At 39.4% G+C, this 288,358-nt stretch overlaps 1 protein-coding gene and 1 pseudogene across 2 annotated transcripts; one reads left to right on the forward strand and one right to left on the reverse strand.

Moving 5' to 3' along the window:
* Positions 1-91,233: 91,233 nt before the first annotated feature.
* On the reverse strand, positions 91,234-210,326 carry ADGRA3 (adhesion G protein-coupled receptor A3). Its single transcript, XM_082838361.1, has 19 exons — positions 209,775-210,326; positions 177,876-177,947; positions 164,405-164,476; positions 160,257-160,328; positions 153,222-153,293; positions 151,126-151,286; positions 149,270-149,483; positions 142,342-142,506; positions 139,205-139,406; positions 138,117-138,272; positions 127,689-127,850; positions 124,911-125,114; positions 116,173-116,386; positions 115,754-115,962; positions 105,823-105,947; positions 104,645-104,768; positions 96,724-96,869; positions 93,497-93,592; positions 91,234-93,355 (listed from the first exon to the last, which is right to left on the reverse strand). The coding sequence occupies exons 1-19, from the start codon at positions 210,014-210,016 to the stop codon at positions 92,113-92,115; spliced, it is 3,951 nt and encodes a 1,316-aa protein (XP_082694487.1). The 5' UTR covers positions 210,017-210,326; the 3' UTR covers positions 91,234-92,112.
* Positions 157,823-158,382, forward strand: LOC309961011 (large ribosomal subunit protein eL33-like; annotated as a pseudogene). Its single transcript has one exon. The product of its transcript is annotated as a large ribosomal subunit protein eL33-like (transcript).
* Positions 210,327-288,358: the final 78,032 nt, after the last annotated feature.

Genomic DNA, 288,358 nt, shown 5'->3' on the forward strand with positions numbered 1-288,358 from the left:
CCCCCCGCCCCAGCAGGTGAGCAGACAAGTCTCTCTGGCCGGTGAGTGCTGGTCGGCACCAATCCTCTGTGCGGAAATGTCTCCGTTTTGCCCTCTGCACCCCTGTTGCTGTGCTCTCCTCCATGGCTCTGAAGCTTCCCCCCACCACCACCAGCAGTCTCCACCAGTGAAGGGGCTTCCTAGTGTGTGGAAACCTTTCCTCCTTCACAGCTCCCTCCCAGAGGTGCAGGTCCCGTCCCTATTCTTTTGTCTCTGTTTTCTCTTTTTTCTTTTGCACTACCCAGGTATGTGGGGAGTTTCTTGCCTTTTGGGAAGTCTGAGGTCTTCTGCCAGTGTTCAGTAGGTGTTCTGTAGCAGCTGTTCCACATGTAAATGTATTTCTGATGTATTTATGGGGAGGAAGGTGATCTCCATGTCTTTCTCCTCTGCCATCTTGAAGGTCCCCCCACCCCATGTCATTTCAATAACGTTTTTTTTGTGTATGTCTCAAGAAATCCTTACTCATTCAGAAATTCTAGTTAATTCAATGCATTCATACAATTACACATGATTCTACAATGGACACTGTGATGATCTCATTTGTCAGTTTGTTTTTCAATAAAATTTGTGTGAGAAAAGAAAACTGATGGAATGAAGTGTCAGGAAAATTATTGATAGGTCTTATTTTTTCTGTTAATTTTAATTATCCTAATTAATCTGAGCTCTCCTAGACCTCTCTTCCGGTTCTGCCATTAATCAGTGGTTTGACCTTATGTGAGTCACTCTTTATCTTAACCTGTCTAATGATGGAGTTGAACTAGAAACCATCTAAGTTTCCTTTCAGCTCCAATAATATTTGTGTTTCTGAAGTAGGGATTAAAGTTTAGTCATAATCTAATTACATGTTGAATTTCCCTTACCCCACCATACTAACTATATTAACTAAATTGCTAATAAACTCTAAACAGCAGAGAAAATGTTTCAGTTTTGTTCAGGGAATGAGTTAAATGAAGAATTGCTAACTTATTTGATTAAATGTTAATTTCACAATTGCCTTTTTATCTATTATTGTCAAAAAGTCCAAGATATAGTTCCCGGCTACAGCCAAATTGCATTAAAAACCTTTTTTTGGAATTTTGGAAGGTTGAAAAATAATAGTTAACTATTTCATTTTTAAACTGCTTGCTTCAGAAGTTTTTATAGAATCACTAATAGAAATGTGTTTTCAAAGAAAAGTAGGTTGTTTGTTCCTATAGATCTAAAACTGCTTGGCATATATTTCTGAGCCCTGTATAGCCCATGGAGTTGTATGAAATGCTGTGATACACTCTCCTAGATTATGTAAACCTGTTCCCAGACTTACACCTATCACACAATAAATACTATGCAATAGATGTATGATAAACGTTATTATCTCCATTAAGTTTTTCAGTTGGTGGTTATACTTTCATTACTATCTGAGTACTTTTAAACATGACCCATTTAATGTATGTCCACAATTACAAGAGTAGATAATACCAATATTACGTTTCCTCTGATTCAGCCAAGCATAAATGTGACAAATAGGTTTATTGCTTTACTGTGTTCAGCTCAAATCAGAGATTTAAATTTGAATACTCCTAAATAGCTCTCAACACCCAGGTAGCACTCCCTTCACCATCTGCCAATGTACACGTTTCCTAATATAGAACGCTGCTCCCTCTGGCAAATTCATTTTCTCAATTTTCTAGAAGCTACAAAAAAGCAGAGGCACAGGCTAAAGCCTTCCCTTAGAAATAGTAAACACCTCAAACAATGGAAGTCATCCATTTCCTTGAAAAGATTAAAATACAATTTGGCGAACATAGTTTCTCTGGGCAGAGCCTTCCATCAGTACCATGCTCTGTGGTTGACTAGTCATTTATATGAATCATTTAGGAGCTATTTGAAGACAGATGAGTTTAAATCACAGCCTTAAGCAAAGCAAAATAGATTTAGACTTCCCCAAACATCTGTTCGTTTTCCACACACTGACTCCATTAAGATAATTCACCTTCTGGAGTAACTCACAACAAGTAGCTCCCTCCACAACACGGAAGAAGGAAAATTCAGTTATGCAAATGATTTCCATTTAAACTCTGCCCAGCGAGCAACAGAGAGTAGGTGATGCAAATTGCATGTTAATCACCTTCACATTTACAGAGCTCCAGGAAAGCCAAGGCTGATACGGTCAGATTTTCTGCAGGATTCTAAAATGACAGTATCCTGAGGATGGGAGCCCTGTTAGATCACCCACATGATGGAGAACCAATGGGCTGCTAGGGGTTCCTCTACTGGAATCTACTTCATGGGTGACTTTTTCCTCTGCTGGGATATTAGGAATGATAACATAATACCTGATGATCTTTCTCAAATTATTCAACTTGGCCCAAATTAAAAAGTGGCTGTGATTACCTTGCAACTGTGGCTAAAACCACCATTGATCCTTATTAATTGAGGCAGAGATACTGGCTTTTGCTACTTGGAAGCAGCCCCAAGAATCTCTGAGTTAGAAAAATAATCACTCCTGACTTCTTGTGAGATTTGAGATTCCATTGATCATGACCAAGAAGATAATTCTACAGCTGAAAACTTTGATCAGGTGATACCAGTATTTGGGACTTCTTCAAGGATCTCATGTGCTTAGAGTAGCAAATTCTGGCACAGAAATGCCTTTTGAATATCTCTGGTTTTAACACATTTACATATATATATATATATATATATATATATATATATATGCCATCCTTTACTTTCCCAAGGGCTTTCTATTTAGAGTATTTTTAAAGTATTGAGGACCTACTTCTGGGCCAGAAACTGTACTAAACAATGTATAGTTCCATTTAATCTTCAGAACAATATTATGAAATAGGAAACATTATATTCATTCTACAGTTAAGGTTTGGCTTAGGGAGTTTAAGTTACTTACACTAAAAGCAAGGACAAAGCTAGGATTTGAACCCTGGTCTGAATGATTTTCAAAGTCCATGCTGGTACTGATATGCTACTCTAGGTTCTGTGTAGCAAGAAAGAGTTAGGATCACCTTGGTCTCCAAGGCCGTAAGGTTTGTTCTTCCACCTCTAGGTTTAGTTTGAAGTGTCTGTCTAGAGTTCAAAACTCACATGACTGGACCTTTCTTCAAAGGATTCTAAACAATGGGCCTGGGTGCCAGGCAGATCTAGTTTTCAAAAGTTCTTCAGTTGATTCCAATGCACACTTTCCATCAAGAACTACTGATATCACTTATATGTGGAATCTTAAAAAAATGATACAAATGAAGTTATTTACAAAACAGAAATAGACTCACAGACATAGAAAACAAATTTATGGTTACCAAAGGGAATAGTGGGAGTAGATAAATTAGGAGTTTGAGATTAACAGATACACACCACTATTTATAAAACAGATAAACACAAGGACCTACTGTGTAGCACAGGGAATCATATTCAATATCTGGTAATAACCTATAATGGAAAAGAATATATATATATATATATATATATATATATATACACACATACATATACATGGATAACTGAATCACTTTGCTGTACACCTGAAACTAACATAGCATTGTAAATCAACTATACTTCAATTAAAAAGAAAAAAGAACAACTGATCACATAATGTAGTGTAGTAATCCTGTCACATGGGAGTCCATGTACACATTCTCAGACATCCTTGGAGACACACAGGAAACTTTAAGGTTGTATTCTCATTTCAATAGCAATTTTTTAAAACTACTCTTTAAGTTAATTCTTGATCTGGATAACCAAGCCCTGCCAGCTGACTTTACTCCTTTCTATTGGTTTCAGCTTTCTATTTGTAATCATTAATTTATTCACTCAACGGATATATGTGAGAGTTCAACAAAGATGGCGGAGTAGGAAGACGTGCTCTCACTCCCTCTTGCGAGAACACTAGAATCACAACTAACTGCTGAACAATCAACGACAGGAAGATACTGGAACTCACCCAAAAAGATATCCCACATCCAAAGACAAAGGAGAAGCTACAATGAGATGGCAGGAGGGTGCAATCACAATAAAATCAAATCCCGTAACTGCTGGGTGGGTGACTCACAAACTGGAGAACACTTATACTACAGAAGTCCACCCACTGGAGTGAAGGTTCTGAGCCCCACATCAGGTTTCCCAACATGGGGGTCAGGCAATGGGAGGAGGAATTCCTAGAGAATCAGAATTTGAAGCCTAGCGGGATTTGATTGCAGGACTCTGACGAGACTGGAGGAAACAGAGACTCCACTCTCGGAGGGCATACACAAAGTAGTGTGCACATAGGGACCCAGGGAAAGGAGCAGTGACCGCATAGGAGACTGAACCAGACCTACCTGCTACTGTTGGAAGGTCTCCTGCAGAGGTGGGGGCTGGCTGTGGCTCACCATGAAGACAAGGACACTGGCAGTAGAAGTTTTGGGAAGTACTCCTTGGCGTGAGTCCTCCCAGAGTGCACCATTAGCCCCACCAAAGAGCCCAGGTAGGGTCCAGTGTTGGGTCGCCTCAGGCCAAACAATCAACATGGGGGAGCCCAGCCCCACCCATCAGCAGTCAAGCAGATTAAAGTTTTACTGAGCTCTGTCCACCAGAGCAACACCCAGCTCCACCCACCACCAGTCCCTCACACCAGGAAACTTGCACAACCCTCTTAGATAGCCTCATCCACCAGAGAGCAGACAGCAGAAGCAAGAACAACAATCCTGCAGCCTGTGGAAGGAAAACCACATTCACAGAAAGGTAGACAAAATGAAAAGGCAGAGGACTTTCTACCAGATGAAGGAACAAGATAAAACCCCAGAAAAACAACTAAATGAAGTGCAGATAGGCAATATTCCAGAAAAAGAAGTCAGAATAATCATAGTAAAGATGATCCAGGACCTCGGAAAAAGAATGGAGGCAAAGCTAGAGAAGGTGCAAGAAATGTTGAATAAAGACATTAGAAGACTTAAAGAACAAACACCTAGAAGACTTCAAGAGATAAACAATACAATACAATAACTGAAATGAAAAACATACTAGAAGGAATCAATAGCAGAATAACTGAGGCAGAAGAACGGATAAGTGACCTGGAAGACAGAATGGTGGAATTCACTGCCATGGAACAGAATGAAGAAAAAGAATGAAAAGAAATGAAGGCAGCCTAAGAGACCTCTGGGACAACATTAAATGCAAAAACATTCGCATTATAGAGGTCTCAGAAGGAGAAGAGAGAGAAAAAGGACCCGAGAAAATATTTGAAGAGATTATAGTCGTAAACTTCCCTAACATGGGAAAGGAAATAGCCACCCAAGTCCAGGAAGCTCAGAGAGTCCCATACAGGATAAACGCAAGGAGAAGCACACCAAGACACATAGTAATCAAATTGGCAAAAGTTAAAGACAAAGAAAAATTATTGAAAGCAGCAAGGGAAAAACGACAAATAACACACAGGGGAACTGCCATAAGGTAAACAGCTGATTTCTCATCAGAAACTCTACAAGCCAGAAAGGAGTGGCATGATATACTTAAAGTAATGAAAGGGAAGAACCTACAACCAAGATTACTCTACCTGGCAAGGATCTCATTCAGATTCGATGGAGAAATCAAAAGCTTTATAAACAAGCAAAAATTAAGGGAATTCAGCACCACCAAACCAGCTCTACAACAAATGCTAAAGGAACTTCTCTAAGTGGGAAACAGAAGAGAAGAAAAGGACCTACAAAGCCACTTCAGACCTAGGGACACATACAGGCTGAAAGTGAGGGGATGGAAAAGGATATTCCATGCAAATGTAAATCAAAAGAGAACTGGAGTAGCAATACTCATAACAGATAAAATAGACTTTAAAATAAAGAATGTTACAAGAGAAGGAAGGACACTACATAATGATCAAGGGATCAATCCAAGAAGAATATATAACAATTATAAATATATATGCACCCAAAATAGGAGCATCTCAATACATAAGGCAACTGCTAACAGCTGTAAAAGAGGAAATGGACAGTAACACAATAATAGTGGGGGACTTAAACACCTCATTTACACCAATGGACAGATCATCCAGACAGAAAATTAATAAGGAAACAAAGCTTTAAATGACACAATAGACCAGATAGGTTTAATTGATATTTATAAGACATTCCATCCAAAAACAGCAGATCACACTTTCTTCTCAAGTGCACACAGATCATTCTCCAGGATAGATCACATCTTGCATCACAAATCAAGCCTTGGTAAATTTAAGAAAATTGAAATCATATCAAGCATCTTTTCTGACCATAACACTATGAGATTAGAAATGAATTACAGGGATAAAAACGTAAAAAACACAAACACATGGAGGCTAAACAATACGTTACTAAATAACCAAGAGATCACTGAAGAAATCAAAGAGGAAATCAAAAAGTACCTAGAGACAAATGACAATGAAAACACGATGATACACAACCTATGGGATGTAGTAAAAGCAGTTCTGAGAGGGACGTTTATAGCTATACAAGCCTACCTCAAGAAACAAGCAAAATCTGAAATAAACAATCTAACCTTACACCTAAAGGAACTAGAGAAAGAAGAACAAACAAAACCCAAAGTTAGCAGAAGGAAAGAAATCATAAAGATCAGAGCAGAAATAAATGAAATAGAAGCACAGAAAACAATAGCAAAGATCAATGAGACTAAAAGCTGGATCTTTGAGAAGATAAACAAAATTGATAAACCATTAGCCAGACTCATCAAGAAAAAGAGGGAGAAGACTCAAATCAGTAAAATTAGAAATGAAAAAGGAGAAGTTACAACAGACACCAGAGAAATACAAAGCATCAGAAGAGACTACTAAAAGCAACACTATGCCAATAAAATGGACAAGCTGGAAGAAATGGACAAATTCTTGGAAAGGTATAACCTTCCAAGACTGAACCAGGAAGAAATAGGAGATATGAACAGACCAATCACAAGTAATGAAACTGAAACTGATTAAAAATCTTCCAACAACAAAAGTCCAGGACCATATGGCTTCAGAGGTGAATTCTATCGAACATTTAGAGAAGAGCTAACGTCCATCCTTCTCAAACTCTTCCAAAAAATTGCAGAGGAAGGAACTCTCCCAAACTCATTCTATGAGGCCACAATCACCCTGATACCAAAACCAGACAAAGTTACCCCAAAAAAGTAACTTATAGACCAATATTACTGATGAATATAGATTCAAAAATCCTCAACAAAATACTAGCAAAAAGAATCCAACAACACATTAAAAGGATCATACACCATGATCAAGTGGGATTTACCCCAGGGATGCAAGAGTTCTTCAATATATGCAAATCAATCAATGTGATACACCATATTAACAAATTGAAGAAGAAAAACCATATGATCATCTCAATAGATGCAGAAAGAGCTTTTGACAAAATTCAACACCCATTTATGATAAAACTCTCCAGAAAGCGGGCATAGAGGGAACCTACCTCAACATAATAAAGGCCATATACAACAAACCCACAGCAAACATCATTCTCAATGTTGAAAAACTGAAAGCATTTCCTCTAAGATCAGGAACAAGACAAGGATGTCCACTCTCACCACTATTATTCAACATAATTTTGGAAGTCCTAGCCACAGCAATCAGAGAAGAAAGAGAAATAAAAGGAATAAAAATTGGAAAAGAAGAATTAAAACTGTCACTGTTTGCAGATGCCATGATACTATACATAGAGAATCCTAAAGAGGCCACCAGAAAACTACTAGAGCTAATCAGTGAATTTGGTAAAGTTGCAGGATACAAAATTAATGCACAGAAATCTCTTGCATTCCTATACACTAATGATGAAAAATCTGAAAGAGAAATTAAGGAAACACTCCCATTTACCACTGCAACAAAAAGAATAATATACCTAGTAATAAACCTACCTAGGGAGACAAAAGACCTGTATGCAAAACACTATAAGACACTAATGAAAGAAATTAAAGATGATACCAACAGATGGAGAGATACACCATGTTCTTGGATTAGAAGAATCAATATTGTGAAAATGACTATACTACCCAAAGCAATCTAAAGATTCAATGCAATCCCTCTCAAATTACCAATGGCATTTTTTACAGAACTAGGACAAAAAATCTTAAAATATGTATGGAGACCCCCAATAGCCAAAGCAGTCTTGAGGGAAAAAAACAGAGCTGGAGGAATCAGACTCCCTGACTGCAGACTATACTACAAAGTTACAGTAATCAAGACAATATGGTAGTGGCACAAAAACTGAAACACACATCAATGGGACAAGATAGAAAGCCCAGAGATAAACCCACGCACCTATGGTCAACTAATCTATGACAAAGGAGGCAAGGATATACAGTGGAGAAAAGACAGTCTCTTCAATAAGTGCTGCTGGGAAAACTGGACAGTTACATGTAAAAGAATGAAATTAGAACACTCCCTAACACCATACACAAAAATAAACTCAAAATGGATTAGATACCTACATGTAAGACCAGGCTCTATAAAACTCTTAGAGGAAAACATAGGAAGAACACTCTTTGACATAAATCACAGCAAGATCGTTTTTGATCCACCTCCTAGAGTAATGGAAATAAAAACAAAAATAAACAAATGGGACCTAATGAAACTTCAAAGTTTTGCACAGCAAAGGAAACCATAAACAAGACGAAAAGACAACCCTCAGAATGGGAGAAAATATTTGCAAACAAATCAACGGACAAAGGATTAATCTCTAAAATTTATAAACAGCTCATGCAGCTCAATAGCAAAAAACCAAACAACCCAATCCAAAAATAGGCAGAAGACCTAAATAGACATTTCTCCAAAGAAGACATACAGATGTCCAGGAAGCACATGAAAAGCTGCTCAACATCACTAATTATTAGAGAAATGCAAATCAAAACTACAATGAGGTATCACCTCACACCAGTTAGAAGAGGCATCATCAAAAACTCTACAAAGAATAAATGCTGGAGAGGGTGTGGAGCAAAGGGAACCCTCTTGCACTGTTGGTGCGAATGTAAATTGATATAGCCACTATGGAGAACAGTATGGAGACTCCTTAGAAAACTAAAAATTGAATTACCACATGACCCAGCAATCCCACTACTGGGCATATACCCTGAGAAAACCACAATTCAAAAAGACACATGCACCCCAATGTTCATTGCAGCACTATTTACAATAGCCAGGTCATGGAAGTAACCTAAATGCCCATCAACAGACGAATGGATAAAGAAGATGTGGTACATATATAGAATGGAATATTACTCAGCCATAAAAAGGAATGAAATTGGTCATTTCTTGAGACGTGGATGGACATAGAGACTGTCATACAGAGTGAAGTAAGTCAGAAAGAGAAAAACAAATATCATATATTAATGCATATATGTGGAACCTAGAAAAATGGTACAGATGAACTAGTTTGCAGGGCATAAATTGAGACACAGATGTAGAGAACAAACATATGGACACCAAGGGGGGAAAGCGGTGGGGTGGTGAGGTTGGTGGTGGGCGATTGGGATTGACATATATACACTGATCTGCATAAAATGGATGATTAATAAGAACCTGCTTAGTATAAAAAAATAAAATTCAAAAATTCTAAAAAAAACCCAGATATATGTAATTCCTAATATGTGTCATGCAATGCACACTGGTAGTCAAGACAATAAACACATTTTTTCATTTGCAAAACAGTGTTAAAAATAGTGACAACCTGACAGGTTTGCTGAGAAATTTAATGAAAAGTGCTTAAAGACGGGTTTAACATAAAAACTCAATGAACGTTAGATATATTTGTTATCTTTTATTCTTTCATGTAAACAAAAGTTCTAAACTTCATGTAGTACTAAGTGCTATGAACAAAATAAAACAGGGTAAAGTAATAGACACTGGCAGATGATGGGGGTAAGATAAAAGCACTACTTGGTGAGCTGGGAGGTCCTCTCTATTTAAGTGATCTTTAATCAAAGGCCTAAATAAAGTGATGGAGCAAGCCACATAGCTGTGTAGAGAAGAACATTCTAGGTGAAGGAAAAAGCCATTGCAAACATTGTTGGGCAGGAATAAACTAAGGGGTTCATATTCCTTTACTCATTTAGTTACAGGTGATCATGGGACAGAGTGTAACTTTTGATGCAGTGTTTCTCAAAGGGCTAAAAATCTTATTATGGATGGATTCTGCATCCCCACACCCAGTTTATATGATGAAGCCCTGACCCCCAATACTTCAGAATGTACTTATATTTGGAGATAGGGTCTTTACAGAGGTAATTAAGTTAAAATGAGGGCATTAGGGTCGGTCCTAATCCAATATGAATGAAAATTTGGACTCAGACATGTACAGATGGAAGACAATATAAAGACACAGGAAGGAGATAACCAGCTACAAGCCAAAGAGAGAGGCCTGGAACAGATCCTTCCTTCATGGCCCTCAGAAGAAAACAACCCAGGCAACACTTTGATCTTGAACTTCTAGCCTACAGAACAGTGAGAAAATATATTTCTATTGTTTAAGCTGGTCTATGGTATTTTGTTATGGCAGCCCAAGCAAACTAAATACAGGCCTGATTCTCAAGAATAAAGAGAATTTTTTCCCTTCTCTTTATTATTCAAATTTAAAAGTTTATACTTAAAAGATTTTGATCTACAAAAGGATAGTAAATGCTAATTCAGATTAGATTTCCCAGGACTTTTGTCAAGTGGGTTGGTGAAATGGGAAGAAGTCTAGAAGCAAACTAGTTTTCTAGGAGTTGGGGCTCCATTGACATCTTTGACAGCTTCCTGAACAGCACAGGACTAAGGTTTCTCATGAATGGATTTAACTCTGTGGAAAGAGTACAGAACAGTCCTCTGGTAAGCCACCAAAGACTTTCATTCCTCTTATCATCACAAGGTCCCCAGCCTTCTGGATGGAGGACAAGTTACTGAAAGTCATACGATTTCTGAGCCTAACCCCCCAGGCTGTGTACTCAGTAGGAACAGGCCAAGATTGGCATCTAAGAATTAGAAGGGCCAGGGTTGTAACAAAGAGGAGCATGGTGAGTAGTCTGGTGTTATACCCTTGGAAGTGCCTGGCCAGCAAGAGAGAGCTGTGGGGCTTCCCTGGTGGCGCAGTGGTTGAGAGTCTGCCTGCTGATGTAGGGGGCACGGGTTCGTGCCCCGGTCCAGGAAGATCCCACATGCTGCCGAGCGGCAGGGCCTGTGAGCCATGGCTGCTGAGCCTGCGCGTCCGGAGCCTGTGCTCCACAACGGGAGAGGCCACAGCAGTGAGAGGCCCGCGTACCGCAAGAAAAAAAAAAGAGAGAGCTGCGGCTGAGAAAACTGGGCCACGTGTTCATCAGGACTGGAGGGACAAAAGCAGGAACAGGAACAGGAGGAAGAGCTGCCAATGGAGAGGCCTGTAGACGGGAGTGGACACTGAAGCCAGACCTAACGGCTCCATCACAGACGGGTTGCGTGGGTCTCTTTAAAGGATGAGAAAGTGCACTCTATCAAATGGAGGGTGGGTGCTTAAGGGGTGGGACTGGTTCTGAAAATAGACACACTGTAGGGCAAAGACTTGATTGCAATTTAATGGAAGTTGTGCTCAAGCAACCAGAAAGAAAAAAACATTTTCACCAAGAATAAGATGCTCCAGCAGGCAATGCTACAGTGGCATCTCAGAGTGCTGGTTGCACCAGAATCTTGGTGGTAAATTAAAATGGAGCTATAATCATTTGGCATTCTAACTCTGGCATGCTATAATTAAGTAATGATCTGAACCAATGGTTTTATTAAGTCTCTCTGCACAAAAGCCGGCACCTGTCTTCAATTCCTGCTACATTCATTATATTTAGCTCCTGCTTGATATTTCCTAGTAGAAAGGCTAAATGTCCACAGTTTCCTTTACTTGTTTATAAATATTAATATAATGGTTTAAACTAAAATATTGGAAGTGTATCATTTATTAAAATATAGTCAAACCTCCTTAGAGTGAATCAGTCACACATAAAGAAAAAAATAACTTCATATATAGATTCATGTTATGAAGAAAATGGAACTGGTTAAAAAGACAGAAAACGACTATGGGATTGTCTATTTGCTTCTCTAGAACAAGGACATTTGAGCAGAGATAAGAATAATGAGAAGGATGCACCCATAATAAGGTTCAAAAGAAAATCATTCCAACCAGAAGAAATAGGAAGTGCGAAGGCCCTGAGGTAGGAATGAACTTGACATGATTGGGTGACAATAAGAACAGTCTAAACATTAGTGTGTGAGGGGCAAGAGGGGAAGATGAGATTGGAAAGTCAGGCAAGGGATGGATTATGCAAGACTCTGTGGGGTGAAGTAAAGAATCTGGATTTTATTCTAGTTGCAATCAGAGACTCCTAAAGACCTTTAGCAGGAAGGTGATATTATTTGATTTATTTTTCCAAAAGACCCCACTGGCTTCTCTGAGGAAACTGCAAAGGAAGCAACAAGACCAGCTATGAGGCATTATCAAGCCAAACGATGAGGTTGGCTTGAATTACAGTTTGGTTAGTGATGATGGTGAGGATAAATTACTAATTGACCAAGGGATGTAAGGAAAAGAAGAATTATAGGAAAGTCAAAGAGGAATCCTAGGCTGGGGGCTGAGGATAGCAATACAATGTATAGAGATGGAAAATCTAAGGAAAGAACAGATACGATGGGAGGGGCTATTAATAGTTCTGTTTTGATCATGTTAACTTTGAGATGTCACTTAGGCCTCCACATAGAGATATTGAATAGACAGTTGAATATATGAATCTTGTGCTCAGGTTAGAGCTTTGGACTAAATCTATAGGTCTGGGTTCCACTAGCACAAATATGGTACCCTTTAGAGACACAGACATGAATGAGATCACCTAGGGTGTGAATTAAATAGCCAAGAGAAGAAGCTCTGGGTCACATCTACATTTTGATATCTGGTGAAGGGATGAAGCCAGCAAGGGAGATGGAGAGGAAATGGCCAATATAGTAGGAAGAAAACCAAAGAAAAGAGCATGGTCAACCATTACAAATGCTTCTAGGAATTCAAATTAAATAAGGACAGGGAAATGACCATTAGGTCTGGGATTAAATGGGAGAAGAAGGAAATAGAGACTCTGAGTGAAAAAGAAGACTCACAAAGTTGTTCTTTGAACAGAAAACAGACAAATGGGCTGGAGGATGTTCTGAGGCCAAGAGAAAGGATATTTTCTAGGAGATCAGTATTAATGAACATATAGTTAATCCAATAAGAATAATCCAGTGGAGAGATGTTGATTGATTGCACTAATGAGGCTAGGCTAAATTATTCTGTAGTAAGAAATAAAACACAAAATCTCATTGGACACAATAAAATTTTACTGCTTACTCTCAACTGTAGTCACTGGAGGAAGGGGTCTGGGAGTGGGAGTGCATTTCTCTGTTCTGGGTTTTGCCGTCATTCAAAGAAGCCCCTTCCACCTCAACACAAAGCGTCTAAATTCCTTGAAGGGAAAGAGAGAACATAGAGGTCATGCAGAGGGTTTGACTGTCAGGTCTAGGAGTGGTGCCTCTCACTTCTACCCACGTCCCATTGGCCAGAACTCATTCATTTGGTTCCACTAATACAATAAGAAAATGCGCAAATGGTCCTCCAATGTATTCAGGGGAAATGAATTGGTTTTGATAAATACCTATCACTGTCACTGTAAATGTCCCTGCTTCTGGTTTCCAAATATGCATTTCATTCTTTCTCCCACACATAGAACATGCTCACACCCTCCCCGAGGAGGCAACCTGGAGATCCTGTCTGCACTGAAACTAGCTCAAAGTCCAGGATTTCTGAGTGAGCTTTCCATTTACATCTGCATGTGGCTCTTTATTGTACAACAAGCTATGAACTAAAAAGACAAGATACCCTCTTCCACTCCCACATACAGTGTGCAGTTGTGGGAAAGGGAAAAAATAACCATGTAGACACTTCCAGTCAGAAAGGGAAAAAGTGGAGATGCTTGGCAGGCACTGGTCTCTAGCAATTCTGAAATACAACTGGGCTAGCTTTGTGAAGGTCTTCAACCATGGAAGGCATGAAAGCTTCTTGAATTGAACCCAATTCTGCTCTCTTGAAGGAGGAAATCGCCTGCCCTTTGTTCTTCATGATTCTAGACTTCAGAGACATTCTTTCTTGTTTAATTATCCATGTTGGCCACATCTAATGTGGGTGTTGAAGAGGTACCCTTTTGAGAGCTACACAGCTCACACAGCCCACTTCCTGCAAGAAGGATGTTTTAAGACTCAGTTTAGCTTTTTTTAAGCAAGGCTCAAGAATTCTTTGGCAGCAAACTCTCTCAGATAATTAGTATGCTTCTGATTTATTTGCTTCTAGTTAGATCCATGTGCTATTAACTATATTCAAAGTTCTTTTGTAGATTGGGATCACAGATTTTGTATTTTTTCACTTCCTCACCCCCATGCCTGCCCCTCTCAACCTAACGGCAACGACCTTGAGGCTACAAGGCTTGAGTGGACAGGCCGTTTCCCTGACTCAAAGCTGGTTTCTGACTCAAAGCTGAGTCACTCCATACAACTAAGAAGTCTCACTGGGTCTTGGTCTCTCAAGGTCTTTTCAAACCACATCTCTTCCTTGGAGTCTAGAAGCAGTTGACTTTTCCAACTCTGCAGGATCCTGACTTTCTAGAACTTATTCCCTTTCTTTTTTGCATATAAACTGTCCAATTATTACTCTTGTTTATACCATATTTCATTGATTATAAGATGCATATTCATTTTTCATTTTAACATCTTTGTGATCGGGCTGCATTTCATAATTGATGTCCTAAAAAGACATTATATCAAAGCTTAATTGATGTGTTTCATCCTTTCTGAGTGGTACACAAAATAAAGGCATGTCTTGCAATCTGTGACACATCATAGTCTGTGAACTTTAGAAATAATTTGCAAAATGAAGTTAATAACCATCAATTTAAACCTGCTAACACCATGGTTCAGTCCCTTCCTCTAGAACTGTAGGCTCAGCACAAAGTCCTCTAAGTGATCACAGGTGTCAGTTTTGCCAAAGTTTTGCCACCTCATACATGGATCTTAAACCATCTAGATTTCTATTTTTGTTTGCTCACCACTTGCCACCCAATTGCTAAGCAAATATCATGGTACCACTCGTCAGGCACAGTGATTTTCTCTGTCACACCTGAGAAGCTATACACATGCTTGCATGATTTGGCTTGGCCTTTTGCCCCTGTCCTTCTATAACCAGAGCATGCCTCAAGTAAAATCCGATCCTTCGGTCTAAGTCCCAAGATAAGGCACATGGAGCCATGCTGAGCATGTGAGACAAATCATAAAATCCAAAAGATACTCAGCCTAGACGGTTTTAGATGATTTCCATTACCCATTCAAGGATCAAAAATTCTTTTTTTATGCAAATTGCTTCACAGAATACAAATAAATAAAGGAAAACTACAAACTCAGTCTATAAGGCTAATGTGACATTTATACCAAAACTAGATAAGGATAGCACAAGAAAAAATATTTAAGTCAATCTTACTTAAAAATATAGAGGCAAAAATTTTAACACATACAAGTAAAATAAATTTAGCAGTCTGTTAACAAGGAATTCACCACCATTAAAATGCGTCATCCCAGGAAAGCAAAGATAATTCTACATTAAAAAAAATCTATTACTACAATCACCAGAAAAACATATTACAGGTGGAAAAAATGTAATTCTCTCAACAAATAAAAAAATCATGTCACAAAAATAATTTCATGATGAAAACCTCTAAGCAAACTAAAAAAGAAGGAAAAATATTTTTCTTAATGAAAGTTATATATCAAAGAAAACCACACTAAATTTATTTCTTAATGACCAAACCTTAGAGGAATTCCTTAAAACAAAAGTATAAGAATGCAAATAAGATAGTTTACATTCAGCAATATACAAGGCCCTAGACAAGATAAAGAAATAAGGTGAAAGAATTTAAAAGTAATAAAAAAAATGTGTCCTGATTTGCAAACAGTATAACTGTAGGAATTCCTAGATAATCTGCCAAAAAACTAGTAGAACAACTAAAATAATTCAACAAGGTTTCTAGATGCAACATCAGAAAGTGAGCAGCCTTCCTTACACCATTAATAGTTCAGTTAGAATATAGAAAACATTTAATTTATAATATCAACAAATACTTTTTAAGATGTGTAGAAATAAATTTAACAAAAGATTTTTGAGACCTTGATGAAGAAAGTTATAAATCATTACTAAAAGGGGAAAAATTCAAAGAAGCTGCCCTAGATAAATGAAGAAATAAACCATGTTGATGAATAGGAAGAATCAATACCTTAAATTGTCAATTTACCCCCAAATTATTTATTGAATGCAATAAAGTTTCAATGACAGGGTTTTTTGGTTGCTTTGTATCATATTGTTTTTGTGGAATATGGCAAGCCAAGTGCAAACTACACATGGAATATAAGAGATTTTGAAGAAAGTAGGAAAATTGTTCTATCTGATTGCAAGAACCATAACTAAGTTACAATAATTGAGACAGTCTGATACCAGCACAGGAATAGATGGCTTACTATATATACACTACTGTATATAAAACAGATAACCAAGGACCTACTGTATAGCACAGGGAACTATACTCAGTATTTTATAGTAACCTATAAGGGAAAAGAATCTGATAATTATCTGAATCACTGGGCTGTACACATAAAACTAACACAATATAGTACATCAACTATATTTCAATAAATAAATAAATGCCTACATCACCTCTACCAAAAAACCCCAAAATTCCAGTAGATTAAAAACATAGAATTGTTGGAGGGGGAAGATGGCGGAAGAGTAAGACGCGGAGATCATCTTCCTCCGCAGACACACCATAAATACATCTACACGTGGATCAACTCCTACAGAACACCTACTGAACGCTGGCAGAAGACCTCAGACCTCCCAAAAGGCAAGAAACTCCCCACGTACCTGGGTAGGGTAAAAGAAAAAAAAAAACAGAGACAAAAGGATAGGGATGGGACCTGCACCAGTGGGAGGGAGCTGTGAAGGAGGAAAGGTTTCCACACACTAGGAAGCCCCTTCGCGGGCAGAGACTGTGGGTGACGGAGGGGGAAAGCTTCGGAGCCGCAGAGGAGAGGGCAGCAGCAGGGGTGCGGAGGGCAAAGCAGAGAGATTCCTGCACAGAGGATCGGTGCCGACTGGCACTCACCAGCCCGAGAGGCTTTTCTGCTCACCCACTGGTGCAGGAGGGGCTGGGACTAAGGCTCGGGCTTTGGGCGGATCCGAGGGAGAGGACTGGGGTTGGCGGCATGAACACAGCCTGCACGTGGTTAGTGCACCACGGCTAGCTGGGAGGGAGTCCGGGGCAAAGTCTGGAGCTGCCGAAGAGGCAAGAGACTTTTTCTTACCTCTTTGTTTCCTGGTGCGTGAGGAGAGGGGATTAAAAGCGCTGCTTAAAGGAGCTCCAGAGACGGGCGTGAGCCACAGCTAAAAGCACGGACCCCAGAGACGGGCATAAGACGCTAAGGCTGCTGCTGCCGCCATCAAGAAGCCTGTGTGCAAGCACAGGTCACTCTCCACACCCCCTTTCCGGGGGGCCTGTGCAGCCTGCCACTGCTAGAGTCCCGGGATCCAGGGACAACTTCCCCGGGAGAACGCACGGCGCGCCTCAGGTTGGTGCAACGTCACACGGGCCTCTGCCGCCGCAGGCTCGCCCCGCACTCCATACCCCTCCCTCCACCCCCGGCCTGAGTGAGCCAGAGCCCCCGAATCAGCGGCTCCTTTAACCCCGTCCTGTCTGAGCGAAGAACAGACGCCCTCCGGCGACCTACACGCAGAGGCAGGGCCAAATCCAAAGCTGAGCCCCGGAGCTGTGCGAACAAAGAAGAGAAAGGGAAATCCCTCCCAGCAGCCTCAGAAGCAGTGGATTAAAGCTCCACAATCAACTTGATGTACCCTGCATCTGTGGAATCCATGAATAGACAACGAATTATCCCAAATTGAGGAGGTGGACTTTGAGAGCAAGATTTATTATTTTTTCCCCTTTTCCTCTTTTTGTGAGTGTGTATGTGTATGCTTCTGTGTGAGATTTTGTCTGTATAGCTTTGCTTTCACCATTTGTCCTAGGGTTCTATCCGACCGTTTTTTTTTTTTTCTTTTTCTTTTTAAAAAAATTTTTTCCCTAATATTTATTTTAATAAATTTATCTTATTTTATTTGATTTTATCTCCTTTCTTTCTTTCTTTCCCTTCCTTCCTTCCTTCCTTTCTTTCTTTCTTTCTTCCTTCCTTTCTTTCTTTCTTTCTTTTTGCTTTCTACTTTTTCTCCCTTTTATTCTGAGCCATGTGGATGAAAGGCTCTGGGTGCTGCAGCCAGGAGTCAGTGCTGTGCCTCTGAGGTGGGAGAGCCAACTTCAGGACACTGGTACACAAGAGGCCTCCCAGCTCCACATAATATCAAATGGTGAAAATCTCCCAGAGATCTCCATCTCAACACCAGCACCCAGCTTCACTCAACGACCAACAAGCTACAGTTCTGGACACCCTATGCCAAACAACTAGCAAGACAGGAACACAACCCCACCCATTAGCAGAGAGGCTGCCTAAAATCATAATAAGTCCACAGACACCCCAAAACACACCACCAAACGTGGACCTGCCCACCAGAAAGACAAGATCCAGCCTCATCCACCAGAACACAGGCACTAGTCCCCTCCACCAGGAAGCCTACACAACCCACTAAACCAACTTTAGCCACTGGGGACAGACACCAAATACAACGGGAACTACGAACCTGCAGCCTGCAAAAAGAAGACCCCAAACACAGTAAGATAAGCAAAATGAGAAGACAAAAAAACACACAACAGATGAAGGAGCAAGTTAAAAACTCATCAGACCTAACAAATGAAGAGGAAATAGGCAGTCTACCTGAAAAAGAATTCAGAATAATGATAGTAAAGATGATCCAAAATCTTGGAAATAGAATAGACAAAATGCAAGAAACATTTAACAAGGACCTAGAAGAACTAAAGATGAAACAAGCAACAATGAACAACACAATAAATGAAATTAAAAGTACTCTAGATGGGATCAATAGCAGAATAACTGAGGCAGAAGAACGGATAAGTTACCTGGAAGATAAAATAGTGGAAATAACTACTGCAGAGCAGAATAAAGAAAAAAGAATGAAAAGAATTGAGGACAGTCTCGGAGACTTCTGGGACAACATTAAACACACCAACATTTGAACTATAGGGGTTCCAGAAGAAGAAGAGAAAAAGAAAGGGACTGAGAAAATATTTGAAGAGATTATAGTTGAAAACTTCCCTAATATGGGAAAGGAAATAGTTAATCAAGTCCAGGAAGCACAGAGAGTCCCATACAGGATAAATACAAGGAGAAATACACCAAGACACATATTAAGCAAACTGTCAAAAATTAAATACAAAGAAAACATATTAAAAGCAGCAAGGGAAAACAACAAATAACACACGAGGGAATCCCCATAAGGTTAACAGCTGATCCTTCAGCAGAAACTCTGCAAGCCAGAAGGGACTGGCAGGACATATTTAAAGTGATGAAGGAGAAAAACCTGCAACCAAGATTAATCTACCCAGCAAGGATCTCATTCAGATTTGACAGAGAAATTAAAACCTTTACAAACAAGCAAAAGCTGAGAGTTCAGCACCACCAAACCAGCTTTACAACAAATGCTAAAGGAACTTCTCTAGGCAAGAAACACAAGAGAAGGAAAAGACCTACAATAACGAACCCAAAACAATTAAGAAAATGGGAATAGGAACATACATATCAATAATTACCTTAAATGTAAATGGACTAAATGCTCCCACCAAAAGACACAGATTGGCTGAATGGATACAAAAACAAGACCCATATATATGCTGTCTACAAGAGACCCACTTCAGATCTAGGGACACATACAGACTGAAAGTGAGGAGATGGAAAAAGATATTCTGTGCAAATGGAAACCAAAAGAAAGCTGGTGTAGCAATTCTCATATCAGACAAAACAGACTTAAATACTATTAGAAGAGACAAAGAAGGACACTACATAATGATCAAGGGATCGATCCAAGAAGAAGATATAACAATTGTAAATATTTATGCACCCAACATAGGAGCACCTCAATACATAAGGCAAATACTAAGAGCCATAAAAGGGGAAATCAACAGTAACACATTCATAGTAGGGGACTTTAACACCCCACTTTCACCAATGGACAGATCATCCAAAATAAAAATAAATAAGGAAACACAAGCTTTAAATGATACATTAAACAAGATGGACTTAATTGATATTTATACAACATTCCATTCTAAAACAACAGAATACACATTTTCTCAAGTGCTCATGGAACATATTCCAGGATAGAACATACCTTGGGTCACAAATCAAGCCTTGGTAAACTTAAGAAAATTGAAATTTTATCAAGTATCTTTTCCAAACACGCTATGAGACTAGATATTAATTACAGGAAAAGATCTGTAAAAAATACAAACACATGGAGGCTAAACATTACACTACTTAATAACGAAGTAATCACTGAAGAAATCAAAGAGGAAATTAAAAAATACCTAGAAAAAAATGACAATGGAGACACGACGACCCAAAACCTATGGGATGCAGCAAAAGCAGTTCTAAGAGGGTAGTTTATAGCAATACAATCTTACCTTAAGAAATAGGAAACATCTCGAATAAACAACCTAACCTTGCACCTAAAGCAATTAGAGAAAGAAGAACAAAAAACCCCCTAAGTTAGCAGAAGGAAAGAAATCAAAAAAATCAGATCAGAAATAAATGAAAAATGAAGGAAACAATCGCAAAGATCAATAAAACTAAAAGCTGGTTCTTTGAGAAGATAAACAAAATTGATAAACCATTAGCCAGACTCATCAAGAAAAAAGGGAAGAAGACTCAAATCAATAGATTTAGAAATAAAAAAGGGGAAGTAACAACTGACACCGCAGAAATACAAAGCATCCTAAGAGACTACTACAAGCAACTCTATGCCAATAAAATGGACAACCTGGAAGAAATGGACAAATTCTTAGAAAAGCACAACCTTCCAAGACTGAACCAGGAAGAAATAGAAAGCATTAACAGACCAATCACAAGCACTGAAATTGAGACTGTGATTAAAAATCTTCCAACAAACAAAAGCCCAGGACCAGTTGGCTTCACAGGCGAATTCTATCAAACATTTAGAGAAGAGCTAACATCAATGCTTCTCAAACTCTTTCAAAATATAGCAGAGGGAGGAACACTCCCAAACTCATTTTACGAGGCCACCATCACCTTGATACCAAAACCAGACAAGGATGTCACAAAGAAAGAAAACTACAGGCCAATATCACTGATGAACATAGATGCAAAAATCCTCAACAAAATACTAGCAAACAGAATCCAACAGCACATTAAAAGGATCATACACCATGATCAAGTGGGGTTTATTCCAGGAAGGCAAGGATTCTTCAATATACGCAAATCAATCAAGGTGATACACAATATTAACAAATTGAAGGAGAAAAACCATATGATCATCTCAATAGATGCAGAGAAAGCTTTCGACAAAATTCAACACCCATTTATGATAAAAACCCTCCAGAAAGTAGGCATAGAGGGAACTTTCCTCAACATAATAAAGGCCATATATGACAAACCCACAGCCAACATCATCCTCAATGGTATAAAACTGAAAGCGTTTCCACTAAGATCAGGAAGAAGACAAGGTTGCCCACTCTCACCACTCTTATTCAACATAGTTTTGGAAGTTTTAGCCACAGCAATCAGAGAAGAAAAGGAAATAAAAGGAATCCAAATCGGAAAAGAAGAAGTAAAGCTGTCACTGTTTGCAGATGACATGATACTATACATAGAGAATCCTAAAGATGCTACCAGAAAACTACTAGAGCTAATCAATGAATTTGGTAAAGTAGCAGGATACAAAATTAATGCACAGATATCTCTGGCATTCCTATACACTAATGATGAAAAATCTGAAAGTGAAATCAAGAAAACACTCCCATTTACCATTGCAACAAAAAGAATAAAATATCTAGAAATAAACCTACCTAAGGAGACAAAAGACCTATATGCAGAAAATTATAAGACAATGATGAAAGAAATTAAAGATGATACAAATAGATGGAGAGATATACCATGTTCTTGGATTGGAAGAATCAACATTGTGAAAATGACTCTACTACCCAAAGCAATCTACAGAGTCAGTGCAATCCCTATCAAACTACCACTGGCATTTTTCACGAAACTAGAAAAAAATTTCACAATTTGTATGGAAACACAAAAGACCCCGAATAGCCAAAGCAATCTTGAGAACGAAAAACGGAGCTAGAGGAATCAGGCTCCCTGACTTCAGACTATACTACAAAGCAACAGTAATCAAGACAGTATAGTACTGGCACAGAAACAGAAAGATAGATCAATGGAACAGGATAGAAAGCCCAGACATAAACCCACACACGTATGGTCACCTTATCTTTGATAAAGGAGGCAGGAATGTACAGTGGAGAAAGTACAGCCTCTTCAATAAGTGGTGCTGGGAAAACTGGACAGCTACATGTGAAAGAATGAAATTAGAACACTCCCTAACACCATACACAAAAATAAGCTCAAAATGGATTAAAGACCTAAATGTAAGGCCAGAAACTATCAAACTCTTAGAGGAAAACATAGGCAGAACACTCTATGACATAAATCACAGCAAGATCCTTTTTGATCCACCTCCTAGAGAAATGGAAATAAAAACAAAAATAAACAAATGGGACCTAATGAAACTGCAAAGCTTTTGCACAGCAAAGGAAACCATAAACAAGACAAAAAGGCAACCCTCAGAATGGGAGAAAATATTTGCCTATGAAGCAACTGACAAAGGATTAATCTCCAAAATGTATAAGCAGCTCGTGCAGCTCTATAACATAAAACAAACAACCCAATCCAAAAATAGACAGAAGACCTAAATAGACATTTCTCCAAAGAAGATACATAGATTGCCAACAAACACATGAAAGCATGCTCAACATCATTAATCATTAGAGAAATGCAAATCAAAACTACAATGAGATATCACCTCACACCAGTCAGAATGGCCACGATCTAAAAATCTCGAAACCATAAACGCTGGAGAGGGTGTGGAGAAAAGGGAACACTCTTGCACTGCTCGTGGGAATGTGAATTGGTACAACCACTATGGAGAACAGTATGGAGGTTCCTTAAAAAAACTACAAATAGAACTACCATACGATCCAGCAATCCCACTACTGGGCATATACCCTGAGGAAACCATAATTCAAAGAGAGTCATGTATCAAAACGTTCATTGCAGCTCTATTTACAATAGCCCGGAGATGGAAACAACCTAAGTGTCCATCATTGGATGAATGGATAAAGAAGATGTGGCACATATATACAATGGAATATTACTCAGCCATAAAAAGAAACGAAATTGAAACGCTATTTGTAATGAGGTGGATGGACCTAGAGTCTGTCATACAGAGTGAAGTAAGTCAGAAAGAGAAAGACAAATACCGTATGCTAACATATATATATGGAATTTAAGGGAAAAAAAGTCATGAAGAACCTAGGGGTAAGACAGGAATAAAGACACAGACCTACTAGAGAATGGACTTGAGGATATTGGGAGGGGGGAGTGTAAGCTGTGACAAAGCGAGAGAGTCGCATGGACATATATACACTACCAAATATAAATTAGAGAGCCTGTGGGAAGCAGCCGCATAGCACAGGGAGATCAGCTAGGTGCTTTGTGACCACCTAGAGGGGTGCGATATGGAGGGTGGGAGGGAGGAGCTATGGGGACATATGTATATGTATAGCTGATTCACTTTGTTATAAAGCAGAAACTAACACAGCATTGTAAAGCAATTATACTCCAATAAAGATGTAATATATAGATAGATAGATAGATAAAAAAACAAAACTTCAAAACATTTAGATTGAAATACAGGAAAATATTTTCATAACCTTGGGATGAGAAGGGACTGTTTTAAGTACATATCCTGAAGAAGATTTTGAAATGTTAACTACATTAAAATTTTAATCTTTTATTGAAACTTCAAACTCTGGTTTTGCCCTTTGACTTGTATTCAGCTGTGTCTGCTTCCAGGCCACGCCCCCCTAGTCCACTGACCTCTCTGTCAATGCCACGGGAGAAAGGAGACTGTCAAATGCTGTCCTCCCAGAAGTAGTAACTTCAGGATTGGCTATATTGTAAAGACAGACGGTCCACTGCACAGGAGGTGGACAGCATGCGATTCCCACGCAACACTGTTCAACATACTCCCTGACAGAAGGCACTCAAAGTCACACTGTATAATCATTTCATTCTCAAGACTGCTAGACAGTGCCTGCTCCATGTAGCATATTGTCCAGGAAAGAACTGCTTTGGCTTGACTCATAATAATTTTCCTATGATATTTTTCCTTCAGGAAGAAAATAAGTATTAGGAAGCAGGTGTATTTGGAATCAAAGGGAAAACCAGTGTGGGAGAAAAGATGCGCATTGTCATCTATCTTTTCCATCAGGCTGCTCTGACACTAAATTAGGAGTTTTCAACGACCTTTTTATATTCTACATTTAAGCTCCTGTTCATAAACAGCAATGAATTTAAAATATAAAAGATAATACCCAAAGATTCCTACATTTAAAATCCTGCAAGAATTCCTGGTTCCAGATTTCAATTTAGTCTACGCCTGTGGAGACTCCTGGGTGCTTATGTGTAACCAAATCGTATTTTATCTTTGAATTCTCTTCTGCTACAGGTAGAAGAGCTTAACTAAGGCAGTTGCAGCCACCTTTTTATCCAAGTGGGTGCTATTCTAAATTCTAAGATTATGTACAGACAAAGCAATGAGGATTGGTCCTCAATGTTCCCTTGACTGTTATTCCTTCCGAGTGCCAAAGGGAGCCGGGGAGCTAAAAGGCTGTCAGGGACACTCTCTTTAAAACCAGTAACATATCAAGTGCCTCAAATATCTCCTGCATTCAGCCAATTCCTTTGGCAGACAGCGCAAGTGCTACTGTCACTTGAATTTCTCTGACGGAAGCAAGGAAAGGGCCAGCTAGGTTTTCTTGCATCCGTGACCACGTGGAAACATTGTCATTACCTGTGCTTCCTCCACTGGATTTGACAGCTGTTCAAGCTACAACAGCCAGACCTAATTTTTGCTCAGTTCAAGTTAGGTTGTTTTTGTCATTCTTTTTATTATCACAACATGGGGAGCAAGTGGGATTTAAGAAGAAAAGGACATGCATCTTTATATTCAGCTACTTTCTCTTTTCTCTGAGAGGTTCTCTGTTCTCTTTCTCAGAGTTCTGAGAATCTTTCTGTTCTGGTTCAGGAAACCAGAGCTAAAACCAGTAGGAAATATGTTTCAATCTCTGCAACAGCACTTCCTGCCATTCTTTTTCCACACTAATCACTGTGCACTGAGAATGACAATATCAACTCTCCCCATTATCCCTTCCATATAGTGTATAAATCCCAAATCACCACTTCATTCTTGCAATAATATCCTTTAAGCCCTGTCAGGATTAGCACTGTCTTCTAGGGATATAAAGGTAGATGGAATATGGTTCCCCGCCCAGTAGGAGCCCCAGATTCATGAAGAGGACCGTGGAGAACCAATAAAAGGTGCAATGCTAGGAAGGCTGTGTATGGGAGCACAGAAGGGTAGCACCTGGCCCAGCGTGGAGAAATGAGAAAGGTCTTCCTAGAGGAAGTGACACACCAGCTGGGTCATAAATGAGTAGGAGACATCCAGCTAAGAGGAGAAGGGAATATAAACCAGACAGAGGGAATGAGAAGCACTAATGCAGGATTTCTCAATCTCAGCATCACTAACATTTTGGGACAGATAATTCTTTTCTGGTTGGGGGGAGGGCTTGTCCTGTCCAGTTCAAGATGTTTAGCAGCAGCATCCCTGGATTCTATTCATTAGATGACAGTAGCATCCCCTTCCTCAACTGTGACATTCATTAATGTCTCCAGATAATGTCAGATTTTACCCCTGGAGGACAAAATTGCCCCCAGTTGAGAGTCATCGCACTAAGCATGGAAGGAAGAACTAGAAGCAGCTTGGTATAGCTGGAGCGTAAATCTTTAGACAGAGAGTGACTGGCGTTGGAGATAAGCAAAAGTCAGATCTTCAAAGGTCTTTATGCCTTTCAGCTCCAGGAAAGTTACTTAACCAAATAAGAGTGTTTCCTCTTTTGACAAATGGGAATGGCAATACTTTTCCCTGAGGAATGTGGCGAGGGCTAAATCAGATCACATATGTAAAGAACTTAGTACAGTGCTTGTCATACATAAAAAGATTTGTTCCCTCTCTCCTGCTTGGCTCCGCTGTCCGGACTGGGAGTTAGGGTGATGAATTGAAGGGCAGTCAGAGGCCAGAGGGAGCGGTGGGCAGGGCCTCGGAGTCAGGAAGAATTAAGCCACAGGCAGAGCTGATGACTGCAGAGCTGGACGTGCTCCCACTGGCCAGTGGAAGCGTGAAGTCCTCCATCCCCACACATTGCCCTTACCCAGGGTTTATCTTTCCAGAACACCTGGCTCACGTGTGTTAGTCAGACACACTTCCTTGTCTAATATTTATCTTAACCCAGCAAACAGCTGCAGTGTTCCCTACATAGACACGCCAGGTCATGGAAAAGAGGGGAGCAGACATGATAATAGACAGAAATTTTAGCCTCCAGGACTTTCATCTCAGGGCTGGGGAAAATAGCATCCCTGCTCCTTTTGTCAGCAAAAGCTCCCTGTCTCTTAGCCAACAAGGTGAGGTCCAGCTCAGGCAACCATTCCTCTCAGAAGCCTGTCCTGGTGGCTACCCTGCCCCCGTCAGAGCTGGCGCTTCCTTTCTCTAAGCGAATCACAGCACTCGCAAAACCCCTCTGTTGGAGCCCTCGGCACCTTGCCCTACAACTGAACTGTTGGTTGGTTTGTTCACTAGTCAATGACTTAAGTCACTTGAAGGTAGATTCTGTATTTCTCAAATGAGGATTGAATTCATGCACCAAGACACAGAGCTCTGATAAAGCATCTTTCAAGACCCTGTGAATGCAAGCAAGGAGACATTTTAAAAATAGGGCATATTTGCCCTCTCCACAGGCCAATGCTTGCATGTGAATTACATCCTAGCTAGCACACAACTTGTTTTCATTTCTTTGTCTCAGAGTTTTAACCGCCCGTATTAGTTATCTAGGGTTGCTGTTAACATATTGCAAAATTAAAACAATCTTGGTGACTTAAATTAACAGAAATTTACTCTCTCACAGTTCTGGAGGCCAGAAGTCTGAAATCAGTAAAACAGGGCTGAAATCAAGATGTTGGCAGTGTCGTGATGCCCCAGAGGCTCTAGGAACCTTCCGGTCCTTTTGCCTCTTCTAGCTTCTGGTGGTGGCCGTGGGCATTTCTGGGCTTGGGGACTGCAGGACTCCAATCTCTGTCTCCGTGGTCACACTGCCTCCTTCTTTTCTTTGTGTGTAACTCCTCTGTCTCTTATAAGGACCCTTGTCATTAGATTTAGGGCTTGGATAATCTAGGATGATCTTTTCATCTCAAGATCCTTATCTTAATGACATCGGCTAAGACCCTTTTCCAAATAAGGGTGCACTCACGTGTTCTGGGGATTAGTCATGGACATACCTTTTTGGAGGCTGCAACTCAAGCCACTATCCCATCCTGCACCCATGATGCAGCATTTAGAAACCCAACTGGCTGTGGCCACATCCTGCATCCGTTTAGCCTGTTGGGATCCAGATTCATATAGTTAGAATTAAACAGATAATGTGGGTTCTTTTGAGCATACTTATATATAGTTACATTATATAACATGTGCTTTTTATAGGTAGTTCTCTTTGCTTGAGCCCATTGAAAGATTACTGTGCTCTGAGTTAAGCACATGAGAATGGAGTCCTGAGTTTGTACATTATAAACAAGTCAGCTGCATTTTCTCAGTTGTAAACTGAGGGACTTGGATGAGTTCATGTTTTTGTTTTTCTTTTTTTCACCTTGTTATCCGTATCTTCTTTCATTTATTCTTCCTAAGAAGCCTACAGGGTGGGAAGTATTGCAATACTGTTTCTTAGAAATCAGGAAACTGCAGTTTAATATATTTAAGCAATTTGCCCATGATCACAAAGCATGTCAGTCTAAAGCGTGGTCTGTCCTTTGAACTCAGTTTTTGCTCAACTCCAAAATCTCTCCTTTCCATTAACCATGATATCCATTTTGTCAAGCATATCTGGGACAGGAAGTTCTCTATTTTATCCTGAGTTGCTCTAATATAGGATTTCATCAGAGATCCAAACCCAAAGTATTTACTACACACACACACTCTATCTGTAAGAGTCTATGAATAATTAAAAATGAGCTTTGACAATCAGTAAAGTTGCTGCCAAACTGCACACATTAAAAAAAAATCAGTTTTCATCCACTCGATACAAAGTGTTGATGGCCCTGAACAGGGCCTGTGTCAGCATTCTACAGAGGCTTTGCCGGTACTTGACAACTGCTTGCAGCTAAACTAATCCCTGTCAAGAAGGCTAGGTTTGGCATAAAAGTTTCTGCAAAGGAAAAATCTCTTCTCCTGGATTGTCAACCCAGTCTCAACAAAGAAGTGATCCTGTGATGACTGTCTTCTCGTCAGTGCCGGCTTTTATTCTGATCCCGTGGTATGGCAGACAAAGAGCCAACACCCTTCGAGGGCGAAAGCTGCAGGGAGCAAAGAAAGAGCACAGTCATAAGAGTTGTAAACTGAAAAGGAAGCTGCCTTCATCGGATAGATAGGTATTCCCTCCAAAGAACATGTTTTGAAATATTTGGTCCTCCATATTGTACTTGCAAAGTTATAACTCATCATTTTTATTAATTGCAGATCCAAGTAAATACCAGAGATTCTAATCAGCAAGAGTTCATCAGTATTTTCATTCTGAGTTAATGTACTTTTACCCAAAAAGTTCCAACTCGTAGCTCCAACGTCTAATACAGTCCTAGGCCTCAACATCTCAGAGGATGAGAAAGTCAGAATATTAAGGGGTGGGACGGGCTTGGTGAGACAAGGAAGTGGCGGGAAAAGGAAATCTTGAGCTCCCTTTTAGAGGCTGGAGTGCCAACCCCTCACGCGTGGGGCTCACAGATGGAAAACCACCATATTACGGGGAATGGACATCATTCTGGAGAAGGGCCTGCACTGATGGCTCATGCTGACTGAAGGTAGGTGAATTGTCAGGAGGAAGCTTGTGACTACCCTAAGGCAAAGCTAGTGTGTCACTGAGAAAGGACAGGTTACACTTTTAATTTTCTCGAGTCTGATAAGGCCAAGATTATGGGACCAAACTGTACATAGAACCCTTCCCTCTGACTTTGCCCAGGACCACAGGTAACCCTGAGTCTCCTAGGCCAGGCATCTAAGATCACTCCGCCTCCGGGTCACATGACCACCACTACCCATCAACACACAGGGTGCATTCCCTTGCTTCCAAGACTTTGTTCAACTATCACCTTCTCAGTGACACTTGTACTGATCACTCTATTTTAAATTACCACCTCCCATGCCCACCAAGGCACACCTGATGCTTCTTACACTTTTCTTTTTCTTGTATCTGCAGTAATGATCAGCTTCTAATAAATCCTATAGCTTACTTATATGCTCTATTTATTTTCCATTTTCTATCTCCCCTGGTATAATATGAGATCCATGAGGCCAGGGATCTTTGTCAGTTTTAGTCCTGATGGAATCCAAGCACCTAAAAGTGTCTGGCATATTGTAATCGCTCAGTAAAAAACATATTGAATAACTGAATGCAAGCATCAGCACAAAATGCGAAACATAGATTATCCTGACGTAGAGAAATGGTGAATGGTAGAAGAATTATGCTCAGAGGCTGATCTTTTTCTGTTTTTTAGGGTGAAGTAGCTTTTATTTATTTATTTATTTATTTGGCTCCGTTGGGTCTTTGTTGCTGTGCACAGGCTTTTTCTCTAGTTGTGGTGAAGGGGGGCTACTCTTCGTTGTGGTGCACAGGCTTCTTATTGTGGTGGCTTCTCTTGTTGCAGAGCATGGGCTCTAGGCACGTGGGTTTCAGTAGCTGCAGCACACGGGCTCAGTAGTTGCGGAACATGGGCCCTAGAGCGCGCGGGCTTCATTCGTTGCAGTGAGTGGGCTCAGTAGTTGTGGTGCACGGGCTTAGTTGCTCTGAGGCATGTGGGATCTTCCCAGACCAGGAGGCGAACCCATGTCCCCTGCATTGGCAGGCAGATTCTTAACCACTGTGCCACCAGGGAAGTCCTATTTATTTATTTCTTGTCACAGAAGTGACTGTCAGTAACTCGGGAACCAGATATATGGGGTGAGAAAAAAATTAGGGGAATAGTCCATGGTAAGGCCAGGGTACACCCTACTTTTGTAGACTGCTAGTTTAGAGCCCAAACCTTAGAGTCAGTTTCCAAAGATTCAAGTCCTGAATCTACCACTTTCCTTACCTTGTGCATGATACCTAAACTCTCTACACCTCAGTGCTCCATTTATAAAATGAGGGTAATAATAATACCAGATTTAACTAAGATAGTCCATGGAAAAGCCTAGAACTCTGCCTGGTATATAGCAATCACCATTATTATTATTATTTATTTAAACTAAATTCTAAAACATTCTCAGTCCATCTTGACCTGATAAACTTTCAGCCAATAGAACATACCCACATATATATTAACAAGTAAAAACTACAACAAACACCCACCCCTGCACACAGTGATTTCCTGGAACCCTCCTAAATTATAGCCAGCTCATTCCTGAATCTGTTGCACCATGGTCCCAGTTCTTAAGTCCAATTCTTATTGATGATCATGTTCTATCACTTTGCTTCCTAGCTCTTTATGCTGCCTCAGAGAATCTGACTCAAATCAACTTCATCAGCTCTCCCAACTTAGACCAAGTAATTAAGATATGCAGCCAAAATAGCACATCAAGATCTGAGTCTTGGGCTGTTGGGCTTAACTCTGGCCTAACCAACCCACCTCATTCTCCTTGGCCAGAAGATTTGAACATTCTCAAGCTTAAAACTTGAATGTTGAATCCACCACTTACTTTCTTTGATGTTATACAAGCTATTAACTCAATCATTCATTCACTCAGTGTTTATGGTGCATTGTTCTACGTGTCTATGTACTGATATTGACACTGGGATTAAAAAAACTTAATATATAAAACCAAAATACACTGTGTAAATTATTCCGAAGACTTGTAGTGTATTCAATGACATGCAATGTATTTTTCTAGCATAGTCAATAGAAACTGGGTGACTATACATCTTTCTACCTGTGAATCACAGTAATAAACTATCAAAGCAAAAGGCAGATATACTAATTCAGATCAATAGAGCTTAAGGTTGCTGCAAACTTATTAAATGCCAGGCCACCACTGCCTTTCTCATGAAGGAAGAATTGCCTAAGGAATATTACTAAATTTCCGAAATGAAAAATCTTATAGAACGCCATACCTAACTGAGACATATATCATTCCTTTTACAATTCCGTTTTCAAATGCATAAATGGGACAATCACTTTTAGGGAAGCTGTTCAACATGCAATGGCTTCAGCTCTTGCTCCCAGCATTCTCTGTTAGCTACAGTATCATTAACGCAAGTCCAAAGAATTGAGCTCTATTTTGACCTTTGGGAAAAATCCAATTTTAGAACAGCAAAAATGAATTACTCTCTCCTTTTACCATTACCATACCATTACCATATATATATGTATGCATATATGTATATAGATATACATGTCTTTGATTTGATATGATTAAATGGCAATCCTTGTTTTGTTATTACTTTTGCTCCTCTCAAATTGGATTTTCCTAAGGGACTCATTCTTTGTGAAATGCTAGTCATGGCAGTGCCGCTTGGTGCCCAGAGAGCTTTAAGAGTGTTCCTTTCAGCACTCTGATGACATACACTCATGTGGACAAGATTGCAGAAGCAAATGACTGAGTCTGCAGGCTTGGAGATAAAGGCATTTAGTTATAGTTTTAGTTCAGAGTCTGTATTTCTTGGGGCACATCCAAGGTTTCTGCCTCAGTGTGGGCACCTATAAAACAGGTAAAGCACAACTCTTCACCTATCTTCTCACAAGAAAATTATTTATTTTTTAACTTATTTTTTTAACATCTTTATTGGAGTATAATTGCTTTATATTGTTGTGTTACTTTCTGCTGTATAACAATGTGAATCAGCTATACGTATACATATATCCCCATATCCCCTCCCTTTTATGTCTCCCTCCCACCCTCCCTATCCCACCCCTCTAGGTGGTCACAAAGCACCGAGCTGATCTCCCTGTGCTATGCAGCTGCTTCCCACTAGTTACTTTACATTTGGTAGTATATATAAGTCCATGACACTCTCTCACTTCATCCCAACTTACCCTTCCCCCTCCCCATGTCCTTAAGTCTATTCTCTACGTCTGCATCTTTATTCCTGTCCTGCCCCTAGGTTCTTCAGAACCTTTTTTTTTTTTAGATTCCATATATATGTGTTAGCATACGGTATTTGTTTTTCTCTTTTTGACTTACTTCACTCTGTATGACAGATTCTAGGTCCATCCACCTCATTACAAAATAACTCAATTTCATTTCTTTTTATGGTCACAAGAAAATTATTACCCACATCAATTCCTATTCAGAAGTCCTGGCTCTTGCAAGGCCAGTTAGGTGGGAATAACAGTTTTTAAAATACAGTTTGATATCTGGTTGTGAAATACACCAAATTAAACTGTCATGATTATTAAATGTAGAGAAAAGACAATAGAATTAAGACAAGAGTAATAATGGGCACCATGCATCGAACACATTGCAAATTTGAGGCATTCTACCGGTTGCTTTACGTACATCCTTGGAAATCCTCACTGTCAAATTGTGAAATAAATATTCTTATTCTCACCTTTTCAGACAGATGAGCCAACCGAGATTTATAGTATTTATAGATATCAAATACTTTGGCCAAGTTCCCACATGGAACAAGTAGCAAAGCCTGTGATTGAACCCAGCTTCACCTCTGACTCTTACAAACAAGCTATAGCTAGGTAATCAATTGCCATAAGATTTAGAAGAATTTAGATGAAAGAGGCGGGCTTCCATGCACCTTGCAGGTATCTGAACATCTCAAGTGATCAGGAATGTGTGTGTGTCTGTCTGCTTGTAAAACACCAACTTGCATGCTCCTTTCTTCCTTTTTAATCATTTCCTGAACTATGGCAAATCTTCAGCCACCTTTGGGCTCTTCCACAAAAGATGGAACTACTTAGGTCACTGGTCTTATGCATTGCTCCTTTTTTTACATTGAGGTATAATTGACATATAACATTATATTAGTTTCAGATGTACAACATAATGATTCTATATTTGCATATATTGAGAAATGATCTCCACAGTGCCAGGTTAACATCTGCTGGTGGGACAGCTCTTCTTTTATGTTCAACAGTTATTATCGCTACCCTTCTACGCCACAGTTCCAAAGTCTCTGGTAGCCATAACTCTCCAAAAGCAATGGAAACAACCATTTCTGAGGCCATTGTGTCCATATTTGATTTTTTAACTTGTAGTAAAATCTCCTGTTGGAGAATGAGCAGTTAGGCCACTTGTCATTCTCCCCAACACACGGCACCCTTTGTTAGCTCTAGACTTTCAACCAGGCTGTTTTCTCTATCTGAAATGTCTTTTCCCTTTCTCTATCTGGTGAAATTACATAGACTGTATTCATTCTTCATGGCCAAGGTCAAATACCACAGCTTCTAGAAAGCTTTCTCTAAACTTCTCAGATAAAATTAATCAATTTCTTTTCTGTGTTTCTATTAATATATTGTGTGGTCAAAAGGTTTGTTCATTTTTTTCCGTAAGATGACTCTAAAAGCACTTAGTTGTCTTTAACTTCATTCGAAACCATTTTGTTAGGTTGTATGTGACAGCTGTCATATCAGCATGCATTTAAAAAAAGACTTATCAAAATTGGTGAATTTTTGTATAGCCATTTTAATATTGAAGGTGGAAGAAAAAAAGCAACATTTCAGCATATTATGCTTTATTATTTCAAGAAAGGTAAAAATGCAACTGAAATGCATAAAAAGATTTGTGCAGTGTATGGAGAAGGTGCTGTGACTAATCGAACACGTCAAAAGTGGTTTGCAACGTTTCATGCTGGAGATTTCTCACTGGACGATGCTCCATGGTTGGGTAGACCAGTAGAAGCTGATAGCGATCAAATCGAGACATTGAGAACAATCAACATTATACCATGCAGGAGATGGCCAACATACTAAAAATATCCAAATCAAGCGATGAAAGTCATTTGCACCAGCTGGGTTATGTTAATTGCTTTAATGATTTGGTTCCACGTAAGTTAAGCGAAAAAACCTTCTTGACCATAATTCCACATGTGGTTCTCTACTTAAACGTAAAAAAAGTTCTGTTTTTAAAACAAATTGTGATGGGCGATGAAAAGTGGATACTGTACAATAATCTGGAACGGAAGAGATCATGAGGCAAGCGAAATGAAGTACCACCAACCACACCAAAGGCCGGTCTTCATCCAAAGAAGGTGATGTTGTGTATATGGTGGGATTGGAAGGGAGTCCTCTATTATCAGCTCCTTCTGGAAAACCAAACGATTAATTCCAACAAGTACTGCTCCCAATTAGACCAACTGAAAGCAGCACTCAATGAAAAGCATCCAGAATTAGTCAACAGAAAACGCATAATTTTCCATGAGGATAACATAAGACTGCATGTTTCTTTGATGACCAGGCAAAAACTGTTACAGCTTGGCTGGGAAGTTCTGATTCATCCGCCATATTTACCAGACGTTGCACCTTCGGATTTCCATTTATTTCGGTCTTTACAAAATTCTCTTAATGGAAAAAATTTCAATTCCCTGGAAGACTGTAAAAGGAACCTTGAACAGTTCTTTGCTCAAAAAGATAAGAAGTTTTGGGAAGATGGAATTATGAAGTTGCCTGAAAAATGGGAGAAGGCAGTGGAACAAAAAGGTGAGTACATTGTTCAATAAAGTTCCCGGTGAAAATAAAAAATGTGTCTTTTATTTTTCCTTAAAAAAACCAAAGGCACTTTTTGGCCAACCCAGTACTTTAATATGAACGCTTAGCATCTGAGTAGAATCAGTAGAATCATCTCCCCTATTGTACCTCATCCCTGTATTCTCTGCACCTAATACAGGGCTTCGCACATAATAGCGACTCCTAAGCATTCATTGAGTTGCACTGACAAATGATTTCATATTTGCAAATGTTTAGAGATTGCAAGGATGGTGTGTCAATGATCATACTGGATACACTGAAAAGGATACCTTGGGGAGTAAACACTGAAGTTGCAACTTCCATGTAAGGATTGTCTGGAGATAAAATTCTGAAGAGATTGAAGAAAGAGAAACAGAGACAACTTGCACTGGGGTGAGCAGAAGCAAAGGTAGCGCAGTGAGGCAAAGATACGGAGATGCCATGCATGCAATGTAAAAGTCAGCTTTGCATCAACGTTCTCATCTGTAGTCTTTGACTACATATTTATAGAATGCTGGGCAGTTCACAAAATGTATATTAAAAGAATCATCTGATGCAAAAAGTATGACTCCCCTTGGATAACCAAAAACATTGAGTCTCAGAAAACTGATTAAAGGTCACAGGTCAAAGGTGATATAATTACTCAGAGACGGAGCTCAAACTAGAACTTAGGTGTTTTCCTTTTTTTTTTTTACGTCCAACCCTGTGCTCTTTGCCTTACAGCATATACTGTCAGGCAGCAACTTTCACTTGGCAGTTGGCCTCAGCTCACTCTTCTTCATTATCCTTTTGTATCTGTTTTTCCAGTTCCCTTCACTTTTCTCCTTGAAATCCCTGCAGACTCTGAGATTGTCACTGTGAAGAAAGAGTGCTGTAAACAATGCCAGGTGTTGTGCCTCTCCTTAAATCACTAAACCCAGAGTCTGCAGCAGGAAAGTGACTAGTGGCAGCAAATTGGTCTTTTCAGATACACCTGTTCACACAAAGAACTGTCACTCATTGGAGAACCATCCTAAAATATTCACTCTTCTACTTTCAGTGTTCTCCAAGGTACTGCCATTTAACGCACTTGGAAAAAAAAGTTCAGTTTGCTAATAGTATTTCATGTCTACTGCTCCATAGCTCCACAAATTTCAAGTCAACAAAAGTATATTGAGCATTTAATATGGGTCATGCTCTGTTTGAACACTGAAGAGTCTTCAGGTTAAATGAAACATGGTCCCTGTCATCCCTGTGGCCCTAATGATAATAAGTCATAATACAATGCAGGGTCAAGTTATGCATCACGAACTGAGCAGAATGGTACCACTGCCAGTTTATGGTTTCCTTCAGTCCTTTCAAAGCCACTAACCTACCCAGCCACTGTCTGTCTCTTTCTAGGCTACTTCCCTTTCTTTTGTGCCAACAGTTCAAACCTTCACTCTCCCCGAGTCTCTTATCTAACACCTTGGTCCAGAAATCTTGTCTATTACCTCTTAGAGAAAGTTCAAAAGTCTCTCAGCCTTCTAAGCACTGCTACCCCATCCACTATGCCAGCACGGACTTACCTGCATCCTCTTTCCTCTTTATCTTCTGATCTCCCACCTCAGTGGAAGGGGTTTCTCCTTCCACTGGCATCCCAGGTCCTCTTGCTTCTCCAAGACGGACATCAAACAGCCTTCCTCTGTCCCATCTATCCAACATTTTCACCACCATTGGTTCTTTGCTCTTAGCAGACAAACAGATGCAAGTCTCTTCCATCTTCCGGTACCCAAGTCAGAAACATAATAGTCATCTGTGTCTCCTCGACTTCCACATATTGAGTTGGCCAAAAATTTCATTCAGGTTTTTCCATAACAGAAAGGTTTTCCATTACAGAAAACCCGAATGAAATTTTTGGCCAACCCAATATAATCAGCCACCATATTTATAGACTCAAACGCCTAAGGTGGACCTCTTACATCCACCCCCTTGTCCCAACTCATTGCTACTGCCTCAGTTCAAGCCAGCATCCTCTCTTACAAGGATTATTCCAGTAGCCTCATGACTAGTCCTCTCTTGTTCCATTCTTACTTCTTTCCAATACAGTGGCCACCATACTTCCAGTGAGCTTTCTAAAATCTGCTTCACATCATTTCATGGCTTCCTTTTGCCTATAGAATAAAATTAGACTTCTTTGCATAATGCAGAAGTGTTTCCAGAGCTGCCTCTGAACTACCTGGCCAGCTATTCCACGTCTCACACTTGGCGTCCCAGCCTCCGGAAACTTCTTTCCTCCCACACCTATCTTTTTGTTCATGTTCTCCCTCTGCCTAAAATGCATCACCCTTCCCATATTATAGCCTTGACAAGTCCTCTTCCTTCAAAAATCCTTCAGGAAGGTTTTGCTGATTTCTGTTAGGTCCCTCCCACATGCTCAAACACACTCTGACAGGGTGGTCAGTAGTCAAATGTTCAAGGAAAAGGAAAATAATTTCACCTGTTAAAATACTGTTTGTTTTAGGTACGTTATCTAAACAGTTTCAGTCCATGTACTATTTGGGCCTGCTTTTTTGAACATCTAGCACTAAATTATTACACCCTCTATTCATTTTCCTTTTTGATGTGGAACTTCTGTTTGTATGAAACCTAATTTTCATGTCAGGAGGGGCTGCTTTTTGGAAATTTCAGTTGCAAAGCACAGCAGATGCAGATGGCTTTGGGAAAAGCACAGTCAAAGGCAGTTAATCACGAGTTCCTGCTTTTCTGTAAGCAGAGCCAAATGCTATCTTTGTAGGTCAGTGACAGGTAAACTGCAAATAAAGTAAATTATCACACAGGCCACATCAGGTATCAAAGCCTTTACTGAGGTTGAAGTTCTTCATTCTTCAGTAGAAAACACATACCTCTTTTCCATCGGAAGTGAATAAAGACATAATAAAGACATATCAGTCTTCTGTCTGGATCAGAAATCACACAATCGACCTACAACACTGTGCTAGCTCCTGTTGACAACATGGTGATTCAATATGTCTGTACATCTCAAAATGATCACCACTATAAATCTAGTTGCCATCTGTCACCATACAAAGATATTACATAATCATTGTTATATTCCCCATTGAATATTCCCTGTACATTTCATACCCATGACTCATTTATTTTGCAACTGGAAGTTTGTACCTCTTAATTTCCCTCACCTATTTCTCTCCTCCCCCCACCTCCTTCCCCTCCGGCAACCACCTGTTTGTTCTCTGTATCTATAATTCTGTTTCTTTTTTGTTATGTTTGTTTGTTTTGTTTTTTTAGATTCCACATATAAATGAATCACACAGTATTTCTTTCTCTGCCTGACTTCCTTCACTAAACATAATACCCTCTTGGTGCATACATGTTGTCACAAATGGCAAGATTGCATTATTTTTTAACACTGAGTAGTATTCCATTGTGTGTGTATTTTATATATATATATATAAAACACATCTTCTTTATCCATTCATCTGTTGATAGACAACTAGGTCATTTCCATATTTTGCTATTGTAAATAAGATTGTAAATCATGCTGCTATGAACATAGGGGTACATATATCTTTTCAATTAGTGTTTTCATTTCCTTCCGATAAATACCCAGGAGTGGAATTGCTGGGTCATATGTACACCTTATACAGTGCTGTATGTCAATTATATCTTGACAAAACTAGAAGAAAAAAATAAAAATAAAATATTAAAAATTTTTTTAAAAAACCTCCCAATCATATATAATCAGTCCACTGGTAGCCCCCGTCCTAAGGACAGATTCTGATTGCTACCAACGTGAGTTGCAATGGCACACAGCATAGCTCGTGGCCTGAGGAATCCATTTGCCTGGACTTAAACCCTGGCTCAGCTACTTACCGGCCGCACAGCACGAGCATGTTTCTTGATCTCTCAGTGCTCCAGTCTGCTCATCTGTAAGAGACGAATAAGAAAGATAAGATTTACTTCACAAAGTTGCTGCAAAGATTTAACATGCAAAATTCCTGACACATGTTAAATGTCCAATAAATGTTAATAGTTACCTTACTGTTAAATGACAAAATCTAACAGAATCTCTTAGGAGGGAAGTATTCTTATTTTGAAAGTTTTGCTCACATTTCACCCCTATCCTAAAATTTACCTCTAACCATTGCTCTTTATAGTGGAGTTTCATTAGGGCCCTTGGTTGAAAAGGGCTTTGAACTGATGCAGTCAATTTTACCACCGAGATTTTTTTTTTTAATCCCAACATTTATTCAACGATTTTAATTTTAAGAGGGAGATCTCAAGTCCCTGACTATACACTTCAGGAAAAGATCTCAGCCCCAGATTTGGTTTGCTTCCTGTTGGAAGATGGCTGGTCAACAGTGCACCAGTGTTTCACACCATCACTCTGGGCACTTGAGTCATGGAGGAATGTCTTTACAAAGATTAATGTTGCTCAGCCTGTGAATAAAGGAAAATGCCCAGCACTCGTCAGATGTCGACGTCAACAGAACTTACCTTGGCACTTACTTTAAAAACTTCATTGTGGCCCTTTGTACCTAAAACAAAATTTTAAGTTCATCAAAACTGTGTAAGATATTCCAAAGTTACAGGAAGAAACGTTTTGATATCTGGTCACTTCAAAAACAAAACAAAACAAAACAAAAAACAAGCAAGGACGAAGAGGAAGAGAAGGAGGAGATTTCAACTTTTTGTTTACAAAATGTTGATTTTTACATATTTACATATCAGTTGCTAAAAAGTCTACCACTAATTAAAATATATGAACAAATACGGACAAATGCAGTCTGAGATATGAATGGAAAGAGAGATACAGACATATAGGTACACATAGACATATATAGGTACACATAGACATAGTATTTAAATGGGATGACATCAGAGGAAACATATTCTAGTTCCTTTCTGCAAGGCTTTAAATGATTTTTGAACATGTACAATCGGATCTGCTACACTGTGTTTTGTATTTCCCGCTTTTTTGTTTTCTCAGGTTTGTTTCATCATATTCTCTTAAAGAATAGCCTATGAGTTCGTGAATTCAGAGAAAATTGTCAAGAGGGTGAGTAGCATCTTGTGTAGAACCAGGGACTGGGTTCAGTGCCTCACATACACAACCCCAATTAACCCTAATGTAAGGGAAAATGGCTATTATCCATATTTTATAGGTACAAATGAAATAAGACAGCCAAGAATAGGCACTTCTCACGTCACAGAGCTGCCTCATTCTATAACATTCTTATCTCTAAATTTCACAACATCAACTGTGACCTTTTCTTCTCTTAGCACGTATTTTCCATTCCCTTTATGGGTTTCAGTGTTTTTCTCTGAGACTGTCCTATAGTCTTCAGGTCTATCCAGAATTTTAATATCTGTCTGTCTGTCTCTCACATGCATGGGTGTACACACACACACACACACAAACACACATGCGTGCATGCGTTTGAGTATAGACCTAGAATTCCTCATTCATTTAACAAACCTATATTGAGCACCTACTACGCTGCAGGCTCTATTCCAGGCATGTGGGACACAAGAAGGCTTCCTGAAGCTTGCACTTTGCAGGAGTAACAGATATTAAAGAAACATGGCAAACAAAAAATTATTTTATAGTTGTAATAAATGCTAGAGTAGAACATAGTATGAACTGACAGCTCCTAACATGGGGACCTAACCCTAAGATTGAGAAGAAGAGAACTAAAATATCATCTTTGTTAAGAACATATTGCAGTGATCACTCTGTGGGCAGATCTGCCTGCTTCCTGACAGTGGGAACTAGTTCCCCTCCTCCTTGCTTTCCACCTGCCTGAAGCAACTGTACAATCTTGCTCTGTGATATTTTGTCCTCCATGCCAGACCAAAGGTAACAGAAATCTCGAAGCTTTTGAGTTTTTTGAGGTGACTGGATTCTGACTGTCATGAGTCATCCTCCTACACGAGTTTTTTTAAACATATATATGCTGTGGTTTCTATTTTAACTCATGGATAGGTAGCATTGGATTTGAGATTCTACTCTCGGTATTTCTTTCTCTTAATTACCCTTACTTGTTAAATGAGCACTATAAAAACTGACAGAGGACGGTTTTCACTGTAACTTGCGAGTCTCTCTCAGCTCTTATTCATTCATTCTCTGAATCACAAGATATATATTGGACACCTGTTATGGGCCAGGCATTGTGTTACCTACAGGATACATAGCTGGGAACAGAATAGGCATGACCCCAGCCCTCATGGAGCTTATATACTAGACTGATTCTTTGTTGCTGTGTTTACTAACATTTAAAAAAAATGTTTAGCACTGTGGAAGATGCAGAGGTTGCAGAACATAACATCTTTGCCCTGCAGAATTCATGTTCTTATGAGGGAGACAAGATCCAGGCACACAAAGCAACACATGAGAATATACGGTCAAAACAGAAATGAATATAGAGTTTAGTGTCCAGGGAAGACTTCCTTGAAAAGATGAGGTTTGAAAAGTGACTTGAAGGAAAAGTAAACTTGGAAAAGTGATTGGAAGAGAGTAGCTCATCCAAGGTGAAAAATGACACAGGATCATCTGAAAAGGTCAGGGAGAGGACAGCAAAGAGAGGTGATTGTCTAGATTGCAAGCTTACCAAAAATAAGGGAAGGTGGGGCCTTCAGAGCTAAGATGTGTTGTTAAAAATTGTCTTGACAGGTAATGCAAAGCTCTCCTTTTCGTGGTAAGTGAAGAGTTCTTGGATCCTTTTCTATCTTTTTTTTTTTTTTTTTTTGTGGTATGCGGGCCTCTCACTGTTGTGGCCTCTCCCGTTGCAGAGCACAGGCTCCGGATGCGCAGGCTCAGCATCCATGACTCACGGGCCCAGCCGCTCCGCGGCATGTGGGATCTTCCCGGACCAGGGCACGAACCCGTGTCCCCTGCATCAGCAGGTGGACTGTCAACCACTGTGCCACCAGGGAAGCCCCTTTTCTATCATTTTTATGCTGCTAATACTATTTCTGAAAATGTATCTGGATTTGAAGGGCAAAGGAATAAGAGGCAGGGAGACAGATGGGGACATTAATGACTTGATTTACGTGTGATGATGTCTGTACAAGTGTGTACCCAATGGGACTAGAAGAAACAAATCTAAGAGATAATATATAAGACTGTGCTACAGTCTGAAACAGAAGGGATGAGGAAATGATGGAAGGGAATATAGGAGAGGGAGTGTAGGGGATGAGGGAGTGAAAGATAGACACAAGTGTGTGGCAGAGTAGCCTTGGTTAAGTTGGGTTTGTTGAATTTTATACAGTGGTTGAGCTTTTGCATGAAAATATCCTGGGATCATTTAAAGCCTGGTGCTTGGGTAAGAAGTCTAGCCTGGAAATCAGGATGTCACTGGGACAGAAGTGATTGTATAGCTCTGAAACCAGATGAGCTCTGTGGATGGAGGGGATGCAGAGACAAACCCAAACTCCCAGAAGCCAAAAATGTTAGCAATAGCTAGTTATCTACTAGAAAAAAGAAAATAGAATAGACTTCAGATGATAAGAATGTCTACGCCATTATCAGACATTTATTATGGTTATACAAATTTCTTGGGAAAATATAAATGCTAATTGGAAGAAAAAAAATCTCTTCATTAAGTCATCCACATTCTAATTTTGTGGTTTCTAGAGAGGTCAACACTTTGTACTTCGAAGAGGCCAGATTCCATAATTACCTGACAAATTCTCACGATTCCTGGGAAATGGGTAAACTCCCCATAAAGACAATGAGAAGACAGAAGATGATTTATTTCCAATAGCTCCATAAATCATAATAAACTTGAAAGATTCAATTAAGAACAGGAATGGCCCCCTGAAAATGTAATAAAGGTGGTGGGGTTTTTTGCAGATTCTTGTCACTGTTAGCTCAAGTCTCCCTACGTTAAAAGCTTTCGTGACAGATTATTAATTGAGCTTTTATTTCCGAGACTCTTGCAAATGATTTGTGATTTTGTCACTGAATATGTTCGGTATATGCCAGATTTGCCAATAAACTCTCATGACCCCTCTTCTCAATCATGCACACATACAAAAACCCCATAAAAGTATTTAAATTTTAAATTGCAATTTCACCTTTAAAAATACCAGAGAGTGACAGTATAATTGGAAAGATATAAACCACGTGTTAACTTCTGAGTGTAGACCCCAGTTCTGACACCCCAAATTTTTTAAAAATGAAAACATGTTCCAAGGGTACTCTGTCTTAGTCTGTCTGGCTGCACAGAGCGAAGCTTATTTCAATCCATACCATGCCTGCTTATCAGGAAGTTATTCCCAATTGGAATGTGAGCCATGATACTGCCAGTTCCTTACGTTTACATTTCTCTCTCACGAGGCAATTTGGGAACAAACAATAGCTTATAGTTTTAAATCCACACTCCACCCTCTTGATCTAATAAGAGTTTACCTAGTTCTAATATCATCTTGCTTATGAAATCATTCATTCCACGAATATCTAATGCTAAGTGCTTATCTAATGCTAAGAGGCCCTTGATCTTGTGAAGCTCACATTTGAGTGTGTGTGTAGAGGGCAAAGGTAAGGAGGGATTGGGAAGGAAAGATAAAGAAATGATATACCAAGATAATTTCAGATGTAGGAAAGTGTTGTGAAGAATTAAAAAGAGTGAGTTGATAGCGAGTGAGGACGTAACTTCTGGGCCAAGATCTGCAAGTAAACAAGGAGCCATCCATGGGCATATCTGGGGGAAAAGAGTTTCATTCAGAAAGTTTGAGGTGAGAGCAAGCTAGACATAGTTAAAAACAGAAAGAGGGTTGACGTACACAGCCGCATTAATATAACTTGTAGCAACCAAGACGGTGCACTGTTCATACATTTAACCACTATTATAAAGTGGAACTGAGCAGAAAAGGGAAGGAGATGAAGAAGGAAAGGAAGGCTTGGGATAAATCATGCTGGACCTTGTAGGTCAAAGTCCAATGTTGGGTTGAATTTTAAATGTAACGGGAAGCCACTGAAGGACTTTAGGCAGTAGAATGACATAATTTGATTTATATGTTTACACATCATATTTACGGCTGTGTGGAGAATGCATTGTAGGGTGGCAAAGATGGAAGCAGGGAGACAAAGGAAATTGGTAAATTGAAGAGGACCAGAGGAGATATGATGGGAGCTGGAATTTGAGGGGTAACAGTGGGGAGACAGAAGTCTTGGCAGGCTTAAAATACAGCTTAGGGAAAGGTTTGGCTGGACCAGCTGGTGGATTGAATGTGGGAGATTAAGGAAAGGGCCGATTCATGGCCGATGCCTAGATTTTTGGCTTCACCAACTGGGAACACCCAGGGAGAACAGGTTGTTTGGAAGAAGCAGGAAATCAAGAGATTCCTCCCCAACTTTCTCTTCTACATCTGTAGTAGCCTCCTCAATACCTTAAGCACACCGTTGTTGCTGTGCATACCATGATTTATTGTAATTTGTATGTTTAATGGATTTTGAGTCCCGGGAGAGTAAGGATCTTGTTTTATTCATCTCTCAGATACTACCAAAGTGTCAGGCACATAGTAGGTGCCCAAAATATACTTATTTAATACACGTACGAATTGAAGTAAAATATTTCAAGTCCAGCTGCTTGCATTTTTGGAAAATTAGCATCTTGCATAATTGAATATATCCTTCTACTCTGATTTATGAAGTATCTTATTCACCCTGGGAAATACATGCCATATAAAATAAAAAGAGCTATGATTGCAATTTGGATGTTCCATAATTAAAAGAAACCTCTATTTATATGTAAAACAGATTGTATTTCATGTAGAGAAGAAAGGAAATAAGTTGTTTATGAACAGGAAATCTTTGGAGCCCTGTAGGGGTTTAAATTAGTTCCTCTGAGTTTAGTAGTGTTTCAATATATATTTATTTAATAAATGGAATTGAATGCAATAGGGTATTTTACCTAAACGTCTCCACTGGTCTATAAAAATTATATATGAGCAGAGTACTTTGGAATAAACCATGAAAATATCGGGAGGATTTGAATTTAATATACTGGGAGAGAGTCATTGATATTTAAAGGAATCAGTCACTTTTCATGTGAATTGGCCACTGGAGATTGTACAGCATGTTATTTCAATACGGTATTCATCTGTGTAACTTACTGTTTCTGTTGTTTTTGTTTCACTAAATCTCATACTTACAGGAAAATGAAATGTTTAAACCCCAAAATCCCAGGTGGTTCAGCTGACAGGTATAAAAGGCAACGTGCTAGTGAAATAAAACATTAAGTCAGTTTTTGATTAATGGGAGGAGAAGTTTTGATGTAGCATGCAGCCTTGATTCTTTTTCTCTTTCCTGAGTCACAGTGTTCTATAAAATTCCCACCCACACAACTACTACCAAAAAGCACAGAGAGAAAGAATTCTCTGCAGTAGGGAACACATTTGAAAAAATACTGGTCCTTCTCCAGTGTCAGCATCGCAGTAGCTAATGGACAAGAAACTATAGAAACACAAGAGCCAAGATGGAGGAATAGGACAGATGACAACTCTGTGGTTAAGAGCTGGAAACTTGAGTAAATGCAGGCTGTGAATTCTACCTTTCCTGTCTACCAGGACCTGACCAATCTACCACACAGTAGGGTGGGCCACAGAAAAAGATGATGTTAAAAAGAACAACAAAGTAATAAACCATAGCGTTATTCATGAAATCTTTGTATAAATTTGAGCTCTGTGACACACATCACCATAAGCTTCAAATTTCTTATCACCCATTCTCACAATCATCCCATAAGGTAAAGTTATTTTCCCCACTTTTAACTGTAGAAACTGCAATTCAAAAATGGTGGATAGGGCTTCCCTGGTGGCACAGTGGTTGGGAGTCCGCCTGCCGATGCAGGGGACACGGGTTTGTGCCCCGGTCCGGGAGGATCCCACATGCCACGGAGCGGCTGGGCCCGTGAGCCATGGCCGCTGAGCCTGCGCGTCCAGAGCCTGTGCTCCGCAACGGGAGAGGCCACAACAGTGAGAAGCCCGCGTAGCGCAAAAAAAAAAAAAATGGTGGATAAACTTATTCAAAACTATATTTCTAGTAAGAAGTAGGCCCGAATCCAAACTTAAACACACCTGGATCCAAATGCACCACCCAAGTAGTGACTGATGCAGAAACAGGTGACATGTGAGGGCCCAGGCAAGAATCAGAATAGAAACGCCTCCCTTAGCCACCGCTGTTAAGGGTTTTTTACCAGTTCCTAGGAGTACACCATCCTGATAGTGAGCATATGACAGAGTACTTGTTATGTTTCATTTATCTATTTAGTGAATACAGCTTCTTTCTAGGTTTAGGTTCAGTTTTCCTCAACTAATCATTGCTCTCTTTCTAAGGTACCAAGTAAACCTCCATCTGGGGTATTACTGAGAAATGTACCTGAAATGAACTAACCCACCTGATCACAGCAGTTGGGGTTCTCCTTCCCAGAGGGGAGGACCAGGTAAGCAGACCCCCTCAGCGTAACAGAGTCCATTGTTACCTCTGTGCCATGTGCTTGAATAGATAACATTATTCTCCCTCCTCCCATCCCCCAAAATGACTAAATGTCTGTAGCATTTAGCACCTATGTATACATGTTCACACCAAAATAGTTTCTATGGGAATGTATTCCCTGAGCATATTTCTGGTTCATTTTCAGGTTCTCTCGTTGTATGAGCACCATCAAGTTCAGTGTTTATGGTAGTTCAACAACCATAATTTTATGGGCCTTTCTAGCCCTGAAAATTTATGATCATAAATTACTAACTCTGTATTCATTAACTCTCTAGGTACCCTGGAGTTTATGAGAAGTTTTTCTTAGAGAGTTACAATCATGTTAGTGAGTAAAGGCTAATTTTAAAAACTATACAGCACAGGGAAACATAGCCATTATTTTATACCAACTTTAAATGGAATATAACCTATAAAAATACTGAATCGCTGTGTTGTGCATCTGAAACTTATATTAGTTTGTTTTACTTTAATGAAAAATGAAAAACTACATTCTTTTACAAGAGAGGGGAATATCGGAGTTTAAAGAAGTGGGGGAAAGGAGCTGGAATTATCAGAGAAGAAAGGATTTGTGAAAGCAGTAAGGATCTCCTTGGCTGTGAAAATTATGCAGGGATCATGATGTTACAAAGATGTCAACACTTACTAAGCAGTTATTATGTACCTAGCACCTTTCTAATTACTTCACGTAATTTCCCTTTGTCAGATCTCATGAGGTAGTTATTACTATTCCATCTGACAGAAGTTGTGGAGAATTAGGACCATGGCCAATTGGCATATAACAATAACAGGCACTCCAATATTCAGACTCAAATCTGGATATCTGAAAATCCTGTGCCATTCTCAGTGTGCCAGTAAAGGGAGCACCACATCATGGCCAGGGTTAGCTAACAATATCCTGGAGCTTCTCTCTGTTCTCAGGTGTGCCCCCCTTTGTAGTGTGTCCTTGGCTAGCAGAGTCTTCTTCCTACTTTTCCCTTGGCTAATGTCTAACTTGCCTTTCACGTTTCAGCTTAAACAGCAATTCATCAAGAAGTGAAACATGGAAAAACTGTGGAGAGTCAGAATGTTCCCTGAACTCCAAAGTGGATTAACCTGCCCCCCCACCCCCACAGCCACCTGTACCTTCACAATGCATTAGTAGGCTTAGCTAAAAGCTCTGCCCTTTGATTTGCTGGTCTCTGATTAGGCGTGGCGGAGAAGGCAGCTTCCTAAATCTGATGTTTGCTTCAGGCCCGTCTCACCTTGCCTTCCAGAGATTTCAATATGACATTGTGGGAGAAGGTTAGGGACGCCAGTCCTACTGAGTAAACTCTTTAAAGCCACCCGTCAACTGTTTCCATTGGGGTGCGGAGCTCTGCTGCACCTCACATGATTTAACTCTGTCATTCAGGATTTAATCTGAAGTAAGAGAGCCTCCATCCGCGCAGAGGTCTGTTCCCTCCCTGCTGTACTTGCAGGCTGGCTAGCTCTGGTCTCAGTGCATTGCTCTCGTAGGGCTTTGCTGGAATGACCAATAAGAACACACACCAGCATTCTGAATGTTTGTCTTTTCCCTAAAGCTGCAGGCTTAGTCAGCGTGTGGTCAGCTTTCCAGGGTATCACAAGGAAATGTTATACCCACGCTTCACCACAACGCACGAGGGTCACCAGCTTTCCAGCCCGCACACCTGTACCCTCCCTTCACAGCCTGACTGCTAAGCCAATGTCGCATTTTTAGGTTAAGTCCAGGGATCCCATTCAAAGTGTGAAACTCTGGATAAGGAGTATGTTGGGGAGGAGTATTATGGAAAGCAATTAAACCAAATTTCTTACCTTAAATCTGTTATTAAGTACTGTGAATACGCTAAATTTTAAGTTCTTATGCAAAATAGTCCTTAACAATAATGAAAACCACCATTCATCATGCTTACTCATGAACTTCCAACATTTTTTTCTATCATTATCAAAAGTCCTTCCATACATTTTGTATATTTTCCCCAAATTGCCTTAGATCACAAACCGCAAGCGTGTTTCCTGCTAACAAATGACAACACCCCCAGGAGATGAGTCTGTGAAATGTCCTCATTCCTAGGTGCAGTGTCCCTCCACCCCTCTGCTTAACCTGGCTAGTAGCCTTGAGTTTAAAACCCAAATTAGGTAAAACCTAACTTTTCACCTGGGTCTCAGGAGTGACCTCAGGTCTTTATGAATGTGTGTGTCTGTGTGTGTTCCTCTGACATCATACTGAAAAGTGATATATCCATGTGTGTGTGTGTTTATTGACATGCAGCACTTAATATCTGTTGGCAAAATAATGAATCTCTTAATTCCAGCCTGGATACCAAAGGAACAGCTTTCAGGATTTGACCCATTTCTTCTTGTTCCAGATAATGTGGGTTTGACTTTGTCTTTTCATAGGTAGACAGACAGATAATAGATTGACAGATAACAGATAGAGAGAGAGAGAGGCGTGTAAGTGTGTGATCTGGTTGACTCTAAATCTGGATTGGGTCATCCAGAATGAACACCTATTTTGGTGCTGAAGCTCCGGAGAACGTTTCTTCTCTCACCTCTGGGTCCCTTTGAGCCATCTGACTCTGGTCTGCTTTCTTTCACTGCAAAGCAGCAGGCAGCGGTAGCAGCTCCTCTGGAAACTTTGGCCTGCTGTTTCCTGCACTAATTTATCCTCTCTCTGATTTCACCCCAGCTGTTTCCCCACCTCGTGCTCCCTGACTCACTGCCATAACAGCAGAGGTCCAGGGCATTCTGTGAAGTCTGCTCTCAGAAGGCACGGCAGGCCCCTAAATTCCCCCAGGCCCTGCCTTAAGCTTGGCGAGTGCAGCAGACAGCACTGCAAATGCCAACTGACAGGTGAGTTTTCTTTCTGTACAAGGCCTGTCATCTTTGCCCCTTCCCACCATGCAATGTGTGCCATCACTTCCGAAAGACATCAAGCAGGGGTCCTGACGCTGATGAGCCTGTGGTTCTGGAGTAAACAATGGGAAAATACACTGAACTACCAGCTACGACCCCTGACCCAGAACAGACTCGTAGGTGCAGGCAATGTGTCAGGAATTCTCTTCCTCCCAGGGCTGGATGGTACATCAGTTAGAGACTTTTTTTTTTTTTTTTGCTACGTGGTAGATATTTCCAAATCTGTTTAGGCAAAAAGAGACTTATTCTTATTGACAAGCGCCTTAGTGAGAACTCTATATTCAATTGAGTTCTATTCAATAACTAACACATAGTTATCTTCATTTTCATGGAAGCAAGGGATATTGTTTAAGGGGGAAAGAAGAAAACATTTCGGGGACATGGGGTATTTGAGGAAGAAAGTTTAAGTCCTGGGTAAAACTACTATCGTACCTTATCAGGGAATGTGGGAAATAGGGATGCAGACCCTCTCAGTCTTGGTGCAAAAGCTCCAGGACTCAGAGAGGGTGGCGAGAGAAAGGGGATCATGTCCTTCCACTGTCACTACACGTTGTTTTTTTAATCAAATAAACCTCATTTTTCATTTCTCATTATTTCTACTCAGATTCTTCCTTACCCCATTCAGGCTTCTCCAGCCTCCCTGATGTCCACGCCCCCTTCCATCCCAGACATGCCACCTGCTTTTGCAACAGGTCACCATGTGGCTCACCTCTCACCCTTTCAAGTCTTTACACAAATGTCACCTTCTCGTGAGGCCTTCATTATCCCACCGTCCCCCACCTCCAAAAATTCCTGAGGCTTTTCCTAACTTATTTTTTGCTTTATCACTTAGTGCCCTCTAACATACATTTTACATATTTTACTTACTTGTAAACAGACTTTCATCTGTTTTGCTCTCCTCTGTAGCCCCAGAGCCTGGAGAAGTTTCTGGCCAGAGCACTTTTTGCTTGCCTACTGCTTGTTGACAGACTGCATGAATGAATGCACAAATGATGGCCTGGCTGTCAACAGGGAACCCATACCAGAACTTGACCCATTCCCTCTCCCTTCAGATGATGTGGTTTGATTTTTTCTTTTTTTCTGTTGATCAGAAGCAAAAGTCAACATCTTGATCACCTATTTCTAAAACAAAAGAAGGTGTCACTTTCCCCAGAATCTCAGCATTATATTAGACACATCAAGTGAAGATAAGGCTGTAGAGAAGGGTTTGTCAGCCTGGGCACATGACAGATTCCACAGCCAGCAAGGATGAAGGCTTGAAGTCACCTGCAGGCTGGATTTTAGATGCCAGAGGCCTCCTGAGCTGCCTGCTGCTCCTAAAACCCTGGTCGATATCACAGGTGTGGAGGAGAGAGAATGGAGGACTGGAATAACAGTGGTTGCTTGCTGGCAACACTGCAGGGCCCAGAGTCACCTGTGCAGTTTCTGCACCTGACACCCACCTGCCAGGATTCTGATTTCCTCCTTTGAAAGATGCTGAGCGGCAACTTTGATACCCAAACAGGACTGAAATCCAGGGGGTTAGGGAAATAATACATCCCTATTCTTTACTTTGTCTGCAGTTCCTCCAGATCAGCTCTTCAGCTTAAGAATCGGCGTAGTTTCGGATTTCCTTCCCATTTAGGTCACCACAGAGCATTGAGTAGAGTTCCCTGTGCTATACAGCAGGTTCTTATTAATTATCTATTTATACATATTAGTGTATATATGTCCATCCCAATCTCCCAATTCATCTCACCTCCCCTTTCCCCCCCTTGGTGTCCGTATGTCTGTTCTCTACATCTGTGTCTCTATTTCTGCCTTGCGAACAGGTTCATCTGTATCATTTTTCTATATTTCACATATAGGCGTTAATATATGATATTTGACCGAAATGGGAAGGAAATCCAAAAAGAGGGGATATATGTATACATACAGCTGATTCACTTCGCTGTACAGCAGAAACTAACACAAACATTGGAAAGCAACTATACCCCAAATAAAAAAAAAATTGGCGTAATTTCCCCGTGAGCAGGTGTGCGCGTGGATAGATGTGCTGGGCACATGAAGCACAGCCTGTGACCACTGCAGGATTAACCACTAACGGTAACTGCCAGACTTTTCAGAATTTTGCTTAGAGTGGGCCCAGTGCCCAGGAAAGTGGGTTACACCACTGACAACATTCCCTTTATGGGAAAAGACACTCTCATTTCTAAACAACAAGGTCACAAAATAAATTTTGAAAGAAAATTGATTTTTGATTTGGGAGTTGCCTATAATAGAGATTTACAGTTTTAAACACAAGCCCAATCAGAGGTCAAACTGGCAGAGACATGTTCTGAAAGGTATACTAATTTATGAACTGTTTACATTGGTTTTAGTGGAATATGTGCAGAAGGGATGGCTTACAGCTTGTGTATCCCAAAGCACAGTAAGAACTTAAGCAATAGGCCAAAAACTGTAGTTAACGTCTGATGTGAAAAATCTAAGACACCGTGGTGGTTTTTAGAAACTGAACTCTATAAAGATCTGCAAATTGTTGCCCCTTTTACTTACTTAAGCGTAAGGAACTATTTTTTTTCCCTATGCTCTCAATTTCTTGTCTGCCCTAAATGCGCTCTCCTGTGAATCTGTACTTCTCATCCTCATTTCTGAAGGAACTCCCTGCTAAGGCGCTCTGAGGATCCAGGTGTGTTACCTGCACTGGAGGCAGAGGTCTTCTCAGTGGTCTTCAAGCCTTCAGCCATAACTGACACATCATACACTGGTCTTGCAGCCTACTTCTGGTGTTGGAGGCACGCCCCCACTAGGAAGTGGTCAGGTGCAGAATCACTAAAAAAGAATCAGGAGAATTATTGCTATGAATGATCTCCATTTTCACTCTTCTTTCCTCCATAGTGGATGTATATGCTTTACCATCATCATAGATCTCCAAAGGCCTTTCTCAATTTATGAATTTTCCCCTTCACCCCATTACTTCCCCCTTCTCTGGTCCCTGCATCTCCGTTGTGTATATGTCCTTGGATATGTATGTATCCTTATAAGATTACAGGGGTTGATTCATATGAATATACGGTCTTACCTTATATAAATTGTATTGACCTATAAATCTGGTTCTCTTTATTATTTTCCACTCAACAATACACTTTCAAGATGTATATAGCTACCTACATGTCACAGCCTGATTATTCCTTCTAAATGCTACACAAAAGGGAAGGGTAAGCTGGGACTAAGTGAGAGAGTAGCATTGACATATACACACTACCAAATGTAAAATAGATAACTAGTGGGAAGCAGCCGCATAGCACAGGGAGATCAGCTCGGTGCTTTGTGACCACCTAGAGGGGTGGGATAGGGAGGGTGGGAGGGAGACGAAAGAGGGAGGAGATATGGGGATATACATATATGTATAGCTGATTCACTTTGTTATACAGCAGAAACTAACACACCATTGAAAAGCAATTATACTCCAATAAAGATGTTAAAAAAAAAAAAACAGTCCTCGTGTGCATCGGCCTCATTTTACCTATTCTTTCCCCAGTGACAGGTTCCTCCAGTTTCTCACCACCACAAACAGGGATGCAGGAAACATCCTTAGACATGTTGAAGAGGAGTCGGTAACCAATAGCAAGGTTGCAGGAGTGTTAGAGTATACATGTATGTTATTTCATGAGGTATTGCCAGATTTCTCTCCCCAAGGTTTCTACCAATTCTACTCTCTCCAGCAGAGTATAAGGGTTCCCATTTCATTACCACCACCAGTGTCTGCTAGCATCCTAATTTCTAATTACCAAGCTGAGGAGTTTAAAGGATTGTATCAATATTATATTACCAATCTGAAAAGTATAAAGGATTACATAAATTTTTTTTTTTTTTTTTCGGTACGTGGGCCTCTCACTGTTGTGGCCTCTCCCATTGCGGAGCACAGGCTCCGGACGCGCAGGCTCAGCGGCCATGGCTCACGGGTCCAGCCGCTCCGTGGCATGTGGGATCTTCCCGGACAGGGGCACGAACCCGCGTCCCCTGCATTGGCAGGCGGACTCTCAACCACTGCGCCACCAGGGAAGCCCCGGATTACATAATTTTTAATTTATATTTATGTGATTATTAGTGAGGGTAAGAATCTATTATAAGACATTCAGGTTTCCCCGTTTATGAATTGTCAACTCACATCCATTGATTATTTTCAATTTTATCTTAACTGCAGATCAACAGACATTTCTATTATATTCTAGATAATAATCCCTTGGTTTCTGGTGTTGCAAATATGGTTCTCAGTTCCCAGTTTATCAGCTGTTTGTTACCTTCAGTGTCCTTCACTTACAAAAAAACCCTTAATTTAGATGTAGTCAATTCAACCCACTTTTTTTCTGAGATCTGTAATTTTTTTCACATTTATACATTTACTTCATGGAAATATGTTCACAACATATTGTTAAAGAAAAAGGTAAGTTATAAAACAGCATGTATACTATGTTCCCATTTATATAAAATGATTCACAATATCAGTCTTCTTCATCAGTTTGGGTATAAAAAGAGTCATATTTCTTTTATTGTTCAAATTATAAAAACCCCAATCTTATTCTGTTCAATTTAGGGAAAAATACAATTTTCTTTTTTAGGTCTCCTGCCCCAAGATTCCTCAGGGACATTCCTCAATGTCAGTTTTGTTGACCTTTTCACAGAACCAACTCTTGGTTTTGTTGATTTTTTTCCTACTGTTTTTCTATTCTCTATTTCATTTATCTCTGCTTTAATCATTATTTTCTTCCCTCTGCTAGCTTTTCCCAATCAACTTTTGACTTTTAGGGTATGTGAATTAGGGTTTTGTCTAAAAAATCATATTTATAAAATTTAGCTTTCTATTGGTGTAGATTTTAAAAATACCGATGTACATTTTTCCTATATAAAAAGCCAATTTCTTCAACAAGTTTAATTAAAAAGTCCTTCTGTTTCCCATGATTTGTGGTGAAATTTATAGCATTTAATAAGGATTAGATTCTGGGATATCCATTATATTTAATTGGCCCTTTTGAATTCATTTATTCTATTATCCATTAATGTACTTAAGAAATATTTATTGAGCACCTATTATAACCCAGACATTATTTTATGTCCTGGGGAAACAGACAAAAATTTCTGACTACCACAGAGTTTATCTTAGGATAGGGAGATAATGTAGAGCCTTAAAGGTCATTATAAAAATTTGGGCATTTACTAAAATAACAGTAACTGCTGACACATATCTTGCATTACTATTTGTCAGGCACTGTTAGAAGGGTTTTATCTAATCCTCTCAACAACCCTGTGAGATACTAACTACTAGTATCCCCCACTTTACAGATGAAGACACCATGGCACATACAGCTTAAGTAATTTGCCAAAGGTCAGGCAATTGATGAGTGACAGAGCTGGGATTCCAACCCAGTCAGCCTAATTCTGGAGCCTCTGCTCTTACACACTGTCCTGCACCACCTTTGAGTGGGATGGAAAACCATAGGAGGAGAACCATGACTGACCCACATGTCAGGTTTACTTAGGCTACTGTGTTGCAGTTAGGTGGTAGGTGGGGCAAGAGTAGAAAAGAGAGACCATTTAGGGCCTATTTCAACAGTGTAAATGAGAGATGATGGTGATTTGGATGATTTAGTAGCGATGGAGGAGGTAAGGAGGAGTCAGATTCTGGATTCGTTGACAAAGGGGCAGTGGAGTCTGGGAAAGAAGGAAGGATCATTGACGACTTCAAAGTTTTTATCCTGAATGACTTAAAGGACAGAGTTGCCACTTACTGAATGCAGAAGACTACTTAAAGAACAAATTAAGGAAAAAACTCCCTGAATCTTTTAGATGTCTTCTAAAAAAGGGATCTAAAGCGTCATTTTAGATGTCGTTAGACACTCAAATGAGATTGGACTAGACAGTTGTATATGTGAGTCTGGAGTTCAGAGGCAAAATCTGTCTACAAGATATAAATTTGAGCAACATTACCATATAAGCTTAAAAGACTATAAAAAATCACCAAGGAAAAGAGAAAAGGGGAAAAAAGAAGTCCAAGGACTGATCCTGGTGTACTCCAACATCACTCCAGAGATGCAGAGGAAATGAACAAATATTAAGAAGGGTGGCCGGTGAAGGTGGAGTAAACCTGGAAGGTTACAAGTTTGTAGAAGCCAAGTGAATAGAAGTTTAGGGGAAGTAATCTACTTTGTCAAATACTAATGATAGGTCAAGTTAGAAAAGATCTGAGAAACCATTACTGGATTCACAACATAGAAGTCAGTAATCATCATGGAAAGAATGGTAAAAGATTGTTGGTTCAAGAGACAAAGACGGGAGAGCAATTGGAGATAGCAAGAACAGGCAACTCTTTCAAGTTTTGCTCTTAAGTGTAACAACTAAATGGGATGGGAGTTAGAGGTGGATGTGCAACCAACAAATAGAGGACTATTAAGATGTGAGAACTTGTAGAATGTTTGAGTGCTGATGGGAAATATTCCAGAATGAATAAAAAATGGAGAGTTGTAATCTGTTTGAGTGAGAGAGATTAGAATCTGGTTCTGAAGTGGTCACGAAGCACAAATATTTCATCCACAGTTAGAGAAGGCAATGGACATGAGCACAGGTGTGTTTAGCACTATTATTTGCTTTGTAAACTGATCATGTATTCAGCAACATTGCTACAAGATCTTATTCGTTATGATAATTGGGCTGTTGGTTTTCTTGTATTTCTTGTTGGTTTATGTAAATACTCTTAAATCTACAAAGAAAGACAGTTTTGTGTCTTGTCTTCTTTTTCAATTAATATGTTTCTGTGGTAGTCATTAGTAACATCCACCAATATTTCCATATCTTCCCTTTCTGGGTCCACGTTAGGATTTTAATTCCTGGGTCTTCTATTCTTGAGTGGAGCCATGTGACTATTTCTCACCAACTGAGTTTTGAGACAAGTGACATGTATCACTTTGGAACCAGAGCATTTAATTGTGGATACTAGACCCTGCCAAGTTGCCATGTTCCCTTGGATACAATAACTGGCAATGTTTAAGATGGTGGCTATTCCACCAGTCTGCCTCTCTGAGTGTTAATGAGCCCAGCCCTTCTGCCAACCCATAAAGAACATTAAGCATGAAGAAGATATAAACTCTTGTGGTTTATATAATCTAGCCCATCCTGATTAATATGTCTCTTGTTTGTTTATCTTACCTGGTTGCATTGGTCAGTACTTCCAATACCATGATGAAGAGTAATGATGGAAGTGGAGATTTTTGTATTATTAAACACCACTAAGTAATGTTCGCAGTAGATTTTTATTGAGTTAAGTAATTTTCCATTTATTTCTAGTGGTCCAGATTTTTTAAAATCACAAATAGTAATTGGATACTACGAAATACATTTTCTACTTCTATTCAGGTAACGTGATTTTTCTTCTTTAATCCATTAGTGTAGTAAATCTTTGTTATTAAATCATATTTGAATTCCTGGAATAAACCCTACTTTATCATGATATGTTACATTGTTAGACCTAATTAATATCTTATTTGCATTAGAGCACTTATATTTCTAAGTGCAAGAGGCCTAAAATTTTCTTTTTCATATCATTTTCATGTTTGGAAGAATGGTTTTTCTAGCCAATTATACTATGAATTGAGCATATGTCTCTCTGTATTCTGGAAAAAAAATTAGTGGAGTAGGAATTATCTGTTCCTTGATAATCAGATAAAACTCAACAGAAAAATTATTTATTTTAATATTTTTTAATGGTTATTTAAACTTTTGGTTTGATTAATGTTCTCTACTATTTTTACCCAATTTCATTAATTTCTGCAGTTGTCTTTATTATTGTGGATCAACTGAGTTAAACATTAATTAAATGCCTGGGTCAATGTTACATATAAAAATTACTGTCATAATTTTAATTTTCTTCTTTATTTCTTACTTGGGCTTAACTCTTTTGTACATTGTTAATTCTTTTTATAGTGAACAATCAGTGCATTTGACTTTAGTTTTTACTGTAGTAAATGTTTTAAAGCTATAAATTTTCCACTGAATACCACCTTTAACTACATTCCATAAATTTTGTCATGTAACAATTTTATATATTTGCTCTAGTTATGAATTTATTGCTAATGATTTACGAATAATACTTCATAGTTATTCTAATTATGAAATATCGACACAAGAGTATTTAATAGTATGATTTTAGCTTCTAAACATGTGCCAATTTTTTAGCTTTCCTTTTGTTATTGACTTCTAATCTGATTGAATTATTTTGTGTAGTGTTGATTTTTTATTTATTGAAACTTCTTTGTCACATAGTATTTATACAGTTTTGTGAATGTTTTATGAGCATTCAACAATACTAAAAATTTTCCATGTATATTTTATATTTCTGTATAAATCTATTATCCTGGGTATATTAACTATGTTGTTCAAATCTTTTTCCTAATGCAATGTATATTCCACAATGATTCACATTCAGTGGGTCACGGTCAAACTCCAATAGGCACAGAAAGGAAGATGACTAAACAGAGTATTGAATAAATTTGTCTAGTACCTACTCACCCCACAGCATCTTCAGATTTGAGTTCAGGGTAGGAAGCCAGCAGCAGCACACGGAGTTCATCCATTTGTCAATAACAACACTCAGCAAGTCCTTGTTACTTGTCACCTGTTTCAGAGTAAGGAGTGTCTTTAGTGCAATACCATGCCATTTCTCCACTCTGGGGCTTTGCTCCATTAATTATCCCCCTTTTTTCCTTTGCGTCATAATTCTCTCTACTGGCTTCATCTCTTCAGCCAAAAAACAAGTTCAATATCCCTCCATCCACCTTTTTTGTTCCTTTCCTTTCCTCTGGCACTTCATTAAATGATTTTTTAATGACTGACTCCACCACGTCACCTCTAGTACCTCGTATGTGGGCTACAGCCATGAGACGGGGCAATGACAAAACAAGGGTAGAATCAGCCTCTAATGAGATACTGCAATAGTCCAGGTGGAAGTGAAAGGGAATTTGGATTGATATGGCAGCAGTGAGGATGGAGGAAAGGCTTAAAGGTCAGAAGAAAGAATTAGAATTTAGACAGTGGAAAGAAAGGTGTGAAATACTCATCTCAGAAAGTGAGCATTGCTGAAGACAGTGAAATAGGATTTTGCAGCAGTGTTGTGTACCCACTTGAGTTTGACGAACATGAATTTATCAATACAGCAATCTGCCCCGTTGTATGATTTCCTCTAAAAATCTCAAATGCATGGATACTGTCAATCATGAAATTAGTAAATGATTTGGGAACCCATGATTTGCTAGCCATCTCTTGTAGATTGATCTTCTTAAATTAGTGTTGGATTTACTTATTTCTTTGCAGAAATATGTGCAACGGTTATCTATCCATTGCCTACAAAATAAAATCTACATATCTCTTAGCCAGGCATTCAAGTTCTCTCCATAATCTGACCAAAATAAAAATGTTCAGCTTTACCTTCTCTAAAATTGTCTGTGCACTTGACTTGTTAGTTAGTCAATATATCACATGGTAATGTAAGGACAAGGGATCTTTTTTTTGCTTTATTTTCTTCCAGAGTTCATCATCTCCCTTTCTTTTAGCAACTGCACTTAGATTTTCCTTTGGGAAATGACTTCTTCTAGACTTTTAATCCATACAGTTCTGGAGGAGCACCCTTTTGGTGAGAGGGATGCATAAATAACCAAGACCAGCACACAGTAATTGGCTCAGGAAGCAAATATGTCACTAAAGCCATGAAAATTAGAATCCATGAGCATCAATCCTGAACTGTTTCTGGAAACACGGAGGAGGACAAACAACCTCCTAACTGGTGGTGGTAAATGGGCAGAATGTAATTCTGAAACTTCTAGGGGCAATCTGGCCCACGTGAAGAGGACCTTGCTGAGAATTAAGCCGACAGAAGAAGGAAATTCCAGAATAAAGAAGGGAATATTCTTGATAACATCATTTGCATTCTGTGACAGCCATGCCAAAAGGTGAACTCTTGGGTTTTTAAATTATGTCACTAATGAACCCCCTTTGTTTCTGTAAGTTTGGGTTTGATATTTGAATCCTAAATGTTCTATAACCTGTACAAGTAGCCACCTGCAACACTGTCTCCCAGCTCCAGACCTCTGAGGCATCCACTGTATATAGCACTATTTCAATATTTAGGACAAAGTGGGTTATATGGTCATTTACATGGTTATGGACATTTCCCGCCTCTCCATCTAATAGCAGGTTATTTGAGGGCAGTTTATTGCAGACCCTAAATCCAGACTTCCTATGATTTAAATCATGGCTCTGCCTCTTACTGGCTGAGTGACATTGAGCAAGTGTTTCACCTTTTTGTGTTTCTGATTCATCAGCCATAAGATGGGAATTTGAACAGTAACACCTGAAAAACAAAACAAGCAAACAAATAAAAGAATGGAAGCACCACAGAGTTGTCGTAAGCAGTTAATATATGGAAAGCCCTCAGAAAAGTATCTGGCACATAACAAGTAAGCTCTACGGGAGTGTGAGCTATTTTTGTTACAATTATTTTCACAATGATGACGATGATCACTATTATTATTTGCAACCCCGTTGCCTACTGCAGTGCCCTTCAATTATAAAGAGCGTATCATTCTTAATTATTGTATAAGTGGATTTTAATGTAGTATTTGTTTGCCTGATCCTGCAGTTTTAACATGGATCAAACTACCAATGCATCAGAAGGTAGCCCCTGTCATCTCAGCTCAGAATACTGTAAAAGTCCAAATCTTCCTGCCTCATTCCTGCTACTACCAGCACCTTCCCCTCCATCCCTGCCTATACTCAGTTCCTGCCCTTTTAGTTTCATCTTTCTTGCCCAGCATCCAATAGGTGCTAGAACTTGATGATAGATAGATTTCTCCTTGGTCATTTTTGGGTATCAATCCTCTGTCTTCCATCTGATTCTCCATCTTACAGTGGTTTCTCTGCATTACCACACCCTGGCCTTCTACCTGGAGGATCAGCTAACACTTAACAAAGAACAGCCACTCCACTTTAAGGCTTTAGAACATACTCTAATCAGGATTCAGTATACAATCCCCAAGACACAGGAAGTAGCTAATACTATGTATTTCAAAGGGTTAAGTATAAAAATATATCTTCTCTTCAACTAAAAATTCCCAAGTCTCTTTCCCTACAAGTTAAAGGAGAATTTCTAGGTTAGGGAGCTCCATTCCATGTCAGCAGTAGTCAGTCTCATAAGTAGGATTAGAATGAAGATGGGGTCACATTGGTCACTTCCAACCTAAGGGTAGGAAGCCAGCAGCAGCACACGGAGTTCATCCATTTGTCAATAACAACACTCAGCAAGTCCTTGTTACTTGTCACCTGTTTCAGACAGGAAGGAAGGAAGAGGGGCCAGTGAGTTTCCAGATCATGAGGACTACTGAGTCTACTTAAAGAATGCAAGACATATTTATGACCTGGCCATTTTGAGATTTCAACACCATCGCCAGCCTGGATGCAGAAGAAACTGCCATCATTCAGAATGTTACCTGAAGCAAAGTGTGGGGTAAATTAGCAAAAGGCACAAAACCCATAAAAAACACCTATGATTTAAACATGAGACGTTTCCAATGTACTAAATTTGAAATGATGTGCTTATCCGTGGTCCTGCTGGAGGAAATAAAATGTTCAGCTTGCGAAATGAAGAAAGGAAACATATCAATGTTTTTGTTCATCATGCTGGAAGAAATGGAATTATCTGAACCATGTAAATTCAAAATGTACCCACTTTAAAAAAGCACATTTGCTATATCTGGAATACAATTTGAGAACTTAGAATTTCAAACTCTTAGAAATTCAATAGTGAAAATTTTAAGGCAATTTCTAGTTTTCATACAACAAATATCTATAAGTTGCACTTTTGTACATGAACACACTCAGTAGAAAACTTATACGTGGCTCGCTACAAAAATTATCACAGGTCAAATCAAATCTCGTGAAAAGTTATATGATAACAGAGGGTGTCCTAACATGACACTGCATGTAATGTTGGTTGATTTTTCTCCCACCTAAAATGAAGTAAGAAGGCACATATACCATGTTAAATATTGAAAAGAAACTAATATTTATTTTAAAGGGAAATATTAGCATGTTCATTAGATTTTAATGTAGCATTTTTCCTACGTTATTTTCCCTAGAAGCTGATCCTGAAATGAAAGTTCATATGTAAGTGATATATCAAGGAAATCTCATTAGCAAAACCAATAAAAGACTGAAGGAAGCAAGACAGTGAAGGGAACGAAGCCAAATGAGGGTGTGATCTCAAACAAAGTCCCACACAGGGTAGCCTCAGCTTGATCCCAAGGAAAACTCTGGAGAGGAAATTACCCCTCAGAGTTATCTGAGTCCAGGGAGCTGGGCTTTCAAACTCCCACATCCATTGGAAAAGGGTCATCGATATAGGATCAGCCCAGAAGGCCATAATTTCCCATGTGCTCAGTCAAAGAAGGCTCCAGTAGACTGAAGAACCTTCTCCCCAAAATTGCCATAGTCGATGGAATGATGGGAATAAAAGCATATTAGAGTCTGGGGATACACAAGAACAGGAAAAGAGATATTAGGGAATATGGATATAGCTCTGACATTTACTACTTGGTTCTTTAATAATGTTCATTTATATAAGTAATACTTCATACCATTATTAACTTTATTATTTTAAAATACAGCAAGACACACTTTGCACAACTCAAACAAAGATACCTTCCCAATATGAATGGATACAGTTAATTGCTATATAGGTCAACTCAAACGAACAAGTCTTCATTCTGTGATACACCATTTTTATTTACACAGTCATTCAAAAGTATTCATTTATTGGCCACCATGGAGAGAGCCCATTTAACGTTGTTGTTAATAACTTTGCAGTCACAAAGAACTTGCTTTGAATCCTGGCTCTACTGGTTACCAACTCCATGATTTGGAGCAAATGACTAAGTTCTCTAAGTCCCTGTTTACACATGTGTAAACTGGGGAAAATCATATGTAAGGATTAAGTGAGATAATGCATGTAACTGATTTTGCATCATGTCTGGTATGTGGTAAGTGCTCAATGTTACTTAATATAACAATGAAAATTATGATGATAATGTACAGGCAGGGTGATAACATCTGTGTATGGGACAGTATACTTGAAAGAAAAATAAGATATGGTTCCTGCCTTAAAGAGCTTAAGATCTTAGAAGGCAAGTCATGAATAAATATTTAGCATAGAAAAGATAATATGAGAGAACGACATATGATTGATACTGATACTTAAAAAAAGACGCCCCACCTCTACTCTCCCCTCCTCCCTAATGTGTTCTCCACACTGACACTGGAGTTCTCTAATACACAGCTTTAATCATGACACTCTCTCCTTTAATTGTCAGACTCCCTTTTACCTACATAAAACCGGGCAGGTTCCATAGCATTAACCTATGATCTACGCATTCCCCATCCCCTGCAATCTACTATAGTTCAAATCTTTCACTTCATCCTAGTGTTCATTCTTCATCCGAGAACTATTAAGAAGATGTAGTATTTTTCTACATCTGTGTCACCACTCAAGTAGTTTCATCCATGTGGAATATCTTAACTTCTTAGTGTTGAAATTTCTCCATCCTTAGATGTCCAACCCAAGTGTCACCTCCTGTATAAAGCTTCCCCATCTGTCCCATTTAAATTACTTCTACCCTGTCCATGTTCTTTTAGTAGATAGTTTTACTACTTAATGGTTTTTACACTTAATCATGTACTAGTAGATTGTATAAAGGAAAATGGCTGGGGAGAAGATGTTATGCACTGACACTGGGTAAGCCACTCAGCAATGACCACCAGAATGTTGGTCTTTGCACTAGACTGTAAGTTACTTGAGGCCACGGATGACCTCTAAGATACCACAGAGGAGTTACAAAGAAAGGAAGAAAATCATCGTGGAAATAAAGTAGTGGAAATACACAATGTAGTGCAAATAAAGGGAAGATAATTTCAAGAAAGTATACAAGGGAATTGGTGTCAAATATTTCTGAGAAGTCAAGGAAAACAATGAATGAAAGAGACTTGCACAGGTTAGGGCTTAGTTAATTTGGAAAATGCAATTCTCCAAACAAACCATACTTATATAATATATAAATATAATGTATATATTTAATTTATATAACTTATATATTAAATTTATGTCTATGTATAGATATAGGAGGGAATAAATAGTGAAAATATAGAACTAGCAGTGTACTTTTATCCACATACAAATAAAAGCTATGAGACATGGTAGCTGGTGGTGGGAGGTTGACATTTATGTCATGAGAAAGAAATTTGTGAGTTTTTTTAAAAACTGTTTTTGTTAAAGGATAAGGGGAAATGATTCATTTAAGAGGGAAATATTAAAAGTGCTAGAAAGAAGAATAATTTGAGAAGGAACTGTTTTTTTTTTTTAACTCCAAATTTTACTCTATAATTAATTGGTGTATCTGCCTAATTCTTATAATTCTACAATACGGAAATTTAAAACTCCAGCTTGACCTTTTTGCACTGTATCATTTTTCCATTACGTAGGTAGATTCATGTATTTGAATTGTAACAGCAATTCCTTGTCCACTGCTCCATTCTTAGGGACATTCCCAACTGGTTCAATACAGAACTAACTAGGTCTGCAAGGCTGATGTTCTCCGTTCAAGCACCTAAGCCCACACAAGGTGGCCAGATTCCCCAGCCTGTTAGCAGAAGCTTCTGGGTGTTCAGGTCTGCTGGAGAGCAGCTTGTCTGTCCATGGGAGGTGAGTTGGCAGGTGTCCACACTGGGTGGTGTGCTTACTGGGAGTCATTTCCAGATCAAGGGCCTTTCCTTTCCCTCCCACTCTGGGGATCTTAGTCTCTTCCTCCAGTTCTTTCCCTCCAGAGTCACCACTCTGCCCTTCTTTTACCTCTCCCCAGCCCCAAGGCCTCAATCTTCTGATCTATAATAAAAAATTGACCCATGAATCTTTGTTTAGCATTCAAGTCAGTGGTTACTTTTAATCTTTTTTCAGCATTGGTGTGGGCTGAAGGGGGAAAAAAGAACCCTCAAAAGACACAGAGAACAGATTGCTGGTTGTCAGAGGTGGGGATGGGGGATGAGCAAAATGGATGAAGGGGGTCAAAAGGTACAAATTTGCAGTTACAGAATGAATAAGCCATGGGGATGTAATGTACCACATGGTGACTATCCTTAATACTACTGTTTGCATATCTGAAAGTAGCTTGGAGAGCAGCTCTTGTAAGTTCTCATCACAAGGAAAAATTCTGTTGACTATGGATGGTGACAGATGTGAACTGGACTTATTGTGATCATTTTGCAATATATACAAATATCAAATCATTACATTGTACATCTGAAATCAATATAATGTTATGTCATTTATACCTCAATAATTAAAAAAAAAGAACACTCAAGATACTAGAGAGACCAAAAGAGTAGGAAAATATATTAAAAACAGATTAATGACCTGAAGCATCGTTTTGACATGTCATCACATAGATTAATAATAATAATATAATGTCTAACTTTACTGAGTGCTACTGGTCTTATATAAAAGACTTATGTAATCATAAGCCTTGGGCAAATCAATGAGAGAAGTGCAATTATTTTTGCTATTTTATAGGTAAGAAAACCAAAGCACAGAGAAGTTAAATATTCTGCCCAAGGTTACTCAGTGAAGAAGTGTTAGAACTGGAATTTTGAGTCTAGACTGTCTAGTTCCGGAGTCTATACTGTCAATCATCCCACCATCCTTCAGGGATATATTAGTTTTGCTGAAGTATGGTTTATCCTAACACAATACTTTTGTATATTTCAAATATATATATATATATAATTTGGGCTTCTCTGGTGGTGCAGTGGTTAAGAATCCACCTGCCAATGCAGGAGACGTGGGTTCAAGCCCTGGTCCGGGAAGATCCCACATGCCACGGAGCAACTAAGCGCGTGCGCCACAACTACTGAGCCTGCACTCTAGAGCCCACATGCCACAACTACTGAGCATGCGTGCCACAATTACTGAAGCCCATGCGCCTAGAGCCTGTGCTCCACAACAAGAGAAGCCACTGCAATGAGAAGCCTGTGCACCGCAAGGAACAGTAGCCCCAGCTTGCCACGACTAGAGAAAGCCTGTGCCAGCAAAGAAGACCCAATGCAGCAAAAAATAAAAATAAATTAATTTAAAAAAAATTTTAAATATATATAATTTTATATTATTACTTTGTAGACAAAGATTATTTCATACAAGTCAGTGAATTAAAAATTAAGATTTTTGGTTCCTATATTGGTCCAGCTACAAAAGTACACAGTATAATTGTTGCTGTCTAGTGAATGTAATCACATAGAGAATATTTTCTGTAAGATTCTGAGTGGAGCAACACTAACTAGTATATTAATTACTCTGATTTACATTAATGATTTATAAAACTACATATAACGTGCCATGGAAGTGTGTAGGGGGTTTAGAGGTATGGAGAAATGTGGGAACTGACAAAATAGACTTGTCTCAGTTGTATGATTTCAATTTAGCTTTTAAATAAGTGCTTTCCACATTGCTTGAGTAATTAGAAAACCACCTGCAGATATATAGTGTAGTTCTGTCATATAGGTTCTCAGGTAGGTAATTATAGTTTACCTCCATACACATATTATGAATATTCTCAACATCAAAGTGAAGCCTTCCTAAGAAAATCATTTATGGATACAAATAGAAGAGTTCCTATGGAAATATTAAAAACTGGTAATTATCTCTTGGTTTCCCAAAGAATTTCTGTATAGAATTCATTCCCCTTAATGTTGGCGGAATATAAAACAGTAGTTCTCAGTCTCTTGTTTGCTCATTCAAAGCAGCTTATTGTGTCTTCAAAATGTAGATTTCTGGACACTGCCAGAGATTCTGATTCATTAGATCTTGTGGGGCAGAGGGGGGAGGTTTAGAGTCTGTACATTAAACAAGCCCCCTATGGGAATTCTGATGCACATGATCAGCCCACCATACTCTGAGAAACACAGATCAAAGGATGTCAGAGCAACGTATGGCTGTGTCCTGACATGGATGCTTTGCTCAGGGAGCACCTGGACAGAAGGCCATATACCCAGTTCTGCCTACTAGGCAGATCAGCCACTTACTGATGGGTGAGTTTGTGAGTACAGAGTTGAGGCACCTCCCTCAACCACTGCTGAAGGATTCAATGACAAGATTTTGGAAACCAACACAAAAATTAGTTAAGAAGGACTGAACCTGGAATATAGAATGAACTACTTGCTATTTATTCAACAGTTAATGTAAGAAAACATGTATACAGCAGATTTTAGGAGCTGTTATTAATTCCTATCCTTCCTCATTCAAGGACTAATGAAAATTGTATCCAGGTGAGGTTGGGGTCATGTTTTTGTCCTATTACTGCATAAATCATCCCCTTTGCCTTGCTATCATGGAACCTGCCGATTCCCATCTTGTCTCATAGGTGTTAATGTTGATTCTGCCATTTGCTAATGTAAAAATACTTTTAGACTATCTTAATTGTTCATTAAGGTCCTCACCAACTATGTATCTGTAACTCTGGTTATTCATATTTTTCTTAGCTACTGCACAGATCTGTGTAGAATTAAAATGTGTTTATCTTTCAACTTGGTGAACATGTTAGCCATGTCCAGTTGTGACAGCCTGGGAACAGGTATAATCTTTGTTATGACAAAGTGAGGATGATAGAAACAGCTTCACCTTCTCACAGGAAAAGAAAGGCTGCTAAACTGAGTGATGTCTGAAACAGTTTCCATCAATGGACAGAAAGTTTCTACTTTAGTATGTGGCAATTCAATGCCCAACTGGATGCTGCCATTTAAACATAGCATTCCCTCCTCCTGTGGGTTTTACGAGCTGCGTTAAGTTACCATGTTGGTTCTTTTGTGACACAGAGTTGCATCAAAATCTGCTTGTTGGGGTTGCCGTTTGTGATGGAAAAGATGTTTTTAGTGTTTTAGGAGAGTTGGAATTTTACGTATTAGATTTTTTAGGTGGGGATACACCATCATATAGGTGAGGTTTTCAACATACCGAGACCTGCAGAGACACAGTGGATATTTTCAATCATTTTTTCCAGTAATAATTTAATTTCCTAGGAAAATAATCACAGGAAAAAAATCTTTCTCTATAGCCTTCATTGTATAGTTTTTAATGCTAAAAATTTTAATTCATAAACGGTGCTAAAAGGAAGAGTCAGATAGTTACACTTGTGCATCTACCACAGGCATCGAGTGTCCAAGGCACGTCAGGTAAATTGTGCCCAGAGGAGGACCCTTAAGTAACCTGTATCGCAGGAACTGCAGTGTGTGTGATGGGGCACGAGGTAAAAAATCTGCACCTGAAAGCCTCTCTGGGAAGTTTCTGCTGCCAATCAAAGAATTGCCGTGTTTCAGAAAGGACAGCCCCTTCAATAAGTGGTGCTGGGAAAACTGCACAGGTACATGTAAAAGTATGAGATTAGATCACCCCCTAACACCATACACAAAAATAAGCTCAAAATGGATTAAAGATCTAAATGTAAGGCCAGAAACTATCAAACTCTTAGACGAAAACAGGCAGAACACTCTATGACATAAATCACAGCAAGATCCTTTTTGATCCATCTCCTAATGGAAATAAAAAAAAAAATAAACAAATGGGACCTAATGAAACTTCAAAGCTTTTGCACAGCAAAGGAAACCATAAACAAGACCAAAAGACAGCCCTCAGAATGGGAGAAGATATTTGCAAATGAAGCAACTGACAAAGGATTAATCTCCAAAATTTACAAGCAGCTCATGCAGCTCAATAACAAACACAAACAACCCAATCCAAAAATGGGCAGAAGACCTAAATAGACATTTCTCCAAAGATATACAGACTGCCAACAAACACATGAAAGAATGCTCAACGTCATTAATCATTAGAGAAATGCAAATCAAAACTACAATGAGATATCATCTCACACCAGTCAGAATGGCCATCATCAAAAAATCTCGAAACAATAAATGCTGGAGAGGGTGTGGAGAAAAGGGAACACTCCTGCACTGCTGGTGGGAATGTGAATTGGTACAGCCACTACGGAGAACAGTATTGAGGTTCCTTAAAAAATTACAAATAGAACTAGCATATGACCCAGCAATTCCACTACTGGGCATATACCCAGAGAAAACCATAATTCAAAAAGAGTCATGTACCAAAATGTTCATTGCAGCTCTATTTACAATAGCCGGGAGATGGAAACAACCTAAGCGTCCATCATCGGATGAACAGATAAAGAAGATGTGGCACATATATACAATGGAATATTACTCAGCCATAAAAAGAAAAGAAATTGAGCTATTTGTAATGAGGTGGATGACCTAGAGTCTGTCATACAGAGTGAAGTAAGTCAGAAAGAGAAAGACAAATACCATATGCTAACACATATATATGGAATTTAAGAAAAAAAATGTCACGAAGAACCTAGGTGTAAGACTGTAATAAAGACACAGACTTACTAGAGAATGGACTTGAGGATATTGGGAGGGGGAAGGGTAAGCTGTGACAAAGTGAGAGAGTGGCATGGACATATATACACTACCAAACGTAAGGTAGATAGTGGGAAGCAGCCGCATAGCACAGGGAGATCAGCTCTGTGCTTTGTGACCACCTAGAAGGGTGGGATAGGGAGGGTGGGAGGGAGGGAGACGCCAGAGGGAAGAGATATGGGGACATATGTATATGTATAACTGATTCACTTTGTTATAAAGCACAAACTAACACACCATTGTAAAGCAATTATACTCCAATAAAGATGTTAAAAAAAAGAAAAAGTAGGGGGAGAAATCTGCCATCCTAAGCACAAAGAAAGCAAAATAAAATCTGGCTTCCCCATGAAGGTTAAGTTTTTTAACAAGCAAAAAATAGGAGAAGAGCAACTCTCTGCATTCTGCTTTAACATAAGTTCATTCTAGTTACATTCTGGTGACAGAACTTCAGAAGCAGCTGTCTTGCTTCTTTTTTTGTTGCTGTTTTTTCCCCTCTGATATATATCATCATTTCTCATGTTCTTCACAGTCCCCATTTTTGAGGTATCTACCAATTCTCAAGATTCTAAAGCTTTTGTCCTGCCCACTTGGGTGAAATCTGGGGGGTAAGTTTTTGCTTTTTCCTCAAAATTTCTTTGCCCAGTTAAAACTCTAAGAAGCAACCAGCATTTGCATTTCTTTTTTTTTTTTTACCGGTACGTGGGCCTCTCACTGTTGTGGCCTCTCCTGTTGCGGAGCACAGGCTCCGGACGCGCAGGCTCAGCGGCCATGGCTCACGGGCCCAGCCGCTCCGCGGCATGTGGGATCCTTCCCGGACTGGGGCACGAACCCGTGTCCCCTGCATCGGCAGGTGGACTCGCAACCACTGCGCCACCAGGGAAGCCCCAGCATTTGCATTTTTAATAGTTACTTTCAATACAAAGAAACGTGTCAGCTTGATTAAACTAAAGACAAAGTTGAAAGTTTTTCCAAAAAAATAAGTTTGAAAGGTCAATGGGATATTGGTTCATTAATTGTAACCAATACCATAGTAATGTTAAGATATTAACACAAAGGAGAACTGGGTGTGGGTATAAAGGTACTCTCTGTACTATCCTTGAAATCTGTCTTAAATCTAAAATTATTCTAACAAAATATATGTTTTTAAAAAATCTAAGTGGTTACAAAGAGCAGAGAGGTAAGAATTGTGAGACTTTACAGATTATCTAGTCCAACCAACTGCTAAGCACTGAACCCTTTTTATCAACATCACCTATAAAGGTTCATCCAGCCTAAATACAACTGAATTGCATTTTAATCAGAAATATCTCTAAGCCAAGGGAACTCAAAAAGGATATTTTTGGAGACCCCTTAGAGAAAGTTCTTCCCTTTACTGAGTCTAAGGTTGTCTCTCTGCACCTTCCGTTTTGGAGCTTTCTTTGGGGTCCTCATAGGCCACTAGGTCAAGGACAGGTGCTCCTCCATCTCATACTCTCAGCTCAATGCTTGTTGAATATAAAACAAATCTAACCCCTTGTATTAGTTTTCCAGCTACCATAACAAAATACCACACACTAGGTGGCTGTAACAACAGCAATATATTTTCTCACAGTTCTGGAGGCTGGGGTTCAAGATCAAGGTGTTGGCAGGTTTGGTTTCTCCTGAGACCTCTCTCCTGGGTTTGCAGAGGCAACCTTCTTGCTGTGTCCTTTTCTCTGTGTACACACCCCCAGAGTCTCTTCTTATAAAGACACCAGTTCTACTGGCTTAGAGCCCCATCCTATGACCTCACTTCACATTCATTACCTCTTTAAAGGCCTATTTCCAAACACAGTCACTTTGGAGGTTAGGGCTTCACCATATGAATTTGGGGGGAAAACCATTCAGTCCATAATACTCCATTTAAGTGTTAAAGCCCTTCAAGTATTGGAAAATTTCAATGAGGTACCACAGGATACTAGTTAGGAGTGTGGACCAGTTAGTCCACCTGGGTTCAAATCTCAGTTCAGGCACTACTTAGTAACATGGCTAACCTTGGGCAGCCATTTAATCTCAGGGAGTCTTCATTGTCTTACATGGAAAATGAGAAAAATAATGGCAATTACTCAATTAGTTTTGTGAAGCTTGCATTCACAGTTCATGTATAGCACTTAACAGTATCTAGCACATGGTAGGGCTTTACTTAATACTAACAACGATAATAATCTCTCTTGATCATCCTGTGAACCAAGAAACACTTACTTTCTATTTGATGTGGTTTCAGTCCCCTTAACCCTAACTGTGTATCCTCCAAGGGATCGCCTAGTTGTCCCTGTACATGGGTTAGACTAAGCCTATCATTTCCAGGGGGTTGCGAACAATATCCTGATACTAGAAGCTAAGAGCCCATTTACTCTTTTGGCACTTAGATCACAATACATTCATATAAAGGTGTCCAGTAAAACCCTCGAGTTTTGTTGACTCCTGAGTCTTTTTCTTTGGAGATTTCTGCCAAACCAGGTCTCACTCTCACCTATTTGGAAAGGTCAATTCCCCCTGACAAAAGTCATAATTATATATTCATTCATATTAAATTTTACCTTGTTAGCATCTATATCTTTAGCTCATTACCTTTGTGTTTACAAATCATTTCACTTCTTTTTTTTTTTTTTTTTTTTTTTTTTTTGGCAGTACGCAGGCCTCTCACTGTTGTGGCCTCTCCCGTTGCGGAGCACAGGCTCCAGACGCGCAGGCTCAGCGGCCATGGCTCACGGGCCCAGCCGCTCCGCGGCATGTGGGATCCTCCCGGACCGGGGCACGAACCCGTGTCCCCTGCATCGGCAGGGGGATGCTCAACCACTGTGCCACCACGGAAGCCCTCATCTCACTTCTTATAAATAATATGTTTAAGATTTTTCTCTAGATCCATCCAAGTTTATTGATTTGTGTAGAGAAACAGCTCTGCCCTGGTGACCCTGCAAGTACCTGTATAAGCAAAGCTTGAACTGCAGCTTACCTGAGTCCTGGCAGAACACCATCCTGGAATGGAGAGAGGTTTGCAGGTCTCTAAGGAGCTGCTATGATGCCATCTCCCACTTCCCTCCTTACCTCCCTGAAAGGATGCTATCAGACAGATTCTCATCATCTCCTAGGTTCTGACGAAGCACAGGCAACTTAGCAATGTGACATCCCACAACTAATGTTGGAATCATTGCCCCCTCCTATTTTTGGTGCATGGGACAAGGACTCGGGAGCCAGCACCCTGACTTACTACTCTTCTCTCCACTGTCTGTAACAGATTAACTAAACCTCATTGTATCTCAACTGTTTGATTAGTCAGATCTTGGCTTTGCCTTGTCTTCTACGTGTGGGTGAGCTTGACAGTGTGTGGAAGCTTCTCATTTTTTAAATATCAGAAATAAACTTACCCAACTCAGATTCTTCCTGAATCTTCTATTCCTCATAATTCCTCAAACAGCAGTTTGATGGTTTCACTTGCAATTTTTCAGTAGCCTGCGTTGCAAGTCACTGCAGCCAGGATGCTATAATTTATATCAGCTGGTGGTTGCTAGTTGCTTCCTTATCTTTTCATCCATTTGAACTTCATTTCACTCTTATCCAAGTTCATTTCACACCATATAGCCTTTGTTGCCTATGCAAACTTCACCTGCCATTATTCCACCGAATATTTTAACTCTAGAGTTTCCCAACCTATGACTCCTGGATAAGCTTTTTTACACTGAGGTACACATTCATTCTTTTATCCAGACACTCACCAAGTGGTGACTAATAAGGGACACTAGGGCACCAAGTAAGGGCTTAACACTTACCTAAGGTCCTTAATAGGTGTCAGTTCTTTATGTATATGAACCTTTTTGAACTTCACTACAGGCTTATTTAGTATGTTCCATTATTGTTGTGTCCATTTTTATAGATCATTAAAATGACACTGCAAAAGGTTAAATATCTTCTAGTTATTACAAGATGCACAAAGCTCGATTCCAGAGCTTCAGGGGCTCACAGTCCAGTTACTGTTGAGCCTGTGACATTTAGGTCACTGGTCCAGATGACCTTAACTGACATAGTAGTGAAGAGCTTCCTGAACTGGAGGCTAACAGGAGCAGAGGAAATGGTGCAACTGTGGGGAAACAGGGAAAAAAAAAAAAGATGATGAAAAATAGAGGAAGGGGACAAGAAATGTACCAATGAACAAAGGGCAACATCCGTGGTTATGGATTGAATTATGTCCCCCAACGAGACATGTTCAAGTCCTAACTCACCATACCTGTGAATATAACCTTAGGTGGAAATGCAAAAGGAGCTTTGCAGGTGTAATCAAGTTAAGATGAGGTCACACTTAATTAAAGTGAGCCCCAATCCCGTATGACCGGTGTCCTTATAAGACGAGAAAACACAGAGGAAGGAGAATGCCATGCGAAGACAGACACATAGGGAGAAGAGGGCCATGTGAAGACGGAGGCAGAAATTGGAGTTGTGCTGCCACAAGCCAAGGAGTGCAGGCTACCGGGAGTTGGAAGAGCCAGGAAAGATCTCCTCTCAGAGGCTTCAGAGGGACTCTGGTCCTGATGACACCTTGATTTTCAGGCTTCTAGTCTCCAAGCTGTGAGAGAACAGACGTCTGTTCAAACCAAACAAAAACAAACACCTTAGAGACTTCCCTGGTGGTCCAGTGGTAAAGAATCCGCCTTACAATGCAGGAGACCCAGTTTTGATCCCTGGTCAGGGAACTAAGATCCCACACACTGCAGGGCAACTAAGCCCATGGGCCACAACTACTGAGCTCACACACCTCAACTAAGAAACCCTCACTCCACAACTAGAGAGAAGCCCGTGTACCACAATGAAAGATTAGACAAATTTATCCAGAAAAATAAGTTTCTAAAAGCCATGTAAACCAAGAATTAATGAGTGCCCCAAATATAACCAAGTTCAGCCTTTAAAAAATGATGAAAATCAATGACATTATTATAAGGTACGTGGACAACAGAAAAAAAATGTTTTGCCAAGCTCAGAAGAGCGAAATCACATACATTCTCAACAATTATGCTTCCTCAAACAATCTAATGATCCTTTATTATACAGTTTTGTCTCATTAACTGAAAAACATTCTTAATAGCAACTGAGACTTCCATTTATGAATAGGAAATGCCTGTTGAGTAGTTTCATATACCTTAGTTACTTCTGGAGGAAATTTTTAAAACATATAATAAGTTCTCTTAAAATCTAAGGTAGTGGGGTCTTCACTTCTAGCTATGCTAGAGTAACTGGGATCATACTTGTCCACCATGATAAAGACCTACAAAAATGGACAAAATATATGAAACAACTGTTTTTGGACATTAGAAAACATGCAGCAAGAACTATGATTCCATCAAAGTGAGCACTACAGTCACCCCAGCTTTCTGCCTGGAGGCACATTACAGACCACGCTGGAAGAGAAAACCCAGGTACAACTCAGGAGTGTCACTGAGTTCATGAGGGAAGACTGGAATTCAGGGGAGCCCATGTGGTCGGAATTTGTGGTGAAGAACCAGAGTGGAGGGAGCTATACAAAGAAAAAGCACCAGGAATCTGCATAGGAATCTGCTCCAGACCACAACTGAATACTCAGATGTGCACTCATAGGGTGAAACCTCACAAAATCAGGAAAGAACAACTGAGAGACAATCAGAGCTTCAGCAGGGCTGAGAGATGTTTGAGTGTAGCCAGCCAGGGTGGACAGGCCTCTTTGCCCACTGAGAGTAGAGACCTGAGAGTGTCACTGCTAAGTGGTAGGGGTAAAACAGCCTTACAGTGACGGCTACACTAGACAAGCCCTTACAAACAAGCCTCTAAAGAATCGGACAAACCCACAAGTAATTTAACTGCCTTAAGACAGAAGCAGCAAACACTCAATGGCAAAGAATCACAGTTTACAGCCTTCAGTTAAAATTAATAGACTGAGAAGCTGAAAACTGTGGTCCAACAACTTTGAAAAAAAGCAGTCAATAGATGATAAGTAGAAATGAGTTATATGATGGAATTACAAACAGGGACTTAGAAGAGGTATTATAAATACATTCAATATTTTAAAGAAAAACATACACATAATGAAAAATACAAAGAAGAACCAAATTAAATCCTGGAGATAAAATATACAATGTCTGAAATAAATAATCCAATGGATGAGTTTAAGAGAGATTAGACACTTTGGAAGAAAAGACCAGTGAAAAGAACAGAAGCTATCTAAACTGAAGAACAGAGAGAAAACAGCTAGAAAATGAACAGAACTTTGATGATTTGGGGGTAACTGTGGGCTAACTTATGTGTAAGACAAAGAAAAATATTCAAAGGAATAAGGTTGTGGGTTTTATGAATTTTATGAAAACAATAAACACAGAGATCCAAGAAATATACACACAACAAAAACCACACCAAACACATAATGATATTTCTGAAAACCAATGATAGAGGAAAGTCTTAAAAGTAATCAGAAAAAGACAAATATTTTATAATAAATTAATTCATCAAAGGACATAACAATCTTAAGTTTGTATGTACCTAATTACAGAGTTTCAAATCCACTAGGAATAAAATAACAAAAAAGCAGCAGACAAATCCAAAATTATGGCCAGAGACTTCAATAATGCTCTCTCAGCAAGTGAGAGAACAATTAGACAGAAATCAATAATATAGACATCTCAAACACCACCATCAATCTAACTAACCTAATTTACATTTATAGAATGCTCTATCCAACAACAGTAGAATGCACATTCTTTACACATGCTCATAAAACATTCAAAAAGATAGATCATATACTGAGTATAAAATAAGTCAAATTTGAAAAGATTGAAGACATACAAAGCATGTTCTCTGATGACAAAGGAATTCAATTAGGAATCAGTAACAATAAATATACCTGGAAAATCTCCCAACACACTTCTAACGAACACATGATCAAAGAAGAAATGATGAGGAAAGTTTAAAAATATTTTTAAATGACTGGAAATGAAATAAAACATAAAAATTGTGGGGAACAAGCTAAAGCACAATTTAGAAGAAATTTTATAGCTCTAAATGCTTACGCTAAGAAAGAAGAAAAATCTAATATCGAACAAAATTTCCACCTTAAGAATAGAAGGGAACAGCCTCAACTTGATAAAGGGCATCTATAAAAACTCTATACCTAATTCATATTTAATAGTGAAAGACTAAATGCTTTTCCTTTAATATTAGAAATGAGGAAAGAGAAAGAAAACACATACAAATTAGAACTAAAACTGTCTTTGTAGGCAACATGATCACCTAAAGAATCTCAAGAAAGTTACTTTAATTTTTAAGTAAATTTAGCAAGTTGCAGATCTATATATGTGTGTGTGTGTGTGTGTGTGTATATATATATATATGTATATATGCACACATAGTTTTGCTATGTTATCAATGAAAGTATTCCTTCTTTCCTTGCCTGTTAACCCTGTTTTGCTTTGTTCCACTGCCAGTTCTCAGCTGTTCATTTGTTATCCAGCCTTCACACGTACTATATACAAAACAAAACCCTCAGTTAATCATCACTCAGGAAAAGCCTCACACTGCTGTAGATTACAAAAATGGCCACAAACTCTTCCCACCTTGTATGCACACTCCTTTGAAATATGACATTATCCTTCTTGCTCTTCCCATCAAGAAGGGTAGTCTATTCTTTACCCCTTGAATTTGGACTTGGCCATGTGACTTACTTTAGTGGATGGGACATTAGTAAATGTGTCAGAAGGAAAGGCTTAAAAAGTGCTTCTACAGTGGAGGTTACTTTCTCTTAATGCTCTTTGAACTCTGCAATCACTCTATGAAGAATCCAAAGTTAGTCCACTAATGGGAAAGAACATGTGGTCAAGCAAATCATCTCAACTGAGGTCTTCCTACACCATCCAGCCACACACAGAGCTGCCAGCTGACCACAGAGATAAGCCAAGCTGTCTCAAACCAAAAGAAATTCCCACCCAACCCACAAAATTGTGAAAAATAATGCTTGTTAAGCTGCTATATTCTGGGGTGGTTTATTACACAGTAATAGCTACCTGATACATGTTACTTCTGTTTTCATTTCAGTAGTGAAAACAAATCACATGCCCACAACTCACTTCAATGACCAGCATATCCAGCAGGTTTGGGAAGCGAGATCCTAACAGATAGTAATGATTACGCCTCAATGGTTAGGTTGTAAGTCACCTTTATTCTTCAGAGATGTAGATGTTTAGAAGTAAAAATCATATGATGTCGAGGTTTGGTATAAAATAGTCTTCACAGAATGAGTAGACGGGAGGAGGGGGACAAAAAGGACAGAAATAGATGAAGGAAGCATGACATGTCGATGATAACTGATCACAGGATATGGATGAAGGGTGTATTCATCTGCTTGGGCTGCCATAACGAAACACTACAGATGTAGTGGGGGCTTAAACAACAGATGTTTTCTCACAAGTCTGGAGGCTGGAAGTCTGAGACCAGTGTGCCAGCATGGTAGACCTCTGGTGAGAGCTCTCTTCCTGGCTTGCAGGTGGCCGTCTTCTGTGTCCTCACGTGACCTTCCTCGGTGTGTACATGTGGGGGGAGGGGGGGGGAGAGAGAGAGAGAGAGAGAGAGAGAGAGAGAGAGAGAGAGAGAGAGAGGGATGGCTCTCTCTCTTCCTGTAAGTCTAGCAATCCTAAGAGATTAGGACTTCATACTTATGACCTCATTTAACCTTAATTACCTCCTAAAAGCCCTATTTTCACATAGGGTCACACTGGGGTTAGGGCTTCAACATATGAATTTGGGGTGGGGGGCACACAAGTCAGTTCATTACAGAGGGGAATTCATACTACTATTTCCAATTTTTTACATGTTTGGAAGCTTTCCTAAAATTTAAAAGTTTTCCTGTATTTTGTCCCCTATTGTCTGTTTATACATTATTCAGTGAGAGACAAAAATATTCCCTGAGAGAAAATTCTGGAAAGTTCTACAGTCCCTTTATACCATTAACAATTCTTGATTAAGTAGTTAGAAAGTCCAGTTCAAGATAATAAAGCTGTGAATCTGCTTTGGTATCCAATCTTCTACTCTCTTCTAGGTTGTTGTAACTACAATAGTTCCAAGGCAGCAACAGGAAAGGCATGGAGACCACCTTCTCCATTTCCACTCCTTATCTCCCCCATCTACCTGAAGGCCACTTTAGCTTCTATCAGAAATGACACGTTGGGGAAAGGAACAAGAAAAATTTTAACTGGAACTGTCATTCATTGGCCTTGACCTCTCTGGGCCCTACTCTGCTACAGTTTTATTGACATAGATAGATGCGCATGGTCATTTGAAATTCCTTCTTTAACAGGAAGTCAATGGCTCCAGACTCTTCCTGCGGAGACCTCCCTGCTCCTACAGAGGGCACTGCTGGATAAACCTGATGAAAACTCCATACCGGGTCTCTCTCCTGTGAGGTCCACAGCTAGCCCATGGGAAATATTCACCCATCCTTCTCCCCATATTCTGTGCCTGCTAACCTACCTCACGGCAGCAGCACTCTCTGAACTCTGTCACCAAAGCAGCACTCTGTGTGTTAGTTTCCTATTGTCACAAATTCATGATTTTACCGTTCTGGAGGTCAGATGTTCAAAATCAGTTTCACTGGGTAAAATCAAGGTGCTGGTAGGATGGTGTTACTTCTGAAGGCTCAGAAACCATTTCTTGCCTCTTCCAGCTTCTGGAGGTTACCTGCATTCCTTGGCTCGTGCCACACTACTTCCATCATCACACCTCCTCTGACTCTCCTGCCTCCCTTTCAGAAGAATCCTTTTAATTACACTGGGCTCACATGGATTATCCAGGATAACTTCCCTATCTCAAGATCCTTAATCACATTTGCAAAGTGCTATTTGCCATGTAAGGTAACATGTTCACTGGTTCCGGGGATTAGGATGTAGACATCTTTTGGGGGGGACCATTATTTTGCCTCATCCTGTCTACTACATTTCTTAGAGGTAGGGGTGTGTGTTTTGGACCCTAATTCAATATGCCTCAATTTCAAAGAACACATAAGCGGCCTTTCCGGGTTTCCTCATGGAAGTCCCTCCCACTAGGCTTGAGGTAAACAAGGTAGCACACTACACTCCTCGCCCAAGGATGGCAACTGGTCCTCCAAAGATCTCTTCTCCAGTCTCTTCACAAAAGCCTATCTGACCTCTTCTTTGATCCTTACAACTGTCAGATGGATATAGTTGTGGAATGTGTTCCTTTACAGTTCTTTAATAAAATTTACACGTGATGCTTTCAGTCCATTTGGCATCCTGATATTGCCAATACTTCAAATTGGCACCTTAGTTGAAACGGAGGCAGGGAGCGTTCCATTCTAACATCCTGTACATAACTATTTTCCTAAAGTAGAAATATGAAGTAGATCTTCAGGAATTGTTAAATTCTTCAAGCATGTCTTATTTTGTGACAGAATAATGTATTTGATGAGTCAAAAGGAACTTCATTATTCAAAGGTGATTACTAAATGAACAACATTCTGTCGAATGCAAAAATATTTTTAGGAGAGTATTTTTGCTTCTGAATAGCTTTTCAGTTAGTTATGCTGTTCCTTCTTGAATTAAGAACTATCACTCAGCCAATCTTCTGTTCATGTGAAAAGAATAATTTTAGCTGGAGAGCAAATCTCACCTGAAAAATATTAAACGTGCTACGTGATGTTGGCATACTCTATTTTGCTTAAAGAAATGTATTTTTCATTCTTAAACCTCTTTCTGTTAGTGTAATGGCTAAACTCATTTATAAAAATCCACAACATAATGGTGCCAAAAATTACATTCACATTATTTTTAGGCATTTTTACTCAAATGATGAAAATGAATTAGTGTGTCTATCCAAAGATGTAATTACAGCTTTCACTTGTCAGATCTGGAATATTTCTTCCATCAAACATTTCATTAAAATAAAGATGTCTAACCTTTGAGAACACACCAAAAAATGAGACGGAGTCTCTACTGGTATATTCGCTTGAACTCATTGGGGATATAGGTAACAGAAATCAAATATAGCTTCAATTAAAAAAATAAAAAAGGTGGTGGGAGGGGACCCAGCGGTAGAAAAATTCAGTGATAGAAGGTATGTCACAGAGCTCACAGGTAGGGAATGCAGCTGACTTTAGGGTAACTCTAAACCCAGGAACTCAAAAGCCTTTGGGACTCTCTTTTGTTGCCACTCCCTCGGGTTTTCTGCATCATTCTCTCTCGCTGCAGGGTTACATGTCAGAATATATGACAACCAAAGGATCCTGAGTCATCAAATTATCAATCAGGTGACTAGGAGAGACTTCTCAGTTCAAATTCCCAGGGAAGAGACTGCCTGCCCTGGCTTGGGCCATGTACCTGTTCCTGGAATAATTAACTATAGCCCGACGTGACACTGCATAAAGATGGTATTGATGAAATGGAGGGGTGCAAGAAAGACAACTATAGCAGGTCATTCCAAAAATATTTGGATAGACTGATGCTGAATACCCAAGAGACAGCTCAGACCTGTGCACGTAAATCCCATAGGTTGTTGAGAGTGTATACTTTCCATATTGCATTATGTTTGCTTCTTCCATCTGTGGAAGTGGCATCTAGCAAGGCCACGTTTTATGCTACCATCTTTGGTTGGGGATAAGCACACAAGGATGCAAGAAATAAAAATGTGAACACCAAACCCATGTGGCTATAAACTTGCAGAGGCAACAAACCAGAGCCCAGGTCATAACTGATAAAACTCCCCTGTTCTCTGTCCCTAAATGTAGGTAGGATTTCTTCCTGCGGATGTAGCACGTTGAAGGGCTCAGTTTCATGTGGTCATCTTGGCTACAAACCCCTGTCTCTCCAAGCACCAGGCTTTCAGTCCTGTCCCCATACGAATGTCAAGAGTCAAGCCCTTTACTCAACAAAACCTGCCAAACCTTCCAGGCCTGTCTTGGTACCAGGTTGCCAGTTTAACCCTGAAGGCAGTAAAATGTATGGAAATCTCATATGAAAACCACTTATCAAACACAGTTTGCATTCAATGTTAGGAATGCTTAAGTTGTAATGAAAAATCCATTTATCTGACTCAAACCAGTCTTTTAGTTTCCTTTTGTTGTTGATTATAATAATTCTAAAGTTACAGGGTTTTCTTCAGCTTTTCGTGAAGCTAAACTATTTTGGGGAATAGTCTATGTGAGAAGATGATCTAAATGTCTTAGAAGCGCTGTTAGAATTGCTCTACGGCAAGATATTCTCTTTAGTGTCCTGCCTACACTGAGGAGACGCCCATGCAACGTATCTTCAAATGGGAGCACGTTCAGGCAACTGTACCTCACAATTCACACCCAGAAATCTCTAATGGCATGGAAGAAAAACTACTAAAACAAGTAGTTATGAAATTTAAGCAGGTAAGGGGATCCTAGGTGGGATGGTTAAAAACAGAAATAATGAATAAACTTTAAACAGTACAGTAGTTTCTCACTATACTCTAGGGTAAACAGAAATAGCGTATTATTTTCTTCAAAATAAACAAAAAAGAAAACAATATGAAGATTTTTAAATATAGTTTATAACGTTTAGATGGATAATCTTATGGTCCTCATTGTTTCTAAACAACATTCAGAGGGAAATATACAGCTCTAAATGTATATTACAGGAAAAAAAAAAGGATTAACCCCATTTAAAAAGCTAGAGAAAGAACAGCAATGCAAACCCCAAAACACAAGGGAAAAAGGAAATAACGAAGAGCAAAAGGCAATGAAAGTAGAAAGCAAACACGCAACGGAGAAAATGGACAATACCAGAGTTGATTTTCTGAAAAGGTTAATACAAGTGACAAACCTCTAGGAATACTGAATTTTTTTAATGGAGAAAACACAAAATAGCATTATCAGGAATGAAAAAGGGGAAATTAGTACATACCTTAAAGGTTGAGAAGATATTAGGAAGTACTTTATGACATTAAGTGTGTCAACTTACATGAAATGAACAGATACCTTAAGAAAATTATACGACTTACCACAACTGAACAAGAAAATACAGAAAATCTTTAATGACTCAGTATCTTTCTGAAAATTTAATGTGTAATTTAAAACTACCCATGAAAGGAAAACTGATGCCCAGATAACTTCCTTGAAAATTCTTCCAAATTAAGATGTAAAACTAATACCAATCTTATAAAAACTCCTTCAGAGAATAGAGAATAACTAAAGTAGCACCATTCATCTTAAGAGGCTGGTATAGTATTAATCTAAAACCTAGTAAGGATTATTAAAAGAAAATATGGACCAATTTCTCTAATAAACATAAATGCAAAAATCTAAAAATGCATATGCAAATAAAACCCAGTAATGTATTGAAAGGATAATATTTTATGATCAAATAGTATTTATTCCAGAAATGCAGGGTTGCTTTAACATTCAAAATTCAGTCAGTGTACTTGACTATAATATCAGAATAAAGGAGAAAACCATTCAAACATTTCAACAAATATTGAAAAGGCACTTGATAAAATCCAAATCTCATTCATGGTAAAACTCAGCTAATTCAGCTGAGGTAAAACTCAGCTAACTCATGGTAAAAAACAAAACTTTCTTAATATCATAAAAGCTATTTACAAAACACCTAAATCTAATGTCATATCAAAAGATGAAATACTAGAGGACTATGAGTGTAAAAATCTTCAATTAAAATAATAGCAAAAAAAAATTCAACAGCACATTAAAAGGATTATATACCATGATCAAGTAGGATTTATTCCTGGAGTGAAAGGATGATTCAATACATGAAAGTCAATCAGTGTACTATACCACATTTACAAAATAAAGGGGGAAAAACCCATGAGCACCTCAACTGATGCAGGAAAAGCACTGATAAAATTTAGTACCCTTTCATAACAAAAACATTCAACAAACTAGGAATAAAAGAAAACTACTTCAACATAACAAAAACCATATATGAAAAGCCCACAGCTAACATCACACTCAATGGTGAAAAACTGAAAGTTTTTCCTGAGATCAGGAACAAGATGAAAACACTAATTTGAAAAGATATATGCACCTCAATACTCACAGCAGCATTATTTACAATAGCCAAGATATGGAAGCAACCTAAGTGCCCATCAACAAATGAATGGATAAAGAAAATGTGAGAGAGAGAGAGAGATAATGGAATATTACTCATCCATAACAATGAATGGAATTTCACCATTTGCAACAACATGGTCAAATCTGGAGGGTATTATGCTTAGTGAAGTAAGTCAGACAGAGAGAGATGAATACTGCATGTTTTCACTTATACGTGGAATCTAAGAAATAAACAAATGAATACAGCAAAACAGAAACAGACTCACAGATACAGAGAACAAAACTAGTGGTTACCAGTGGGGAGAGGGGTGGGGGGAAGGGCAAGATAGGGGAAGGGGGTTAAGAGGTACCAACTACTAGGTATAAGATAAGATACAAGGATGTAATATACAGCACAGGATGTAATGTATGAGAATATAGTCAATATTTTACAATAATTTAAAAGTAGTATAAACTATAAAAACATCGAATCACTATACTGTACACCTAAAACTAATATAATATTGTAAATCAACCATACTACAATTTGAAAAAAATTTTTTAAAGACAAAGATACTTTCATCGCTTCTATTCAACATAGTACGGGAAGTCCTAGCCAAAGCAGTTAGACAAGAAAAAGAAACAAAATTTACCCAAATTGGAAAGGAAGAAATAAAATTATCTCTGTTCAAAAATGACATGATCTTACATAAGGAAAATTTAAACATTGAAAACAAACTGTTAGAATAGACAAATTCAGCAGTTACAAGGTACAATATAAAGTCACAAAAATCAGTTGTGTTTCCACTAACAATGAACAATCCAAGCAATGAAATTAAGAAGACAATTCCTTTTATAATACTATCAAAAATAAATAAAATACAGTTGACCCATGAACAACACAGCACAGGCTTAAACTGTGCAGGGTCCACTTATACACGGAGTTTTTTCAATAAATGTGTACTACTGTAACTACTACTGTAACTACTACACGTCCTATAATAAACATGTTGTAATGTCAATATGACCCAAAGAAACCTACAGATTTAGCTCAATCCCTTATCAAAATCCAAAACATGTTTTTTGCAGAAATAGAAAAACCCATCCTAAAATTCATTTGGAATCTCAAATAATCCCAAATAACCAAAGTAATCATTATGTGCGTTATTATGTCCCCCAGAACTCCTATGTTGAAGCTCTGATCCCCAGTAGCTCAGAATGTGACCGTATTTGGAGACAGGACCTTTAAAGAGGTGATTGGGGTGGGCCCTAATCCAATCTAACTGGTGTCCTTAAAAGAGGAAATTTTGATACATTAGAGAGACGTCCAGGATGTACATAAAGAAGGGCCATGTGAGAGTGGAGAGAGAAGGTGGCCATCTGAAAGTAGTAAGAGAGGCCTCATAAGGAACCAAACCTGTCAATACCTTGATCTTGGACTTGTAGCATCCAGATCTGTGAGAAAATAAAAGTCTGCTGTTTAAGCCACCCCATCAGTGGTATTTTATTATGGTAGCCCTAGCAAACTAAAACTACACTCTTGAAAAAGGAAAACAAAGTTGGAGGTCTCACACTTCCTGATCTCAAAACTTATTACAAAGCTACAATAATTAAGAGTGTGGTACTGACATAAAGAGAGACACATAGGGCTTCCCTGGTGGCGCAGTGGTTGAGAGTCCGCCTGCCGATGCAGGGGACACGGGGTTCATGCCCCGGTCTGGGAAGATCCCACATGCCGTGAAGCGGCTAGGCCCGTGAGCCATGGCCGCTGGGCCTGCGTGTCCGGAGCCTGTGCTCTGCAACGGGAGAGGCCACAATAAGTGAGAGGCCCGTGAACCGCAAAAAAAAAAAAAAAAAAAAAAAAAAAAAGGAGAGACATATAGATCAATAGAATAGAGTAGAGAGCCCAGGAACAAGCCCTCAGAAACAGGATCAAATGATTTTCAACAAGGGTGGCAAGACCATTCAATGGAGAAAGGACTGTCTCTTCAACAAATGATGCTGGGAAAACTGAATATTCACAGGCAAAAGAATGAAGCTGGATCCTTACTTTAACATAAAATGTATCAAAGACCTAAATGTAAGACTTAAAACTACAAAACTCTTAGAAGAAAACATAGGGGAAAAGCTTTATGACACTGGATTGGCAAAGATTTCTTGAATATGATACCAAAGCATAGGGAACAAAAGTAAATATAAACTGGACACCAAATTACAAACTTCTGTGTGTCAAAGGACACAATGAATAGAATTAAAAATAAATCAATGAAATGGAAGAAAATATTTGCAAATCACATATCTGATAAGGAGTTAATATTCAGAATAGATAAAGCACCTACAATTCAACAACAAATAACTCAATTAAAAAATGGACAAAGGATGTGAACAGACATTTCTCCAAAGAAGGTACACAAATGGCCAACAAACATGTGAAAAGATGCTTGATATCACTTACCATTAGTGAAATGCAAATCAAAACCAAAATGAGATATCACCTCACACCTAATCAGGTAAGCTACTACCAAAAAAAGAAAAGAAACAAACAAAACCCCGGATAATAAGTCTTGGCAAGGATGTGGAGAAACTGGATCCCCTGTGCACTGCTGGTGAGAAAGTAGGATGGTGCTGCCCCTAGGAAAAGCAGTACAGTGGTTCCTCAAAAATTTTAAAGTAGAATTACCATATGATCCAGTAATTCCCTTCTGGACCTAAACCCAAAAGAACTGAAAATAGGGACTAGAAGAGATCTCTGTACACTCATTTTCATAGCAGCACTATTCACAAAAGACAAAAGGTAGAAACAACCCAAATGTCCACTGGCGAATGAACGGATAAAGAAAATGTGGAATATAAATGCCACCTTAAAAAGGAAATAAATTCTGACATATGCTTACAACATGAATGAACCCTGAGGACATAATGCTAAATGAAATAAACCAGTCAGAAAAAGACAAATACTGTATGATTCCACTTACATGAGGTGCAGAGAGTACTCAAATTTACGGAAACAAACTAGAATGATGATAGCCAGAGGCTGGGGGCGGGGAGTGGGGAGTTGTTTAATGGGTATAGAGTTTCCATTTTGCAAGACGAAAAAGTTCTAGGGATTGACTGCAAAACAACTGTGTATATATTTAACCTTTAGGAAATGAACCTTCCAATATAATCATTTTTAAATGAGAATATGAAGGACATAGTTTAGCAAAATGGATACTGAATTTCTAGTGAATTCTTTTCAAAATTGACCATCACATAATTTGCAAACTGACTTAAAACCTAGCATTTTTGTTTGGAACTCATAATGGATCAGCGCTTAAAAGTAAGATTTTAAAAAAGGTAATGAAGGGCTTCCCTGGTGGCACAGTGGTTGAGAGTCTGCCTGCCGATGCAGGGGACACTGGTTCGTGCCCCGGTCCGGGAAGATCCCACATGCTGCGGAGCGGCTAGGCCCGTGAGCCATGGCCGCTGAGCCTGCGCGTCCAGAGCCTGTGCTCCGCAACGGGAGAGGCCACAACAGTGAGAGGCCTGCATACCGCAAAAAAAAAAATGGTAATGAAGACTAGGTGGGAATAAAGCTCACTGTTGAACATACCAGGAATTTATCCCTGTGACAATCTGATTAATTGCTCACTAAGCCATCTCCCTTTCCTCCCTGGACACACACCTAGACTACATTTCCTGGATTCTGTGTAGTTAGGTGTGGCCACAACTGTGTTTTGGCCAATGGATTGTGGGTAGAAAAAATATACGCCATCTCCAGGCCTGATCCATAAAACCCTCCCATGTGCCATCCTCCATCCTCTGAGGAAGTACCAAGAGAAGGGCAGAAACCTGGGTGAGAACTCCTGGGGAGAGGTGCCATGCTAGGAACATACATGCCAGACTATTTCAGCACGAAACTTTCATTGCGTTAAGCCTCTAAAATGTTGACTTTTTAAAAAAGTTTACCCAGACTCAACATGAAAGTTAAAAAAAAACTAAGCGGTAAAAATTTGTTAACCATGGTTGTGGCCACCAAATTGACGTTTTTACACAGTTTCATAAAGGAATTGACACTGATAACAAAAAATACCTGTTTAGAACTGGAGTTCATTACTTTCATACGGAGTATCTTCCTAGACACAATCTTCAACCTGAGTTGGTACACATGACTAGACCTGGCTTTGCAAGCAATCATAACTTGCATATAATTGCTTATCTGAACACTCAATTTTTCTGTACAAGCAAAACATCAATATTATATGCCAAGACAGAATGAACACAATTATTGCAAAATTGAAAATATGATTAGCTGAATTCTTTACATTGTTGGAACAATCCCATTATGCATCTGAAGAGCCCTCTGAAAATATTTTGAACTTTTTGAATATACTTAGAATAGTCTGGTAAACAAAAGCCTTCATCAGATAGGCTCAAACTAGATGGCAGCAGCATACAATGGAATTTAACTCTTTTTCCTTCTACCATTTTAAATACATGACACAGAAGGACAGTACATGTTTCAAACAGAATGAAGCAAAACTTTGTTAAACAAGTTCTAAGCTAATTCTAAGCATCCAACTCTATAAGCAAAGGTAGTGGTCCATTGCTGACTATATAAATGGGGGTTCCTTAATATTAATATTATGGTCCTGTAAGTTCACACTCAGTATCCACCTATGAATCAGTGACATCCATGGTGAAAAAATGCTGAAAAAAAGCTATGACCAGAGGCTGCCTGAGACTTCATCCCACACAGAGCTGGGTACACCAGGGAAGGTAGAAAGAAAGGACTCATTAACCTACAATAATTAAGTTAATACTCAACTTGTGTTTCTCAATTGATGCCTCCAGTATTCCAGTATTACCACTGGCTATGAGCCTCTAATGGCCAATATAGGACATGGTTCTAGACTGGAGACCCATAGGTAGGTTGGGAAGAAAATTCAATTAATACCAAAACTTAAAAAAAATCTTATTGATTGCTATTTCATCTTTGTCTAAAACCAAGCAACATATAGTCAAAGATTTTTATTACTGACAAATTTATAAAGTTACAAATTTCTCCTTGAGGAGTTTGCTTTATTTATACAAATAAATCTATTGGTTTTATTATTACTTATATTTCAGTGGGAAAAAAAGTGAGTTGATCCATGTGACAGTATTAATATAAATTTAGGGAAAGTACAGCAAAATTGGCGTAAGTGATAAAATGACTTAAGTTCGGGAAATATAAGTAGTTATAAATAATCAAATCATTTCTTAGCTAAGAGCACTGAAGTGAATATTAAAGTAATTGAATGATTCTGGGAATGTGAAAGGAAAAACAAAATTAACGTTTGTTTTAAATTTCGGATTGCTGTTGTATGCAACACTTAACTTGATGATTTAGTTTAATTCCTGCATCAAATGCATTCAGTTAATTTTTTTTTTTTTTTTTTTTTTTTGCGGTATGCGGGCCTCTCACTGTTGTGGCCTCTCCTGTTGCGGAGCACAGGCTCCAGACGCGCAGGCTCAGCGGCCATGGCTCACGGGCCCAGCTGCTCCGCGGCATGTGGGATCCTCCTGGACCGGGGCACGAACCCGCGTCCCCTGCATCGGCAGGCGGACTCTCAACCACTGCGCCACCAGGGAAGCCCTCATTCAGTTAATTTTTTTACTTCCTCTTTTTTTATGGTCTCAACCAACTTCAGTTTGGGTATTTGAACTCAATGCCTGAAATACACAGGCCTAAATGTTTTAACGTTGTTACTCCTCAATAATAAACACAATCTAAACCTTAGCATCTACACATAAATTGCCATCTGTTTATATTATACCTATTTATATAAATAGTGAACATGGAGTTACATTAAGTTACACGTGCAAAACAGCCTGAGATTTAGAAATTAGTTGCCACCTATTTATAACCTGAAATATTAACATACTTTTACACATGCATATAAATCACAAAAAATACTCATACACAAACCTAATTTCTAATTGTTACCTAAAAATAGATTAGTATATAACATCATTATATACGTATAAAGTGTGCATATTACACACATTACATAGTATATAACAGCTTGATTTAAAGAAAAACTTTCATGGAATAAATCATGTGTGTTTCCTTAAGTAGATACAACCAATTATACCTCATTATGAAATTAAAACTCAAAATAGGGACTTCCCTGGTGGCACAGTGGTTAGGAGTCCGCCTGCCAATGCAGGGGACACGGGTTGGATCCCTGGTCTGGGAAGATCCCACATGCCACGGAGCAACTGGACCCATGCACCACAACTACTGAGCCTGCTCTCTGGAGGCCACGTACCACAACTACTGAGCCCACGTGCCACAACTGCTGAAGTCTGTGCGCCTAGAGCCCGTGCTCCGCAACGAGAGAAGCCACCACAATGGGAGGCTGGCACACTCAACAAAGAGTGGCCCCTGATCTCCGCAACTGGAGAAAGCCCACGTGCAGCAACAAAGACCCAACGCGGCCAAAAATAAATAAATAAATGAAATTTAAAACAAAACAAAACAAAACTCAAAATAACCAGGATGAGAAAGTTTAGTAAAATTACAGATAATAGACACTGTGAAGAGCACAGGTGCTTGCCTTCAGAGAAGCAATCAAAGCACAGCAGACGTGGCATCAGAGAACATGGACCTGGTCCTGGATGTGGCATAACCTGCTGGTACTTCAGCAGGTAAGAAACTCTTTGAGCCTCAGTTGCTGAAAATTTAAAATGAGGAAAATGAATGAGCCAATTTTTAAGACAACTGAAACATACCTTAAGAGTTTATGATTCTATGAAAAACAGAGAAACCTCAACTAGCAACAAGCCATAGATTATAAAAGACAAATATGGGAAGGATGCAATGTTTTATTCACTTCTTATTCACAAACATGAAATTTCAATTCAAATACTAAGAATATAATGCATCAAGTCATCACTCATCAACTATGCTTTGTGTATCAAAACACTCTGAATATTTTTAGTGGAATCTTCATTTTATTCCAACTATTTGATTTCTTTCCAGTCCCCAACTCTATCAGTCCCAGGCTTCTCTTCCTTCTGTTACCTACAAGAAGCTCTGTTTAAATTAATAAATGCTTACTGAAGTGTGAACATTTCCAAGAAGGGAAAGCCCTCATTTCCTGTGGAAGTAGGAAAAAGCAGAAGAACAAAGTTCTTTTTCTATTTGACCTACGGGTCAAATAAACAGATTAAACGTTGGAGTGATATACTGAAAAATAACAGAGAAAAATTTAAATAACAATAACAATTTAAAAAAAGAATTATTTACTCCATTCCTCATTAGTTTGTCTTGGTCATTTCTAAACATCATCCTGCAGATATATATCAACTTACCTGGAGACCCTAGGCTAGGCGGTAGTTAAATGTACAGATGCCAGATCTATCTACTTAATTGCCTTGTTTCCTCCATCAAAAAGAATGCCTTTAAAACAACACCTAACAAAAGGCTTAAACAGAACCACCAGTTTTATTATTGCGAAGCAAAATAATTTCTAATGCAGTAACCCAATGCAAAATGAACACTTAACACTATAATGCGTGATCACCTGGTATCATCTCTGAGAATTACTCTAAGTAAGCAGTAAATTGCTCAGATTTTGAGGTTTATCAAGCTTGACTTTAGCATTTCTTGGATATATATTTTGAATCTGATCTGATTCAAACCTTGAGACTATTGCCAAAAACAGATCTAAGCTGTGTCAATCTTTTCAGGCGTTGACTTGGATATCGGAGAGAAGTAAATGCACAAAGGAGCCAGGGCAGACCCGATCTAACTTTCCCGGAAAGGACCCCAGTGAGCCTGGAGACAGGAGATAGATAAGGACTGCAGTGCATCACTGACCAACGATAACTTTTGCATCAGACCTGTGTTTGCCCTTAGAGAGGAATTTAAAAATTAGAACTTTAGCATGAACCTGAGGAACTTTATCTGTTTAAGAACAAAGTAACAGCCAACAGATAGGAGCCAATATTGAAGAATCCAAAGTAAGTGAACGTGAACCTTGTATGAAACCTTTTCATTTACGTTCATATATGGGAAGGGGATGAAGAGGCAAACTTCCAGTTACAAAATAATTAAGTCGCGGGGATGCGACATACAGCATAGGGGAATAGAGTCAACAATATTTTAAGAACTTTGTATAATGACGGATGGTAACTAGACTTACCGTGGTGATTACTATCTTCATAATGTATAAAAATATCAAATCACTATGTGGTACACCTGAAACTAATATAATAAGTCAATTATATTTCAATTAAAAAGAAGTAACATGTGCTGGGGAAAAAAAAGAATGAATAGGAAAACCAAATATAAACCACTGAAAAGCCACAAAAATATCAAAAATAGTATTAAAAAGATGGGCAAAAGTAATGCAATTTAGGAAAAGCTTTTTAGGCATCTCCGTTTTCAAAAAAAATTCTGTGAGATTTAAAAAAAAAACTTGTAGCATATAAAAAACTGTATTTATAAAATACAACAATCCAAAAGCTCTTTGATTTATATGCCATCAGTGGAGCTAATCATGTAAAAATCTGATAACTGATACGTGTATAATTCTCATTAAACTATCCCAATGCACAAACTTCATTAAAATAGCACTAAATGCTCCTAAAATGTAAAAATATAAGATGGACACAATGACAAACACCTATTTATTGTATTACATACAAGCCTGAAATGTTAAGTAGATATTACAGATCCCAAGAAAATTACATTTCAGATTCTCAAAATGTCCTGCTGGTGCTCTGACAACTAAAACAAGCCACCAGAGGGTTTTTAGAGGGTTGTTTTTTTTTAAGAGGGTTTTTTTTTTTTCAAAATTCATAAAAAAGCAACACGTGGGGGATATAAAATACATAAAATACAAAACTTAGAAGTTTATTCAAAATTCTTTTGAATCCCTAAGGTGGCTGTAAACAGTCGGTTTTTACATGTTCATAGCTTAAAGGAATTTGAGTAGCACAGTTTATATGGATTTCTGCCCAGGAAGCCCACCAATGCTACACAGTAGTTTCGTGTTTCCATAATCCAGTCCTCACATTGCCAGTGCTATCCATACCCAGCAAGGGTCCATCCTGCCCAGTGCTTTTGATTGGTCCGTTCTGAATGGCTAAGTTGAGGCCATAAGACTTCTGCTGACTTTCAAGTTCAACTACAGTTGGCTTCCTTAATGCATCTTTTTTACTACTAGTTGAAACAGGCTTTTCAAAATTCCTGCTGCTTTTGGGAAGAGTGCTACAAGCATCACTGCTATCTTGTTGAGGCGGGTTGTACTGTCTCTCTCTGTAGGCTAAGTAAGCCCTTCGACTCCGAGAGTGTCCTTCATTACTGCCCGGCCGGCTTTTCGACAGGCCATTCTGCACGCTGCCTTCCACGCTCGTGGGGACGTCATAGGCATATTCTCTTAGGACTGTGAGTCTGCTGGCCCGGTGCCCTTTACTTCTGTTTTTATGATGGCGGCTTGGGTGTACGTTTGTTCGAAATGGAACTTCTAAAGGCGCCACATGCATTTTAATATCATTGTCCATCGAATGCTCCGTCAGACTATTGTCAAGCTGAGGTGTGGCGTTCAAAGGCAGAGAGTTGGTATGGCACTGAGCTGCAGCAGCCTGCAAGTTTGTTAATTTGCAGCCCTGGGAGGAGTTTTTGAAGCTTGAGGCACTCTTGTTTGTGCATGAAGATTCTGTGCTGCTGTTGGTGCACTTGGGGGCCTCCCCGCTCGGCCCACTGGAGCTGGGGGGCTGCACGTTGACCTGGACCGAGTACGCGCTCCGGCCCGGGCAGCAAGTCATGATCCATGCGAGCCGGACGTCCTCCCTGTTGACACAATGGTGAACCACGATGAATGCACTGAGGCTCAAACACGTGGCTCCGAAAAAGAAGCTAAAAACCAAGTCTAAAGGGTAATACAAAGAAACAGCCAAGGCCCCAAACATCCACAAAGCGACATATAAAAGCAAGGTGAGGCTGGCTCCCAAAAGCTGAGAGTGGAAAGTATGCTCATTTTCCAGGGCTGATGTCGAGATGAGCGAGAGAGACAGGGAATCCTGATGATTTACTTCGCCATTTTCATTGGCTGCCAGCCTCTGCTGCTCCTCACTGGGTTCCTTCAGCTCGTATTTGCGCTCAGGATGTCTTTTCAACTGAATAAATATGCTTAGAAAGTACATACAGTTTACAAAAGTGATGAAGCTGGCAGGCCCGTAGAAGGCTCCCAAGGAGGGTTCCCATGCCATCCAGCAGCTAGGAAAGAAAATGGGGAACCAGCTCAGATGCTACACATGTCAACACACCGTTTAAGAAACTGCAGTAAACTTTAGTGCTTAGGAAACAGTTAGAAGAGAAGCAATCGACTCAGGTACGCAGAGGACACTAAATACTCACTAGGGCGCATTTGGTCGACTACCGTAATTCTTGATGTTTGCTGCTGCTGTTATGCCACAAACTATCACGGGTATACCGCCACCGATCAGGTAAAACCTAGAAAGGGCAGTGATGGAAATAAGAGCACATCAATCCAATTCATTAAGGTGGATACCTCACAGTATCTCAGTACTGCAGAAGTTATTCCTTCAAGAGTCATTACTATTCCAATAATGCATTGAAGGTTAACACTTAAAGCCTGCTTTGTTAACAATAACATTGTTTAAAGTTTTTATTTACTTTGGATTTCTTTTTTTTTAAAAAAAGCGTATAAGGTTTCTGAGTTAAGGAAAGCTGGTCAGCTTCTGCCACCCTGTGGACAGGCAAAGTAACAGTAAGCTACTACAGGTAGAGCTTCAGTTTACACTTTTCTCTTTTGGGGGAATGGGGCTTCTTTTAGATTCAGCTGATGAAGCAGAAAGTTAGTCCACTACATAATGGACTTTAAGATCTTACTGCGCCACAGGTCAGACTAAATACGTAATGACGTTATTTATTTATTAATGTCCGGCTAAACCTGCATATTCCAGGATGTTCTACTGCTGTGTATGCTTATCTTCAGTCAGCCGAGATTGGGACAAGAAAGATACCTGGATCCCAGCAACGCCCTGCAGCACTCAGGCCCTTCCTGACCCCTTTCCCACAGACTAGCTGGTGCAGGAAGAAATGAGGGAGACAGAGTGGCTGGTCCCATGAAGAACAACTTTTTGCGGGGAGGTACAGCTTCTTTGAGTTCTCTGAAAAGAGAACAGGGAACGTCCTACCCCGGCTAGCTACCCCTGGGTACAGCCAATCTTAATTCTGTATTTGCCAGGTCCAAAGACACAGTCCAAATGCTAACTGGCTGGATAAAGGCAATATTCGTAACACATTTTCCATACATTTTTTCTTAGTCATGCTCACAGGTACTAAAATCCTTCAATATGATATCATTGCTGAAAAAGACAGCTAATTACCCTATAAAACTATAACCCTGTCTTCTAATTTCACAGATTAGAGGCAGGCCAACGTCCGTGGCCCTGCCCTTCTTCCTGCTATGCTAATTCATAGCTGCTTCTTACCTGAAAAGAAGGCATCAGTTCACCCAAATTTATCTCGGGCTCCAGATTCCTCTCTGCCACTCCTTCCCCACCCGACTCTGGGACTGCCTGTTACCAAATAACCCTTATTTTGCAGCTGTAAATCTTCTTCTCCACTGCATATTCCTTCCAGCCTATAAGTCTATTCATGTTTTCCCTATCTTCTAAAACTTTTCTTCAACCAGCACCTTCTTTCTTGCTCCCTTTGGTGACAAACCCCTGGAAACAATAGCACCATCAAGTGCCTCACCTTTGTCACCTTATTGTGAGATGAGGCCGCTTCCACCTACCATGCTACTGAAACCGCCCTCTCTGAGGCCAGCAGACTCAAGGCAAGCCCCACATCCACCCTCCAGGTAGCCGCGATGCTGGGGTTTCTTTAAGCTCAGGGACATGGGGGGGAAGGAGAGCATCCTAAAGGGTGAGCTTGCAGTGTCTAAAGCAAAGGGGGGTACCTGCAGGTCACTAGGGACTGCACAGGCTTTGCAGCCCAAGCCGCCTTTTTGTTTTTAATCACCTAACAGAAAGGAAACCTAACAGAAAGCTGCATGAGGATAGGTAGGATTCCTATCTCTTAGCCAAACGCCATCCTTCAGTTCCTTTAATACCACTGACAGGGGTGTCAAATCACATCCTGCAATCTGACCATGGCCCAGCACTCCTGCTGCCCCTTCCCACCCATGGAACCGCTCTCCCCCGAATCTTCAATGTTCTCTTTCAATTCTTCCCTTTACCTGCTATGGCCCACTGATACGGCCCAGGGATCATTCTTAACTAACTTTTCTCTAGGAGAGGTTGCTCGTTATCAGTGCTTCAACGAATACACGTGAAGACATCTCCTGTCCTGTCCAGAGTACACGTAGCTCGATTTCTCTGCTGAGCACCAGACTCCCAAAATGTAAACTTTCCACGACAGAGTACTGGTGAGCCCACCTCCCCTGTGCTCACCCTCCCGGAGTCCCCGCATCTGCTTTTCCTCTATGATTTTCTCAGTTGATGGACGCACCATCTGCAGAGGGGCCTTAGCGAACTGGAGTAAACACTCTGCAGCCACCTTCGAATCCTGGCACACACCCTCAAATCCAACTGGCCATCAATCCTGGAGAAATTGCCTCAAGTGTCTGAACACATATCCTCTCTAATCTCCATGCCACTGTTCTAGCTGCAGTCCTCACGGGGACCCCCGAATGACCTCAGTGGAATTATTTATATATGCCCCCTACCCTCCAGCATTCCAATGTATAGCCCACATTTTAACCTGGCCCCCCACCAAGGCCTGAAACTGTTTTCACTCTGAATCCTACTACTGTACACTGTACACCCTAGGTTCCTGCCTCAGCCAAACTGCACTTCTCAAATTTGCTCAGCTCGCCACGGGATCCTGTATCTGTAGTGCGACCTCCATCCTTTGTGCTGGTGGTCAAGCAACTCCTAATAGCCTACCATCCCCCCGCAGAATTAATGGCTCCTTTGTTGATACTTTCAAGTAACACATCTCCACTCCAGCTCTTACACAGCTGCGGGTTCTTCTTTCAGATTGTCTCCTCAGACTGTAAACCCCTCAAGGGCAGGAGGTTTTCCTTCAGTCCCTGGCCCAGGGCAAGGTACACATCCAGCATTCAACACACTCAGAGACACTGATCGACTGACTTCTACTCATCCAGCACAAGAATCCATTGACAACGGATTCAGATTGTAATGGTAGGAACAGCATGACCCCAAAACTGTTTTGTCTTTTGTAGAGAATAACCACATGGATATGTACTTGACTAGGTTAAAATCTATCCCATGACCTCAAGGAAATAAAAACAGCTCATATTTTCACAGAGCTTACTCTGTGGCCAGTACCATCTTAAGTGCTTTACAAAGTAAGTCACTTATTCCTCACAACAACTCTGTGAAGGAGAATCATTCCCACTTTGTGTGAGATAGAAAGGCATAGAGAGGATACATAACTTCACAAAGCACTCCCAGTTGCAAGGCTACTTACAAGTCCATTTTTTTTACTTTCCAAAATTCACTGAGCAATTTTCTGTTATGACCATGCTTCATTAAATTTAAGATGTAATGGACATTTAACATAAAACAGTACACAGAGATATTAGATACCTGAGCATTGGTCTTGGTGGAGGTGGCAGCTCATCAGGATCCTGGCATCTTTTAGCTTTTCTAGTGACTTGTTTGTAGATATTTCGAGCTGTCACTCCCACCCAGAGAACTGTAGCAAGGGTGGAATAATGAAGAATTATTCCAACCTAGAAAGAAGATTGAAGAATACATGAACTGAAACAAACAAAATTCCCCTTTACAATCATAAAGTACAGTAGCTGCCAGTAAACTTTATCAAAAAGATTGGTAAGTTACTTTTGATAATCTGACTCAAAAACAGTATGAAGGTGTATTCTAATGATCAATTCCTTCGCCTGCTGATAAAACAAAGAAAGCACCCTAACAGATGTATAATAGAGGATCAAATCAACAGCTGGACCTAGGAGGCCCACAGACTACAACTTATACCCAAGATGACTCTAAATATATCACGGAATTCGCTCCTGGACAACAATAAGCCAAAGACATGTTACTCATAGATGCTCTGCTATAAATTAGAGTTGAGTTCCCAAAGCCCATTTTAAGGAGGACTATAGAAGTCAAGGGTAACTAGAGGGTGGAAGTCACAGCACACAGAGTCAGAGACCTGAGTAGTTCTAATTCGGAGCTTTTATATATCCAAATGCTAAGTGAGCAATATAACAGATTGATCATTTTAAGTGAGTGAGCTCTGAAATCAACAAGTTTGCCTGGTTTTAAAACAAGAATCAACCCCTTATGACACCTCAGCAAGCTTGCATAACATTTCAAGCATTGTTTTCCTCATCTGTAAACTGAGAATATAAAACTACCATGAGGCTTTGAAAAAGACAGTCTATATAAAACATTTAGCACATCGCCTGGTCCCTGACAAGCAATTAAAAATACGGCAATATTTTTATTATTACTTATTAGGAGTATGGTTTTAAGAAAATAATGTCAACCTTTCCGAAATTAATGTTTCTCATTTGAACAGTGGAAGGATTATCAATAACCATCTCTAGGGATTTTGTAGGGACTGAATGGGCACAAGACCTGAGACATAATAAGTGCTTGATAAATGATGGATATTGAAATATATGTAAATGACACCAAGTTTCTTCCCAGAGGGGTGATGAGGGGCATGTTTATCATGTAACCTGTGTTTGAAGCAACACCAGTTAAAGATAAAATTCTAGATGAAGATATGTATGGGGCTAAGAGAGGTTTAAAATCTGTTTTAAAAAAAATAAGTACATGGGTTACTGGAGCAGAAAGGACATAGTTCAGCTTTCTTATCTAACTACTTACTATCTTTTTGATTCTTTCTTCTTATACAGTGATTACAGGTAAAATCCTATTAATGAAAAGCTCCAAGGGGAAAAAAAATTTGTTTTTAAAGTATGGCTCTCCAATTTCAAGAAAATCAAACTGATTGACATTATCAAACCTAGGTCAGTAACAGAAGCATTTAGACTGCTGCCTAAGGCTCATTTTAATGAGAACCGATCTGCAGTTAAACGTGGTGACATAAAAGCTCAGGTATTATTTTGCAGGGCAAGATACTAGGGTGGTCACTGTCCTCTTAATGACTGGAAGGGCTAGGAGGGTGGATCCAGCCCGGCCAAACCAGAGCGGTCAGAGTATCTTCTTATTAAGAAGAAAAGTGGCTCCTTGGTTCTCGTTAGTTTTACTGACTGCACTATAAAAGCAAAATTTACAGATATAAGTAGAACAAATAGCATAAAATAACCCTTTGAGCTACCTGGAGTCACACGAAATATTGTAAATAAAAATAGTATCCTTAGATTTGGTGCATAGAAACCAAACATTCAAAACAAATCACTGATATTGACTCAAAATGGTATACTCTACTGTTGCTAGTTTTCTCTGACACAGAGGTCAAAAGAATGAGACAGGGCTGTAAATAAGTTTAAAAACTTATTTTTTCAACGGAGGTGCAAGATGGAGAATTTTTTGGAGAATTTTCTTGTTTTAGATCTAAGAGGTAAAACTCAACCTTTAGATTTTGAAGTGTTTCTTATGGCATTTCAAAATATGCAGAAGAAGTTTGCACACCTGAAAGATACTGAAGTCTTCTAGTTAAACAATTATTACCAATAGTGGAATTTCAGGAGTCTGATGTCACCTGCTAACAGTCACATAAGCAAATCACCGAATATTCCACAAGAACCAGAATAAAGTAGTAGGCACTGAGAACTAGCAGAGAGGGTGTTCCTGTCTTTTGAAAGGAGGGAGGTGCTTCCAATTTTATTCTCCATCAGACACTTGGGCTATACTTGAAATATAACCTCACTGTCACAATTTCTTCCAAATAAACAAGAAATACATGTGGGAAATCTGTAAACAGTTTGGAAATAAATAATCTAATTCTTTAGGGCATGTAGACAATTCATTAAATGCAACAGATTAGAACTTAAGAAAGTCACCTCACCTCAGGGACGACAATATCCAAAGTTGCAAAATGGATACAAAATACTTATCCTGAACAGTCGCACTTTATATACTCGTTACCTAACCATAAACTGCTCACATACCAGAGACCAGACATTGTACCAATTGGATTTTTAAGCACCAATAAAACTACAATAGTACAGCATGCACAGCCAAGTGTGCAAAAAATGATCTTTAATAGTCAGATATGAATATATATAAAAATTAAGAGCTTCCACTTTTGAACGCCTGCTATGTATCCCAAAATGTATCAGACAATTTTGTGCACGCTTCTATTTCATCCTCTTAGCATCCCCAGTCATTTAGCGTTACAGACAAGGAGGCTGAGGCTGAAAGAAGTTAAATCATCCACCAGAGGTCACATGGTCAGTGGCAGGGCTGCAACTCACAGTAGACCCCTCTACTCTGCGGGTCCTCTCTAAACAGGCAAGCACAGTTATTGGGGTGGGGTGGGGGACAGGACACACAGAGTCAAAGAGACTGTCGTCTGAATCAGGCCTCTGCCACCCAAAGGGCCTAGTGACTTGGGGCAAGTTTTTTCAATTCTCTAAGACTCAATTTCTGTGCTAATAAAATCTGTGAGTAAGAAATACTTCCTAGGGTTAATATGAAATTTAAGATGACAAACTTGCAGTAGTTGGCAAGTAGAAAGCTCTTAATATCCACGGGTTGAATCTTTCCCGACGCATCTCACATGCCACTGCAGCGGTCCTCTGGATAAAAGACATCAGAGAACACCTGAGAAGGTCAGCTGGCATGATATTTAATAGATTAAATCATGAAGTGGTAGAGCGTACATGTATTTAAGGTAACTTAAATAAGATCCAGCCAAATCGTTTCACTGCATAGCTAAGGAAACCAAGGACCGGAAAATTAACGCTCAAGCAGTTATTCGGCAGCCCGGCACGACCCAGAACCCAGATCCTTTCCCACCTTGAGTCAACAGCCCCTTCTACTCTATCGCTCAGCTTCTCCGTTCTCCTTTGGCTCCTCTTGCAAAAAGAGAGTTCAAGGCTATAGAATGTGTTCACGGCACCACCCAGAACGGATGACCAAAGAAGCAGAGTGGGAAGTACCTGGCTGGTGGGGCATTTAATAACCTCAACCAATCACTTCGGGGAGGAACCTGTATTAGAACCTGTCCACACTGTTCATAAAATACGTGAGCTCTAAAAGGGAGAGAAGCCAAATCTACACCGATCATGTGCACATACAAAAACTGCCTGTGAAAGGTGGACACTTTAGGGTTCAGTTTTAGAGGTGGAAGAAGAGCCCAAGAAACATGAAGCCCCTACTAAGGTTAGGTCACTAGTCATATGGGCTGTTCTGGCAGACACAGCTGGCTACTAACTGAATTAAGTATTAGAATAACAAAGTGAAGTAAGTCATGTCTGGGTCAGAAATAACAAGAATGATGTTATGTCTTTCACAGAGGAAGGAAAGAACACTGTTAAAAAGAAAAAAAAGAACAGAAGAAAACAACATATAAAACCTGTCCATCCCCCACCCTAGCTTTTCTGGGTATATCCTTAACTAACAGACATTTGTTATTGAGACTCTAATAACTCAGTGCAATTCCTGCCCTTTTCATTCTAGAAATGGTATAAAATACCATTCAGGATGATGAAAGGCAGTCATCTTTACTGTGGCCTCTCTCTGTTCATTTCCTTAGTGAAATAAATTTGTCTATTCCAAGAAATCAATGAATATTTTTTAGATAGAAATGAGACTATTACTACCATTGTGTGCTGAATACACTCCTAATTGTTCATGCTCAAAACAGCTCCAGGTGGAATGATTTCTACTATTAGCAAACAGAGGCCTTTTTTGTTCATTTATCCAATATCTGCTGAGCACCTACTATGCGTCAGGTCTTACACTGATTCTTGGATAAACACTGGTGAATCGAATCAATATAATTCCTGCTCCTGTAGAGCTCTGAGTCCAGAGACAACAAATAGGTAAACAACAGTCAGTCACAAAGTTTTGTAGGCACCATGGAATTTTAATAAGCACCAGAGGATAATGAGGGGAGGGGGGTGGAGGGACCGCATCTCTGAAACAGTGACAGTAAACTGAGACCTACAAAGTAAGTGGGAGTGGGCCAGGTAAAGAAGGGGAGAAAGACTGAGAAAAGAGAAGCACTGTTTTTTGTACATGTATTAAGTTGGTCCGAGATCCGTTACCTAACTTCTCATAGGCTCCCTAACAAATTTGTTTTCAGATGCATAGTAATGGCCTGAAACAGGGAAATATTCTGCACTGCTAAGAGGTAATTATATCAATAACAATAGTAGTAATAGCTAGCGTCTAACTGAGCATTTACTGTATGCCAGGCACTCCTGAGTCATTTAATCCACTCAATTCTTATGTGCACGCGCGCACACGCGCATACATACTTTCAGTTGGATCTCATGAATACAACATTGGATTAATCATCAGCCTTAGGTTAATGACCATCCTAATGATTGGGCCAAGCACAAAAGCATAGCCTGCCTTTATTTAGTTATTTAATTACCTATTGCTAATAATAGGTGTCCAAGAATCTTTCAATAAGACAAAAAGTAAGATCTTGACAAAAACCTGTATCAAACCATATGGTCCCCTTCACCCAAGGTAATCATCACCCTGTATCCTGTGTTTATCATCCCTTTGCTTTCCTTTTTTATACAGTTTTGTTGCACTTATATATTTTCATTAAAAGTGTGCTGTTTCATTTTAGTTACATTTACCTTTATTTTAAAAAAAGATAGCAGGGTGAATGTCACTTATGGGACTTAATTTTTCGCTTATATTCCTGAGATTGACTCACACTGCTATGCCTTGTTGTAATTCATTAATTTTGACTCTTGTGTAATATCACCGTTTATTCATTCACCCTCTCAGTGATCGACACTGGGGTTGCTTCCAGGTTTCTGCTACTGTGTAGAGTGCTGCTATGAATATTCACAGGCACACGCCTGTTCCACGTGTGTCAGCTCACTCGGAGCCCAGGAGTGGGACTGTGGGTCCAGGGTGTGTGAATGCTTACCTTTAGAAGGTAAAAGCCTCCTGGAGTCATCCGCTTACATTCCCGCCATGTATAAATAAAACGTGGATCCACATGTTCTTCAATACTTGGCATTGTCAGGCTTAATTTTTCTGACAGAAAAACGCATAGTATGGTAGCTATCTGAATTTGCATCTCCGTGACCACCAATGCCATGGAACATCTCTTCAGGCGTACCCTGGCCCTGTGTTTACTCTGCTGTCTGTCATTCTCGCCACTTTTCCTACGGTGCTGTGTGTGGCATTCTCACTAATTACAGTTTTTAACATATATATATATTTTTTTTATTCTAATGCTCTGTCAGTGGTTATGTATTGGGAATAGTTTCTTCTAATTTGAAACTTGTCTTTTCACTTTCCTTAGGAATCTTAATTTTTCAAAAAGATCTTATTTTTAATTTAGTTCAATGCATGTCCTTTCTAGTCATATTTAAGAAATCCCTCCTTATCCCAAGGATTATGCTATTTTCTAATATAAATGTTCACTCTTTGGTTTGGACTTATGTAAGTTTTTAATCTACCCAAAGTTGACTTTTTAAAAGTGGCTTGAAGTATAGATCCATTTTAATCTTTTTCCAGATGGATTTCCCCAGCTCCCTTAACTGTACAGTGGTCTGTCTTTACCCAACTGATGAGGCAAGTAACCTCTGTCTTGTACCAAAGCTCTGCGTGGGTCTGCTTCCAAGCTTGCTCTTCTGTGTTGGTCAATTTATCCATCCCTACACCAAACACTACAGTTTTAACTACAACAGCCTCAAAAGTTTGGATCATTAGAAGTCTTCCTATTCTACTATTTTCCAGAAGTGTCCTAGCTATCTTTGGTTCTTCTTTACTTTCATATAGATTCAAAGACCATTTTATTGAGTTTCATGAAAAATTCTCGTATCTATAGGTTAATTTAGGAGGAACTGCCACCTTTCTGATTTTAATTCTCCCTATTCTTGGACCTAATGTATCTTTCCATTTATTTAGGTCTTCTTTAATATATAATAAATTTTTACCTGCAAATCTTGAACACTTTTTATTATTTCGAAGTACTTGATATTTTTTGATACTATATAAACGATACCTTCTCATTAACTGTTTTCCCATAGTTGCATTTCTGCATACTAGCAGCAAAATTTTGTACATTAAACTACATTTTAAAAAAACTACATTCACTTTTGCTAAACTTTCCTATTTTTTTCAAATAATTTACCTGGAAATTATTTTAGCTTTTTTAATATAAATAATCACATCATCTGACAACAACTCGATTATTATTCCCAATTTACAGGTGAGAAAACTGAGACACAAAAATGTTACATATTGAAATCGGGATCTAGAAAAGATAATTGTATTCCTATGTTCACTGCAGTGTTACTCACAACATCCAAGAGTTGGAAACAACCTAAATGTCTATCGATAAAGAAAATGTGATGTATACATACAACGGAATATTTACTCAGCCATAAAAAAGGAAATCCTGTCGCATACTACAACATGGATGAACCTTGAGGACATTATGCTAAATGAAATAAGGCAGTCACAGAAGGAAAAATACTGCATCATACCACTTATATGGGGTATTTACATAGTCAAGCTCACAGAGACAGGAAGTAGAACGGTGGCTGCCAGGAGCTGAGGGGAGGGGGAAATTGAAGGTTGCTGATCCGTGGGTATAATTTCAGTCATGCAAGATGAAAAAGTTCTAAAGATCTGCTGTACAACATTGTCCTTATAGTTAATAACTGTACTACACACTTAAAAATTTGTTAAGAGGGTAGATCTCATTATGTGCTTTTCTGCAATTAAAAAAAGTTGAATAAATTGCCCATAGAAACACTGGAAACAGTAGAGCTGAGATCCAAATCTAGGTAGTCTGAACTCAATACTCTGTGACACTGCTTGCTATCATGTACATAGAAAAGAGTATGCAAATAAATAAAATTTTACATATTTCCTATTCACATATTAGTTTTGATTTTTTATACTTAACACTGCAAAAATACTGTTTAAGGCTACATATGTAACAATTTATTTGAAATTAAGAGTTGACCATATTTTTAAATTCTTTATATGTACCACATATAAAGTTTCTCATTTTTACATCTTACAGTTAAAATTTTTTCTAATTCCTACTATTTTCATAAATAGATAAAATAATTTTTAAAATCCTACTGTCGGAAAATGTCACTTCTCTTTCAATCATAGTCAGGATTTTATAAAGTTTTTTAATTAAATGTTTGGCATTATAACAGGCATGACAAGTAGCACAAAATTCCCCAAGACGATAATTCAGAATTTGAAGTATACTGGTAAACTGTTTAAGTGACATACAGTTTGACTTTAATTAGCTAAAGAAAAAAGCTTTAAAGAAACAATTTTCCTTTTATAGTTAATGAAACATGACATTTCTAATAGCAAAGTTTTTTCATTTCAGTTTTTTACTTTGACTTACTGCTTGGCAGACGCTGGCATTTCTGGTTTGAGTTACTCCTCCCACAAAGATCACACATGTCAGAAAAATATGAAAGCATAAGTTCACAAGCATGTGCCAGCCTTTGAGACTGATTCTAATCAAACTGTTAAAAGAAAAGGGAAAAAATAAGACCCAGGTTAGTATACTTGAAGCTGGACATCTTCAAGTTAACATTTCCAACTCATAAAAGGCCAGATGTAAACGTTTAAACATTTTATTAAAACATACTATCAGACACACACACACACAGGGTTTGAGAAATCACTCAATACAGTTTCTGAACATTTAACTTTGCAGTACAGTAAAAAAGACAAGTCAAATGGAACTACTACATCCACTAAAGGCTAAACAAAATCTCCATAATAAGAAATATGTGAGCTTTTGTTAGTTACAATGTCTTATGACAGATGGATTACTTGTTCGCTTCCCAGAGATTTCTGCAAGGTGCCAAGCTCTATTTTTCCCGACTTACTAGGATAACATGGTCTAAATGCCCAGTGCATTTCTTCCTGGCCTTTCATGATGAAATGCTGAAGTCTCTCTTTTTTACATCAAAATCTCCTTGTTTCTTAACTAAATATCAAGAAATGTCACATATGTCCAGCTTAAAGAGGAAAATACATTCTAGCAAAACCTCTTGTAAAGTGAATTTCTGCTTAGAAAATCCTTTCAGCTCATTATTTCTCACCATAAAATAAAAATTTCTGTAGCTTTGCCTCCAATTAACAAAAACCATATCCCACACTTAAATTCCACAAACATTCTTAAATGCTGTCTATAAAAAAGAATATCACAACAGGCAAGAATTTATAAAACAGAAATAATACCACAGTCTGGTTCTGGGAGACACATCTGCAGGTAACCAGGCTCCACCTTAACTCCCCCCCATGCCCCACCCCCCAGCCACCAACACAGACTTCCCATATTCTTTCCCAGGTACAAACCCAGCAAAGTGACTGAGTGCTGTAGAAGATGAATTTACTTTCACAGGCACTAATTATTTATGTCTTGAATTGCATGAAGTGAAGAAGGCCTGTAGGTATTCTGAAGTAATCGTCCTTACTTTGGAAGGATAGCATGGTATTAAACTCAGTTTTATCCTAATTAAATGTGAAATAAACTCCACAGGCCTCTATTCACAAAGTGTTATTTCTTACCTGTGATGGTATATGTAACTGACGATGACCACTAAGAGGCAGAAGAGAAGAATGACAGCCGTGGTATAGACCACAGGGTGCAAGAGGTTGGCTGCCTGGGTATAGAGTTCAGATCCCGTCAAATCCTAAGGGGGGGAAAATGAAAGCATTATTCTAGGAGCACTTCTCTGGACATCTAGTTACTGAGATTTTCTCAGTGACTACAACCTACTGATAAACAGAACTCTGGCCCTTACATCTCTTCATTTTATTCAAGGACTATGGTTCACGCTATTTTCCTCACACATTACTTTGCCCTCCTAACTCCCATGTGTTAACTACTCATGCAGTGTGTGTATACACATACACTCACACAGACACACACACTCTTGTCTTACCATAGACCATCTGCTTTACAAATCTGAATTCTGACTCTCCTATGAGGGTAATGGAGAGAGAACAGCAGTGATTTAGAAGGGCAACCACAGACTTCATCCTTTTTGATGCCCTTTCACCCACTTATCACTCTGTGCATTCACCAGCTGATAAAGCACAAAGCAGCAGCATCTTCAAGTCAATAAAGCCTAAATAGATCTCTCTAACCTCCCACAGTCAAGTTCAACAAATATGAATGAACCAGACATGGTGCAAAGCACAGGGACGGAGTGGTAAACCGTGGTTCTTGCCCTTGAAGAGCTGAAAGTCACAGGGCACTAAGATGCACAATCAGATCACAATAATGTTTGATGAACATAAGAGCAGCCCGGTGATGGGAGCGAAGAGGTCAAAGATCAGTTAACAGTAAATAATAATAGCAAATCACTTACATAGCATTTACTATAATCCAGGCACGGTGCCAGCACCTTACAAAGTAACCCTATGAGCTGGGTATATTGTTAGCCCATTTCATAGCCTGAAAAACTGAGGCACAAAGAGGTTAAGTGCTGGGAAGGAGGATTAGATCCAAAAGAGCTTGGTTACCAAGGTTGTGATCCCAAAACCAAGGCAGACAGTGCCTTCCTAAAATGAAAACAGTGGATAGCTTAATGCTTCCTTCCTTATAAAGGACCAAAGCAGGCTGGGAGGACGCCTGCACCCAGGCCGGACAACCAGGGTTTCAGGGTCAAAGCTGTAGATTTACCAGATCCTAGCACTAAACTCTCTTTCTAAACTGATTCTGAAAGCTGCAAAAAGGTCAGCTGGATGTGGGAAGGCGTTCATAATGGGTGCACATCCAATCCGGAAGTTCTGAGACAATTCCGGAAACTAGAAAAACTAGATGAAAGACAGGAGGGAATGGGTGACAGACAAGGACACTGAAGACGGGCTCAACGGAGTAGGGAAGGAAGCAGCACATTTTCCCATAGAAGAATCAGAGACTGACAGTGTATAATTACAGATCCAAAAAGATCCTATTAGAACACCTTAACAAGCCCCTCACCGTAACAAATTACGAACAGAGGCCACGGAGCCTGACAAAAATCAGAGTTAATGGGAAACTGTGAGATACCACACAGAAAACTGCATTCCAGCCCAGGCACTCGACCCCACTGTGATGAGTCTCGAACATATAGTTCTTCTCTTTATTCGATAAATGTTAACTGGGTACCCACCATGGCAAGGCGCTACGCTAAGCACTGGGCATCAGCTAAATGCAGGACCCTCCAGGGCTGACAGTCTATAAACTAAGACTCGAAAAGGAAAATACAAGACAAAAGCCTACCGCCACCATTCTGAACCTGCCCTTGTGAGATGCCCGCGGGATCGGTCTATGGTACACAGCTTCAAGGTACTTGCATTCTGCTAAAAGTCCAGAATATTAGAGGAGAAATTCAAAAACTACTAGGGCAACTGGAACCAGTTAAACGCTAGCTGGAGTGCACACATTTCCCCTCGCTTCTATGAAAAGCTCCTCTTCCCATGTAGACTAAATAATTGAGGATAAACTTTCAGTGTCCAGAATGTGGTCTCTAGACTCTTTCCGTGCGCTGCCTGCTTTCCATTTCCTCCAGGAAATGTTCAAGAATATGTCACCACTTACTAGTTGTATGATTTGGGGCAGTTACTGAGATGGAGATACCACAATTATCTCATCTGGCAGGATCTGAGGAAGGGGCAGAAGGTGTGTACGCGTGTCTTCCACCAGCCTTTGCAGAGAATAACAAGACACAGGCGGCTGGATATTATCTAATAAAACATCAAAGTGCCAACTCAGTTCTCAAAATATGTCATATACAATATTTACATTTAAAAGAAATTAGGGGGCTTCCCTGGTGGCGCAGTGGTTGGGAGTCCGCCTGCCGGTGCGGGGGACGCGGGTTCGTGCCCCAGACCTGGGGGATCCCACATGCCGCGGAGCGGCTGGGCCCGTGGGCCATGGCCGCTGAGCCTGCGCGTCCGGAGCCTGTGCTCCGCAACGGGAGAGGCCACAGCAGTGAGAGGCCCGCGTACCACCAAAAAAACTAAAACAAAAAAAAAAAAAAAAAAGAAATTAGGGCTTCCCTGGTGGCGCAGTGGTTGGGAGTCCGCCTGCCGATGCAGGGGACACGGGTTCGTGCCCCGGTCCGGGAGGATCCCACATGCCGCGGAGTGGCTGGGCCCGTGAGCCATGGCCGCTGAGCCTGCGCGTCCGAAGCCTGTGCTCCGCGATGGGAGAGGCCACAGCAGTGAGAGGCCCACGTACCACAAAAAAATAAAAAAGAAATAAAAGAAATCAGTCGTTTTTCAAAAGCCAAATGTGATACAGTATGAGAAAGAAGCTCGATGTTGACACAGAGGACCCAGACTCTTAACATTCCAAGGTAGGCCTGCAGGAAGGAGCAAGTACTGTTGACCGGTCACACAGAGCACTGCTTCCACAGGGGCATTTTTGTTGTCACAACAAACTGAGCTTCCCAAGTGAAAGAGAACCTCTACTGAGAAAATGACCTTTGGAAAGGTGTGAAGAGCCAGAGAGTAAAACGGTTTAGGCTTTGCGGGCCAAGAGCAAAATTGAGGCTATTATGCAGGTACTTGTTAACCACTTAAAATATAAGCATTAAAAAATTAAAAACCACTCCTAGCTTTCCAGCATTTAGAACATCTAGCAAACAAACAAATGGCAGCTGACTGGAACAGGCCTGTGGGTCAAATGTCTGCCAGGGTTTGCAGACCCACTGCCCAGTATAAAGGAAACAGATCAAGTTAAGAAAAACCTCCTATCTTGATGACAAAAATACAAGCAAATACTATTTAAAATAACTGCGAAGATCGGGATAGGAAAGAAGAGAAGTTAAAGATTAAAACAAAAGAGGTAAAGTAGAAATCCGAATCAAAATGATTTTCAATTACATCGGTCAACAATACAGGCTTTGTGATACTATAACGAAAACACTGGTGAATGGGGTCAAAAGGTACAGATTTCCAGTTATAAAATAAAGTCCTGGGAATACAGAGTGCAGTATGGGGATTATACTTAATAATACTATATTGCATATTTGAAAGTTGCTAAAAGAGTAGATCTTAAAAGTTTTCATCACAAGAGAAAAAAATTGTAACTGTATGGTGATGGATGCTAACTAGGCTTACTGTGGTGATCATTTTGCAATATACACAAATATCAAATCGTTACACTGTATACCTGAAACTAATACAATGCTGTATGTCAATTATACCTCTACTTTAAAAAATTCAGTATCTACCTGTACAGGGAGAGGAGGTGACATCTCAAATACCCTCAAATTCTATAATTTCACTGCTACCTATGGTTCTTGCTTTCACTCTTTCTCTTTTTATAAATGAAATCACTTATATTAAAAGAATTACTAAACACATGGTCCATAAATGGCCACTAGGAGACACCCATGAGAAAAAAAGTAGAAGTGTCATTCAGTTTGCAATATAGTGATATATAAGATAGGAAAAGTCTGTGCCTCTGGTGCTTACTCAACAGTCCATCACTAAATGGTGATCCTAGTCACTCTCTTTTATATGGTGCAAAGTTTAAGAAAACAGGCCAGAAGACAGAAAGTAAAGTTTTCCACCAAAATAAACTGCATCAATTCAGAGAATATTAGAATACCAGAAAGTATGTTAAAAACTGCAAAGATAGTTATTATTAAGGAACTGAATAAATGAAAGAAGAGTTTTTGAAATTCTTTGTTTACTTGACAGAGATTCACACATTTACAAGGGTTTACTTTTAGCCTAAGAATTACTAAATATAAAATTACTGGCAGTTTTAAATAATTCGTTATCATCATATCAATAATAAGAATAATTACAAATCAGTAATTGTTAAAACTCACCAGGATCTGAATAATGGAAGGAAGTCCAAAGAAAAACATCTCAGGGTACCTTCTGTTTGTCAGAGTATAAGTATTTTGAAGAGTTTGACAATAAAATAAAATTTTAAAATAGATCTGAAATCAAAATTGTAAAAAAACCCACAAAAAAAAACCCAAGACTATGACGTCTATGTTGCTTTTAATTTTTCCCCTAAGAAACAAAGCATAACCGAAAGATTTTAATCCTCCTACCATACACCATACACAAAAGTCAATTCCAATCAAATCACAGACCTAAATGTGAAAGGTAAAACACACTTAAAGCTTCTTAAGGCAAACAAAGGAAAATATCTTCATGATTTGGGGGTAAGCAAAGATTTCTTAAATAGGACATAAAAAAGTACTACTAAAAAAATTTAGAAAAATTAGAAACTCTGCTCATAAAAAGACAACATTAAAAGAAAAAGGCATGTGTATAGACTGAATGTGTCCCCCTCACAAAATTCGTATGTTGAAATCTAACCTCCAATGTGACGTTATTTGGAGATGCTGCCTTTGAGAGGCGATTAGGTCATAGGATGGAGCCCTTATGAACAGGATTAGTGTCCTTTTATAAAAGAGATACCAGAGAGTTCCCCTGCCCCTTCCACCATGAGAGGACACAGAGAGAAGACAGCATCTATGATCAGGAAGCCAGCCCTCATTAGATACTGAATCTGCTAGCTTCTTGATCTTGGACTTAATTAAGCCTCCAAAACTGTGAAAAAAAAATTTCCGCTGTTTGTAAACCATCTACTCTGTGGTATTCTGTTCTGGCAGTTGAATTGATTAAAACAGGCATGAACTGAGAGAAGACATTTGCAACACATAAATCCAACAAAGAGCTCCTATTCAGAACTCATGAAGAATTCCTATAAACCAGTAAGAAAACAACAGACAACCAAATGAAAACTGGCAAGACTTGAGCAATAACTTCACAAAAGGGCATACCCAAACTGCCAATATGAAAATGAAGAGGTACTCAACATGATTAGTCACCAAAGAAAGGCAGATTAAAACCACAATGATCAATCACAACACAACCACTAGAAGACGAAAACTAAAGATTGACAATATCAAGCATTGACAAGGATGTGGAGCAATTAAAACTCATTACTGGTGAGACTGTAAACCAATAAAACCACTTTGGTCAATTGCATGGCATTACTTACCAAAGCGTATGGGTGCCTAGAACCTAGCAATTCCACTCCTGAATGCACACGTCCATCAAAAAACATGTGCATGCATATATACAATGGAATATTACTCAGCCATAAAAAGAAACGAAATTGAACTATCTGTAATCAGGTGGTTGGACCTAGAGTCTGTCATACAGAGTGAAGTAAGTCAGAAAGAGAAAGACAAATACCGTATGCTAACACATACATATGGAATTTAAGAAAAAAAAAATGTCATGAAGAACCTACGGGTAAGACAGGAATAAAGACACAGACCTACTAGAGAATGGACTTGAGGATATGGGGAGGGGGAAGGGTAAGCTGTGACAAAGCGAGAGAGTGGCATGGACATATATACCTGCCAAACGTAAGGTAGATAGCTAGTGGGAAGCAGCCGCATAGCACAGGGAGATCGACTCACAGCTTTGTGACTGCCTGGAGGGGTGGGATAGGGAGGGTGGGAGGGAGGGAGATGCAAGAGGGAAGAGATATGGGGACATATGTATATGTATAACTGATTCACTTTGTTATAAAGCAGAAACTAACCCGCCATTGTAAAGCAATTATACTCTAATAAAGATGTAAAAAAATTTTAAAAATAAAAATTAAAAAAAAAACAACAGAAAACATGTGCATGAATATTTACAGCAGCTTTTTCTTGATACCAGATCCTTGCAACAACCAAAATACCCAACAACAGTAGAATGCACAAATTTTGATATCTTTGCACAATGGACTACTATGCAGCAAAAAAAAAAGAATAACCTGCTGCCACATGAAAAAACAAAGATGAATCTCACAGATGTAATGATGGGAAAGAAACCAGACACAAAGAGTGCATGCTCTACATTTCCACTCATATGGAACTGGAAAAACTTATCTACAGTGATAGACATCAGAAGGGTTATCTCTTGAGATGACAGTGGAAATTAACTAGAAAGAAACATACCAGAGCCTGTGAGTGCTCAAGTACAAGTCTTTATCTTGACGGCAGCTAAATATGTGTTCACAGATAAAAATATCAAGCTATATAGTTAAGATCTGTGCACACTGCTCAATTAGCTCAATTTAACAAAAAAAGGAAAGTGTTGGTCCCCCTTTGATTACCAATTCTGCTTCATATAATTTATCCTGCAGATTTTCTAATGTGTAAAATAATTTTGTACACAGAAATTACTGGAAACAAATAAAACTGAGGAATATGCAAATAAATTATGGTGAGATCATAAAATAATATTCAGAGGTGAAAAAGAATGAGAAAGTTTTTTAATACTGATATGGAAACTTTCAGAAAGGAAATTTAGTAGTGGGATTAAGAAGACATTTCTGGAGCCTGAATTCCAATTCCAACACCAACTACCTTTGAAAACTTGGTCATGGTCCTTAGCCTCTCTATGCCTTGGTTTCTCCACCTGTAAACTGGGGGTAATAATAGTAGCAGTATACTTCATGATGTGGTCATGACGACCAAATAGGTTAATGCACATAAAGACTTGAGAGCACCTGGTATATAAATGCTTAATAAAAATTAGCCACTGCCATCCCCACCCTCATATCATCCTAAAAATACCACCTTCATAAGATAGCAGCAGCAGCATAAGATATATTGTTCCATGGACATCATTATCATTGTCATAAGATATACTGCTTCCCGGAAAAAAGCATGGTTTAGAACGTTTGTAGCATGCAACCTTCGTGTAAAAATGGAAGAAAGTAGGACCATGTATTCATTTTGTTGTAATATACATGAAAATCTCTTCAATAATCTGTAAAAAACTAATCAGGGGTTACCTATTTTGTGGAGAAGAGGTGATAAGACAGAGGGTTGGGAGTTCAACTTTTCACTGTACATCAGTGTTAGAAATAACTGAAACATTTGATCCATGAGAATGTAGTACCTACTTAAGAACTATATAAACAAAAACATTGCTAGCATTCACGTTCAATTATAGAGTAAATGAAACCAAAGTTCACTTTCATTCAGCACGTTTTATATAAACAAAGTTTAAAAACTAGACGTGTAAAAACAAACGAGTGCGCTCTGGTTTCATGTATTTCTAGGTGAATACAATAACAAAAGGGGAATCAAGGTATAGTGATTATTTTATCTTCACTACCATTACCAATTAAGTAGTAAGTACTATCATAAATAGTTTGGCCCTACTCATTCAGTTTTTTTGTTCCCTACTGACCCCAGCTCCTAGAAAGTTTCCTGCTCAATTGGCTATTTCCAATCGTATCATTCAAACAAACCCAGTTTCTGCTTAACTTTTTTCCTTGAGAACTTGGGATATAAATGGCTATCGCAGGATGTCTACTGAACCAAACTATGGTATCTCTTCGAGATTTACAAACAAATACATTCTTTTGTATCATTTTTTAAATACAAAATTATTTAAAACCAGAGCAGGAAAAGTTTTATGGGCTAGCTGCCAAAACAGGAATTTAGACGTGCTATATAAAACCCAATATTAAGGCAGTTTTCAAGAAAAATAGCATTTTACCTATTGTTCATAGTGTCAGGCAAGGAAAAACAGATGTTGACTTCTAATTTTTTAAAGCTATTTCTTCTATCTTAGGCATGACTTATTTAAGAGTATGTATGATTTCATTAACTTTGCCTTCATGTTTCATTAGCAACTCCAAAAATCCCATATACTAACTTTATTACAATTTTGTCAACAATTTCAGATACATCTCACCTTGCTGCCTCTAGGTGGCATAGCTATATTTAAGAAAAGCGAAAGGATATTCTTTGAAAACAGAAAAAAATCTTGGTGCTATTTCTTAGTTTTAAAGAATTGTGCATCATATTTTTTAAAAGATTAAAAGTATGAAAGATAAAAGACTGGCTTATTCCTTCAAGAAGAGGATTATACTAATTTAAATTGTTGAACAGCTAGGAAGTTCAAAAATAAGATGTTTTAAACTGGTATTAAATTAAATAAAAATAAAAGTTTCACATGGTACAGTGTCATGTCTTTAACAATGAAGTTTATAAAATGCCTTTTGTGTGTGTCTGCGTTTCATTTCTCTTGCCCAACTTTTTCTAGTTAACTACTAAAAAAACTTCAGATGCTGCTGCATCTCTCTTCTCCTTCAGTACTTCTCAGTTTCATGTTACTTTATAATCAAAACCTGAATGAGAAAACACTTTCAAAGTGAAAGAGAAAATGCTTCGTATTTTAATTACTGCTTCAAGCTTTCTTTGAAAGGTGACTACAAAACAATAGAATGTGAACTTACAGAAACCAGACTCAGACTTACAGAAATCAAACGCCTATTTGTGAAGAGAGTCCTAAACTATCAACACTAACTTTAAGCCCAAAAGGACAGATGACTGATACAAACACAGCTGAGTCTTTGCTAGTGTAGACTTTACCCACTGTCAGCTGGGCTGAGTAACACACACATTAATCCTTCTGCCCTGCCAGATAATCTACTTACTCCTCTGCCTGTTTGGGACACTAGGTAATGTATCCTAAGTTGAGGAGCAAAGAGAAAACTAAAACACAGAATTGAGGAAAATCTACTCTAATTCAAGCTTGCTTCAAGACCATTTCCAGTGGTAGACGCTCTTTTGTCTTTTTAAGAAAATAATACTTCACCTAAAGTAAAATATATCACGTTTCAAGATTATTTGGTGCTTTGATAAAATACTGTCTAGATGAGCTGGAGGCAGAAATCAGAATGCAGGCATCCTCACTCCCAGGCTAGCCTCAAGCCATTGCTGGGAAATGTCCTTCACAGTCATCAGTAATTCCTTATGCTCTGAATGCATGTATACATACTCCAGGATGTTAGTATCTTATAATAACCACAATATGAAATAAAAACTAGCATGGCTAATTTCATAATTATCAACTCAGGAATCAGATTCACTTAAATGACTCATTAATAAAAAGATCTGTTCCTATACATTAATAACTGGTTATTCTACCAAAGATTAATAGACATGTAAAATGGTAAATAACACAAGACATTAACACTGAAGATATTTGGGTCAATACTGTCACTTGCAGCAACTAAACTGAAATTATCACCATTACTCTAAATTCAAAAGGAGTCTAAAAATTATGATGTGTAGTGGGATAAGGCACTAGAAGGCAAAGAAGGAAAACGTCTCACTGTTCACTGTGCATCTTTGGGCAAAACGAGTCACGCTTTCTGGGTTGAGAGTTGGACTGCATACACCCAAGATGTTTCCAAATTTTAAGGTCAAGGTCTAGTTGAATGGATTTGCTTACAACTTTTACTGAAAATTCCTATGCCAAATTCAATCCCATACATTTCACTTCGTAGTAACTCAATTTCCCTTGAAACTCAGAATTACACCAAAAGTCGCCTCTTACTTAAAGAGAGCAATTATGTCAAAAGTTTTAAAAAAACAATCTTCATTTGAGCTTAACTACGCATAGGGAAAAATGAGAGTACTTAAGTGTTTATGCATAACGTTAACGACTGCCGTACCATTAAAACCGCATAGTTACTAAGGGAGTAGCACTGAATGGTGGTGATATTTTCATCTGAGCAGAGTATACGGCACCCATCTGACGTCCAGCCTCCTTGTCCGTTCAGCAAATCAAAATCCCACTGGGCGGCCACAGGATCTGCTCCGTGCGCAATTCGACGCAGTGTCACATTAACAGGGATGTGGTGGGTATCGATGTTCACACCATCTGGAGGATATGGGAAATAAAAATATTTCTGAAACAAACTTCATAAACAATTAAATGTCAACTTATCCACGAATGGGAACTCTGCAAATACCTTTTCTTCACTAGTGACTCATTAAAACGAGAAGGAACAAAAATAAGCATCTTTAGGGACAGGGCATGATAAAGTCGTATTGTCCAGTGACTACAGGATGACATATGCCAGAGACAAACCTATTTTGGTGAGAATCACTGGGGTAACCACTGTACGCCGTTTTCCATCATCGGCCAAATTCGTCGAATTCCCGGTGGCTGGAAAAAGCTTTCCATTGCGGAATGCGATGAGTTGAAGCTTATAGAGAGAGTCATCACTTGGTCTGACTTCTCTTTTTTGCTTTGGTGAGAAAAGGGAAGGAGGAAGCTGAATAGAAGCCTCTACAATAGTATTCTGAAAATATATTAAAAAAAAAAAACAGAAACAAAGAAGAGTTGTCATATTAGTAGGTAAAAACCAGGAGTATTTTAGATAGTTATGAATGTTGTCTAGTTATATGCTGAATATAGTTTTTAAAGGTAGGTATGTGAAATTTAATAGTTAGAACAATTTATCCGTTAAGTAAACATCATATAATAGCATAGAACAAAAGAAGTAGAAAATGAAGAGAAAAGCAAACTCTATTTCAGAGCGCTAAAGTAGTGAACAAGGGATTATTTCAAGCTATAAAGTGAATTTTCCCGATAACGTACATTGCTGAAGTAGATAGCATTAAACAGAACAGGGATCCCAGTGACCACTCTTCACATGAATTTTACAATGACAAAATATAGTAAATGAGCACAAAGGGAGCATATCACAAATGTGAGTATAATTAATTTGGGCTTCTGAAACTTTAAGGTGATTTATGATGGATTCCAACTGTCAAACGACAGAAGAAAGAAATTATACACAAACATAATAGAAGTTTAGATTCAGCAAACTTATTTTAGCAGAAGACTAAGGAACACATCACGTTTAGGAAAACACAGTAACAAAGAGGAACAAGTGAAAATTCTGGCTGGGCACTGAGTGTCCTTCAGATTTCTTTATTAGGGATTTTAAAATTATAAATTATTCAGCATTTCATAAAAAATGAATCTGTACACCAGGGAGGCAAATAATTATCTAAAAACGTCCTTATTTTAAAGACATCACAAAGCCGCTTTCTTGGCACTCACTTCTCTCTCCAATCTGACATACACGATGCCAACAGAATTTCCTCTTCAACAAATCTGTTGTTATTTCAGTTCAAATAACACCTTGGTTCCCAAATGTTTAGAAACTATGGCCAAAAAATCCTAAGTATGCCATATAATTTGGCTAATTTCCTTGTCCCAAATTCATCCCCTTACTCTCCCTACACCACAAGACTGGGCCACACTGAGTTTATCACTTTTTGAAATCTTCTTTTTAAATGCCACTGTGCACGTGTCAGCATCTCCGGCTGAAATGCTCCATGGTTCTTTTATTTGGTAAGCTCACACTGGTCAGATTTGATTTTCAGTAAGTTAATTCTGCTGGCAATGCAAAGGATAGAGGATCGGGACGAGAAAGGCTGGCAGCCAAGAGAAGGACGCTGCAAAGTTCTATAAACAGGGCTTTTGGTGGGGGGGGGGGGTGACTAATTACACGACTCGTCCAGATACTGCTTTTACAGGTAGGTGCTCCCTCCTCTAGACTCATGCAGCATTCTGTACACAGCTCCATGATAACTAATACTTAAAAGTAGCACTGTGGATCTGTCTGCCCCTCTTAACTAGAGTAAGAGAATTTTTGAATGCAGATAATCTCATTTATTTTTGGATAGCCTATGTTAATAACAGTTCCTGGCACTAGTATTTGATAAAATAGCCCATTGTTTATGAAATTAATGAAAGTCTGTGTGGCATTTTCTTAAAAGGTTCTACTGAAGCAAATGATTGACTTCAGATTTAGTTTTTAACTGCCGTGCTTAGAACAATGTTGTAACACAGCAAATAACCATAAATATCTGTTGGAAAAAAGTATTTCAGAAGTTTGAATATATTGACAGTTGAATATTACTTTTAAGTTGAGGATGCCAAGAAAATATTCAGTAGAAATATTTCACCTAAGAAAACATATGAAAAGGTTTCTACTATTCTCACAAATATAACTTGATAGGAAAACAAAGTTTATTATAAATTCATTCACTAATATAGTATATTTCTATCAAGTATATAAATTTCTCCTAAGTACATAAGGATGCATGTAAAAAAGGAAAAACATCAGTAGACTGATTTAATTAGAAGGTCAAAATCCTGAGGAACTGTGACACACCAGACATTTATTAAGCTTAAGTACTTTAAAATTCATAAAATAATTCTGTTGTGAACACAAAATAACTTGAAAACAAAGTGTAGCTCTCTGGAAAAGTTTTATAATATATCAAATTAATTTAAAAAAAGAGGTCATACTTTACTTTCTAAAAGAGCTGAAAAAGGAAATGACAACTATACTTTCTAGAAGTATAAGCTTTTTTCTACACAAATTTAAACTTGTAAAACCATCCCGACAACAACAAATGAAAAACCTCAGGTGTACTGAGATTCCTGAGAGATGAGAGCTAAAAATTCAAGGCTGTTAGACACTTAGATTTCTAAAACATCTTTCAAAGTCCAATAAAGGATATTACTAAATAATAATTATAGGTCCCCTGGGGTGGCCCGGGGTGCTGGAAAAGCAAACTTCACCTATATCAATAATATTTAATTTTTATAGTAAAAAAGTAACACCTGCATACTTAATCTCCTTAAAAGAAGTACTGATCATTTATTCCAGAAAGGTTGTAAATGTAATGAAAAAAATCACTAAGGAACACATCTGTCACATTTACTGTGACTATACTTTTTGCCAGTTAGCCTTAAGACAGGAACACAAAGGTAATAATTTCATTTAACCATATATTCATTTTTAAACATATGGATTACAGCAATGGAAATAGATATAAAACATACAAATTATAGCTAATAAATCAGAAAAATCTCTCCTAAAAACCTCTGGGGAACCCTCGTACACTGTTGGTGGGAATGTAAGTTGGTGCAGCCACTACGGAAAACAGTATGGAGGTTTCTTAAAAAACGAAACATAGAGCTGCCATATGATCCAGCAATCCCACTCCTGGGTATATATCTGACAAAACTGTAATTCAAAAAGACAACCTGCACCCCTATGTTCATATTCATAGCAGCACTATTCACAATAGCCAAGATATGGAAACAACCTAAATGTTCTTCGACAGATGAATGAATAAAGATGTGGTACATATATACGATGGAATACTACTCAGTCATAAAAAAGAATGAAATAATGCCATCTGCAGCAGTATGGATGGAACTAGAGATTATCACACAAGAAGGAAGTCAGAAAGAGAAAGACAAATACCATATATATCACTTATATGTGGAATCTAAAATATGACACAAATGAACTTATCTATGAAACAGAAACATAGAGAACATACTTGTGGTTGCCAAGGAGGAGGGGGAGTGGGGAGGGATGGACTGGGAGTTTGGGGTTAGCAGAAGCAAATCGTCATATATAGAATAGATAAACAACAAGGTCCTACTGTAAAGCACAAGGAACTACATTCAATAACCTGTAATAAACCATAATGGAAAAGAATATAAAAAAGAATGTATATACAGGTATAACTGAATCATTTTGCTGTACAGCAAAAATTAACATAACATTGTAAATCAACTATATTTCAATTAAAAAAAAAACTTTCGGAAAGACATGTTTTTGGTTTCTAACATCTATTATTGAAGACCATATGCCACCCATAGGGAGAAGAACATGGGATCTGAAAGAAGAAACCAGAATTTGGATCCCAGCTTCACCATGTGGTAGCTGCTTAACACTGCACAATTTTGTCTACCCTGTGAGTTGCATCTGTCACGTGCAGCTAATGATCTTCCTAACAAAAGATTATGAGGACCAAAGGAGATCATGACCATGACAAGCACAAAAGGCTATGGAACTGGGGGTAGTATTTTTATTATTATTTCAGGCATACCTCGTTTTATTGCACTTCACAGATAACTGCATTTTGGGGGGCAGGAGGTGGGTTTTTTGGTTTTTTTTGTTAACAAACTGAAGGTTTGTGGCAACCCTGTGTTGTCAGACAGTTAGCATGTTTTAGCAATAAAGTATTTTTTAATTTAAGGTTTGTACACTATTTTAGGCATAATGCAACTGCACACTTAACAGACTACAGTATAGTATAAACATAACTTTTACATGTACTGGGAAACCACAAACTTGTATGACTCGCTTTATTACAATATTTGCTTTACTACAGTTATCTGGAACCGAACCTGCAATATCTCCGAGGTCTGCCTGTACTGCCACAGCGTGGCAGGTCGTTCGTTATCTGGAGGCTGGGGAGAGAGAAAAATGCCTTAAAGTAATTGACTTACCAACAATCATCTAAAATCTCGTCCTGTTTTGACTTTTACAACTCAGCTTTAGTTTTAACTTCAATACTAAAAAATTGACAAACTATATACACATGAAATAATGTTATCATAGAGCTCTAATCATGAATTTATTTGCTGAATTCATGCATATTTTCTTATTTAGAATGACACTAAGAAGAAAATGATAAGTATCATAACAGATGTTAACTCAAATATTTTCACTAGATTTTAACATCATTCCTTATGAAATAATCTGCACTTCTGACACTACATAATTAATAAATCAAAATTTTCTGAAATCCTAATTTTGTTTAAGTCTCTAGAATTCTAACAATAAAATTAGAATGGGTCAAAGAGCCAGCTGATTAAAAACAGTAATTTGTTCATGTCTCCTTGACTATTGACTCACTAGATTTTAAACAGATAGATGTTATGATACATCCTAATTATTTTCTTGTGTATAATTAGTTATTAACTTCATTCCACCTTTTGATTATCTCACTGCTGAAGATTAACAGGGATTATGTTTGCCTTTAGAATTTTTTTTTAACTGACTTTCTTTGCGAATTAAGTTTCGCTGTTAATTTTTGTTCAACGGCATTTATTGGATGTTTCATTCCTCCATGCATGACACTGTGCAGAATCTAGAGATATACAATGAAATAAGCCATGGTCCTTGCCCTCAAATATTAAAAATCTAGCAAGGAAAAGACAACAACAATAATAAAACCATAAGAGCTAACATTTATTAAGTGCTAACCCTGTGCCAGGCACTGCTATAAATGTCTACATATTTGCCTCATTAAACCCTCTCAATAAACCTTTGAGTTTAGTACCACTTCATGATCCCTATGGAACAGAAAGGAACTGACATTCAGAGAGGTTAAAATACTTGCCCAAGTTTGCATAGCTTTTAAGTGGGGGAGCCGAACAGGAACACATTTAGGTAACCATACCCTCTGGCCTCTCACTATAACTCAACTCACCAGCATACCAGCTTCTAATTATTCTAGACAGTGAACAAAGCACTATAGGGCTAACAGGCAATGATGAATTCTGTCTGAGGAAGAGAAGGAAGCTGCCAACCAAATGGAGTCTTAGAAGACAGTAGCAGGGATCTTCCCAAGCAGGGGGGGCACTGAGGGCATGAAAAAGGGCACATATGAAGGCAGGAAGTGTGACGATATATACGACTGGCTTGGAAATGAAAAGGACTTCAGGTGGGCTAAAGCCCTAGATGGGATGAAAGAAATATGGGATGCATAAAGAAAACGTGATTTCTAAATTCCAGTCAAGAAAAATTTTAAAGAACCAATTCTTTCTGGCTACATTAACAGCTGAATTCAAAACACCAACAGCTACTAAAAGCTCTTAGCAGTTAATCGAAAATAGGTAATATTTTGGATGCTAACAAATCTGAATTATGGTGGCAACAGTGGAAGGAAGCATTTGGTTAAGAAAAAAATTAGATTAGGTGCTGTAAGGGTCAGATGACAGGTAATTCAATCTCCAACTGGCTGAATGACTGAGACCAGGCACTGGATTTCATCAATGAATCAAGCACTAGCTCTGACCTCGAGTAACCCTCAGTCCAACGCAGAAGTTGTAAGAAACCCATTTGGCTCCTGTGTGTAACATGCAATGCCAGAGATGAGCAGAGTGTTATGGGCAAAGCGGGGAAGAGAGATTAAGATGAGGATGGAAGAGGTGAGGACAGACCAAATGGTATTAGGTAAGATTCTTGAAGTTGACATTTCTTCTGTGTGTTATCATAAAACCAAGGAGCTGGGGAGGGGAGAGGAGAAGCAGGGTTTCTAGTAGAAGACTGAGCATGAGCCTGGCCTAAGAATGGCCAGTACTTGGAAGGGACAACAAGGGAAGTTTTCTGTTACTAGACAAGGGCAGATAAATGAGGAAGTTAACTGACAGCCAGCCTCCAGAGGGACACCAAGCCTCCAAGGGACACCATTTATCGTGGGATCTGCAAGGTCCATTTCCACGTTGGGTCGATGCAGGGATAACGTTCACAATATTAACAATCTGAGCAGCTTCCTCAGAGGGGAAGTCTCGTACAGGACCTCTGCTCTGTAGGTACCAGCCCTTCAGTTGCTAAAGGGTGGACAGACAGGGTCGTGTTCCTGAAAGAAGGACCAGGATGCCAGCTGAGGAGACTGGGGCAGCAGCTATTCGCTAAAGGGTAAGGAAGTACTTCAATATTTTACTAACTGGTATGGTTGGATTGGTATGTGTTGGCTGAAGACTGCCTTAGGCAGACCAATCTGTATGAAAAGGATGAATTTTTAAGAAGAGCCTGGAGACACAGAGACTAAATAAGAGCTCACGATGGCGTGGGCAATGCAAAACGGAAGTCCAATCTGGGCTGTGAAGGTAATACAGACAGGACAATAGAGATTCAAGAAATATGTAGAAGGCAACTCAAGCTAGGCTCCTACTGCTAAGGACTGTCTTTTTATGGGTTTAACTTCTTACGCTAGCATGTTCTCCCATCCAAGGGTAATGCAATTATGAGATGTTCAAGGTGTCTAGTTAGTATATTCAAGGCATTAAAAAAAAAAAAAAAACAGGCAAAAAGAGTAAAAATTGCCATAGTGTACAGTCTACAATGTAAAAGTTTCCTGTTAAAATGCTAAGGCATTTGGTACTCTCAACATTAAAATTTTTAACTAATTTTGTGTCATGAAGGATATGTTCCGTTTTCACTAGGTTTAAGCATGTCCATCTATAAAGCATGAATAATAATGTGATGTGTCCCTGGTTTCTGGCCACCAAGATGATCTTAAAATGATAGAACAGTAAGAAATTAACAAATTTGAGAGTATTCATTTAAAGCTTTCTACTTCAGCAGGTAGAAACTCTCCTTACCCAAAGGGATAGGTTGTAAACTTGATGAAATGTTGGGTTTCATCATTTTTAATTTCTCTGAGACGATCATCTAAGATAGAAGGGTTCATCAATTTTAAATATTCCTAAAAGACATACACTTCTCATGGGCTTGTGTGTGATGCTGTTTTGATGCCTTTTGTGGTATGTTTTTACCAATAAAAAATACTCTAAGGAAAGGAGCAGGCATTAAGGAGTAGCATCGCTCGGTGCGTCAAATACTCTCATACAGCCAAGAGCAACAAATCTTGCCAATTTTCGTCTGAATATATGGTGTCAAGTAAATATGTTATCATTAGACATTCTGACATAGTTGAGATTGTCTTGGGCAGTGGGGGAAGTTGGACTATTATTAAATTAGGCAAACTGGCTCTCCTTATGGAGGTCACCAGGGTCAAATATGACAAAATATATTAATTCTTCATTCATTCATTCATTCATTCAATATTTGAGCCTCCACAGTGTACCAAGATACCTAACACCTATTTCATTGATTATTCTGCAGGCATAAAATGACTGGAATACTGTTTGCGACATAATTCAGGAACAAATCAGAAACACAGAAAGCACTGTGTAATTATAAACTACCAAAAACATAGTTACACGTGGCCACACAAAGCTCAACAAAAAATCGTGACTCCAGGGTGTTGAAATTATACTTTCACCGTTTGCTTCAATGCAGTTTAATGAAACACGCCTGAACCGCAAATTTTAAAAATCAATAAAAATGCTTTTAATTTTGCGTGCTGCAATAAAACACACAATTTGTGAACACATGTCACACGCTTGCACTTCTGTGCTAAAAATCTTGATCTACAGCTTGCCTGATTAAATGGCCTGGATTTTCCCATTAGGCCCAGAGCCAAGGGCACACAATACTTTTAGGAGGTCTACGAAAACGTTTTTCTTTAAAATCAGAAGCATAAAAATGAACGTTAAAGTCAAAGAAAATGTCTTAATATGTAATATTAATATATTCATCTTGTTACCACTGCAGTTGTAAAATATAATTCTGACATATTTGTGTGGAGAAAGGAGTCCAGAGGGCAAAAATGTCTAGGCCCATGAAAATCAGGATGTGTCCCTTCTTGGTCTAAGTTTCTTTCAAAACAACAGCAAAGGCAATACCAATATCCCCTCCCTCCAAATAACTTTTAGTATGGTTATCTTTGCAAAGTAAAACATTCTGAGTACAGTCATCCTCCACATCCACAGAGGACTGACTCCAGGACCCCCTAGGATACCAAAACCTATGGATGCTCAAGTCTCTCACGTTAACATGCCATAACAGCTGCATATAACTAAGCATACCTTCCAGTATGCTTACTTTAAATCATCTCTAGATTACTTATAATACCTAATGCAGATGCGATGTAAATAACTGAAAATACAATGTAAATCCTACGTAAATAGTTGCCAGCATGCAGCAAATTTAAGTTTTGCTGTTTGGAACTTTCTGGGATTTTTTTTTTTTTGACTGAATATTTTCAATCTGCAGTTGGTTGAATCCGCAGATGCGGAACCTACCTATACGGAGGGTCGACTGTATTCTAATCTAACTGTAGAGCCTTAAATGATGACAGAATATAACGTACCTTCAGAGCCAGACTTGAAAACGTATTTGAAACGTTGCACTTAAAGCTCAGCTGTTTATCCAGGTTTCCATCCGGATCCCGCCTCCCATAGTCAGAAAAGCCTGTCCGGTCAGTAGCTGCCACTTTCTGGAACACGGTACATGTCATCCCAGTGAAGCCAGCAGCCTTGATGACATAAGCCTCCAGAGCAATATTGGGTGAATACTTCAAAAGTCAATCAAACAGGAGTTATAAAAGATTTATAAGATGGGAAAAAAGCACTTTCAAAGAGTTTCAAACACAAAACACTATACATAAGCTAGAAGAGAAAGCTCACATTCTTACTAAACAAAGACACTGTAGATAACTGGCAGAATGAAAAAAGACGCTGGAAACAAAAGGATGTCCTAAAATAGAAAGATACCCATGCAGAGGAAAAGAGCAAGTCCCAAAGTATGGAAGATCAGATACAAATGAGAGGTCAGTTTACAATAATTTGAAGAGTTCACTGCAGGAAACTATGAGCTGAAGATGGAAGTGTCTTACTAAAAAAAAAAACAACAAAAAACCCCACCAAGCTAGAAAAATCAGTAGACACCCTTAATGATCATAATACACTTAAAAGTCGCTTCATTCAACACTTCATGCCATCTTCACTTTTTTCTTTCATGGGGACAACAACTCTCAGCATTAAGTTTCAACCAATAAAATCTTTATACAGAGTCGCTCCAAAGCTGTTTCGTCAGAAAAGGAAGGGAGGTGCTAGGCCAGACAGAAATGAACATATTTTAAAAGCAAATTAGGCCAGAAAATCACCTAAAAAAAGATGGCACGTGCCCCAACAATTTTAAGGAATGCAAGAGTGAGACTGAACTCGAGGGTCCACCAAAATGTACGGCCTGCCGAGACAAACAGCCACCAAGCCCATGTCCGGAGGACTGCTGCCACCACTCCCTCTGTGAGAACCACGACAGTGAGGGCATGAGAAGTGACAGGCTGACGGGTCTCTTTCACATCCATCAAGATGACAGCATGTGCTGTAAATTTCAGGGACAAGATGACATCTCCCTCCTTCAAGGATGATTCATTCTATGCCTACTATAGAGGGAAGGCATCATTCTAAGTACCATATGTGGACGAAGTCCTCTTTTAAAAAATTTTTTTAAACATAGGACTTCCATGCGAGGCATCTAAAATCTATTGGGAAAATTAAAATTTTAAAATATAAGAAGGCAGAATTTTCCAAGTACCATATGCACAGTAGAAAATAACTGGTGGCTTCCTAAATTTTTAAGACTAAGGAATCTTTGCATTAGTTTTTGTCCCACAGATGAAACATTGCAAAACATCTTACTAAATTCAATTATATTTAGCAAATTATATTCGAAATTTTTTTGTCAAAGACATATATAATCATGATAAACATGTGAAACCTCAGTTGAAAGAAAGAAAACTGCCATTCTGAGATGGCCTTGAAGCCATATCGTAAGTAGATATATAGTTTCTCAGAAACCTTTTTATACTTTGAAATGGTGTGCAAATACCCACTATACTGCCCCCTATTATATCCTTGGGTTCTCAGAAGAACGAAGGAAGTTCTCTGTGCTGAGTAATAAGCAAGGCTGAAGCACAGGATTGCCAATGGATCTAAATGACCTGGAGGACTAAGTGTGGCCCTAAAACTGGCACGCTCATTTCAAGTAAGATCATATGCCTGAGAGGGCAACTACCCTGAACTATGTTGTCAAGATAGGAGTCATGGGCTTCCCTGGTGGCGCAGTGGTTGGGAGTCCGCCTGCCGATTCAGGGGACACGGATTCGTGCCCCGGTCCGGGAGGATCCCACATGCCGCGGAGCGGCTGGACCCGTGAGCCATGGCCGCTGAGCGCCTGCGGGTCCGGAGCCTGTGCTCCGCGACGGGAGAGGCCACGGCAGTGAGAGGCCCGCGTACCACCAAAAAAAAAAAAAAGATAGGAGTCATGCTAAGCCTCCATTTTGTTTATTATTCAGGAAAGTAGTCCTAAACTTAACTGAGCAAAAGGACCAATAAAACACAGTCTCATCAAAAAGGTTCCACTGATCAATGGAAAGACAGCAATCTTGAATTGTGTAAAATCATAGGAGGAGGTAAAGAACATTCGATGAATCCATTAAAATAGTTAGAAAATGAAAATCATGGGCCAGATCAGAATATGACTGCTAAAAGAATAAAGCATTATTTATTATATTTACGTTTGTCATATTTACCACATTTTAGAACAAAAAAGGAAGCAGTACACCAAGAAATTTAGAACAAATAAAACAATACTATTTAATGGAGTGACTATTACATATAAATAACTCATTATCCCAAGAGTGAAATTGACTGAAAAATGCCCATAGGTCCAGAAGGGTTGGGGATTGGAATCCTTGTTCCCTTTTGAAATTGAAACCTGGGCAAGAAATCAAGCACTGTTTCAAAACATCCTTCAGGGATGGGAACAGAATACCAGCTAGGGTGGACAGTGGGTATGTGACAGGAGGGCAATTCTATAGTGCTGTTATTTGTGTTGTAGCAAGTTTCAGAGGATGAGACAGTGCTAACCGTTCAAATTACAAATTAAGATAGCACTTTCCAGTTACCAAGAACACAGACTATTCAGAGGCAAAATTCTCTCTTAAAATGTCTAAGAACAGGAAATTCTGTAATAATCAGCAATAACAAAATACCCCATAATGGGGAACAGACTTATCTCTTTTGAGCTAGAGCTGCTTTACATGAACCTTTTCCTTAGAATTCTAGGCTAACGTTGCACTTACTGTTGAATAAACATGAGCTCCGTTTGCTAGCCGGTACGTGGCGATGCGCTGTAGACACTGAACGATCCTACTGCAGGCTTTAGCTTCCCTCTGCGCCAGCCCCAGGACACGATCGTCAGCCAACATGATGTTACTTGCAATGTCAACCATCACATCACCGAGCTAGCAGGCGTGCAGGAGAGAAAAGGAAGCTCTTTAAAGCCAACGCAGGCGGCTTAACATCATCAAAATCCTAATGAGACACCAAGATGGGCCTTCAGTCTACATTTTCACGTGAAAACCCAACAGGCATTTGACTTGCTTCTCATTAAAACATCTCCAGATGGGAAGAGCACAGTCAGTTATAACCATCTGGTAATATTTAGCTCACAACAGTACACGTAAGTAACCATCAAATCATTGGTGAAAAGACTGACATGCAGTACTCAAACTGATGAAGGATGGGGGCGAGGGGGAGAAAGGCGATTAAATTAATCAAGGGGAGGGAAAAGACGTCACGTGATTCTCAGAATAAAAAGATCTCGACTCTGTCTGGAAAAATACTTATCTTCCTTTTGCGTGTTACTTAACATTTTTATTAAGAAATATTTGCCACACATTGTCAATCAACTATACTTCAACTTAAAAAAATTTTTTTAATTAAAAAAAAGAAAGAAACTTACACTGGCTCCCTCTTTAGGATCCTGCCATGTTCAAAACTCTAGGTATGTCCAACTACTGCAAGTTCCCCATATGCGCTGGGCCATCACACGTGTCTATGCACATGTGGTTCCCTCTACCTCGCATGAGCTGCTTCTTGCTTTCCTCCCAACTCAAGGGATGGTTTAAGACCCAGTGCCACGAAATAAATGGATCCTAAGAAGTGTCCACTTTTCCACCGCTTGTTTCGTTTCATTTACTCAGTTCTTTTCATTAGCTCAGTTCATAATTTACAGACGTAAACATCTGTCGGGCAATGCCAGTGGAATGTCAATTGGCCGTTGTTGATGGTGACTTGTGTGTCCCATATCAGAGAAGTGCACTGAACAGTCCAGGCTAAGGAGGCAGCCTGTTGTCAAAGGGGTTTGCTACTGAGCAAAATATTCACAAGAGGGAGAGCCATGGCAGAAAGAACACAAGCATTCCAGAGGCAGCACCAGAGGATTTACAAACTGGCAGGTCCTCTAACCAAGAAAGAAGCATCAAAAGCCCCAAAGCCAAGCCAGAAAGCCAAGGCCGTTTCAGCAGACCTTTAGATCATCCCAGAAGATCCCAGCTGAGCTTGTCAACCCTGTTCTGCCTCCAATACTCTTCCCAGAGTGTATAACTATGTCAGCTGAGAGGGGTTTGGAAAAAGGTCAGTCCTTTCCACCCATGGTTCACTTCAGGAACAAGACAAGCCTGCAGAAATCCACCAGATCCTACCCCCGGAGCCTTGGAGTGAAGCAACTGCAGTAAGAACAGGGGAAAGAACAGAACCACAGATCCTGACCGCGAGCAGGGCAGGCACCTCCCATACCTTCCTTTATTTGTGAAATAAGGATAATAAGCATCCTGTCTTTTCTGCATGTTGTAAAGATTAAGTTCCACTAATAACTATAAGACTCCTGGGCTTCCCCAGTGGCGCAGTGGTTGAGAGTCCGCCTGCCGATGCAGGGGACACGGGTTCGTGCCCGGGTCCAGGAAGATCCCACATGCTGCGGAGCGGCTGGGTCCATGAGCCATGGCCACTGAGCCTGCGCGTCCGGAGCCTGTGCTCCGCAATGGGAGAGGTCACAACAGTGAGAGGCCCGCGTACCGCAAAAAAAAAAAAAAGACTCCTGAAACCATGCCTGGCACATGGCAGGTACTCAAAACATAGTTATTCTTGTTATTTTTATTGTTTTTTATTTTCATTTCAATCCCAAAGTAAGTCTATTTGAGGATGACAGGCTCTAGAAGAAGTGTTAAGAGGGGTACATTTTTAAAGTCTATATGTTTATACATATAAAGAGGAACAATACATCCAGCAAAACTGCCACTTCCTCCTCTGGAAAGCCCCACCGCCTCATCCAATTAAAATATAGTTAACTGACTTCATACTGACCTTACCATCGTGTGTCACAATTCTGTCCTTATTTTAATTCCAATGTAAACATCTTGGGGGCAGGGACAGCACAACATCCTATTTATATCCGCACCCTTACTCATTAGTGTAATAACTCTTCGTATAAAAGCCAATAGCTGTACAATATCCATTCACTCCCTGACTAAATATTTTTTGAGGACCAAGGTGAACAAGACACTGTCCCAAGCAATGGAGATTCAGCAGTTAAAGAAACATAAAAGATCTGTTTTGGAGTTTATACCTAGTAAAGAAAATATATAACAAGTAAACACATTTTTAAAAAGTGACTAGGTTGTGATACCTGCAATAAAGGAAATAAGCAGAGTAGTATTTGATAGACAGTAATGGAATATAATTCAAAAACCCTATTCCAATAGACTCACATGTTCTCAAGAGGCATTTCACCCAAACCCAAGACATTAACAAGATCAAACTCTGTAGAATCCTGAGTCTGTTCACTTGACGCAATTTTTGAAAACATCAACACCTCGGAACATATTCCCAAAAACAACAGGTATGAGGGTACATTTCATTTTAACAGAAGCCCTTATTTCTGGAGTTATGAAGATGGGTAGTGACTCCTGAATATGTCAATCAGCCATTTATACAGCAACTGAAATAATAACTGCCACCTCTTGATGGGAATTCAGAGTAGCTGGACTAATTTGGTTATGTGTTTATCTCTTATTCTTAACTTTTATTTCAAATTTGTACGTGAAAATAAATAAAAACGAGATGATGTGGTAAAATATACCTACTGCAGTGGTCCCCAACCTTTTTGGCACCAGGGACTGGTTTCCTGGAAGACAATTTTTCCACGGACGGGGTGGGGGGGGACAGTTCAGGCGGTCATGCGAGCCATGGGGAGCGATGGGGACGGATGCGGAGGGATGGGGAGGGATGGGGAGGGATGCAGAGGGGTGGGGAGGGATGGGGAGGGATGGGGAGCAACACGGAGGGACGGGGAGGGACGGGGAGGGACGGGGAGGGATGGGGAGGGACGGGGAGGGACAAGGAGGGATGGGAGTGACGGGGAAGGATGGGGAGGGAGGGGAGGGACGGGGAGCGATGGGGAGGGATGGGGAGCGATGGGGAGGGACGCGGAGGGACGGGGAGGGACGGGGAAGGACACGGAGGGACGGGGAGTGATGGGGAGGGACGGGGAGCAACGGGGAGCGACAGGGAGGGACGGGGTGGGACGGGGTGGGACGGGGAGGGACAGGGAGTGACGGGGAGGGATGCGGAGGGATGGGGAGCGACAGGGAGCCGCAAATGAAGCTTTGCTCACCTCCTGCTGTGCAGCCCAGTTCCTAACAGGTCTCAGACCGGTACCGGTAAGCTGCCCAGGGATTAGGGACCCCTGCTCTATAGCTATAAGAAAAGAAATGACCACTGGCTGCAAAAACTTAGAAGATAAAATACAGGAAAATACCAATTCTCCTCTGAGGCACTACTCAAATATTTCTGTAGTGTTTAAAAAAATAAGCACAAGTACAAGTAGTTTCATAATTTCTTTAAAAGTTTTACATGTATGGACTTTACGAAAATCCAACATGAGACCTGATTGATACATCATCTCTTCCGAAAAACTATGTTTTGATCAAAGAACTACAGCTATGGGTCACTAGATAATGCCGGTAAAGGAATTTAACATGTGTTAATAATTGTAAAGAAGAGAAATATCTCTAAGAATGTACAGAGCTAATATGAGTGGTTGCCTTAGCTGAGAACAAGCTATTTTTCTCATTATTTCATTACAAATGGCTAAGAACTAAGGAAAGGGATTTGTTGCCAATATATTCCCTAGGGCAGGTAATCACGAAATGCTACACGCTTCTGTAGCTTGGTTACGGAAGTAGTTTTGAATCCTTCACAGTGGCAAAAAAGGACACAGAAAGGATAACAGTGCATGAAGAATTACACTGGATTTAAAAAGTATTCCTGAAATCTGACACACAGATATAGTTTAATAACTGCAACCAGCGTTAGGAAGCACTGTCTTCTCTGACCGCATTCCCTGAAGGCCACGCCAGCCACAAAAGGGTCAGAAGGAATCATGCACCTGCTCTTCCACCTGTCACACTAAACAGTGAGGATCAAATGAAAACACTCTGAACACACTTTATCCAAGATAAAAGGATAAAGAAATGAAAATGCCGCATTAATAACAATGAAATTGTTAAATGTCATCTGCTGTAAGAGACAGAATATTTCATGTTCTTTTCTGTATTCATGTTCAGAACCCTGGGCAAAATTAGTTCAAAAATCGTCTGTAAATTCCATGAATTTCTGATGTTAGTTCATGAAACACACAAGATAATACAGAGACTAAACTTGATGATATTTAATTTTAATGTAATAGAAGCATAAAATAACACTGCAGCTAGAATATTTATGTGCCTTGGAGTTAAGTACTCCTGGGTTAAGATTTCAACTGTCCTGTACATGTTAAATGCCCATAGCAGATTATTTAGCGTCTCCAAGACTCAGTTTGCCCATCTGTAAAATGAGACCAAGAACCCTATAAGAAGTGCCCAGAATGTCTCATTTCATAGTAAATTAAGGACAAAAAAAAAAAAAAAAAAAAACCAGAAGGCAAATATCTTCATTAAGTAATTCATGCAGTTTGAGAAAAGTCAAGAGATCCAGGCCCCTCCCCACATTTATGTTTTCAAGCACGAATCAGCAGGGGGTACCCTCAGCAATTCTAAAAACCAGAGAAGCAAAAATTACAGACACATGTATCAGCAGGGCAGTACGCTGGGCAGTTGTTTGGGGACAGCCATGATGGAGATGGGAAGTGCAGAACTGACATGTAGTCCAAACCTGACTAAATAATAACAAGAGCAGTTGATATCATTATTTAAGTTCAAGCAGTCTTCATGGTTTTCTCCTAATTACAATCTATTATATTGAGATCATAGCTATATCAAGGTATGTTATGTTGCCTTGATTACTTTTAATGAAGGAATTGCTCTGTTGTGAGAGTCAAGTTTTAAGAGTGTTATTTATGTCACTGTTAACTGGCTTCAGCATCCTGGGGGGCCTGGGGACCCCACTGAACGTGTCTCAGCTTGTTTAGTTAAGTAGTCAATATTCAGTGAGAGGTCTAATTGTGATGACCATGAGGATTGTGGCAAAGGTGAAAGCTCTGACGTCACTGTGGTACAGAAGTAAAGAGGATGATGATGGGGAAATGGGTGGGAAGGGAAGAGGGGAAAAAGCCTGAAAATAATGTCACATGGAATAAATGTTGCATTTATTCTCCATTTCTTTACAGAAAGGATTTGAGGCAGCCTAACACAATTAAAAAGATTATTTATCTTTTAATTTAAAAAGAATTAAGAGTGAGAAATACAGACTTGAAGAGACACAGATAAGTCAAAAATACACGTCAATGCAAATACCATATCATAACACTTACATGTGGAAACTAAAATATGACACAAATGAACTGTGTATGAAACAGAAACAGACTCAAAGACATAGAGAACAGATTTATGGTTGCCAAGGGAGAGGGGAGGAGGGGGAGGGATGGACTGGGACTTTGGGGTTAGCAGATGCAAACTACTACATATTGAAAGGATGGACAACAGGTCCTACTGTAGAGCACAGGGAACTATATTCAATATTCTGTGATAAACCATAATGGAAAAGAATATAAAAAGGAATGTCTATATGTGTGTGTGTGTGTGTGTGTGTGTGTATAACTGAATCACAAATTAATGCAACATTGGAAATCAACTATACTTCAATAAAAAAATAAAAAATTACATGTCAATGGCAGAGCTGCTGGGACTGGGGAAAAATTGATGCTTACTAGGTTTCTAGTCAAGGCAATAAAGACAATTTTACAATTAACAGAAAGAACATTTCCTCCAGGTAGACAAACTTGCTTTTATAAAAAAAATTCTTAGAACACGTGAAGAACACTATTCAAGGGCGGCAGAGTGTAATGGGCAACACCCTCAGCCATACGTTCACAACAAATGGAAAAGCTGAACTTCCAAGATTCCTCCAGTTCTCCCCATGGAAGCAGATTCTGTTTTTTTCTGATTACAGAAACATTATGTGCATCTCGTCTTCTGGAAGTATGAAGGTCTAAGTATTCTGGACAATTCTTATAAAAGTGAAAAATGCTAAAGGAAAAATGTTACCTTTTAAACGCACCACTGGTCAGTGAGAAAATAAAGGCTCCACCAGAGACTAACAGCAAAACAACAGGAATCCAAGGAGCTCTGAGGGTGAACTCAGCTGATCACCGACTATGCTTTGACTTCCACGCAGGGCCTAGGCCCCGCCAACACAGGCCTAACAGGAGAAGACCACTGCGTAAAGCTGATAACACAAAGGAGACACCCCCCAGGGTCAGTACAAACCAGCATTAAATTAGCCTCAAGAAAGGAAGGGAATGGCAAGGAGGCTTGAAACTTCCCTGTCTTGACCCTGGCATGAGGTGGGAGGTGAAAAAATCTCTTCCCTGACAATTTGTCAACACAAATCAACCTTCACACAGGACTGAAAGCAGAGTTCACCTTTTTTCTGTGGTCTGTAAAACCTCAAGCGAACAACTAATTTCAAAGTGACCCCCTTACCCCGATATTGCCCCTCGGCTCTTAGCAGCAGCACATAAATATCACGCTTAATAATGATACATTAGAGCATTCTCATTAAGACCGCTCATCACCAACATGAATCAGCACTGTTCTGGAGGTCCTCACCAACGTATATACAACCAGAAAAAAAGAAGGATGTATTTATTTTATATAGGAACAGAGAAACCAGCTGTTCTTTCCTGGTGACATAATTGTCTACAAAATCCCACATAACCAACTACAAAATTATATGAATGAATGCCCAGACACGAGGTCCACATGTTTTTAAAAAAAACCATAATCAAGGAAAACTGAACATGGACTAGGTATTTTATGATATTAAGGACTTAGAATTCATTTGGGTGATATAATGACAGTATCATGGTTCTATTTTAAAATTCCTTATAATTAAAAAAAAATATGGATGAAATGTGACATCTAAAATTTGCTATTAAATGTTCCAGCAATGAAAAAGACAGAAAGATACAGAGAGTGAGACAGAGAGAGAGAAGGTGGGAGGGATAGAAGACAAAGGAGATGAGTGGATAGGAGAGATGAAACAAGATTGGTAAATACTGAAAATTGTTGAAGCTTTGTGAAAGGTATTTTTAAAAAGTATTAATAATAACATTCCTTCTCCTATGTTTTTGGCATTTTCCAATTAAAAAAAAGTTTCTGGAAAGTTTTTAAAAAGTTAAACGCAAAGAGAACTTTTTTAAAAAAGCAAGATAAGGATGGAAAATGAAGATTCTACACTGGTTCTCAGAGCCTGTGCCAAAGACTTGTTGCCCAGCATCACCTGGAATTTGTAGAAATGCCAATTCTCAGACTCCCTCACAGACCTACTGAATCAGAACCTCAGGGCATGGGGCCTACCAGTCTGTGTTTAACAAACCTTCCAGGTGATCATGACACACACACACATTTGAGAAACCATGTGGTGATAGGATCAAAAGGCCAGAAGCTGGCTCTTTGAAAATCTTTACAGAAAAGTCTGACAAGTAAGATGAAGGAATAAAACATTAAAAATACCGAAAATGAAAAGGAAACATAACCATCAATACTGAAGTGATTATGTCTTAAAATGAATAAATGAAAGAACTTTACATTTTTAAAAATCTGTACATAAAAATGCAGTAAATTAGCATTAAGGTGCATGCCTCACTCACATATTTAAAATGAGAGCACAGGAAGGAGACTATACCATGTAACCAACTCTAATCTTCATAGACTTTCTCATCTTCTGAAATGGATATACATTTGTTTTCACAAGAGAAATCACTATCGTAAATATGGAACAGACACTGCCTGACAGACAACCTTCAGCTCTTTTTTTTAAAAGACCCCAGGAAACAAATCACTTAGATCTGGCAGTTTGATAGCTTCCAGCACCCACCTAAGACCATAGAGTACCACCCTGTGTTGGCTGGATTCAATCACAGATTATTTTAGTTATAACAAAATCCACAGCAGAATAACTTTTTGGACATAATAGAAAAATCAATTTAATTGTCCAATTATGCTATATGCATTTAAGGATACCTCAGCATAATTTTATGCAGTGGTAATTAACTTAAAATGAAGCCCTTAAAATGAAGCCTCATGATTGCCTCTTAATATAGTAATAGACAGTGAAAGCAATGGCCTGTAGTCTAAGTTTCCAAAGAATCAGATTTATCTGTCACTGCATCATAGGCAATATTACATTTATACCTCAATTGTTCAATCCTGAATAATTTTCCTGTTTCTTCTATTTATACTTAATAAGTTGCCATCATTTGTTTCCAAAGATGATTAAAATTTTACCTCCTGTGTTAGCCAGTGAAAGTGACAGCAATCTCCTTCAAACTAAGTTTGTAGGTAAGTAACTAAAGCAGTCTCGTGATTTTTTTTTTAAGGACCTCTTTCGTAGTCTCTGAGATCATAATAATGTTAAATTTCCCGACCCTATAAAAAGTACATCCTAGCTTTGCAATGATTCTGCAAAATAGTTTCACCTATATTTCTCACTTGCACACACAAACTTTGAACGTTACACAGGGCAAGTATCAACCCCCATTTTAAAAACAAAGGGCCCATGGTTAATAACTCACGAACCAGGTCCACTTCCAGTCCTCAACAAGATGCTTCCCCCTAAGAACATACTAAAGCAGCAGACCATTTTTTCCACACACCAGCAAACATGGTGGAATGTACTGCATTGCTCTTCCCAAGTTGGGAGGTGTGCAGAAGTCCCTCACACCAAAACAGGGCAGCATGGGAATAAACATCTATTACATGATGGCAAAATCTTTCTCCAGGTCCACATTCCAAATGTCATTCCAATTACTCTAGTGACCACCTTCCATGAATGACTTCTAATCATGTGGGCAGCTAACCTGTGATTATAATCAACAAGGGAGAGCAGTATTACCACAGAAGCAGAATTCACACGGCTCCTCCCAGGGCTAGAAAAATTTACCATGTGAAGCAGGCTGTGGCCCAAAGACACAATCAAGCAAGAGAACAGTTCATTAGGAAACTGTGGTCTGAAGTTCAGATAACAACACAGAAATGCTAACTCATCATCAAGTGGTCCGTTGACCTGAATCCTATCTACATACATGTCACTATTTTCTTTCCTTTAACAGCTACATCACATCAAGTAAAGTACCTAATGTACTAGGGCTGCAGTTTCAAAACTTACCACCAAAATGCAAGATATTAACAGATACTATACAAAAAAATTCCTTGGTTAAATGATTTAAGGAAAAAGGCATATTACTTACCTTTTTGCACATTAATGAATCTGAGATGTCCCACATAAAGAAATAAATTAGACTTTGTTTAGTCCAGTCTTTTCCCCACAGTACTTTTGGAATACAATGGGCAACACTGTACTAGAAAGTAAATGTTATACAGCAGAAACTTCTGGATTAGACAGCCAAGGTTCTTGGGTTCTGTTTTCAGCCCTGCCCTAACCTAGCTGAAAAACCTTAGGTAAATCATTTAATTTTTCTCTGGGCTTCAGTGTATGACCTAATCTAAGTTTCTTCTACCTCTAAAATTCATTTTTATGTAAGTGATTTTATCACAAGAGAAACAGTTTATATAAAGCTCTCACCTAGCTGGAAACTTAAAGTTTAAGAATATGTTAATCTGCATCTAAAAACTTATTCAAAACATTATTTGCTGCTCATTCATTCTGAAAACCGTGGTTTGTTGAAGTTTTCCCTTAAAGGATATCACGTGGACAAGCATATCACAGTTTTAACGTGGCCCCTTTTCAAAGCTATTAAATTTTCATAACTTGTGTATTTTAATCACATGGAATTTTTTTTTTAAGTTCCTAAAGTAGTCTTTCACTTCTCTAGGACATTCCAAAATCAGTTAAGCAATTTAACACAAGATCTGGGGGCCTAAAACTCTCACTAAGAAGGATGGACACCTGACAGTGTGGAGAAGAGAAATCCCAGGCAGCCTGAGAGAAGCAGCCAGGCTGACCTACAACGTGGATGCAGGACGTTGCTTTCTCACAGGCTGGCTGTGCCCCATCACGGTAATTTCCAAGAACTGACAGTTCACCTCTACTCTTCCCAACAAGTCACTATAATGGAGCATAGGTTTTTCAATGACAATTTTAGAAGTTAAAAGGTATATTTAGTTCAAATACAGCAAACATAAACAGCCTTTCAAAATACAGATTCAACCCTATCATATGACCGTTTGCTGATATGCTATATGCTACAAATCTGAACCAGAAAATACCTCTTTTGATTTTTCCTCTTTAGTAAATCTTCCAAATTTCTCTATCATTTCAGCCACAAATATAACATCCATCTTGTCAGAAAAGTTGGCTGCTTCCACAGTGTAAGCCAATAATTGTCGGGCTGTGGCCACAGCGTTGGTAAGGTTGAGGGGCATCTATATTAAAAAGGCAAAAAGAAGCACTTAGCAAAATGACGGACAAAATTTTGACATCCTACCTTTGCATTTCAAAACATGGCAATGAATTCAAATTTTTTATCATCTACTCACTATGACCTTCTTAAAGTGCTTCTCCAAAACTGAGAAGACTGAAATATTATTGGAAACTTACCTGAAGGAATTATTTTTAACTTGGAATGGAATATAACAGTACATAAATGGGCTGCACCATCTCTACCTAGCCAAATTCTATATATACTCAATTCCAATTGCCTAGTAACACCTTTCCCGAGTATTCCAGCCAGGAAGGATCAATATCTGGCCTGGAACTCCTGCCACATGGGAGCATGAATCACTTATTTGCCTCTTATCTGTACTGTCATGCACTGCCAGTCATGCTTCCCATTTGTTTATTTATTGACTTAAACACGACTCAGCACCAACCATTACAAAAAGGGTATATCAGGTGCAGAGGAACGTAAGAAAATGTGTAAGACACAGAAAGCACCTGCCAGCAGCTTATAATCTGCTACGGTTTAAAAAAAGACACACAGAAGCAGAGATAAGGAAAAGCATACGAATAGTACAAGTGCAACAAGGGATCCCTTGTGACAAAGGATTTATAAAAGGAACTAAAGGGTAGCTTCCCAGGTGCATTTGAAGGATGGTTGGGATTTTGCCTGGAGATACAGATGATGAAGGTATTCAGGCAAAGGCACAGAGTCAGGTCGTAACTGGAAAGGAAGAGTGATGCCAGAGATGCCCTTCTCTGGTTGAGAAGGACAGGTCTGATCCCAAAGACACAGTCCACTGAAGTATAAACACCAAATCCTATGCTTTACTAGTATTAAAAAAAAAAATCTTATGTATTTGGTGTGAGTACCACGTTTTATTAGCACCCTCGGCCGATCTGAAGACTTTCCAGTTACCTGATTAAACATATAAAGAACTCTAGTGACATCATTTGCATACTGGCAGCGAGAATAATCATCATCCGCCCAAAAGCCACCTCGATCACATCTGCGCCAGGCCTTTCTCTCATCCTGGGCGTTTCCGGGATAGATCCCACCGCTGTGGGTATTCCGAGTACACTGCAGATGTGCGGTAATGCCTGCCAGCGTTCTGGGCCACCTAGAGAGACGAAGACAAAATGGCCTAAGAGAACCTACGCTGACACTAGTAACAGCAGAGGAAAATCAAGGTTTAGAACATGTCACACAGAATCAGACAAAAATCAAGAAGAAACAAAACTCCTTTAATAATAAGGACCCCCCCCAAAATTTTTTTAAGTTAAAACGGACTAAACCGTTTTAAGCTACCAGCCAAGTGTATTTTATTACCCTAACAGAATATTTTCCTAAAATATTCTAAATATAAACAGACAGGGAAATTGTATCTTACCCAGCAGAAAAGAAAAATGGTAGACCAAATGGTCCTGCGTTTCTTTTTAATTACTGTTACTGTATTGCTGGCTTATAGAACCATTAGTTACATAAGGTCAGAATCTTATCCAATATAAATAGAACTTGCCCTGTCACAGAAGGAAAGTTAGGATATGTGTAGAAAAGAGCTACCATAGCAGGCCCAAGACTGCTCTCCTTAGAAAGGCCTGCTTGCAATGCCGGTCCTTCGGTGGCACCTAGGAACTTGGGGCTTGGAGTGTTCCCATGAACAGTTAACTGGTAAAGGTGATTCACTGTACCTAGACTGTCTGGACAAGCAATATGGTGTATGTAAGCACCTGCTTTCTTCCTGGGGGTCTGAAATTTTGGTATCAGGTAGGCAGAGGATGCCTACATGACCAGCCCCCAACAAGAACTTTGGGTGCTGTGTCTCCAGTGGGCTTCCCTGGAGAAGCCAGAAACACTATACCGAGGCTGCTGTCTTTTCAAGGCTGGAGGAGTAGTGAGCTCCGTGGGACCTTCCTGGGAGGCAGAGATAATCAAGAACCTTACACGTGGATCTCTCCAGAACCCACCTGTGTCTCTTTCCCTTATTATCCAGCTATGTATATTACTGGATCACTATATCTTAGATATCACTACAGCTATACGCTGAATCTCGTAAGTTCTTTTAGCAAACTTCTGCACTTGGCTGGGATGGCGGGAGGTGGGTCTTGGAGATGTCTAATACCATATACAACCGAATTTATCTGGGTGAAGCCCAGATAAATTGTACAGTCACTGTGCAAGTGAAGTGACTACACTGACTTGCTGGTATGAATCAGCACTAACTGGATTGAGAGAAATCTTTGTTATTTGAGCTCTATTTCTCCAAAACTGGGAATGAAAATAACATATTTGATAATATGTTATATGTTATATATATATATTATATATATGAGTCAGTTATAGCTGACTCATAACATATGAACTGCTAAATTATAATATCAGCCACACCAAAATAGAATGCATTATGAAAAACTATATAAAAGATGAAGCAAGACTAAACTAAATCTTATTAATGCAGGGGAAGTTGTAACTGTATAATATCTTCCAGAATGTCAAAAGATAAATAATTCATTAATCAGTTAAATGATTAGACTCTACTTCTATTTTTAAAAATGGAAAACCCTCCAAAACTATGAGTAAAAACAGAAAATCCACCATAAGCAGAAAACATACTATGACTATTTAATGAAGATGTTGAATTTAACAAAATTAACAAATGTTATATATTGCACCTTAACGTATACTTTAAATATTTAAATATTATAGATTAACAGTTAATCCACATAAAAAACTTATCCATTGGCAATAATAAATTATGATTTCCACACATTCATGTCAAGGAGAATTTTAAAAGGGGAAGGGGGAGGAGGACGAAAGACAATTTTTAAAAAATCAATGGAGAAGTAGCTGAGGTAAAGATGTTATTGCTTCTTTACCTTTGACTTGAAAGATTAACACCAAAGGGTTTTTTTTCTTATCCTTAAAAATCGAACTTACAGCCACAAGGCAGCAATACCACCAATCATAAGACAGCTATAAACTGGGTATTCAACAATCTTTATGCTGCTTTACAGAGCTACATATTTCCCTTCATTTATATTAACTATATAACTCATTGCTAAAATTCTAAACATAAAGAACTTTAGGTAAATAACATATTTAAAGATAATGTTTTAAAGCAACTTTGAAAGTAAGGAGAGTCTAAGGTAAAAGTTTTTAGCTCTCACAAATTCTAAACTTTCTACTAAAAAACAGCAAACAAATCACAGTATTTAACCCATTCTGATCATCTTAACAGAGTCCAACACTAGTGGCTCCCAGCTTTCAGACCACCCAACAGCCTTCCTTTCTCAAAGTCCCTCTTGCTTAATTGCCAGAAGAACCAAAGGGGAGGAAAAATGGTTATGTGTTTCTGCTAATTATGATGTCCACTTAACTGCCTACGGTTAAAAGTCAATTAGCACCACAAAACCTTCCAAAGGTCATCCAAAAAGAGCCCTTAAAAAAAAACAGGAAAAAAAAAAAAACAGGAAATGCTATTAGCACACTATTTTAGTAGAATTTCCAAACTGTTTCCTAAAGTAGTGGTTCTTAACTTTTACAATAAAACCACCTGATAAAAATGAACACTTCTCGGGCTTCGCTGGTGGTACAGTGGTTGAGAGTCCGCCTGCCGATGCAGGGGACACGGGCTCGTGCCCTGGTCCGGGAAGATCCCACATGCCTCGGAGCGGCTGGACCCATGAGCCAGGGCTGCTGAGCCTGCGTGTCCAGAGCCTGCGCTCTGCAACGGGAGAGGCCACAACAGTGAGAGGCCCGTGTACCACAAAAAAAAAAAAAACAAAAAAGAACACTTCTGGCTCAACTTTCAGAGACTTATAAATCAATAGATCTCAGATAAAGTTCAGGCACCTGTTTTTACTTTTAATCTCCATAAATGATTCTGAAATCACTTGTGGGTAGTCCTTAGATATATAAGGATATATATGTGAATAGACATACATTGCTCAAATTTTCTTTCTGAGGACAGGAGACTGGTCACATATGTCTATGCCTTTGAGAATAAAAAGACGAGGGGCCAGTCAGCCCTTTCCAGCACGCTCCATGTCACTGACCTGAAATCCCCTTTATTGTTTACCACCCTCTCGGGAGGACAGTACTGTGCAGAGCTTTCTAAGACCACAATATCGACGGTTCTCGTATTGTTCCCACGTTTGGACTGGACATGGCAGCCCCAATTTCCAGTCGATCCAGCCTGAATATTAGAAATGGTTAGGGCACTGCATGAAGAAAGAGTTGAAAGAGAGAGAAAATATGGTTAGGCAAGAAGGAAGACAACATGTGCTTCGATCATTCTTTAAGCAAACATGAATGTATGTCCTAGGACAAGCGCTTGCTTGCTAGATTAAAAATAATAATAATAAAAAAAAAAACCCTCCATTTAAGTACTTCAGCAGCAAGTCAAGACAGGCAGGTAAAGGGAGACCTAAAATACTACGGTAAAAGCTATAGCAGAAGAATGAATGGAGTGGCACTGAGACTTCTCCCTCCAAGAAAAGGGAGGGCAGGCCACCACAGGGAGCAGAAACCAAGTGCCAAGGCAGAAACATCATGGCACTTCCTTCAGCAAAACTAAAGGAAAGTCAATTTCTGTTTTGTATATAAGTTCATTTGTAACCTTTTTTTTTTTTTAGGTTACACATACAAGCAATAAAAACAGAAACAGACCCACAGACATAGAAAACAAACTTATGGTTGCCAAAGGGGAAAGGGGGGAGGAGGGATAAATTAGGTGTCTGGGATCAGTATACACACACTCCTATATATAAAATAGTAACCAGCAGGGAACTTCACTCGGTATTCTGGAATAACCTATTAGGGAGAAGAATCTGAAATAGATACATGCATACACGTATAACTGAATCACTATGCTGTACAACTGAAACTAACACATTATAAATAAACTATACTTCAATAAATAAAGAAAAAAATCAAAAACAAAATGATAATTAAAAAAAAACTAATAGTTTCCAAGTTATATCTACCTTTTCAGATCCATACTCAAGCATGAAGAAGACTAATATTATGAAGTGTGTAATTAATATTTAAGATGAAATATTTTGTGGAAAAGGAGTTAAAACCTGTTAAGTCTCTAAAGATTTAATAAATTACCAATTAATGCTTTAACAAAAGTAGCTTTCCATTTAAAAGTACACTTCAACTTATAGTAACAGTTATATTTCTAAATAGCTGTCAGAAAATTCAACTTTCAAGATGAAATCATAATTCTCTAATATAAAACCTATTAATTAAAGAGCAAATGTCAGAACCTTCAATTAAACTTTATTCCCCCCACATGATCTACTATACTTTGCTTTCATGTAGATACAAATAAATCATTAGACATAAAGCATGTATAATTTTAATTAACTTAACAAAATAATGCCTTGAAATTAAAACACATTTTTCTAGCTTCCTAAAATCATTAATGGCTATACAACAACAAATGTTCTAATAAAGACTTTGAGGCACTGTGATTCTGAACCAAAGAAAATATTTATCATCTTTACTAAGTTAGTAAACAAACTAAAACATTGAAATAAATATATTCAAGGTAAAATGACACAGAAGAGTTTGACATTAAATTTAAATAACCAGAAAGCCTGTCAAACATTATACTTTGTATAACTCTATCGAACTAGGAAGTATATAAAAATTTTTGGCAATAAAAAGCATTCCTTAATCCAGAGATCCCCAAATTTTCTTGGTTCATGGTTCCTTCACTGACTAGATAACTTCCACAATGCCCCTAGCCTCAAAGAAACACCTAGGGTGAAAGCAATCTACAGATTCAACGCAATCCCTATCAAACTACCACTGGCATTTTTCACAGAACTAGAACAAAATATTTTACAGTTTGTATGAAAACAAAAAAGACCCCAAATAGCCAAAGTAATCTTAAGAAAAAAATGAAGCTGGAGGAATGAGGCCCCCTAACTTCAGACTATACTACAAAGCTACAGTAATCAAGACAGTATGGTACTGCACAAAAACAGAAATGTACATCACTGGAACAGGATAGGAAGCCCAGAGATAAACCCATGCACATATGGTCACCTTATCTTTAATAAAGGAGGCAGGAATGTACAGTGGAGAAAGGACAGCCTCTTCAATAAGTGGTGCTGGGAAAACTGCACAGGTACATGTAAAAGAATGAAATTAGAACACTCCCTAACACCATACACAAAAATAAACTCAAAATGGATTAAAGACCTAAATGTAAGGCCAGACACTATCAAACTCTTCAAGGAAAACAGAGGCAGAACACCCTATGACATAAATCACAGCAAGATCCTTTTTGACCCACCTCCTAGAGAAATGAAAATAAAAACAAAAATAAACAAATGGGACCTAATGAAACTTCAAAGCTTTTGCACAGCAAAGGAAACCATAAACAAGATGAAAAGACAACCCTCAGAATGGGAGAAAATATTTGCAAATGAAGCAACTGACAAAGGATTAATCTCCAAATTTTACAAGCAGCTCATGCAGCTCAATAGCAAAAAACAAACAACCCAATCCAAAAATGGGCAGAAGACCTAAATACACATTTCTCCAAAGAAGAGATACAGACTGCCAACAAACACATGAAAGGATGCTCAACATCACTAATCATTAGAGAAATGCAAATCAAAACTACAATGAGGTATCACTTCACACCGGTCAGAATGGCCATCATCAAAAAATCTACAAACAATAAATGCTGGAGAGGGTGTGCAGAAAAGGGAACCCTCTTGTACTGTTGGTGGGAATGTAAATTGATACAGCCACTATGGAGAACAGTACGTAGGTTCCTTAAAAAACTAAAAGTAGAACTACCATACGACCCAGCAATCCCACTTCTGGGCATATACCCCAAGAAAAACAATTCAAAAAGAGTCACGTACCACAATGTTCACTGCAGCACTATTTACAATAGCCAAAACATGGAAGCAACCTAAGTGTCCATTGACAGATGAATGGATAAAGAGGATGTGGCACATATATACAACAGAATATTTCTCAGCCATAAAAAGAAATGAAACTGAGTTATTTGTAGTGAGGTGGATGGACCTAGAGAGTCAGTAAGCCAGTCAGAGTGCAGTAAGCCAGAAAGAGAAAAATAAATACCGTATGCTAACACATATATATGGAATCTAAAAAAAAAAAATGGTTCTGATGAACCTACGGGCAGGAGAGGAATAAAGACGCAGACGTAGAAAATGGACTGGAGGACACGGTGCAGGGGAGGGTAAGCTGGGACGAGTGAGAGAGTAGCATTGACATATATACACTACCAAATGTAAAACAGATAGCTAGTGGGAAGCAGCCGCATAGCACAGGGAGATCAGCTCGGTGCTTTGTGACCACCTAGAGGGGTGGGATAGGGAGGGTAGGAGGGAGATGCAAGAAGCGGGTATGGGGTTATATGTATACGTAGAGCTGATTCACCTTGTTATACAGCAGAAACTAACACAACGTTGTAAAGCAATTATACTCCAATAAAGATGTTAAAAAAAATGCAATTGACTATAACAGAATAAAATAGAAAAACAAAAAAAAACACCTAGGGTGGTTGCAATGACTAAATGCAATCCTAAAACTGTGTATATATGTCTTAATAACTTAGTAGCCATTTGGAAAAACACACACATCAATTAAAATAAGTATTTCATTCTTAACCACAACTACTTCCTAATGGGTTGTGCATGCCTATTGGGCACTCCAAAATTAATCAAACATTAGATACAGATCAAACAGTGATATCCATATTCCTTGTTCCAAAATTATTTTCACACACTACTTGCTTTGCACCATAGTAACTGTCAAAATCCCATTATCTAAAGTATGGCACCAGCAAAAGGGATGCAGCATCATGTAAATTCAACACCCTAACTGCCTGGAGCTGGTAGCTGTGTCGTGTCTCACTAATGTCCAGTATCACTATGCTCAAACCCTTATAATACCACACAGCACCTCCGTTAACACACTGTGGCACCCCAGGACACATTAGCATACCCTCTGGAGAAAACGGTCCTAACCCAACTTTCAGCAATACCTTCAATGTCTAAAACCAATTATCGGAACAAATTTTTCAAGAATCCTCAACACGACATATTAGGAGATTTAAGGAGAAGGAGGTAGCTTCAATTTCAGTGTCTAGGAAAAATACAAACTCTGATTCTTACTAATGAAGGATCAACGACATGAGGAGACCAATGAAGAATCAAGAGCTGTATGAGGTAAACCAGTCCAATAACCACATATTTCCTTTTCCTACAACTTCTTTATGATTCTGGGATTAACTCTGTGTAAAGGACTTCTCAGTCTTCATACGAAAGATTTTCACTTTGGTAAGTGTCCCTACCAACAAAAGAATGTTAGGTGAAGTTGCTATCCTTAGAATTAATTTTTTTGTAATGCTAAAGGAATTTAGATTAATTTAAACATGACTTACAGAAATAAATTTATAAAGTAAATCTAGTTACTTTATAGCTACAAAATTTAAGAGTTAAATTAAAGCTCTTGGAACTATATTCAATATCCTGTGATAATAATGGAAAAGAATATGAAGAAGAATATACATATAATTCAGTCACTTTGCTGTAGAGCAGAAATTAACACAACACTGTAAATCAACTATACTATTCAATAAAATTTAAAAAAATAAGGCTCTTTTATTCAGAAAAGGGTTCTATTACATTTCTAAAGCTTTATTGTTGTATTATTTGTCAATTATTGTCTACTCAGAAAATAAAGTGCTTAAAATATACAATTTGGGGACTTCCCTGGTGGCCCAGTGGTTAAGAATCTGCCTGCCAATGCAGGGGACACAGGGTCTATCCCTGGTCCGGGAAGATCCCACATCCCACGGAGCAACTAAGCCCGTGCGCCACAACTACTGAGCCCATGGGTCTGCGTGCCGCAACTACTGAAGCCGAGCGCCTAGAGCCTGTGCTCCGCAACAAGGGAAGCCACTGCAATGAGAAGCCCACGCACCGCAACGAAGAGTAGCCCCTGCTCGCCGCAGCTAGAGAAAGCCCGCACGCGGCAACCAAGACCCAATGCAGCCAAAAAAGTACATATATATACAATTTGGTAAGTTTTGACCTATGTATACACTTGTGAAATTATCACACAGTAAAAATAATGTAACAATTAGAATCTTCTCACTAGAACTTAATATTAAGTGCAAAGAACATATAAAAAACTTTCCTAACAATCTCATCCCCAATAAAAGAACTCTGCTTCTGGTAATAGCAGAGTGGCTCCTATCAAACCACCCTCCCTGCAATTAGCAGTTAGTTATAAGCTGTGAACAAAACTACAATATGATAACTATCTGAACACATGGAGAGTGATCCAAAGCAAGCAGAAACCAAAGAGGACCTGACAGTAGGAAGAAGGGAATGGCAGTGGGGAGTAACCAGGAAATTTTTTTAATGGCTTTTGCCCAAGGGCAGGCATTATTCAAATAGAAACTCAAAATCTTACCGGTTGAAAAATCAGAGGACAGAGGTAGAAAGGAGCCTGGCTGGAAGCCCAAACTTCTGCATATAAAATCCACCCAGCTCTTTAACTGACCCTGACCCTGACCCATGCAGACAGGGCAAACACCAAGCAGATTTCAGTGGCTGCCTAATACAGAAAAGCCAGATCTAGGAGTCTGAATTTAACCAAGGTAACTGTTCAGTGAAACAAAACTAGCTGTCTTGAGAAGAATACAAAGGAATCCAGAGTCAGGGATCAGCAAACTTTTTCTCTGAAGGCCAGATAGTAAATACTTTAGGCTTTGCTGACCAAGAAGCAACACTGAGAATATTATGTAGGTACTTTTATAACCATTTTAAATGTAACCATTTAAAACTATAAAAAAACATTCATAGGCCAGATTTGTCCCATAAGCTGTACTCTGTCTACTTTTCTATAGCAAATTATTCACAATGTCCAGGATACAATCCAACATTACCAGACATATAAACAATATTTTTTACATAGGGAAATATAAACCATATTTATAAGAAAAATAGTAAAGGTGATGATCCCAAGATGACCCAGATACTGGAATATGAAAGCAAGGATTTAAGGGTATCTACTATAAAAGTTAAAAGACACAAATGAAAATATGCTTCTAACAGACAGTTAGGAAATCTCAGAAGAGAAAGAGATATTATAAAATAGAATATTCGAACCTCAAAATGCCCAAACCTGAGTCTCAACTCAGACAGCTTTTAGTTTCTTGGTAATTTTTTCATGATGCTTTTGTAATACTACCCTAAAGTGCCCCAGGAGAGAGTTGAGAAACTACAGATCTACTCTTCAATATTCAAGCTGAGGTCTATCTTTATGAAATTGGTAGGAAGGAAAGACAGAGAGAGACAGAAAAAGGCTTGGAGAGATACACAGAGACAGAAAGAGAGGCAGAAAGAAGGAAAGAGAAAATTCAATACCTACAGATTAAGATTTTACCAAAATAAAACATGATAAGTGATAACATCATATTTATTTTTATCCTGTTTTTTGTACTTTAAGTTCATTCGAATTAACTATTGCTATGCTTGCACCAATCGTGGGTTGACACGTGTTATATTCTTTTATACTAGTGGGGTGAAAAAAGGAAGTATCTTAAAATGTTACATTAATCTTAAGACAGTGAAAATTAGGTGATTCCCAAAAGTGAAATTCTAAGCTTATTAGTAGCAGGAAATTTTTAGAAATTAAGTTTGGCACTAAAAGTTTACATTTTTTCCTCTTGAGACTTTAAACAAAACGTCTCTCACTTTTAAACAGTGTTTCCCTTTTATCCTATGCTTTTTTCCTCCAAAACTGGATGGAAAAGATAGCTATTTAATTTTAGACGATAAGTAACAATCAGGAAAAGAAATGTCAGAAGTTTGCTTTTTTAAAAGCAAGAAGGTAAAATATTCATTCAAATTCTAACTAAACAGTACAATTTTGAAATGATAAAATCCAGAGACAATTTCTCATCTAAAAAAAGTTTACCTTGCAATCAACGAGCAGTTGTGAATCATGTTCTTTTCAACAAAGATACCTTGGGATTCATCAGTTTCGACTATTCGCCCATCCTGATACCATAACACTTGCATGTCTTGATCAATATATGAAGCCATACACTGGAAAGGAAGGCTGTCTCCTTCAAACACAACTTGACGATGAGATGGAGTCATGTAGAAAGATGGTAATTCAAGGGGAGGATCTAGAGACAGTAAAATAAAGACTCAGTTAACAAATACAATACTATATTCACACTCCAAAATTTAAAATTATAGAAATTCTAATTGAAATTTTAAAAATGGAAAAAACGAATAATTTCTCAGTAATCAGCATTCTAATGTTAGTATCAACAAAGCTATTACTGAATTAAGAGGGTCCAAGATGAAAACACCGTTAAGTAGAATTAAAATGAAACCATTTCATATCAACTTTTACAAAGCTGATATATTTCCTTCCAGTAAGAAAAATAAAAGAGAGAAATTTTAACTACATATGCAAAAATGTACACAAATCTTTTGGCTCGTTAAAAGCCTTTAAAATATTTAGTTCCTTTGTCTAACACAATAATTCTACTTTTAGTAGTATTCTATCCTAAATAGCTAATATGTAAAGATGTACACAAGGAAATTAATCCTTTTAATGTTTATAGAGTGAGAAATTATTAACCTAAATCTGCAGTAATAAGGAAATTGCTATGGCTACATCTCTGTAATGAAAAAATAAAAGTTATGGCCACATCTGTATAATGGATTGGTATGCATCTTTTATATGATGAGGAAACAAGTTTACACCATTTCCAGTTACAAAAGGTTACAAAATAACATTAGAGTATGATATTTTGGACAAAACATAATAAAAAGGTATAGAAGATGATACACCAAGGTATCCTTGACATTAGCTACCTATGAATGATAAGAATGTAAGTATGGGTTTTGTTTTTTTCTTCTTTTAGTTTTTCATTTTTCCCCCAGCTTTATGGAGGTATAGCTGACAAAATTATAAGTTATTTAAAGTGTACACCAAGGTAATTTGATATATGTACACATTATTTCTTTTCATAAATCTTTAATCCAATGAGCATATTTTACATGTGAAATAATGATAATAAAAATAAATGGAAAAAATGGATACAGTTGTCTATTTTCAAACACAAAGACTAAACTAGAACCTACCTCTATCATTTTAAGGACTGTTTTTGGTTTTCTGTTTTTTGTTTTTCGTTTAGCACATGGTAAACGTGTTATTTCCCTCAAGCCTTCAGATATTCTTAAAATTCATGATTTTCAACAGCTGCATACTATCTCACTGAATTGATGTACCATAATTAAACCAATGCCCTATTTTTGAGAATTTAGGATATGTTCACAAAGTCTGAAGATTTACACACACAGCTGATGATTTCTTAAGAATTAACCCCTACATGCAGAATTACTATACGAAGTTGTATCAATTCTTTAAGAACACCAATACATATTGCCAAACTATCCTTCAAAAAGGCTGTATCAATTCACACCCCACCAACAAAAAGTGTGATTGTGTCCTGAGATTTTATTACTATCAACAAATTCCTGATTTGCTGTTAGAAAATCTGAAGATCTATACTATTTATTGAAACTGGATTTCATAAAGAAAGCTGTTCAGAACCTAAGAACTTTAAACACCCATCGAAAAATTGTTTTTTAATCCAGCTGACTTAACTATCAGCAAAAACTAAATATTATCAAATCCATGAAGACTGACAGTTGTAATCAGTCCCAATGTGTAAACAGAACTCCGCAGTTTGTCAGGCAAAACAAGATAGCAAGTAAAATACAGTTAACCCTTTCTCAGTTTGTCTTCCTTACCGCACGTCAACAACTCCTGCTTCACACCTGTGACTGGCTGGGCCTGAAGAGACTTAGGATAAACACACCGTGTGTCCCGTACCGTGATGTTTCTCTCCTTTACCCAGCGATGCATCCACAGTATGTTACAATCACACAGCAGATACTCAGTCTGAAATTCTCTGTAGCATACAAAATGCAATTTAGAGGTTATGGTGAATGAATTAAATCGCATTTTTGCTTTATGTTGGCTTTACCCTTTGGGTGGCAAGCACATTCCTGCTCACCCTTACCATGCTACGGCACATACTGTACCATCAGCTGGTTATGGTCTCCTTTCCCTTGAGATGATGCCAAATGCCTGACCCCAGCTCCCTTCCCCACTGATTCGGGGAGTGACTCCAGTTTCAATCAAAGTTGGTACGTGAACAAAATCTATTCCTCATCTATGTAACAAACTCCTGAAGCCCAGGGTACTGGAATACCACATCCCCATCCTTTGTGTCTATCAAACTGTTACCCTTTCATCAAGTCTGTGGTACAAATACTGGATCCTGAAGCCTTCCCCAATTTTTCCAGCATCACTGCCATGCTCTTGGCTTAAATACCTGCAAACTCTGTTAGTTCTGGCAACATAAAGCAATATATGACTGTTTCACATGGTTATATTCTGTTTATCTGACTAGGATGACTGGCTGACTTCTAATTCCTAAGCACCACCTTCTGGTCAGTTTCCAGCACGATCAGTTATAAACACTGGCAATTTTGCCCAATTTTTGGATGAAAGTACTTCCTACATTGCTGCTATCCAGGGTCTCAAAAGCCAGATTATTTTTACAGCCTTTATTTCCTAAACTTCACAGAAATGGCTGACATGAGCCCACTAAAAGGAGATGTTTTCACTAAAAAGCAGTTTTCTGGATAAGAACCGTAGCAGTACCAAAAAGACCAGATAGAGTTTGATGCCGTGTGATTCTAGAAGTACATACATATGTCTGCCATGGGGAGAAGCACCGTGAGCGCCTAACCTATCAGCTACATCCCAATGAAAACTGCTAAATGAGATTGAAATGATAAATTTAGAAAACGAAAGATGAGGAGGAGGGAAGGGAAAAAAGGGAAGAAGTCAGCATACATCAAACAGACATCTGGCAGAGAAGACATTTTTCCCTGGAAAAAGAGACTCAAGCCCATATGTTATATACCATAAAAATTTGAAAAACATTATATTTAACTGTAATTCCAACAGAAATCATTATAACTTATACTTTGAAATATATTAAGGTTTATCTGAAAATACAGTTAGCTTCAAAAGTAACTCCTATACAATCTCGCACTTAATAAAACTGTATTTTGGGGGGAAAAAATCAGCCAGTTCTAAAGCTACAGAGAATTATGTAAATATGACCTTACGCTGACTTCATAAAGCAGGCATTCTATGTAAGCATGCCTAGAAATGTCAGTAATAAGTTGTGAATTCAGTTTGGGGGATGGAGTTACAGGATAAAATTAAATCGCTAAAGCATAACATAGTCTTAACTATAAATTCTTTTTTTTTTTTTTTTTTTTTTTTGCGGTACGTGGGCCTCTCACTGTTGTGGCCTCTCCCGTTGCGGAGCACAGGCTCCGGACGCACAGGCTCAGCGGCCATGGCTCACGGGCCCAGCCGCTCTGCGGCATGTGGGATCTTCCCGGACCGGGGCATGAACCCGTGTTCCCTGCATCGGCAGACGGACTCTCAACCACTGCGCCATCAGGGAAGCCCTATAAATTCTTCATAGGGAGGGAGGCATATTTTATACTTTGGGAATTTAATTAGCTGAACAAAATATTTTCTGATTTGGAAATACAAAGAGAAAAAATTACCAATTTATTTACTTTAAATATAAATTAGAGAGATAGAGTAGTATTCTAAGGAGAAAATGGTTGTCCCAGCCTGAAACACATTATTAAGGTTTATGGTATGTTTTTCAATGTGAATGCAAGTTCTCAAGTGAGATTCTAATTATTGCAAAATCACAAGCTTTTCCTATGAAGTCTCTTAAGCCATATAATAACTTTTTAATTTTAAAACACTAAAATATATCTACTAAAACAGGAGAAAAATTCTTACTTACAAAGATCGTAATGAGCCAAGATAATCAAAAGTTCCTTGAGATAATGATGAAAACAAATTCCCTGAAAGGTTCCTGGAAAAAAGGAAATAATTACACTTTAAGCAATGCTAACAATTATATACCGTTTTATCTATTTTATATTTCCTAAAATGTCCTATCATTAACTACTGTTATAAAGAATTTATGAAAGTTGTTTTAAATCTTATGATGAGAAACATCTAGTAAATATTTTCTCCAAAGTTGAAGAAGAAAATTGTTCTTAACCTTATATAAGGCAGTAAACAAAATTATTTAAAATTACTGCTGGATAAGGATTTTTCTATCAAATATCATGTGAACCTCAAAGTTGACTTCCTGAACTAGATCTTCAGTCATACTCTCATTGAAACAAGAATTATTCTTCATGTGTTCACTCAGTATCACATAAGAAAGCAAAAATTTAAAAAAACATGGAAAAGGAGGGTCTGAAGGGCCAGCAACAGCTGACAGTAACCCAGTAAAAGACGAGGGCAGAGTGAAATGAGTCCAGGGTTTAAGACGAAAGACTTGGGATAGAATTCCGTGTTGGCTTTGGGCAAATTACTTAACCTCTCTCGTTTCCCCCTGTATCATGGCTTTAATACCTAAACACTTGCAGAGTTTTGTATGAACTGCAGAACAACTTATGCTACAATGTGAGTAGTTTGTTACACCCATCATGCTTTGACCAAATCATTTTTTGTGATTTCTTCCATGCTTGACTATAAGCTCCAGGAGAGGAAGGACTTGTGTGTCTTATTTACTGGGGTACCTCTGTCAGCTAGTAACAAACTGGGGTATATAGTAGGTGCTCAATTGTGGTGGCTGACTGTTCAGACCCCACCTTTAGGAGGCGCTAGCAAGGACTCTGGGAAAATGGCAGCATGGTCCAACCATCACAAGATCTTTTCTGTGCCTATTGTAGTAACAAGAATGATAAAATTTTGGGACTTCCCTTGTGGCACAGTGGTTAAGAATCCGCCTGCCAGTGCAGGGGACACGGGTTCGAGCCCTGGTCCAGGAATATCCCACATGCCACAGAGCAACTACACCCGGGCACCACAACTACTGAGCCTGTGCTCTAGAGTCCGTGAGCCACAACTACTGAGCCCTCGTGCTACAGCACACCTAGAGGCCGGGCTCCGTAAAAGAGAAGCCACTGCAATGAGAAGCCTGCGCACCACAATGAAGAGTAGCCCCTGCTCGCCGAGTAGCCCCTGCTCGCTGCAACTAGAGAAAGCCCGCATGCAACAACGAAGACCCAATGCAGCCAAAAATAAATTTTAAAAAATAATTTTAAAAAAAAAGAATGATAATATTTGGACCTAGAGTTCTCAAGGGAGAAGTCCTGAGACCTGCAAGGAGGCCTGCCTCTCCTCCAGAGTCTGAGTTTCATCCTTCAAGTGTGGAAGAAAGTGACAATTGGGTAGATGGATTCTCCAGTGAGGAGAGAAAGAGAATTGATGGGGGAGAGGTCAGCTGTTACCATGACCCCTGCAGCAATGTATTCCTGGATGGGAAGACAATATTATACAAACACCAATCCCTCACAAATTAATATACTGATATAATGGATTTCAGTAAGAACATCACTGGATTCATTTTTATTGCCTTAGGATTTTTTTGATAGAAAAAAGGCTGGATAAAATAATTTTGATCTTCATAAAAGAATTGCCTAGGAACTTAAAAAACAAAAAGAATACTTGCAAATCAAAAGAACCATGAAAGCGATGCCCTTTTCTTTTTTGGCCTATCAGAGTGAATACTGAATGTGGATTTGGAAAAGGGTACAGCTGATGGAGTGTAAATCACTGTAACATTTTAAGAAAGTAACCTAGATGCAATTAAAATGAACAACTATACTTTTATGAAGGTACCCTATGTGAAATTATATGACTTCTGGGATTTACTCTAAAATGTACGCAGGAAGACAAGAGATGTGAGGTGTAACTAAAACAAGACTGGCTATGAGTTACTAAGTGTTGAAACTGATTGATGGGTCCATGGAGATTCCTTATACAATTACCTGTAATATTTTTTTCGATGTTTTGAAAGAGTCCATAGTAGTAAGTTGGAAATAAAAATACATTCTACAAATATAGGATTTAAGTATAAACAAGATAATTGCAGCTTACAGGGACCATTAGATTCTAATTACTATGTAACTTTATTCTAATTATTAGGTATTATAATTTTTTTTTTCCTTGGAAATCACAGAGGAGGCAATCACATTGGAGACAGACATGCCATCCTCTCAGTAAGTACCAACACAACCAATTTTTCCTCCAGTGTTGGAACAGACTGCTATTTGTTTGGCTGGACACCTATGAAGTAATTGGCTTCGACTGGTGGCCATAAAAACCTACACATACTTTAAAACATTAAAATCCCATTCCAACTCTGAGGTGCTTACACCAAAAGAAGCATAAGGAAACTGAGAATGACAACATTCCCAGCAAAGACACCGCTCTTGTGTCCTAATGTAGTTTACTGAAGGGGGTGGTAGGTGAATTACCCACCTACTCCCACTCATGTTGTTTCTTACTCTGTCGATTTTTCTTTACTTATTTTTTGCTACACAGATATATTTGTAGTCCTATAAGTTAAGTGTGTATGATGCAGCACCTGTGTATATACAGGAATGTTTACCAGGGCAGATTTGTTAAAGGAGGAGGAAAGGAATCAGATAGTATCTACATTAACAGAGGAATAATTGACTAAATTATGATCTGTTCTATACTTGGAGTGTTCTATAGCTATTCACATGAACTAAATCAATATGTATTCTCCTGAAAAGATATTAAGGATACGTCAGTAAAATATGTTTTAAATAAAATGTCAAGTAGAGCACATTTTTAAAGCCCTATGTGAAAGCCTGCATATTTCGGGGGGGGGGCGGGGAACGACAGAAAAATCTGAGAATATATACACCAGTTAGTACATGCTATCTCAGAAGGGTGTGGCTGAAGTGATGAAGGGGAGATTTAACTTTTGCTTCATATCTCTCTATATGGTTTATTTACTTAACAGCACCAATAATTTTTGATTGTAAAAAGGAAGTTCTTATAAATATCACTCACCTACTATTCCTGATAGAAAAATATTAAAGGTATAATTTTCTTAGGGGAAAACAGGCTTTAAACTGACCAAAATTCATAAAGAAAAAAAAGGAAATCTTTGCTTTTTTTGATCTCCTGACAATTTCTCTGTAAATTAACTTCCTAAGTGAAGGACAGAGACTTCACTGAAGTCCATTATTGGGTCCCATCTTTGTCTGTCAGTTACTCCTAGGGTTACAATGGGAATCTCTGGGAGGATGGTTTCACTTCCCAGAATTTCTCCATCAATAAAGGCAGAGATCAATACATAGAATTAATCAATTTTACCCACCACACCCAAGTCCACTGAATCCTCTGACATATTTTTAAAAAGGCATTTTTGAATTTTTACACTGAATCGCCAAAGCCAAGATGTTTCGATATGATAAGAAGTATGGGTGAGAATGCAACAGGGTGTCTGCCAAGGTTTCCAGCCCCTCTGGCTAAGAGGCCAAGTCAGTCTGAGATCCCAAGTTCCAGGGTAACCCAGAAAGTTCAGCTGAAGAGGTAGCTGAGGAAATAGCTAGAACAGTGATCCACTCTAGACTGATTTCTTTTGTACACTTACTCTTTGGGGTGGGAAAGAGTAATTAGGGAGCTTCTCTGATTCCTAACCTAAAAAATGTACTACATGAGGTGGATGGACCTAGAGTCTGTCATACAGAGTGAAGTAAGTGAGAAAGAGAAAAACAAATACTGTATGCTAATACATATATATGGAATCTAAAAAAAAAGGTCATGAAGAACCTAGGGGCAAGACGGGAATAGAGACGCAGACATAGAGAATGGACTTGAGGACACGGGGAGGGGGAAGGGTAAGCTGGGACAAAGCGAGAGAGTGGCATGGACATATATACACTACCAAATGTAAAATAGATAGCTAGTGGGAAGCAGCCACATAGCACAGGGAGATCAGCTCGGTGCTTTGTGACCACCTAGAGGGGTGAGATAGGGAGGGTGGGAGGGAGGGAGACGCAAGAGGGAAGAGATATGGGGACATATGTATATGTATAACTGATTCACTTTGTTATAAAGCAGAAACTAACACACCATCGTAAAGCAATTATACTCCAATAAAGATGTTAAAGGGCTTCCCTGGTGGCGCAGTGGTTGAGAGTCCGCCTGCCAATGCAGGGGACACAGGTTCATGCCCCCGTCCAGGAAGATCCCACATGCCGCGGAGCGGCTGGGCCCGTGAGCCATGGCCGCTGAGCCTGCGCGTCCGGAGCCTGTGCTCCGCAACGGGAGAGGCCACAACAGTGAGAGGCCTGCGTACCGCAAAAAAAAGATGTTAAAAATAAATGTACTACATGTCCCTTAACTAATCAGATTCTCTTTTCCACCTGTTAGACTGAGAAAATGCCATTCTCCATGTCTGAAATATAAATTGTTATCAGCCTTCACAACCGGCATACAGCCTGGCTTAAGGAGCAGCCCACACAGAACACCCATTCAAAGTTTCCTGATCCACAGCTCTAGAACTATGTCAACCCAAATTATCACAAGCAACTCCACTGCAATGCATTCTTCAACATTAAGAAGCTACCTCAATTACCAATTTGTCTTAGAACAGTATTTAAAGGATATGTCAGGTATAGTTCTATATATGCCATATTGTTGCATTTAAAAGAGCCACCATCACCCTTTCTATTTCAGCCTTCTCGGACCCTGTGGAAGCCTGCTGGGAACAGGACTTCTAACAGGACAAATATGTCTGGAAGGCTGTGGTCCAAGGCCATTTTTGTTGGCTATAAGCGGAGTCTACGAAACCAGAGGGAGCAAATGGCTCTCCTGAAAACTGAAGGTGTATATGCTCAAGGTGAAACAATTCTATCTAGGCAGGAGATGTGCTTATGTGCACAAAACAAAGAACAACACAGTTAACTCCTGGTGGAAAACCTAACAAAACCAGAGTAATCTGGGAAAAGATAACTTATGCTTATGGAAACAGTGGCATCATGGTTCATTCTAAATTCCAAAGCAACCTCCTTGCTAAGGCCATTGGACAGAGAATCTGAGTGACAGTATACCCTTCATGGATTTAAACTTAATGAAAAGTAAATATATAAAACTGTGGACTTGTTTTCTTAAAACAAAGAAAAAAAGAGCCACCATCATCTATTATTGCATGGGCTACAAAATCATCTCAATCAAAGTAGGAAACGTGGTAGTGCTATTTCTATGTTTTAATGATTCACCTGGATATATGTCCACTGTGTTCCATGACCTGTAAATTCTCACAAGTATCAGAGAATTGGTAAAAATGTAAGATACAACCCAAGCTCTAAAACTTCCAAAAATGTTTGCTTTTAAGGCAGGAGGCAAATAATAATAATAATAGTAAGCATATAGTAACTTGCCTTAATGTAAGCACTGTCCCACACAGCTCTTTTGCCTAAAGAACATTTGCTGATGGGTCAAAAATCCCTAGACCAAAGCTACATATCCATCTGAAACTAAAGTCAAGAAAATGGTCAAAAAACTTCAGACTCCCTTTTTCATTATTTGATTCATAGCTACCCAAAAGTATAACAAATTTTCTCCATAAACGCCTCAATTTGCCAATTCTTATACATTCCTTAAAACGAAAACTACAACTCTCGAGGTAATGAAAGCACTGAAATGAAATTGTTTGTAATCCAGCTACAAAAAGGGAAACCGTAATTGATTTAATTAATTTCTCGCTATGAGTAAAGCTGCACACCAAATCAATCTTTTGTTTAAAAACATAAACTTGGCCAACTATCTTTCCTCCAGAATTAAAGGGCACACTGGAAAATACAAATTTGCTGACTAAGAAGCAGGAGTAACTTTATTCTGTTCTGGCAAGTGATTTGGAGACCCCTCCCTTACTGTATAGATGAAATGATCTCACTACTTAAGCCGCTATAGCTTTTTCAAAGTTAACTTGAACGAAACAGAAGAAACATTCTCAAAAGCTACAAAGAGAAAGAACCAGGCATAGGTGATCTCAATACTAAAACTTCTACCCCTAAATTCTGCATTTCACCCTGCACCCTATTTCTAGATTGCTCTTCTCTAAATCATGATTTTATGCCATTTTCCCACATCAATGTCTTTCAGTGGCTTCCTAGGGTTGAATGAGTTCTAAGCTTCAGTCTGCTTTTCATATGGTCTTGTATAAAGCTCTATTATAGATAACTGAACTTACTTCTACTTACTCTCAGAGTCTATTTTAAAAATAAAATTAAAATTGATGGCATATACAAAGTTCTGCACTTATATTAGATACAAATTATAAGATATAGGTATAGATAATTCAAATGCTAATTAATCCTTATAATAACTTTGAGGTATTATTAATCTTACTTTATTAATTATTTACTTTACTTACTTACTTTATTAATCTACTTTTTCATTTGAAAAAGAGAAAAGCTAAACAACTCACCTATAATCACAAGGTCAGAGGTGTGATTCAGATGGTCATTTTACTCATAAGTCCAACGGCCTTCACCTTGACAAACTGGCCTCGCTCTTATTTCTACCTCCTTTTATCATTTGCTTGACTTCTTTTCCTTTCTAACGATCTGGACCATCAGCTCAAGTTTCATCTCTTCCAAGAAATTTTCCCAAAGTGGCAAAGCTTTGATCATGTCCCTCAATGTGGACATGTTCCCTGGGGTATATACTACATCGTGTGTGTGTGTGTGTGTGTGTGTGTGTGTGTGCGCGCGCACGCGCGTGCGTGTTGTGTGCATGTTTGGGACGGAGGATATAATGCATGTTATGTTCTGATGACATTATATCTCCATGATTAAATTTCCAGCTCCTTATATCCTACCGCTTCTGTAACCTCTATAGTTGTTATTTTAATATTAAACGTATAGGTGGTCATAAAAATTTGGGTACTGGTTCAAATGCTTCCTTGTATTATAATACAAAAGAAAGAGGTACTTACAGCCTAACCAGATTGGTGAGTCCTCGGAATATGTCTGCATTCAGACACCCTATTCGATTGTTTGTCAGATCCCTAGAGAGAAAGGGAAAAAGTGTCTTCAATTAGTTCTTTTGGTTAATGAAGGTTTCATACATTCCATATTCAAGAATGGCACCCAGGTATCACACAAGTCCTATCTCTTAAGCATCTATCTATCTCTTAAGCATCTCTGTGCAGCACTATCTCAAGTGCAGCACTGAGAGAAGAAATAATCCTTGCTTTCACTTACTTCTGGCACGTACAGGCTAAACGCTGTTTAATTACAGTGCCCTTGATATTTCAAGCATTTACTCCTGTCAAATGACTCAAGATAAAACCGAAGTAGTAAAAATGAGACTCCATCTTACTGTGATGGAGTCTGTGATGATCTACACATCTAATCATGCTAGGTTAAGTTAGGGAACAGAGCCTGATCTCAGGCAACATCCAACGGACAATGGGTAAAAGGGCAAATTACCAAAATGCTGAAACTTTTATTTCCTCAAGAACATCTGAAACTTAATGCTTTCTAATTTCATTCCTTAAATACTCAGAAGTTTTGACTGTAATGAAAAAAACAACTGAGTTAGCTTTTACTTTACAGATCTGTCATTTATGCTCCAAGTCAATTTACTTTATAACTATATCTAGGTAACGGCCCATTTCTTCCAGTCACTCCTAACTTCTTACAGTTCCTATCAAATGTTACTTTCTATCCATTTTTTTCTTCTCCTCAAGCCATGAAACTTTTTTCCTTTTAACTGTGTGATAATTTTAGTAAGTATTTTGTTCTATCTTTCTACACTATTTTTCTTCACATCAAGCACAGTGAATACAATTTTACATTTCAATCAGATTACATTTTAATTGGGAGGTAACTGACAATTTCTTCAAATGAGACAGCATGGCTTGCAACATTTTCCATCTGTGGATTTAGTATGAAAGCCCTAAAACAATTAATCTTAATTTTTCTCGGTTGTTAGATTTGAAATTATTGATCATTCTGAATTTCAATAAAAGAACTAAAACAAACTTTCTAAACCAAATTTTAAAAATATTTTTATCATATTTTCTTCAATGCCCATATTATTCTCTGTAATAGAAAAGCATATATTCTTTGAATTTCACCCTGAGTTACTCTTTAAAGACTTGTACCACCCATTTCTAAATTAAAACTGATTCTAAATTGTATACCTGGTAATGGGGAAAAAAATGTATTAGTCCGAGAGAAATTACAAAGACTTTGCATTTGAATCCGGTACCTACTCATTAACTTTTTCCTCTAGATATTTCAAAAGCTAGTTTAGGTAATCCTGGTTTCCAAAAATTTCATAGCACTGCCTTCCCTTTCTTATGGAAACTTTTGATTAAAAAAAAAAAATCTTAAGCAATGAAAGTCTTTATCTGCATTCGCTGTGCTCCAGCTCCTCAGAATATTAACGCTAAGTATTTTTAATCGTGTGGGACTTTTTTAAAATTCCAGCTGATTTTCCTCTATTTCTGGGCTTTACTGTTTAAGAAAATTAGGCATCATCTTGTGAAGTGTTGCTTAAACAAGCATTTCTGTGCTCTATTCATTATCTTGTCTCAATTCTGAGCTTTAAATGGTGCAACTACCACTGATTCTTTGGGAAACAATTTCATTACAGCTATACCTATTTAAAATGGAATTTAGGTATTGGTAATGGGTTTTAATTTGAATTGAGAATCAGCTTGAATTTGTTGATAAAGCAAAGGAGAAACTGAATGGGTCTAGGTTTTACCTACTTCTGGTAGTTTATTCTTCAGAAAGCCACTTAATCTTCCTGATCCAAATTATCTATAAAATAAAGGCAAAGGCATGGGACACTTACAAAAATACTTTACATGTGGCTGCCGAGTGAGATGCACAATTGAAATGAATGAATGATTGAAGGCCTCATAAGAAAAACTGCCTATAATCTAGAAGCAACTAGCAGAATATCTTTATATCTCATTGAGTTTACGTAGAGGACTCTCTCAGCTTACAAGCTGTATACCATAAGTTCAATTACAAGTTAGCTGTTTGGAATTAAGAATGAATTTTCTAGTGGGAAGAACATTATAAATGACAATTACCTCCCTAGGCAAGAACACAAGAGACTACTTAATGTGTAATGCAATGAAAAAATGCTAAGGCAACATCTGGGACAATAATAGTAATTAAGTGCTACTGAACAAGAATTATATTTATTTTGGATAGCAGTACTTGAAAAATTATTTACTGAAGGATAAAGAACTGGATGGAGAACCTAAGATATTCTACAGTATCCTTGAAACATCCTGATGAACCTGCTTTTTATTAACAGTCAAGTTTCATTCAATCTCTACCTTGACATGGAGATATTATCAGTATTAATCTCCCTATTACCAGAAAACAGAACACAGTGGTGTGGATCACAGAAGGAGAGAATGAGTGGACTTGTCTGGCCATATGATGCCACACTCCTCCCTCCTTTTGGAAAAACAAGTTGGAAGGAAAAATATTCTAGAAGTTCTCTAACTTCAGCATCAAAATCACTAGGAGGGACTGTGGAAACAAAGGTGGTTTAGCCTCAGCCCCAGAGTTTGATAGGGTAGGTCTAGCACCTACACTCCTGTTCCCCACATGAGGACTCACATTCCATCCAAACATGATGTCAGTTTGCCCCAGTAAGAAACAAGAAAATGACTCACTGTTATACATCAAGCTCCGTTAGCTGCTGCCCCTCCACTTCCTAATGACTGTTTCTGGAGATGCACGTAGCCTACTGATGGCCGTGTTCCGTGCCCCTGCCTGTGTCAGTATGGCTGAGTCCTAACAGCTTCAAAGACTCTTAGCAGCTGAACTCCAGCTACTGCTCCATCTCTCCGGAAGTATATTCCAATTCCATATTCAGGCTCTTGGTTGGTATATAACGATTCCACTGAACTGCAAACCTTCCAAGCAGTTCCTGAGTGCCCTTTGTATCTCTAGAGCCTGGCACACAGGACAGAATCAATGAATTTTTTTGTAACTGAATTGATGCTGATCTCTGTCTTCCCACTTCGATTACATTGCTATACCTGGTTGATACATTACTTTTACTGAACTCTAAACCCAGCTTGATCCACTGCAACTCTGACGCCACAAATCTCATCACATCAACTCCACAATGAAAAAGTTCTGCCAGTCCCTACTGTCTAACAAATAGATTCGAAATTCTTCAACGTGGCAGGAAAGCATCAAAAGCCTAGTTCCCCCCTGACCAGCTTATCTCCCAACGTTTTTTCCCCCTTTCTACTTGAAGCTCTGGCCAAAGGACATGTTCTTTCACACCTATGTCCACTCTGCTTAGGATGCTCGTTCTGTTATTCTTCAATATGTATTCACCCCTCAGGGGCAAGGTCAAATCTAACAGCTGGCCACTATCAAGGCAGGTCATTCCCCTCTAAGGTGGTCCCCCTCCTTTCCCTGGCAGATTACTATCATTATTATTTAGGATGTATTTGCATTATCTATTTGCCCCCAAGAGTCTGTGTGCTCTTCCAGAGAAGTCAGAGCATAAGTAAGTAGTCCGCACTTAATAAATGCATTTAGAAGGAATAAAGGGTGGTGGGACAGTCCACATGGCTTGAGCACAGGGTGACCTCTCAAATATAAGCATGTTCACACAGCAACCGTGACATGAGAACAGTAAGGGGAGCAGGGGTGTTTAGCTTCAGAAATAATAAAAACTGGTCTTTAGGTTTTGAAATGATAATACATAGAGAAAATATATGGGAAAATGGCAAGATTTTAAATCATTAATAGAAAGGGGCCTCAATTTTTAGGGCATTTACAAGAGACTGTTTAAACGTATTCATAACCTGAAAATCATCTACACATTATGGCAGCTGGCAAAGCCAACCGTCATGATTTCATTACCGTAAGAGGGATGCAACCATCTATCACCAAACAAATCATATTACTGTAAAAATAAACTGCCTTCTAAGCTACTTACATTAAACACTCTGTTTCTCTATCTAGGACCTGGCTAGATGAACTTCTAAAAATTATTAAAAAGCCACTTTTTTATCGTGTTAAAGTTTAAAGTAGGTTAACAGTTACTTATAACGGTTCAAATTCATAAGTCAGCAATTCAAACACTTACAATCGTTTTAGCGATGACAGTCCCCAAAAGGCACCTGGATCTATACTACTAATAAGATTGTTTCGGAGGTCCCTGTTAAAAATAAAATAAAAGTTATTTATATCTTGACACTGCAGGAAATATTTAGGCACACTGCACCTATCTGCTATACAGAAAACAACAATAACAATAATAATAATGGGAGGAAACTGAAGCCAAAAAGGTTAGGCCAAAGTCATCCCAGCAGTAGAGCCAGAATTCACAATCAAGAAATCTGGTTCTGAAGCCATTTGTTTTGGTCAATATAAGAATAAAGGTATATGTCAAAAAGATATGTGTCCTAATATTATTCCAATTCAACGTTATGACTAAACTACAATCTTACACATTATTTCTACAATCTCTTCCTTAGTATGCTACATTTCAGTTATCAAAATAAATCAGACTATATTTGTCACAAGCATAATTAAATTTTTTAAACCATTTTCAAAAATATACACTCTAAAATTCATGGCATTTGCTTATTCATATTTTTTCCTCCCCAGGCTTCTATGGCTAGGTTCTCTATAAAACAACATGTTCATTCACAAAATACAGCTCAAAGCAATGATCCACCAGCTCCCTATACAATGGCATCTGATAGCAGTCACAACTGACAGCAGTCCCCTGCTTATCCATGGGGGATACATTCCAAGACCCCCAGTGGATGCCTCAAACTGAAAATAGTACCAAACCCTACATATACTATGTTCTTTTCCCTATACATACCTATGGTAAAGTTTAATTTATAAATTAGGCACAGTAAGAGATCAACAATAGAACAATTATAACAATATATTGTAATAGAAGTTATATAAAATTGGTCTCTCTCTCAAAGTATCTTATTATATAAATGTATTGTCTTTTCCATCTTAACTAAGGGTTTAACACACACTGTGGCCATAACTTTTGCCAAGTGAGGTATGACAACAAAACTAGTACAAATTTTCTTCCTTTTTCAAAATTTCACGGAGAGAAGATGCATTCTTACCATGAAGCTAATCAACCTCAGCATACAATTTTTTTCCTCTCCTTATCAAAGTCAAGAACTTTCACCTTCCACCTAAGGTGCTTCACTTAAAGGAAGCACCTTACAGCTTCTCTTGAGCACATCCAAACTGTCAGCATCAGTATTCTCAAGCTTTGGGGACGCTATTAAGTAAACCAAGGGTGACTTGAACACAAGCACTGTGAAACCTCAACAGTGGATCTGATACCCGGGACAGCTACTAAGTGACTCATGGGCAGGATATGCTGGACAAAGGGTTGATTCACATCCTGGGTGGGATGGCGCAAGATTTCATCGCGCTACTCGGAAGAGTGTGTCATTTAAAACGTAGGCATTGTTTACTTCTGGAATTTTCTGTTTAATATTCTCTGACTGCGGTTAACCATAGGTAAATGAAACCACGGACAGCAGAGCCTCGGATGGGGTGGGGTGTCCTTTGTATCCCCATTCTTCTCCAGTGCTCGGCTCTTCCATGCCAGCACACTACCACTGGGGGCACCAGTGAGCGTCACAGCCAGATCCCTCCTCCAGGGTGGATGTGGACCACCTGCTAAGGCGCTGCTGTCCTCTGGGTGCCTGGGCTCTGCTGAGATGCCCCAGTTGCCCCACACAAGTGTCCAGCTAACCTCTGTAGAGAGCTGACCATCAGCCACAGGAGTGCTGAGAAGCAGAACAGTAGCCCACTTCCCACATGCCTGCCAGTGGCTGGCCCACAGCTCAACTCTGCTAGACACCCAAGGTAGGCCCATTCATCAGGACTCCCTCATAACCTTGCCCAATGGAGGCTTGAGTGGCCTCTGGTCATCTCTCAGAATGCCTCAGGTCAGACTGTGAACAGAAACTCCAATTTCTCTTCTTCTGGGAGTCTTTCCGGAACAATGGCAACACTGCCTCCTCCGTGTGTGAGCTTCTGATGCCAATCCTCGTAATTATCCATCATTGTCTTCATAATTCTTCAGCTTAGGGATACACATGGAGTTGGTGAAACAATACAGAAATGCAGAGCAGTGTTGTGTGAAAGGAGAGAAGGTTAGCACTCCTCTTGACAAGGATGGAAGAGGCCTTCGGGCCTGACAACATGCATACGGTTAAGGCATTGCCACCTACTTCGTGGCATCTAACCACTGTTTTTGTCATACAGAGTGAAGTAAGTCAGAAAGAGAAGAACAAATACCGTATGCTAACACATATATACGGAATCTTAAAAAAAAAAAAAAAAGGTTCTGAAGAACCTAGGGGCAAGACAGGAATAAAGACACAGATGTAGAGAATGGACTTGAGGACACGGGGAGGGGGAAGGGTAAGATGGGACAAAGTGAGAGAGTGGCATGGACATATATACACTACCAAATGTAAAATAGATAGCTAGTGGGAAGCAGCCACATAGCACAGGGAGATCAGCTCTGTGCTTTGTGACCACCTAGAGGGGTGCGATATGGAGGGTGGGAGGGAGACGCAAGAGGGAGGAGCTATGGGGACATATGTATATGTATAGCTGATTCACTTTGTTATAAAGCAGAAACTAACACACCAGTGTAAAGCAATTATACCCCAATAAAGATGTTAAAAAAAAAGAAATGCAGAGCAAAGCGCAATGCAAACCCAGGGTGGCAGGTACCTCCCCGGGTTCTTTAGTCCCTCACTTAAGTTGAGAATTAAAAGGCCTTTCTGAAAGTAGTTCCGGGACCACCAGTGCCGCCTGTTATCACAACACTGAGGTGATGTGTCTCAGGATCTTTTATAATTATTGCCCCATCATGGCCATTCTAGCCTGTGAGAAGCAGCCTAAATTCTCAATAGAAAATCCTCAGTTTGCTTTCTCAAGCATCCAACTTGTCTACTTGTGCTTAAGAAAAGGACACTGAGGAAGGCTGACTGCAGTGAGCACAGATCCACATGTTTCCTCCCAGTAATGAGGGAGGCACATTCAATTTTACTGACACCAGCCAGTGAAAACTAACCATTGTATGGCCTGCTTCATAACTTGCTATTTTTTTTCTAATGGCTCATTCTAACTACATCTAACTAATACAGACAAGCGACAGAGTTAGGGCTGGTTTCTGGACAGGTTTCCTGGCAATTTCACAAAAGCATCCTGAGGAAACTGGCCCTCTGGCCCTCACAGTGCTGGTAAGTCACTGCTGTAAACCCAGCACTCTCGATGAGCCATCAACCGCGGCTTCCAGCACTATCCATGCTGTTTCATACAGGGTGACAGAGGCTGACCAGAAATTCTCGAGAACTCTCCTCTGGAAGCACAACCACAAACAGTGACTCCTGTGCACGTAAACGTCATGCCCACCAGCAAACCCTGTCCTGCCTTTTCCGTGTCTCACTCCCACCCTAACACATCATTCTTCCCTAGCTGGACACAGAATTGCAATTGCACTCCCGATCCTCCAAATCAGAGCCAGGTTCTTCTAAATAAAACTGAACCCTCGGGTACCTTGAAATTCTTTAAATAAAGGAAATGACTATTAAACACAGTATAAAATCTATGCTCTGGTTATCATTACTAAATTAGTATTTCATTGACCCAAACTCAGATTTTATGTTCCACAAAGATGGGGCCTTTGGGAGGTGAACAGGTCATGAGAGCAGAGACTTCATGAATGAGGTTAACGCCTTCGTAAAAGAGACCCAGAGAGCTCCCGCATCCCCTTCCGCCAGGTGAGTGAGGCTGCAGCAAAAAGACAGCCAACTAGGAAGCGGGCCCTCACCAGACACCGAATCTGCTGGTGCCCTGATCTTGGACTTCCCAGCCTCCAGGACTGTGAGAAATAAATTTTTGTTGTTGATTAGCCACCCAGCTTATGGTATCTTATTACAGCAGCCAGAATGAGCTTAGACAGATGATAAGTGGATGAAAAAGTAAACCACGGCTGAGAAACAGAATTACATTACCTGACCTTAATGATAAAAATCTTTTTAGTAAATAAGAGTTAGCCACAGAATTATTAGGATATTCATAGTCAGACAATGTAGAGACCGCTGCATCTCATTCATAACCACTTACATGTCTCAATAAAGGTAGAGGGTCATGATGCAATTGACCTTCAAATAATTCAGAAAACGTGTACATGTAGGCATATTCCAATATAAAGGGAAAAACTAATGGCATGTTACTAATTACTAGGTAAGTAAATTTTTGATATGGGAGATTACTATAGGAGACTATTCTTTCAATTTTTCTGTATGTTGAAAATTTTAATTAAAAAGTTGGGAACAAAAATATTTTTAAGTCCCAGGAATTACAACTAATCATCAGGCCCAACTTATTAGTTCCCATCTCCCCTCCCCAACCAACCCCAATCCTATACCTCAAAGAGATAAGATGATTTTAGGAGAAAATTCAATCAATAAGTTTTTGACCTATATTACACAAGCAAAAAAGTGCTGCAAAAAGAAATATATAATGTCAGTTCCATTTTTTCAAAACATGTTTCCCTTTTCAGATTTTAAATAGTATCTACAACAGGAAGTGATTTAGATAAAGCAGTACATAAATTTGTGGTCAGTGATGTACTGCATGTGTTTCTACAAAATATCTCTCATGAATAACAGAGGACTATAATATGATTTAAACATAAACTTTTTCTTCAATAATAAAGAATCCTAGACATATTATATAATATTTAATAATAGTCATATTAATCAGGTATTGCCAAAAGATATTTATAGTCAGATTCTTTAACATCTCCCACTACCCTTCACCAACCCACAGCTTCCCTAGTGAACACGAGTCTAACTTTAGGATCTACGGCTAAATCTGAATATGCTGCATCATTAAAATATAAATGAAAAGGCGCACAAGAATTGCTTAAACAAAATTAAAGGAATATCTTAACGGTTGTTAAAAGAGCTAAGTCCTTTAGGAAAGAATGCAAGGTGTATCAGATAAGATGCTTTTTAGCTGCAAGTATCAGAAACCTTTACTTCAAAAGGCTTTAACAATAAAACAATAATTCTCATGGGGTTTCCCTGGTGGCGCAGTGGTTGAAGGTCTGCCTGCTGGTGCAGGGGACACAGGTTCGTGCCCCGGTCCAGGAAGATCCCACATGCCGCGGAGCGGCTGGGCCCGTGAGCCATGGCCGCTGAGCCTGCGCGTCCGGAGCCTGTGCTCCGCAACAGGAGAGGCCACAACAGTGAGAGGCCCGCGTACCGCCAAAAAAATAATAAAATAAAATAATTCTCAGGCATTACAAGAAATCAACAAGTAAAGCAGCTTAAATGGGTGGTTCCATCCATCTCTCAGATCCACCCTTCTCAGAATGTCAAGTTTGCCTCCAGGCTGACCCTTAATCAGGGTGTGACATCCAGGTCCAGAAATCACCTCCAAGCACAGAGTCATGAAAAAGAATGGACGCTCTCCTTGTATCTTCTTAGGAGCCAAGAAATCTTCCTCCAAGCCTCACAGTTAACTACTCTTCATCTCTTATTGGCAATGCCTCTATCAACCCCTAGAGAAAGAGATGCTGTGGTGACCTAGAGCCATCATTTGGTGTGGAATGAAGGTTGGAAAGTCAAACACATTGGCCACTAAGCAATTCTAGAGTCAGGAATTAAGAGTATATAGGGGAGGTGTGTCACTAAATACCGGCAAATATATAACACAACCCAAGAATGACAATAAAAAATGAAGAGGGAGGTGGGAGAGAGGAAGGATAAATGGGTGGATGGATGAATTGATGGACAAGGTTAGATACTGTAAACCACGTTTGGTTCCCTTGAGCAATGCCTAAGACACAGTAAGTCTCAAAGGCTCTTTGTTCAATAAAGGATCCTCACCTTATTTATCTGATCAGCAACAACTGAGGCTTGACCCACACCCACCTCTCACTCCTCACACACTATACTTTCTCTGAGGCGATATCATCACTACCTTGTCTCTAGACTCAAATTTGTATCTCTAGCCCAAACCTACCACTCCTGTGAGTTCCCTATCACATACACAGCTATCTAACTCAACATCTACATCTGGACATCTCACAGCCACCTCAAAAATCAGCATAGCCCAAGTTCAATGCCGTATCAGAAACCCTAATCTGTGCTTTATCGAGCCCCCCAAGTGATTCTGATGCACATCAAGTTGGATAACCACCAATCCAGGCTAGGGCACTGGTCTCTAAACAGAGATTATGGGCTTTAAATTATCTTAGATTTAACACAGCTCCCTACTTCCCCCTTATCCTCACCCCTCATTCCAGCAGTCAGAGCATCTTCTGCTCACCGTGGCTCAGAGTAAAAGCCAAGGTCCTTACAATGACCTACAGGGCCCTCTACAATCTACCCCTCACCCCTCATACCTCTCTGGCCTCACTCGGCTCTCCTTGCTGTTCCTCAAACAAAAGCAGCATGCTTCACAGCACAGCCTTTGCACCTACTATCCCTCTGCCTGTAACGTTCTTTCCCCAGGTGACTCAAGGCTCAATCATTTGTGCTAAGCCCCTGCACTATCACCATGCAAAACTCGCATACACACACAGTGCCGACACACCCAAACTCCACTCCATGTTTTCTTTACTCATAGTACAGTCATCCCTCAGTTCCAGAACCCCCACAAATACCAAAACACAGATGCTCAAGTTCTTTGTATAAAACGGCATAGTACAGTGGGTCCTCCATACCCATGGAAGGTGGAACCCTGGGCGGGGGGGGGGGGGGGGGGTGTGTGGGCCGGGCAACTGTACTTATGCTATAAAGCTGCTTGCTATGTTTACTATTCTGTTTCGCCCCACTGCAGCAGAAGCTCCATGAAGACAGGACCTTTGCTGTGTTCACTAATGAACTGCAAGCCTAGGACAGTGTGGGCTATTAATAAATATCTGTTGAGGGCTTCCCTGGTGGCGCAGTGGTTGAGAGTCCGCCTGCTGATGCAGGGGACACGGGTTCGTGCCCCGGTCTGGGAAGATCCCACATGCCGCGGGGCGGCTGGGCCCGTGAGCCATGGCCGCTGAGCCTGCGCGTCCGGAGCGTGTGCTCCGCAACGGGAGAGGCCACAACAGTGAGAGGCCCGCATACCGCAAAAAAAAAAAAAAAAAAATCAAAATTCGTGAATTTTTGTGGAGCCATTTTAATATTGAAGATGGAAGAGAAAAAGCAACATTTTCGGCATACTGTTTTATTATTTCCAGAAAGGTAAAAACGCAACTGAAACACAAAAAAAGATTTGTGCAGTGTATGGAGATGGTGCTGTGACTGATCAAACATATCCAAAGTGGTTTGCAAAGTTTCATGCTGTAGATTTCTCTCTGGACGATGCTCCATGGTCAGGTAGACCAGTTGAAGTTGATAGCGATCAAACTGAGACATTAATTGAGAACAATCAACGTTATACCATGCAGGAGATAGCTGACATACTCAAAATATCCAAATCATGTGTTGAAAATCATTTGCACCAGCCTGGTTCTGTTAATCGATTTGATGTTTGGGTTCCACATAAGTTAAGCGAAAAAGACCTTCTTGAGCATATTTCCACATGCGATTCTCTACTTAAATGCAATGAAAACGTTCCATTTTTAAAACCAATGGTGACGGGCGATGAAAAGTGGATACTGTACAATAATGTGGAACGAAAGAGGTCGTGGGGCAAGCGAAATGAACCACCACCAACCACACCAAAGGCCGGTCTTCATCCAAAGAAGGTGATGTTGTGTATATGGTGGGATTGGAAGGGAGTCCTGTATGATGAGCTCCTTCCAGAAAACCAAACAATTAATTCCAACAAGTACTGCTCCCAATTAGGCCAACTGAAAGTAGCACTTGACGAAAAGCGTCTGGAATTAGTCAACAGAAAACGCATAATCTTCCATGAGGATAACACAAGACCGCATGTTTCTTTGATGACCAGGCAAAAACTGTTACAGCTTGGCTGGGAAGTTCTGATTCATCCGCCATATTCACCAGACATTGCATCTTTGGATTTCCATTTATTTTGGTCTTTACAAAATTCTCTTAATGGAAAAAATTCCAATTCCCTGGAAGACTGTAAAAGGGACCTTGAACAGTTCTTTGCTCAAAAAGATAAAAAGTTTTGGGAAGATGGAAGTATGAAGTTGCCTGAAAAATGGCAGAAAGTAGTGGAACAAAACAGTGAATACTGTTCAATAAAGTTCTTGGTGAAAATGAAAAATGTGTCTTTTAGTTTTACTTTAAAACCGAAGGAACTTTTTGGCCAACCCAGTACGAATGATGGAAAACAAGCAACCTCCCAAATGAAAACCAAACTTTAGAAGAACAGAGTGGTAAGCCTAAAGAAAAAGGATCCAGTCTGTAGGAGTGTGTCCACCTGCACCTGTTTTACTTTGTGGAACACTTAATACATCCAAAAAAAAGAAAACAAACAGAAAATTAATCCTCTTAAGAAGTCCATTCTTCATCCCAAAAGAACTGCCAGGAGAGCTTGCTTTGCAGGTTTACTCGATCTCTGGGGCTTATCTGCTAGCTAGCTCAACCCAGCCAGCCCTGTTATTCTACCCTATGTGCCCTACCCCACACTACTAAGCCTATCCCTTATTCTGCATGGCTTGGCTACAGTAATTTTAAGGCCAGAGCTTTAAAGTTTGGGCCCTAGTCTGAATAATTTCTTGACCTATCACTTGCTTTTTACACCACATCCTTTTCTGCCGTATTTTTAAGTTGTTTGATTTGTTTGTTCTCATTTTCAGGGGTCTCTAACTAGCCAAAGCAGCTGCAAACATTTGGCTGGCTACGTCTCTCAGGCAGAATTCTCCCAGGCAGCGTGTCAGTGAAAGTGGCTTTATTCAGGAAGGGACCTCAGAACACACTAACAGGAAAGTGGGGAAGTGAGCCCAGAAAGAGAAGAGAAGCAATAAAGGGGGCATTGTTGAGGCGATCTCTGCTGTGCTCAACTGATACTCAGGCCCCTGGGCACCTGTGGAAGGCAGCCTAGAACACACTCAGGGTCGTTCCTCTTGGAGTGGTTACCCACCATCTGCTTTCAGTCACTGTTTGAGGGTTGCTGAGGCAGGGGTGGGAGAGTGGGGCAGCTTTCATTCCAGCAATGGAGCAAAGAAAGCTCTCAGGTTTTGCATTTGGAAGACTTAGGGAGAGACACTGAAGGGCGAGGGTTGAAGGAATAAAGTCCGCTACAGTGTTTTCAGGTAATTTTGAAAATTTTGAAAATGTCATTATACAAACATGAAGTCATTTATTTGGCTAGCTATGTCTTAAGTTGGATTCCCCCAAAGCAGCTCAGGACACTTCTAAAGCACTTCCGGGCAAAACAGCAGGCTGCTGTAGAAAGAACTCTCTCTCTCTCTCTCTCTGCTAACAAACCCCAGTGGCTATTCCGCTGCTCCCCTGGGAAACTCTAACAGAGGGTCCTAGCCCATATGCCTCAATGGCCACACGACCAGTTCTCCTGCTCTACATCATGCTGGATCCTGCAAAATTGGGATTTTGCTTCCCCAGGAAAGAAGCCTCAGATGCCCCTTGCCCTTGGATCCAGAACCTTATATTGGTTTCATGTGATCTTTTTCCCTCTCTCCCCTCATCCCAGGTAGGGACGGGGAGGCGAGCAAAGACAGAGTCCTTTCCTGGGGACCCACCAACATGTAAGCTCTTTCTATACTCCCTCTAACTTTCCAGTTAGCCCAGGGAAGGTGTATTGAGGTGAAGAGGAATTTTCTTTCTTTCTTCCTTTTTTTTTTAAATGTTTCAAACCTCTTTTTTACATTTAGGGTAGGACTTCAGGAACTCACTGGTCAAAAACTGAGTACTTTTTTCTGTTTTGTCATCCCTTCTCCTGAGGTAGAGTAATTAGGAAACAGGCAGGGAAAATACACATCTGTTAATCTATCAAAATGCTACATCATTGTCACAGGCTGAACTGTGTCCCCCCAACTGTCTTATATTTAAGTCATAACCTCCAGTATCTCAAAATGTGACTGTATCTGGAGACAGGGTCTTTAAAGAGGTAATTAAGCTAAAATGAGGTCACACAGGTGGGCCTTAATCCAATATGACTGGTGTCCTTACAAGAAGGGGAGATTAGGACACGGACACACACACACAGGGAAGACGTCGTGAAGACACCAGAGGAAAACAGATGGCAACCTATAAACCAAGGAGAGAAGCCGGGAACAGATCCTTCTCTCATGGCCCTTAGAAAATACCAACTCTGCCAGGACCTTGATCTTGAACGTCCAGCCCCCAGAACTGTGAGGAAACAAATGTTTGTTATTTAAGCCACCCAGTCTGGGGTACTTGTTACGGCAGCCCTGGCAAACCAGTACAATGATTACACTCACAGAGATTGTTTTGGGCTCTATTTCAGACACAAAGTCCTAAAGTCTCTGCAGTCCTGGAAGAGAAGCCACCTAGATACACTATTGATTGTGTAAGAGCCAGAAGCAAACTGGAGTCCACGAGAAGCATCTTACAGGGATGAAAATCACAGAAGGGTACAAGAGATAGTCTTTGGGTTCAGTCGCAGGATGAGGACAGCAGTGCAAAGGCACAGAGCAGGTTAGAAAGCTAGGTAACCAGGCAGAGAGGGAAAATGAGAAGCATTATGGAAACAGCAGAAAGTATGAATGAAGAGATTGTTCAAGGAGTTGGTATGGAAAGTACTAAACTTAGAGAGGCTTTAAAATTAGCAAACCAAATCGGAAAGCAGCAACATGGTAGAAACTATAAATACGAAAGATGGCGCTGTGCCCTAGGGGAAGGAAAGCCCCCAGTCCTCTCCCACACCTTCCTCTCCGAGGCCCCTGCACCAACACCCTACTTCCAAGCCCAGGTGGAATCATAGGGCAGCGCTAGGGAAGGTCTAGAAGCCGGCAACCAGCCTTGGGTAGTGAACTCCCACAAAAGGGTCAAGCAACTGGCTAAGGGCTCTCTTTGGTCTACCTTGTGCTCTGGAAATCAAGTGAAACAAAGGCCAGGGGCATTTCCACGAGAGGCCGCAGGGCCCTTTGCAGCCTCTGGTCCCAGGAGGAACGTGGAGGAGGAAGGAGCACCGCCCGGCTCGTGCCCACAGAGGAAGGCCCTGTGGGTGGGGTGCTTCCTCTGGGACGCTTGCCCCTCTCCTTCCTTCTCGGGGCCAAGTCTTCCAAGACTGCAGTCGGAGCCTAGCTCTACCATCCCTGTCCCCTTCTGTCTCAAGCGGGCGGCTCTCCTGCAAAGACAGTGTGAGAAGCAGCCATCCCCCCAGGCATGCGCGACCCTCCTCCGTGGCAGTGGTTAAGGCCAAGGTTCAGGCCTAGGCTTGGAAGTGTACATAGAAAATGCCAAGCATAGGGCATGCTTAGGTAAAGATGATCCCGGACAGAGGAAGCCCAGTCCCAGAGTCATCACTGGGATTTCAGGCTGAAGCCCCCAACAATATGACAGTCTTTCAAAGTCCCCCAGTGTGTGTGTGTGTATATACATACACGTATATGTACATGTATATACGTATATGTACATATATACATGCATACCTGTACACATGTGTGTGTGTTTCTCTCTGGCCCTATATAAGAGAGATGGTGTTCTGGGATTCTGGTATAAACAGCCCCCTGGCTGAAAACAATAGCAACATTTTAATATCATCTAATATGTTGCTGGCAACCTAATGTTTCTAACATGTACAGGGATTTATTTTCAACAAATGGCTAAAAATAAGGCCAAAGACAAAGGAAATTAAAAAATAAATGTAAAAAGGACGGTAATTCACACCATAGCACAGAACTGTAGCTATGCTGTCCACACTTCGGATGTACGTGAACCACCACAGCAATCCTGGTGCCAAAAGTAACTTGTGTTTCTAAACACAACAGGCACCACTTAACACCTAGGAGTGCCTGTCATCCTTCCTTGGAAAGGGCAAACCGCACTGACCCTGCCATCATTCTGAGCACCTACTCAAGGCCTGACAATGTGCTACATGCTAAGGGTATCTGTCAGGCACAATGACTCTTCTTGCAAGGAACAGAAAACCAAACAGGAACAGGCTGCCTCATTCAACTCTAACAGTCCAGAGGGAGTCACTTCGGCGAGGTCCCGCCAGCTCCCCTACACTCACCCTGATGGGCCTACCCCACACTCCTCAGTGTGTCGGCTCCGGCCCAAAGCCCGCAGCACGGTGGCTTCTGTACCAGAAGTACAAGCATCTTTTCTGATGAAAGTGAGGAAATTCCTCTCCCCAAAGCCCCAAGCAAATCTCAACTCAGTTAAATTGGGTCAAATGCCCACTCCTGAACCAGTGACCATGGAATGTGTGTGGAATCTCCTATCAAGATAAGGCCTAGAAATGAGATGCAGCCAGCATCCTCTGAAGCACATGGACTATGTGGAACAGAACAGGAGGGCTTGAATGAAAACAGAAAAAAAAAGAAAATCTGAGAATTAAGCACTGCTGTGCCGAGATCATTTTACAGGTGTGTGTGTACACACATGTATATACATACCCATGTTTATATGCATACATATGCATACATGAGTGCATTGCTATATATATGTAAATGCACACACACACACACACACATATATATATATAAAGCCTAATTTAAAGATGTTTTATCTTAATGAAAAGGACAGACCTACATAAAAGGATGAAGAACTCTGGATGTTACATGCTTAAATAACACATCTATGATCAAAGCAATAAAGTCCTGTGGGATTCAATTGTGGCAGAAGACACTAAGTAAAACAGTCAAGGAAAGGCACACAGAAGGAGAAAAAGTGAAGCAAAGAGAACTAAGAAAATGAGGAAAGTCTGTTATCCAACAGAAATGGAGATGCTCACTGTGACTGGCTCCCTGATGTATCGGAAACGTTATCCTAAGTGTATGAGTAAGATGCGAATTTGAAACTTGATCCTAGAATAGCATTCAGCACACAAGCAATTAAATATCCGTTTTTAATCCATTAAAAACTCACCAAGGCAAAAACTAAGTGCTACTTGTCACACATCTTATCAGAAGCAAAACTAGACCTCATCATTAAACAAAACAGAATTATCACATTCAAAGACGGCTGAATAAGATAGTCAAAGTTTATCCGAAAGTACTTCTCCTGGATGTGTTTTTTTTTTTTGATTCTACTGGACTATCTTATAAGGCATAAACATTATGACAGAATTTCAAAATAGCACTGAGGCTTTAAAAGCCACTATCATGCATGGCCTGTTTTGTAAATAAAGTCACATCCACGTTGATTCGTGTGTGCATTCTCAAGATACTGGCATAACTGGGTCACTGTGACAGAGACCATATGGCCCACAAAGCCTGAATTATTTAATATCTGGCCCTTTACAGCAAGTTTGCACTTCTGTGCTTTAAAGAATTGTTTTTTAAAATGCAATTCCGAGATGTTTTATGATAAAATATTGGGAAAACTCAATTTTTATTTTGAAAAGTTGAGAGTTTAGTAACAGACTTACAATGAAAGTGCAGTGAATAAAATACCAATAAGAGATGATAATAAAAGAATACTCACAATCTTTCAAGGAGACTTAACCCAGAAAATGAGCCATTCTTCAGCTCGGATATTTTATTGTTACTCAGAATCCTAAAAATGACAAAAAAAAAAAAAAGGTAAGTTGCCTAATATATGTACACCATCAATATCAAAGTAATTTAGCTTGTTAGGTTTAAATCTAAATATGAGGAATTCTAAGAAGTCATTTATTACCCGAAGAATTTTTGAGATGCCTGACAAAAAAAAGGAGCTTCTTTCTCTGAGAAACGACCCAAAATAGCTAACTTGCACATCTTGTCACATCTTAAATTGTTCCTGTCACACTGAACCAAAAATTTTGAAATAAAAAGGGAGAGAAGTCAACACAAAATAGCTCTTAAGTTCAGAATAAAAATAAAGAATGCCACGTACATTTACATAATTAATCAACTTACATAAGTTGAATACTTAAAAACTGGAAACAACAGAAAAATGCAGAACAAGTGCTCTACAAAATACTGACTTTAAAAGAAACACAGTATCTTCTAGATACCATTTCAATAATGCTGAATATTACTTGTAACTTAACCATATGCAAATCTGTATTGTGTGAAAATATGCTTTTTGCACACACACACAGACACAGGTAGCTATATTACAATACTAAATCTCATGTATTAGGACGATGCTCTTAAAAAAAATGAACTGGAAACAAAAAAAAGATTTAAAAGAAGTCCTAGTTGGCAGGACTTGCCTAAGAGCAGACAATGTGTACATGACCTTGCTTCCTCTCAAGGCTTTGCAACTACGCTCCTTTTGCAGCTTGGATGCCAACACAGTAAGTCCCCTACGTACGAACCTTCAAGTTGTGAACTTTCAAAGATGCGCCCATGTGTTGCACAAGTGGTTGCGCTTTTAATGAAGACCTGATAGAATTGGAGGCCCAGAGAAAGGACTAAGAGAGACAAGAGGAAGAAGAAGTAACTGAAGAGATTTATGACACAGGAAATGGCATGGAGATTTTCTTTACTTCAGGAGACACTGCTAGTTTTTCAGGCACAGGACCCGACCATAGAACGGTACACGAAGGTTGCAGCAGCCATTCAGAATGCAATCCAGTGCTACCATGTCATCTATGAAGAGAAAAAAAGACCTACTATCCAGACAGCACTGGATCGTTTTTTCAAGAGGGTAGATAGAATTGAATCCAGCAAGGAACCAGAACCTGTGCTGTCAACGTCAGGCGTGAGTGAAACAGCAGCTTGCCCTCCATCTCCTATCGCTGACGATCCTTCAGCTCTACCATCTCCCACCTCCTCTCCCTCCTCCAGTCAGTAACTCTTCTTGCCTGTTCACTAGATGCCAGCCCTGTATGCCAGCTGCTGTACTGTACTACTGTACTTTTCAAGGTGCTGTACTGTAAGATTAAAAATGTTTTATTTTTTGTGTTTGTTTTTTATGTATTATTTATGTGAAAAGTATTATAAATCTATTACAGTATAGTACTGTAGAGCCAATTGTGTTAGTTGGGTACCTAGGCTAACTCTGTTGGACTTAAGGACAAACTGGACTTACCAACGCACTCTAGGCATGGAACTCGTTCGTATGTACGGAATTCCCATACAGGAGAAAGTGCAAAAGCTACCTTAATTGGGGGAATGACACCCAGATAAGGTAAATGAAAAAACCAAGGCATAGAAAAGTTAAATTAATGGCCCAAGATCACACTAGCGGAGGCAGAGGCAGATGTGAACCCCGGCACGCTCCACTCCAAACCCCACATTCTTCAATATACACCAACGTTGGTCAAGAGCCACTCTTACTGGCATTTTAGCAGAAAATTCTCCATCCCACACAGTGTTGCAACTTCAGGGGCACCCTCACACTGCGTACAGGCTGAGTGCTGCCCCCCACCTGGGACGGTGCAACACTGTATAAACAAATGTTAACAGAGAACACCCCTGGGTCATAAGATTTCAGGTATTCATTTTCATTTTGTCTACTCTCATCTTTCTTTTTTAAAAAAATCCACTATGTGTATGAAAACAAGCAAAATCAGCCATTTGACTGATTTTCTTTGGCTTTACGTGGAATTTTTTTTTTAATCCCGCTAATGCAGGTTAACATTTCACAGCATTTTGGTGAGATGATGAGGGGCTTCTAAAGTCAAGCATACTTGTGCTTGAAGGCCAGCTCTATCACTTTCAAATTACACTAGTCTTGGGCAAGTCACTACATTTCTCTGTAACAGAATTCCTCATTCATAAATGGGAAGAACAGTATCTACCTCATATAACTCTAGAAGGAAAGCAGAAAACGCCTAATATACTCAGTGAGTATTAAGTTTAAGGTTCTATTTCCTTGGTTCTAAGACACATAACTTCCCTCATTTTAATGTTTCTGAAATCAAGATGTATCTGGCAATCAAAGTACATTACTATATAGTATTTTCTCTCTCCAAGCTGTTACTAAAGCAAGGATGGTGATCAAAAACATGCTGGGTTGGGGGGAAGGGGGGAGGGATAAATTGGGAGATTGGGATTGACATATACACACTACTATATATAAAATAGATAACTAATAAGGACCTACTATACAACACAGGTAACTCTACCCAATACTCTGTAACGGCCTATATATGGGCAAAGAATCTAAAAAAGAGTGGATATATGTATATGTATAAGTGATTCACTTTGTTGTACACCTGAAGCTAACACAACATTATAAATCAACTATGCTCCAATAAATTTTTTTAAAATGCAAATGAAAAATGATTCATATCCTCAAGGAATTTACACTTAGCAAAAAAGAAATAAACATCATAATCACATTGAGAAATGCAAGTTGGAATGTGAACTCTACATACTCAATCAGCAAAGACAGAATTTAGGTGCCAATATAAAGCTTAATATTCCATTCTTACACCTTCGGGCAATTTTCACATTAAAAAGACCAATAGCATGAACTGCAAGATTTTGTTCATTTTAACTAAGCATATGTAATCTTAAAATAAAAATTCAAATTCAAAAAAAGCCAATTAGGGCTTCCCTGGTAGCGCAGTGGTTGAGAGTCCGCCTGCCGATGCAAGGGACACGGGTTCGTGCCCCGGTCCGGGAAGATCCCACATGCCGTGGAGCGGCTAGGCCCGTGAGCCATGGCCGCTGGGCCTGCGCGTCCCGAGCCTGTGCTCCGTAACAGGAGAGGCTGCAACAGTGAGAAGCCCGCGTACAGCAAAAAACAAACAAACAAACAGAAAAAAAAGCCAATTAAAACACCATTTTCTCTAATCAAAATTACAAAAGGTTATTTCAAGTAAGGTGGTAGGCACGGGCAAAAGCAAACTTGGACTTGGACATGGCCACAAGGTAACTGGAACAATATTTCTCCAGCTGCCTAGCAGTCCACACCCAAGAGCCACCAGCCTTGCTTTCCTAAATAGGCACTGATCCTAAGCTAACAAGTTACCAAATCTGACAAAAAATATATTCAATGACCTTATTCAGACATGATTTATAACAGACAAAAACTGGAAACTACCAAAGAGTTCAGTTTGTGTAAGAGGAGTAGTTAAATGATGGTACACCAAAATGTTATACATCCATTAAAAAATGATGCTTTTAAAGGAAATTTAATAAAAAGGAAATTGTTTACGATCAGTTAAAAAGCAGAAAACAAAACTGATATCATTGATTGAAAAGAATGCAGAGACAAAAAAAAAGACTTGGAAGAAATACATCATAATGATCACTAGCTTAGTGATGAGGTTTCTACTTCTCTTTTATTCTTTATAATCTTGCAGTATCTTTTGAAATATCTAGAATAACTCTTATTTTTAAAATATACTTTCTGATGATAAACCTAAGAATCTTAATTACCAAGTACAGCTTGAAATTGACTTAATTTTGAGTATAATTATATCTTAGAAATAAACACTGAAGTAAGGAATACTTTATTTGTGCTTTGAGATTTAAGACTTGCATTTCTTATTTACATTCCAAAAAGATTTATGGGGCTTCCCTGGTGGCGCAGTGGTTGAGAGTCCGCCTGCCGATGCAGGGGACACGGGTTCGTGCCCCAGTCCGGGAAGATCCCACATGCCACGGAGCGGCTAGGCCCGTGAGCCATGGCCGCTAAGCCTGCGCATCCGGAGCCTGTGCTCCGCAACGGGAGAGGCCACAACAGTGATACCGCATACCGCAAAAAGATTTATGTAGTGACTATTTGCACCTTAAAAGGCAGTAGTACAAAGAACAATAGTGTTGATATCTAGAGCCCAAGGTTTTAACTGAGACCTCACAAGTAATACATGATTCCATCTGTGACAAGTCACTTCACTTTTCTAGGTAGACTTCATTTCATCAATTTTAAGACAGAAAAGATTAGACCAGAATGATCACCAAGCTCCTTCCAGCTTCTTTTAATTTTCTATAATTATTCATGTTGTAATGAGCAAAGCTGTCGAACTTGATGGTGACTGAGAATTTACAACCAATAAACCAAAAGTAAGGAAACAAAGGAAAACAACACAGTCTACCAAGCTCAGTGCCATTGCTATCCTGTTTCTGAATGAAGAATGAAACCCACATATAGAAGTAGCTTGGGAAAAACTGCCAGGGTGGTAACTTAATTATACTCACTTAGATTCGGTATTGCTTCAGCAAAAGGACTGTCATTTGCTCAGTCATAAAGGCTTCAGCAGAATTAATGATAGATTTTATTGAGAGTAAAAGGGAAGACATTTCATCACACTTAAAAAGTTATAACTGTAACCTTAAAAATAGTTTCAATATATTCAGTCTACAATATTACTTGATGTGTTAAAGGATCTTGTGCAAGAAAACAGGATCGGTGTGAATAAATCTACTCTTCAGACAGCTTTTACACTCAATTTTGAGACGGAGGGACTGTGGAACTAGCAAATGCATAATATCACGTAACACATAAACCTAAAACCTATTCATACTCAATATGTTTGCTGACATCTTTGAAATTTCAAACTTTCTAGGAGGTAACTAAATGAAAAATATAAAACTTGACCAGAGTTATAAAGCTTATTATACATACCGATTTCTGTTCTATACTAATGATGTTATCACCACATTATCTATAGACAACACCTCTTGAATTTAAATACAAGAAGAGTTTGTTGTCCATTGCTACCATTTAACACAGAAACAAGTTAGTTCAGTATATCATGTATGCTGAAACATGAAAAAAGGAGTAAGACTTAAATGCAGATATGTTTTTTAAAAAAATCAAAACTTTATGGAGCAGAAAGAAATAAAAATTAAGCATTACAATTTCTCAGTTGCATGCTATTCCAGCTCCCAGAACGGAATGCTGTTCACAGGATCTACACCCTGTATGGCAGAAGACACAGAATAATTTTCCTTTTGAGAGGAAATGAAAATATATTTCAAGAGCATTAAATATTCAGAGTAAACGTTAGGAATATAATTCTTAAAGGCAATATGATTTCCTGAAGGAAAATAAAAACAGATAAATAATCAAATAGGGTCATCAGAGTGGGTTGAATGGTGTTCCTCAAAAAGATACATCCCTCCAGAACCTGTAAATGTGACCTTAATTAGAAAAAGGCTGTTTGCAATGGAAGTTAAGGGTTTGAGATTGTCAAGAGATGAGATTGTCCTGGATTAGGGTGGGCCCTAAAGCCAATGACAAGTGTCCCAGAAGAGAAGGGAAGAGGACACAGAGGGTCATGTGAAAACAAGGGCAGTCTCAGAATGAGAGGAAAAAAAAAAAGAAAATAGAAGGCAGGTAGATTTACAAGCATAATAACCAAAGATTTTCCAGAACTAAGGAAAGGCGCAAATGGGACTATGTTTTTAAATGCAGTATATTTTAAAAACTTCTTTTTTGGGACTTCCCTGGTGGTCCAATGGTAAAGAATCCGCCTTCCAATGCAGGGGACGCGGGTTCGATCCCTGGTTGGGGAACTAAGCTCCTACATGCCGCAGGGCAACTAAGCCCACGCGCCACAACTAGAGAGAGAAAACCCACACACCACAACTAAAGAGAAGCCTGCGCACCACAACGAAAGACCCCACATGCCGCAACTAAGACACGACACAGCCAAAAAATAATAAAGTATTTCAAAAAATGACCATTAAAAAAAACCTCCTTTTTGACATTTTTAATGCTACAATATAAACAATATTTACATCTACTATCAAAGACAAAGGACTAATTCCCCAAATATATAAAGAGCTCTTTAAAAAAAAAATTCCCAATAGAAAATCTAGCAAAGGCCATGAAAAGATAGTTCAATAAAACTAAACACTAATGGGGCTTCCCTGGTGGTGCAGTGGTTGAGAGTCCGCCTGCCGATGCAGGGGACACAGGTTCGTGCTCCGGTCCGGGAAGATCCCACATGCCACGGAGTGGCTGGGCCCGTGGGCCATGGCCGCTGAGCCTGCACATCCGGAGCCTGTGCTCCACAATGGGAGAGGCCACAACAGTTAGAGGCCCGCGTACCGCAAAAAAAAAAAAAAAAAAAAAGTAAACACTAATGGATCATAATCATATGAAGGGATATACAACCTCAATCACAAGAGAAATGTAAATTACTAAAATAAGACAGCATAAATCACTTATCCGAATAGGGAAAGATGTGATAACACATTTTATATTCGGAGAGAAACAGCCACTCATATTTTGCTATAAATCAGTAAAATCACTATGGAGGGCAAAAACACAAATGCATATATAATATTTGATTCATTTATTCCTTCTGGAAATTTACCCTAAAGACATACTTACACGTGTGCAAAATAGAGTACATATGTTATATATTAATTATATATTTAGATAACAAAATTATTCATTGCACTATAAAAGCTAATTACTGGATATTTAAGTTGGTCCGAGGAATATGGGATTGGGTTAAGTTATCCATTAAATGGATACCATGCAGAATGTGAGGCTGGGAAGCTCTTTAGGTATTCAATATAGAAAGACCAGAGACATACTGAAGACTGAGGGCATACATGTACATATTAAAAGTTACCATCCCTTGACATTTCTGATTTGCTCAAATAATAATACAAATTGATTCTGTACCAGATTTATCATGTAGAATAACACCTGTTACCGCTACATCTTGATCAAGAACAAGAAAAAGAGGCAATATGGCTAGGCTACACTTCTGAGTCACTAACCTCAACGGGCACACAGCCTAAACCTTTAGGGCCAACTGTGATAAGTTAAAATCATAAATGTTACCTCCTCAAAAGTAAATGTTTAATGCTTTGCTTCATTTATCCCACTAATGAAAACTGGTTACTCCCCATGTTCTCTTGGGGGCAGCCAAATCCAACCCCCCACCTGTCTGCTTGACAACCCATGGGCTCTAAAATGGTTTTTATGTTTTTAATGGTTGAAAGAAAACAAAAAGAATAATATTTTATGATACATGAAAAAATCTATGAAACTCAAATTTCTTAAAGTTTTATTGGAACACGAACATGCCCATTTGTTCGCATATTGTCTACAGTGGCTTTGATGCTATGACGTCAGACTTGAGCAATGCCAACAGAGACTGTCTGGCCAGGGAAGTCTAAAATATTTACTATCTGGCCCTTTACAGAAAAAGTTTGCCAACTCCTGTTTTAGTGTACTCTGTCTCGGCTTATTCTGTTTTCAGGCAAATGAAAATCATGCTGATTTCTAAATTAATTCCTCCTAGCAAGTAAGAATAAGAGTATCTACTGGATTTCAAAACTCTCCATCGATTTGAAAAATCTTTATTTTAAAATCACATTTAATTCCGCATGCCATCAGCAATTACACACATTTTGTCCCCAGTATTATCAGTTTGTTCACCATTGTGTCCTTCTGTTAACTGGATGCATTCATTCATCCATTCATTCATTCCTGCAGAAAAAATTCTGGGTGTTATGCTTCAGTCCCTGTGTGTCAAAAAATGTTTTGCCCTCACTGTCATATCATCATATCATTTTTTTAAAATAAATTTATTTATTTGTTTATGGCTGCATTGGGTCTTCGTTGCTGCGCGCGGGCTTCTCATTGTGGTGGCTTCTCTTGTTGCAGATTCCGGGCTCTAGGCACACAGGCTTCAGTAGTTGTGGCTCGCAGGCTCTAGAGCACAGGCTCAGTAGTTGTGGCACACGGGCTTAGTTGCTCCACGGCATGGGGAATCTTCCTGGACCAGAGATCGAACCCGTGTCCCCTGCATTGGCAGGCGGATTCTTAATCAGTGCGCCACCAGGGAAGCCCATATCACCTTGTTTTAACAGCACTTTTCATTATCAGAAATTACTCTTCAGATATTTGCCTATTTACCATGTCTCCCACGACAAGGTAAAAACTCATAAAGCATAGGGATCTTTTCCAACTTGACTGTCACCACATCCCCACACACACACACACAAAAAAATCATAATGGTGGACATTTGAGAGAGTCTATCATGCAGCCATTTTTTTTAACATCTTTATTGGAGTATAATTGCTTTACAATGTTGTGTTAGTTACTGCTGTATAACAAAGTGAATCAGCTACATGTATACATATATCCCCATATCCCCTCCCTTTTGAGTCTCCCTCCCACCCTCCTTATCCCACCCTTCTAGATGGTCACAAAGCACTGAGCTGATCTCCCCGTGCGGTGCAGCTGCTTCCCAACAGCCATCTAGTTTACATATGGTAGTGTATATATGTCAGTGCTATTCTCTCATTTCGTTCCAGCTTACCCTTCCCCCTCACCGTGTCCTCAAGTCCATTCTTCACATCTGTGTCTTTACTCCTGTCCTGCCCCTAGGTTCATCAGAACTTTTTTTTTTAGATTCTATATATATATATATATATATATATATATATATATATGTGTGTGTGTGTGTGTGTGTGTGTGTGTTAGCATACGGTATTTATTTGTTTTTCTCTTTCTGACTTACTTCACTCTGTATGACAGACTCTAGGTCCATCCACCTCACTACAAATAATTCAATTTCGTTTCTTTTTATGGCTGAGTAATATTCCATTGTATATATGTGCCACATCTTCTTTATCATTCATCTGTCGATGGACACTGAGGTTGCTTCCATGTCCTAGCTATTGTAAATAGAGCTGCAATGAACACTGTGGTACATGACTCATTGAATTATGGTTTTCTCAGGGTGTATGCCCAGTAGTGGGATTGCTGGGTCATATGGTAGTTCTATTTTTAGTTTTTTAAGAAACCTCCATACTGTTCTCCATAGTGGCTGTATCAATTTACATTCCCACCAACAGTGCAAGAGGGTTCCCTTTTCTCCACACCCCCTCCAGCATTTATTGTTTTTAGATTTTTTGATGATGGCCATTCTGACTGGTGTGAGGTGATACCTCACTGTAGTTTTGATTTGCATTTCTCTAATGATTAGTGATGTTGAGCATCCTTTCTTCTTTGTGTGGATACACACTCATTCACTCCTCACAAGAACACTATGAAACCGATACTATTCTTTTTTTCTAAAACAGTAACAACAAAAATTTGCAATTTAGGCAACTTGCCCAGGTTCATATTCAGACCAAGTAGCAAACTGAAGATTCAAACAGTGCCTGAAAGGTAAGTGGCTTGTGGGGCTAGGGAGGTGCACTACTCAGATCTCCCTTCCAGAGAGACCCTGCACAGGAGAGCAGGCAGCTGACCACTTCCGGCTGCAACTGTCCAGAGAATCTGCCTCAGTTTCCAAGCAGAGGGCACCCACTTTGCAGGCAATGCCAGCCCAGGACTGAGCACAGCAGTGATAAGTAGGTTCTCTGTTCCTGGACAGTACAGACTCCCCAGCAGTCCTGCTCTGCACCAGAGTTCCCTGCTGGGCTGGCCAAGACTTTCCCATAGCTGCACGGTAGTCTGCTCCACCCAACTGTCCTTCCTTCCCCCTCTCCTTTCACAGGGGCTAGCCCTGCATCTCAATCCAGAGGTGTTCTGCTTCATCTCCCTTTTTTCCCATAGTTATTTCCCCGTGTAAACATCTTATTCTTCTAACCCCACTCTGGCATGCACTTCCCAGAGGATCCAACTGATAAGATGCCCACAATATCTGTTCAATAAATGAAAGAAATAAAAATACAGCTGGGTTTAATGTTCTGTGTTCAAATGTCCCTCTATAAGGAATTAATGATACAGTATCTACAATGTCCGGGCATGCAGCTGTAAAGATGAGACACAGAAATCTCAGTCCCAAGCTCATTCCTTCTCTGAGACTTACGGGAAAACAATGGGAGCCGGGGGAGGTCAAAAAATCTACCAGAATATGTCTAGTTTTCTTCTTTTAATATTGCAATAAAAGTTGTCCCAAGATACTTTTTTCCACATTTGAACCCTTCTAAAATTAGAACCATCTTAAAATGGATATCAAAAGAAATGTCCAGCTACTAGGAAAAGTTGTCACTACTGGCAAATACACAAACCGTGGCTGAAATGTGAAGTCTGGATCCTTAATTATAGCTTAATGTTCATACATTAAGATTTGACTATGATACAACACTGAAATAAAAAGTTGTGTAATAGAAGACTGAATATTATATGACAGTCAGCATAATTAAAGGCAGCAGAGTAAATCTCCCAAAATTTAACATTTAGGAAAGACGGGTGGGATTCATTCATGAGCCATGGAGAAGTATCACTCAAGCAGCTGATGTCTCTCATAAGCCGCCAGCTAATTTATAAGGGAAGCAGTTTAACTCCCAGTGAAACATGATTAAAAGGGGGAGGGAGGAGCTTGTTAAATTAACCAAGTAAAAAGGACAAACAAAACCCTAATATTCTTTATAGACAGACAAACCATATTGCCAAGACTAAAGATGCAAAAGAAAAAGTCAAGATCACTTTTATAAAAAGCTCAGTGGGTTAAGATATGCATCAGGTTATCAAATGTCTTAAAATACATTTATCATACCTACGTAGAAAGAAAAAGGAACTGATACAGGGGTAAAGTGTTATTAATAGAAAAATCTGGCAAATCTGGATATAAAATATATGAGGGTTCTACAGATTATTATTATTCTTTTAACTTTCATGTAGAGTTTGAAATTATTTTCAAATGAACAGTGTAAAAAGCTTTGTGTTAAAATGACACTATGCCTAACAAGAATGGTCAAGTGATTCCGAGGACCTCTGAATGAGAAGGCGGGGTGTCCACTTAAATATTGAAGCAGTGGCATTTCATGGTGTGGGAAAAAGAAATACACACTTACAGAGGAACCAGCTCCCTCACTGAAAAGCTGTTTGCCATCTGACTGCTGATGGCATCTACCGGCTGCTTTTTCCTTCTACGTCTGTTCCTTAAGTTGGTTGGATACTATGTCTCGTAGACCCATCCTTCACATCTCTCAATTCTTCTTCATAATTCTTAAACCTTCTGCTTTCAATTTTGAAATAAATCCTCAGCTGAGTTTTCCCGACCACTAATTTTCTCAGCCTGAAGTGGTTCCCATTTTGCTCTTGGGCCCATTTACTGCCCCCAGCCAGCAAGTTCTAACATTACAATCTCACAGTTAACTTCTCAGACAGCCTCCTTTTCTCAACAGCTCCTTTCCCACACCAACTCCTGCTTTATAGATTGCCCTTCTCCTGGATCTGAGACTAGGAATTAGAAGTTCCCTTGATTAACTTTTCCTTAATCATGCTGTTGATCACATGCCTGATGACACGCGGTTGCTTGCTCATCTTTACAAATGGGGGTCTGGGCTGATGTGTATTCCTCGCTGCACAGGGTTTCTTGAGCGCACTTGAAAAGAATGGGGAATGTGTAGGAAAGGGAGGTGAGCAAAATGCCTTTATTTCAAGGCACAGAAGCCTCATATCCTTGGAAGGAACAAAAGAAACCTGAGGTCCCCGACGTAAACTTCAACTTCCAGCTACAGTCACCCACTGGTATTCTGCCTTGTCAAATCTCCCAGCTTATTTAAAACTCAGCTAAAGGGCTTTGTTGCAGAGGCAAACCCTACCACCAAGCCCTCTGAGTCAAACTCAATGAGAGCAGAGCTGGAGCAGCTGTTTCAGGGCTATGAATTCCTGGCAGAGCACTCTGCTCACCCACTTCTGCTGCCACTCCCTAGAGTTTCAATTCTTGGGAATCTTCCAAGATCCTGTTAAGAATATTCATTTGTCTAGTTATTCCTGCTTTTGTCTCTATTGGGTTTTAAGTACCTTCACTGCGCAGTTTCGCCATCAATCCGATCCCATCTGTTTTATTTATTCCATAGCGTCCTCAGAGCTTCTGGAGCACTGCGGCACCTTTCTCAGTTTTCAGCCCCATTAGTTATGGGTTTGCTCATATTTTTATACTACTTCTGTCATTTTCCACAGAATTTTGGGAGGAAATGAGAAAAAGTAAACATGCGTGGTTCAATGCATATCCACTGACGGGGTTGTAAAAGAGTTACTTCCTAAGAGTGGAGGGCTCCTTCCTCTCCTGCATCCTCTCGATGCTGAATGCCTGGGGTCAGGCTTGCTGCCTAGCCAATCCCGTGCCGTCACACAGGGAGGCTAGCCTTTCCCTTTACGAAGTTGCCAAAACCCAGAGAAAAATCTTAACCACCTTGCACTTAACAGAATGATGATTTTTTTTTTTTTTTTTTTTTGCTGTACGTGGGCCTCTCACCGTTGTGGCCTCTCCCGCCGCGGAGCACAGGCTCCGGACGCGCAGGCTCAGCGGCCACGGCTCACGGGCCCAGCTGCTCCGCGGCATGTGGGATCCTCCCGGACCGGGGCACGAACCCGTGTCCCCCGCATCGGCAGGCAGACTCCCAACCACTGCACCACCAGGGAAGCCCCAGAATGATGATTTTTAATCACAAGGGTACCTGTTAAAGCAACGCCTCATATGTCAACCAAACGTAAAGCTCCAGGTTCCCTGTAAAACAATCAGGTGTCGCTGAGCACACCCGTTTGCCAGTGCCACAGCCATCCTGGTCCAGCATCCAACCGCCAAGGGCAAAACAAGGGAGTTGGATGGGGGCCTGCTGGCAGGAAGCTGTGGTTCTGTTCCCTGGCCTGGTGACTATTAAACAACAAAATTCACCTGATCAAATTTTAAAGCTCTTACTTGCTTTACCCAGTGATGCATGGATTTGTTGAAGTGGGGGAGAGTTCGGTAGACTAAGCCTGCCTTCGTGAAGCTGTAAGCAATAGTACTGTCACCTTCAATCTCTGCAAGGTGAACAATTTTTTAAAAGTAGACAGCAAGTCAAAGGTATCACCAGCTAACATACTATTATAGGGTCACAATATAACTTATCACCAGACATCTGATGTTTACATTCGCATTAATAACTACACCAAGACAACAGGTGTCCACCTGGGCATACGGTCACCCTTAACGACTCAAATGGTTCATTAAATAACCTTTCAAGTTATTGAAAGGCATTTATATCAAAGACCTAACATTTTGTAAGGCTTGTTTTTTCCTATAATTATTTCAGAGTCTTTATTCAGTAGTTTTATAACTAAAAAGGACATAATCTATTTTTCTGCTTCCTCATTAAGCCATAAGTTCGCATGTAATCAAATAGCATTTGGTTAATTAATAAAAACTAAAAGGTTTTTTATGCCATACTAGCTATTCTTTCCAAAATGCCTAAAAATGAAAAACTGTTTATTAAATAACACTTCATTTTATCTTAGGAACACATCAGCTCAATGAGAAAAGGGAGCCCATTTTTCAAGGTGTCTGTAACATCATAAAGAACACTGGGCACTTAATATTTATGAATATAATAAAAGCAAGTGTATTTGGCATTTTAATCAAATAAAGAGCTTTCTCCTGGGACCAGAATGAGTTTTTTCTAGGATTTCAAGTCTGATTTTTAAGCTGAAATTCACGATGAACCTACTACGCACTGAGAGTACATTTGAACATCTACTGTGTGCTGGGAGCATCATTAATTAAAGGACACAAAAATAAACCTCAGACTAATATGACACATGAATCTCAGTGTGAAGTGCTACAAGAAGGATATATGATGATTCAAAGAGAATACAGAGTTTAAATGTTGCTGAAGTGCAGAATGATTAAGGGAAACATTTCTGATCTTTGTTGTTAAAAAAAAAAATGAATTCAAAGGGCAGACAGGGAGGGGAAAATCCTGTTAAACAGAGATAACTTCTCTGTATTAGTTTTCTTTTGCTGCATAACAAATTACCACAGACTGCTTTAAATCAACACCTACTTAGTGGCACACAGTTCTGCAGTCAGAAGCCCAGGCACGGAGTCAGCGGGTCCTCTGCTCAGGGTGGACGCTAGCTGCAGAGAACCTGGGTACCAATAGTGGGGATGCTCCTAAATTAATGAATGAGGCCCTAAATTAATGAATGAGGTGGAGGGAAGGAGGGATGTGACTACACACATTACGTGGGAAGTATTCTTGCCAGGGTCACGCTTCAATCTGAGTGGTGAAAAGTGGTACCTCGTAATTTTAATTTCCACTTCCCATTGTAAATTTGTGTTCCCTTCCTGTGAAGGTCTGGAACTGTCCTTTGACCATTATAACGCACTAATTTTAAGTATGAGCTCTCAAGTCAGACTGCCTCAGCTCAAAGCCTGGTTCCACCACATACTGCCTGGGTGACCCTGGGGAAATTCATGAGCTTCTATGCCCCACTTGCTCAGGCACAAAAGAGGGATCATAATAATAATAACTTCATTAAGGAAGTATGAGAATTAACTAATACAACACAACCCTTCAAACACTTACGACAAGATCTGGCACACCCAACAAACATTACCTATTATTATTGGCCCATGTTTCTAATGGATCATTGGTCTTTTCTTCCTAATTTGTAGGAGGTTCTTAATACATGGGAACCAGCATTTTCCAATACAATCTTCCAAAAATTCTTAGGCAGCTGGTCCAAATGCCAGGTGCCAGTCTCTATTAGAATATACTCAGAGAGCACATTTTGGAAACTATTACCAAGGCGTGAAATCATCATTTCTGACAAGGACAGTGCTTACTACTAAGCATAGAGTCTAAATAATTCTATTGGTAAGAAATCTCCTGAGACCTTTGTAAATTTAGAGCCACGCTTTTAAGGTAGCTTTTGAAACTATATCAAACAGGGAAGAACCCTGATATGTACAAAAAGCCATATGACCCTTAGATTATAAAACCAAACAATCCCGTCATTAACAGAGTTTTAGGCTTCCAGGGCCATTGGCAAATAAGGGCACGTGTGCCACCACATCCCTGTCCCATGCCAGATCAGGAGTCAGTCCTGGCACTTTCCTGACAAGCTCAGGCAACACTCCTAATGGCTGGTCCCAATTCACAGGTGCTGTCATTCAAGAAATCTACTTGCCATACTGGTTCTATTGCAGAAACTCTATCATAGACAATTATGACCTCAGTGTACTTTTTATAACTGGTGGGGGGATCGTGACCAGGAACTGACCTGCCCACTGATAGTGAGTTCTGTGTACAGAGTCAACAAGGAAGTGCTGTGAAAGAGAATCAGCCAGAACACTGGCGTCAAAAGATGCGTAATAAACATGTGGTAATACGGGCAAAGCAGTAAGGCGGCGGGGGGGGGGGGGGGGGGACGTGCAGGAAAAAGAAATAATCATGTGATACAGAACCTGTAGGACATCCATACAGTCTGAAAATAAAGGAAAAATACATGCGTGTCTGTGTGTATGAAGTCAAAAAAGGCATCTTCACTTTGCTAAAAAAAAAGTATACGTTTCTGAACTTTATGGACAACTTGTACATTCCTTTGATACTCAGAAACTCAGATAAGCAGGCTGGTGGACTCACTGAACTGAGGTTTAATAATCTATATTCCTATAACAGGAAAGAATGGGGATCTGCAAAGAGACAACCAGAGTTCAGTGCTAGCGCTCATCAAGGGTTCAGATCTAACTCAGGAACTCAGGGACCAAAAAAAATTTAAAAAAAAAAACAAACAGTTAATAGGATGAAAGCACAAGGTCCCAATATTGGGATCAACCCCAGGGAATGAGGGCAGGTCTCAGTCAGTGAGTGAGGGGCAATCAGCCTAGAGCGGTGAGAAAAGGCATGCGGCCAAGAAAACATCCCTGCACTTGGTTACTATTATAATGAAATGAATTCCTTCTAAGACATAATTTGAGCTTCATTCAATGCGCACATGAACTCTGTGGATTTTTTTTTAAATATCACAGTAATCTTGAATTTCAGCAGTTAAAGAGCCTTACAGATAATCTAGTTCAAAACCTCATTTTCCTCTTCAGGAAAGTGAGAGCCAAAAAATTATGATGTGCTAAGGGTCACCATTCTACTTGGTAGCAAAGCTAACGTAAGGCCCCCTATCCATTCAGTCTCGTTGCTATTTCCTCTGTATCCTGCTTTCTGGTCATCTTTATCAAATAGGGGATAGGCGTGCCAGTTCCCTGCTTACCCAGGCATAACTGTGACAGGTAGTTGTGAGCGTTCCCTAAAAAAAGAGTGTTATGCATTCTTTTCACTTCCCACGGAGACCCACCAAAAATGCAACTACCCGCTATGATGTGAGTATTCCTTTCATCTTAATAGAGCAGCTATATTTGAGATAGGTCATTTATTACACCAGGATAAAATTTTCAATCTCAAGAATGCAGGTAAGAGGACTATTTAATAATCAATAATACTACACTGCAGTCCTAAGTAGGACGCTCTGATCGTTCCCGCAACCTCCTGATGATAGCAAATGAGATGTTAAATTTCTTTCCTTCAGTTACTAGGACACAGTAAGTACTAGTTACTTTGTTTTCCCATCAGTCAGCCAGCTCTAAGGCAATGGTTCAAAGTAAACAAGTTCCCGCATATCTTTTGTTCTACTAACGCTTATTCTCAAACCCTACTGCCAACATGAGCATTTAGGTTGTCTGTGAATTTTATGAACAGAACAATAGTGAGAATTACAGGCCTAAAGGCCACAGTCCTAGGCCAGAAGCCGAAAAGGTGTGTAACTTGAGAAGATCAATTTACCTGTCCACGCTCAGTTGGCACACCTGAAAAAATAGGAACAATGCCAACCTTATGAGATTGTTTTACCAGCTGGGATGTGTATGTGGGGCACGTGGCACAGTACACGGCACACGATAAACATCGCAATGTTGGCAGTCATTAGAACTTGTAAATCAGCTCAGGGCACTGACACATAGTGGACCCTTGAAAAACATGGAGGTGAGGGCAGCAACCCTCCACTCAGTGGAAAATCTGAATAATAACCTATAGTCAGCTCTCACTATACACCGTTCCTCCATAACTACGGATTCAACCCACCTCAGATAGTGCAGTACTATAGTACTGAACGCCTGAAAAACTTCCACTCATATAAGTGTAACCACACAGTTCAAATCCATGTTGTTCAAGGGTCAACTACATAAAGTTCTGGAGGCCAAGGCGCTTTAGACACCTTAGTTTTCACTACTTACAGTAGTTTAAGATAATTACCAAACCGGATTTGGGAGAAAGTCGAACTAGCATTATAAGTTTTTAACCACCTACATTAGCTAACTCAATCATGGATGCTTTAAGGTTTCAACAGAAGTAGAAATAGAAACAGCAGGTCTACCAAATTAAATTTCAACAGAAAGCTAAGAAGTTTCCTGAAATCCCACACTCTTTTTTTTTTTTTTTTGCGGTACGCAGGCCTCTCACTGTTGTGGCCTCTCCCATTACGGAGCATAGGCTCCGGACACGCAGGCTCAGCGGCCATGGCTCAAGGACTCAGCCGCTCCGCGGCATGTAGGATCTTCCCGGACCGGGGCACAAACCTGCGTCCCCTGCATCGGCAGGCGGACTCTCAACCACTGCGCCACCAGGGAAGCCCAATCCCACACTCTTGAAAGAACAGTGAGAAGGATCTTCACATTGGCTTTACTATCAACCTCCCAACAGAAAAATAAACACTTTCCATTTACAAGCTGTCACCATCTACTCTCACTCTGGACGTACTCAGACTTAGTATAGGAGGTCTCCATAATCCCCCCTCATCTCTGCTCCATGCGGTAACAGGACATCTCCAATTTTTAAAGTTCTATAAACACTAAAATGAAAAATGATGGAAAGACTAACAAAGCTTAAAAAGGGAAAGTCTGACAAAGTTCTTACATCATGGCCCCAGTCTGTGGTTGCTAAGCTGTTCTAGCTAAACTGATGGGCAAGTTTTTCAACTTTATCCCTGAGGGAAGAACTCGAAGACATTTTTTTTTCTTCCAGCAAGGAGCCCTGAAAAATCAAGTCATAGCAGACAGTTAACTAGGGTTCTCTAAGTAGGCCATAATCTCAAGTAGACAATCTCTACTTATCATGGTTCAGAGTAGATGACACCCACTCCCTAGGGCTTTGCCTTCAAAAGCACACCATCCCCTAAGGAGGTACTGCTCTTTGTGGCCCATCTTGGCAGGAAACCATGCAACCAAGCTAGCCATTTCCCCATAGGAGCTTCTGAGGCCAAACCATGTCAAATTGCTGAAATTCAATAATTAAGTGATCATGGTAACAGATGTGGTGACCAGAAGAAGACTATACACACACAGTGAAGGAATGAAAGATCTTTGAATCTAAGCAGATTCCAGGCAAGGCACAGTGCAGAAACTAGACAACAATGGACTGAAACAAAAGGTAAGGTACTGCAGGGATGGATTCATGCCTCCCTTTCAAGAAGGTTAATTGTGAAGGAAGAAGAGTAACTACTCCAACATGGTGCTGCTACAAGGGTGGTTTGGGGGAGGGGAGTTTTTTTGTTTGTTTTTGGGTTTTTTTTTTTAAACAGAGGCTATGTATGCCAAGGAGAAACATCACAAACTAGGAGAGAAGCTGAAAAGATAAGTGATAGTTTCTCAAGAAGTAGGAGGGAAACAGATCAAGAAAAGGGGAGGAAGAAAATGAAATAATCTGGGCAAAAGAGAAGCACTTTTCACTATCGAAGGCAGAGTGGGAGTTTAAGCCTTGACCTTGTAGGTAGGGTATTCTGCTTTGAAGACTCTCGAGCTTATCTACGATAGATTCATCATCTTGTGTTAAAAATATTGTAAGATTCTTCCCCTAATCCTACCTGAGGAAAAAAATAGTGGGGAAAATGATACTTCTTTATACAAAGACTTACTGCGTGTTTATGTGATAGACACTGAGAATACAGAGATAAACATCACCATCAAGAGTTCACAATCTGGCGCGGCCACCATGGAAAACAACATGAAGGTTCCTCAAAAAATGAAAAACAGGGCTTCCCTGGTGGCACAGTGGTTGAGAGTCCGCCTGCCGATGCAGGGGACACGGGTTCGTGCCCCGGTCCAGGAAGATCCCACATGCCGCGGAGCGGCTAGGCCCGTGAGCCATGGCCACTGAGCCTGCGCTTCCGGAGCCTGTGCTCTGCAACGGGAGAGGCCACAATGATGAGAGGCCAGCGTACCGCAAAAAAAAAAAAAAAAAAAAAATGAAAAACAGAACTACCATATGATCCAGAAATTCCACTGCTGAGTATACATCTGAAGAAAATGAAAACGCTAATTTGCACCCTAATGTTCATAGCAGCATTATTTACAATTGCCAAGATATGGAAGCAACCTAAGTGTCCACTGACAGTTGAATGGATAAGGAAAATGTGGTATATGTATACAATGGAACATTACTAAGCCATAAACAAGGATGGAATTCTGCCCTTTGCAACAATGTGGATAGACCTACAGAGTACTACGCTAAGAGAAGTAAGTCAGAGAAAGACAAATACTCTATGTTACCACTTATATGTGGAATCTAAAAAAATAAAACAAAGGGATGGATATAACAAAACAAAAACAGACTTTCAGATACAGAGAACAAACTAGTGGTTACCAATGGGGAGAAGGAATGGGGAGAGGGGCAATACAGGGGAATGGGATTAAGAGATACAAACTACAATGTATTAAATAAGCAACAAAGATAGATTGTACAGCACAGAGAAATATAGACACTATTTCGTTACAGATTATACTCCATTTAAAGTTATAAAAATATTGAATCACTATGTTGTATATCTGAAACTAAATCAATTATACTTCAATTTTTTAAAAAAAGAGTTCACAATCTGGTAAGAGAGCGGGAACCGTAAATAAATCATTCCAAACAGTATGACACCTGCAGCAATGCAAGCAAACGTGAGGTAGGATGTGGTCACAAGGAACGGAGGAGTCAGCCTAGCACTGATTGCCAGGGTGGACTGCAAGTCACATGGTATCCGAAAGACTTAGGATTCTCATCAAATCTTCGCTAGAAAGGGAGAGATCACACTTGGTCTTGTTTAAAACAAACAAATCAAAGGTTAAAACAAATAATCTAATAGAAAGCCCATCTGTCTTAAAACACAGTACTAGAGATGAATACACCCCTAGTCAATTTCTCTTTGCCTTTTCATGAGAAAAGAGTTGGGAAGAATTGCACTTAAAACAAAGAATTGCTTTTAAGTCTTATCTTGATGGGAAATGAATCAATTTAATTAGACTTAGATTCAAGCAGTCTTAAAGAAAGAAAAGTTTAACAACTGCATTACAGAATCTGTATTACAGTTACATCTCCAAAGCCTGCTTTAAGTTTCCTTCATTTAAATCTCAGGAGGGTTTAGACTGAAGTGTCATCCTCAACACAATTTACAACCTGCTTTCTACCCGGCTCACGATATGAGGCCATCACAGAAATGCCAATTAAAAGCCTACCACTATTCTAGGTGCTACAGTTGCAGGAAGAAGCAAAACAGTCTCGCTGACCTCGATGGAACTGACATTCTAGGGGAAGCTAGGTCACATACCTGGAACTATTTATTTTAATTCAGAAATGTCTTCATATAGGGAATGAATTTAACTCACAATCACATACTATGCATTATGTCCTGTGCTGGGGGGATGCAGGGGAGAGGGCTGGGGATAAGGCTGGAGGAGCTCAGATTACCCCAGGGATCCTTTATTTCCCCACAGCCTGGGTTGGGGACATGCTTATTCCTCTTCTGGAGAAACATTTTGGTCTGCAAGTACGGTAGTCCCTCCCTATCTGCAGGGGATATGTTCCAAGACCCCCAGTAGATGCCTGAAACTTTGGGTAGTACTGAACCCTTTATATACTGTACTATGATTTTTTCCTATACATACATAACTCTGATAAAGTTTAATTTATAAATTAGGCACAGTAAGAGATCACCAACAATAAACTAAAACAATTATAACAATATACTATAATAAGATTCTATGGAGGTAGTCTCTCTCAGAATCTCTCATTGTACAAATGTAATGTCTTATCAATCTTAACCAAGCACTTATCAAGCACTGTGGCCATATAACTTTTGCAGTCTGAAATGCAACAGCAAAATTAACACAAATTCTTTTTCCTTCACTATTTCATGGTTAAAGGATTTGCTCTTACTGTAGATCTTAGCAACCTCAGTATATGATTTCTTTTTCTTCCCTTGTTAAGTCTAAAACTTTCACCTTTTCACTTAAAGGAAGCATTTTACAGTTTCTCTTTGGCACATCTGAATTGCCAGCATCACTACTCCTACACTCAGGGAATCATTATGAAGTAAAATAAGGGTGACTTGAACACAAGCACTGAGATACCAGGACCGTCGATCTGATAGATGACCCAGACGGCTGCTAAGTGACTAACAGGCGGGTACGCTGGACAAAGGGATGATTCACATCCCAGGCAGGACAGAGCGAGGTTTCATCTGCTAGTCAGAATGGTGCACAATTTAAAACTTATGAATTATTTCTGGAATTTTCCATTTAATATTTTCGGACCATGGTTAACCATGAGCAACTGAAACTGGGGATGAGAGGGGACTTGTGTACAATTCTTGACTAGGTGAAAGCACCGCTTTTACATGTAGGGCTAGCAATCCTGCCAAAAGATTTTCTTCATGTTCACGCCACTGTCAACCAGAAGAATTTAATAAAAATATTCTAAGAAGTAGGTAGTGAGGGTGATGGACAATTTAGCCTTCTTTGTATAGGATTATATTCCACAGATTTGCCCTTCCCCCTCCCCCATCCTGATTTCTCAGGAACAAAAGATTTCAAATATGCACAGTTCAAACATGTAAATTTAAACTTAACAAGGCAAAATATGGGAAGGAAAAAAAGGATAAAAGGTATTTTTTATTTTACTTAAACTAAGAACCAAGAATGTCAGTCATGCGAATTGATAAAGAGCTAAAAGCAACTAGCAAATGGCTGCCTGTTATACGAGTGGATTTAGCCTAGCAACAAAGTTACGTGCCCTGCTAGAGGAAATCTCTTGTCCTCGTCTGCCCAACATGCCTGTCCGTTCTCAAGTCAAGAATACGACAGAGATGCCCACAGTCCTGCCTCCTTAGTCCCAGCCAAAGCAGTAAGAAAATAATGAAAGAAATGTATTATCAGATGAGGAGTGGCTGCTTAAACAAAATGTGTCAACTGGGGAGGGAAAAAGCTACTAGAAACTAAAACTGTACAGAGAAGGCGGCCAAATACAAATGACCCTTTTGTAGACATGTCAAACTATATTAAACTTCACTTATAATCAGAATGTAAATTAAAATAAGCATTTTTTTTTTTAACTTATCAGACTAGTAAAGACTAAAAAACAAAATTCCCAGAGCAGGCAGATATTTGGGGAATTGGGCCTCTCATAGTTTCTCTATACTATTTTATTATTTTATATTAGTAATGAATTATTACTGGAAATAAATCTCTATTTTAAATTTAATATAAAATAAAGGATTTAAGGTAGACGGAGGCAGGGGCCATATGTGTTTCGTTGCCTATTCCATCTGAGTATCAGGCCCTCAAATACTGGTTTGGACAAATGCTTGTGCCCTTAGACTTTCTTAGTTCATTCCTTTAGTACCACAACACATCTCCAAAATTTTATTGCCCTTAACCCCATGACTTGGTATTAAATCCAACTTCAGCACATCACTTGCCACTTTACAAAGTCATTTTTCTTCTCTCTTATGAATAAGGCCTCACTCTAAAGCTCTCAGCTCTGTCCTAAAAATGTCTCTTGATTTTCACCCATCCTTGCTCCACCTGGGAACAGTCCCCTCCCTCCCTGCCCCCCTTTTGAGACCGTGTTCCTCAATCTGTTCCTCTGCTCCTTCTTCTGCCTTCTTTTGTTGCAGCAGATGGCAGCTGGTGAAGACGGTTACTCCTTCATGTCGCTGTGCTGCTAGAAAACAGGTTCTCAGCCCAGGTGACAACAGAAGCACCTGCAGAGCCGTGAAACATACCAACTTCCAGGTCCCATCCTGGACCAGTCAAATCAGATCACGAGATCTGTGGCCCAGGCATCTGAACTTTTAATGTTCCCAGGTGATTCAACACAAGGTGGAAAATCTCAACAGCAAGCTCAGCAGCCAGGTTTGGGGGAGGTGGAGATAAACGCCTCTGCCCCACCCCACTGGACCACCCGGGGCTGGGATGCAGGGCCTGGGGCAGTGGGACTCTGGCCTGGAGCACCCTCCACACAAACATAATCACAGTGTGTGTGTGTGTCACGACATGAAAATGCTTGGAAAGAACTGCTGTAAATAATGGAAGTGATTATGCGCTACCGGAGATCTGAGACCTACTAGGTTGGGGAAAGGCTCTGTGCCCGGCAGACAGATGTGACGGGAAAGCAAAGGTGGTCACTGACCAAAAAGGTCTATCAGTCCCTTTAGCGAGGCTATTCCTAAAACCAGTCTTGCAGATTTCCCTTTACAAACCCTATTGCCTATAATAATTCCCGAAAGTCCACCAGTTACCCCCCTGCTATCTCCAGCTCTCTTAGCAGAGTGTGGCAATGGAAGAAGATGCAGGTTAAATCACATCACAAAGAGCCAGATCCAGGAGAAGTGTGACAGATATTGTGCATCTGGAAGGCCAGAAGTGGAGTTCCAGGATGGGATACAAGCACACAAGACTAGGATAAAACTGGTCTAATGGCCAAAAAAAAAGTCACACAGGGGCTACCCTGGTGGCGCAGTGGTTGGGAGTCCGCCTGCCGATGCAGAGGACACGGGTTCGTGCCCCGGTCCGGGAGGATCCCACGTGCCGCAGAGCGGCTGGGCCCGTGAGCCACGGCCGCTGAGCCTGCGCGTCCGGAGCCTGTGCTCCGCAACGGGAGAGGCCACAACAGTGAGAGGCCCGCGTACCGCAAAAAAAAAAAAAAAAAAAAAAAAGTCACACAGGCTCGCCTAAATCAAGCTGACCACGAGCAGAGCAGGCAGTGGGTATCTGCTGAATGAACGCAAAAGCAAGCACTTTTAAAAACTAGTGGAGGAATTATAAAGACAGCCACTAGAGAAGAGTGATTATCAAAAGTCAGCTCTGGTCTTTGGAAGGTCCCTGTTGTATGTAGGAAAACAGATTTAAGTCCAGGCCTGCAGACAAAGAGGAAAAAGAAGACCAGGGTGTTGGGGGAAGTAGGGTGGGATTATGAAGTGGGGAGGGGGTAGGCCTGGATAATTCTTATACCAATCCCTTCCATTTTCTCCCTTCAGGTCCTGAACTGGAGGGATCTGAGGACAAGAAATGTTTCCCTGAGTGAAAAGCCCAATATCTGCAATGTGCTCAGCATGGCACTACAAGTGGCCAGGAGAAACGTGTCCCTTCTGTGAGGCACCAGCTACAGCTCTGTCCCACCCCATCCAACACGCAGGAGATTCCCTCACTACACAGGCAAAATTTCTTAAAAGATTAGTGGTGGGGGAAAGAAAAACAGCTTGGGCGAGACTGCTTACTTTAAAACCCCCTCTTCAGACTAAAACTGTCTGCACTTGAACATAAATGCAAACTAAACCATGCATAAAATGATATTAGAATAAATTTAGTCAGGCAACAATTAAAAACTCATTGAGCAGGTCTGCATCTACAGCTTCCTAATTTTTGCAAAAACGGACTTAAGTTACTAAAATTTAAAGAATTCTGTATCCTAATTTTTGTCTGTTTATGAGAAAACTGTTGACACAACAATAAACTAGTTATGGTCTCTGGACTTAAAGATTCCTCCACAGGAATACAGACAATACAGAAAACAACTGCTTTCAGAGAAGCAGCTAAATGGGGAAAAAAAGTCACTGAGTACTACTATAAGAAACTTCACCTGTCATTTTCTGACTTACTTTCAAGAGTTTTTACTCTCGGTTTTGTTTTTGTTTTTCGTGTTTTTTTGCCTATTTTTAAAAGCCATCTTTACAGGCTCCTGGGAATAGAAGTTGTAACTGGATTGGGGCAAGGACCTCCGAAAGTTCCTGTTTACTTTCTTTTTTTTTAGATGTTGGGGGTAGGAGTTTATTAGTTTATCTATTTATTTTTTTTGCTGTGTTGGGTCTTCGTTTCCATGCGAGGGTTTTCTCTAGTTGTGGCAAGCGGGGGCCACTCTTCATCACGGTGTGTGGACCTCTCACTGTCGCGGCCTCTCTTGTTGCGGGGCACAGGCTCCAGACGCGCAGGCTCAGTAGTTGTGGCTCACGGGCCTAGTTGCTCCGTGGCATGTGGGATCCTCCCAGACCAGGACTCGAACCCGCGTCCCCTGCATTAGCCTGCAGATTCTCAACCACTGCGCCGCCACCAGGGAAGCCCTCCTGTTTTCTTTTGTTTCTGGTATTTTATTTCTGATTTACTGCCAAACCCACCAACTTCTCCCATCTACTCCTGATGCCAGAGGACTCCAAGCGGGCAAGAAGCAACAGGATTCAGGGGCTGGGTCATGCAAAACCTTCTCATCACACTGGAAAAACTTAAGACTTGCTTTCATGGACCAAATGCCTAAATCTGCCCAAAATTCTGCAATGTTTCTGAGCAACTTGCCAGCACGCTGCCGAACGTGTGTGCTTATCATACACATAAGAACATGCAGTTCAAATGTAACTGTCCATAGATTTACTAGACCCGTTCTTGAATAGGGGATCCAACAGCTGTGAAATGCTGACCTAAACTAAATAAATGTTCTCATTTGCCATAGTAGGGTAAAAATTTGAATTCACATCCCTCTACTTGTCCTGACCTCCCAAGATACAGTCCTACCTTTATTGGCATTACGCTTATCAATAAAGACAATTATGTTCCCACCCACTGAGATCTCAGAGCCCTTCCTTTGAGGGCCTGTGCATTACGAGAACATCAAGTATCTATAAGGTGACAGAAGAGCACAGATAAGAAGCGCTAGGGAAGGATCAGAGCACTGGAAGAGAGAAAGAAGAGTTCATAGCAGATGAGCTGGATTGAGAAGGGCCCACAATTTACCAGAAAAGGGATACCAGGAGAGAGTGGCAGACTTAGCCAAGGCACACAGGAAGCAAAATACAAATCTGCTCAGGGGACAATGAGATGCACACTTTGGTTAAGCAGAGAATTTGTGTATAAGACTGATCCTTGAATGAAAGAATCATGTCTTATTTTATCCCTGAATACCTAGCACTCAGCACTGAGCCTACAAAATTAACAGTGTCTCAATCAATGTGCATGGGGGAAAAAGCTGTGCTGAGTATCGGGAAATACAGCTACAGAGATATAGGAGACCTTGCATTCAAAGATTAAAAACCTTACCCATTGGGGGCTTCCCTGGTGGCGCAGTGGTTGAAAGTCCACCTGCCGATGCAGGGGACATGGGTCCGTGCCCGGTTCGGGAAGATCAGCGGCTGGGCCCGTGAGCCACGGCCGCTGAGCCTGCGCGTTCGGAGCCTGTGCTCCGCAACGGGAGAGGCCACAACAGTGAGAGGCCCGCGTACCGGGGGAAAAAAACCCAAAAAACCTTACCCATGACCCACTAGAATTCAGGCCACGACAGCTTTGGGGGCTGTTCATTAAAATCACCCTGCTCTTTGCGAATTCCCTGGCGGTCCAGTTGTTAGGATTCTGTGCTTTCACTGCCGAGGGCCCGGGTTCGGTCCCTGGTCGCGGGACTAGGATCCTGCGAGCCGCGCAGCGTGGCCGAAAACAGCAACAACAAAAATCACCCTGCTTCTTCTTCTCTCCCTCTGTTGCCCTCACCTGGCAAAGCAGCAGCCTGGCTAATCCCAGCGCTCCTCATCTCTAAACTGAATGCAGCTGGAGAGAAATAACAGCGCTGACCATCTCCCTTTGAACTGGATCACAAGGCAAAACGGACACAACTCCACTCCGCTGACATTTCTGCCATCCCCAGGACGGTCACTCCCTCACTTTCCAAAAGAACCACTTCACTCCTCTTTCACCTTCCTCTTCACACCATCTACTCACCCCTCCTCCCTCACCCTGCCTCTAGGTCTTTAAGAAAATAAAAGCAAGGGGGCAGCAAAGCCCTCTTCATCCCACCTGCCCTGCCCACAGCCTCCTGCCTGCCTCTGCCTGCGCTCCCTCCTTTCACCATGTGAGGATGGGACATCCTGCTGCATCAAAAACCAAACCTCCCACCTGCACTCCAGCTCCCATCCCATCTCACCTTCCACCGTGCATTTCGCCCTCTCCCCAACTATTCCCAACCATACTCAGGCGCTAACGTTCTCTTTCCTTCACACCAAACTTCTTCCTCATCGAGGTGCTATCACCACCATCCTCACCCTGTTCTCCCTTCAATCCACCCCAACCTGCCTTCCGCAGCCTCTAATCCACAGAGGGCACCAAAGCGCCAGGCTGTCAAATCCAGCTTGGTCTTACTGTTCCTCATCTCTCAGCATCTCTCAACTGGGGCGCCCCCAATTCCTGGCTTCAAACCTGAACTTCTCTTGCCTTCTATGACCAGATACTCCCCAGGTGCTCCCCCTACCTCACCAGAGGCTCCTTCCTTCTCAGGCTCTTCCGCTGCTCCAGGAGGCTTCAGCCTGGGCCCCCTCCACCTCCCATCTGTACACTCTCCCCTAACTGACCTTGGTCAGAACCGTGCTTGAAATACCATGGATAGACCAATGGTTCCAAAAACCCTCTCTGCATTTCAGTGGGGCCAGTCTGTCACCACCCCTCACTGTTACTGCAGAATGCCCTCCCCCGCCCCCAAAACCCCATCTTTCACTCCCGTTGAGCCATGCTCAAGTCCTAACTTCTCCAAGAAAATGAAAAACTCTTCCAATGCCTCCACAGCCCCACTGCTCTCTCCTCTTTTCAGGCTTCCTAAAGCATTTAAACAATCAGCAGTACAGGATTTATTACTTAATTACAGACATTCTGTGATTGTTCCTGAGATATCTGCTTTGCTTTAGTGCAAATCTTCTCTCTCCAACCAGGTTTAAGTTTCCAAACAATACAAGCACTTCTTTTTGTGTACCTGGCACTGAGCTGCATACACTGGTGACGTCCAATTATCAGTTTTCTGATAGCAAACAAACATAACATTTGATGAAGTAGAATCGCCATGTAGCATCATGAGGAAAACACCGTTGGAAAGGCAGGGCTAAATCTGTACAACCTTCTACCACTGATGTCCTCAGAATTTTTAAAACTTAATATTGAGCATCTCATATAAAACATAGGAATAAAGTAAACAGATTTCCAACAAAAACATTAAATGCAGTTAAATTTTTATTCCACGTGTGTATAAGAATAATAAATGGAATTTAATCCTTTAATACAAAAGGCTACATGAGATACAAAAACAGATCAAGCTGAGGATTTCTGCCAGACCTCTCTAGAAACATGGCTATGAAAATGTGTTGTTCACTAAGATAGTTGAGGGCTTCCCTGGTGGCGCAGTGGTTGGGAGTCCACCTGCCGATGCTGGGGACGCGGGTTCGTGCCCTGGTCCGGGGGATCCCGCGTGCCGCGGAGAGGCTGGGCCCGTGGGCCATGGCCGCTGGGCCTGCACGTCCGGCTCCGCAACGGGAGAGGTCACGGCAGTGAGAGGCCCGCATACCGCAAAAAAAAAAAAAAATAGTTGAAAGATCTGAGCTTTAAGCTATCAATATATTGAAGTCCAGTTCATCCACTAAGTAGAAAAGGCCTTATTTTTCATTATTAAAGAAAGAAAAAAGAAAACTTCAATCCTTGCCATCCTTTCAACCCCTATCAACTTTCCATGCAACACCTGCATCACAGCTCAGCTGAAAATGCTTGGCCACACCTAAGGAATGAAAACTCCCACCAGAGAGCCTGTCCGACCTTGACCTGCCCCCCACCGCGCCCCAACGCCACCACCACCACTCCAGGCACTAGATACTTGCCCCTGACTTTCAAGCAATATCAAATGCATGGCTTCACAAGCATCTCCACACCTGTGGGCATGCTGGGGGCTCCCACCTTCCATCCCCTCATTGCCTCACCATTTCCTTCACTATCATCTTTCTCATCCTTCTCAAATTGGCTCTGGATCCTCAGATCCTCCATCCCACCCACTATGCCCTAAAGGGGCCTCGGTTGCCCTCTTCTGGGTTCCTTTTTCTACTTGTGCACCCTGATATTAGACCGTTTACCATACTGTCCTGAGACTTATTCATGAATCTCTCTCCCCAAATACCGTAAGTTCCTGGAGAAGAAAGATGTTTTTAATCTATATTTTGTAGTGAACCGAAAGGTGTCTCCCAAAGCCATAGATCCAAGTTCTCAGCCCTATACCTCTGAAAGTAACCTTGTTTGGAAACAGGGTCTTTGCAGATGTAACTAAGTCACAGATCTCTAGATGAGATCATCCTGGACTTCCGGTGGACCCTAAATTTAATGACTGGTGTCTTAGAAGAGAAAGAAGAGTATTTGAGAGACACACAAAGGGAAGGCCGTGCGAAGACAGAGGCAGAGATTGGAGTTGGGTTGCCACAAGCCAAGTAATGTCAGAAGCTGAAAGAATCAAGGATTCTCCCCCGGAGCCTTTGGAGGGAGCATGGCCCTGCTGAAACCCTTGATTTCAGACCTCTGACCTCCAGCACTGCAAGAGAAGAAATTTGTTGTTTAAGCCCTCAAATTTGTGGTAATTTACCATAGTCCTAGGAAACTAACACCTAGTCCAAATCTCAACATACTGCCCAGGACCTCAGTTCAATAAAAAAACCGTGTTGAACTAAGAAGGAAGATGAAGACAAGGCGTGATGATGAGAAAACATCTGAACTGCAGGGCAGGGATCTGGGACATGGACCCCTTGCCAGGCGTTCACCATGGGAACTTGGACAAGTCACTTATCCACGGCGACCCTCTGATTTATTCCCTAATAAAATGAGGAAACTGGCCCAGAAGACCCTCCACCAGATCTGATACACCTTGAACCAACTTCATCCAGAACATCAACTTTATATGATCCTTAAATAAATTATAATTTCTTCCCATTCACTGAATAAATTTTATTAATTTTACTTTTATCTAAAGAGCTTTCAGGTGAAAAAAAGGATTAAAATGGCATTTCAAAGGCACTTATATTTTAATCAGCTCAAAAAAATTCAGTGAAATAGTTTGATAATATGCTGAAAAGTGATTTTCTGTAATATCAACTTTTTTCCCCCACAAAATCAACAATTTAAAGTAGCTGCTTTAATCCACTGCTGACAGTTCAGAAAAACTCGACCTAAACTTGAATCAGCTTAAGTGCCACTGATCCAGAACCCAAATGTATGATGACTAATTTCTTCAGAGTAACAAGGGAGTTGGGCAACGCAAAGGTTTTCTCCACTTGACTCCAGACTGTAATTATGGTCCCATACCCAAAATATCCACTTCAAAGAATCTGGCTAAGAAATAAATACAGCTGCTGCCGCTACCAAATGGTCGAGTGTTGGTAAAGGAAATCAAACAAAACAAAAACTCTTTTACCATTTTCGGGCCTCCATAAACAGAAACACACAATTTTCCTGTGTTAAATCTTTCCTAATTCAAACAAATGGCAATGAAGAACAAAGGTGTTGGTAATGAAATTTGTACTTGTCTTACCCATAAATCCTGCTTGGGTTAATTTGGGTTAAATTAAAAACCATATTTGGGGGTTAAATTAAAAACCGCAGTTTAAGTTCTTTCACAGGTCATGCTGCTTCCCTTGCCTTCATGTTTTTATAGTGGCAGCCTTGATTCTTTTTTAGGGAACCAACCAAAACAACAACATAGAGGAAGACGGCGCCGAGGGACTCATATTTCAGTTCGACAAAATACCCATTAGAAACACTTTCAAGCCTTCCCAAACCAATTCGTCGTTCAAAAAATAAAATCAAGAGTCACTGGGGGCACGGGTTCAGCTAGAATTGGCAGAACCACGCTTGCAAAACTGGACCGTGAATCGTAACACAAACTGAGTAACGAGACCAAAAATTTTTCCTTCCAGGTGGAAACTCAATCTGAAAATCAAGTCCTTGCGTTGCAAGGCTCAGCAAACCCACAGTTTGCAAATCCGAAGTTCTCGGCTTTTAAAAAGATGAGCGCTCACACCCAAGAAAACGGAGCTGGAAGTTGCACAATTTCATCTGAAATATATTTCTGGCCCTTAAAAACAACTCTATTTTAAAAGATGCTCTTTAACTGTAGTAAAACTAAGATAGTAAAAGCGAAGGAAACAGTCTGGGAGTTTGGGGATCACACACCGGGGCGTTCAAAGTCCTCGTGCTGCTTTAGTATCCTGCAAACTTGCGTCCAAGTAACTCAAGTTGGAAGAAGCTGAAGGACTGGCGAATCTAACCTAGCACTGTGTTTTCCGGCAGCCCACGCATTGGATGAATGAGCTTTAACTCTGCGGACTGCCTGTTTACTTCCATCCTCACGTGGCACCGCGCAGCTCAAAAGCGCCGCGCCCGGACCGCGCGGGGAACCCGAAAACTTTTACTTTGCAAACTAGCGGAGCTCGGAGGCAGCTCGGGGACACATCTGCTCGCCTGTCGCAGAAACGCGCCCAGGCCGAGCCCCCCGGGCCTTGCCCAGCACCAGCCCTGCCCGCAGCTTCATTCACACAAAGGCACGGGGTGCCGGCGGGACCCTTCTGCAAGTCGCGCGGAGAGAGAAGCGGCACGACAGAGAGCGCCGGCAGGGAAGGAGGGAGGGGACCGGGCGCTTGGGCAGAGCGGCGCCCCGCGGGCTACTCACAGGGTGACCGTGCGGTTGGGCAGCGTGTCCGGGGGCAGGACCTGCGCGAGCTCCAGGCTGCTGCACACCACCTTGCCCTCGGCGGCGCCCGCCGCCCTGCCGGCCCCTCGGGGCCGCCCGTCGTGCTTGCAGCCCAGAGGCAGCGCCGCGGCCCCGTCGCCGCCTCCCAGCAGCGCGAGCAGAGCCAGCGGCAGCAACAGAGGCGGCGGCGCGCGTCCCCGCAGGCGCTCGGGCGGCTCCATGCTGCGGGCTGGGCGGTGGGTCGGGGCCTGCCGGCCGAGCGGCAGAGCACTGGCCTAGCGGGCCGCCCCGGCGCCAGGGCGGACGGGAGCGCAGCGCGGGCCCGGGGGCGCCCGGAGCCTTGTGGCGGCCAGAGGGCGCGCCCTCCTCCGCGCCAACATGCTCCTTTGTCCGCTGCAGCCGCGCTCGGCGTCTGGGTGGCCGCCGGGTCACGGCCGCGCGGGCCCCTGCGCAGCTCTACGGCCGAGCGGGAGCGCCGCCTCCGCCGGCCACTGCCCGCGGCGGCTCCTCCCCGCCTGCCGCCGCCCCCGCCCTTTCTCCTCCCCCTCCTCCCCCTCCTCCCCCTCCTCCCCCTTCCTCCTCCTTCTCCCCCCTTCCTCCCCTCCCCCCTTCCCTTTTTTCTCTTCCTCCTTTTTCTCCTCCTCCTCCACCTCGTGGTCTCCTGTCCCCTCAGCGCCCGCCGCCCGTGGCTCCGGGAAGGAGGTTGGCGCTCCCAGGCCAGCGCTGCCCGTCGCGTGTCCACGACCCCACGCGTGCCCGGCTTCCGGGCAGGAGTTGTGGGCCCGCGGGAGTACGGTAACTCGTGGAGAGGGCGGAAGAAAGTTCTAGCCCAAACTCCAGCCACAGTGGCCACTGTCTGGCACGCTTCCCTCCTCCTCCTTCGCCGCCCTCCAGACAAAGGCGCCCTGTGCGCCCCTGGGGGCCGCCCGTACCGCCCGGCGAGCCCCAGTCCCAGGCTTGGGGTGAGGGAGGAGAGCAGGGCTGAATTTCTTTGGAGAAAGGCAAGGAGAGAGGTAGTGCCCCAAACCAACTATCTTCAAAGGACTCGCCTTCCCACCTCTCTCCCCACGCAGGGATCGCGAGCCTTCTCTTCGCACACCTTGGTCTCATTTGTCCCGAATACAGGAGAGCTAGGAACAGGTTCCTATCCCGGAAAGAGGACCCTCCAAAGCCGTTTCTGGCCTTCAGCAATTCCACTTATAACCCTTTCAAAGAATGCATCGGGGCCTCGCTGGACCGGCAGCCTTTGGAAAAAGAAATTTCCCTCTGGCATCCAAAGATACCTCAGATGTAACCAGTTAGAGCAATTGTGAGCAAACCAGCCAAGAAACCCCAGCTGAATGGATTATTCTAGGGAAGGCAGTCAGCCCCGCCCTAACATTTGCAAGACCGGGGTTCAAGTACCCTATGTTTAAATATTTACAAGGAATATATCAAGCTTACAAATAAAATATATTCTGTGCTCCTATCTTGAAAAATATACCTTAATAACGACCTGGAAGGCCAGGCGTGTGCACAGAGCTCTTAGTTACGTTGGAGCTCCACCCCATACATGGCAAGGAGGAAAGAGCCAGATCCCAGCCCTCAGCCTACACATACTTCCATCACTTTTGCTTCCTGTTCCAGCTCCATTGATGAACAAGAGGGGCTTTCCGCACAGGTGTGGATGCCCCAGCCCACTCAGCCAAGCTCCCTGCACACCCTCAAACAGCCATCCCTTGGCAACCCCTCAGGCCTAGGAGTGCATACAGTGGTTGTGAGGCCCTCCCTTGAGAGAACAGTTCTGGGAAGAGGCCTGCTCAGGCCCTGGAAGTAGCCTTGGGAATTTTCGGTCAGTGAATTCCAGGGTCCTGGGCTCCTTGGACAAGGTCTAGAAATAGAAAGGGAACACAGGCTCTTGGGGACCACATCCCTTGGCCCTGGAGATTTTTCACCCCTTGGGGAGGAGAGCTAGGATGATGCCCTCTAAAATGCAAAGCCAGGGCAGGGTTTTTCTTCCCTGAGTCTAAGGTCATTACTGCCTAAGGCCCCGACGGAGTCTATCTTAGGGACCGATTCCTAGGAATCTCTGTATGTCTAGAACTTCCTCAACAGTAAGTAAATGGCCTTTGTTTAACACACACTATTGCATTAAGTTGAATAATGCTTCATTTTATCGATGTTTTTTGAAAATCAACGATGTGAGCCCATGTGTCCATTGCTAATAGTGCGTTCTGTGTTAGAAATGTTCTAGATCTGAGCTGTCCAATATGGTGGCAGTAGGTGGCTATTTAACACTTGAAATGTAGCTAATGTAGGGTCAAAGATAATTTTTCACCTTATTTAATTTTAATTAATTCAAATTTAAATAGTCCAAGGTGTTTAGTGGCTACCCTGTTGAACAGTGCAGTTCTTGACACTGATGGATAGAAAAAGTGGGAGATCATCATCACCACTAAGTAGCTTTAAATCTATAAATAAACTTAAGTGGTGAAATTAAATAAATTATCTTGAATTTATTTAAAGAATTCTTATTCCCTAGCAAAATCATCACCATCATCATCTGTTTTCTTTATAAATATAAAAACTTCTTACTGTAGCAATATGGAAGTTTATTAACCACATTACTATTGTCATAGCTACAAACTGTCATGTGAACTCAGAATCTGTGAATATCTTCACATACTCTGTTTCAGCCTATAGTTGAAATAAATGTGCATGTCTGTTTTTATATTTGTTTACCATGAGTACTAACATCAGTTTGATACATATCCTCTTTTTACTTCACTGTAGTTGAGAAAATTGTATAAAGTACAGAATTATAAAAAAGAGATACCTCAAGAAGTATCATGAATCCAAGGAGAATTATGGAGGAAATGCTTTATTATATGGATAATTTCAACCATTCTTGCACAGAAATCACTAATTCTATCTTTGAAAATAAGAATCACTACAGGTTGCAAAATAGTAGTACAGTATATTAAAGGGCTTTAGAAAGTATATCTTTCAACCCGGTAGTTCTTGGAACGCACACAACACTGAGTTATCATTCTGTACGAGCATGGGTTCGTAAGGACATAGCAAATGGTCCTTTCCCCGCTTACAAAGATCTTTGAGGATGATACTGCTGAAACTTACCATCATTTACCCTCAGTCACACCAGAATCTTTGCTTTAATTAAGCTGCCCCAGCCCTGACAGCCTCTTGTCAGACAGGTCTATTACTGCTAATGCCCCCTCAGGCATCAAGAACATCATACCATTTGAAGTTACAGGACTTAATAGGTCCTTTCAAAGTTTTCACAGTGTTTTTGATTATCCCACTTGAGAACATCCTATAGGAACCCTTTGAGAAATCACTCATTAACCATATTCTTGTACATGTAGTCCTGTAAAGCTGTATTGCGTCAGCTGTTGCTTTAAGGATTGTAGATGGACCACATTCCAAGGCTTCTAGACTGCGATTCCTGTCTTGCTATGTTATGTAAGGCTTGTAGGAGATACCAGAGAAACACTCAAAGATGCTTTGTTTATCTTCCTACTATAGACTCTGTATTAACTATGTATACGTGTAAAAATATACAATTTATGTAATAAATATGTGGATGTATATACATATATACCACCCTATTTATTAACAATTTATTTTACGTGCCTGTCTTCCTCCTCTTCTACCAGACTACGAGCTCCTAGAGAATTTTTCCCACCCCTTCTTAAATTACTCCCTCCCACCTTCAATCACTCCCTATTACATTAATCTAGAATCTAGACCAATCATCTAGACTGAACTAGATAACAGGGCTTGTTCAAACCTGAAGATGGCTACCTGTTAAAATTTGTATATAGTTTTATGTTAGCCTCCCCCATTACAATACCAGCTCTATGATGCTTTGTCTTATTTGCTTTTTATGGCAGACTCCATTAGTTGCTGCCAAAGAGCCATCCCCAAACTTTTCCTCCCTTGGAGGCTGGAAGAGCTACATAATCATTTCCCCAGCCTCCCTGGCAACTACTGATGGCCATAATCTAGTTCTAGCCAAAAAGAATCAAAGGTTGTGCAATATGGTAGATACTAGACAAGACACATGTGTTTAAATTTAAGTTCAAATTAATTAAAATTAAATAAAAATTCTATTCCTTAGTCACACTAGCCATAATTCAAGTGCTCACTAGCTATATGTGGCTGGTGGATACCATTTTGGGCAACACAAGCTATGGAATAGTTCCAACATCACAGAAAGTTCTACTCTTCGATACCAATCTGAGGGGAAGCCTGCTGAGAATCTTCAGGATAGAAATTCTGTGTGTGATAAAAAAGAGACTTACAAGAGAAGATCCCTCTCGCCACCCTCATTATTCTTGCTTTGGAAATGGTATTGTGAGGACATGATACATGGAACTGAAGCAGGTCTTTTGAGAGCACAAGGCAAAAAGCATAAAGGAAAACTCCAAAATCATAGGAAGAAATGGAAAGCCCCCCCCCAAAAAAAAAATTGGGTCCCTGAGGTCATAGTTGAGCTGCCACTCAAGCCTCTGGACTTATTTTTATTGATTATGAATATTCTCTGGTTTAAGCCACTGTTGTTATGGTTTCCTAGTGCCTACAACAGTGCCTGACACATAGAGGAAGTCCAAAGTATTTGTTGATTCTTGAAGTTTAAATCTTACTCATTTTTATGTTCCAAACATCTAACACAGTTCTTCATATATGTTAGCTGGTGAGTATTGAGCAGATTGACTAATGTTCAGTCTTCTAAACAAATGGAAATGTGTAATATCATGATTAAACTGACAACAGGAAAGAACAGCAACTTTTAGCACTTGAAATGTCTCAGTGACATTTATAAACCCTGTTAATAAACAGACATTCCCTGTTTATTTTTGCATCATTTAATGTTAATCTATTAATTGTGACAGCTGTAGTTTATATTTTTAGTCATTACACGGCATGTGCCAGAATGCGTGCTTGGTAATTACCCAAGACCCAGACAGAAACAGCAATAGTAGCTCAAATAACACCCTAGCCTCTTTAGACAGCATTGGCTCCTGTTCTGGCTTACTAGTTACTAGAAATAGTGACCTTCGGCAAGTCACTAAATCTCATGCTTCAAAATGAGAGTTTGAACTGGAACCAGCTTTAAAGTGCTCTGATTTTATCCTGCTGAACCATGAATTCTATTTTGTTTGTCTGCTGCAGCCAGACTATTATTGGAATGTATCCCTGTGACAGTTAAATGCTCTTTTTTAGACGACCAAATATCTTTCTCAAATGGTATATTCTCTACCCACTGCAATGTAATTACCATCAGTTGTAAATATAAAGAAGAAATATGAGGCAAAAATTGACCAGCAGTGCCACGTGGGGAATTACCTTGATGTAATAGGAGTCTCCAAGTACACGACCAGGCAGGTTAGCACAGAGGTGGTGGAACAGGAAGGCCCACAGTGCAAATTAAGATGCTCAATTCACACAGTTTATTATATCCATTTAAAACACACAGGAAGAGTGAGAAGCAGGGAAAGAGTTGGGGTAGGTTAACCCACAAGGGTTAGAATGCAAACAGATGAAAGATCTATCACCTGAACATACACAATGTGCCTATGAAATCTGAGTTAGTCCATCTGTCTGTCTCTTTCTTCTGACTCAGACACATCAAACTTCCCCACTGCTGGTGCGGTTACAAGGACCAGAGCAGAAGTTTAAGCAAAGTGACCCAACAGATTTAAGGTATCTGGGGCCAACATCTCACTTGCTCTGTCAGAGATGCAGGGGCAATTGTGCCTGGTCACAATTACAACCTGCCCGATAAACAGCTGCGGACTTTATTTGTGCTTCCCGGACAGAGGGTACTTGGGGCCAGACTTGATGTTACCAATGAAGAGATGTTTTCAACCCAGTAAATACTGAGCGCCTCATATGCCTTATGCATATTTAGTGAATTATAAATACTTATCCTTCCATCCTTTTCTAAATTAGTGATTTTCTCTTTTGTCCATCATTTTATCTGTTCACCTCACACGACTCTACTTTCTTTCTCTACGTCTACCACGTCTCACAGGTTATTTGCTTCTCTACTTAGTGTCATCAATTCTCCTTCCTTTTTTCCTATTATTTTTATATCAGAATTAAGTATTTTAAAGTAATATAGAAAATATAGTACATAACAGAGGAAACGACAGACTTTGGGGAAATTTAGAAATAGAGTCCACACCAGAGATGTAAATAGCTTCTCCAAATAGCAGTATTTCCTGAGTGTTTATCTCCCAAATATAATGAATATAACCTGTCTTGTTATATCAAGTATCTGTGTTATTATAAATTTTATTCCTATGTGCCAATATAATGATTAAAATCTATCAACCAACTAGTAATTATTAATGAGAGGCATAGTAGCAAACATGCCAATCATGAATTTTCCATCTAAAATTTTTTTTTTAAATAGTAGCTTTCTTCCTCCTTTGTGTCAGTTAACATTAAAATCCATTTGTTGAACTGAACAGAATGAGAAAGTATATTTGAAATTATGCATTTCTCAACAAAGAAATTACTACTTTGAACCAACTTCTGAATCTGCATGTTGATAACGCATTGACTATCTTGTTATTTGGATTTCTGTAATATATTTTTAAACACATTCCTATGTCACTTAGAAGCCTCAAACATTATTAAGTCATAAACAGTTTGGTCATATAAACTCAGTCAAACTTTAAAATTTTAACTTATATATATTAATTATTTTACTCATTACATTACATGTATTTTGGGTAAGAGAACTATTTTAGTTTATATGTCAATAAATCAAAACTCATGTACATGTTTTATAACTTTATAGAATGCTAAAATACAGAGGATTGTGCTAAAGTATAGAGGAAAAAGCACTGATGTTTTTAAGTCAGGAGATTCGCATTAATATGTTAATCCAAATTATTTATTATTATTTTGGATTAATAAAGATTAATAATTTTAATTATATTTAAATAAATTGATTTAATTATTTTAATTTAAATTAATTTTTATTAATCCAAATTAATTAATTCTTTATCTTAGGCAAGTTACTTAACTTCTTGGTGCCTAGTTTTCTTCATTTGTTATAAGGTTTAATTTAAATTTAATTAAAAATTTAATTTAAATTATTATGATTACATTGAAAGTTCCTAGCACATGACTTGCACTTAATAGGTGCCTATTGAAGGTTAGTTGAACCTGAATCTAGCCCATTGCCTCATATTCCACATGAAGAAGCTGGAACCTAAGGAGGTTAAATGAATCTGTCTAAGGTAATACCCTTGGTTCATGTGAAAGCCTGAATCAGAGAGCTAGGAAAACTTTGCAGGTGTAATTGTTTTCCCTTATAAACCTATAACCAGACTTTCTTATAAACCTGGTCATGAGTCATGATTTAAGCAAATCACTTGCTAAATATCTCTGTTTCCCTACCTGCAAAATGAGAAACTAATAATTGCCCCCTACATTCTAGTATTATCGGAAAGGTAAAGAAGTGATGTGTGGAAGAAACCACTGGGAAAAACTTTCTATGTAATTATAACATATCATTATAAACATTATAAGCTACAAAAGCATTTCATCTTTAATAACACTACATTACAATTATATATATATATATATATCTCAGCTCCTTTCCTCTCTAGATCTCTAAATGCCTCCAAAATAAGTGCCATGAACATTCTTAGACAATGCTTCTACTAGGAAGACAAAATGGAGAATTGAGGTAATCATAACAGTTTAGGAGAAAGCAAGCCCATGTTCTCCATCCAAAGGCTCCAAAGTCTTTCACCATCAGGAAACTTACTCATCTATATGAAGCCTGTTTGGCTATAAAAGCTCTGTATATTAAATTCTAAATTCACTTAACTTCTCTAATCTTCATTATATAAAACTCAGTCCCTTCCGATGGGAATATGTAATAAAAACAGCCTCTCTGGCAACTAATAATGCAAGATATAAAGAGTCTTAAGGGGAGAGGGAGATTCTATCCAGTGCTGTGTCTCACCTTACTTGAGCCTCTCAGGGTTACTCATTACACAGTTGGCTAAGAATATTTTCTGCTTTTATTTCGTTTTTGTGTGTGTGTATTCATCCCCTTCCTCTGCTCCTTGCAGCAGAACTCTGAAAGGAGGAAGTCGAGAGTCAGGCATTCATGAATCCTTCACCAAAACACCATGCAATTCTATCAAAATTATTCCTATATTAGTCAAAACTATTTCAGGTGAAAGTGACAGAAACACAATTCCAACTAGTTTAAACACAAAAAGAAATATATTCATTTATGTAGATAGAAAGTTGCTTCAGGCATAGCTGGATCCAGAAGCTGAAACGATGTCCCCAGGTTTCTCTCTCCATCTCTTAGCACTTTGTTGGCTTTGTTCTCCATCAAGAATTACTTTGTAATTGGAGAGCCACTGGCAGCTTCACCTTTATGTCATCCTCATTGTATATGTCATTGTAAAATCCCAGCAAAAAAATAAAAACAAAACAAAAACAATAATTGCCCCTTGCAGCATTCCCAGTGAGGGATGTGATTGGCCTATCCTGCATCACGCATCCCTGAAGAAGGGGTGGAGGCAAAGAAGTCCTCTGACCGGCCTGGATTGAAAATACATCCCCTGGAACAGGTGTTAAGATCAGCTGAGCTCTCCAAGTACATTCTTGATGGTAGGAAAAACCCTGTCCACTATGCTATCTTTACCCCTAATGGTACAATCCTCCCTCAGTATCTGAGGGCAATTGGTTCTATTGGTTCTAGGACCCTCACCCCATACCCAAATCTGCAGGTGCTCAAGTTCCTTATGTGAAACAGTGTAGTGTTTGTATATAACCTGCACATATCCTTCTGTATACTTTAAATCATCTCTAGATTACTTATAACACCTAGTACAGTGTGAATGCTATGTACATACTTATAAATACAACGTAAATCATATGAAAAAAGTTGCCAGTACTTGGCAAATTCAAGCTTTGCGTTTTGGAACTTTCTGGAATTTTTTTTTCTAATAATTTTGATCCATTCTTGGTTGAATCTGTGGATGTGGAAATCGTGGTTATGGAGTGCTGACTGTATACAACATAGACAAAATGATAGGAAGGAAAAGTCACAAAATGTTAATCATAGTTATCTCTAGGATGGTAGGCTTACACGTGCATTTTAAGGTCTTCTTTATATTTTTCTTTATGTTTTTATTTTACATTATTAAAATGTACATGCATTATAATTTTAAAATTAAGTATTTTTTTAAAATTTATTTCTTTTATCAAATAAATGAATGAATATTATCACTGAGCCTACTGTGTGCAAAGCACTCTTCTGAATGCTAAGGACAAATTAAATAAATAAAATAGGCTTAGTCACTACCTTTGAAACTGAGAGTAATCATCAGTTAGAGCCATTAAATTATAACTTGCTTAATAAACAATAAATTGCCTTCACTGATCAAGCTCGCTTTAACTGTTTTTACAAAAACTTGCATCTCTTCCAAGCATCAAGTAGCCTCAACAATGAGATGATTGCCTCAGTTGTTTTTTTCAGAAACTTGGAGTCAGCTGTGTCCAGTCAAAGCTCCCAAGCTTGTTGAGACTGCTTAGGACCCTCCAATGGGGCATGCATGAGTATCTGCTCTGGGACCTTTTGACATCAGTGGATCCAAAACTCCACCCTCAGAACATACTAAGGCCGCCATTTTCCAAACGTGCAGTCCCTGGGGAAGCAGGTGACTTAGTTGTGCCTGTGCAGAATGATGTTAAGTTCTGTCTTTTCTTAACTCTAATCACCTTTCCCCTCTTCCCCACACCTCAGCTTTATCCCATAAATACCCCCAAGACCCTTGTGTTTGGGGAGGTAGATTTGGGATGCATTCGCTGTCTCCTCCTTTGGTTGCCTCGTGAATAAAACCTTGCTCTGCTACAAACCTTGGCCTCTCAGTGTTTGGCTTGGTGAATTGGGCAAAAGAACCTTTGGAAAAACCTTCGGAAAAACCTTCAAGGTATTTGTTGTCAGATGGGGAGGACAAATACACACTCATTTAATTACTACTGTAAAGGTCCTTAAATTCCTTCAGCAAAGGATAATTACTATTTAAAAGTTACCAGGTATTATTACTGCTTATCACCAAATTCCTCTCTTCTGTAACAGAGATCAAAGGTTTAAATATAAAAATATAATCTAAAATGTTTTAAAAATTATATTTATATACATATGTATAAATCATATAGGTATACATGTGTGTGTACACATATATATCACATCAAGACACAAAGCTTGAATAGATCAATTTTATCTCATAAAATTATAAATTCTTCCTGAATAAATACCATTAAAAATATCAAAAGTCAAGTTGCTAAAAACTTTGCAACATAAATGGTAGAGGAATAATTTCTTCATTATATTAAAAAATTTACAAATCAGTAAGAAAACCTTCAACTACTTAAGAAAAACAGGTGAAATATATACATAGCTAGCTCACAGAAAGAAAAATAAAAGGTGTACAACAAGGAAGGATGTTCAGCCTCACAAAAAATTAAAGAAATGCAAGCAAACAAACCAACCCACCAACAAAAATTGAAATACTAATTTTCACCCATCAAAATTAAAAAATAAAATAGATAATATGTGGTGACTTCCAGGTGTAGAGACGTCAACATTTTCCTACATGGGTGAAGGCAATACAAATTGATACAACTTTTTTTTTTTGCCTCTTTCCTCCCAGCTTATTGAGATATAACTGACACATAACATTGTATAAGTTTAAGGGGTCAACATGTTGATTTGATAAATTTATAAATTGCAAAATGATTATTACCATAGTAATTAGTGACTACCTCTGCCTAATCATCATGTAGTTACCATTTCTTCTTTGTGGCAAGAACGTTAAAGGTTTATTCTCTTAGCCATATTCAAGTATATGATACACTATTATTAGCTATAATCATCATGCTCTAAATTAGTGATACAACTTTTTTGGTGCATTTTTTTTTTTTTTGTAATGGCAGAAAACTGGAAATAACACGTCTTTTAGCAAGTTGAATAAAACAGTGGGTTCAATACATTATAGTAAACTACAAATGGGGGACCCTTCACCTCAAGTGAAGACTTGAGGGAAAATAAGAGGATCTCTGTGTGCTGATCTGTGATTATCTCCCAGTTAAGTGAAAAGAGAGATATCATTGATCCCCATTTCTATAAATAGTGTGTATATGTGCGTATGTGTATTTGTACTATATATACATGGAATATTTCTAGAAGGATATAAAGAAACAGTTAATAATGGATACCTTACCTCTGAGAGGGATTGGTGGTGAGGAGACTTACATTTCATTGTGTACTTTTTTTCATTATTTGATTTTTTTTAAATCTCTACATGTATTTACTCTTTAATAAAAAGGCAAAATGATTTTAAAGATTGAGAGCAAAAATTGTAAATATACTTTTCAATATTTTTGACATCAGTAGAGAGCAAATCATCAGAGTATGTCCTATTTGTTCCAGGAAGAGTCTCTTGAAGGAATCCTCTTAATTTTGTAAGTGTAAAAACTATAAACCTAGCAGGTACCCATTGCCCTAAGGGAGGCCTTTTCTTTTGTAATGTGTTGGTCAAAAGGGCTCTTTTTAATATCCCTTCAAATGTAGATCAGGTCACTGGGGAAGGGTGAGTAAATCTGCATAGGAACAAAGGAGATTCCTGGGTAGAAAGGGATGAAGGCTCTGAAGACCAGCACCCTTCTGAGGCTCAAAGGCTTTCTATCTCTGAAGGACAGTTAAGTAGTATTTTAGCTTAACTCAGAGGACAGAGACCTGCCTGTTGAAGGCTCCTGCAGCTGGAAAGAAAATGGAACATTTGGGAAAATACAGAAGACCAATCTGTCAGGGACTCAAATTGAAGGGAAGAGAGCCATCCAATGAGACTGGTTAGATAGGTAAGGAAAGATCTGGCAGGGGCTGTGGCTTTTTCATTGAGAATGTTGTTTTTCACCTTAATAACAGTTGGAAACCATTGAAGGGTTTAAAACAGAGGGAAGACACCATATATGTTGGAGTTTTATATGCTTCTTTTGGCTCCTACACCTTGGAGAATGGGGGACTGTCAAAGAATAGATTCTGGGAAATAATTAGGTGTCTATAGCCAGAGAATAATCATTCTGGTAGCTTAAGCCAGGATGGTGGGAATGGAGATGAAGAAAAGTGGGTATATATGATTGACATCGTATTTAAGAAACCACAAGACTCATTTTTGTGGTTGTTTGGTTGGGGACATAGGGAGAGGGGGGATGTCAAAGATGCCTCCCAGGTTTTACTTTGAGTGCATGAGGATGCCATTCACCAAGACAGGAAACCCTGGAGGAAGAGCGGTTCTCCAGGAGCATCACGAGTGCTGTTGAGACATGTTGAGACTGAGGTTTGTTTTAATCATTCAAGTGGTGCTGTTGAATGTGCACTATTATAATCTGGAGTTTTCAGCAAGGGCTGGAGACTAATTTTTTTTTATTTTTGGCCACACCGAGCAGCTTGTGGGATCTTGGTTCCCTGACCAGGGATTGAACCTGTGCCCTCAGCAGTGAAAGTGTGGAGTCCTAACCACTGGACCACCAGGGAATTCCCACTAATTTTTTTTTTTCAGTCAGAGCCTATAAATTTTATTTGAGGAATGGATGAGGATGAGATTTCCTAAATAGAAAAGTCAGAGTGAGAAAAGAATAGGGATTAGCAGACATCTGTCCTAAAGAAAGTCAACTTTTAAATGTTGGGAGAGGAAGAGGCAGCAGTGGAGAAGGAATAAGAAAAGGTGTTGACAGCAGAGCAACAAGAGAAAGTAGTGGCTACTGAAAAATCAATGCACAACCTAAAAGTTGAGAACAATGTTTTGTTTAGGGCATTACTGAGAACTATAGCCTGGGAAGGCAGCCTCTCGGATAGCTCTGAGGGACTGTTCCAAAGAGGTAAGGGGGGAGCCAGGATATACAGGAGTTTTTGCTGGGAAAACAAACAAATATGCAGTCAAACGTTAAAAGAGTACTGCTAATCATAAAAGACACCTCAAGTTAACTATTTTAGTGCTTTTCTATGTATGGGAAGATGCAACAGTCTGGGCTCATTGAAATTGTTCCTTTGATATATATCTTAACTATCGAGGGCCAGTATCCTGTTTTTCCACTGTCCTGAATTCCCCTCAGGGTGCACTATATGGGGGCTGCAGTGGCTGAAGGCTTGATGGCTGCAACACCCTTCATTTACTGAAGCATCAGGCATTTCAAAAACTAATAATGTAATAATAAGTGACTGGTGATAAATCCAAATGATCATTGAATTTTTATTCTACTAAGTTAATGAGATCACTTAGTGACAAATAAGGTTTGAAGATCCTTATCTGAAGATCCTTATTTGAAGGTTGGAAGGTTATCAAAAACAAGATCTACTATTTTAAATTAACCCTTCTTAAATTGCCTTCTGGAATGCCAAAGGGGCTGAACACCCATTTAAACACCAAAGGAAAAAAAAAAAAAAAACACTAAAAGCACAAAATCACCTGTCCTGACTACCACACCCAGCAACACTCTATCCTCCACCCCTGGCTCCACCACTGAGCTAACAGAATCCTTTACCATTGGTGGCACAACTTTTTATGAGATTGCTCTGAGTTTTACTAATAAGTATGGAAATTCCAGCTGACTCCTCTTCAGCTATTGCAGGAATCAAGAGAATGATTATTTTCTATTCTTTGTGTCTCTACTCAGTTTTTAGGAGACAGAGCTAAAAATTCCATGCCAGATGGTGCTTCTAAGGATTCTGTTGTCATCAAGTCATAACGGAAGACTATTTTATCAGTCAATCATTGAGTCAGGGCCATCTTTTTGCCAGTTTATGTCTTTTAAAGATAAATATGTAGTCTAGTCCTTTACAAAGTCTCCAGCAAAATTTTGCCCTTTGGGCAAAAATAGGTAAAAATATTAGGGCTGACTTCCAAAGCTAGTTTTTCTTTCTCTTCGGCACTCTAGAGCAGAGGTCAGCAAACTTTTTCTGTAAGGGCCAGATGGTAAATATTTCAGTCTGTGCCAGCTCTGTAGTCTCTGTTACAACTACTATAGTGATGATAAATAATAGTAGTAATGATAAATAATAGTAATGATAAATACTATTAATAGTAATGATAAAAATTAATGATAAATAATACATAGATTAAAGAGCACTCTGTTCCAGTTAAACTCTATTTATGGACACTGAAATTGGAATGTCATGTAATTTTCATGTGTCATGAAATGTTATTCTTTTTTTTCCCATCCATTTAAAAATGCAAAAACCGTCTTAGCTTGTGGGCACCATAAAACTAGATGGTGAGCTGACCTCTGCTTTAGACGAGGACCATCACAACAGGTCTTGACTTGAATCGTCACCACCTCCTTCCCTCTCCACAATAATTAATTTAGAAAATTCAATTCCAGTTGTTGAAAATGAAAATCTTAAACCCTGGAGACAAAAAAATCTGGCAAATATTGTACTCCAGTTCTTCCAACATTCTTATTTAAGGCAATTTTCATAGTCTGTAACATCCGGGGATGGCCATTTGCTTGGGGTTGATAAGACAAAATGGTGACAGCTCAGATAAGGCTCCCGCCTACAAATTCTCACCACTCAAACTGAGGTTGAATCAGAACTATTGTCAGTAAGGACGGTGTCTGTCAATCCATGTGTTGCAAAAACTAGCTGATTGTTGCAGCAGATGTTTGAAATGTAATTATAAGCACTTAGAGCCATTTTGGAAGGAAGTCTAACCCAAGAAGTTCTTTTGGTATCAGCCTGCAAAATCAACATGAATTCTTGAAATGCATTTTAAATGCTTCTGGAGCCCTTAGCCTGAAGGGACCTTGGGCCACTATAATGTCAAATAGGCTAGAATGTGGTTCACCTCTTTTTACAGTCTTTTTATGATCTGTACTTGTTCCAGGCTACCTGACATAAATTTAAACAATGAGATCATGCAAATTTCTTCTGAACATTTGTACCCAGGATGATCTGATGACCCCCGTTCAGAAAATCAATATTATTTCTCCATAAAATTCATCCTTTATGTAAAATAACTTATACCGATGAGTTGGGATCAAGTCTTTATTTCCTATTCTCACTCTTTACCTACTTTGAGATATAGACCAAAATGAGATCTTTTACAAAAGTAATTCTGTAATAGGATCAGTCAAAAGATATAAACATTCAGAGGCCCTCAGACTTTGATGACAAGGGCACAATAAAAATGTGTAATTTCCAGGCTTTCTAAGAAAAATTATCAAAATCGAACCACGGACTAATAGGCAGACTCCTGAAGCTAAGGAAAACTCCTTGGCTGACAATATGCTAAGGAACTGCTTCCCAAGAAGACTTTTCCTCAACATAATTCCCCTTGCTCAAACTCCTTTGGAGACAGAAACTCTATTTAGGGAATTTAAGGTATAACAACTGCTAGCACCTGAAGCTGAAAAGGCTACTTGGAAACTGGATGGATTTTTATCCATTCAAATGAGCTTTGGAGACACCAGCTTGGTCTCTTTCCATCTCTCACCTGAACTTTAGCCCACAGCCTCTGTAAGATTACACAGCATGGCAAAGGAAATCTTAAAGGTCTCCTGCAGAAATCGTGATGAGACTGCATCAGCCCTCATATTGAGCAGGTAATCTCAACTTGCGCTATCCACCAGAAACAATCTTGGTAAACATGTAAAGGAGGGGCAAGGATGGAAGCCAGCTCCCTCTAGCAAGTTTCTCTGTTGGTAAATGGATTGTATTTAATTCTCAAAGTTTCATGGCTAGGAATATGTTCTAAACCATAGTCTGCATATTTTCAGGGTGGCTAGAAGTTTTCCCCTGCAAACAGGCTACTGCCGCCACTGTAGCCAAGATCACCACTTGGACAGTCTCCTTGCTCCTCTCTAGCAATAGAGGCACTCAATTCACTGGCAAGGTTATTCGGGATATTAAACAAGTAATTCCACTTTCACAAAAATTGCACTTTCCTTATCATTCTCAATTCTCTGGAAAAATAGGATGAGCCAACTAGTCAAACTAACCAAATTCCCTGAGGAAGTCATATTGCCTTGGCTCTAAGTGTTGCCTTCAGCTCTGAGCATCATTTGTTCTTTTCCATCAGGCATTTGTGAAATAATTACAGCAGACCGAGGAAGATCCCTTACCCATCCTGGACCTTGGGAGACTCTAATCTGATTCAATCCAATATACAGTTGACCCTTGAACAACAAAGGTTTGAACTGCGAGGGTCCACTCATACATGAAACAGATTTTTCAATAAATACCTACTACAGTACTACACAGTCTAAGGCTGGTTGAATCCGTATATGTGAACTGGTGATATGAAGAGCCAACTGTAAAGTTATATGGGGATTTTTGACTTTGCAAACGTTTGGTGCCCCTAACCCCTGCATTGTTCAAGGGTCAACTGTATTCAAAACTGCCAAGGTCTTATTAAATACATTCATAGTTATTCGATACATTCAGGTCAGTTCTGTCTTTCCCCTAGACATCCCACTGCAGCCCTTACATGACTTTCAGGTTGGAGACCTAGTCGTCTGGAAAAGATAGCCCTGAAAGATGGATTCTGAATCCAGGTGGAAGGGACCCACCTTGGTTCTCCTAATTGACAATACTGCTGCAAAACTACAAGGAATACAACCTTGGGTTCATGTTTCATAATTAAAAAAAATACAAGCCTACTCTGGATAGAAATCCTTCTAACAGAAGACCTTAAACTGAGGCTCTTTCAAGAGCCCTTAGACAGACAACAGCATGGGGTAGAATGCTTTCCCAAGACCCACAGAACAGGCATGACAAAGGGGTCAGTTTCTACCCAAGACCCAAGAACAAGATCCTCTAGGATTTCTCTGCTTAATCTCTGTCCTTTTCCTTCTTTGTTTTCTCTTTGTCCTACTATTTCTTCTTTTCCATCAGACTCTGACCCAAGTACCCCCTTATCCAACACCTTACAATGACTTTGCCCACCTTTGTTCTGTCCTTTCCCTCTTTTGCATTCTCATCACAGGAAGGGCAAACTCCCTTGTTAAGTTTACTCAGTTTTTTCAAACTATCCCTACACACTCTCCACTCATCTGCCACCTGACCACCAGGATGGACACCCAGTTGTCATTCCCTTCAACACATCCCCGGGAGGCTTTCCCCTTAATGATCCATACTGGTATTTCAACAACCCCCATGTCATCAACCTCAACCTCACAGCAAGTACTAACTGGAACTTAATTCCCAACATAATTAATGCTTCTTTTGAAATCTCCAAGCTCCAAACCTTTACTTCCTCAGAATCAGCTGTAGGAAAAAACACAGCAGCCTTTTAATCCCTGAGAACCATTTTTCCTCCATCACTTTTCAACCAGCCTTACAAATTTTAATTCTAAGCAAGACTCTGTCTTCCTGAGGGATATACCCCATGGTTAACTGTGGCTATTATTAATAATTCCTACCCCCCCAAACTGCCTGTTCCCCCCACCCCAGGATTTTACTATTTATTGTGGTCAGCAAGCCTACCCCTGCCTTTTGCACACACACCAGCTTTCCCTGTGTCTTTGGAAACCTTATATGGGACTTCCACTTATTCAATATCACCAGCCCACGTGTTGACCATGTGTCCCTCTGGATATTTAAATAATTATTTCCAAATGAGGCGACTACAGAGTATTCAGGAAAACTCCTAGGGGAAGTCATCAATTCTCTCTTTATGTTTGCTATGAGGGTCATTATACCCAGTATGGGAATTATACAATTTGAAAAGGTGGTTAGAAATCTCTCTTTAACCCTTACAGAAGTAAATAAATGATATTATTTCTGCCCTAAATCACAGCAATAACCCTAAACTCATTGGTCAGTGTTGTTATGGACAATCACATAGCTCTTGACTTCCTCCTCGCTAGTTTGGGAGGTGTCTGCTTCATAGCTAACACTTCCTGCTGCACTTGGATTAATGTCACAGACCAAGTAGAGTAGTCCATCACTAAACTCAATGACAAGGCTACCTGGCTCTCTAAGTTTGATCCAAATGGCCTAGAAGACCTGTTCTCCTGGGAAGGAAATGGAAAGATAGGATCCTGGCTTTGAGGTATATCGCAAGGATGACCAGTCCTTCTGCTTGTAATCTTATGCCTTGCGGTTGGGCAATGCATCCTATCCAGAGTCCTAAATACTATCATGCAGCCATCATCTTGAAGCAAGATTCAACAATGTGTTACGATCTATCAGAGTTAAGAACAACTCCACTTCCAACTGATTTCTCTGCAGAGGCTGAATTTGAGCTGATAACTTTTACACATCAAGATCAAATCTAGACTGACAATGGTGTTGATCTGGACATTCCCCATCTCCTTGTTTCCAGTTGTAACTATTTAAGGACAACCTGTGGTTGTCTTCAACAAGAGAGGAAGGAAGTGTGATAAGGCCAAACACATAGCTTTCGCCTATTATCTGAACCTGTTAACAAGGCCAGACACCCTTCCCCTTTTGCCCCTTGCTAACTTCCCATTCTTTGTCTCATGAGTGATTAGCTAAGATTAAAACTATGTGTCGTCTGAAATTAACTAGACACAGAGATAAATATCTCCCTGTTCAGCTGACTTCCCTTGACTACAAAGCAATTTCGACTGTAAACCACCCCATCTGTTACTTGTCTGCTACTTCCTTTAATAGTCTAGGGCAAAATCAACCTGATGAGAAACTCTTATCCTCAGATCTGGCTGTTCTCCCTATTGCAATAGTATGAATAAAATCAATCTCCTTACTTGTCCAGTTTTTGTCTTTGACAGGTCTTAGGCAGGGGGGAAGGAATATTTCATGTTTCTTTGGCTTTGGTCCCCAAAGAATCTACTCATGCTTTAGAGTATATTTCCAGGTAGTAAGGAGAAAATTACCTTTGTTCCATTGAGGCAGATCTTGGGCTTGGCAAGGACTAGGAATGAGTCAAGGACAAATTTCTACAAGGAAGCCCCAGTAGAAGATAGATAGATTATATAGTGGAATATTGATCAATTTGTACCAAGTTACTTTTGGTATTTCTATCCCTGTTAGTATCTTCTAGCCCTTAGTACTCAGTAAATTATTTTTAATCTTTCAATCTGGTTCTAGCTGCACTAGCGGTGGAGAATTAAGGGATGAGTCCTGTGTTCCAACCTGGAAGAAAATGTCAAAGAGGGAGCAGCAGTCTCTTTAAGTGGCAGAGGAAATTATTGAGAAATCTCCAAGAACAAGACCAAAGCCTCTGAGATACGACTGTGTCTGTCCATCAGGTATTCTTCCTGAGTTGACAATTTGGGTAAGCTGAGTTTGGATTTTATTACAAGTAAAAATGGTTTCCTTACACAAGAAAAGAACAGAATTGGTGACCCCTTACATGGAGGTTTTTTTTTTTTTTTTTTACTTCTTTTAAGGAAAGTCAAGACCAGGCATCCAATCAGTAAGGAAAAGTCAGTGGTTTAGAATCATGCTCTGACTATTAGGGAGACTGAGAGGTTGTACAAGATAAATACAGGACAGATGGTCCGGTAATTGGGAAGCTACGGTCTATTAACAGGGGAAAGATTGTCAAGCTAAAAAGCTGAGTGAGTCAGGTAAGGATTGAAAGGGGCTGCTGTGGTTGACGTTCACAGTAACCAGTATCTTCCTTCACTGGAAGCTGTAGAGTGAGTTGGTTCAGGAATCGGTAAGAGTCCCACTTCAGGAGTTAGTTCTCTCATGATTTAAGAGACTGAGTCCTCCAGGTGAATTGGGTTCTAAACTGAAATGCTAACAACCTAAGGAAAGCTTGGAATTTTCTCCCTTCAAGGGTAGGTGGAATATACATTGCATGAGTCTTGAGTAAAGGTGAACACTAGCCATATTGATAGGAACACTAAAGGAAGTGACCCCAGAAATTTTTTTTCAGATATTCCCACTCATTACTGTTACAGCAAAATGATTTAGCACCTCTCAGATGTCTCTGTAAATCGTCATCTGCTGATACCAGAAATTCAGTGTGGAAATATGGGCTTAATGTTAACAGGCAGGAGCACTGAACTCTAAGCCTTAAACATTCTCTGAGGGAGAATGTTTGATAGTGTTAATATCCATGACATCTTAGAAATACTGCATCACACAGAGGAAGAAAAAAAAACCATTTCTGGATTCTGAATACCGGGAGCAAGCTTTATATGGAAAGAATTAGATGAAAGATCCAACCTTTTTTTTGCGGTACGCGGGCGTTTCACCGTTGTGGCCTCTCCCGTTGCGGAGCACAGGCTCCTGACGCGCAGGCCCAGCGGCCATGGCTCATGGGCCCAGCCGCTCCGCGGCATGTGGGATCTTAACGGACCGGGTCACGAACCCGTGTCCCTTGCATCGGCAGGCGGACTCTCAACCACTGCGCCACCAGGGAAGCCTAGATCCAACCTTTCATTACAGTTGATGATGTATCTCCATTAACCATCTGAACTTTGAGCAAGCAAGGATGCAGAGACTGGAAGTTCTCTGTCAATACTGGATGTTCTGCACAATTGGCAAGAAACCTCTGATGAAGGATATTGAAAATTAAATAGGGCCACACTTTTGGAGACACAAGAAAGAAGCTTGGCAGAACTCCAAAATGAAGAAGAAAGACACCTAATGAATCATATTCAGAGTCTCTTTCCTGGCATCTTAACCACAAACCTGGTAGACTAAACACTATATGGACTACATTATATTAAAACAGATACATATAGAGGGAGATTATCTATCTCTCATTATATAGCTTATCTACTATCTGTAGCTTATTTAAAGACAAATTTTCTAATTTGAAGATGAAAGTTGAGAACAGAAACAACCAAATCTTACCCACAGCGAGGATACTGAGGAATTAAAATGCTTACTCTCTTCACTCCCCACAGCTGTTTACTTTAGTATGGCTTTACTATTCCATTGCCTTCATTGGCATGACTTTCAAAAGACCCATCCATTCTTCAATGGAAACTCTCAACAGACAGTTTGTACTCTAAGATTCTTTCAATGTCTTGCCTCAAAACTCCTTGCCTTGGGGCTTCCCTGGTGGTACAGTGGTTGAGAGTCTGCCTGCTAATGCAGGGGACACGGGTTCAAGCCCTGGTCTGGGAGGATCCCATGTGCCATGGAGCAACTAGGCCTGTGGCCACAACTACTGAGCCTGCACGTCTGGAGCCTGTGCTCCGCAACAAGAGAGGCCATGATAGTGACAGGCCCGTGCACTGCGATGAAGAGTGGCCCCCGCTTGCCACAACTAGAGAAAGCCCTCGCACAGAAACGAAGACCCAACACAGCAAAAATAAATAAATAAATAAACTCCTACCCCCAACATCTTCTTTAAAAACAAACAAACAAAACAAACAAACGAACAAAAAAACTGTGGTTCTAGTTGGATGCTGGTTTCAACAATCCTGGACTGTTGTATCTTACTCCTTACACAATTCTCATCAAACCCTCATGCACGGAAAGACCTAAACTAAAGGACTAAACTTCCAATTCCCAATTCTCGATTAATTCTGACTTTGCTCCCCTACTGAGACATTACCAAAACTTTGCAGAGGCTTGTTCTCCATTAATATGGTAAGCAATATACTTAGCTTTGTCTTACCCACAAGTGGTATTTGAGGCTATTTGAGGAACCAGCATTCAACAAGTTCTTTTTTTAGTTATTTTGCATAGAGTAAAATCACACTTGTACCTTTCAAGAACATTTGTAAATAACCAATTTGTGCTGGCCTCTTTAAACAATATATTATAACTTCTCCCTACACACTTAAAAGGCAGCTTCCAACAGCAACAGCTGTATTGTTGTAATCTTGAGAAATATATAATGAATGGTTTCAGTAACCTTGATATAGGATCTTTCAGGAATATATGGCAGACAGTATATTTATTATTTTTGTTGGCACACAATGACCAGGGTTGACTTCTTTCTGGCCCTGATGTTCATTTATTCCATGGACTCTCTCTTATTCCTGACCCTCTGAAGATTCACCGTTGGGTGATTGACTGAAATCACCTGAGGCCATATGACGTAAACTGCTCTGACAGTTCCTGAACTCTTTTCCTAATGGAGTTTGAATAGCATGTTCTCTTTAAAGTGGCCCTTGTTTTGACAGAAAATGTAGTAAACATTATTGTGCTTACAAGCAGAGAATTAGTGTAAATATCTGAATTTGAGCAGAATTACAGGTCTGCAGATATCAAGGAGTATATCATTCCTATGTGCTGGTATCCTATTGGTATATTTTCCCTGCCTCTGTGTTAACAACCACTTTCAGTATCTATGGCTGAAATGATACAATGTCTGCAATTTGTTTCAAATGGTCTCGTGGGGATTGGGGGTTCAGGGTTTATAAATGAAATAAAATTAGCCTTGACGATGGTAATTTTGAAGCTGGGTGATGAATATGGGGAATTTCAGTGTACCATTCACTCTACTTTTGTATATATTTGAAAATTTTTATAATATAAAGTAGACAAAACTCTACCTGCCATTTGAAAGCTGTTCCTTACAGTTGTACTATTCAGGAATTGTCTTAGCTTGTTCAAAAGGTCAAATCTGTTACAATCAAGAGGCACTACCTAAGGGACTTATTGGGATTTGAGAACAATGCTGAGGCTCTAGGGAGAAAAAGAAAAGGTAAACGCATTATAGGGCTGTTGAATTTTTTTGTTAAATTAAAATTCTGAATAGAGGAGTACACCTCAAAGAGTCCCAGCTTTTTATCTTGTCACCCAGTGTTAAGTGAAGGACCAGATTTGAGTCATTTTTTTGGCATGAGATGGGAACGCTCAGAGGTTCAACTGAAAGAATGTTGCACAATGGTTTTCCCTAGAACAGAGGTCACAGACTTTTTCTATAAAGGTGCAGACAGTAAATACTTTCTGCTTTGCAGGGCCATGTGGTTTCTGTCACAACTGCTCAACTCTGCCACCGTAGTGCAAAAATAGTCATAAACAATGTGTAAACAAATGGACATGGCTGAATTTGGCCTGTGGGATGTAGTTTGCCAACCCCTGGATCAGTATATTAACTCGGGAATTAGACAGATCTGAGTTTGTATCCTTATTTTTCTACTTGTTAACTGTGTGACCTTAGGCAAATCACTTAACCATTGAACTCTACTTTTCTCACCTATAAAATGGGATATTATAGTATTTGCTTCATATGACTGCTGAGAAGAATTAGATGGTACACCTGAAATACTTAACTGAGTGTCTAGGGCTCTTTAAGTGCTAAGGAACTATTACATATTATTAATCAATCCTCTTGGTATTGTAGAATTTATTACTTATCTAGTTAACAGACATTTAACCATTTTCTTCATCAGAATGCAGTAGAAGTTTTTGACATTTAGGGAATGGGGAATCCAAGTGTAAAATATCTGAGAATTATCCTGATTGACTAGTTTTTTCACCATTGTTGTCATCTTATTATTGAGGTTCTAGTTGGATGATAAGTAACACTTTTTTCTCCAACCCCAACCCTAATTTTTTCCCCCAATGACACAGATATAAGAGTCAGACTTAGATGGAGATCAGAATATCAGCTTTATTGTTGATAAAACTAAAGAATGTGTTTTAATCTGTGGCCACCAGGGCTTCTAATCTCCTCCTACATTAGGTCATTGTATCCACCCAGTCATAGGCAGTGTTGGACAACCATGAGCCTTCCCTTTGCATGAACCAAGCCTGCCCAAATAAGCTTTCTGCTTGGCAGCAAAGGTGACCAGAATGCTTGTGTCCCTCAGATAGACTGGTTCCAAAAGAGAAGGAAGAAAAGGGTCATAGCTGGACAGGCCCACTTCCTTCACCCATGTACACAAATAAGGGAATTAAGAATAGGGAGAGAGATAGGGAACACTACTATGGCTGAAGTCTCTCTCCAAGGGAATATAGAACCACAGAAATGGAGGATTTCCAATAACACATCACACTAAGTCAACTATGCAGAGTGCTTCAATTAGTCTGCAAGATCTTCCTAATAGCTCTTTGAGGCATTATTATAAATAACCAGAACTTGAAGAGAGTGAAGAGCGTTCCTCAGGAGCTCCCAGGATGAGAACGGCAGAGCCAGCATTCAAATCCATGGTCAGCTCTCTGCCTCCAAAGCTTAGGGAGCTCTTTCTAGCAAGCCCGGATCTTCTCAAAAGAAAGCAAGCAACAAACCAAAAGCAAAACAATAATGCAAATTAGTTCAGTTTGGACCTTGTGTTTGAGAACTCCGATAGCTGTGTAACTATCACTACATTATGTTCTAGATGTTTAAAATGGACATGCTTAATAAATCCACTCTTGAATTTTGCCTGCAATCTGTATCTGCCACTTAAAAAATATATGTATATGTGTGTGTGTATATATATATATATATATAATTTTCTGTAAAACAGAGCAACATAAAGCCGCCTTCAATTTTCTGGCTTCTACCTCTTTCTTTGTACCAAATAGAGGTGCTGAGATTCCATCTACAAATTTCTTCAGCTTCTGAGGATGTAATTTGCTTGGTCTTAGAGACTTAAATTCACTTAAAGTGGCTGTGTGCCCTTTTTACTATCTTCTCAACTATCTTGAGCTATAATTCCTTTCTTTAAATTGGACCTTTCCAACTTGAAGGAGACCAAATAGAAATATTTTAGTGTTCTATCACCTGTTAGCATTATACTCTTTAAACAGTAGGTCATCCCATAATTTTTCTCATGCTCCTAGCAGTTGAAAACTCCCTTTCTGTCATTTTTAATGCCTGTAGATACCCTGATTCACTTCGTTTTTCACCTTGCTGAGTATTCTTAGAGGTTCTTCTTATTCTTTTATATTCACCTTCCAGTCTTAAAACATTACATCCTAAGGTAGATGCAATGGTAATTCTACACAGGGCTATATATTATTTATACCTTTGACCCATTTTCAATATATGGTATTTGTACTGAAGGGCAATTTGAATCAAATTGTTAGGTTCCATAAAGAAATGAGTAAGATTTTCTGACATTTGATAAAATGTTGTTCCCTTAAATAGCCACACATTTTGACATTCTATTAAAACAACCAGCAAGATTGCCTTGTGTGATTTGTTTTTATACTTTTAATTTGGTTGCTTTCCCAACTGCTACAAATTCTTTCCATGTTAAAGTTTTGTTAGATAATGTTAGTTTTTGCTGAGAATAGTTACCAAAATTTTGCTGCATTTTAGAGAATTTGGTTTGGATTGCCCTTCAAGTACAAAATTGATGCCACTGACCCGCCATTAGTAGGACACGAAATGTGAGTTATGTCCCTGGTGTTGGTGATGGATGGTGCTGCCTGAGCCACCAGCACTCCCCTTCGCATTGCCCATTGTGACTAATCGCAGGCATTTGCAAGATGATTAGCCAAGGTTAGGGGTAAAGTCTGTGATTATGGAACCGATTTTTTTTCTTTATGTGAAAAATTACTAGCTTATAATAGCATTAAATTATAATTTTGCTCCATATCCTAACCAATGGTAGGTTGTTCATAGCAATTCATATACCTCTGGCTATTTATGTGTTTGTTGCTACACAATTCCTGAGTAGAGCCCTGTCCCACCCTCATTTTTTCCCATTAAGTGTTTACAGCTTTCAAATGTATCATTTCTACTGGGAAAGGACCAGAAGCTCATTCATTTATTTGACAAACTGAGTGCTTACTTGGTTTTAAGCTCTGTTCTAGTGCTGGGGATATAGCAATGAATAAATCAGTTCTTTCCTTCCTGGAGCTTTTATTTTTATTTTAGTAAGGGGAAAAGGATAATACACTAATATACAAGTAAAGGTATAGGTTACATGTTATAAATAGGGAGACAAATAAAATATGGAAGAAAAGTAGACAGTGCCAGGGAAGGAAACAGTTGATACTTTGTAAGGTCATCAGGGAAGGCTTTATTGGTAAGGAGACTTCTGAGCAGAGACTAAAAAGAGTGAAGGAGAAAACCATGTGAATATTTGAAGGAAAGCCTTCCAAGCAGATAAAACAACAAGTGCAAATACTCTGAAAAGGGGAGGGTGCCTGCGTGTTCAAAAACAGCCTGGAGGCCAGTGTGAAGCGAAGACATGAGAGAAAGACTCATAGGAGATACAGTCAGAGAACTAAGAAGGGGGCTGATCAGGTAGGACCATCTTGGCTATTGCAGGATTTTAGCTTTTACTCCAAGTGAGATTGGAAGCCATTGAATGATTTTAAGTGCAGGAGCGCCTTGATCTGATTTTTACAAGAGTCAGTTTGGCTGCCATTTCAGAATAGACTTTGGCGAGACGTGTTAGTTATCTATTGCTGTGTAACAAATTGTTGCAAAATTTAGCGACCTAAAACAACACACATTTGTTATCATATAGATTCTACGGGTCAGGAATTCAGGCACAGCTTAGCTGGGGCCTCTGCTTTGGGGTCTCCCAATGTTTATAGTGAAGATGTTGCCAGGGCTTCAGTAATCTCAAGGTCAACTGGGTCAGAATCTGCTTCCAAACTCATCGAGTGGTTGTGAAGAGAGTTCAGTTCCTTATGGGCTGTTGAAATGAGTGCCTTGGTTACTTGCTGGCTGATGGCCAGAGGCTGTCCTCAGTTCCTTGCCAGCTAGTCCTCTCCATCAGAGGAAGCAAGCATGAAGAGTCAGAGACAGAAATCTCAGAGAGATGAAAGTCAGAGTCTTTGTAACCTAATCATGGAAGTAACATTCCCACTTCTACTGTGCTTGGTTCATTAAGAGCAGTCATTAGGTCCAGCTCACGTTCAAGGGGAGGATATTGCATGTGGGCATGGCTACCGGGAAGTGGGACACTGGGAACCATGCCAGCAGCAGTTGTCATAGGAAGCAAGGACAGACACAAGGAGACCAGTTAGGATGTTACTGGTGTATTGTTAACGGCTACTGATATTTCTATGGCAATTTATGGGGTGCTAAATAGTTCCAAAAGCTTTGCTTCTTATGCTGATTCTGGATATATTTTGAAGTTTAAACTAATAATATTTACTGAGGTATTGGATATGGAGTGTGAGAGAAAGACAAGTCAAGGTTGACTCTAAGGTTTTTGGTATGAACCACGGGAAAGATGGACTTGCCATTTTCTGAAATAGAAAACTCTGCGAGGAGAAGATTTTGAAGGGGGAGGAAGGAATCAAGAGTTAAGTTTTGGACATGTTGACTTTGAGGTGCCTCTTTGATATCCAAGTGAGGAGTTGATTTGGCAGTGAGATATAGGAGTCTGGAGCTCAGAGTAGAGGCTTGAGCTGTACATAAAAATTTGAAAGTCATCACTATTTACATTGTTTTTAAAGCCATGATGCTAGGTACCATCACTAATGAGAGTATATGTCAGAAGCTCTAGAGACTGTGCTAAACTGGGAAAGAATACCTCTGTGTAAGGTTCACGGATGAAGAAGACTATGTAACACTTGTAAACACTATGTTTATCTCTGCGGTCACCTCTTTGCCCCTAACTAGGACAACATTTTACATTATGCAATTCAGTCTAGCTTCTTAACAGCCTGAACTTCTAGAACAGGTCTCCACCTTTGAATTTTTTCTAGCTAATAGTTATCCAGAATGAGAGTCTGGATTCCCCAAAGGCAAAAGCAAGCCTATGCTAATACAAAATGGAAGTTTTGAAATGACAGACCTTTCTTAAAAAAACTTCATATATAATTTGGTGGGGCAAGGCTCAAGGTTATTTAACATGAGTGTAGTTCTTGCAATACTTTTTTCTAGCTCTTCTCTCTTTGACCAATTTCATCCACTACTTTTACTTCAAATGTCACTTACATGCTGACAAGCTCCAAAATCTATATTTTAAATCTCAGGCTTTCTTTCCCAAGTTTCTTGTCCATATTATGAACTGTGCCCTTGGCACCTCAACCTGGAGTCCTACGGAGACTGGAAATGAATTCATGCTTATCGTCAAGAACCTATTCTGTCACTTTGTAAGTTCATGGCCTTATCATCCATCCAGTCTCCTCTGTCAAAAACCTAGGAGGCATCTCAGGATTTCCTTCTCTCTTATACTGTGATTATTAATCATAATAAAACTAATGATATGGAGATTTATAAATATTATATCTAATCATCACAATAACCATTGAGCAGATATGGTTATATCTGCCTTATAAAAATAATGGTAAAATAATTCATGAGATCAAAAAGCAAATTAATGGCAGAACCTGGAATCAACCCAGCTCTCCTAGGCTGCAAATCTAGTGTTCTTTCTACTATTCAATGTTCCTTCTTCATTCATTCACTAAGTCTTATTAGTTGTAAATTCAAAAGCATCTCTGCATTCTAATCTCTCTTTGCTGAACTCTGCCATGGACTTAATGCAGAACTTGATTGCTCACCTGGACTTTAAAGCCATTCTTACCAGAGTTTATAGTCACACTCTACTGGGGTCATCCTTAAAAACAAAACCAATTACACCATTTCCTTCTTAAATTCTTTATTGACTTTAACGGCATGTAAAATCAAGTCTCAAGCCTTAACATTTTGGCACTCAGTCTTTTTCAGACCCAAACTAACTCCAGGTTCAGAAATCTCCAAGGACCCTTTGCTCCAGAAATTCCAGATTTTCCTTTTTCTTTGCCTGTGTTGGACTTTCTTCTTACAATGCCCTGCCTGCCTTCTTTCTTCTTAGTGTAAAAGTCTTACCCATACTTTAAGATCTAGTTCAAATGTTACCTCCTCTGTGTGACTTTTATAAATTTAGGTAAAACTAGTCTCTCCGACTCCTGTGCTCTCGCAGCTAATTTATGCTTACATCTCTGCCTCTAACAGTAGGTTGTGAGATGCTTAAATACAGAGACTGTCTTGTTTATCTTTGTATTCCCAGTGCTACTGCACTGAGACATTCTATAAATATCTGCTTTTTCAAATGATAAAATCATTCATATATCTGATTCAGATTTTTTAAAAATGTACAGAGGAACCATTGCTGTATGAAAGGGGGCTACCTCTTGACTGCATTTTTTCGATTCCATTAAGGATGGCATTAGTCATCCTTGTTTATCGAAAACTTAGGTATATTTTGAAACTTTTTGTAAGGTGAAAATCCTTTTTGCTCTTTTTAGTAAGAATGAATTAGATATACTGAATAAGAATAATAATTAAGTTGCATATTTTATACCAAAGACAACTTAAAATTGGTTAAATATTATGCCATCAGCATTAACTGGAAGAAGTAGCTAGTAAATTAATTTGTTGGAATCTAGATCTATAGAAAGTACTCAGTGTTTAGAGCAGGCTAATATAGACATTATGGAGGTCTTGAGGCTGTTCTTTTCATTTTTCTTGCCTTTGGCATACTGCAAGCATATTACTTTCTACTTATTTTGTTCAAATCGGTACAGAGATTAACCCACATATAACTGACACTATCATCTATCGAGTGTTTCAAGTCATCTCTCATCACCAACTTATTTTTAGGAATGGAAACAACTGAGATAATTTTGAAGTTGCTGTAATCTTATTTACATTAATTTATCCAGTAGTACTTTAACAATTTAAAGGATTTTTCCCCCCAGAAAGTAATTACAATGATGATGTGTTTTCCAATTGTTGATGGCAATGACATTTTCCTTAAAAAGAGTTTTGATGTACATTACTTTAAATGTGGTTCTAAAATAGTGGTTCTGCAAAATGCATTGTACTAATTAAGTAAGCTAGAAGTAGTAAGAAAATTTGTGATTATTATGTTAATTTCTGGACAAAAATAAAAATGCAGTCAATTCTTCATTGCACAATTTATGTGATACTTGCAGCTGCCTCTCCAGTACCCATTCACTTCTTCTCATAATCTCTGATTTCTGTTTGAGACTCCATGTGGTTTGAGGGAAGATAATAACTCCATCCCTCAGCTCTAAGAATACAGCACATGGCCTTGACCAAGCCAGTTGGAACAACGCACTCCCCTAGCCACCATGATAGGCTCAGGAGTTGTCATGTGACCAAAGCTAGTATAATTAGAGAGAGAGAGAGAATGCTGGGAAAACCAAGACCTTCTTTTCCTTTGGATGGAGTGACCCACAGATATGAAGTGTAGAACTCTGGAAGCCATAGTGTTTCATTGGTAAAGACTGTGTGCCAATAAGAAGGATATACAGAGAAAGAAAGGGGTGAAAGAATCACAATAAGTCTGAGATATAGACTGATTACATTTTAATCAAACCATGACTATTGTAAATGACAGACCAGGAGACCAGCTCCTGGTTAAAAATCGAGGTGTGATTTTTTTCATGCCTGACCATAGCCAATTACAAAGGTCTTACCTAGCAGGTCCCATGGGGGAAAGCTGCCCTCCCCACACCAAACCTGGTGCACAGCCAATGCACTGCAATCTCTGAAGGGAGTTGCAGTCAAGAACTCAGGCCCCCTCTGGCTGGTTATACTTTTATGCTTAGCTTATCTTCATTTCTAGCCCAAGCTCTTATATTCCAGACTGCAAATCCGATGGTCTGTCATTGAGAGCAGTCAAAAAATTTCCTTATTACTTTGGTCACTTTGTGTTGTTTTCTTTTACTTGAAACCAAAACCATTCTGAGATATCCATATTAATGTGTGGCAGAGTGGATAAAATTCTTTGACTACAAGAAATATGTCTTGGTGGGCTTCCCTGGTGGCGCAGTGGTTGAGAATCTGCCTGCTAATGCAGGGGACACACGTTCGAGTCCTGGTCTGGGAGGATCCCACATGCTGTGGAGCAACTAGGCCCATGAGCCACAGCTACTGAGCCTGTGCGTCTGGAGCCTGTGCTCCGCAACAAGAGAGGCTGCGATAGTGAGAGGCCCGCGCACCGGGATGAAGAGTGGCCCCCGCTCGCCGCAACTAGAGAAAGCCCTAGCACAGAAACGAAGACCCAACACAGCAAAAATAAATTAATTAATTAATAAACTCCTACCGCCAACATCTTCTTTAAAAAAAAAAAAAAGAAATATGTCTTGGTATTTATATTTGAACACAAATGTTTTTAATCCATAGTTTTGCAAGATAAGTAATAAAACCACATCAGGAAGTCTGAACTCCATAGATTATGTGGCCAGGTTTGCTCATCATACTCTCTTGCTCAGTGTCCATTCTGGTTTCTTTGTTAGGAAGAATCACCCTTGGGAAACTCAAGAGTAAAGCATGGCAGAGTTGATTTAATAATGTTGCTTATGATATATGATAACCTGAATGCACCAGTGGGGTATCAGGAGCTCAACTGAGCTGGGAAGAAGAATGCTGAGCTGGCAGATATCAGAGTAACCGATTAAAGCAACAAGCGAAAGATAAAAGAGTTAAGTCTTTAACCACTTGCTGAGATGATATAAGCAAAGAGGCTAAAATCAGAGAAATTGCCAACTCCTCCTGTTGCATTTTCCCCCATGGATCAGTGCACTGGTCCAGGGTTGAGTGCAAGTGTCGTCTTACTTTTGAAGGAGCCCTGAACAAAAGGCTCTGTCATTTTTATGGACCCCAGGTGGGGGGAAGCACTACAGGTGGAAAAAGTACTGAATACTGAGAGTAGGGAAAAGTGTCTTCAAGGTTTGCCTTTTCACCCACTAAGAAGACCGTGGCACCTTAAGAGGACCTCAGCCCAAGGCTTCAGTTAAAGAAACCTAGGCATATCAGAGCCTGGGGTAGGAATGCAGATAAGTATAAGAGCATGACCAGGCAGAACAGGCCTGAGTTCTTGACTGCAGCTCCCTTCAGAGATTGCAATGCACTGGCTGTGCACCAGGTCTGACGTGGAGAGGGCAGCTTTCCCCTGTGAGACCTGCCAGATAGGACCTTTTTAATTGGCTATGGTCAGACCTGAAAAATCACACATCGATTTTTAACCAGGAGCTGGACTCCTCAAGAGGAAAGCCAGATTATTTTTTATTCTAAGACCCTGACTGTTTTCATGAACCCTATTTAATGTAGTATTTGAGTACCTGATACATCACATGAATCAGATTTAAGTTATATATTGTTTGAATACTCCTGTATTTGTGGATTTTATTATTCCATGTTAGAAGCCTTTTGGTTCAAAAACTTTTAAGTAGGTTACAATTTACATGGCAAAAGTAAAACTCAGTAGACAGTACTCTAGAGGAAATCAGCTACTCTATAATTAAAAAACTTTGTGTCACATATTCTAAAATTTAAAAATCTCAAAGAATAAAGAGATCCCTAATTACTTGCTTCCTGAACACTTATGCAAATCCTAAATCTTCAATATTTTATTTCAGTGGGCAAATACTATAATCCCTTTACAGATCCTAAATGTTTTACCTGATAATTTTTATAAAATTTTCCAAATATTTGTCAACACTCCTTTCAAATGGCCTTTTAAAGTTTACCAACTCATGACAAGAAGTTCTATTTTCCCCATCCCTTGCTGAACGCCACGAAATCTCAACTTTCTGAGGGTCCTAAGGTCTCCTCCTCTGCTGAGCACAAGGCAAACCTTAAAGGGAGTGGGACTTCCTGGGTATTAGAAGAATTCCCAAAACTAAACAAACAAAAATATTTTAGCTTTGATATGTTAAACTGGGATGTGAACTGAGCTGTAAGACACAGAATAAGTGCACAAGTGGTGAGATGCTGTCTCTGTATGGCACTAAAAAAATATAGGAAATAAACTGTTTTTAAAACAATAATCTACTTTTCTCACAGAATTTTAATCTCAAACATGGTAAATTTAACTTTTGGCAGCTAAGAACAAACCGTAGGGTAATTAATGGATAAAAGGTTTGGCCTAGGAGGGGGGTGGTGGTGGGATGAATTGGGAGATTGGGATTGACATATATACACTAATATGTTGAAAATAGATAACTAGTAAGAAACTGCTGTATAAAAAATAAGTAAATAAAATACAATTTAAAAAAAAGGTTTGGTCTAAAGTCAGGGTCATAAAATGAGTGAAAAAAATGATGATCAAAAATCTTGTCTAGGTAGAGATGGTAAATTTTATGCTATATGTATTTTACTACAATAAAAAAAATTAAAAAAGGAAAAACATCTTGCCTAATAGCAAAAAGCCCAGATTGTAGGATGGAAGGTGGGGGAAAGGGGAGAGCTGAGTCAAACCAACTTCTTTTTGGTTGACTCATTTTTGAATCTCATTCATTTCCCACAACAAGTACTTCAACTTTTGATATTTGAAAAATGTGTTTTATATTTCAAAATCTGATTTTAAAAATTGGGAAATTTATTGGTTCTATAGTGGTAAGTACAGTTACTACAAAATGTGATGTTGTGAATTTGGGGCACTGTGTATTTGGTTTCATGCAACGTTTAAGAATTTTACCCTAAAGTTAATACTTTATATAAAAGTTCTGAGCAGGACCCAGGTAACCTGGAAAAAATGCATAGAGAAGTTTCCCTTGAACTTTCTTGGATAGGTATATTCGTTTGCTCTGAATGCCATAACAAAATACCACAGGTTGGGTGGCTTCAACAACAGATACTTATTTTCTCACAGTTCTAGAGGCTGGAAGTCCAAGATCAAGGTGTTAGCTGGGTGGTTTTTTCCTGAGGCTCTTCTCCTTGGCTTGCAGGCATATGCCTTCTCATCGTGTCCTCACATGGCCTTTCTTCTGTGCACACATATCCCTGGTGTCTCTTGTGTGTGTCTAAATTTCTTCTTCTGATAGGAACATCATTTAGATTGGATTAAGGCCCACCTATATGACCTCCTTTAACATTCATTACCTCTTTAAAGGCACTGTCTCTAAATAGTCACAGTCACATTCTGAGGAACTGGGGGTTAAGGCTTCAACTTATGAATTTTGATGGGACATCGTGCAGGCCAACAGTGTGGTATAATAGTATAATATCTCACATAATTTCCAGATTTTACAAGTTTAATTGTAGTTTATTTTGATGTATTCTTTTGTAACACTCTTAATTGGCAAATTTGAATGTATATAACATTAAAATAATAGATATTTGTATATATCTATTATTATATATAATATATCTATTTTTATTATGTATATCTCTTTGTGGCTTCTGAGTTCTACATTTGGTTTATTTGTAATTGAAATAAAAATACATATATATGTATATAATATAAGTAATATATATGTATATAATATATAAATATATAATATTAAATTACACATGTATATAAATTAATTCTTACATCTTGAACTTGAGGCAAACAATATCCTGGGCAAAGTCTCAACACTCCATATTTACATGAATTAGCCTCTGTTAATCATATGCAATTCTAAGATGCAAGGTATATCCTTGAGTCTCCACCAGGAAAATTTGAAGATTTTTTTCATGTTATATTAGTTATTTATTGTTGCATAACAAATTACCCCAAATCTTAGGGCTAAAGATGATAAACGTTTGTTATCTCCCACCTTAGCCGGGTAGTTCTGGCTCAGAGTCTTATGAGATTGTGGGAGAGATGTCAGCCAGATCTGCAGTCATCTGCATATCTGACAGGCTGGAGGATCCACTTCCATAACAGCTTTCTCAAGGAGCTCTTGGCTGGATACCTCATCCTTTGCTAGCTGATGGCGGGAGGCCTAAGTTCCTGCCATGTGAACCCCTCTGTAGCTTGAGTGTCATCTCAGCATGTCCGTTAAAATACCCCAGAGAGAATGATCCAAGACAGAGAAGGTAGAAAGCCACATGCCTTTTACGACCTGGTCTTGGGAGTCACACAATATCACTTCCATCATGTTCTATGTGTTAGAAGTGAGTCACTGAGTCCAGCACTACTCAAGAGGAAGGGAATTAAGCTTCAAATTTTAAAGGAAGGAAAATCAAAGGATTTATGGACATATTTTAAAACTACTGCACGGTTACTGGGTCAAGATAGTACTAATTTGAAGGATCATCGGATTTATATACTGCAAACTTTGGTATGATAATCCAGAACATGAGGTATTAACATGGTTAAGAAATGTTATACATTATAAAATGAAAAAATATATATAGCCCCTGGAAAAGAGCACCAAGTCATGTTAGAAACAACATCAATTAACTAGGATGGTTGCTCTCAACCTTAAAATTTGAAATTTTAAGGCTGGAAAGATTTAAAAATAAGTATAAAGCATATAAAAGAATCAGAGCAGGGCTTCCCTGGTGGCGCAGTGGTTGAGAGTCCACCTGCCAATGCAGGGGACACGGGTTCATGTCCCGGTCCGGGAAGATCCCACATGCCGCGGAGCGGCTGGGCCCATGAGCCATGGCCGCTGAGCCTGAGCGTCCGGAGCCTGTGCTCCACAGCTGGAGAGGCCACAACAGTGAGAGGCCCGCGTACCACAAAAAAAAAAAAAAAAAAGAATCAGAGCAATGTGTTAATATTTTTCATTAAGAAAATAGCTGTGTATATTTGAAATTTCATACACTGTAATGTGTAGTAGTGGCCTATTATAGTCACAACACTTTAACTATAATTTGAAATGTGTATTTAAGAACTAGATTTAGACATAATTTTTAGGTGAAATCTTACAGATAATTCTCAGCAATGAAACAGCTAAGAGAACTTAGGTTTATTGTATTTAAAAATTTAGTTCATTGGGTTTAGAAGAGCTTTTAGAATTGAATTCTTTTCCCCTAAATCAGGCAATTGAAGTTTTTAAAGAGCAGATGCTCAGGTGCCTTGATCTTGGACTTCACTGCCTAGAGAATTGTGAGAAATAACTGTTGTCTAAAGCCCCCAGCCTATAATATTTTTGTTTGAGCAGCCCAAACAGACTGACACTGAACAACCTGTAAAACAGACGCTGATATGTAAAATGCTTTCTGGATGTCTGAGGACAGCTTCCTCTACCTTTCAGACCTCTGGCTATTCCCACATAGTTTTTCCATGGCCTCCCAAACCTTCATTCATGTCCTAGTCCAGGCATTCAAGTCAGTGGCACCCACAGGCAGAAGTAAGACAATAGAAGAAGGAGAAAATGATTGGTCCAGGCCTGGCTTTTCTGATATAGCAGCTTCTCACTGTGCATGCTACCCCACTTTTGCTGCATGTAATTCAGAGAAGCCAGACCAAGTATCATGCATGCAGAAGCCATTGGGAAGGTAGGATTCCTTATCTACCTGCAGATTGACTTGACTGACATATCCAGGTAGATCGGATACTCCCGTGTCCTAGTTATCATGTGCCTGTTCTCTGCATGGCCCCAAGTTTTTTCCTGTCAAAAGGCAAATGCCTTACTCTAGGGGAAAAGCTCCAAGAATACTTGCTGGAGAGTTTCTCCTAACATAGTCTAAAACCAAGATTCTCGTTTTAAGGGCAAGTTTCCTATAACTATGTACATAGGCCTAAAAGATCGTTTAAATGCTGTACCTCATACCATCCCAAGAACTCTGAAAAAGTAGAATTGAAAAACTATGATATTAAGAAATAACTGTCATTGGTTAAAAAATGGTTCCCCCAAAGATAGCAGGTCCTGATTCCTGGAACCCATAAATGTTACTTTATATGGCAAAGTCTTTGCAGATGTGACTATATGAAGAATGTTGAGGTAGGGAAAGAATCCTGGATTTTATAGGTGCACTCTAAATGCAATTACATGTATCCTTGGAAGGGGGAGGCAGAGGCAGATTTTACTACACACAGAGGAGAAAGCTGTGTGAGGACAGAGCAGAGAGGGAATTGAAGATGCTGGCCTTGAAAATTGGAGTCGTGTGATTCAAGACAAGGTGTACTGGCAGGTACCAGAAATTGAAAAGAGGCAAGAACAGATTCTCCCCTCTAGCTTTTGGAGGGAGGAGGGCCCTGCAGACACTTTGGTTTTGGTCCAGTGAAACTGATTTCTGACTGCTGGCCTCCAGAACTGTGAGAGAATAAATTCCTGCTGTAAGCCATTGTTTGTTGCAAATTTATGATAGCAACCATAAGAAACAAATAAAGTAACTTTGCAACAAAACAGGCTGTAGGAGGCTGAAGTACTTCCAACTAACATGGTGAACATGGGAGATGTAATTCAGAGGACTATGTGGCTCAGAACATATAAAATTATCACCAGATGGGCCTCAGTACATATTCCCACTGTTTCCTTCCAATGCCCGATGGACAGGTTGTGGCCCCCGTCAGATATGCATTACCATTTCAAGTTCGTTTTCAGCATGAGAGTAGGTGGGGCAATACTGGACTCCATACTCACACATCTCTGCAGCCAAGGTCTATGTAAAGAAATTCCAGAGATACACCTGCCTTGCCCTGGGCCGGCCAGGCCCTACAAACCCTCAGAACTGGGTGGTGTAGCAGACCATGTTTCTGCACACATCAATCTCGTTGAAAGTCTGCTCTGTGTAACAAGCAAGAAAGCCATAGAAAATGAGGCAAATTATATTACAACCACCACCAAAACAGGGTGCAAATAAAAAATAACTTCTACAATCTCCAAAGTTTAGGACAGAATAATCTTGCCCCTAACATTTTGGGACCCTGGACCTTTTCAGTCTAGATTATTTAAAACCAAAATACAAATAATAATAAGCATCAACATTTTAACTCAAAATTATTAAAGTTGAAATATATTCATTTTTGAAAATATAATTGTCATATTAAATACATTTACAAAAATAAAACTTCACATTCCTTGTGTTCACTGTTCATCAAATTGCTATTGTAAAGGTTGTCAAGCTTCACACATTTGTGTCTCAAGTTACATAATGCAATTTTGAGAGCAATCACTCAAAATTTTAATTACTATTACAAAATGTCCATCAGCTGTCATGTCCAATGTTGCAAATACTATGCTAATTAATTCCTAAGTACTTCCTGAAGCACATATTGGAACACTGATTGGAAATGGTACTTTGTTATGGGAGTTATTTATGGCATTCACGCTGAAAGCAAGGATCTGATAGATTAATTTGACTCCCTGAGTGGAAATCCTTCCTGCACACTGAAGCATTGTCTGTCCTCAACATCAGCAGTGTTACAACACAAATTTTCATCCCTATCCCTACCAGCAAGGACACAAAGGAAGAGGAATGGAAAAGTGTTTCCCTGGACCCTGAACAGTGTTATTCACAAGAGGGACTGTTTAGCATTTAGCAGCAGTAAGACTCTGGTCCTAAGTGATGCAGGAGCCCAAGTTCTCTTTCATTGTTTTAGGGGGTTAGAGTGTTTTGTGATTTAGAGCCATCTAAGCCATGAGAAGTAGGGCAAGAGTCCTTACTGCCCAGGCCTCAGGGCAATATGGGAAGGGAATTCACAAAGTTTTCACTTCTTTGTTGCACACAGCTCTAACCTAGGAGAAAAAGAGGATGCCATGTGGTTACCCCAAATTTCAAAGACCTGCCTTTTGATGCAGCACCATTAACCTCAGAACTACTTTATGAACTAGAAAACCACTGGAGACTTCATAACTTGTCTTTACCTTGCTTGCATTTGTAGTTTGCTGTTCCATACAGAAACCTTCCCTCCTACTGCATCTGACCCCACCCAGTTTCCTCAAGTTACATTTAAAATGATAGTGAGAAATGACAGTCCTTGGAAAGACATATTTACAGGTAAATAACTTATAGGAAAAAAAGAATATGTGGTGAAATATGCGGGTTTATACACTTCCAGAGTGGAGACTGACAGGGTTATCAGAACTCTCAGGCTCCGGACGCGCAGGCTCAGCGGCCATGGCTCACGGGCCCAGCCACTCCGCGGCATGTGGGATCTTCCCGGACCGGGGCACGAACCCGTGCCCCCTGCATCGGCAGGCGGACTCTCAACCACTGCGCCACCAGGGAAGCCCCCAAAGAGATTCTTAATATTTTTCTCCCCTGGAAAAATCCTGTGACTTCTTTCAAATCTGTTAAAATTGTCCTTTTGAAGTCTGTTAATTTTTGAGGATATGATTAACTTTCCCCTCTCCCGATAAGCATCAGTGTGTCTTAGGGACCCTCTCTCTTGCAGATCACAAGACAAATCCTGAAGAGGGTCTTGGACATACTCAAGTATAAAAAAAGTTTATAATTTTAGTGTATTAAAAGCCGGGAGGTGGTCCTGGATGAGCGCTTTCCTTCTTTTCTGCAATGCAGTTCTTGGAAATGGAACAAGTCAGTTGCATTTGTCTTAAAAGTTTACTTTATTTTACTTTAATTTTTAACAGCTTTATTGAGATATAATTCACAAATCATACAATTCATTCATTTAATGTGCAAAATTAAATGGTTTTTAGTATGCTCACAGAGTTGTGAAACCATCATCAGAATCAACTTTGGAACATTTTCATCTTCCCCAAAAGAAATCCCTTGCCCAATAGCAATCACTCCCCATTCCCTCCCAACCCACCTCCATCTCTACTTTCTGTCTATAGATTTTCCTATTCTAACATCTCATATAAATGGTATCATGCAATATGTGTCTTTGAGACTGATTCCTTTCACTTAATATGTTTTCAAGATTCCTCTGTGTTGTAGCATGAGTCAGTGTTCTATTTTTATTGCTGAATAGTATTCTGTTGTATAGATACATTTATTTCATTTATCCATTCATCAGTTGATGTAAATTTGCATTGTTTCCTTTTTTTTGCTCTTATGAATAATGCTGCCATAAACATTTGTGTACAGTTTTTGTATGGATATATTTAGGAATAGAATTTCTGGGTCAGATGGTATAACTCTTTGTTTAAGTTTTGAGGAAGGCCAATCCGCCACATTTTGAATTCCCATCAGCAATGTATGCAGGTTCCAAATTCTTCACTCCTCTCCAACTCTTGTTATTGTCTTTCTTTTTTTATTATAGCCCTCCTAGTGGATATAAAATATCTCATTGTGGTTTTGATTTGCATTTTTCCTAATGGCCAATGATGTTGATTATCTTTTCATGTGCTAACTGGCCACTTGTATATCATATTTGGAAAAACATCTGTTCAGATCATTTGCCCATTTTTAATTTAGGTTTTTATTACTGCATTATTAGAGTCCTTTACTGCATGTAAGTCCTTTATCAGATATATGATTTGTAAATAGTTCCTCTCATTTTGTAGGGTTATCTTTCACTTTCTTAATTTAACACTTACAGCACAAAATTTTACAATTTTAATAAAGTTTGTGTGATGGTTAATACTGTATCAACTTAACTGGGCCATGGCGGAGGGGTTGCCCAGATATTTGGTCAAACATTATTTTGGTGTATCTGTGAGAGTGTTTTTGGACGACATTAACATTAGCATTAGTAGACTGAGCAAAGCAGATTACCCTCTCTACTGTGAGTGGGCCACATCTATTCAGCTGAAGGCCTAAATAGAACAAAAAGGCTGACCCTCCTTTGAGTAAGAAGAACTAGTCTTGCCTGACCATTTGTGCTGGCACATTCATCTTTCCCTGTCTTTGGACTCAAACTGAAACATCATTGTTCTGGGGTCTCAGACCTACAAGCTGCTGGACTTGAACTTAAATCACCTCTTCTCCCGGCTGTCCAGTTTGCTGACTGTAGATCTTGGGATTTCTCAGTCTTCATAATTGCATGAGCCAATTCCTTTCTCTTTCTATATATGTATAGAAATCTCTTTCTATATGTATATACATCCTGTTGGTTCTGTTTCTCCAGAGAACACAGTCTAATTTATTTCTTTTTTCATTGCTTATGATTTTGATGTCATATCTAAGAAGGCTTTTCCTAACCCAAGCTCATGAAGATTTACTCCTACATTACATTCTAAGACTTTTATAGTTTTAGCTCTTACATTTAGGACTGTGCTCCATTTTGAATTAATTTTTGTGTATGGTGTGAGGAAGGGTTCCAACCTCATTCACTTATATGTGGATATCCAATTCATTGCCCATTGAATTGTCTTGGCACCCTTGTTAAAAATCAATTGACCATAAATATAGGTGTTTATTTATTTTGACTTTCTATTCAATTCCAAGAACATGTACGTCTACTGTGACAGTATCACATTTTTTTTTTTTTTTCCTGCGGTACGCGGGCCTCTCACTGTTGTGGCCTCTCCCGTTGCGGAGCACAGGCTCCGGACGCGCAGGCTCAGTGGCCATGGCTCACGGGCCCAGCTGCTCCGCGGCATGTGGGATCTTCCTGGACCAGGGCACGAACCCGTGTCCCCTGCATCGGCAGGCGGACTCTCAACCACTGTGCCACCAGGGAAGCCCTACATCTTCTTGATCACTATAGTTTTATAATAAGTTTTGAAAATGGGAATTGTGAGTGTGATCATTTAATCTTCCACCATTAAGTATGATGTTAGTTGTGATTTTATAGTAGGTGCCCATTATTTAGTTAAGGAAGTTACCTCCTATTCCTAGTTTGTTGATTGTTCTTATTATGAGAAATCGTTGGTTTTTGTCAAATGACTTTTCTAGGTCTATGGAGATGATCATGTGGCTTTTGCCCTTTATTCTATTGATATGCTGTATTACATTAACTAATTTTTTAGATGTTACATCAAACTTGCATCCTGGGGCAAGTCTTGTTTCAAAATTCTGAGTCTGTGTTTTTTGACACTAAAATGCTGAAACATGTCAGGAACACCAATTACTGTAATAATGTGGTAGAACTTGTTCTATAATGCATTGATTGTTGAGGTTTTCCAGTCTGAAGGTAGGATATACTTTGATAATCCAACTGTGAATAAAGATTCACTTTCCTACTTCTGCTCTCATTCTGATGTTTTCATCCCTGGTATCAATGAGTCTTCAACCCAAATAAAAATACGATTAAAATTAGAAGTCCCAAAGTTAACAAGTGGAAATAACATAAAAGTTAGATATTGTATTATAGTTTTCTAGGGCTATCATAACAAAATACCACAAACCAAGGCTTAAATAACAGAAATTTATTGTCTCACAGTTCTGGAGGCTAGAATATTGAGATCAAGGTGTTGGCAGGGTTTGTTCCTTCTGCAGGCTTCGAGGAAGAGTCTGTTCCATATCTGTCCTCTAGCTTCTGGTGGTTTGCTTGTCAATCAGGGTTCTTTAGCTTATAGGTACATCACTCTGATCTTTGTGTTGATGTTCATAGGGGTTCCTTGTGTGTGTGGTGTCTGTCTCCAAATTACCCCTTTTTATAAGGACACCAGTTATATTAGAATAGGGCTCATCCTAATGCCTTCATTTTACTTGATCACCTCTTTAAAGACCCCATCTTCAAATAAGGTTATGTTCTGAGGATCTGTGCATTAGAACTTCAACATATAAATTTGGTGGGGGGGACACAATTGAATCCATAACAACTACCTTCTGAGAAGTGAATAAAATTGTTTTCTAAAGCTTTCACGTAGAGCCTTAAAATAGGTCCTAAAATAATAAATTTGAAAGTGACATCTCCATATTTTCAGTAGTTAATTCTTATTCATGGAATAAAGTTGAAATATGACTAATTCTTGTTATTTGAATTTTCTTGTTTGATGCTAGAAACATTCTAGATTAAAACTATCATATATTCTAAAACCCATTATTTTTATGAAGGTAAAGACTTTAATTATGGAATTCTAGGAGGTCAGGCATAGTAGCTGTGGCTTAATTAAATAAGCTTTCTTGGCATTAGGAAAGAAAAGGATGAAAAGAAAGTGGAAAAGTAGGAGAGAAGGAGAAGGAATAATAGCAGCAGATAGAGGAGAGAAAGAAGAGGAAGAGACAGCAACTCTGATATATTAATTCTTCCCTGGTGATATGACTGTCAGAGACAAATGGTATAGAATTACCGTAGATTTTAAAGTTGGATTCAAAGAAAACTCTATTATTAAAGTCTGTGTTCTGCACGGATAAGGCTTTTAAAATGATATATATATTTTTGCTTTTTTAGATTTTAGGGTGCTGTCAGAAAGGAGTCAAATCTTTTGCATCTATTTCCAAGATTTACATATTCATCTACACTGACATTTACCTAAATGTTTTATCTTCTTCACCCCGTTAAACAAATTATATTTGAGCTTGCAAAGTAGAAATCCAAGTTTAGCAATAAAAGCATAAGCTAAGTAAATACCAAATAATGATGAGACAATTTGTTTGGGAATTTAAAAACTAGGACAATAGCTTAATATTCTAATTATGAACAATTATATAACTCAGAACATTTTATTGTTTCAGTCATGTGTATGTAACCTAATTATATGAACTAATATGCTAAATAAGATTAATTGTGATTTATGGAACATTAATTTAAATGATTGTCCAAAGCATGACATTTTCCAAAGAGTCAATTTCTTTGTATAACTCTTTTAAGAAGGGAAAATGTGTTAGACTATGTAAATTTACTTAATTTTAGAATTGTATTTACTTGAAATGACTTTGAAATAATATATTCCCAAGCTTTGCTTTAAATAGATGCACTGAGGTTTGTGTGTTGTTTTTTTTTTTTTCTTGTCATTTTTGGGCACTGGCATTACTTGTTCATAATAGGAAATCATACATTTATTTAAAAGAAAATCTCTATTGACAATGACATACTCAGAGGTTCACAAGGATCAGACTGTTAAGGTCAGCCCTTAGGGCATGCACATTTTGGAATGTATTAATGACTAATTTACAAATCAATGGGTAAAGTTAGGATATGTACAATACATATATTTAAAAATTATAAACAAAGTAAGATTGTTCCTGAAGATATTCCCCATACTTCTCAGATTTTTAGAAAATAAAATCTGAGGCTTCAGGGCAATAACTCAGGATAATAATAGGGTTATAAACCTTATTATAATTTTTTAAGCTTACAATTTGACTCAGATTTTCAGTGCAATAAATCTTGTAGACCATGAAATTAATTTTTCTTTCTTTCTTTCTTTTTTTTTCCTTCTTGTAGGCATGGAAGAGTGTCCACTTAGAAATTAGTGCTTCTTGCTCAAGAATGGAGGATGAAGGAAGACATAATGTTAGATGTGTATTAGCTAATTATTTTTTATTTTCACAAAAACATGTTGATGTAAATAGAGCAAGGATGCTTTTCTAGGTTATAGGTTCTGAAGGTTCCCCAATCCACTTTTAAGTTATTAGTGCATATATATTGCATGCTTATTGTCTTACATTTTGTATGACTAAAATCAGCTACTCTAACATTGACATCTGAATTAGGGTACTTGTGTGTGTTTTCTATTAATTTCTGCATTTTTTTGAGAGTTATGTTTTATTCGACAGACATACTGAGGACTTCAAGCCCAGGAAGCAGCATCTCAAGTAACCCTGAGGAAACTGCTCCGAGGAGGCAAGGGGGGTGATCTAGGATATACAGGAGTTTTGCAACAAAGGGCAGGTAGTAGGACCAAAAGATTCCTGTTAATAAAAGAAAACTAGATATCACAAGTTTAGGAATTTAGTGCTTTTCTTTGTAGGGGAAGTTGCAAGAGTCTGGGCTCACTGAAATAATTCCTTTGATATATACCTCAGCTATCTGGGGCCAGTATCCTGTGTTTTCACATCCTGAGTTTCCTCAGGGCTCACCATTGGGAGTGGCTGCAGTCTGATGGTTGCCAGATGGCAGGTATTCTTTGTTTCCTTCCTGAGTTCCCTCAGGGCTCACCAGCTCACCATTGGAGGGCTGCAATCACTGATGACTGTGACATCATTTGTTTACTGATATGGCAGGCAATATTTTATTTCTCAGTTCCTCCTCTTGGTCCAAAATTTGACCAATGTTTGGGAGATATTTCATGACCAAGTTTTGTCCCAGGGTGCAGGGAGGCTCTTCCCAGATCAGGCGAAAATTCTTGTTGATATCCCCACTCCAGGCGCTAGTTTCTGGATTAGGCCCTTCTGATAATTAAGGATTCTCTGGATTATCTGTCTTACTAGTCAATTATGATCCAGGAGATATTTTCTCTCGTTGCTTCTTCTCATACCTAGAATCACACTGTTACAATTATTCTATAAAAGTCATAAATGTGATCTATTTCCTCAAGATGTTTAGCCATCATCAATTTTGTTGGAGGTCTGGTTACACACTGGGTGCTGTAAGAGACAACAGTCTTATAAAATAGGACGTAAGTAGTACCGCTAGTAACATTGACCTAGTCATAGGGCAGTAGGGAGACACAAAGCATAAACAATTTGGAAACAAAGAACAAATTAAAACAATGATTAGTATAACTAGTTGTAATCTGGTTGCAATAAACCATCAAGTCCACAGGAGAGCCAGGTGCATTTGTTTTACCAAAGTGATTTACTCTGGCATCATGAACATGGCTTTCTAAGGTTCGATTTCCATCTGAAGATTTAGGGACTGTTATGGACTGTGTTGTGTCCATAAATCTGTAACCTTCAATGTGACTATATTTGGAGACTTTAAAGAGATAATAAAGGTCAAATGAGTTCAAAAGAATGGGGCCCTAATTCAATACGACTGCTCTCTCTATAAGAAGAGAAAGAGATGAGGGGGCTATGTTCTAGTTGGGTGAGAATAGGACTGAGTTGACGCCCTGCATTCAATTTGTGCTTTTCCTGGAATTTCTTCTCTGTTCTTTCCGGAGGGGAAGGGCCGAAAAAGGACCATTCCAGGGCGCGGCGCTGGGCTTGCCACATTTGGGAGCGCCGCCTGAAGTTGGGCGCACAGCCTCCCGACGCCCTGCCGTTGGGCTGGTGGAGGCCGCAGCACTGCTAGGGTTGTATCAGTCCTCCTGTTTGCACTATTTCTTTTTGCGACCATGGCCCCGCCTTAAGTATTTCTAATTAAGAAACAAAACCTCAGGAAACCGAAACTTAACCAGCCGCTCTCGCTTCTGTAATTACGCCTGCTGACCCCCCGCCCCCCCGCAACCGTCCAACCAATCGGCGACTAGTGTCTCTGTTTAAAAGTCAACCAATCGGCGACTAGTGTCTCTGTTTAAAAGTCAACCAATCGGCGACTAGTGTCTCTGTTTAAAAGTCAACCAATCGGCGACTATATTTGTACCGGTCTATAAAAGAGCTGTACTAAACTCCGCCAGGACCTCTTAGCGTCACCGGCAACGAGTGCGCGGAGGTCCAGGTTCGAACCTGCAATAAATGACCCTTGCTGTTTGGCTTTGACTCTCGACTCTGGTGGTCTTGTGGAGGGGCCTCACGACCTTGGGCATTTCAGAGACACCAGGTATACATGGGCACAGAATAAAAGCTATGTGAGAACATAGTAAGGAGATGGCCATCTGCAAGGCAAGGAGAGGTCTCAGAAGAAACCAAATCTGCTGACACTTTGTTCTTGAACTTCTAGCCTCCCTCAGAATGGTGAGGAATAAACTTCTGTTGTTTAAGCCACCTGGTCTGTAATGTTTTGTTATGGCAGCCTTAGCAAATGAATACCAGGATATTTGCAGAATGTGACCATAATGTGATTAGAAACATAGACTCCAGAAGACTTATTGCCTGGGTTAAAATTACCACTTCAGTTCTTACTAACTATGTGAACTTAGGCAAGTTATTTAACCTGTCTATGCTGCTCCTTCATGTTCTGAAAAGTAAATGCAATGGTAATATCTATCTCATGTGGAGTTGTTTAAGAATATGAATGTTATTATAGAGAGAGAGATCAGAGTAATGCCTGGCACATAGTAAGCCCCATGCAAGTGTTCACTATTTTTTCTCTCCTTCTTTTCCTTCTCCTCCTCTTCTTGTTCCCTTTCCTTCTTTTTTGTAAGGAACGCAAATGTCCACAAATAAACTCAAGTAAAGGTGGGAGTTATTGTAAAAGCACAAATCCTATGGACACACACAAAAAAGTTTGATCAGTGTAGTAGGGAGAGACTCTAAGGAAAATTGCCATTCACCAAAGGCTTTCCCCAGTCTATAAATTAACCTAGAATTCTCCTATCAGAGCTTAAAAACAAGGATTGAAAGGCCAAAATGGAGCACAACTCTTGTCAAAGAAGACAACAGAGTTCACCCACTCAAAAATGTAACATTCAAAAGGTCCAGTATACAATAAAAAATCCCTAGGCATTCCAAGAAGCAAGAAAATGTAATTCATAAAGAGTCAAAAAGTCAGTCAACAGCAATAAAAGCAGATATGACAGGATGGAGTTAGCAGACAACATTAAAACACTAATGTGATTAAGTTCAAGTATTTAAAGGAAAACATCAACATGAGAAAAGAAATAAAAGATTTAAAAATGAAAAATTTACACAGATGTAGGGAACAAATGTATGGACAACAAAGGGGGAAAGCGGGGAGGGGGGTACTGGTGGTGGTGGCGTGAGGAATTGAGAGATTGGGATTGAAATATATACACTAATATGTATAAAATAGATAACTAATAAGAATTTGCTGTATAAAAAAATAAACAAAATTCAGAAATCAAACAAAAAATAAAATAAAAATGAAAAATTTAGAGACGAAAAGTAAAAATCTCTGAAATGATAATATCATTTGCCAATTTCTGTGGTATGAATACTCCCAGCCTAGCTAATTTCAAACTATCAACTTGGTGCTGCTGAATGCAGATTTGGGAAGAAATGCACACACTTGGCTCCTGAAAGCTGGCATAAGTCAGCTCCAAGCCCACTACTCTCCTTATCTGTAGGAGTTCAAAGTAGATCGTGACAGAAATCTATTCTTTAGAGGAGACTGGCTTGTATTTTTTTAGGTACCTGGGAATGTTCCCAGTTTCAGACCACTTTAATTTCTTAGCTTTTTTGGAACATGCAGGTAGTTTTGAATTGTAATCCCAAATCCATTTGAGGTCTGCTTCTGTTAACAGATTCTCAGAAGAAATATCTTCTTAGTATTTTCCTTCCTTCTCTTGGAGAATCGATGTACTCGATCACCAATTTCCATTGTCATACCATGGCATTGTTGCTTCTTTTACCTGGAAAATATATTCAGTTTGTGAAATGGTTCACCTAATTTACGTGGAAATGATAGGCTGTAAAGGTTTTCTAAACAATTGATATTATATTACCCACATAAAGCCAATTAAAATAAATTATTGTTTTAACCAACATGAAATTTTTTTTTTTTTTTTGTGGTACGCGGGCCTCTCACTGTTGTGGCCTCTCCCGTTGTGGAGCACAGGCTCCGGACATGCAGTCTCAGTGGCCATGGCTCACGGGCCCAGTCACTGCGCAGAATGTGGGATCTTCCCGGACCAGGGGACGAACCCGTGTCCCCTGCATCGGCAGGTGGACTGCCAACCACACCATTACTATTTAAACTATTCATTTTCTTTATGCATTCACCTATCAGTGGACATTTAGGTTGTTTCTATATCTTGGCTATTGTGAGTCATGAGGCAATGAACATAGGAGTGCAGATATCTATATATCAGTGTATGTCTATCTATATACAACAGAATATTATTCAGCCTTAAAATAGAAGGAAATCCTGACAACTGCATCAACATGGATGAACCTGGAGAACATTACACTGACTGAAATGAGCCCAACACAGAAAGACAGGTACTTGCATAATCAGAGTTATATGTGACACCTAACATAGTCAGTTTCATGGAAGCAGAAAGTAGAATGGTGGTGGCTGGGAGTTAGGTGAAAGGGAAAATGGGGAGAAGTTGGTCAATGGTTACAAATTTTCATTATTTCAGGATGAATAAATTCTGGAGGTCTAATGTGTACGGCATGGTGAGAACAGTTATAGATACAGTTAGCAGTACTGCATTGTGAACTTGAAGTTTCCTAACAGGTAGATGTTTCACATACTCACCACACCAAAAAGAGAGAGAGAGAGAGAGAGAGAGAGAGAGAGAGAGAGAGAGAAAGTGAGAGAGAGAAAGAAAGATAAGGTAATGGTGAGGTGATGAATATTTTAATTGGCTTGGTTGTGGTGAGTGTTTCACAATGTATACAGATCTCAAAACATTAAGTTGTACACCTAATTATATACAATCTCTATTTGTCAGTTTTACCTCCATAAAGATGAAAAAAAGAACTCATGCTGCTCTGTGGGGGAAATATGTCATTTTTAGTCCTGTGTACTGACATGGCCCAGGAGCAAGGTCATTTTGTGATGTGCTCTAGTGCCAAGGAGCATGGGGCCTCTTGGAGCATGGGGCAACCTTGCTCCAAGGTTGATTCCATGTCTGCACTGGAAGGTTTTGTGAGAGACTGGAGCATTTAGTTGTGCCAGAAAGCTAGGAAGCCTTCGAAGATTAATGCTGTTATGTCAGAAGACCACAGGAACCAATTTAAAGTGTACTTGAGACAATTTGAGCATCAAAAGGAGGATAATGGCTGTGGTCAATTGACACACATTAAATCTGAAAAAAAATGTTAATATATAATTTTGTACAAAGGAGAAAAGCTAACAAAATGTCGAGGCGTATTATGCAATCATGTTGCCATTGTTGACTAATTTATTATATTGTTAAAGAGGATAGGGACAAAAAATGTAATCGTTTCTGGTAAATGTATTTTCTGACTCAAAGGGAAGATGAGTAGAATGATACCATAAGTTGTGACCTTAAAGCAGACGTGAAATATTCTAATTAAATTGTGTATGTATACACTTATATTAGTAATACATAATACATAATTATGTAATATATGTTTTATATATATATATATTAGTATTTTAAAGAGTTTTATGGTCCTAAGAATGAAAAAAAATGCAAGAGCCGTCAGATCTAAAGGATTTAAAGTTCTGCTTCTCAGGATCGCATCAAGTGCAAAGTCTCTAAGGTTAGAAGGAGAAAGACATTTACTTACTTTGAAGTTTACCAACTCGTGTGAAGGAACTGTTGGTAGACTGAAGAATTAGGTCTTGTACATAACTTGAATCCCAGAGAGTGAGCTAACTGATCATCTTAGAGTTATGAAATCACTGATATAGCAAACAAAAATTGTATTCAGCAAATCACGTCAGAGTAGCAAATAACATCCTTCTAGCTTAAATCTCTTTTAGTAATGTCAGTGGTGGGGTATGATCACTGTTTTCCTTAGTGAAATAATGTTTTTTCAACTTGAGAAAATTTGGAATTAAGTGCAGAAATGTTTAAGAAAATCAGACTTTTAGGATTAGTATTTTCATGTTGAGACAGAAGCTGTGCCTATCTGATATTGCACATGCTAATAAAAAATGGGAGAATTTGGCCTAATGGAGTGACAATCTTTTAACTAATTTGAAACGGCTATTTAAATACTACAGTTTTATGATTTTAAGAAATAATCATGTACAGTAATATCTCATCTAAGATATTAGGTTCACTTTATAAGCTTTTAAAATTTAATTAATAAGAATTATTTAATACTCAGGAAGTTTCGCTACCAGGGAAGCCCAGAAGTTTCTACTTCTTGAATGAGCCAGTGTAGTATTTAAAAGGGGGAAGCTTGAGGTGATCCAGGTGAAAATGTTCTATCACAGAATATCATCCCTCTACATTGTCACCCATAGTGTCTTCCTTGACACCTAACTGCCTAACCTACAAATTGGAACCCTGAGTCTTAAAAGGCTACCTACACGCAACAGGTTACTTAGTCCTCCCTGTTCACAAGCTCTGGCTATACCCAGATAAGCTTCCCAAGGTCTTATTCCCCACTCCTGTTCTCGTCCAGTTATTCCACTAAGGGACACACTTGGGCATAATAGAATAACAACAACAACAGACTGCTCTGTTTTCTCAGAATCCTACCTCATTGTGTGCTCTGCCCCATTTTTGCCTCTTATAATACCGATAAAACAAGGAAGCCAGTACAGGTGCAACAAAGCATCCCATTGGGTGGGGGCGGGGGGAGGTCCCTTACTTACTTAGAAAATGACTATGATTTTTCTATCCTGGGAGTTACAACCATGTCCTGCTTGTTCTATACATGCTCTTTGGAGGGACCAAAACTTTCCAAATAATATTAATATAAAAAATAGGGCTTCCCTGGTGGCGCAGTGGTTGAGAGTCCGCCTGCCGATGCAGGGGACGCGGGTTCGTGCCCTGGTCCGGGAAGATCCCACATGCCACGAAGCAGCTGGGCCCAGGAGCCATGGCCGCTGAGCCTGTGCTCTGCAACGGGAGAGGCCACAACAGTGAGAGGCCCGCATACTGCAAAAAAAAAAAAAAAAACCAAAAACTTGGGAGATTGGGATTGACATATACACACTACTATATATAAAGTAGATAACTAATAAGGACCTACTGTATACCACAGAAAACTCTACTCAGTACTCTGTAATGGCCTATGTGGGAAAAGAATCTAAAAAAGAGTGGCTATATGTATATGTATAACTGATTCACTTTTCTGTATACCTGAAACTAACACAACATTGTAAATCAACTATGCTTGAGTAATATTGAAAAGAAATAACTTTCTTTAGAAGTAGGTTTCTTGCTGGGAATTGTAGACTTAGATCAAGGTTCTCATCTTATAGGATACGATTTCCATATGTATGTGAAATCCTAAATACATCAATTATCAACATAATTTTCCCCTACCCTCAGCGCTCTGACAAAGTAGAGAAAGGAAACTGACATGTTAAGGAAAGACCAAGTAACTTCTCAGTGAATGTGGGTGAAAGTGGCCTGCGAACTTCTAGTGATCAGGATGGAGGTGTGAGCTGCAATTCTGCCCTCTGGTGAACTCAGGTCACTGAAATCATCAGGAATGATGCATAAAGGTTCCAGCTCACATTGTGACTGTTTTTCTCTGAAGTGGAGATCGTGGAAGTGTCATTTACAAAGCCTTGTTCTGACTGTAATCCTGTTCTGCTTGTATGTTTGCTACCAGGTCAATCGTGTTCCACAGCAACACGGTCTTTCCAGTTGGAGACTGGATCTGTGCAAAGGAATTCTAAAAGTACCTTGCGCCTGGGTGGACTGTGCCCTGTGAAATTCTCCTGACCACCCCTATGGCTGAACCGTTCTTGGAATAACCCTTATGTATCCACACATCTCGCAAATCTCTCCAACACTGTAAACCAGAGAACTGTGAACTTGAAATCTTTGCTATGTCAGAATGACCACAAAAAACGAGGTGGGTTTCTTTAAATCACAGATACCACTTAAATTTGGAAAGTCCAGAGAAGGACTCCAAGTTTTTACCGCTTTGTGTCGGCCTCAGACTTCAAATGGGAAAAGGCAAACATCTTGGGGCATTTGTCTCTGGCTGAGGGGAGTCCACAACAAATTCTCAACGATTTGGGAGATGATGGGCAAATAACCTCAGGACCACTGCTGTGAACTAGAAATCCACTTGGTTATTTTGTGGCTGCCAGTAGGAAGGCCGTCCTTCCCTGGCTCTACTGTGTTCACCACCCTCAAGGGGAATTTAGAGATAATGAACAATTACAAGCTTTGGAAAGGCAGATTTATAGCCTGATAAATGTCCAAGTAAAAACTGGCAGGTTTGTTTATTCCGAGAGGGGCATTTGATGTGGAACTCACCCCCTCCACAATCAACAGAAGTTCTTGCCACATGTTCTAAAAGTTAAAAACAACATCTAAGTTATCAAAGAAATCCTTGAGTTTATACATCTCTGCACAAATACTATAATCCCTAGAAAGCCTAAATATTTACCAGATGAATACTGTAAACACCTCTCAAAGTCCATCTTTTTCTCCCCTGCTGAACGTCAAAGTGTTTCATCTTCCCTGTCTGACTGGCAAGAGACCTTTCCTTTCCCTGCTGACCACAAGGCAATGTTCGAGGGGGTCTTCAGACATAAGTGGAAACCTTTTTTATGCATTGAGCTATAGGCACGTGGTAGTCTTTCAGCCACAGGGTGATGAGACCTCTTCTGCCTTCCAGTAATGTAATTCTTATAAGTAGCCACATCTTGTATTCAAATTCTGAGTCTGTGGTTTTCTTTTTTATAGTACTTGTCTACAACAATAGTTAATATCCCCTGTTTTCCATCTTCCCTCTATCGCCATCACACTTCCCTCTTGCTTGTAGATTTCACCGCTCAAACTCTCCCTTTCCAACTCCTTCTCTTGTTATCTCTGGCTCACATAACATTTTTCTTCAACTTCCAGATTTCCCTCCTAGCCTTTGGTTATGGAAATCACCATGAAGTCCTTTCTATCTAACACCATGTCATCCCTTTCCCAGGTTGGTTTTAAACAAAATTCTCTGCTAAAGCGGCACACTTCTGACAGGTAAGTTTCCTTGTAGATCCCTGAGGATATGGAATGAAAGTTTTACTTCTAGTTTATCCTTATTTTGAGGATTTGGGATTCCAGCTTTGGGAGAGAGTATTTCCTATTATTTTCCTTACTTTGGGTGGTCCTGGGCCTAGTTTCCTATACCTGTAAGGCTGTGACAAATGAAGAATTCATTTTCTAGGATTCAGTGAATGCTCTCCCATGTAAGGCTGGCTCAAGTTCCATTGCTCTCTGGGTGTCCACCTCTTTTTAGTTTTTGGTCGGTGTGTTACTTACTTTCCATCTAGCCCTTTGATGCTTAGAAGATGATTTTAAAAGCCTGTTATCTTGAATTTTCAGTTGGTTTCAGAGGAAGTGTCAGTTAGTGACCCTTATTACTTACCTGACTGCCCAACCTGCCATATTACCAGAAAGAGTTCATGACAAGATTTTCTGAAGTTCAGCCAGACTCCTGTCCTCTAAGAAACCCACCTTGGTCATGATGTCTTTTTTTATTCATTGCTGCATTTGGTTTGCCATTGTTTGGTTTGGGGTTTTTGCATATGTGTTCATATGTCAGATTTGTCTATAATTTACTTTACTTGAATCATCCTTGCCTAGTATTTGTGTCAAGTATTTAGCTTCACAAAATGATTTGGGAATTGTTCCTACTTCTTCAATTCTTTCATAGAATTTGTGTAAGATTGAAATAAAAATTAGGTAGATGATTACTGTAAAACTGACATAGAGCTTCTTTGTGGACAGATCTTAAGTGAGTGATTTTATTTATTGGTTTTAGGATCATTTAGGTTTTCTATTTCTTTTTCAGTCAGCTCTGGTAATTCAATATTTTCTAAAAGTTTGTCTTCTCACTTAAGTTTTAAAATTTGTTGGTTAAGAGTTTTTAAAACCTCATGGTGTTTTCATCCATAATGCATCTGTGGTTGTTTTAAATTTCTAAAGTTATTTATTTGTCCTTTCTTTTTTTTCTTTTTTTTTTTTTTGGCGGTACGCGGGCCTCACACTGTTGTGGCCTCTCCCGTTATGGAGCACAGGCTCCAGACGCGCAGGCCCAGCAGCCATGGCTCACGGGTCCAGCCGCTCCGTGGCATGTGGGATCTTCCTGGACCGGGGCACGAACCCGCGTCCCCTGCATCAGCAGGCGGACTCTCAACCACTACGCCACCAGGGAAGCCCTGTCCTTTCTCTTTTTCCTGAGCAATCTTTCCAGTGTTTTGTGATTTTTATTAATCTTTTCATATAATTTACTTTTGGCTGAGTTGAATGTCACTACTACATATTTGTTTTCTAGTGTATTAATTTCTTTTCCTATGTTTGATATTTTCTTTTTTTAAAAAATCCTTTTGGGTTTATTATAGTTCTTTCTTTACTTTCTTATTTTGAATGCTTAAAACCTAATTTTCAAGTTCCCTGTTTTTCTAATATACATACATTTGGGGCTATAAATTTCCATCTAAAAACCACTTTAGCTATATACCTCAAATTCTGATAGTTGGTAGTAATAGTTTAAAATGTTTATTCATTTCCATTTTGATTTCTTTTTGTTCTTGTGCATTTTATCTTAATTACATTCTGGTCAACTAATGTGGTTTGACTGGTACTGATTATTAAAAAATATTGGAAGATGTTTACAAAGCAATGGCTATTTGCCACCACTTCATAAAGGTAATTTTAAAACAAACAAATAAAGTGTAATCCAGAAGTCAGCTGGATTCTCCCAGCTCGTTGAGGACTAGATAAATCTAACTTAAATTCGACCTCAAATCCATGTGCAAAACTCTACTTCCTTAGTCTAGATTTCTTTGAATTCCCGGATAGCATATACTCTCACAGCTACTTCTTCCTCTACATTTGTCCTCTCTCTGTTTTGTTCACAGTCAACCTAAGGTAAAACCCAGCTTCTTCCAAAACAGCAACAACAACAATAACAACAATCTACTCACACCGTTGGTGAGTGCAATAGGCAAAATTGAAGACTGTGGGTAGTGTAAGTGGATTGGCTATGATACCAACCAGGGTTCTTGGCCTTCCTTAATCAATAGAAATTGATAAGAGGCCAGACAAGAAATTCAGACAAGGCTTTATTTGGGGCCCCTGCTGCAACAGGGGGGAGTGAAAACAAATAACAGGTTCCCTTGCTCACTCCCCAAGCAGGGGTGAGCTGGTCCCTTATATGGGGTGAAGGTAGGGGTGGGTCAAGGCGTTGGGCTGGAGGGGTGGCTTAGGTGGTCTGCCCACCCCTTTGGTGGTGTTGAGTGCAGGAGGCCTGCGGCAGTACCCTGCTTTTGCTCCTGATACCCTGCTGTTTTTGCTCCTGGCTCTTCAGAAGTGGCAGTTGGTCTTTTTTTTTTTTTTTTGCTGTACGCGGGCCTCTCACTGTTGTGGCCTCTCCTATTGTGGAGCATAGGCTCCAGACGCGCAGGCTCAGCAGCCATGGCTCACTGGCCCAGCCACTCCACGGCATGTGGGATCTTCCCGTACCGGGGCACGAACCCGCGTCCCCTGCCTCGGCAGGCGGACTCTCAACCACTGCGCCACCAGGGAAGCCCTTTTTGGTCTTTTTGTATCTTGTTTTCCAGAATTTGCCCCAACCAGCGGAATATTAGGCAGCTTTAAAAAAAGTGATGAAGGAAGCAGCTTATCCAGCAGGATACCCCCATCATTGATACTGGAGGTGTGGAGACAGTGAAAGACCAGTGTTGGTTCCAGAACGTCTTGTGGATTCCTCTCAGCCTCAAAGGTTCTTATATGTACTTATTTCCTGATTTCATGCTTATCTCCTCTTCTAGACTGCTGAACTTGCTGACTTTGGGCTATAGCAACAGACACAGAAGGAACAGCCTCACTTAGATGGTCTAATCAGCTCCTTCAACTGTGTAAGATAAAATCTCTGGAATAAATCATCTATCTATACACCTATATCTGTATCTGTATCTCTGTCTCTAACTCTATCTCTATCTCCCTCTAGTAATTCTGCTTCTCTGAACAAAACCTGAATGATACAGGCTGAAGTGTGTTTATATACATTTTTATATGAAGACACTGGATCTTAAGATGTTAAGTACCTTGTTCAAGGTTATATAAATAATGAGTGGCAGAAAGAAGCAATATTTGATTTTGGTCTCTCTACCTCTGAAAACCACTGTCAGACTAATCTGTCTTAGGAAATACAGTGGGGCAATCACACATATGTGGAATATTAATTGATTGATGAATGTCACATTCCAAACAAGCAAGGTAATTAATCTAATTCAGCACTAGTGATTAGGTCTCATTAATACTATATTTAGTAAGTGAGCATCTAATTTTTTCTAAGAGACATAGATAAATGGGAGAAATTTTTAGAAGACCAACCAGAGAGGGATTTAGACGGAGGAAATGTTAATGAAATAATGCAGGCAATGAAGTAGACAGCAAAGAAGAGGAGTCCTGGTTGGAGCATAAGGGATAATAACACAGTTCGTAGAACTGGGCAGAGAAAAAATTTAAATCTCAGAACACTAACGAAGGATTTTTAAGAGGAGCAGGTTCCTTACACATCATCTGCCACTCTAGAGAGCTGCAAGATGTGCTACCATTCGCAAACTAGCAGTTGAACACTCAAGTGCCTTAAATTATTTCAAATAAGTAAAATGGCCAGCCCAAAGACCTGGCCCCATCACTCCCTCATTTCATCAATTCTAAGATGCATTTTGTGTTTTTCATGTTTTTTATTATTTATTTATTTATTTTTGCGGTACGTGGGCCTCTCACTGTTGTGGCCTCTCCCGCTGCAGAGCACAGGTTCCAGACGCGCAGGCTCAGCGGCCATGGCTCACGGGCCCAGCCGCACCACGGCATGTGGGATCTTCCTGGACCGGGGCACAAACCTGTGTCCCGTGCATCGGCAGGCGGACTCTCAACCACTGCGCCACCAGGGAAGCCCTCATATACACTTTTAATGGAGCAGGCAAGGATAAAGTTTTGTTGGTTTAGAGTTAGAAACAATGAAATTAGCCATTTAGTATTTTAGTACTTAGTAAACCTGATTTACCATTTCAAAGAACAAAGTCTGTAAGTACACTTAAAATTATTGGACCTCAAAGACACTTTGAAAATACTTTTTGTTTAAAAATATATTGGTTTGAAATTCGCAAATCCAAGGTAACATGAAAATGCTCAGCAAAATGCATTTATTACTTTGTCTCCTAATAAAAACCACACACGCTATACTTGTATTTGTGTGACTGTGTATATGTTATTTGCTCACATACACTCAAGTGTACATTTATTAGAGTTAATAGGAGAGCATTGGATTTGAATTCAGGAGACTTCTATGTGAAATTGGCAGTTATAAAGCCCTGGGTAGTCACATAAATTCCTTGTATGAGGAGCATATATTTTAAAGATTTCTGTGAAGGAGCTGTGTGGATACAGACAATCAGAAGTTCTTGTCTTTCTTCAAGATGTGTTTTTTTTTTTGTCTTAATCTTAAAAAAAGTTTTAATTGTAGTAAAATACATATAATACAAAATTTACTATCTTAACTATTTTTAAATGCACTGCTCAGTGACATTAAGTGCACTCACTTTGCTGGGCTACCATCACCATGATCCATCCACAGAACTCCCGTCATCTTGCAAAACTGGAATTCTGTATCTATTAAACAATAATTCCTCATTCCCCTTTCCCGCGGGTCCTGACAACTACCCTTCTGCCATCTCTATGAATCTGACTATTCTATACTCCTCATAGAAATGGAGTCATACAGTATTTGTCCTTTTGTGACTGGATTATTTCTTTCAGCATAGTGTCCTCAGGGTTCATCCATGTAGCATGTGCCAAAAATTCCATATTTTAAAGGGTGAATAATATTCTATTGCATGTATATATACTACATTTTGTTTATCTATCTGTGGACTCTTGGGTTGTCTCCACCTTTTGGCTGTTGAGAATAATGCTGCTCTAAACATGAGTGTACTCTACAAAATATTTTTGTCTGTGGCATATTAAAATTATTCAAGCTGATATTACTCTTAGTCAACATACCCATTTTTCAATTCATTATGATGAAACTTCCAATCCATTTTAGCGAATCTAGAAAGGCTTAGACATCTCTCCAAAACAACTGATTCCCCTGTAGGGAGGGCATAATAGTTTATAGAGCACAAATGCAGGCATTAAAAAAATACACTTTTAAAGAAAGAGATAACTATGTGTAAATGTTATCCTGAATGGTCACACTTGATGAAGAAAACTTCATGTAGTTCCTCCTCATTGTTGCTAGTATCAGGTTAATGCACTCATTCAAGATCTGTCCTGTCCTGATGAAAGTTCCCTTCCATTTGCTGTCCCTTCCCACACACTTCTCTTATCCTCTCAAGAACATGAGACACTTCTGGATGCTTTTTCATGCTCCCCAGAGCTGAAGAAATCTCAGTGGGTTGACTCAGGTCCTCTCTGCCCAGAAACAGCCTGCCACTGTTTCCAATGCTGCTTCCGATGCAGTCGCACACTGGTGCTGCCACTGGTTGTGGTGGTGACATCTTTGTGTCACCACCAAAGTATGCTGCACAGGCTGAGGTCCCTTTGTCCTGGGGTTCTCCCTAAACCCACCTGTGCTTTATATCATGCTTCCTTTCTACCTCCCCAGCCTTGCTTGCCTCACTTCCTCAGAGACCAGCAGTTGACATTATTTTCTTCTCTCAGAAGGACACCCTCATCTACTTATCCAGATTGGATTCTGGTTCCTCCACTACCTGTTTTCCAATCTAGTGTTAGACATATAGTTTATGACTCAGTTTCTTTGGAGTGCAACTTTCCATATGTAAAACCCAATTTTTGCAGGTATTTTGAGAGAGAGAGAGAGAAGAAAAAATCCTGGCACTCATAAATTAAAAGAATGTAATTTCAAGTGTATTGTTTAAACTATGAGGTTCAGGAGTGAATTCTGGAACTCCAAAGGCAGGATAACTCTTAGTTCCCTATATTCCAGGTAATTCCCACCCTCAGACAATGCATATGGTTGACTGAGCAGGGGCAGGGTCAAAGGGAAAAAGGAAAATGAACCCTAGGTTTTCACTAAGGCCAGGAAGACCCACAGACAGCCACATACAGGGAGGAGCAGAGATGGTGAGAAAGTGTGCAGCTTGGGGGATTTGACCTGGCTGACTGGGACTGGAGGCTGGAAGGCTGACTAATCCAACACTTGGACACAGCTCTTGTTTCTTCAGTGCAGTGAGGAAGGAAGTGGGAAGGAGAGCTGATGGGTGTGGGTGTGGAGGCGGAGGGAGGTTGACTAACATGCGTGCTAGCCTATGTCCACACACACTGGATAAGTTATCTGATTAATCCTCAGAACTCCACAAAGCAGTATGAAAGCTGATGTCCAATTTCAAAATAAGGAAAGAAAGGATCTTGGGTTAGAATCTTAAATCCCTAATTAAGGATTCTTATCTTGAAGCAACCTAAGTGTCCACTGACAGATGAATGGATAAAGATGATGTGATATATATATATATATATGTGTATATATATATATGTGTGTGTATATCCACAATGGAATATTACTCAGCCATAAAAAAGAATGAAATAATGCCATCTGCAGCAACGTGGGTGGACCTAGAGATTATCATACTAAGTGAAGTAAGTCAGACAGAAAGTCAAATATCATATGATATGGCTTATATGTAGAATCTAAAAGAATGATACTAATGACTTTATTTACAAAACAGAAATAGACTCTCAGCCATAGAAAACAAACTTATGGTTACCAAAGGGGAAGTGGGGGTGGAGGGATAAATTAGGAATTTGTGATTAACAGATACTCACTACTATATATAAAATAACCAACAAGGACCTACTGTATAGGACAGGGAACTATACTCAATATCTTGTAATAACTTAGAAAAGAATCTGAAAGAGAATATATACATATACACATATATCTGAATTACTTTGCTATACACCTGAAACTAACACAACATTGTAAATCAACTATATTTCAATAAAAATTTAAAAATAAAAGAAAAAAAGAACTCTTATCTTTTATACATAACAGGCAGTTCTAACACAGGGTTATTCAGGATCAAACCAAGAAGAAATTTGGATGCTCCTGATTCTTTAAAATGTATTTATGGCTTCATTCTATTTGCATCTCTATTTACCTACAGGATAAACCAAAAGATGGGAAGTGCTGGAGGAAAAGACTTGCAACCTTTATTTGGGGCCAGCTGGTGATCATTTGGTGTTACCTCACAGAGCTACGGCTCACCATGTGTTTCTGTGAAGCTGGAGACCAAAGTCTGGACTCTGGGTCCCAGCTCCTGCCCCTGTAGTCAGGGTGGACTCCCATCTGCCTCCTTCCTCCAGCTTCCTGGTCCTCTGCATCCCTGCCTTGACAGAGGGTTTTAAGGATGGAATTGTTTTCTGGCCATTAGTTCAACAGCCAACGTATGTTTGATATTTTAAGCTAATGTTTTTTTTGGCTATCATATAAGGCAATTAACAGTAATGAAGTTAGAATATTTGTACACATAAACCTGTATATTCATACTTGTGCAAATATCTTTCTACTTTATAATTTTTACACATAATTTGTACTTGTTAAAAATATTTTCACACTACCCTGGAAAAAGAAGTCGAGTCAGATGGTTGTATTAAAGTTGTGGGAGGAGTGACAGAGGGAAGAACAGTAAGGAATTTGAATCAAACCCCTCAGTTAAAAATCTAAGGTCACCAGCTTGGTGTGTTTGTCCACACTGGTGCCCAAAGACCATGTGTTCTGCTATTAGTCCTGTAATTTCCTAAGATACTATATATTGGCCCAGTGCTCCTTGAGTAAATTACTTAACCAGACTTTCTAAGTGGGTAAAATATAGATAAAATAGTCCCTAACAGGTAGGGTTGTTTGGAGCTTAAACAAGAAAATCTACATCAGTTGTTAAAATAGTACATGGTTTCATAAAATATGGGACATGAAGGGTGTGGATCCTGAGACTAGGATCCTGAGACTAGACTGCCTTGTCTTCAAATTCTGCCCTCTGGAAAGACAATTTCTCATAGGAATTTACAATGATTAAATTAGCCAGTCTATGCAAAATGCTTAGAAAATGGCTAACCCATAGTAAATATTTAATAAATGTTAGCTACTACTATTCATACTATTAGCATTGTAATCTACCCCCAGGATGCTTTTGGATTGTTTTTAATACCTATAATCTCTATTATACCATCTACAAACTGTTCATAAGGTTCCATTACCAGAAAGTCTTGTAACCTGCCCTGTACAGTGAAAAGATACAATTAGAGAATAAAAAATAATTAGAAGAATTCTTAGTATGCTCATATGTTAATTTCTCTTTATTTAGTTCATTACCTGCAATTAAAAGCATTTTAATCACGTCTCTCAGTTTTAAACTTCTCCTTTTGCATTTATGCAAATGCATAATGTCTATTATTTCTAATAGATATTTGCATTATTTCATTATTTTTCCCTATTTAATTTATTAATGTTCTTCATGAAATTGGTTCATTTCATAGAAGGCTCCCCAGAGTTTTATTAGTTGATGATTTCTTTGTTTTTGATAGTTGCTTTTTCATCCTTGGAGAAAGTTTCCTACACTATTAATGGGAGTCTAAACTGATCTTCTAACCTTCCTAGATGCCTAGAAACAAGCTTTTTGTAGAAGGATAGTGATTATAGAATCTTTCTCAATTTTGCTAGTCAGACACCTTGAAGAAATCAATTAGTAGGCAAATTATTAACTAATTGAGCATTTAGAATGTTCTTACTTTGGAAAAATCAATTAGGTCTTTGCCCTTAGTTTTCCAGCATTACTTCATTATTAATTGTTTTAAACAGCAGTTCATCAGCAATGGACCCAGATCAGCTGACAGTTGTTTTTTGTTTATATTCTGTGCTTAATTGATTAATACAACGAGCTGAAAACCTTTAACATCATTGATCATGTCACAGAACGCTGAGTAATTGGCTGGCAAAATGCGATTTTTTAAAATTAATGATTCAATGGTTCAAAGGTTCAATTCAGCGGCAGATTGCAGTCAGCAAAAAGAGAAGATTTTCAGTATTTCTTCAACATGGATGATCTGAATGATAGGCCCACCTCATTCTCGGAACCAAGACCATTTTTCTGTCTTTGTTAGTGATAATTTCTTGTTCTATATAAAGCCCAGGAGGTCACATTTATTATCTTAATGACACTATTTTATTACCACTGGGTAAACAGAGTTTTCAATTCAAATTTTGAAGAGATTGCCATTGTTGTCAGAGGTACAAAAAGAAGATAAATTTATAGAATGCAATTCCATGCTTTATAATCTTCAGGTGGGGGCAGTGGTGGGAAGCGGGTCTCAGTTCAGTGAACTACTCTTCTAGAAACACCTTCCTGAAACAAATCTCTGCAAACCTCTGGGTCTCTTTCTTCTGCTCCCATGGCTGCCTAGACATAGCTTTGTCCCTACAGTTATCATCATACTGGGTTTATTTGTATGGCTGCCTCACCAAAGAGACTACAAACCCTTAAAGGTCATTGACTCAACTGTCTTTGTATCCTTAGTACTACAGTACTTCTGTTTTGGGTGTAGAATTGGCACAGAATTGGTTGACCAAATGAAAGGAAAACACACACACACACACACACACACACACATTCTTTCATTCAGTTAGAGAAATATATTTTGGTTATGTATATAAAATTCATTGTCATCATCATGAAATATCTTTCCTTGACATATAAAACCAAAGTCCCTGCATTTGCAAATTGTCCCCAACAATTCTCAGAGCTCAGCCAGGGTCTTAGGTCAAATGCTGAAAAACATTTTAATCCCCACCCTCTCTGTGTCTCCAAGCACTTGCTGAGCTAAAATTTGAAACCAGTATTCTCCAAAGTGTATTTGGTAGAAAAATACCCCTCAAGATATTTCTAACAGAAAGAAGACCTATGGTCAAATAAATTTGGTGAAACACAGCAAATTCAACTCTTTTGGAAATGTACAATAGGCATTAGAATGTGAAAGGTTCTGAGAAGCCCAATTACAACTTCGTAGAATCCAAGTTTTTTTGACTTTGAAACTTTTTTTTTGGAACATTCATTAACATCTCTGGGAACTAATAGTCTATAGAGTATGCTTTTAGAAATGCCACTCTAAACAATAACCTGAGTCAGAGAACGTGATTTTGGCTGTGCTTTATATGTGGGAAAAATGTGAGGAAAGTCAGGATCACAGTGACAGCTCACAGGCACTGTACTGTGCTAGTGTGGCAACTTAAACAACTTTGTTTCACTTTCCATACATTTGTTGCTTTCTTTCTAGTAATAGTTTTTCATTGCAGAAAACTCAGAAAACAGATAAAAGTAAAAAGGGGAAAGTCTTTATAGCTGTTTTGTTTAAAGGATTTCATGCTCAAGTAAATTTGGAAAACAATATGGAGTTTCCTCAAAAAAACTAAAAGTAGAACTACCATATGATCCAGCAATTCAACTTCTAGGTATTTATCTGAAAAAAGTGAAAACACTAATTTGAAAAGAAATATGTAACCCTATGTTCATTGCAACCCTATTTATAATAGCCAAGCTATGGAAGCAACCTATATGAATATCTCACATATATATCTATATATATGTCTCATACATATAATGGAATATTACTCAACCATAAAAAAGAATGGAATTTTGCCATTTGCAGCAACATGGATGAACCTGGAGGGTATTATGCTGAGTGAAATAAGTCAGAAACAGAAAAAGAAATACCATACAATTTCACTTATATATGGAAACTAAACAACAGAACAAAGGAACAAACAAAACAAAACAGAAACAGAGTCAGATACAGAGAACAAACTGGTGGTCAGCAGAGGGTCTGGAATGGGGGTGGGCAGATGAAATAGGTGAAGGGGATTATGAGGTATAAACTTCCAGCTATAAAATAAGTCATGGACTCCCCTGGTGGTGCAGTGGTTAAGAATCAACCTGCCAATGCAGGGGACATGGGTTCGAGCCCTGGTTTGGGAAGATCCCACATGCAGCAGAGCAGCTAAGCCCGTGCGACACAGGTACTGGGGCTGTGCTCTAGAGCCTGCAAGCCATAACTACTGAGCCCACATGCCACAACTACTGAAGCCCGTGCACCTAGAGCCCATGCTCCACAGCAAGAGAAGCCACTGCACCACAAAGAAGAGTAGCCCCCGCTCGCCACAACTAGAGAAAGCCCACGCACATCAACAAAGACCCAACAAATAAGTCTGAGGGATGTAATGTACACTTAGGGAATACAGTCAATAACACTGTAACAACTTTGTATGGTGACAGATGGTAACTAGACTTTTTGTGGTGATCATTTCACAATGTATAAAAATATCAATTCACTATGTTGTACACCTGAAACTAATATAATATTGTATGTTAATCATAATTCAATAAAAACTATACTATACCTGAAAAAAATTTGGGAAACTTTGGGTTAAACAAAGTTGGACAGACTTTTCATGCCTTCTCCGAGCCCTACTATGATCAGTAATATAAAAGTTGAACCTATTTACAAAATGGAAATAGGGTCACAGATGTAGAAAACAAACTTACGGTTACCACGGGGGAAGGGGGAGAGGGATAAATTGGGAGATTGGGATTGACATATACTTACTACTATATGTAAAATGGATAACTAGTAAGAACCTACTGTATAGCACAGGGAATTCTGCTCAATACTCTGTAATGACCTATATGGGAAAAGAATCTTAAAAAGAGTGGATATATGTATAACTTGTTGTACACCTGAAACTAACACAACATTGTAAATAACCATACTCCAATAAAAATTAATTTTAAAAAAAGTTGGCTCTCCCCTGGGGTTGTAGTATGCAGCTCTTCCCAATTTGGACCCCTAATTTTTAGGCATTTGGGGGGCTAGTGGTGGTTGGGATTCACTATGGATCATGAGGAGACATTTAGAAGGCCTTCAGTGATTGCTGCCTAGTGTCCATCACTGGATGGAAGAGCACGCGCTCAGGAAGGTCATGGTCTCCAAGAGTTCCACAGTTACACTTGGAATCCATTTCTCAGATCCCCATAACAGCTGTCTTTATCCAAGGGCTCAGGGCACAAGGACCTAGAGAGATTAGAGCTAAAAATAACAAAAATACAATTAATATGCATTTGGAAAACAATTGCTCAGGCAAACCAACACACACACATCATGGATTCTGTCCAAAGCTTCATTTTCCAAACTGAGGAACAATAATATGCATATTAACCCAGGTGAATTTCTAAACAGATTTTTGGCAGCCTATGATTAGATAAAGGAGCTCATGCATCCTGAATGCAATTTACTTAGTTAAAATTAAGCACCATCACAAAGGGAAGCACTTAAGTTCAACCAGAACAAATTGTTACTTTCATGGTATATTTTTCGCCATCCTTTTACTTTTAATCTGTATGCATCTCTATATTTTAAAGTGGGTTTCTTGTGGACAACGCAGAGTTGGGAAGTGTACAAATTGTTACTTAGCATTTTTCCTACTCACTTTTGTAATTCCAACTAACTTTCAAGTTTAAACATAATTTCATTCCAAAATGTTTATTAAATCTGAGTTTTAACTTAATTGTTGATTGTTCAGGAGGCTGGGGTTGTGGGAGTTTTTAATTTCTTAGAAACAAAATTGAGGAACCTATAAAGAAAATTAAATTACATAACCTTCTTATGTTCTCATGATTTCACAGTTAAGGAAAAATGCTGGTTTACATGCTACTGTAGTTTGTAGACGCAACAGTTGCTGGTAAAATAAAATACAAAGAGATTCCTTAAAAAAATTGTGCACACGATGAAAATATTTCATATTTAGAGGAGAGGAACTTTGTTTCAAAACACATTTAGTGAATAAATAAAAATCTGAACATACGATTTTGGAATGGAAAGAAAAGAGTGCCTCTTAAAATTACAAATTTAAAAGCAAATGAGTAGTAAAATTAAAAGGAATTTTGGGAAAATGATAATAAATATTTTATTAAGATAATGCTGTTGTACATTGTAAGCATGGTAGTAAGGTATAAGTTTTCAAGAGAAAGGACATCTACGGTGAGAGATGGTAAAGAGGTTATTTTTTAAAACCTGATTTTGAAATAGGAATTATCATTTGCTAAGCACTCACTATACATCAGGCATTAGTTAAATATTTTATGTGAATTTTTCCACCGAGGACTGTCATCAACACGGAAAAAAAAATTTTCTTCATTTTACTTTAAACCTGAAACATGAAGTAAGAACAAACAGCACAGTAAGGGGAATTAGGATTTAGCACAGTTAGTGACTGGCTCTCATCCATTTTGCCGCAAAATGATCACAGCATTACCATATCATACGGTATTTTTCCTTTTGCCATCAAAGAGAGAATCAGAATGCTGCATGTGATTCTCCTCAAGGAAGAATTTTCCTTGCCACTGTCATTCAAGACCTTTAATTCTTCATTTCTTAAAAAAGACACTTCATCACTTAGAGTTCCTTTCTTTATGTCATCAATAAAGAACTGGAGAGATAAAGGCTTTTTTATCATGTGAAATTATAATAATTAAAATCATAATAATTCTTTCCATTCTCTACCTAATGCAGCCTGTATAAATGAAATTGGAAAGCATTTTGTGTATAAAATCCGTGTGGAGAATGCTACCTTCTGAGGACATAAATCCATACCCGGAGGGTGAAAAGGTCCAGGTGCAGTAGCTTCCAGTGAATGTAGTGGGCACGTGGGGAAGAGTATGTATATTTTGTGTTCTCTTTCTCGTTCTTAAATAAGGAAACAAAGAATTATAAAATTAAAAAAAGAAACTAACTCAAGTACAAAAAGCAGCGACACTTTTATGCAGTTGTGTTTAATATATTATCTCTCAATACATTGTAGTTTAGGGGGGGTCTTGCTCCATAGAACAAGAACCAAAAACTTGTGTATGTACATAAGCACACAGAGACAGGAAACTAAGTACACAAAAGAACCAGAATATAATTATAGATGCCCTTCATTTAAAACTCACATTTTATATTCATGTTTATGCAGTTGAGGTTTAAAAACACACAAAAAGCCATTCAATTCAGAATTATGGTTTCCCCAGAAATTGCAGCATAATTCTAGCTCACATTTATTCATATTTTGATAAAACATATTACCATTTCCAAAACCTCTGGGTACCATAACATATTTAAAAATACCAGCATAATTACCAGGCTGAAAAAGAGTACTAACTAGGCATTTTCCCCATAGAAAACCATTTCATATACCTATTCAGAATTATATATGTAGTCAAGAATTTAATATTGTAAGTCTATAAAAGAATGAGTTATCCTTTCTTTGGGAGTCATAACTTTGGGTTTTAGACTCCTATCTAGTGAATATTTCAAACATGGCACCTCATTTATGTAATTTTGGGGTGGGTACTGAATATATAAGCTTTGACAATAAACTGGCTCACCTTCATTTCCTTGAAACCAACACAGAAGTGTGTACCCATTTTAATATGTGTTGTGCTTTCCGCATACAAACGAAGCATTACTAAACAATTCCAACTGAATTTAAAAAAGAAATCAGCACAGTTCAATGTTTCCCTAATTCTCTGAGTCTGGGGAATATAAATAATCATTTTAATTTTCAGGTAGACACTGAGTTACACGGTAAATTATATCAAGACTAAGAAAATTCCATTTTTTAAAACTCATATGTTTCTTTTATATGAAGAACCTGAGATATGAATGAACTCAAAATGGTATTTAAAGTTATGACTAAAATTACCTCTAGCACCTAAAATAATTCTTACTATTTTAAGGAAAAAGCTCTTGAGGCCATTTGAAAAAAAAGTGTTATATTGAATAAGAGAAAGGCAGAGAGAAAGAGAGAGATAATTAATAGGATATATGAGAGTTGAATAACTAAATGAGAATATACAGATCTGCCAGAACCCAGTGCAGTCAGAATAATATTAATCAAATCTTACTGACTCTTAATTCGAATAATGAGGAAACATTCTTAGCCTGCTTGATCATGTTGGCATTTTAATTAAACTTTCTTGGATCCCAGAGAAAACAATAGTTTTTTTGTTGGAACTCTTTTAGTCTAACTGTTAATAAAAATACTTTTGAAGGCAGTAACCAGGTAGTATAATTGGGGTCTTTATGTATAATAACAAGGCAGAACGTGACGCCATTGATTCAAAACTTTTTTTTTAAATTGTCTATAAATCTGTAACTACAAGAAACCTGAACAAAGAAACGTAGATTTAATTAGAACAAACTTCCCCCATTTTCAGAGATAATGTTATGGTTATTCTGCTATAGCGTGTACCTAATAGAACAGTTCTGGTTTAGAGGAATAAAGATTTTCAATAAATAAATAGTTGATAATTTAATATACTTATATAGCATACCTTGTGCCAAAGGCACCATTCTGAGTGCTTTAGAAATATTACCTCATTTAATCTTCATAACTACCTTATAATATAGGTACCATTTTTATTCCCATTTTAATGATGAGGACACAGAGGCACAGAAAGGTAAAGCACTTTGTCCCAGATTATACAGGTAACTAGCTGGAGAACTAGGATTTAAATTAGGCAATCTGACTTCAGAGTCTGTGTGCTCAACCCCTACACCTACATGCCTCTAACACTTTTCTAGATCCCTTTTGCAGGCTCTGTGATTCAGAGCTAGATGAATCTCATTTCACTTCATCCTCAGAGTAATTCTGTAAAGTAAGTATTATTATCCTCATATTACAGATGGGGAAAATGAGGTCCAAGAAAATTAAATAACTTGATCAAGTTTAAATTACTAAGAGGAAGGATATAAGCTCATTTCTATCTGACTCAGAAGTATATGCTTTTCCCCAACGTTTTCTGATATCCTGAAGTGGTATTTAAAGATTCAGGAATTTAATTTACCCCCTTAAATTTTTAATTTTTTAATAAAATTAAACACTAAACATTTACTGAATCTCTATTAGGGACATATCTGGGTTTTATGGGGCCAGAACCTAATATAATTTTGGAGATCTGCTTTAGGATAAAGAATACAAATTCATACATGTAAAACTTAGATATGTAAGTAACTACTTATCATGAATGAGAAAAAAACCATCGCAAATGATTACACCATCATTCCTTCACGCAGTCTCTTACTCTGACCTTTGTACTGTCATGCTGGGTGAGTTTGCACAGTGGGTGAAAGGAGAATTTCTTCACTGGAAAGTTAGCAACAGCTTGATTGTAGATGATTGCAAATCATGTAATTATATCTCCCTAAATACAAACGAAAAGGATCCCAAGTCAGCTTTCCCTTAGCTAGATTAAAAAAAAATGCCCATAGCCATTTCAACATTATTTTGTGTTAACAAGTGTATGTGCAACGGGAGAAGTCAAATTAGAGAGGTGGGACCCCACTTTTGCAAATTTCATGAAAGCACATGACCATGAGAATATGTTGCTAGGGCCTCTTCTAGGGCTTTGGAATGTACGTGTGCAAGTGAGAACTTCTGAAGCAAGCCTCCTAGGGGGGCCAGTGGCGCAATGGATAATGCGTCTAACTACAGAGCAGAAGCTTCTGAAGCAAGCTTGCTTAGCTTCACAGTAAATCCAGCATCTTCTGACATCACTCTGCTCTGGGCAACGTTCTGCCTCTCAAGAAGTGATGTCCTTGCCGGTGTAAAACAATACTATTAAGCCATCAGCATGAAAGTGTGGGCACAGTGGAGTAGGGATGTACATAGCAAGAGAGAGAAAACCATTCCTCATTCTGTCAGATTATACAGTTCTGCAAAATTGGAGAAAATTCATAATGAGTTACACTTAAAATTGAGAAAATAAGTCTTTGTTCTGTGCCTTTTCTCGCCTGTTCACAAAGAACATTAGTAGTTAGAATTTGATCTAGATTAAGACAGAAGAAAACAATATTCCAAGATTCTCTTGAAGCCTTCTAGAATTAAGAATGGTGAGCAAGGGTAGAGTGGAAGTTATTGTAAAGGTCCTAATTTCTATGCATAGGAAAAGCGTTGTGGAACTGAAATGCTCTGCATAATGGTGGAAAACGTTATCTCCACTGTGGGCTGGCAAGGCTGTGGAGGTTCACTGACTCTGTAAGTAATTCTTTTCCTTCATATATAATGATTTGTTGACTTGCTTTGGGGAATACAGAAAGCCATAAAGTGAAAAAAAAGTCCCCTTTTTCCCAGCCCCATTTCCTTCTTCCCTCAATATATGTTAGCACTGGTCAACCGTTACCCAGAAGACGGTAGGAAGAACCAAGAGGTATTATCTCCTGTCTAGAGTCATCAAAGAGAGCAAGACCTATCCTGTTAAAGCAAACATGAGGTTGTTGCACCAAGTGATTCTTGCAGTAGAGGACAGGTTTCTGGGCTCCAGGCATATGGGAACATTTATCTTTTCTCTCCTTACATGTACAGAACCCTGGGCATGAGTAAAAATGGAGACCAAAATACCATTATCTAGTTATTTGAAAGATATAAATCAAATAACAAATCATTAAATAAAATACATAGTATTTCCTACCTTGGAAAAATGGGCCTTCATGATGACAAAAGGGAAAAAAATGTATGTAAAACTAGGAATTTCAGATGACTGAAAATTGGCAAACTGTATTAAAGATGACTGATTTTATTATTTTTGCAAGTGGCTGGACGTTCTGTTGATGGATCAAAGATTTAAGAATAAATAATGACATATAATTTGTAAAATATATTTATCTTATAAAATGTATTTTTCTTGTCTGCATTTCACTAATTATATTGTTGTAATCAAAATTATACATAATTTGTGTTCTCTTGGCAGTAATGGTCTAAAGTAACTTTCTCTTACTAAGTTAAGTATATAAGCCTCTAAAAAACTTCAGTCATATAATGAAACAGCTACTTCTTTTGTTGGCTTCTGTGTGTACATGAAAAAAATTTTTCCTCTTAATCTATCTTTTGTCAGTTTAATTTGCAGTCCTCATACGCAGACCTAAGAGGGTTGAGGTAGAGTTTTTCCTCCTAGGTATGTGTTGCACCTTGTCAGTGCTGAGCACCAGTACCTGAATGACAGAGACACTTATTGTTTTAAATGAAGTAAAATTTGGATAATTTTTTTCTTAAAGTTAATATTTTTTTAATCCAAAACTCATTTTTTATTGTGCACATCTTAGTATAATAAAATGTAAGGTTTAGGTGTAAAATTAGATGACTTTTGACAAATGTGTACACTTATTTAACCACCATCTCATTCAAGATATTGAACATTCCACCACCACAGAATGTCTTTTCTGTCTCTTTTCTAGTCAATCCTTAGAAAAACCAGAGGCAACCACTGTTCCAATTTCTAATGCTGTTGATTCGTTTTCTGTCTTTTAGTGCTTCATAAAAATGAAATCATATGGTGTGTGCTATTTTGTGTCTGGCTTTTTTTGCTCGATGTAATATTTGTGAGGTTAAATCATTTTATTTTGTGTAGTTTGTAGTTGTTTTAATTGCTGAAAAAAAAATATTTAACATACATTTATTGTATTTATTTAACCTTTCTCTTGTTAATAAACATCTGGTTGTTTCAAGTTTGGGGTTATTGTGAATAAAGCTGCTGTAAACATTCCTATACTATTCATTGTATGGACATGTGATTTCATTTTTCTATGATAAATACCTAGGAGTGGAATTATTTGGTCGTAGGGTAGGAGTATGTTTAACTAACTTTATAAGAAACTTCCAAACTGTTTCCCAAAGTGATATCATTTTGGATGAGAGTTCCAATTGTTCCTCATCTTTGCTGACATTTGGAATTTTTATCTGTTTTATTTGGCCATTCTCTTGAGTGTAAATCAGTATTTTATTTTGTTTTTTAATTTATTTATTTATTTTGTGGTACGAGGGCCTCTCACTGTTGTGGCCTCTCCCCTTGCAGAGCACAGGCTCCGGACGCGCAGACTCAGCGGCCATGGTTCACGGGCTCAGCCGCTCCGCGGCATGTGGGATCTTCCCGGACCGGGGCACGAACCTGTGTCCCCTGCATCGGCAGGCGGACTCTCAACCACTGTGCCACCAGGGAAGCCCTTTATTTTGGTTTTAATGTTTATTTCCTTGATGATAAATGACATTGAGTAATTTATCATGTGCTAACTGGCCATTTATATGTCTTCTTTTGTGATGTGTTTGTTTAGGTTTTTGGCCCACTTAAGAACAACTGACTTAGGGACTTCCCTGGTGGTCCAGAGGTTAAGACTCCGAGCTTCCAGTGCAGTGGGTGAGGGTTCAATCCCTAGTCGGGCAACTATGATCCCTCGTGCCGTGCGGCCAAAAAATTAAAAAACAACAACAATTGAGTTAGTTGTCTTTTATTCAATAATAATCTGTAGGAATTCTTAACACATTTTTTGTACACCAGGCCTTTGTCTGATACAGGTATTGTTCATATTTTCTCCCAGTCTCTGACTTGTCTTTTCATCTTAATGACATTTTATAATAAAGAGAACTTTTACATTCCACTTGACCCATGCGTTCTTTTAGGCATTGTTGTAAGGGTGAGTTTATGCTGTGAAGGGCCCTTGAAAGCAGAGAGTCAGGTCAGCCATCCCTTTTGTCCAGGTCTAAGCCTGAACTGGCTCCTTTATTTATTGACATTTCACAAAAGAGACTCATCCTGCTGTTGGAGCATCTCTAAACCCTATTCTTGCTGATAATGTGTTTTTCATACTAATAAAGGGCCACATATAATTTGCTTGGCCAGAATACGGCAGAGGAAGAAGGAAGGGTCTTTCTTGCTGTGGTAGTTCCATCTGGATATCCCATATACAGGCAGCCAAGGTATTTCAGCTCTGGTACCTGGAGTATCGTTTCTTTACAAAGACCTGCAGTATGTTTGGGGACCCCACACCTGAGTCCTTTTAATAAATAATTTCTTAGTTTCCTCTGGAGCTGTCCTCCCAGAAGGCTCAAGCCTGAGTAATCTGAGGGAGACCTTGTTCTGTCCTCTCTAGCACCTTTTATTCTGAGCACATGAGCCAAGTCCTCTGGCATGTCCTTCTTTAGTCAAAAAAGTTTCATGTAAATCACCTCCTGGAGACATGGCCACAGGTCCTTTGAAGCCTTTGGGCTTCTTTTATATTGACATCTGAGGTCAGAAGGTATGAGTTATGAAAATAAAGAGATAAGGATTAAAACAACAAAAACAACAAAATCCGTGAACCATTCTACTTGCTTTCACACCAACCTCATTGCATTTTTCCGCATTTCTATACAGGTCATCATTTCTCCTGTCTCAAGACATTTGAACAATTCTTACTCCTGTTCTAAAAACTGCTCTCTCTTCTCTTTACTTGGCTATTCCAAACAAGCATCTTTAGTTTTTATTTTAATATATGTAACATTGACATCAATGCTGAGACATGGGCATAGAGCTTATAAGAAGTGGCATTTGTTTGGGGGGGACTTAATTATACTGTCTGTAATTGGCTCTTTACTTGTCTAGCAGCCCTGACAAATCACTTGAGTCCAGATACTGATTTATGTTCATGAATAAACTTCCTAGCTAGCACCCTGTCGTGACTGAGCAAAGTCCCTGAATCAAGCTTCCACCATGGCAAAGGCACTCCTCTCTAATGGGCCCCAGGAAAATCCAGCTCTGCACCCTTTGCTATCACTTGTCTGGCTGTTGTGTGCACCCCTCCGTGGAAACCCATAACTAGGACTATTCTAAGGTTTCTTCCATCTCTGAGGATGCCTGAAAGTCTCTGTATCTTTTTCATTCCTTAGAGATTTAGGGCACTGTTATTTTCAGGTGCACAGTTAGCAGTTGAACAACATATCTGGGCTGGTTCATGTTAAAATTTACCATTGTGAATAGAAAGGGACAACTGATATTAATAGAGCGCCTAATATAGGCATCCGCTCTCCAGGAGCTTTAGTTTCATTCACGATAATGCTGATAGGACATTAAGTTTTGATGAGGAGAAAAGGGGTAGGAACATTGATAGTTTAAGTAGTGATTAAAAGTGCGAACTCTGGAGTCAGAAGATCAAGGTTCAAACCTTCGTCCCAAACATATAAGCTGCCTGATCATTGGCAAGCTGCTTCAAAACTCTAAGCCTCAGTTTTCTCAGCTCTGAAATGGGGATGATAATAGTATGTACATCTCAGGGTTGTTAGGTGATGTATGACTTAAAAGGTGAAAGGGCCCTAAGAATCATGCCTGACACATAATAAATATTAGCTATCATTATTATCGTTGATCTGCAGGCTAAGACCTTTGGGGCATGAAAGCTCTAGATTAGATGAGAGGAGGGCTGCAAAGTGGAAGGATGAGTTGGCAAGGTGAGACTCTATTGAATAATTTTGTATACCTGAAACGCTATCAGTTTGTGTGTGTGTGTGTGTGTGTGTGTGTGCGCATGTGCGTGTTTTGATGGGAGCTGAAGAGAGCAGAGAGGAAAGAAGGTGATCTGAAGTTTGGAGAAGGAAGGGAACAGTAAAGGAAGTCACCTATTTCCCTCCTATTATGTCTGGTTCTTTGATCCCTAATCCCTTTCTGGGGTTTTCTTAGGCAAAGATTCAGAAATTAACAAGCAGGAAGGATTGCGGACACCCATCTTTCTTTTTCTTTTCTTTTCCTTTCGTTTCTTTTTTTTTTTGGCTGTGTCGTGCAGCTTGTGGGATCTTAGTTCCCTGACCAGAGATTGAACCTGGGCCCTCTGCAGTGAGAGCACGGAGTCCTAACCACTGGGCCGCCAGGGAATTCCCCGACACATCTTTCTGCTCCGCTTTCCTGAGAACTTCCAACACGCTGTCGCCCGGCCAGTCTGCACACACCTCCCCCACCCTCACTCTGACTTGGGTGCTGAGAATTCGAATATCTTGGATTGGGCCTCGGAAACCCTGCTGAAACAGCTCCCTAATTCTACCAGGATACTGTGGTCTCTGGGTGGACAAGAAGTAGCCTTCTTGCTTTTTGCTTCTCTTTACTGCATCTTAGCCCTGATCACAGGTAGGGGTGTACTTCCTCTGTATCCCCAACTTACAGTCATCAGAGCAGGGGTAGTTGTGTGGGCAGTTTGCAACACAGAGCAGAATTACAACCCTTTGACAGGAGAATAAGGTGGGAACATGCCTCATATCACAAACCAGAAGAGGCAAAGGGAAAACTCGCTGGGCAAAGCTAATGGCATGTTGTTGCTCATCTAAGCATCTCAGATATTTGGGAGAAAAGAACACATGTATGCAAGCTCCAACGTGCATAAAAGGAGATTCCATTCCTCATTAGCGATGTTTTCTAGCTTTAATCTCCCATTTCACCCTAGATTCCTTTATTCTTATAGTTCTTTCCAGCAACCAATTAATACTTTTTTCTGATAAATATTCCTTTTTAAGAATAATCTGTCTTTGATGTTTAAGCTCAACATTCTTCTAACTTCTAAAAGAATAGAAGCTGTGTAAGACTAAAGAGCTGGGGAGAAAAATACAACGTGTTTCCTACCTGGATCTTGAAATATCAGCTCCAGCTAGTTGGATTTAAACACTTCTAATTTTTTCTTTTATTCATGACAGTCCCTCACAAAGTTAATCAGAATTTTAATGTATGTCCATACAGGGTAAAACGGAAAGGACAAAATTTGGAATCCACTTTCATACATGGTTTTGCCTAGAGAATGATGAACGTTTAGCTATGCTCAGTGTTCTCCAGGAAAATTTAAATAGAAATATAAAAAGAGATCTGAGAGGACACAGAATAAATTTTTGTGTTGTGCTGATTAAAATTAGAGCATGTTGCCGGGCAAACAGTGGGCTATAATACGTCTAGAATTTAAACTAACTTATGGTTTTGTTAATTTTTGGAGACAGAGCTTGGTCTCACCATATTTCAGCCTAGAATTCAGAAAAGAATTGTTAAAATCGTTCCCAAATTAATTGTGAGATTTTCTGTCCTTTTCATTTTGAAGGAGTATGCATCGCTTTGTTTGGTTTTCTCTGCAGAGCATACACTGGCAGTCACTGAACTAGCCTGTATATTGAAGATGTTGGGTAAGATGCATAACTTCATTCTGTTCTCATTACGAGAATTTTAGTGGGTTTCATCATTAGAGATAATGATGACTCTGCCTAATTCACTATGGTATAGATTACAGAACAGGGTGGCATTCATTGTTTCATTTAATGATATGCTGCAGGAGTTATATCATATCTACTTTGTAAAAACCTGTGCTCCTACTTGCTTTTCATTAATATGCTTCTGGAATTAATTTTTGCAGTTTATACACACAGTCTAGACTTAGAAAACTGGAGTGAGACACGTTTGCTAGGCTGTGAGACAATCAGGATATGTCCCAGTGATCTTGGTACCGATGTGTTTAGTTTTTCCAGGACACTTGATCATTTGCATTTCATCAGAGACTTCGGATACGTACTTACAGGCGTTCTCTATGGACTCAAGAATAAAATCCTCCAATATTGGCTTGTTTAAGGTGAGTCCCCTCTATGATCTGGCAGCTGTGAAGCTATTCACACATTTTAAAAACTTGACGCACATTTTAAAAACTTGACGCACATTTTAAAAACTTCACACATTTTAAAAACTTTATATATTTCAGAGCTAAAAAGGAAAAAAAACTAGACCTTATCTTCTCTTTCATTCCTTTGACTTTCCATTCTGTGGGCACAAATTAAATTCTGTTTTTACATCTTTAATGATACAAGCATTCAGGGCACAATGAAAAATAAAGGCCTTATTACTTCATAATATGTTTGGAATTGTGCATAACTACTTTGAGTTGATTAGATGGCTATAATAATTGCAGGACCATAGAGTAACTGAAATTAGAAATGGAAAATACCCATTGGGTATCATTATCCTTCTTCCTGTCGAGGCAAGACTGTTTTCTGACATGCTGTGTATGTGTGTGTGTTTGAAAATTCTCTCTTAGCTACATAAATACACAATTTGATACACGTGTTTAGCAAATTTGTGACAGGAACTGAGCATCAAACCAAATAAGATAGAACTAACAGAGTGTTGAATAAAAGGATAGAAAATAACCACAAAAGTAGCAGTAGCAGCAGGAGAGGTAGTGGTAAATATTTATAGAACACCAACTATAAGCCATCTCTAATATAAATATCAATCATTCCAATCAGATATTATCATTCCCATTTTATACATGAGGAGGTGGTATAAATAATACATGGGAGGGGTGGTGGTGGTGGTGTGATGAATTGGGCGATTGGGATTGACATGTATACACTGATGTGTATAAAATGGATGACTAATAAGAACCTGCTGTATAAAAAAATAAATAAAATAAAATTTAAAAAAAGAATTTACGGTATAACACGGGGAACAATATTCGATATTTTGTAATAAGCATATAGTGGAAAATAACCTGAAAAAAATAATAGATATATATACCTGAATCACTTTACTGTACACCTAAAACTAACACAATATTGCAAATCATCTATACTTCAATAAAAATGTTCTTAAATTAAAAAAAAAAAAACAAGAATACGTGATTTAAACAATGTCAGATGATTTGCAAAAGATCTTACAGCTATAGGTAATGGAGCCCAGATTCAAACTCTGGTCACCCAGCCTGCAAGCTCTGTTCCTTCCCCCAACTATGGAAGTGAGGGGACAAGGGATGACTTTGGCAGCAATAGGCCTCCTGGGTAGGCCCACAACCTAACGCAGAACAGAAGGTGAGAAAAGAGTGTTGTCAGATGATGTCACCAAGATGGTGGAGTACGAGACCACAGCCTCTGTCTTCCCACAAAGAACAATAATTAGACAGCTACCCATGAATGAAAGAGCTCTAGGAGAACTCTGGAGTCCACCTAAGAAACTTCAATGTCACAATGGAGCAAAAAACCTGGGAATAGCCACACAAAAAGGGTAGGAAGAACAGTTTCATTTTGCCTGCATCATCCCATCCCCCGGATGGCACTGTCCAGTGCCAATAGGGAACTTCCTGGACCAGGAGACTTCCCCTCATCAGGATGAGCTCCCACCTTCCCCAGTGTTTTGGGCACTGCCTGAAGGACCCACTTTTGTTTCACCTTCCTCAAAGACTGGCAGAGTGAGACATCTAGAGATGGTTAGGATCAAGGAAGAAGGTCAGAGGTTACCAGTATCAGTCACAGGGTTTGAGAAACTGCAGGTCCCAGTGGACTGCTCTGCAGAGGACTCCAGCAACCTTCACCACTGAGGACCTCAATAGCCCTTGTGGATCCTCCGTAAATTTCATCCCTGAGGACTCCATCATGGACTCCAGGGAACTGCTCCACAGAGGACTCCAGCAGCTTTACGCCACTGAGGAGAGCAATGGCCAGCAAAGCCACTGTGGATCCCCTGCAGATTTCATCCCCAAGAGCTGCATGGGTTTTTGCATTTGTGGACTTCAGCTACCTGAGTCCCTCCCTTTCCCCACCTCCTGCCAGAGCCCCCCCACAGCCAGCGCTGGCCAGAGATGCCCCGGGCTCTGGGTCCTGGTATTCACTCTGCTGCAGGCAGCCAGCCTCCGCTCTGTAGCTGTGTGTGTGCACGATGCCAGTCCAGGTCCCCACAGCCAACCCTCACTGCCACTCGTGTGCCCGTGGCTAACCCTACAGCCACACAAGTGCACATCAGCAGCTCAGATCCCCACAACTGCTCATGAATCAGAC

Source organism: Leucopleurus acutus (genome assembly GCF_964270905.1).
Source record: "Leucopleurus acutus genome assembly, chromosome: 4".
Taxonomy (NCBI): domain Eukaryota; kingdom Metazoa; phylum Chordata; class Mammalia; order Artiodactyla; family Delphinidae; genus Leucopleurus; species Leucopleurus acutus.

What these genes read in the sequence shown, in the direction of transcription:
- ADGRA3 (XM_082838361.1), bottom strand. Translation starts at nt 210,016, where the DNA reads ATGGAGCCGCCCGAGCGCCTGCGGGGACGCGCGCCGCCGCCTCTGTTG. An exon ending in AACTGCTCGTTGATTGCAAG is followed by an intron (nt 142,507 to 149,269) that starts GTAAACTTTTTT and finishes TTCTTCATGCAG; the next exon opens with TGCCCTAACCATTTCTAATA. An exon ending in AGTCGACCAAATGCGCCCTA is followed by an intron (nt 93,356 to 93,496) that starts GTGAGTATTTAG and finishes TTTCTTTCCTAG; the next exon opens with CTGCTGGATGGCATGGGAAC.